This window comes from Centruroides vittatus, unplaced genomic scaffold, assembly GCF_030686945.1.
Source record: "Centruroides vittatus isolate TY-2023 unplaced genomic scaffold, ASM3068694v2 contig_1046, whole genome shotgun sequence".
NCBI lineage: Eukaryota > Metazoa > Arthropoda > Arachnida > Scorpiones > Buthidae > Centruroides > Centruroides vittatus.
This window is the reverse complement of record NW_027120675.1, coordinates 175,794-426,872: the sequence shown is the minus strand read 5'-3', so window position 1 is coordinate 426,872 and position 251,079 is coordinate 175,794. Positions and strand designations below refer to the sequence as shown.

At 28.4% G+C, this 251,079-nt stretch overlaps 1 protein-coding gene and 1 long non-coding RNA gene across 11 annotated transcripts; one reads left to right on the top strand and one right to left on the bottom strand.

Annotated features, from left to right (window-relative positions):
* Positions 1-7,527: 7,527 nt before the first annotated feature.
* LOC136970163 (single-stranded DNA-binding protein 3-like) lies at positions 7,528-220,170 on the bottom strand. Of its 10 annotated transcripts, none has more exons than XM_067264582.1 (21): positions 219,985-220,170; positions 219,468-219,540; positions 128,186-128,247; positions 91,815-91,899; positions 81,647-81,688; positions 74,965-75,051; positions 72,691-72,789; positions 32,753-32,824; positions 32,124-32,184; positions 31,833-31,862; positions 26,652-26,767; positions 26,506-26,579; positions 26,393-26,432; positions 26,257-26,298; positions 24,956-25,019; positions 16,450-16,509; positions 15,847-15,917; positions 15,687-15,771; positions 10,270-10,379; positions 10,092-10,195; positions 7,528-10,007 (listed from the first exon to the last, which is right to left on the bottom strand). In XM_067264582.1, the coding sequence occupies exons 1-20, from the start codon at positions 220,038-220,040 to the stop codon at positions 10,118-10,120; spliced, it is 1,407 nt and encodes a 468-aa protein (XP_067120683.1). In that variant the 5' UTR covers positions 220,041-220,170; the 3' UTR covers positions 7,528-10,007; positions 10,092-10,117. The 10 variants fall into 10 exon arrangements, with proteins under 10 accessions (XP_067120683.1, XP_067120707.1, XP_067120676.1 ...); XM_067264606.1 differs by having other exon boundaries at positions 26,652-26,725; positions 219,985-220,167; XM_067264575.1 differs by lacking the exons at positions 219,468-219,540; positions 219,985-220,170 and adding exons at positions 137,205-137,248; positions 170,953-171,001.
* LOC136970221 (uncharacterized) lies at positions 32,846-68,958 on the top strand. Its single transcript, XR_010879959.1, has 6 exons — positions 32,846-34,097; positions 47,145-47,280; positions 51,483-51,592; positions 57,530-57,675; positions 61,491-61,550; positions 68,714-68,958. It is a non-coding gene; the product is annotated as an uncharacterized lncRNA (long non-coding RNA).
* Positions 220,171-251,079: the final 30,909 nt, after the last annotated feature.

The following is a 251,079-nucleotide window of genomic DNA, read 5'->3' as shown; positions in this document are numbered from 1 at the left end:
ATTGATTAGATTTTAGAATGGTATACTGTATATTGTGATATTTAGTGGTATATTGTAAGTATAACTTATTCCTCAATTACCTCAGGGCGAATTCAGTGTTTTCAGTAATATAATGCAATATATAATGAGATAACATCGTTCAATAGACAGATGACTGAAGAAAAATCGGTCAAAGAATATAGTGGTGTAAAAGATATATACAAATCTAAAAGTTTATTTTTGAAAATCCAATAAAGAAAAAAAAAATGTTATTTTTATCGTTATGACGATAACGCGAGAAGTTCTTACCCATTGTTTTATTTGAGGAATAACACCCTTTCTCTTAGCTATTTCACAATGTCGCATTTCTCCACCCTAAGGCGAAAATTTTATTAACAGAAAATACTTAATGTAAATTTAATATTTCAACTAAGATATTTACATAACATGGCTAAAATTTTAAATATTAGGCGAAGTAAATAGTTCTTAAGGAAAGAATAGAAAAATTTTAAAAAACTATATTCACACAAGATTCTCCATTTTCATTCAATGAAATCATCTTTATTCTTGATAACGTACTAGGTATAGATATTATGTCCTAATAGACATTTAAATTAATCAAAATTTTCATGTACTGAAACACGCCTCACTTTGTGTTAAGACACACAAAGTGAGGCGTACTGTATAATGCAACAGCGGTGTTGTAGTAAAGCCAAACGTTCAAACCAGATTGACCTCTGGTTTTATTGTCGTTCACACACGAATACATTTAGACATCGATGATGTTCTTAGAAGTGATGAAATTCACTATGAAGCTATAATGTCTACTTTTATTTACTAAAAGAACATTACAGTTTTTAGTTTTATTTTTAAGGACAAATTGGCTGTTAATATCAAATCCATGTTTTTGATAGTTCTTGATCGATTTAAAACTCCTCGCAAGTCAGTAGGCTGAAGTATGTCCAAAAAGTTTAGGTAACTTAGGTTTTTGTGAAAAATTTAATTTAAATATAAATTCTTAATACCTCGATTAATAATAATTATTATTTAGAAGAACTTTAAACAATAATTTATTTTAAAAAATTAAAAAAATTGAAACACTGTCCAAAAAGTTTAGGTAATTTTTATCTATTTTATTATTTATTTGTGTATGCGGTTCTACCATCCAATAGAAGCTGTTTTGTAGATTTTCTCTCCGCTTTCACCTCTGCTTTTCCCACCGCTTTAGTATGTATTTAACCTTAGTGCTTCCCCTGAGATTAGGGGCCGCTGACACATCACTTTGTATTTGACTTCTTATGATAATTATTGTGATAATATGACTTTTCAAGAATAATTCGAAAAAAAGCGCATAAAGTTTCTTTGCACACTTGTTTAGTAATGACATTTTTGCGACGTGTGCTGTTTCAGATGAATAACGAGTGTGTCCTGTTGAGCGCTGATTTTCCGAATGGATCTCAAGCTCAATCCGACCCTTATATACTAATCAGACCAGAAACACGTCAAATTCTAGAACATTATGGAATAATCCGCGAGTGAAATAGAGAAAAAGACGTAGCCGCCAGCCAGACAAACTCTGTCTACACAATGTGCCTCAACCAAAGCACTAATATCATCATTGGCAGGGGCGAATCTAGGTTTTTCGGGGCCTAGGGCTTATTGAAGTTCAGTGGGGTCCCATTTTTACCAAACCTAATTTATTAACTATTTTTTACCATACGATAAGTGCTCTTTGTTAATGAAAAAGTATTAAAAATTTATGACGTTAATTCAATTTTTGTGGGCCCAAGGCTTAAGCGCTATTAGTCCCTATGTAGATCCACCCCTGATCATAGGCTATATAATAACGAGAATGATGAGACTATACACCTTCATTCCACGTGTACAAACGCAAAACAGTCGAGTTCACTTAAGAGAGCAATTTCTCGTGTTTCACATTATCAGGATTACTGTTATCAGCACCGGATAGCAAAGCAGTCCGTTTAAAGTTCTCTAATCTTATGGTACATTACCGCCCAACCGCGTATGGCTCTCTACACTACTAATATATATATATACAGGTATACCTTGCCTTACGTCGGTAATTGGTTTCAGGAGAGGCGACGTAACTCGAATTTACTTGTGTAGTTACGACACAAGTCGAAACTACGGAGGAAAACGCCAACAATGAGCACTTAGACTGTTAAATAAGACAACACAGGAACACAGACGTTTTCATGTTTCGTTCTCTAGGATTTATGATGATTATATTAACATTTACAGTAAATGTACATATTTTAATATGATTTTATGTGCTTTTAACGCTTTTCTAGTGATATTACGACTTCAATATTTGTGGCGGACGGATGTAAAGTCGAATAAAATGACAAACTTGATTTTTATTTTTCCATATACTTTTTTGACAAACGACGTATAATCGAGAACGACGTAACTCGAAGTATACCTATATATATATATATATATATATATATACATAATGTGCGTGCTTATGTGTGTGTGAAGATTTTTTAATTAATCACGGAACGGACAGTCAAAAGATTAATTATCGAGTCATAATTACAACAGGCATCGTACGAACAGCTCTGTTCCGTAAGATGCCTGTTTATAAAACAGTGGCTTTTATGAACAGGTTTTATTGGACACATTTATGAGAATAAATTACATATTTGAAGTATCATAAAATATTTATGAAAAAACAGCGCAGATCACGGGTACAGTACGTCCTCATCTGCAGTTGACAAGGCAAGAAGTGATTATAGACCAGATTTCGGAGGTCAAATAACCTCACTTTAAAGCGATGCTATACGTCCCATCGGAACATTTAGAAATTCGAACAAGAATGTTCATATCTTTTCAGCTAGACCACCCATTATACTTCTGGGAAGAGAAAGTAATGTGACTAGTAAATATATTGTATTTACTGATAGCCCTCCTCGCCGATACGAAAAATTTAAAACATATTTGTTCGAATTTCAAAACGTTGTTTTTGAAAACATTTATGACAGCAAATATGGTTTATCGTACCATCAGCAAAACAATAAAAGGTTCTTATTAATCAAATATTTTTAATTTTTGAGTTAGTTTTGTTTTCATTTTCGTGGGATGAATAAAATATTTTTTAAAACAATTAAAAGACAAAGTAGTTCCAAAAATTAGACGATCACCATTTTTATTTTCCTTTAGTGTTTCACAACCAAATCAGACAGCCAGACCTTTCTTTGTAGGCTACTTTAGTTTTAGTTTTGTTTTGTTTTAAGTTATGGCAATGCCAGCGGCGTAACGTGGGTGTCAGCCGCCCGGGGCGGAGGAAAATTTCGCCGTCCCCTTATTTAGGTATTTTTACAAGATATTATTATTTATTGTGAAATTTTGCCGCTCCCTATAAGTGCCGCCCGGGTCGGGCCGCCCCTGCCGCCCCCACTACGCTACGCCACTGGGCAACGCAACACTTGGGTGATCTGCCTAGGGGGATGCCTTGCAGGAGGTCTTTTAAGGGAAACTGGCCCCTATTTAGACATTACAGACGTGGAGAAAATCCGAAGAACTCCACGTGGCCAGCCGTCCGAGCGAGGCGCGACCCACGACCAGTTCGGTCGTGGGTTCGGGCGAGTGTTCAGGGTATGCAGACCGCTTGGCCACTGGTTGGCACTTTTTGAGTTAGACCCTCTCTGGGTTCTTCTGGATCCGCTATTGACGTAAGAATGGAAATCAACATGCAAATTTGGTAAAATTATATGATAATGGATTTTAACGTTTTCAAGTGTGTTTTAAATTAGAGGTTTCAAGACTTGAAAAAAGTGAAGAGAATCAAACACCATTAACAATACTCTGGGTGATCCTGTTAATTCGGATAAGGGAGTACGACACAGCGATCCCGAGGCTGCTCCCTTAAGCGAACTCGACTTTATTATGAGTTACTTTTCATTTTTTTTTCACACAAAATAATGTACCAAAGTCAACTATTGATAAAGCTCGTATCATTTAATTTGTGAGCTCTGGTAGTGATATATGATAGATGGATACATTAATCTTCATCCACGTAGGACAATCGGGCTTTGGATAATTATATTGATAATATATCATCCATCTTCCATTCCCGTCTGTAATTACTGACGCAAAAAAATTATTTTTTAAATCTTGTATCGACTTTTATGAAGAATCGAGAAAAATTCATTTGTAATATTATTTTAAATTTCGTATAATCCTTCTGATATTTTATTAAAACAGCATATATCATTAATTGGAATTAATTTTCCTTTCCAAAGCTATAGTTTAGTAATGTTTCGATTAACTGCTTCAAAAGGACGTCACTCAAAATAAAGCACGAAGGATAACTTTCTACATTAATAAATATAAGCTGATAGTATTATCTGAATTACTGATAGCAAACAAACTAATAATCATCGGAGTATAAACTGTTATTTTAAGAGGGAAAATTTACATTTTTTATATTGACGTGATTTAAAAGTTTTATTTAGAAAAGTGTTCAATTGCAATCACTAAATTTAGTAATTTTTGCTCACTTTCTTTTATTACTAATTGAAGAGCTGAATTATTTCCATTTACTTTATAATTTTTGAAGATTTGATTTCAGATGAGTATCTGATACATGAAAGCGCTAGAACTCTTTATTTAATAGAAGGATAGAATACAATTTTATACTTCACAGAATTTAGAAAACAAAATACAGCAAGAAATAGAAATAGTGTCACAATAACCATTTCTAATATTTAATAAAACATCAAATCAAAATACTAGCATTAACATAAGACATGTGGCCAACCCAAGGCCCGCGTGGTGATGGAGCAAAAAGAAAAATCGGAACCACGAAAATGACCTGGTGATACGGGCTTTCAATAACGATCGGGAAAAACAATTTCTCTTCACACAAGGGAGTCATCAAAGCCTGTGTGTTTGATATTTCTGCCACAGTTGCAGTGCCAAAGAAATATAATTTGGAAAGACACTTCAAACACACACGAGAGCTTCAGCAGTATCCTGATGGATCTTCTCTTAGAACAGATAATAGCGAGGTTGAGGCCGAAGTTTTAAACGCGAAAACGTGTACGTCGGACGTTCGGCGCCGTTTTCCTGTAAGCCTAGAAGTTTGGCAATGGCGTTTGGAAAGTCAGTGGAATCACGCTCGACATTCTAAACGCCATTGTCAAACGTCTAGGCTTACAGGAAAGCGGCGCTCAACGTCCGACGTACACGTTTTCTCGTTTAAAACTTTGACCTCAACCTCGCTTATATTTCAAAGAAGGCGGAGGTTTCATCTCAGCAAAATTTTTGTCAAAAAGAAGGAAAATGAAGAGCACGATGAAAAAAAAACATATGAAATTTCTCTATTTCTTGCGCGGAAGAAAAAACTTTTCAGATGAAGTAGTGAGAGAGAGCTTATCTATTTTTTTCTGAAAACAGTGGCGATCCAAGTTTTAAGATAATGGCTGAAAACATCGCCCTTCCCCGGAATATAGCCACGAGAAGAATGGAAGACATGGCAAATGGTGTATCGAAACAAATTAAAGTTGCTGTTGCTCTTTCCAAGTACTTTTCAATTGCAATGGACGAAAGCTGTGATATCACCGATAAAGCACAATTACTCGTTTATGTTCGATATGTTAATGAATATTTTGATGTTACTCAAGATCTTCGTGGTCTCTGCCAGCTTTCAACTACGACTACTGATTCTGACATTTTTGAAGCACTGAAGGGATGCATTGAAAATGCTGAGAATAATGGACAAAGACTTGAGTGGACTGGAGAGCATTTGCACTGATGGAGCTCCTTCAACGGTTGGAAAAAGGAATGGCTGTATTTCTCTGCTTGTAAAGTATTTGAAGCAATGTTCAACCTAATTAGTTCATTCAAGGAGAAATTGTTTTCAAGCAATTTGTCTCAGAAAAATCTTGACCACTTTTCCACTCTAAAAAGCTTTTAAAATGAGTGCGATGATTTGGACTTTAATAGGCATCACTCTGCCATTACAACACTGAATCGTTTTATTCCCGTTTCGAAGACTTCGAAGCTGAAAGAAATAACCTCACTCTGTTCATCAATCCATTCTCCATTTCGGACAGCGAAATAGGGAAATATGCACCAAAAATCCAATTCGAAATTGTAGACATTAAAAATCACTCAGGACTTTTACATAATTCTCGAAATTTTGCTATATCACGATTTCCCGATTTGATAGCCTCCTAGAAATTTGTTCCTAAAATTGACTACCCAGAAATACATGATCTTGCCCTGCATTGTGTGCAGGTTCGGTTCCTCCTACGTTTTTGAGCAGACGTTTTCAGCAATGAACTTTATTAAAAATAAGTACCGCTCTGTATTGCTCGTGTGTAAGTTCGCCGACCTTTACGGGGGAGTCGTTAATCCCGCGACAGGACTAACTGAAAAGCAAGTTCAGAAACCGCATTGGTTTTTCAATTAGAATTTCAAAATCCGCTCAAAGAATCCGATTTTAAGTTTTTTTGTTCTCCTTTCAATAAAAAATGTTTTTAATATTTTGTCACTTTCAAACTAACGCTAGTGGCTTATTTAATACAGTATTTGTTTTTACATCCATCTGACATATTTTAATGTTTTTATTACTGTATCCTTGTTCACTTTTAATGTTATTTAGTGTATCTTTAACTACTAATTTAATCTGGATGTAGAGGTGGTAGGACAGTAGCCCGCCAAAAAATTCGTGCCCATTTATACACGCGCCTGTAAAAAAGGTTGGCCATCCTTGTCGTAAGATCTGAAGACCATACATAAACCATATAAAAAGTCAATTTTTATTAAATCACGATTAAAAAGTTTGTCTAATCTTTCTAAGATTCAATTATTTATGTATTGCACGATTCTCTCTCTGGTTTTGCGAGATAAAGTTTGGACTTTTAAAATAATTTTGTTACTTTAATTTTTAAAAATTAATTTGTAGAGAATAATTTATTTGAAGAAAAGACTTGCAGTTGTAATTTTTACACTAAAAAATTTTTAGAAACATTTTTATATTTTGTATATATTTTATTTAAATCTAATTATTCACTTTCAGTCATCAGAAGTTCTTTGAAAATTTCCAGAATCTTTAATAATTTAAAATTGAGATTAAAATAGTAACAGAGAAAAGTATCATAAAAATTTAAGTAAATTTAGTGTCTAATAAAATGCATAGAAAACTAAAATCATTTGCCAAGCATTCAGAAACTGATAAAAGTTAATGTATCATTTTATATTGGCACTTAAATACAATATTTTGATGATTGCGTTAATTTATAATGTGCACTAAATACACACCATAGTTATAAAAATTTAAATAAAAAAAATAAAAGCTTGCATACAATCTTGTTCTAAATTAAATTAAGCAATCAATTTTAAACTGTTCATACAAGGTAAAAAATTTGTTGTGTAAATGGATTTTTTAATGTAATTTTCATCATTTTTCATAATTCTAAATGCTTGGCAAAGTTTCTTTCATTTATGATCATATACAGGTAATTTGATATTTTAATACATGCTTGTTAATGTCTGTATAAATAAATAAAATGCAAACACTTATGAAGTGATTGAAATGACTGTGGGTATTTTAATCAATTCAACAATCTGCTACGTGAATCTGTTTTACAGTCATTTTTTTCAAATTCTGTTCAGAATAATATTACAAGACACAGAGATTGTTCTTACAACAACTGCCAGTTGGTATATTTCTTTTGCATCAGGAACAAGAACTGCTAGTAGATAAAACAATGATTGTTATTTCTCTTCTTCCTGGGCTATTTATCCCATGCAAAGAAATTTTAATACAAATACATCTCTTTTTTTTTGATCGTATCAATTTGTGCTGGAACAGAAAATAAATTGAAGAACCATAAGTGACAAGGGAATAATTGCATATCCTGACAAAGAATAGGATACATGTATTACATGATTTCCACAACATTTCTTGTTTCACAAGAGATGAAATTATTCAATTTATAATATATGATGGTATTGCTGGCTATTTTCACAATGAATAGAAAAAGTATCTTCCTGTTTGTATGGAAAATAAATCTATTGTCTGAATAGAACTAAACTTCCAAGTCAATCCATTAACAGTTATGTAGACAGAATACAAAAACCATAGTATGGAATTTTATCCTAACAATTTGTTGACACATTTTCTGAAAAGTAGGATTTAGGAGTGGGTGGCAATTTTTATTAATTATTTACTAAGCATGTAACATGAAGTTTTCAAGAAAACTCACAATTACACCTACAGAATCACTGTGATTTTTCATTTTTTTTTCTACAGTGGCTATAGATGCATTTGCTGACAATGGATTGTTATTACACACAAACTTGAGCTTAGCTTGGCAAAGCAGAAAGGACCAAGATTTCGTGTGAGCATTTATATATTTTCACAAAACTGCATAATGTCTCCACCCAATTTGGTCTGCAGTTGTGGTACCTGATAACAACTATGGTACAGGGAACACCAAGTAGTAGATGCCCATCAAACACACACATCCAAAAAGTTTATAATGTCCTTGGATCCAAGAGGGAAAAATTATTTGGTTCACGGCTAGTGCAGTTTGACTGCTGTTGCTAAGTATCAAGGCAGCACCACACAATTATTCTGGACAGCTAAACTGTCCACCACATGGTTCTCACTCCTGAATGGTTTTTTTTTTCATTAAGCAGGTGAGATTGTTTTCTCTTGGTAATTTTTTTATTCCAATTATATAGTAAACTGTTTGTAAAAAACTGAGGTCAATAATAGTTCTGGCAACAATTAACCCAAAAGTGGGTATGCTTGATGAAACAAACCCAACAATAAAATTACATAGAGATCCATCCCTGAAAAATTGGTAGATGCATTTATTTGTACATAAAAGATTTTTTCCTCCACAAGTATTTTTAATAATCAGTCATTGTCAACACAAGAAAATAAAGTGGCAACACTATCTTGTAAGAATTGATGCTGTTGTGTTGTTATCTTAGGATCTACGAGCATTAATCTTGGCAGAATTTGCAATGAACACTTTTACAAAGGGAATAGAACCTGACCATGAAACACCAATACATACAATAGGTCACAAGTGTACTATTTAAGAGACTGTAGATAAATAAAACAGCCTGGTCGAAATAGTAATCTTAAAATGGTTCTCTTTTTTTTATAAATAATAAACAATGTTGAACAAAAATCTATTGGCCGATGAAAGTCACCCTACTGCATCAATTGTATACCTCATCTGCTTGGAGTCAAGTGACACCCATGTCTTCATACAATCAACAGTTTTGTAGTGACAAGACAAATGATGGCGGTGAGTGATATGGAGAGGAAAACTGACATGCAGATGAAACTTTGAAAAACTTGCATACTTTGCTCCCTTAATCCTCCCAATCATAGTCACTGTACATGATACTACATGTTACATAGCCTCGCTGTACACTACTGTTTGTGTTTTTGTTACGACATACAGAAGTTTATAGCAAGGGGAATGATGCCATTAAGAACCTCTTTCTTATCATTAGAGGTCTGGAACCACACACACACATACAAACACAAATGCATACTTCATGCACACAAACAAATGAACGTACATGCACACATTTCATGAATTTGTGTCACTGGGCTTCCGATTATCAACATCGACTTTTACATAAATTGGCCAGAAAAGTGCTGAGGATATTAAAACCATGATCATAAAAACAAAGAAAAAATAATAATAAAAGTCTTATTCCCACCCTAAATCACAAAATTTTTGTATCTGTACATTACAAAAACAAAATTTAGATACTGACCAATTATTAAGAAGCCAGTGAAATAAAGACAAGAGTCTATATCATAAAACATGAAATGAGTATTATGATGGTGGTCAGTTACTTTTCACTTGTTTGCAAATTGTTAAATCTAATATTTTTTACAGTAATGTGGCAAAATGTATTTATTATTGCATGGAGTACTTAGGATGTTGTGTGTTCTTCTCAAACCTCTATCCATCTTGTATACACACATTTTAATCTTCATATATTGCCATTTTCTCAATCTGATCCTAAAAATATTAATATAATTAATGCAATTGTTGCTTTCAGGTTTAAAATTAAAAGAATTAATAGTTATTTTAAAGTTTTTATACCTGGCACCTTTGTTTCTTATTTAGCTTCACAAGGGTGCTGACTGATGGCTAGTACAAGCCTGCAAATGGCACTGCATGTCAATTCCTCCACCACCTCCAGACATCTACATTAATTATTACTATTTTAATTCTTTATAAAAATACAAATATTTCATAATAAAATGTATATGCAACTTACATTTTCTTGACCATAAGTGGGAATTCCATAATCACCCATTGGAGGACCATCTTCCCGTGGTGTGCCAGGACCATTGGCAGGTGAACTTTTCATTCCATCCAGGCCATCACCTATATAAGTGCACAAAATTTAACTTTATCAATATAATAATATATAATTGTAAGTGCCTTTTCTCATATTTATTAGAAGTGTTGAATATATATTAAAAAGTAATCATCAAAGGCGTGAAAATAATCTTGTCTGTCTAACAAAACTGTTTATTATTATACCATAGAAAAGTATGTAATCGATATAAATTGTTATAGTATGTCTATTATTTTGGTGATGTGAATCCTGGCATATAGGAGATGGCATATATACTAGCTCCTAGTACTATACAGGAGTAACAGGAGCTAGTTCAAGATGTAACTGTAGAACAAGCTAGTATTAATCTAAAGTTAAAATTATATAAAGAAACTTCATATGACTAAGCTCTCAAGAATCATGGTATCAAGTTTTCTTAAATTATATAGTATAAGATATATCATCATCTGTTGCACAAAATTATTTGCAATGGTTTATTAAACAAGAACCTTAGAAAAATCTTCTCCAGTTATAAGAAAATTATGCTTACAGTAATACCTCAGTTATCGTCAGTTTCGGTTTTCGTCGATTTTTTTGCAAAAAATTTGTCTCAGTTTTCATCAGTGTGCACAAGTGACCTTGCTGCTAATTTTGCAAAAACAACGGGCAACCCACGCGTTTTTCCAGCACAGTATGGCGTTATTTCTCGTTGTGTGAACATTACCCCATGACGGCCCACCATTGGCCAACGGGTTCTGTTCCCTGAACACTGGGAGTTGGAGTTCAGTCATGGGTTCACGCTTCACCAGGCCGGGCTGGCCAAGTGAAGTTTTCCAGATTTTCCCCATGTCTGTAATGCCTGAATAGGGGCCAGTTACCCTTAAACAGATTTCCTAGAAGGCATTATTCCCCTCGATATGACCATTGTAAATGCATACAACTACTATTACATGACAATTACGTCACACTTTACCACAGGGCGATATAGTCTAGAAGCTCATGTCCAACTACCTTCTACAAGACAAGATATTACCCTGCGTGTCTAGCCAAACAATTCCATTGCTTTCATCTTAATGCTAATTAGTCTTTTATGTTAATTTCTTATTGCTTTTAGTATTTAATGCTATATTAATTCTCTATAAAATGTGTTTTTGGTATGTATTTTGGAGTGTCTAGAACGAATTAATTGGATTGGATTTTTGTCGATAATCCGCCCGAAAACAATCCAATGAAAACCGAGACAATTATTTCCATATGAATCAATGTAAACATTGATTCATATGGAAATAACTGCCTCGGTTTTCGTCGGTTTCAGATTTCGCTGATTGTTTTCAAACGGATTATCAACAAAAACAGAGGTATCACTGTATATTGTTTAGAAATGACTTTTTTAAATATTTAAAACAAGCACATTTGAACTTTGTACCATCATCAATGAAATAAATTATTTTAAAATTCATTTCAAATAAGATAACTTAAAAGAAATTTAACATTTAAGAAGGTAATGTCAAATGCAAAAAACATTTTATTAATTGAATAATCATATAATTTATTAAATGAATACATTTAACTTTTACTTTAAATTGTATAATTTTAGATTAACCTTTTAACAACTTCCACTATCTAGGTGTCCACAAACATCTGTTTTGCTTGATTGCAGATTGTAGAAACATCTTTTTAATTTTCAAGTTTTTTTTCCCTTTTTTAACATCCCAAGTAAATCTAGCTAGGCCTCCAACAAGGTTTTTTTTTACCTTGCTAGTTAGCAAGGTTAAAAAATTCAAAACAATAGAAATTTAATTTTTGTATAATTTTAGCTTAACTTCATTTTTGCAAAATGTAGTGAATATGAAGGTTCACTTTAACTTACTGAGAAAGTAGAAAAGAAAAGAAAAAAAAAATTTAATCCTATGGATTTGTAGAATGAATTTATAAATTATTTAATTAATACTTAGACCAAGTTCATAAAAAACAATAATACTTCATCATATTGTCAAACTGGCCAAACAAATTAATTACAGATGATAATCCTTAAAAGTAGTGATCTGTCGCAAATATAAAATTAATTTTCAGGTAAGTACCTGCAAGTTCAATTTATAAAAATTATACAATTATTTGTACAACACTGTATATAGCAATGTATAATGCTATTCAAATTCATTATAGAAATGGTATTTGTTCCAATTAGTATTTTATTTGTAAAAATAAATAAATATAACAGAACTTTGACACATGTTCTGAAGTGTTTTTTGATGATCTATTCAACAGACAACTTCATTTTCAGATGTCACCATACCTATTTTTTAAAAACTACCCTTTCTAAAACAATTTTCAATGATCTATTTCTTGATCCAAACGAAATTATTGTACATCTTTTGGACAGTGTCCAGTAGGAAAATTCTTTTATCAACAAAAGCCATATTAATTTGTCTTTGACTATAATCCAGTTCTAAAATTCTTGCACACATTTTACTTCCGCAGTATGCTTTTAAGTTAGATTGATTCAGCTATGCAACCAAGGAATCAAGTAATGTAGGTGACCAATTTCTCATTTTTCTACATTTTGTTTTATTTGACACAAATATCCTGTATTCCTTTTATATTTATATCGCTATTGGTTTATTTTGAATGACTTTTAAGTGTTCCAACAAACTGTGTGTCTTCATGAAATCATTTGCAACAATTGCATCTCTATAATCTTACTACTTATAACTTCAAACTGTTTATAAAAATTACTAATGATGACAGTATTTAAAGTTATTGTTCATACTATATCATCAAGGACATATTACAATTTTTATTGTTTTAGTTTATCTTAGCTTTACTTTTATATTCTCTGGAGTATAAGTAATAAAGTAGTCACAGTAAGTACTATTTATTAGTTAGGTTGAGGCCAAAGTTTTCAACACAAAAACGTGTACATCGAATGTTCAGCACCGCTTTCCTATAAGCCTAGAAGTTTGGCAATGGCATTTGGAAAGTCAGTGAAATCATGCTTGGCACTCCAAAGGCCATTGCCAAACTTCTAGGCTTACAGGAAAGCAGTGCCAAATGTCTGACGTACACGTTTTCGTGTTGAAAACTTTGGCCTCAACCTTGCTATTGTGATCAAGTCAAAATGATATTATTAGTCTAAAATGTCATTATTAGAATCATACTTTGATATTCATCTAAATCTAATATCTGAGATATTTTCGTGTCATTTTCAAGGCAGATGGTGGTGATATATACTTTGTAGTGTGAATTCAATACAAGCAAAAATGAATGAATATTTTACATAACTAATACTGGAAAATCTGAAAATATTTAGATTAATTTTGTTCATTGAATTTTGTACAATTATCAAACAAAACAAAAAGAAGTTATATGACAAGCAAAACATTCATTACAATGCAATTAATTTTTAATGTGTTGTTTTATTTAAAATAATTTTTATTAAGACATTGCTTCATTGAACAAACTATTGTAATTACATAACGTTCAATAAAAAATAGCCATAAAATGATGTTTTATTATTGTAACTATTATTTTCTAAAAAGCTTTCCAGAAAAATATTTTAGTATCACCTTATAATAAGTTTTCTGCAAATACAGCATTACATAATGGCACATTGTTAAGGCATGAATGTATTGTACAATTGTCTACCAAAACAAACTTTCAACCTATATCCCATTTAACTAACTAGTTATTAAAAATCAATCACCCATAACATTTGCATTTAAACAGTAATCACCATTAAATCCTAAAGCATCTAGTGACTGGAAAAATTAAAGTCCTAGAAGTCTTTGTTTCTGGTCTTGTATATTAACACAGCAAAGAACTGTAACATGTTCCTTCAGTGATTTTAAATCCTTTAGCATGTTCATGTTACTCATACTGTACATATATTTTTCTGCAATGGCTGATCCTGAAGTGCTGTTTTGCCTGCATTGTAGATATTCCTCAGTGAATATTCAGCAATAATTTTTGGCTATTCTGTCTTTATCCACAATTCAGCTGTTGCAGAATCAGAACTTTTCTTCTCATGAGTGCATCTGTAAACAATGTTCTCTCATTTTTCCACAGGATGAACCACCCATAGGTTGCAATAAAATATTCCCATATTTTTAGCTATTTCTTTTGTTTTATGATGCACCTGTTAATGGGCTATAAATGCAATTTTCATAATCATAGCTTCTAAAGGTTTAGTTTAGCAAACTCAACTTTGCTGTCTTTTCCAATTCAATTTCTCTTGTAAACCATGTTTTCATTTTTTTATGCTGACATTTGTATAGAGTGAAATTTTATTGACAACAATTTATCAAAAGTTCATAGATTTCTCTAAAATTCAAAATCCAGAACTAATATATTTAATATAATTAAATTTTGAAATTTATAATACTAAGTAGATACTGTTTGATTTGTGAGACATTATTATTATTATTGAATCAAAATTTCCAACATCAATATTTCTTGACCTGATATGTACAGTTTAATACTCCCATGTAATTTTAATCTTTTTCAGATAAAGTATTTCTGGGTGTGTTATAAGAAAATTATCTGATTAAATATGGAAATGATAATTGAAAATAAAATTTACATTCATGTAAGCAGAGTTTAAAATCTGTTATTCATTAGCACTCCTCCCCATTAACTCCACATCTGCAATGATCGAGAATTTGGAGAACTGAGGGGTCACGAATGGGAAGGAAGAGCTTGGACAGAGGAGAGAGGAAAGAAAGGTCACAACTTTTTAGACTGGACATGTGTGTAACGGATGTTGAAGTCACCTGTGCTTGTGATCGCCTTACTTTTTAGTTTAATTGTTGTAATATTACAAATTTTAATAATACAATTCATACAATTTATAACACTGGAATCCAGAGAGAAATTTATTCTGTCAAAAGATCAAAAAAATTCTTAATAGATCAATGGATTATACCTTTTAAACTAGAAATGAGAAAATCAATCAAACTGTAATACTTATATAAATTAATTTGCTTAAACAAGTGGTTCTCTCTTTTGGCTGCTCTTGTTTATTTGTTTTACTTAGTGAATTATTAATTATTGTTTTTATTTCATTTGGTTTTAAGGTTGGGATTTGTAAAGGGATTTTCTTGATTTTGAAAATGATATGGACTATTTCATTGAAAAATCCCTTACTATGCCCAGTAACTTTAATTTACTCCCTGCTGAAATGTCATTGCTTAGAAGGAAAAAAAATGAACTTAAATTAATGATGATTCTTCTATTGATAGTATGTTTTTATTATTCAAAGTAATAATATTGTATTATTCGTCTAAATTATTAGTTGACTTTTTAGTAAAATATCTTAATATAAATCAAAATTTCTAAATAACTTCCATTTAAATTACCTGAAGACATTCCATTCATCACTGGAGGACCCATTTCTGGTCCCATAGGTCCCATTGGTCCATCAGGGCCTGGACCCATTGGAAACTATATGATTAGAAACAAATAGTTTTAATTTAAATTATAATACAACTGACTAAAAAGAAAAAATAAAATACTAACCCCAGATAAACTTCCACCTGGGACAGGTTTCATCATTGTATACATTCCGTCTGCTCCAGAACCTCCAGAATCTAATAAAATAAAAATCCTTAATTAATATCTTGAAATTCTTTTTATGCTTATGTAGATAAAAGTTTGAATTTAAATAATATTAAAATTTCAATAAAATTATTATTATGTAAAAGTATTAAAAATGTTAGTAAGATATCAAATTCATATTTTGCACTGAAAGAAATAAAAATTATTTTAAGTATGCTTTTTAATAAATTAATAAAGGATTTAGGCATAAAAGCAATTGTTTCTAAAATTAGATAATTAGTATGAAATTAATTCAAGTGAATGGGTTTATAACACTAAAATATAAACAAAAATTGAAGTTATATGCTGGTCAACAAGCACAAAGCACATCAATTCCGTGGTCCAGCCTCAAATTGAATGACCTAGCACAGAGCAAAACTGTTAGTATAAAATGACCAAGATGCACATGCTAAAGAGAGCTTTGGTTAGTAGCTGTGAAAAATCAATGCTAAAAATTTAAAAACAGAAAAAATAAAATAGCAATAACAAAAAAGTTGGAGAGACTCCAGAAGCATGTATCTTCACCTCTTCTTGGAGTGGGAGCATTCATTCTGTGACTTGCAGGAGAATAAGGACCAGTTGAACCTAGAATACAGGAATGCTGGAATCAATATGTTATCAAAAGATAATTATTATGATTCACACGTCTTTCAAGATGCATCCACCTTTGGATTGTTGTCATGCAACTCCAATAAACTAAATTAATAGAAATTTCCTAAAAGATATTAATTAACATCAATATTAACAACAATTTACATACGAAAATACAATATGTAAACTTTTAATATAAAAATTTTATAAAAACCACAATCATCTTTTTACTAACTAATATTGAAAACTGTATTTGCATAGAATGAAAATGTAAAATTTCATTATATCTGAACGTTTCAATTTTTATTGCAGCATATTTATTTATATAAATATATGAGAGATTGAAATTCTTAATAAATTTTTATTTATAATGTTGTTTAGTAGATCAAACTGATTTTAACCATTAAAGTTTCTAAAATTAATTAAACTGATAAACATTAATATATAAATGTCAATAATTGACCAATTTGGAGTAATTTTTGCCAATAAAAGAGAGACTGATCTCAACAAACAGAATTAGGTGAATTAATGCAAGAAAGCAAGTTTTACTCTTGCACTGCACAAAAATTTTTTAGAAAAAAAACATTTAAATTTGCTGATAGTAATATTTGCAATGCACACAACTAAACTTTTTTGTGTTTCATTAATAAAATGGAAATAAATAACCAAGATTTTATTGTAAAAAATTAATTTTTTTACATTGATTCAAAAAGTTACTAATTGGTGATACAAGTACAAAAAATGCCATCTCTACTGAGAACAAGCTTGAATGTGTTTTGATCAGAATCATTAGAATATATAAAATTCAAGAACAAGTTTATAAACATGATTAACCAAATAATTTAGTTAAACAGAATTTCCTATCTGAAATGTCTAAAGTAATTAGACATTGAATCAGTAAATTCAAGTAAATTCTATACAATCTGCATAATGCAACTACCAAAATTTTCTGTGTATAACTTACAAAAATTGTTGTAATGTAGAACCTGCACTTGCTTTCAATTTGACATTAAAATGGAGACCTCATAAGTTATTTCAAGAAAATTTGGTAAAATTTTCTCCCTGAAATTATAGTACAGTATGAAATTTCATTAATAATCCTGGGCTTCTATATACAATCATAGTACAGTACATTAAACAGAAAGCATCTGTTACAATTATGATCATAATAAATGTATTTTTTATTTTGATGTTTACAGACAAAAGATTCACAATTGTATATATCTTCACATTCAGAATTATGATTTACAGCAAAAAAACTTCAAATTCAAAACTTTTCTATGGAATAATCTGAATCTTATTGAATTTTTAGAAGAGAAATTGAAACTTGAACAAAATGGAATTGAAATAAATAAATAAAAATTTCTACACAATCAATATGAAATATATAAATACAAAAAATTTTTGTAAAGAATAAGTACAGTACTTTCTTATAGCTATTTAATATACATAGATTGCATTATACATATAAAGCAATGTAAACCTGAATATTAATCTGAAATATTTGAATTTTATATTTTTGTGATTTGCTTTTTTCATTTTCACATATTGAATAAATAATGTACAATATTTTGAAATTAATAACTAAATCTTTCAATATGTTTGCATAACCATTTTATAAAAGTAAATAGGGTTTTTTCCTATAATACTTGACAACATTAGATTTTGTATTACCAAATATAGTTATATTCCAAATAAGTTGGAACTAATTTTCATGTTCAATTCATCTCTACTATACAAAATTAATTATTAATACTGACTTATCGAGGAGAGTAAAAGAACACAAAATACTTCATTATAATAATGCGGTATTCAATATTGCTTTTCTATACATGGTCACATGTGCAACTGCTAACTGAACAATTACTTAACATTTTCTTGCATTGTGGCATCTATAGTCATTTTATTTGAATCATTCATACACATACATACAGATTTATATATGTGTATTATATATATATATAATGTGGCATCTATAGAGTAAAGTTTATTAATCCAATATCTATGTGTTTATTAATCCAGCATCTATCAGAACGGAGCCAGATCTGGACATCGTTATATATTTTGTACTAGGTGCATGCATGCTGCTGTAAGCTTCCAATTTGTTATTTAAGTACTTTGATGATGATATAGTACATGACTGAACTATATTAAGACTGAAAAACCTGCAAAAATGCTTATGAACACATTATTGCAGAAAGTCAACATTTACACTGATCATGAACATGTACTGTACTGTACTATATATATATATATATATATATATAATTCACAAAAATCACACAAAGCTCTGGGTATAAGGAAACCATTTTCTCACATTGGCCTTTGGGAAAGAAAATACATCAATCATGCATGTTACTGAAGTGCATGCACTAGCTCTAACAAGGTAATGTTTGTTTACAATATAGACTATGGGATCTTTAACACACTAATGTTCAAACAAATTTAGATTTTCAGATTACCAGTGTGCCATATAAATGTTTCACAAACTTCTCTCTCTCTCCAATTTATTTTTTTTACATTTTAAATACTCATTGCCAGGGATCAGCAATGTGGCACCCATGGCATGCATATTTCAGATGCACCCTCTAGAACAGGCGTGTCAAAGATACGACCCGCGACATAATAATAATAATAATAATAATAATAAACAAAATTGTTAAACTCAATAATTATTATTGTTTTTATTTTTATCTATATATATAAAACTACATGTCCTGACTGACTGTGACTGACTGGTTCATTATCGCCCAGAGCAAACCGCTGAACCTAGAGGTGAAATTTGGTACGTGGTTAAGGTACATCATGAAAATGCACATTAAGAAGGGATTTTTGGAAATTCCCCTGCAGAGGAGAGGGGGAGAAGATTAAGGCTTAACCTGAAGAACAGCTTCTACTGTACTATTTTAGAAGCGATTCTTTGTTTTTAACCACGTTTAGTCTTCATTGAGTACTTTGAAATGTTATCAATTTAATACACCTGACATTGTTATAAATATTTTTATATATTTTGATTTTTTTAACTAAATGTTTAAACTGTTTTAAATTTGAATTTGTTATTGCATATTGGTTCGATTATAGAACAATTGTGAACGTTCCAGAAAATTGATCAGGATAAAAACGTTCGTTTGAAACAGTAAAATGATTCTCAGCAATAAGGGGTATGTGTTATATAACAATTACTATGGTTGTTGAAGATTACCATTGATAGTAATAACTTAATTTCCAAACATACAAATCATCCAAATTGTTTGCCCAAGCAACATCAGGCTCATTTGCTAGTATATTCATATTACTTTAAATAAAATAAATAACTCTATTTTTATGTAAACAAAAAATTAAATCATGTTTTCTCTTTTTTCTTTTGAATTTCAAATTAAAGTCTGTCTTCGCAAGATCATTTATTACATAATTTGCACTATTTTGCATATAAAATGCGTGTTTTCGAAATATTAGTAAATTACAGTTTATCCTTGTACTTTGAGCTTTGCAATCCTTATTTTTGGATCACTTTACAGACCTGCTTCAGGCCTGTAAACTGGTCAAAAATGTTTGTTCTGTGATTAAACTTATTGCTGGAAAACTATAAATGGTGTTGTTTTTTAATTTATTGTCAAATCTCAAGTTATTAAAAGAGTTTTTTTGAGTCTGCTATTTTTGGTCTACTTTTTAGAAAATTTTTGGCTACAAATGCTAAAAACATCTAGTTTGCTGTCATACTCCAGACAAAAAACTGGCACTTAAATAGTTTGAGTTTGACACCCCTGCTCTAGAACCATAGTCATGCAAGTGTGAGAATGTAATCGAGGTTACTTATCTAAGTTCGGGAAGAACTTGAGTAACACTTAATCGACACCTATTGGTGAAACAATTTCTCCAATTTGTCATACCCAATTTAGGAGATGGTTACCTTACAGTTCCAAAGTAGTAGGAGGGACTTTGTCGAGTGGGGAGAAATTATGGCGGAAAATGGATGATCGCAAAATTAACGTTCTCCTTAACGTCAGGATTCCTGGACACCAGTTATTCGGTTTTGTTATACGTGGAATAACACACGTAGTAATTCATCTTGCAAAAATACGAGAGTGTCAAGCAAGCAGTAAAATGAGGAGTCATGCATTTAAATAATAAACAAATTTAATATACAATAAATGCAAATCACAAACATTATAATAAAAACATGAAATGCAACAAAAGATAATTTGAACTACTATATCTAAGCCTAACCTCTTAATCTATCTTATTACTAACTTAATCTATACCTAGTTTGCGTTTGGAGAGAGAGTTTATAGATATCTAACAATCAATACCTCAGCAGCTTCTTATAGCAAGTCGAATTCGAAGAACTTGTAATCTTCTCATATTCACATTTAACAATATTAATAATGTCTATACATGCGGGAACAGCACCCAATAACTATTTCTTGAATGGCTTTCCTCCTATGGACTGCGCCTTAGAGTTTATATGGCCGTTTCAGGTTCTAATTATTCCTCTGATGAACTGCCTAATTACAGTATGGCCTCTCCTATCCTCAGGACTGCACATTTTGGCACTAAAACGGCTCCCTTTTATAGGGCCTAGCGGCCTAGCGGCCTGCAGCCGGCCAGGCTTGTTCTATGATTCATCTCAACTCTGTCGATGGAAAGGAAGTCTATTTCCATTGATTTTTGATAATACTTTAGATTTTGCATTTTATTATTTTAATGATTTTCTATAATGTCTTAATTTGACTTGACATTATTTTTATTACATATCATTCTACATTGACTGTTGATTATAGTCATATAATTCTTTAAGGCTAAAATGGGGATTTTTATCCAAACAGACGAAACCAAAAGTTCTTGACATATTTGACGTCATCGACAAGGAAGTTATTTCAACAAAAACTTCTTTTGAATCATTATCAAAAATTATAAAATATTATTTTATTAATATAAATAATTTTGCAAATTAATGCCCTATATCTTCTCTAATCTCACACAAGCACAAATACATTACAAGTGTATATGTATATGATATATATAATTTGATTTTGTGTTATTTTATGTATGTACTGTTAATTTTCATGTTTTGGTTATTACATGCATGTATAATCATTAATCTTTGTTTGAAACAAACTAATTATTTTGTATAAATATACATGTTTATTTATTACAACATTGTGATTTTTTTTTTCAAACATTAAACTATGTACCCTCAATGGTTTTTAAAATTTATATTGCTCCTTAGTAACAAAAAGGTTGCTGACCCCTGCTCTATGCAATTTGTCATGTTAAATGATTTTTCCACGATACTTGCTCATATGCTTTTCTTTTAAATCAAGAATTTGCATATATACTATTATAGCATGTGTTTTGATTAACATAGTATTTATTTACGATTAATAGGTGACTAAGAAAATTTCATTGATTATTTTTCGGAAAACTTTGCCTTAAAATATTAATATTAAATTATTCCTTTTTAATAATTGAGTATTAACGATTAATTTTAAGATAAGGCTCTCAAAATTAATTCTAATTATTAATCATTGATAAGATGACTTTAACTTGGCAGCTGAAATGCCTACTTTTGTCATTTAATTGACTTAATCTGAATCATTTTTGGACTATTTTGATCACAAATATTAATCACATATTTTCTCAAATTATTTTGATAGTTCATTTGATATATTGAAACCCGATTTGAGAAAAAAAACTAAATTTTACATATTAGTTAGATTCTTTCTTTTGCATAATGTAAGAGTTCTAACAATATTGAAAAACAAAGTATCATTTGTTTTTCAACTAATTATTTGAATAAACAGCAGTAGTAGATAAAATATAAATTTTTCATTCAATAATAATAATAAAACTAACAAAAATGTTCTTGTCAGATTTCCTTTGCCTGAAGAAAATTGTTTTAATACATAGAATTTTTAATGAAAAAATTTATTAGTATGGAGACAGTCATTTGAAAAATTTCAAATTCAAATTCAACAATAATATAAAATGAAGTACACTCTTAAATTAATAATATACTTCATTTAAATATACTTTTATAACCAAAATAAACTTTTTTATAAAATTTTAATTATATAGATTTAAGACAAACATTATTTGCAAATAAATTAGTAATTTCTGATTTGAAAGTTACCAACATGTAGTTATTAAGTATGCCAGAAATTATGCTAATAAAAATAATTACACTAATTATTTTCATGCAGTACACAATAATTTCTTTAGTATTAATATAAAAAACTTTTATATTTATGGGTGGGATGATATTGTTCTGATAATGATTAATTTTATATACAATGTAAGTTATATTCCAACAAATGATTTTGAAAGAATTGTTAACTTTAGAATCTTTCCCAAAGTAAAAATGAAACTGACATTCATTATTCATAAAATTATACAGTTATATATATAATCTAAAATTTGTCAAACATAATTTAAGTTTAGTTTAGTTTTGCAAGAGACTTGATATTATAAAAACAACAAAGCACATCTAATGGATGTAATGTTTGATTTTTCTAAATTTTGTCTGTATATATATATATATGTTTAAACGATATGAAGAATACACTGAGTTCAGCGTAATAAACACACTTGCTTGTCGCAAGTACTTTCAACGAACCTTATTGTCGTCGTTGTCAGGCAAGTACATAAATTTGCCAAAAAAACTTTAAATAGAACTAATCCAATATAGAATAGAATGCATAAAGTTTTGCCAAAGCCGTTAAGAACACAAAACAAAAGTTCAAAAACGTTTGAAAACCGATCGAGCATCTAGCTCCGTGACTAGCGAAGTTGTGCATGTGCAGAACCAAGCTCACGCTGCACGTATATTAGACAACGCTAAAACGTGCTCAATCGCTTGTACAGCATGACCCATACATTGGGCAGATCGAGAGTAGGAGTGTTGCATGTGTCCAAAGTGGCGGTAAAAATTGTTTTCATTCTCTCCTTACCACCACTTTGGATTCATGCAACACTCCTACTCTTGATCTGTCCAATGTATGGGTCACACTGTACAAGCGATTGAGCACGTTTTAGGCGTTGTCTAATATACGTGCAGCGTGAGCTTGGGTCTGCACATGCACAACTTCGCTAGTCACGGAGCTAGATGCTCGATCGGTTTTCAAACGTTTTTGAACTTTTGTTTTGTGTTCTTAATGGCTTTGGCAAAACTTTATGCATTCTATTCTATATTGGATTAGTTCTATTTAAAGTTTTTTCGGCAAATTTATGTACTTGCCTGACGATGATGACAATAAGGTTCGTCAAAAGTACTTGCGACAAGCAAATGTGTTTATAATACTGAACTCAGTGTATTCTTCGTATCGTTTATACAGTATTTGGCATGAAAATTATCATAGTGATATATATATGTTACTGCCCAAACCTGATTTCAGGCCAAACTAGTTGGAATTGATTAGAAGTGACACAACACCTGTATAAAACTATAAATAAAAATAAGCTAATCAGTACTTATCAGTTTGTATTTTTTTATTAAGCCATGCACTTTTAAAGATAATTGAATTTTTGAAAATATTTTCGAAAGTTAAACAAAATAATAAAAATAACTTTTAGAGTCCAACTAAAATTAAAAATGAACTTATTTGTGCTTCTTAGTGTAACATATAAAATATTTAATCTTTACAGGGTGTACTGTGGTGGCATTTTGAATTAACAAACTCATTTTTTTTTTTTTTTACACTGGCACCTATTTATAGTACATAAATCAATTCAGCCTAGGTCAAACTAGTTAAGCTTAAAATATTTAAGCCAAACTAGATTGTCCTGGGCTAAACTAGTATATCCTGACATGTATAGGACAAACTAGTTGGTTAATGTTACCCTAGGTATCGAAGATAACGGCTTGTCTCCGATTCCAGCAATCAGAAGACAGGGAACAAACAGTGGGGACACATGTTCTAACCTAACCTAACCTATTCTAGTAAATTACCATAATTGTTAGCAACCAAATTATTAGAATAGGTTAGGTTAGAACGTGCGTCCCCACTGTTTCCTGTCTTCTGATTGCTGGAATCGGAGATGAGCCGCCACCTTCGATACCTAGGGTAACATTAACCCTGTTTTTTATAATTAAGTAGACTATGTTTGAATAAATATTGTTCATCTAATTGATTGCCTTTTAATTTTATTTTAACCATTAATATACTTGAATAATAATTCTAAATCAGTTCGGCCTAGGACAAACTGGTTTGGCCAGTAACATATACATATAATAGATTGTTCTTAACTTCCAAACGAATAAATAATTGCATTTATTAAATAAATTAAATAAGTAGTAAAAATAATACAATGTAATATATGTAACTGTTTAGTAAGTAATAAAACTTTTATTAATATTAAATACAAATATTTTAAGAATTAGTTTTATGTAAACTGTAAAATTAAGCATCTTAAGTTTTAAATGAACATTAAAAATTCTTACCTTGTGGGCTAGGCATTATAGGAGTACCTGGACCAGGTGGTCCTGTGCCCGATACAGGAGGACCCTAATCAAATAAAAACATATATCAATGATGTTTTATCACAAACATTTTTTTAAAATTCTAGATTTAAAATTATTATTTTTACTTTAATGAAACAAAAAATAAATAAGTAAATTTTTAAATCAAGTAAATATTGCAGTTTCTGGCTCCAAAGTATTACTAAAAGTATTTTGTAAATGTTATGATAATCTGATAATAAATAAAGTATTATAGGAAATGTTTAAGAAGAAAAATCAAACTACTGCAATATATTTAAAGAAATAATAATTAAACTTAAAAGTTAATAATTTATTAATGCTATTTCTGATGAAAAATAATAAATGATATAGAATCATTTAAATAAAATTTTTATGGAAGGATAAAAACATATTTTTTCAATTTTAAATTTCAAAATTAACATTTAATTGTTATTATTACTTTATAAATGTTTTAACCATCTATTAACTTAATCAACATTAAGGAATTTCATTCATCTTTAAAAATTTTTAATTTAAAATGTTTTAAAATATTAAATTTTTTACTTTTTATTAAATGTTCGTTTTCTGTAACAAAACACAATAAGACTACAAATAAAACTATATAAAATAAATACAGCACTTCTCAAAGTTATGAAGGCATTCACAAGTACTTCTGACAATTACACTAATGTGTTAATGTATTGAAGATACTTGTGAACAAGCATTTTTGAAGTAAGCAATGTGTGGTAAGTTCTGGTTATTTCAAATTTTTACCACTTATCAGTATGCATTAATAATATGAAAATACAAAATGTTATGTATCCAGAATAATTTTATTGTAAAAAAAGAATTTCTAGAACACTATCATTAATAAATTTAAAACTAAATGCTGTATTTTGAAGAAATGGAAGTTTTGTTTCAGAGCAATTACTTTCTCTGCATCCATTCTATTTACCATATATATAGGAAAATTGTTCAAATAGAAATAATAAAATATTTTAGTCAAATTCTTGATTTTATACAAAATTTAAAAAATATTTTAACAGTTTTCTATTTAATAAAAAAACTTAAAGAACATAATATAACAATGAATATATGTCAAATATGATCAAGTTTTGGAATGATCTCTCAAAATATGGGTATTAAATTATATTGATATTACTATAGTAATATAATCCAAATCCCAACAAGTGCTTTATATTAATACTACCAATAAAGCTTAGTCTAATTTAATTTGTATATAACAGTTATTTATGCATATAAAAACAATACTTGAAACATACCCCATAGTGACTTCCTGGAGATGCTGAAGAATAACTGATTTGCTAAAAAATAGAAAGATTATACAATAATAAGCATTTTGAAAATATTTATTAAAGTGAACAAATTTCATCTAAAACATTAATTTTTTTAACATACTGTTGTGTTAGGCTGCCATGGTCGACCACCAGGACCTGGCCTGTAAAAATATATTATTGTAAATATACTTGAAAAGAATAAAATATTAATATAAAATTAGAAGCTATACATACATGGACATAGGAGGCATGGTTGGGCCTCCAGGTCCTAGTGTGCTATTGTGAGGAGGCCTCATTCCACCATAGTTCTGCATAAAACATGAACAAATATGAAACAATCGCATAAAAAAAATTATATATAATAAAAAGGTTTATCTTACAGCAGGATTCATAGGACCAAGTGGTTGGCCTCTGGGAGGATTCATTCTGGGATTCATAGCCATTCCTGGAGGTCCTATTGCAAATTTCAATCCACTTGAGTTAAATATTTTTGACACTAAATAAATTAATAATTAAAAAAATTCACCACAATTTTTAATGCGTATCAAGTAAACAGTCTACTGTATTGAAGAGACACTACTATTCCAAAATATTCAATAATAAAGAAACAAATTTTTGTGAAACAATACAAAAGCTAAGAATAAAAAAACTGATTAGTTTAAAAATATTTTGATGTAATAAAAATTTATGTAAAATCTTAGTCATCTTTGAGAATACAATTTTAAATTTCATCTAATTAGAAATGAAGTTTTACAATACTGAGAGAATATCCAGTTTTCAAATTTTAATAAACTTAAACAATTGCTGAAGTAACTAATTTTAAAAAGGTAAAAAAAATATATAAATATTACAATTTTCAAATATATTTTTCATAAATATTTAAAATTTTATTTGAAAATTATAAAAAATAATATATTTAAGAAATAACTGATTTCTATATAGTTAGATTATTTGTGTTTGTTCATTTTATGAATATTAAAATGAATATTAAATAGTAGTATGACTTAAGAATACAGCTTTATATCATACAAATGCTTAACAGAGAAAAATAGTTTACTGTTTTGAACCAGAAGAAAAAAATTTAAAACTACCAGTAATAAGGGTTATAAATCTGTAATTTTCAATAATGACCTTCAAACAACAAATTGTTTTAGTAGCTGTAAGCTAAAATATATACAGTATGTATTTGTTTAGAATGCAATATTCGTTTTTTAGAAAATAAAGAGGAAAATCTGATGATAACTTCTAACATAATTAAAAAAAACAAAAACTATGGTTTAAGACAATTATCAAATACAAGTAATAATAATACGGAATTTTATTGGAATTTAGTGTAATTATATATTCAAGTACTGAATAAAAAATCATTACTCCAAAATCTTGCTTTAATTTTTATTTTTATTTTTGAAAAATATATAAAATGCATTATACGAAATTATTTAAAGCATAAATCATATGAAATATTGCTTTGCTTATTTGAAAAGGTTTTTTAAAAATAAAATTTAACTTTATCTCTCTACAATTTCATTCTTTTCTTACATGCATATTTTATTAAATATTGCAATAAAATAATATTTTTAATTTTTGTAGTTTCTTAAATAAAACTTCAACATTATTAAATATTTTTCTTCTTGATCATTTATTTTTAAAACAATTTCAATAAAATGTTTCCAATTATTCATAAACTTAAAGGATAACTCACTTAATGCATCATTAACAAAAAATTATTACTACAAGAGAAAATTTTCCAGGTACAGAAAAGAAAAGAAAAAAAAAAAATTCTATTTCAAAGTAAATCCACAACCATAAAACATTTACCTTCATTTTAATGACATCTGAAACAAAGAGAACTCAACAGCAACTGTCAAATCTGAAGCTATTTATTACTAACTTAATTAAACTTTAGCTATTAAATGATGAATGGTGAATCCTTCAACAAAAATAATTTTTAATTGAAAATTATAATTTAGGTCTTGGGATTATTTTTGAATAATGCACTTTTAAATTTAATAATAAAAAAAAAGCTAAAATATTGTGCTATATTGTTTAGAATATATATTACTTGTCTTCATCCATTTTTTATAACTAACCTGAAAATATCATTTTTAAATCAAACTTTGGGGTACTATTTTTTTATTAAAATGTTTTTTAAAATATACAAATAGATAAGAAATAATCAAAATGTCTTTTCAATAAATTAATAAACTTTTGATCATCACTTTTTGAAGAATCATATAAAAAATTATATGCACTACAAATTAAACAACAGACAGTTTTAGATTTTATTCATTTTAAGATCAAGACACATTATTCAAACAATGACTGACTAATTTAGGAAGTATTTAAAAAATTGCCTCACAGATTCATTTTTTTTTTTATTAAACAAAGGATATCAGCATGAGACACAGTGTTAGTATTTGGATAAGTAAACAAAGAACATGAAGGATGGAAGAAAGATCTGCAATGCATTATGGATAATGTCTATCATACTGGTATTTAAATTGATCTACAACATGCAAATATCTTAAACGTGACTTATCTCCATTTTTGCCCAAAGTCTAGGGATAAGGGAATTAAATTCTGAAATACATTTGCTGATGGATTATGCAAAAACTGTTTTATGTAATAATTTGAAAGAAAGAGAAAACGGTAAAAATCTTACTTAACAGTGAAGATCTTATTAACATACAACAATATATATATATACATACACATAACATAGGTTTAGTATCTCATATTCATTTCATATCTTCAATCTTAAAAAAAAAAAAACATTATAAAATATTATTCATTCACAACTTCAAGCAGTGAGATAGGAGAATATGAGATATTTTACAAAGCAAAAACTTTATTACAAGATGAAATACTGTGTTCCACACTGTGACAGGTAATATGTCCACGATAACTTTCTATATTTTAAGAGGTGGAAAAAAGAAAGAAAGAAAAAAGTGGATCTATTTCCCAACTGGACCACTTGCAACAAATGTGAATGGGAAGAAAATATGGTAGTTGGATGCATTGTATATATCTACAAAGAGAAGCAAATCTATTATAAAATTCTCGTATTCCAAAACAAATAGAAGACTGCTAGCGTTCCGTTTCATTACATTAAGTGAAAGGCATTTTCAAAGTCGTAGTCTATCCATGCAAAACTTCAAACATTAGTTTGGCGACGACTGCAAATTTATACAATTCACCTAACAAACGAATGTCTTTCCAAAACCAACACGACAAAATATTGACAACTAGTGCCGATTTTCGATCGATGCTCAATCCCCAAGGAGACCAGGCTTTCGTCAATTAGCTCAGCTTTATTGAAAGGCAAAAAGGTTGCAAAAATAGTAAGTCCTGTCAGTAAGCTCGCAATCTTTCTAATATAAACTGGAATATTTCATTTAATTTACATTTTAGAGCTTATTCGTTTAATATCCGAAACATTTCATTATATAATTAAAAAATTTTTGTACACGTTTAAGTTTTATTATTTTAATGTCGCGGGAAAAATAAACGCAAGACAATTAAGCGATTTAAAAATAAGAATAAAAAAGCGCCATATATAGTCACCCGCTTCTTTCTTTAGCCTAGTCATATTTCACTGGAGTGTCATCACAGGGGAGAAACAAAACACGAAAACCGTATGACTCTCCTCTGAACTCATCCCACGTAGTCGAATGGTAAAAATAAAAAAGGAAAAAAGATACAGATGAAGGAAACCGGACGAATACGGAATGACCACATTCCCTTAAAAAGAAGCTGTCCTAGTTTCTATTCGGAAGACTAAAACTTGTGAAATATTTATCATAGGGAGTAGAGAGAGCATTGGCGTGTGCGTGTAAAGCAAACCGACTAACAGAGTGCTGGGAACAATAAAATTTCTTTACACCGTCCGTTGTTGAAATTGAGGACGAGTAGCGAAGCTGAATCGAACGACAGGCAATAAAACACAGCCGTCAAGCAGATCTTAAAAATATAACAATATACCGCTATATATCAATGCGACACTCTTTTCGCAGACGGTTGCTACGACGATAAATAACAACAGGTATAGTTCAAGTCTTATACAACACCTTTGAGAAACGTTGGAAAGAAAATGCGTATCTTCTGTATCTACTCGTTATACACAGTATAGGTTACAGATCGATAATACATACACCGATCACCTTATCCCATTAGAATACAAGTCACATTAGATTAATCAGATACCTCTATGCCATTCATCCAAAGAAAAGAGACAATTCGTGCGAAAGATAGAATCCCGAAGCACCAATATTTTAATGATGTCATAAATCAAACTGATTGTACGTTACGTATCATTAGGCTAAACTTTACTTTATTGCCCACGTGGGTGTTAAAAGCTCATCTCCCAAGTTATATTTGTCTAATAAGGCACGACTTCTGACGTCATAGCTACGCGTGTTGTAGATCAGCAAAATTATATAAGTTGTGCAAGTATAGAAAAAATAATAAGTCTAACGTAATTAGGCTAACTCGTATTCACCCACGACGCTATTCTTCGTTCCCTACCATTTTTCGATTAGTTCGAAGCTTTTCGCCCATAGCAACTCGATTATGCCATCTTTTTTTTATTTTATCCAACAGATGCTACTAATTAGTGACGAGTGACAGCTGTCAGCTCTAGTCATAACACGAGCAAGATGAAGACAGAACCACCGAACCGGGTATATAATTAACGACATTCTGCGCAACTGGCATCGAAGAGAAGAAACAGGTGGCGGATGTTCTGTCCCGAAAACAAATTTCGTTAATGCATAGTCCAATTTCGACCGATTCACATTTACATTTAGCAGAAACGAGTCTCTTACAACAGCCAATAAAACGCAAATAAAATGGTATATATCATTCCTATTAAACGTGAAACAGAACCGGAGTCGATACACAATTCACGTATATCATCCGTGACATGTTAATTTTTATTACTGATTACGTTGACCAATTTGGGATTAGTAGGCCCAGAAAATTCTTTCTGGTCCATTTCAGATTTTACAGTTGCAATTAAACTATAACACTATGAATGATGTAAAATTTATCACTATTCAAACTTAATATTTATGAATGTTAGCTTACATACTAACTTTTGATATCTAAAGATATAAATTACAAGTAAAAATGATAGTTATTATTATTATGAAATTAACTTATAATTTAATACACTAGAGAGAATAAGTCCACACTAGAATGGATGTTTAATAAAATCTTAATAGAGGATTAAAAAAAAATATATTAAAATTTATTTGAATTGGAATAATGCCAAATGAAACAAGAAAACAGTTTAGAAAATAACTAAATTATTATTGCATATAAAAGAATTACTTTATTTAATATTCTTAACATGGTTTGAAATGTAAATTTTTCCATTGTTATTAATTAATTTATAAATACACATACATATAATATTAGTAATAATGAAAAATTTACATCTCAAAATCACGTTTAGAATATGAAGGAACTAAAATTATCATGTATACAAAAGAATTGCCGATTTTTCAGCTGCTGAGTAAAAAAATATTTTTTTTCCATAAACTTTAACAGCAGGAACTCACCTTGCCATCCGACAAATTCTCCTCCGTCACCTGTAAGAGAAAACGTCTCTTATATTTTGAAGCTTATTTTATCAACAAATAAAATTTTAAAAAATGAAACAGCTAATGAATTATTTCTTTAAAATTGAAATGACCATAAAATGAATTTTTAACACTTTCCGGAACAAAATGTACTCACTATATAAGTGAAAACATATAAAACTACCAGTTTCCGTAACATCCTACTTAATGTATTAACCTATCCTATGAAAAGGCAAAAAAGAGAATAAAATTTTATCTTAAAGACCTCACCTTGCCTCGTCGGATCCAAGCTGTTGGGCATCATGGGTTGTCCAGGTACACTGCCCGGGGGCTGTCAATAAACAAGAATAATCAGTTTACCACATAGTGGGAGAAATGCCGACTTAAGAGACTGGGGGTCAATTACCAGCCTAGTCTTTCAAACGTGACAGAAGATGGGAAAGGCGAATTTTCTACAAATAGCCGAATATAAAAGAGACGAAACACAGAACAGCTAATGAAATCATGCTATTCACATTTCACGCCTGACGTGGCAAGTTAATCAAAGTGAACACTTTGGCCCGCAGCGGGAGAAAGGAATGAAAAGAGCGAGTGCCAAGATAATTACGGTCAGCGGGCAACAGTCGACCACATACCTCAGGTGTCACGGGCATAACTAACATATTTTCTTGCTGGCTAATATCTTTTCTGGATCACGGAATTCTCTCATAACATTGCTTTCGCTTCTGCAAATTACCGAACATCAAAAGGGCGAGACGCAGTTTCGCATCATTTCGAGTGAAATAGTAAATACGATCGAGTCGCACATAAAACGACGAAAAAATGTGAATAGCGGTGACAAGGAAACTCTCAAAAAGTTGGCATCAAATAATCAAAATATTACATACATTCGTACTTACATTGAAATCTACTTGTTGAGGCATTCGGACTCCAGGCCTTGGTCCTCCGGGATACCTCGGCGACATGAATGGCTGTGAAAAAAAAGAGGAAAGAAAATTAAAATAGTAATACTCGACAACGGGCGGTTCTCTGTTGCGCTAGCAGTGGCGAATTTATCGACGCAGCTGGAAGTTAATTCGTGCATTGAACACATCTTGATGAGGTCCAGTCGAGTGCTGATAGCCCCACCAGTCCATCTCGCTAACTGACAGAGTGCAGGCGCTAGCAATTAGAGTGAATTTACGCACGACGTGGCTGGAAAATTGGAAGAGCTGACCTGCATCTCTACCGGGAAATCGAAGCATCTGCAGATATCGGAACGAGTTTGGGTCAGTCTTTGACTAGAATAACACTCTAATAACGTAAAGGTATAGAACTCGATCAAGGTTGATGAGAAAGCAGAAACTCAGACCAGATAACGCTACTCGACACGCATCATTAAGCTTCCATCTGATGCCAGATCTTTGCGACGCTTGCCCGCTTACTTACTACTAAATAGTTTTTCGTCATGGTCTCTCCTCTCACTACAGATTGCATCGCGCTTCTCTTTTATTTTTCATTGTCAGCTGTAACGATAAGTATCGAATATTTGTAGATGCGGGTAAGAGGTTATTGGATACCCCCAATTTTTCCAAATACGGACTTAGAGTGGCACACGCCATTAAGTCGGGCGAGGTGCCGTAATGTCTATTTATTACCCACCCACTTGACGATCCCAGTACCGGGTTGTGTGGAAAGATGAGCTATTTCACCTGCCACTTGATCACATAATAAACAGCCTCACAAACAGTGTCAGGCGGCACCATCAGTCAACAGATACTTATCTGCCACCACATGGCCCGCCTACAGGTTCTGCAGCACGGGTAAGTCCTCAGCTACGACAAAGCTTTTGTCGGTAGAGAGAATACTTGAAAGCTTTCTTTGTGGACTGCAGCTGTGCCTTACCACTAGATATGCGGATGAGAAGCGGACATTCTATCTACGACGTAACTTTATCCGACAGAGAGGAAATGAACAGACCGACTTCATTTCCTGTTCATTCATCGCACAATTTACAAGTGATCGCCACAGACCGATGACCCTCGGATGGAACCAACTTGTAGTTTTGCACGATGGTCGTCTCCGGTGACAACTCCTTTTAGAATACTTCTAAACTCTAATATCAACAATAATTAAAGGAGAGAACAATCGCACGTGAGCACATCACGTGGGATGTTACCCGACATGCACAGCGCCGACACCACAACACAAGACGTCAGTTAGGAAGAGAAGGGGAGTACCGCCGGCGGATGTTGTGCCTATCAGGTAGGAAAACTTCCTATTACGGAACCAGAAAACTTTTTCTATGTTTTACTAATTAAGAATAGAATATATTTTCGGAGAGCTTGGGGTCATTCTTAAATATTACACGAAAATGATTCATTATTGTTAGCGGAAAATCAACAGCGTTGATAAGAACGTCATTTATTAATCACGGAATACTCCGTTAACGACGATCACTCTTGACGGTAATTTATAATTGTCCGTATCTCCGTAATTATGAATATCCAATCTAAGTTAACCAGTAAAAATGTGGAAATTTATATTATAAACTAACTTAACCGGGCATTATTTTGATAGCCTAATACATAGAAAAACTTTTCGAAAAGACAGCTGTAGAATAAGCAACTTTATTCGTTCGACTAAGTTAGCGTAACTAATTAATTTTAATTACTGTTAAAATAATTATATTGGGAATGCGTTTTTCTTGTGAAAATAATTTGTATGGGAAGAATAATTATTTGCTGCTACTTCGTTCGTGTGATAAATTTCCCACCCGTCCTTATACATGTGCAAGAACTCTCTACCGAGCGAACTTCCTTGTTCTTCGCGGCCAGCATCACTCTCTCTTCCTTTTTTTGAACTCCCGCCCCACATGACACTTTTCTTCGCCCTCTAGCGCTATCTACACGCACCTCTTCATTTTTAGCTCCCTCTGGTATCCTAAAATCAAAACTTTTGTTTAGATCTCCCATCCAGCTTTCTTGTTTTGCGCCATTAAAATTCGGGTACGGAGTCGGCCTTTTATGAAACGTCATAAATTCGCGTATTCATAACGTCCACCAACGAGATAAAGCAGGTGGTGAGCCGTAGATAAAACGCGACGCTGAAGAACATTAAAAATTAACTATCGCTGTTGACTGGAGTAGCCAATTGCCAGCGTAGACAGTATTTACATCATTAATGAATAAAGTTTTGACTGAACAAACAATTTCGTGGTCTTAAACGGAAAGGACAGATTAATCACCCTCTCTTCTCTCGCAACCTACGATGAGATTGCGGTTACGGTTTATGGGCTTCTCATTTCTATCCCTTATTTCGAAATATCGAGGAATATCGTCTTGTCTCGTTTATGGCGGGTCGTTACGATTTACTTTTATAATCGGAGGAGAGGACCTCGTTCCGCAGTTAGAGGAATCGAGTTTCAAATATAAAAATCCTAACTGCTGCATTACTTTTTCCTTTCTTTACTATGTACTCGTGCTGCCATCTGGTATTATAAAATTCCAGTGCAATTCTTAGTTTTCTATTCTTAACCATAAAATGCCCAAGCCGCACAACTTTATTTTATCCTTAATACTTTCGAGAGCCATTTGGATAATTTTCGGTCCGAAATGGTTAGGTAATATTCAGAACTCGGCTATTAAATAACCAACAATATCAATTTTTATAATAGATCATATCGAGAAAATGCTCGATGTAATCTACTATCTACAAACCAATATTAAGCTTATTGCAACATTTGTTTCGTCTACAACACTTTTACACCGAAATTTATCAGTTTATAAATAAGTTAAAAAAAATTTTCCTGCCATTCGGTAAAGGCTGTATGGCTATTACAATTTAATAGCAGCTTTATCTGGGAAATGCAACCACGCCCACTACACGGCACGTTAATGTGGGTTGTTAAAATGATTATTACTATTAAAATATGACTACAAATAGAGCTAAAATATTCAAAACGATTCAATTAGGAAAATTCGACAAGTGGAAAAAGTTTCCACTCCTTTTCCTGAAATAAGAAACTGAATTTTTCGATTTAAGTAAGACAGACATTATGCACATTTAAAAATTAAGAACACTTCAATATTTTTTAATCTGTAGGCAATTGAAAGATTTAATTGATGAAATGAAAGAAGTCAGCCGAACAGATTAAATTCGACAGATCGAAGATTAAATAAATCAAATAAAAATCAGATTAACACATGACCAAATAGGAAAAAAAAAAATTAGAAATTCCAACTCCTTTCGCTTTTACTACAATTTTAAGAAAAAGTTGCCATTCGTAGAAATGCCCTCCGTCATATCAAATTAATTTCCACTCAGGAAATCTAATCTAACTTAACATTCAGAGCGGTTAGCTGAATAAATTAAATTAAGCGCGGACATTATCCCGACAGATAAAACTAACATTTTAATATTTTAACATAACAATGTTGCTTATATTTTAATATTTTAATTTGATGGGGCCATAAATTTTTAAAATGTATTAACATGGAATTCATAACAACCATACTTGTTACACGCGCGTAGCTGCTTTTCTTTAAAAAAATCGATTAAAATTAATGTTTTATTTAAATTAAAAACGCAGAAAATATTACTCGCCTACGGGGAAAAGTAAACTAGTTGGGATAATCGATATGGCTTATCAAATTCTCACTATCTCTTCCATCGCATCGTTTGTTCCTATTCTGAACTAAGACTGCACGTGGCATATCTCGTTCACATCACGACTGCTGACACGAATACCGGTTGTGATTAGTGACGTGCAAGATACATATATATCCCTAAAATTTCGCATAATCTTCCGATGCCAGTCTAAAGGGCGTTCTGCGATATCTTTTTTTTCTTTTTTCGAGAGGCCTTTTCTACAACCTCGCGGCGAAATGTTCACAGTTTCTAGTTAATCGCTTAACGTTCGGGGGATATTCAGTTTGCATATTAGGAAGCGGTAGAAAGGACAATAGACATTATCGTTGATGATAAATGCGCGTTGCAAAATTCATATCGGTGCTCCTCTGCATAATTATCCTCGTATTCTGCATATTAACGAGTTTGTCTCGCTTTAATGAAAATATCCCATTTATTTCCCACTGATCTACTTTTACTCGGATGAAATAATTACCATAATTATTAAAGCCTATATAAAGTCGAAATTAATAAATGAAAATTAAAACAAAAAAAAAAATTCACATTATCATCGAATAAAAACTGCTAATTATGTGCTGCGTAATATTCAAATATTAAAATTTTAAATTTCAAATTAATTTATTGAAAAGTATAATACAATGGACTTTTGTTATTGCTATGACCCTTATTAAATGAAATTACTGCGATCGTAGTTTAAAATAATTTCTAATTAAATTCTGGATTATTTAACATTTATTTGCTATCTAATGTATAATTTTATATTACAACTGGCTTATAGCTTTATTAAATAGATTAAGAACTAAAAATTTTCCGGACATTAAGAATATTTCCGTAAGCTAAACTTAAATTACAAAGAAGCTTAATAATTTTCCAAATAAAGCTCTTATATGCGTTACTTACCAAAATTTTGCTCGAAATATCTATTCACACATGTTACATCTAAATATCATACATTTATTAACGTAACAGTTCTAAAAAACTAATCTTATATAACTTATGACGGCTATCACTTCTTACAATTCATACAAATTTCCTATTAATCGAAAATATATTGAATTTCAAAAGTCACAATCTTTATTTAAAATAGAATAAAAATACGCTTTAGTTATTTAGACATTAAAATTATCAATTTGAAGGATCGATATTTATCAACTCAGTAGCAAAATTTTAGCAGCAGCTCCAGAGCCAAAATTAGATCTTTTGAAAGCTTCATTTTAGTGATTAAACAGCAGCTGCTTAAATTTACAACTGATGACTTTTATTTCGACTGAATTATGTTTGTTCAGAAAAGAGATTTTTTGAATTTCTATTTCAAACAATCTTTTTGATTTCAGAAAGGAGGTTAGATCTATGATCGAATAATTTCGGAAAAACTTCATAATCTTTCATAGAAATTTTTTGCAGTTCCTTTATTGTAGAAAATTCGTACGTTAGTTTTAAAACCGCGATTTTGCTGAAATAATTCGTATATTCACGATAAATGCTACAACTTTATACTGAAAACGTTATTAATAGTAGTGCGAGCCTGTAGATTTAAAAAATTTTGACTGCTATTACAAGATGATTTCATTATGGACCGTCTTGAAAATTAATTCTGTACAAATACTAATTAAATTAAATATTTAAGACCTATTTCATTTCAAATATTTATAAATTTGTGAAACAAAAAAAAATGACTGAAATATATACAATAATTTAGATTACCCGTCCAAATCTTGTATCTGCGAATGTGAGAGATCTAAAGACGAAAGAATTTTTCATCTCTTTAAAAATAAATTTCTTTTTTTTTAAGTCCAAACTTTTAAACGGACACATACTTTCCATTTAAAAACAATTTCTTCTTTAGAAAGATGAAAATCTATTTTAATAATAATACATTTTATCTTCAATACTTTCGAAGATAAAAGATCTGGAAAGTGATCCGAATCATCTTGTACTGTACATTTATTGGTTACAGTCAATGACGTTTTATAAAACCAGTTATTAAATTGAAAGTGATAACTGTTTTGTAGTAACCTAATCGTCCCAATTTTAACAATGTACAGAAAAAAAAGTTTTAAAAAGTAATACTAATAACTATAAAATAGTTAAAATGAATTGAATAATCAGAAATCACATTTTCGTAAATACCATAACTGAAAATTGGTATATTATATTCGAAATATTGCAAGATAATCTGTTATTTTCTATTTTGGAAAACATGAAAACGTTAAGTGCTATTTGAAAGCGATAGCCTTTCAATTTAATACAGAACGGTTAGGATGTTAAGTAAGAAAGTTTATCATTATAATTGGATAAAAACTATGATTATGTTTTTGCAATAAGTAGATGACAATCAGTTACTTTGTAAGAGTTGCATTTACAATCATAACGCACGAACTCTGTTTGATGCTTACTATGCAGATCTCAACGTCTGCTTAGAAAATTATATCCTAAGAATATCATACGCTACTAACCGTGTCTACTTGCTTCAGTAACGCATACATACACATACAAGTACTACCAAACACATCGTAACTACTCAAGCAGTTAGCTAATGCAGTGTTAATAGTACGTTATGGTAAGTGGAAAGTTTACCATAATCACTACCAAAACATACTATATTAATATTAGCATTACCATACATTTTTAAACTATAATGACCGCAAACTTCTCGAGAACAACTACGAAATAAACGTTTTTACTATCTTATGAAGCAACGTTTCCAGCAGAAACAGTATGCATGGTAACTATTAAGAGAAATAATTTATGACGTTTTCGGATCTACTTTCATTTAAATTGTTCCTGCGCTAAATAGACGATGAGAAATATTCACGAAATTATAAAAAAATAATTTAAACTTTGAAGTGACCGATACTATTTTTAATGTATAATTAGAGGAAATAGACGATGTCGATTTAAACAGATAAAAACAGTGACAAATTTCCTCCATTTGCAATGCGAAGTTAGGAGTAAATACTATTGAATCTACAAAAAAATGTTTGTAAAAATTGACTAAACAAATTTATAGTTCATAACATCTATTTTATAACACATTTTAAATTATATTTTTCAAATGGTTAATCATAAATTACCCAAGCAAATTATATCTTGTAATACTACAGTGGCCTATACAAAATTTATAATTGTTTCATAAAATTGATCAGTTTATACATACATAAAAGATATCGCATCTAGAAAATTTTCATAATAAATTAATCCTGTTGGCTTTCTAATATAAAAATTATAAAGCATTTTAAAGAAGTTCCATATTTGAGTAGCACATATAATACACTCGTAATTATTCTAGAATCAGTAATTCGTAATCAAGTCTACTAGTGATTTTAAAATCTCGATTATGAATTTAAGATATAATTTTTAATATTTATTTCGGATGCAAATATTGTTGTATATAATATCATGAATATATAACGTATGTTTGGGAAGATTGCTAATGTAAATAGATGCCTTCGGTAGCAAGTAATCAAAACAAAAATCGAATCTACGATTGTGCATCCTGTTATTCCATAAATGCATTCATTTTTAACTATAATCCATCAAGCATCGCAGATAAAACATAATTAGACAGCTATTATTTGAGAATATTTAGTTTCTTTCGGGTTAAAGTCGGATATCTGAATAATTATATGATTTCAAAGACTCTCTTGAAGCTAATTTATAACAAAATTTTAAATACTTTCCAGTATGTCAATCGGTTAAATCGAAGTGAATTCACGTAATCGTAGGCAAGGAAGAGCCTCAAAAAAAAAAAAGACTCTGCTAATGCAAATTATATCTTGTACTTTGGCAGAGTCGACTTGTGTTCCTGTGATTGAAGACAGTGTTTGAACGATTGAATAAGGGTAAAATTAAAAGAAAATAAGTAGTTCTTCAGGTTATACGTAAGATTTACTGATTTAAAGATTTTAAAGAAAACCTTTCTTTGATAGCAACAAGTTTTATATGTATTTAGCTTACAATTTGTATTATTTTTAGATTAATTTTAGATATATAATACAATAGCTTTACGACATTAATCCGTTCCAGCAACCTTATCAAATCATGAATATATATATTCATTTATCTACTATACTAAATAAAACTAAAATATTAAAAAATGCTGACAAAGTCACCTTTTACTTATACTTTTCCCAAAATGCCAGTGATAAATGCAAGTTACCGAAAATGTGTGCATTCACCTTATCTACCCGAAACACTTGCGTTTGCATCGATGATTGGCTTATTTGCAATCCATGCTTATCCACGTGGTCCGGTTGATGACAATGTAAGTCCAATCATAAAGTGAATATTTATTTTAGAGTGAACCTTGTTTCATCACGGAGAATCATCATAAAAAATGATTCGATAGTAAACTGAACCAACCGTGAAGTGAAAGGTCTACTATACGTTACTTTAACAAAATTGAAAATTCAATTTAGTTTTTGGGTATAAAAACTGTAAATTTGAACTGTTTTCTTATGTGATTTTGGACAATAGGAGTTTCCCTCTCTAATAGATGTAATAAATAATTATATTTGAAATGTGTTTTTGCTGAAATAGCAATCTCATCCTGATGTTAACTGTTTTGATAACGAGATAATCATCTTTAAATATATTTTCAAGATAAAATCAACATTTTTTAATTCTAGAAACAAGTGAATTACCGATTTCTGTTGTTTCTCTCAATATACTAGTATCTTTAGGATATTCAAGCTTTTATTAATTTACAATTCTATTAATATCTAACATCATTAGAGACTTATTTTAGTTTTTAAACGTTTCGTGTTTCGATTAATTTGATGGCTACGCGATATTCTACTGAATGATTATATTTCATTAACAAATATTCTAATGAAACTATTATAGAAATGCTCAACGTTTTTATTAATTTTTAAAATCATTGTAAATAAAAATTAACTTTATCATATTTACATAATTTACATGCTTGCTTATCACAGATTGATTTGGCTAAAAGGATTTACATATTTCTAAATTTTTAAACAATTAATGATGAAAATAAAGTTATAATGAATTATATAACCTACACAGAAATCTTCATTACAAAGAACATTATTAATTTGCTTATTTTCCAATTTTATTAATTAATTTTTGAATTAAACGTTAATATTTTAAAATGTTCAGAATATCAAAATTCATATTTAAACACCGAAACTATGTACAAAATAAACTATAATTAATTTTTCTTTTGCCATATAGCTCATTGAGAATATACTTATATATTTTTAATCAATTAATACCTAAATGTAATCAAATAACTGCTTTAAAATGATCCAAGATATATCAATGTGATAATTTGTTTTGAGGAACGACAGTGAATGGCGCAAACTTTTTCCGTTCAAAATTTTGACACAACTGTCTCGATGATTTTCTTAGTGGTACCTCGATATATTCGTTCATCGCTTCTTCGATAAATATTGAGGTTTTAACTACGCTATAATGAAATAATCCCAGCAAATAATATTTATTTATACTTATCATTGGAGAATGAATATTTATATTCTTGCAATGAAGACTAAATTTCATCAGAGACGGTTTTATGAATATGATTTTGCATATTTTTCCTAACTTTCCTCGTGTAAGTTGTTTATATCCACTCATTCGCTAATTGTTTCTGTGCAGGGTTTGTGCTTTCGTGTTACTCCAATGTTACTTTCAAACTTTCATCTCAATACTAAATGATACTAGGTGATTATGACCGTCAGATTAATTTTCATTGTTATTCTTTATAGCTGTCGTCACAAAATGTTTTGTACATTCTTATTCGTTTCGTCAGAGTAAACTTGGATCATCATTTTTGCATGATAATCATTTCACAAAATTATTATTATTACTTTAGCAATAATTTACTTATCAAATGAATTAGTTATCATGAAGTTGTAGTCCATTTCCAAAGCTGATGTTCAAAGATTTTTAAATGCACGGCGGTTAAAACAACAGGAAGATTAAAACAATACAAAATCAAGGATTCTCTCAGAAAAATTTCCTGAGCCCATATTTTTTTTTCCATGATCAAATTAAGTTGCTTAGTTTATTCCTGAAAGTAAAAAATTTGCTCCAATGTTAGATTCCTTTTTCCTATTTTAACTTGAGCTACATTGTATTATATATATGAATGCTTCTCAAATTGTGTATTTCACTGGCAATCAACAGCAGCAATAACATATCCCACAGTAAAATGTTTATGAAAATTATATTAAAAATGTATATACTTAAAAATATAAATTAATGTCCAAATATCGGAAAGTATTCTTCACAATACATAGTCGATAAATATACATAGCTATACATGCAAATTTTATATTTATATATAAATAGACTGTGCGTATGCTACTTCCTCTGCTATACGTGAATGAATTCAAAATTTTTGTAAACTCGACTATATACATATCACAAATGCATATCAACATCAATCCATATAATTTTTTACGTGTATATTTTTACACATAAAAAATGCTTTTAAAAATGCACGAATTAAACTCTAAATTTTAATTAATATCTAATATATTATGATATTTCATTTGTAATTATACAATTTATATATGCCATAACTTCAATGTAATTATTTATGTATTACACATTTCATTCACACATAATCAATAGAAATTTATGTAGATATTTAAACGCAAATACACGTATTTGTAAATCTATATTGGTTATTATATATACATAAATTGTAATTTTTTTGATAAAATTTAGATTCAAACTTTTTATAGTCAGTAATATATATTTCTCGGCAATGTCTCGTATTGTTGATAGTACTGTATGCTGACCTAAAGAGTAAACACACTCTCTCTCAAGAGAAATAAATGTATACTGGAATACCGTTGCTAAGTTCTTAAAGTTTTTTTAGCTGGAAAAACTGATGTGACCTAACAGCCAGCTGCATGAAAAATAAATATATGAAAACACATAACATATTTTATTTTACATTTCATTTTTATTAGAAAAAAAAGTTATAAACGGTTTACTATTAACGAGGAAAAATTGTTAATTTTTTGACATTTTAAACATTGAAAAAAAAAGTTTTAAATAAATTTAATTCAAAGAAAAATTTGTTTATAGATAAGACTATTCCTTTAACCATTACTTCTTTCTGCCATGTGTGAAAGAAGACTGAGAATTCGAATAAATACTGTTAGCATAACGTTGAATTAAAATGTAAAGAATATCGAAATTCACTCTTTCAGTATTGAAATGAGAAGATTAAAATGTAGTTCTTTAAATATACGCAAATATTTGCATTTGTCGGTATAGATATTTCTATACGAATCTGTAATTTCGAAAGAGAAAAATCTGATACGTTGTTAGAAATAATATTTCTAAATAATTTAATCATATATTTTCTGTAAATTTTTATTTAAGAAATTCTTAAAAATATAATTTACTATTAAAAAGTCAGATTTACAAAATGATAAAGCAGGATAAACGATTTGATTAATTACCATTTGTAACCTTAAGTAAATATTTTTCAAATTGAAAAGTCATTCATTATCATCTATTTAATTCAAAATCAAAAGTAGTTTTATTATAAAAAATTCGTCTTTACGGAATTATGTGCGTGAATTATGTCGTAAAAAACATAATTCATCACATTTGCTCGATATCTATCAGACCATACTGTGAAATATAAGCTTGGGGAATTGCCTGACAGGCTAATAAGCATATTCGGTTTGCCGTTAATCGCCTTTCGCTTGCATTAGTAATGCTAACATACAATTGCATATTAGTATTATCACACAGACTTCGTTTGGCGATAACCATGACAATTTCCTTGAAAATGCTATGAAAACGATTAGCGACTAATTGCAAAATTAAAATGCTCATTAATCTGTGAGGTAACTTTTCTAACTTACAAGCATCATATGAATTTATTTGTTAAGTATCAATGCAGTAATGATACATCTAATGTTTCGTTCCTACTTCATTACAACGTGATTTTTAATTAAATTATTTCAGTTTCTGCACAAACCATTAAAGGAATAACATACTAACTGGAAAAAAATCAGCTTGGATATTTTTCCATTATATTCTAAAAGACTAACTAAAACTAATGCAAGAAAGCATGTAATTCTAATTATTTTGTATATACACATACTGTATAAACATGTTTGTGTTAAAATACGCCTTTGGAATTATAGTAGAATCTGTTGAACAAATATTTGTAAAGGATATTATGGAAAGAATTTTAATATATAAAATTACTTATTACGGTGCATTATGTAAGTTTTTATCGGCATTAACAATTAAAATAAGACATTTAAATTATTTTTTGGAATTTTACGTCATTTTGTAAGTTTTTCTCAAATTCTCAAATATCTAATTATTAATTTGAAATTAGTAATCCTTTTAAGATAAAATAATAAAAACAACACGTGATATCAGACTTGTATCTACAGTTCTAATGTATTTATTTGACAAAAGTAAATACACTAGAACTTCATATATTAAAAATTTGAAGCTAGGTATTTCATTATAATTATTAATATACAAAATACTGCTTTGAATTTTTTTAAATAAATAATTAACGCTAATTTAAAAGCATTCAATGGCAAGACAGGCATCACTAATGATCTTTCCTCCACGCCCACAAGCAAGTATCGATAATATAAAAGCAGTATTATGGTTATAAAAACGATAATAGAAGATATAATAAATAATGACAACTATATACAAGACACATCAGTATAGTGAAATAATGTTTGATATGCTATAATATTAAAAGCATTAGTTTTATTACGAAAGTAAGGTGTTTTTTTTTTAAACATGAATTAGATATCAACTGAATCTATTTGATAGTTAACTTGTGCACTACGAAAGTTGATGCATGGTTGGAGTTTTGTCGTTCAACTACTTCTAATTAACTTTGTATCAAGGTGCAGTATTATAATATGATGATGATATCCAATATGTTTTGAAATCCTTTTATCGATAGTATGAATTTAGGCTACTAATAATTGTTAATATCCGACTGCTATCAACTTTGCCAACCGTTAATGCTTTTATATATCCAAATCTTATGTCGAAAGCATGGAAGTATTAATGATTGGTAAAGTTGTGATGACGATAGACGTCATTTATCAATAATTCTATATGATTAATAGTTTAACGGATCATTTGACTTTACTTTTATTGTTTCTCAACTTACACTAATCATAAAAACTTTTATTCATATCGACTTATGGATAAGTGATGTGAATTGCTTTACCAGTCGTTAATATTTTTATGTGTTCGACTTTAACTTGTGATTTCACTTTTAAGCGATAGTTTTTTTCAACATTGAATACTTTGTTTTTAAATTTATTTTTATGCTATTTAAAAATTTCAATTTTTGAAAAAACAAACACAAATGATAAGCCCTTATTATTATCTACCTCACATTAGTAGATATTTTATTTTATTTAATTATACCAAAGACTAAAAGCAATCTTTGTAATAATTTTCACAAACAAACAAATTAAAATATATAGAAATTAATTCTCTAATGGAAATGAATTTCTATGTAAATTATAAACCAATTTGTTTAATAAAGCCACTTAATATTAAAATCATATTTTAAAAGGAAAGTAAGTGCTATACGTTTCTCTTGGAAAAAAAATCATTGAAAAATTCTTTTGTCAATCTATAATAAAAAAAAAAAAGTAAGTTTAATCGAATTCAGTTTCCATTTCTAATTTTATTACAATAACAGTATTATGGTTACTGAAAATTTTTACCTGCTTCTTGCTTCATTTGTACATACAATTTGTTGAAATATTTCATCAAAATTTTAAAAACAAGATAGAGATAAAAACTATAGTTATTTTAAAATTGTTCTTGCAGATAATTTTAATGGTCACAAAAGATCATTCTTGCGGTTAATTTTGAATATCTTTTTGGCATCGTAAATTAACATATTTGAATTTTAAATAAAATTGCAAATCAACAATAAAAAAATTTACATAGAAATTTAATTTCATTAGTTAAAAAACTGATTTTTTTAAAAGTTTTTTTCCTGAATAATCCACATAAAACAAATATTCCAAGCAAGTTCTGCACGTTTCGATAATCTTAAGTTTTTCATTTATTCATATCATAATATGAAAAAGTGAAAAAAAACTTTTTCCACTTCACTTTTTATTTACTTAGGTTATATCACTTTGAAGACATTTTATTTTTAACCTAAGTAAGCAAACAACTTATATGATGATGATATTCTAAATAATACATTAGATATTTTTTATCATCTAATAAATAATACTTGGTTTCAAGAATAGAGTATTCAGATTTATCTCAATAAAAAATTCAGTGAAATAGAAATAACCATTGTTTAATGCTTCACTGGGAATAATTTAGTTCAGTACATAATATATATAGTTGTATAAAAAAAAAAAAAAATTGAAAGAAAAATATATTAAAAAGAGAGGTTTGCAATAATTTATTATTCTTTAAAGAGTAATAAATTATTGCAAACATCTCTTTTTAGTCTTATATCTATTATCAATTTATTGTATCCTTTTCAAATGTGACATGTTCAAAGTAGTATAGTATTCACTTATTTCTTACATAATACAAAATATTTAAATAAGTTAAATTTCTATTCATAAATAAAGTGTAAGAATTTCTTATATCTTAATATTCTTATAAATTTGTTTATTTAAAATTTATATATAACAAATTTTACAGGACAGTGGATGGTGTTTACCATTTATGGTTGCAATAATTTTTCATCTAAAATAATAAATAAACTTAAAATATTTTAAGTTTTCCAAGAACGAAATAGCTAAGTATGATTAAATGCTTTTCCATCAAAAGTAAAGAGGTAAGCAAAATTTATTTAATTTTTCATGAGTCTTATAATGATAATGATATTTTATTTTAAAAATTGATATTTTATACTGTTATATTTTTAACCTGTATGAAATACAATATGAAACAGGAATGACACATTTATAAAAATTTACATGATAAACAACTTAGTCACTAAAGAATAAAAATATTGTTTAACATTTTTAAATCCTTTTATATTCTTCTGAAGTAATATCTAATAATATAAAAATGGGGCGGACATTTATTTTTCCTTTTGTGACACAACCTCAAATAAAAGATAATGTTGCAGCATGTTTTTACATAATCCTGTGTGTTTTCAGGACTTTTGAGACATTTCTTTTTTGTATTTTTCTTCAAATATTGTATTGTAAACTTCAGGACTCATTATCTACGTGTTTTGAAGAAGTCTATTATAGACGCTAAGAAATTGCCACACTGAAAAAAAAAACATCGTCAATTGGCTTGAAATCTGGCACTAAATTGCCAGACCTGGCAGCATTTGTCTGTTCCATTATCCATATAGTATAAAAACTAAAAATGCTCATGCCCATAAAAATGCAACATCTGTATTCAGTTCTACCTAAATAACGGTGAATAGCTCTATCGAGCTATCATGATATTCAAGCTCTATCCCAACTCTTGAAAAAGGGATTAACTGTGGAAATCCCTTTTTATAGGCAGCAAAAGTTTTAATTAATTAACCACGTTAATCAAGAGATACCTGTATTAGTAACGAAGCTACCAATTGACAGATGTTCCGCAGATTTATGTAAAGTCATTTTAAATAATTGATTTTAAATAAATATTTCATTCAAATTTTTCGTATATAAATCTTAATAACATTTAAAAATTTATCAAAAGATGTAATTGTATGTTGTCATATGAATCAATGGCGGTGTTCCAAAATTGCAAATTGAATTCCAATAGATAAAATCATTACCTTAAACAAGTGAAAATAAATGTTTACATTTAATATTCATTTATACTGGAATTTGTGTGTGTTTGAAATGTTTTTCTAATGAAAATCATTGAAATTTGAATTGAATTGAAATTTTAAAATTGGATAAAATAATTTATAATTTTAAAAGAAGAAAACTATAAATTCCTCTTTTCTTTGTTATGTATCAGTGTTTATAGAAACAATATATATAAATTATTTGTTATTTAGTTTAAAGTTAAATAATATTGAAAAAATAGATTATTATAATAATTTGAATATAAAGTTTGAAATAATAAAATACAAATATAACTAAAATTGACAAGAATCTAATAATTTTGAGTAAGGTATGAAAACATAATATCTGTCATGATATCAACCTGTTAAACTAATCTATACAGTGTTAGTTTTTCAAATCCTTTGTACAAACAGTTTTTATATTTTGAGGGTGTTAGTAACTTCTTTAAACTTTATATAAAGACACATTTATTATTTATCCAACTTCATATCAGTCCACTTCATTTCTCCACATTTTTTGAAATACAGATGCATTTTTGACACAGGTTTTATTCAATCTTCAACCCTCCAGTGTACAAAGGCATACTTAGTTATTGTTTATTATCCAATAACATAACTTAGCAAAACAACAGATAATTCTGCTCTCCTCCTCCTGTATCCATACTCTACCACATTTCTTATTGTCTCTGTATCCCTGCTCCAGCCTCTGACTCCCACCTTCCTCCTATGCCAGTCTCCTATCACAAATCCTTGGAGCAAGATGCAGATACTCAGTGCATGCATTGGTTATGGTGCAAAACTGAAATTAGCAGTTGTGCATCGGTGAGACAATGATTCCCTTTTGCCTCTCTAACCTCCAGTGGGTATTTCAATCCTTATGGCCAAACTCCCCTGGATCAGTGCTTCATTCCCAGAGGGCAAACATATCTTGCTTCAGCATTAACTCAATTTTGATGTCAGGCAAGTGTCCAGCAATATAGAAAATGGTGATAGTCATCCCAGTCCAAAAGCCCTGATTGTTAACATTTTCCAGGCTGATCTCCCTATCACTTATTACAGAGGTTCTCAAGCACTTCATGTTGCAGTGAATACAAGTTTACTTTTTAACCATATGCCCTCTCCATTCCATACATTTTGAATTTATTCCCTACAGGGGGATATCCAATCAAGTATTAGACCAGTCAACAATAGACCTACTTTATGGCCTTAGATATGGAAGGAGCCTACCACTCAACATGCTAGCAGGACCTGTTGTGGAATTTTGTTCCCTGAGTCTTAGGGAGCTGTGTCCTATGCTAGCTTACAAACTTCTTAACAGATGGCGACTTTTGGGTAAGGTGGCACATCAGTACTTCCAAGTCTTGGCATCCCACAATGCAGCATCCTTGCAATATTATTATTCACGTGCTATATGGCAGACTTATAGACTGTTGCCCCCTACAAAACCTGCATATTATAGGCGGATGACCTATATCTCCTTATCTCTAGTTCACAAACCTACAGTGACTGCCCATGCTCAAAGAGCCCTCAATTGACTAGAATTCTGTGCCTCCCAATGGAGCATGATATTTTTGGCACAAAAACGCACTTGCATAGACTTCTCTCCTCAACCATCACCTCTTCCACTGACATTAACAACTATGGTCATTTCACAGGTTACAATCTTTTGCAACTTGTCTATATTTCAATGTGGTCTTTTGTGGTCCCTGTACCATCCTCACTTAGGCAGGCTTCTTAAAATGCTTCATGTCTCTCTACTAGCTCAGGGATGGGAATATACTGTACCTAACATATACTGTCCTTTGCCCTATAGCAGAATTCAGGCTCCATTTTTAGAGGGGGACTCCTCTAGAACTGTGCATCACATTGCATCATTCTATCTTGAAAACTGCACTGGGAGTCCTCAAACAGTTTCCAACATCTCATTATACATTGAGATAAGTTTTACCTCTCCGCAAATGGCTCCAGCACTGCACTGCAGCTTTTATCTTCCGTCACTTGTACCAGGAACTTTTAGCCTATTGGTGCCTCTGCTCTGGTAGCTCTCGCATTCTACTGCTGGCACATTACCAACATACTCTAGCTATGAACATGCTAGTTTATCACATGTGCTCTAGCCTTTCTTTGACAACAGGTTCTTAATCCAGCAAGCATACATGAAAACACTTCTTACTGCTATGTCTACTCTACTTGGAGGACTGGATCTGCATGGACATGATACCATTCATGAGTTACACTCCTTGGGACAAACATCCCAACACATCAGAGTAAGTAACCCAGATAGCTTATATTAGGTCAGACATGGCTAAATCTCCAATCTGTACAGTGTTTTGGATGTGGTCATCCTGGCCATCTCCTATTCTGAGGTAATGGAAGTTGACTCCTGCTGCAGATCTGTATAGTGAAGGTTCTGAAAATATAAAGAGCTCTCCAGCTAAAGTAGGCCAGCCTATATTGACAATTACTGACAGCCACTGCATCCTAATAGCACTTGCTTGTGTCTTGTCCTCTTCCTCTCTTTTGATTAATTTTGTTGTCCTTATTACTTTCTTTCCAGCCCCAATCATCCTATGTTGCACTCCTGATCACTCAGGCATTCCAAGCAATGAGGAGGCCAATAATGCAGTCCAGTCAGGGGTGATATCAGGCTCAATTTGGTAAACAAATCTCTCACAGGATCTTCTGAGGTCCATCTACCAACATTCCAGGCATTATCTGACAGAGGCATAGATGTCTGCACAAAGGGAAAAAGGCTGGGGACCATTCCTGCCCCTTCTATTACTGGCTGCTTGAACACTGAACATCACTGGAAATTATTCTGTGCCATCTCTGAACAGAGACAGTTCTACTTAATGGCTTTTTTTACTCTAGGAAACTATCATCCTCTCTAGCATGGAGACAAGACAACACTTCATTATTAGCTCATTTACCCACATTATCAACAGGAACATTCTGCTCTGGATGCTTTCCTTCATCTCAGCTTGATATTATCATCCCTCTGTCATCACTATACTGGCCCTCTGCTCACTAGTCTCTCTGTTGCCATATAAAGGTGAGAGAGACCTATATTCACCACATGGGTCATTTAATAGTCAACAGTGGCAGTTGGATTGGAGGAAGAAATCATATGAAAAACCTCCATATGAATTGAAGATATAAAATTTTGATTGCTACTAATTTTGAATCATGGTAATATACTTATTTTAAATAATTTGTTTATTTTATTACTACTATTTCAGAGAGAAAAATGCAATAACTACTGTGTTACAGTTAATGAAGACTTCCTTGTAAAATACATATTTGAAATAACGAAGACATCTTTATTTAACAAAAAAAAGAAGGATAACATGTAAGTTTAGCATCATATGTTTCAAATTTAGAAAATTATAATAATATATTTATAATTAATATAATGTAATGGAAGGAAATTTGTTTAAAAATATGGAGCGAAAAATGTTATCATTAAAATAACCTTTTGCTTTAATATTGAAGTAATTACAAATTTAAGAAATTAACTTCAATCATATACATTATTTTAAAGATTTAGAATAAATGCATGCTGTTCTGCATAATTAGTTTTCTAAATATGACTAATGTACTTGTTTTCTCACTTGAGTTTGATATAATACTTAAAGACTAAGATATTTTATAGCAAAAGTTTAGAATTGAATTTGTAAATATTTCTCAGCATATTATCTGAAATTCACTCACTATTTCTTTGGAATCATCATAAATCAACAAATAAAAAGTGTTAATGATATTTTTATTAATAAGTTTATAAAAGCAAGTTTAAATTTAAATATTATCCAAAACTATACAACTAAATTTCTTTATATATTATATGAAAATATTTTAGATAGATTTCTATTTAACAAATATTTTTGAAATGCAAGTTAAAGAATAAATTATTTTTTTTACAATTAAAAACTAGTTTTTTAATTTCATATAGAATGCAATTAATAATTTTTATTTGTACAGAAATTTTTTATACATATGAAGTACAGAAGAAAAAGAGAATTTCTGTTATAACTTGTTAAATATCATACTAGAAATTAAATTTTAAAAATAGTAATTTTAGTATTTATAGATTAAGAAACAAAGTACAAAAAGAAATTTTGTTTTAAGGTAGAAAAATGTTACATTTGAATTATTGGATTAATGCATAGGTTTTTAATATTTTTAATTCTAAACATGAAATTTGCCTAATCTGTTCAAAACAAAATTAGCCAATGGAAAAGTTGTTTTACTGGCTTTGCTATATAAATTCCAATTGTAGCCTAAGAGATAAAAACAATTTAGCCTCTAAATACATAGATAGAAATAATTTTCAGAGCTTAAAGAGTTAAGCATGCAGTAGCCCTACATCCAATTCTTGTACCTTTATCTTGAAATGCAAATATCAATACAATCACTGACTGCTCACAGTCTGAATCACATTTGCCAATTCTTGTGTTGAATGTTATGGATCATGGATTAAAACATTTAAACAATCTTCATCAAAATCCTAAACATTGAGAATTACTCATGTAAAAGTGGTCCTTTTTGAAACAATAAAGCCATTTCCTTGCTGTCCTTTTTCTGATGTCATTTTCCCCATACAAGGCACAAATGTTTTAAGTTTCTCCACTGCCTTTATTCCTCTGTTACACTCAAATAGAAGAATGTGTCAAAAGTGTTCATTTTTTCCACTTCACACTCCTTTAACCCACAAATAATGCTATTTTCTTCAGATCTGCAAAATGCAAATAATATTCACAAGCACAACATTGTCACTTGAACTCCCACCACCAAATGTTCCCATGCAAAAAACAAATGTAATGAACTTATGCATCAGCCCAATATCTCATAATTAGTATCAGGAGAAAATATTTCAGAGTTTGTTTTAGAAACACACATTTCTAAAAACGAAAAAAAATCTAATGGATAAATTAAGTCATTACAATAAAGACTGTGCACACAAGAGGTTAAATATTGCAAAATACCAATTTAAATATAGGGTAGATGTACCAGTTCTGGCCAGAAAACAAATTTAACTTAAAAATATAATCACCACATATTCAAATCTGTCCAATGAAACAAACTTTTATTGTTAACTGTGTCACACAGTTAACAATAAAAGTTTGTTTCATTCGTGATTATATTTTAAAGTTAAATTTGTTTTCTGGCCAAAACTGGTACATCTACCCTATTTCAAATGTCATTTTAACATAAATAAAAATGCATATGAAAATATCTCTCGTAAAATTAAGATATGTTTAAAATATTTTAAATTTATTATTTAAAAAAAAACAATTTATAAACTTTAATGAAGTCCTTTCAAATTATATATTGATAATACTATGTTTTTGATAACTTATATAATTTGCATCATAATAATTGAATTAAATAATTCTCTCTTAAATTTACAAAACAGTAATCTAACAGATATAGAAATTAAATGTATAAGCTTATTATTAGAGATGGACATTTCCAATTAATATTGACATTTTGAATTAACTCTGCTATTATATTGGAATAGCAAATTACAATTTTCAATTAAATTGAGATAATGAATTAGGATAAATTAATACTGTTACAATAATTGTAAATATAAATGAGATGATATGCAATCATTTGTAATTATTTTGCTATATATTAGTCTATTTTGTTTGTAATAAAATGTAATCATGTTTCTTAATTGAAGATACATTAAAAATATGCATTTAGAAATATAGCAGTAGTTGGAAACAGACAATTCATTTTCACAGTCATGACAGATTATCGATATTTTAGATAAATTCATTCATTCAAAATTGAATAAACTATTCATGTTATTACTTATTATTATTAATATAAAATTATTAATAATTATAAATGATTTTATCAATTTTATTCAATATAATACTTGATTCACATTTACTGACTAAATTATATACAATTTCAATGTTACTTTAATAGTTTATCTTTTAAACAGAAAGGGAAATATAGCAAGGAACAGATTTTGGAAAAATATAATTTAAAGTTATCATTTATAATAATTTTTACCTTTTTCAATTACAAATGACATTTCATTGAGAACTTTGACATGTTAATACATACCAAATTCAAAAAATAATATAAGCACTGTTTTCAGAAACAAAAACGAAAAAGAAAATTATTTAACTCAACATTTTCAATATGCTCTGGCACACATCATCAGAGTTTACTATTCAGTTAATCTATTTCTACTATATAATAAACATTTCCATCAATATGAGAACTTAAAACATCTGTTAAGTTACTGACCATCAATAAAAAGAATATTCATCTCCTCAGTAATATAAAATAAATGCTTGAAAGCTCTTAGATTAGCTGAAAATACTTGCTTTTGCTACAAGATCGTGTTCGGGTTGTTTAACAGTTTAGCTTGATGAAAAGAAATGTCTTCCATGTTTTGAAATGTCACCATATAAAATTTTATTGCATTTGGACTGTTAAATATCTCTGACTTGCATTGAATTTAGGGAAGGTAATTACTATTGTCCAGTATATATGTATGTAGCATAGATCAATAGTTTTCAGCCACTATGTCATAAAACTTTAAAAGAAATTAAGTGCTAATTGTTTTTATTATATTAATTATTATTTGTATATTTTTTTATATAAAACAAATTTAGATCTTTAGTATCACTCTTTGCTTACACTGTATATATAAGAATATTGTTGATGCAACAATAGCTCTTGGTATGCCATCAAAAGCTGAAAGTGTACTACTACAGACTCAAAAAAATTGAGAATTACTGATGTAGATAAACATCATATCTGTCTTATTGTCTTATTTCAGATATATATTAATTCTGAACAAATGAAGTAGAGTCAAAAATAAATTGAAATTTTGGTATAAGTTTCTTAAAAACACTCAGTCTCATAACATTACCTCCAAAAATAAGCTCTTTCTGCAATTAAGCATTTCTAACAGTATCCATACCATTTGTCAAAGCAGTCCTGGAAGCTGTTGTATTAAATTATTTTCATTACAAACATCATACATCATTATAAATAACAGTTATAAGTTTTGTAAATTATGATATTGAATGACATTTAGTTTATTATAAGAAACTGTTGCATAGAAACATCCTAAACATCCTGTCTTAGTATTTGACAGAGATGTAACATACTGATCTGATACTGATATATCAGTGTATTGGAATATTCCAGATATATTGGAATTTATTCAGTTTACCCCAATGTCTGATCTTTTTTTCTTTTTTCAGTAGTCTAGAGATGGTAACCAATACATCTGCATATCAGAAGTTGACAACATAACAAGTTACAACAATAAAAGTTTGCTAATTTTCTTGTAGTTAGTTAATTAACTATTGGTATGACAGAATTAGCCAAAATAATAAATTAGAAAATCACTCTTTCATATGATCTGATCATTTTTTATTATGAGTAAATGATATAGTACTTAAATCAGATGTTATAAGGAAGATTATAAGTTTTCATTAAAAATGTTGAATTTGTAACATTTTTTGTCTTACAAAAATAATTTATATATTCCATAGTGTTTTCATCTTAAAACACTGTACTAAGACGAGTTAAATGCTTTATAACAAATAACTAAATGTTATTCTGTATATCATTTCATGTATTTATAAAACCAGTTGGAAAGCAGCTGTAATTGATTAGAAAGAAACTCGATCTTAAAACTATAGTACAATTAATATAACTTTGTAACAAAAAACTTAGTTTAACATCTTATTAATTAGCTATAGTTAATAATTAAATCTGATCAAAGAATAAGATTCCAGTTTAGTAAGTTATATTAATTACACTCCAATTATAGATTCATAAAAGACTAATCGATTGAAAAATATTCAGTTAGCTTCCAATATGCTTATTTATATACATTAAAAGCATTTCATCATACTATCGTAATGATGATCAATTATTAATTTTTTAAAAATACATAATTTTAAAATTAAATAACGTTATATATATATTATTTGTTTATATACTGTATATAAACATTATCATGTTGTATATTTGGTAGTATATTATATAATTAGTGATGATAATCAAAGCAAGCTATTTTGTGTGATATATTTACAGACTGTTGTCACTGTGGTTTCTGCCTCTGCTGCTGACTGAAATTTTCAATCCCTCAACTTTCTCTTTTATGTTAGGGGTAAAGAAAAAAGTCTGTGGGATCAAGATCAAGAGAATAAATAATTGGAAAAATATTTTACTCTCTCCTTGATCAGAGAAGCCAAATATGAAAATGACAGAAAATCCTTAAAGACATCACAAAAATGGCTTTGAGAATTGTTTTGACAAATGGTATGAGTGCTGTCAGAAATGTTTAACTGCAGAAAGAGCTTACTTTAAAGATTTTTAAAAACCTGTGCCAAACATTGTTTATTTTTCACTATCTCCCTCATATATATATTATTTATTTATTTATTCATGTAGCATATTTGTTAAGGAAGCTACAAATATAATCCAATTCAAAAACATTTTTCTTAAAATTTCTAGAAAACTTTTGCTGCAAGAGTTTCAGACACTTAAGAATATGACTTATCTGTTAACTAGCAAAATATAAACATAAATACATTCCCTAGTTACTGCTGATCATAAGAGCACATCAGATACATCTTTTCTAATAAACTAATGATAATACTAAGAAATATCATTATTTTGTTAAGAGTTGAAATGTTAGTTTGTTACAGTGAAAATGTTTTAAATAAACTATACTTCTTAGTATCAAATGATGATACTAAGAAGAATAGTTTATATAAAACACTTTCATCTTTAACTATACTTAAGGCATCATCATCATCAATATACAATCACTGATACAAAAGTGGACAATGTATGACTATGGCTAGTATCAAGCCCACAATGATCACTTAGAAAGGAACCTAAGCAGAATATAGGGGCAGATAGAAACATTAAAGAAAAATATAGCATCCATTGCAAAGCAAATTCACATTGTCTCATCCTAGTGCTATTTTAATCTACTGGCTTACATACTTGTAAGCATGTTGAAAAAAAATAATTCTAGAAAAATATACATTATTATTTTCTAATAAAGCCTAGACACTAACAAAAACTAATATCCAGAATTTGCATTTTATACTTAGTACTTTAATTTTGCTTTAAAGAAGAAGCTTATTTTAATATTTCTTTTATAATATTTTATATATAATTAGATTTAATTAACTTTTATTCTGAAAATAAAGAATTAATTTGTTTGTGTATTTAAAAACAAAAAATAAAATCACTATTAACATATTAATAAAATGTTCGAAAATGTCTTTTCTAGGATATAAACTATCAAATGAAAATATTTATTAAATCTTTGGAGAAAAAAATTTAATCAAAAGTTTCAAGATTTAAAACTATAAACATTAAACTGAGGATAAATAATCAATAGAAATGCTAGAATACCAAATCCTACTTTCTAAAAAGGTAAATTTCATTCATATGTTCTCTTATTTTAAACGTGCAAAAAAAAAAAATCACTGATTTAAAAAATAAATTGTTACTTAGATTCTAGTGTATTATATAGTTTTCTGCTTTATATAAAGTATTTTAAATATTGTACTTAGTCTTAAGCAAAACAATCCCAAATTGAAAATATTAGATTATAATTGATCAGATAACTTCAGTTAATCATATAACATTATAATTTTAATTGAAAGATTTTAGTTTAAATAAATAATTTGGATTGGATGAGGTTAATAAACAAACTGTTTGTTTATTAACCTCATCCAATTTACAAATATTTAAAATGATCTTAAGACTAATTTTTTTTACTCTAGAACAAAAAGAAAATGAAAACAGCTAACCAGATACCTGATTTTCTATCATATTTTAGTTTTCAGTGATCTTATAAAATACTTCAAAAATAGCATTATAAATAAAACCATAATGATTAAGCATTAAAAAAAATACATATTTCAAATAACAAAACAAAATTCAATTCATTAATTCTTATTTAGCTGAGAAGACAATTTTTTGAGATGTAAGAAAAAGTTATCATATATGGCAGTTATTTAAACCTTCTTGTAATAGTGTTACTCTCAACTTGATAATTTTTTTTCTTGCAGCATCCCTACTTCTTTATCAAAGTAGAGGTATTGCAGTTTTTAGTAATATATGTAATAAGTGTTATGGTGCTGTTCAGCACTATTTCACAGCACTCCTGAAGTGCCATGATATAAGGTATTGTAAAATTTTCAGTGTTTATTTCTTAATAGAAAAGAAAGATTTAAAAAAAGAAAACAAAAATATATTTTTCTGTTTTTAACAAAACTCTTGTTTATAATAAGAATACTTTTTGAAGGAATCATTGGTTTCTGGAATGTGACAACAGTTTTACATTCAGTAAGTAGAATATTTTATATTAAATAATTCTTGAAAATTCCATAATTCTTCATCTGCAGGTACATAGGAGCTCTATCAGTGATTTAGAACTTACTAATAGAATTCCTATAAACCTGCAAGCATAGGATTATGGAATTTCCAAGAATTATTTGATATAAATATACTTGGTGATCCCAACAAGAAAAGATAATATTTTATGTTTGGAGCTGTTACATATTTTTGATATAGACAAAATTTGTTATAGACAAGTGAACTTTAAGGGTTTTAGAGGGGGAGATTTTATTAAATTTTGTGAAATAAAAAACGATAGAAAAACAATAAAATTCCATGAAATAGGTAATGTTTAGCAGTTCCATTTCTATGTAGTTCTGTATATTGAATAATTATTTACTTTAATGCTGCTTCATAATGTCATCTTGAAGGCATTTAAAAGGAATTTAATTTAAACACTTGTTAGCAAAAAAAAGCACATTTGAACTGATGTGATCATTGAACAGCTTAGCTAAACAATCTATTATTGATACTGTGATACATAGGTACCAGTATGTGCCACATTATGCACCATTTCTGGCAAAAGGCCTTTCTCAATTGTTTTCATTTCTTTCAAATGATATAAATAATTTTAATCACCTGTTTAAAAGTAATCCTGGTAAGTATTAGATGTATTAAAGTCAAACAATTTTATCAAAATTTTCTGTATTTTCTTAAACAATTTCATTTACTATTTTGAAAAATAAAATATACCATATATTACTTTATTTGGAAAATTAATTGTAAAACAAATATTAGTCTAAAAATATTCAAACCATATTCTTTAAAAACAAAATGAATTTAATTATTCATAAAAATAGAAATGGAAATAGTTGCCTTGAAAAATGTAAGAAATAATAGAAGAAACTTTGAGAATATTTTTTAAAGTTGTAGCTAATAATATACAACAGACATACTGATTTTCCATTTAATTTTTAATAATTCTTTTATTTTGACTTTAGCACAAAAGTTTTGTAGTATATACTGTATATAATTTTTACATTTAAAATATATTTATAAATATATATTTAGAACATATTAGAACATATATAACATATTAGCAATATATTACTATATTCTTTAAAATTATATTTACCATATGAAATATTTTCTTACACAAATAAAAGTAAACTCTTTATGTCATAACTATTGAATAAAGCAGTTTTTAAAAATGTATGTAAATTTTAAAACTAACTACATATTTTATATAGATACTGAAATGAAAAATGTAATCAGTTAATAATCGCTATTAACTGAAAGGAATATGCTAATACAATATACAAACAAACTTTTCATATGTTTCCAGCACTCACTTAATACTTTGAACAAATGTTTAGTGGACAGTTTAATATATGGAATAGTTTGCTCTAAATTCTCTATCCTACAAGCATATTTGAAATTACATTTAAATCCTAGATTGAAGTTCACATTTTTTTCAATCTACTGATGACAAAAATCACATAATTTAGGTTTATTCATTTCTTTTATGACATATAAGATGAAGTTTTTGTCCATAAGACTAAAAAAATTTCCTTGCATCTTATTTGTGAAGTTGCAATCTCCCATAGGTTAATGAGTAGGCCACAGGTAAATACACTAAACACTTTTTCCTAAATAATTTGTGCTAAAATGGGATGTCTTATATGCTAAAAAATATGCAAACTGTGATTGTGTAAAACATGGTAGCTGTGATTCAGTATTATGAAAACATTTTTTGTTTTAAAGAATTAGCTTTATATACTGTATATATATATAATCTAATTAAGGCCAAGTGATACATGAAATTATATCAAGCTATAATATGACTACTGTTTAATAAGAAATGGCATCTAATGCCTCTCTCTAGGCAAAATTACTTAATAATTAAATATTAAATGGTATCTATATTATAGCTCAATATAATTTAGCAGATCATTCAGCTTTAAGCAAAACTCAGTTTAATGGAAGTTCATATATGTACTGTACATATTCTAATTATTACTACAAAAAAAAAAAAAGGAAAAAAAAATGTTGATCTTTTTAATATGGAGAAAACTTGTCAAACAAATCAATTCAGAGAAAACAGGCACATTACTCTAATACAGTTTCCCAAACTAGAGTCCATAGACCCTTGAAGCTGCAAACCGATTCAGAGGGTTTATGTAACATTCAAAAGGTATCTAAAAATACACTTTTATTTTCCTAAAACTATGCTGTTAGAATCATAACAAGTTTCATTATAAAATTTTATTCATTTTCATTATTATTAATTTTACTCTTACAAAGAACTTTCAATTCATCTACTACTAATTCATCTTTAAACTTATTTGTGTATGAATTGTTTATGTACTCAGCTAATGGAAAGCACCTTGCACACAGGAATGAAGGTTTAATGCAACACATTAGATAAGTGCCGACTTTTTATTATCCTATGCATTATTTAATGCATCCTTTTAACTACTTTCTATATATATAGCAAATTGATGCTAAAATATTATAACTTGTTATGTTGTTAATGATGTAACACTAACCAAAAAATAAAATTAAAGTTGAGTTGTTTCACACACAAAACATATGGGCACAAACATTTTTGAGTTTTGAAGATGTCTAAAGATCTCAATAGCTTGAATTCATGAATTAGAACAGCAATTTTTGGAAAAATTTCCAAAATGTCATGTCAAAAAAATAGTTGCCAACATACAGATAATATATGAAGGCAGATTGTTTACAATGTTAAATAATCAAGATTGCCATTCCCAACCATAAATGGTTTAACTTATTAAAAATATTTTACTGCAAAATTTAAAGTAAAAATTCATTAATAGAATTTTATAAAATTATTTTAACTTTAAATAAAATAAATTAAAATTTTATTCTCTATATTACAGAACTACAGAAGTCTGTATCCTGGAAAAGCTGTTATGTGTTTTCATTCTCTTGATAATCAGGTAAATGGTTTTATTCCAGTGATATAATAATTGCTTCTCGCTTCTCTTTTATTATGAAAATATTGCATATTTATGATATGTATTTGTTATTGTATTTATAACAAAAATTTGATAATAAATTAGTAATTCTACAAATATTCCATAATTCAAAGATTATGATAAAGATTATTTTTGACTCAGATGAAAGATAATTTTAAACCATCAAACAACTGAATATTAAGTCATCATATTTTGGTAGCCATAGTAATGGTTGCCCAAAGATTAAAAAAGTTCAATAATTTTATCGCCTGTATATATTATAATTGTACATACATCAAAATTATAACAACATTCTACTGTATTTTTTTTTTTACTATAAAAACATTTATTCTTAATCTTAAAAAACCACAATAGGGTCACCACAATCCATAGGCTTACATCTTTTTTTGCCTTCCATTACTGATGACTTGTTTATGTCCCTTTTAGCATCTTTCTAAACCTACCTCAATCTGCATAATGCTGCATCAAAATTAAGTTATGATTATTCATAACTTAATTTGGATGCAGCAATTCCTTAAAAAAAAAAAAAAAAAAAAAAAAAAGGTTAGGTGGGTCATCATGACTCACCAACACTTTTTTGTTAATGTAAATATTTTAATCTCAGACACAAAATTTAAAGTTTAAGAAAATTCAGCTAATTTTGAACAAAAAGGATCTAATCGTTGTAAAAGTCTAGATCACTTGAGAAAGGGGGAAAAAAATGAAAAAACATGTCATTGTAGAAACACAACTTATCAGAAATGTACAATCCGCAAGAAGTTCATGTGTGGTAAGCACGGAAGCATATTTGCTTGGATTGTCTTGAAAGTGACAAAACTAATGATTCTAGGAATCAGAGGCTATGCAAATATTAATAGCAAGGTTGAGGCCGAAGTTTTAAATGCAAAAATGTGTACGTCGGACGTTCAGCACCACTTTCCTGTAAGCCTAGAAGTTTGACAATGGTGTTTGGAAAGTCAGTGGAATCATGCTCGACATTCCAAATGCCATTGTCAAACTTCTAAGCTTACAGGAAAGCAGCACTGAACATCCAATGTACACGTTTTTGCATTTAAAATTTCAGCCTCAACCTCGCTATTGTATTTATGTCCAATTTTTTGCAAATAAAATAATAAACATTGTAAACTTCCTATGACTATGAAGAAAATTATAATTATTATTGGTTTGAATCAATTTTTGAAAACATACATGTTTTTGATCCATGTAATTTATCGTAAATTTTTCTTAAATTTTTTAAATAAATTTTTACATTAATAGTTAAATTGAAGTTTAAGTTATGCTTATTTTTGTTTCAAAAGACAATGTTAAGTGACATATCAACAGAATTTTTAAAAATCAAATTCAGTTATGAAGTAAATTAAATAATGATCTGTGGATCATAGTGACCTATCATCATCCCTTCAAGACACAAAGATACAACTGCTAACAAGTTAAACTAAGTTTTAAATTTTACAAAATAGGTTTAAAATAGTTTGTGAGATTCATATGCACATTTTTAAGAAAAATTTCCTAGTTAAATATTATATTAAGGATATGGCAACAAGAATATTTAACAAACTTAACTTACTATTTAATCCCAATATGAAGAATTAATGGCTAAGACAGTTAAGGCAATCTGCTGCTCTGGGGGATAGGGATTAAATATAGGCAAATCAAAAAAATTTCAGGAATTTTTCTTCACTCAGCCACCCCATTGTGGGCCTGGCCAAACCCAAGATGGACCTGAATAAAAGGTCCTCTTAGTGTCCAATATCAATATATTTGACTTGCTATATAAAAAGATTCTAATTTCCATAAAGAATTCATAATTTATGAATAAACCAACACAGTGACTTACATAAATGCTAATTTTAAATCCTATTCAATACTAAGTTATATCCAAACTGAATTCAAATGAACACTATAGTTCTGCAAGCAGATTTAATTAAGTTGTTATTTTGGAGTTAAATTTATATAAATATATTAAGTGTTTTAAAATAAACAACTGAGGTGCCTTTGACCGGTGTGCTTCTTCTCCAGTAAATCGCAAACGTTTTTGAAATAAGTGTTTTATTCCACATACAAATTATATAATTTCGAAGACAATGAGATAGTGCTATATGACTTAACTAAGGGCTGAATTTGTGCACACATTTTTTCCTTAAATGCTATGGTGTTTAAACACCATATAAACACGATTTAGGTCCAAGTAGATCAAATTAAGATCTATCTTTTTAAATTTATTATTTAAATAAAATTAACCAATTGATATAACATTTAGAATAATGTTTAATTAAATATAAGAGATAATTTATTTTGAATACAGTAGTCAAACTTTTGAATATGGAGCATGTGCAGAAAAATTCCATTATATCAGATTTAGTTTAATTATATGGGTAAAACAGCAAAAGCAAATACAGAATTGTTAAGAATGTGTACAGGCAATTGGATCCTAAACATTCAAAAACATATGGAAAATTCTTTATTCCCATATATGCTATAAATTGTTTCCTGCTAAATAAGTTTCAAGTGTGTCAACATGTTAACAAATTTACATTAGTATAACATGAAGTCTGAAAATGAACAAAACAGCAACTGACCATGGGTAAATTCTACTTGCATTGAAAATTTAGTAGAGTTTATAATATCAATTGGGAATGAAACATTATAAGATTTAGTGAAGTTGATAGTAATTTGTTCTTATTAAATTATTAACTGTTACTCATTTCTCATCATTTGTTCATCAATTTTATTAACTCATCATTTGTACAGGGATTTAAACAAAAATATACTAATTACATCAAACTTTTAGACCAGTGATCTCAAACATCTTGTAAGCAAATTGTATATATATAGAAATATATTCAACAATGATTGATTAGATGGATAGATAGCATAGAAAGTTAAAATTTAATTGAATATGTAATTTTATTTGTAACTAACTAGATTGTTCCCACATGAAACATTATTTTAATATATTTTATAATGCCACAGTTTTCAATTCATGTGTGTCACCTATTGTCATGTAAAAAGTGTAATGTATAGATGTTAGTAAGATTTGCTCACACACAAAAGTAAAGTATGTATGCATTTCAGTCTACAAATTTTAATGTATATTGCTGGTGCTTTTAACATGCATATTGCATATTTCAAGAATTTTAACATGCACACAATAGTGCATATATCTGGCATTTTTGGGTGCATATGTAAACACATATATTGAAATTTTAAACATATAGCAATCTGGCTCCTAACACTATTTCATTAAAGTCAATTTATTGAGAAGGGTTCTGTGGATTTAATTTAGTCTAATCATTTTCAACTGAACTGAAAATAAACTATATTCTTAAACATTTGAATATGTTTAAACCAAAATGGTAAAATCATAATATAATGGTAATTTTAAAAGATACCTGTTAATAAATAAGTCTTAAACATACAGATTTTTAAATTTTTGTGCTTATTTTAATTTTCATATTTTATAACAATGTACTGGTAAATTACAGAAAAAAAATAATTAATTCAAAAACAAAAATTTAATAAATAATTTTGATTTATAATTTATATATATGTCATTGTTAAGAATGCAGTCAAAAACAAACTTTATTATATATTACAAGATTTGTTAAAACAGAGGGAAAAAAGTGCTTGGATTATTTTTTTCTTTTTAAAACTAACTGATATAACTTTTAGAAATATTTAATAATGATTTAATACTAATTAAAAATTATCTTTACTATCAAATTATTGCATGTAATGAAGCTAAAAGAGAGATATTCCTGAAGTATTCATCTACAGTTATTGTGTCATTACTTTTCAATCAGTAAAAATACATAAATAATACAGAGATTTTTCCAAATGAATAAATTTTTATTTATATGTACTGTACATACAATATCAAATTAATATACTACATCAAAATAATTTATGCCAGTCTAACAAAAATTAAAACTAAATATACAGGGTGGGCCAACGAAAACGAAACAGCAGAGTGTTCGTGTTCGTCCAAGCAAATCGCTCGGACAGATCAATTTTATTCTCGAGGGGACATCTTTTGCAATAAAGTTTTTGCGATTCTGAATACAACAGACAACAAAAAATTTTAAAAACTCATCTATTTTGTATTAACTAAACAAACATTTATTTCGAAAAAAAATGTTTGTTTAGTTAATATTCAGAATCGCAAAAACTTTATTGCATAAGATGTCCCCTCGAGAATAAAATCGACCTGTCTGAGCGATTTGCTTGGACGAACACGAACACTGCCGTTTCGTTTTCGTTGGCCCACCCTGTATACTGTATAAGCTGTTCTATGAAGGTGAGTCAAAACAAATTAAACTGCTTTTTATTGAAATGTAGAATTGCTATCATCAGTGAGATTAGTCTTTTTTTGAAGCATTTCTCATGGAATTTAATGTACTTCTGTCATTCTTTCTGCTATTCCTTGAAAATTTATAAAGTTTATTTTTTGAGATCTTCTTAATTGTTTCTGATGCTCTGATATGGACAGAAAATAGATTCAAATTCAATGTTGGAAATAGGAAACAAGCACAGGTGCAAAATCTAGGCTGTATGGTGGATTTGAGATGCACAAGATGTTTTTTCTTGTCAAAAATCTGTTACCATATTAGCAACAAACAGGTGTACATTGTCATGGTGTCACCAACCATTGGTATGGCAATTGTTTGGGATATTTTCTTCAGAAAATGTGCCAAAGTGTGCAAAACTGACTGGTTTTGCTGTTCAGTGACTATTGTGGTAGACACTAAGTTGCCACACTATTCCTTGGCAATTAAAAAAGTAATGACCATTATTAATGTCCTTTGCCAGCTGACAGAGCAACTTTTGCTTCTGGGAGTGGGAGATGGTGATTTTCACATATTGTTAATCTATTTACAAATATTCTCAGAATTGATGTAGACAGTTTCATCACCATAAACTAACTGCAGAAATGAGTCAACCATATCAGCCATCAGATGTTTCAACTCTTTGCCACATTTCCATTCAATCATCAATGGTGAAATGCCCAAAAGACTTGAGGCTAAGCCTATCTTTCCTAACTTTTAAAAACTTTAATTTTGTGATAAAGTTTAACTGAGCATATTGACCAAGAACAATCTCAGACCATGGTTTTAATACTTTTTGACCAATAGAAAATGTGTGAAATGTAAGGCTGTCTTCAATGGCTTCTCATCTTACATGCAGATCTCACATGCTGGCTCACAAACTAGCACACTGACACACATTGAGATTAGCTTTGTCTGTAAATAAAAGTTTCTATGTTCATATAGCTGCAGTATGTAGAGATGACTGTAATGTTCCCAAGAAAGTGATAAAGCATTTGTGATTAATTATAGTATTGTTTTAATTTAACCTGAAGCAGACCTCGAGTGAGGCTGAAAATGTTCATTTCACGAATTTTAAACGATACCAGACATAAAGGTTTGTGGGATGTTAAGCATTGTTTTATTTAATATATTTTTAAAATTTTGGACATCACTATTTCAGTTAATATTGAATATTTAGTAATAGTTTCAGATTCATTTAAGTTTTTCTTAAGTTTAAAGTAAAACAAAAACAAAAAGACTAATTTTTTTCTCTATTTATTTTAGTCATTACTACTAATTAATTAATTTATCATTATTTGCTTAACTGGACATCATCATAAATTTTTCAAGCAGAAACACATCTACCATATTTTTGACTTTAACTAGCTTTCATGCAAATTTAATCACAAAAATTTTAAAAAGTTAAAAATAACCTCAAATGTTCAAGAAATACAGAATATTTTCATCACCAAAGAAATGTTAATTTTATGAAAAACTTTTTTTTTGTTAACATTCTAAAATTTTCCCTGATAAACCAAAAAGTTTGCAAGTACTTGGGATTTTGTGAATATTTATAATTTATTACCTTCTTCCAACAAAGTAGTGACATAACTAATAGGTCTAACTTTTTAATACAATTTTGCAAAAAAGATTTATACTGAACCTAGTGATTTAAATCCAAATTTAATATTAGAAAGTGTGTGCTTCAAAATACAGTATTTGGAATAGCGAGTGTTTGTTTTCTGTACTGTTTAACAAACAAATTCCATTTCTGTTCCCATTCATGGAGGAATCATTAATTAAATACACCATTTTTTACCACAGAAAAGATAAATTTGGCGCATTACTTAATGTGACTCTAAAAGTATTGTATACAACACAACAAATATTTTTCAATAAAAATAAGGTTTTAAATTAAAACATATATAGTCATATGGCATACATAGCTACAAGTTTATAACTTAACTTTTTTTTAACCTTTTATCTCACAAGAATGTTTTAACCAATGATCTACATTATTTAGTATTTTAGCATATCCATTCTGTAACAATTGGCTTTTCCATTGACAAACAATGCTTCTATTCTTACATCAAAAGCCTGAAAATGAATCAAGAATAAACACATTTTGTGCACAAATGACCGTGCAAAATTTTAAGGACACTCCTAAGGGAAATATCCTGTGCTAGTTCAACACAGATAAAACTCGGCAGTGTTTTTGAATGATGATACCAATTCCAGAAAGTTTTTCAGGTCAACACTCTCATAGCAGTCTAGAGATTTGTCTGTTGTAAGATTGATTCCTGACCTTCAGAGAATGCCTTGAAGCATCTAAATGCTGTGGATAATAGAAGAGATACAGAAGCTTATGAAATGTTGAAATATGCATATAGTGAAACTGCTTTTCACAAGAAGCATCAAAATTTCAGTGCAATGTACTGCATGTCATAATCAACCTTCAGTTTATTTTATGTTTGCAGCAGATAACATTTTATTTGTACTCTAACAGCCAAAGTATCCTGTTTCTGTACAATTTTCTGGACAGCGTTGGTATCCATTCTTTACAATAATAACAAATTACAAATCCGTATGATACTTTTGACACAAAAAAAAAAAAACAAAAACAGTTGAAATTTGTTTTAGACTTATTCTCATATATGATCTATTTAAATAAAATTAAAAATTTACAATAAGATTTTAGAATAAAATTAGACAGTTTTATATTTATATATCTTATATAAATTTTCTAATGAAAATTTTCATGGATGACCAAAATGTATAACAACAATAAATCTGAATCTAGTATTTCTCAAATTACAGGCACTCCCAGTTTAGAAGCACATTTAATTAGATAGTAAAAAGAGAATTTTTAATTTCTCAGAAATTGTACAAACTATTTCTGCTGCAAAATACAAAATAAAGACAAATGTAAAATGGAAAAAGTGATGAATTTCAAGGAGCTACAAGAAACTGCTCACACCACCACATTGGCAAATAAAAAAAAAATATATGTTGATATTTTGTAAATAAAATTTAATTTAAATAAAAGTTTCCATGAAATAGAAGCATCTTTTCTTAGACCCATAAAAAAAAAAAAGAAGTGCATGCTTCTAAACAGTTCACAAGAGAAGACTAAATTCTGTAACAAAATAGACTTCTTCCAGAATTTCCTAAATTATTAAATTAATTCTGATTACTTTTCTTAGCAGGATGGTAATGTACTTTTAAACTAAATTAATTATTTAACTAGCTTAAAATACAACTCAAAAAATAAATCCAGCAATTTAAATGTCTGATAGGTATAAACAAAATCATATTATTAGTCACTTTCTAAAAAATATTTAAATATAACAATAACAGTTAATGGTTAGGCAATTTTTCATTTTAAGTTGAAACTATATACAGTTTGCATATTTAATGCATAATACTTCTCTTGGTTTAAAAAGAATGAAAATGTTATTTTTTACATTAAAAGATCTGAAAAGAATTATTTTTGTAGAATAAATAATAATAATAAAATAAAGATTTTAAGTCATTCTCTATAAGGAACTAGAATCACAAAATAACATTTTCCAACTTTTCTATAGGAAAAAAAGCATCATCCTTTATGCTATATTATCAAATATTAAAATTTCTTATTCTTTAAGTGAATGTTTTTACGACATTTTTTAATTGCATTGCTTCTAGTTTAATTTATTTTTTTACATGAATGATATCACATGCATTTATTAGTAAAGAAAGAAAAAGTACTAAAAACTATTTTATTTTATTTTTTATTTATTTCAAAATATAAAACATACAAATTAAAACATTTAAACTACTTTTATAAATTTCATATATAAAATTTATAATAATGTATTTATATTTTCTTTTTAAAGATATAATGTATTTAATGTATTTAAATTTGCAGTTGTTTATAAACTAAACATTATACAATATTTCATTTTCAAGTTTAAAAATATATACACATATCTATGATGTCAGAATATATACATTATTTAACAGATTTGATATCAAGTAAAAAAAAAAAAAAACACACAGAAAATTTTCCATTTAGGCACTGAATGGCTTAATGTTCTTTATTGCTTATTTTTGTGGCCAATATAAAATCATTTAATTTTATTTTTATATATATAAGAACTTTTTAAACAAGCAGCTATCATCATTATATTTCAAGAAAAACATAAAAATGCATATTTGTTATAACTCAAAAAAATAAAAATAAACTTTAGAAGTAATTTATAAATACAGTAAAACTTTGTTAAGTTGAAGTTTAAGGAGGAAAATAATCCCTATTTTGAGTTAACAAGTTCAATACCCAATTTTCTCAAATTTTTCCATGGCCATAAAATTCCCACCATCAAAGCTTTTCTCAAAAATTCTACAGATTAGTTACAGAATATTTGTATACAGTTTATGGCACTTTTGAATCCATTGTCAAAGTGCCTCATGTCCCAGTCAGAACACCAGCAACATACTATATCAGTGAAAGCACATCAATGCACTGTTATAATGGTATGTTGTTGTTTTCAGCATGGAGATGTATCTTAATTCACACAAAGAGAAAATGAAGATCACAGACCTATCAAAGAGCAAAGGGTACATGGGAAAATAGGCTTCAAGTTAAAAATGTCAAAAATTTCAACTTAACGAGACTGTACTATGTAGAAAATCCTACATACTGTACCCAGGACCTGTAAAATCTTCGTTACTGAAATTCAACTTAATGAGGTTTTACTGTACATTCAGTATCTCAATACTCATCTGACATTAATTGTAAAGAAACTAATTATATAAATTATGTTGAAATTTTTTCCATTATTACATTTCTTTTAATAATATATAATCTACATCCTATATATTTTTAAAATAATGTTGTTATAATTAATTATATGATATTAAATTTATATAATTTAAGGTAAGCCTCATACCAGTAAATGGTACATTTTTATGGTATATTTATAACATATGGAAGTAATTTTTATTAGCTCATTTTTGACTGCGTGACTTATCAATACCCAACTCGTACCACCTTATATAAGCAGCCTTGTTTAATAGAATCTAACTAACGTTTTCGATCGTGTTTAACGACCTTCTTCAGGTTAGAACATCGAAAAAAATCGAACATAAGAACGTTTAGCAGTAACGACCGCTCGTTTGGAACGTTTTAAGAAGAACATTTAAATAGGATAGCATGCGCCATCTCTACGTCGATGAGTATTAAATAATACAATACAAGAGAATAATGTAAAGATAGATAACAAACAGTGAACAATAATAATAATAATATATGCCTCGTGGGGATATTGAAAATAAAATACTAACAGAAGAATATGGTGCGTGCTGAACATCTCATATACCGAGGGAAGGGTAGGGGCTGTGCGAAGACTGATCGGCGGGTTCAGCGTAAGCTTCTGCAAATCCGCCTTTCTGGCGTTTACGTGTCGCCTGAGCGCCAGGCCGTAGATATGAGGAGTTTACGTTGATGGACTATAGAGCGGCACTGAGCGGCATATATAGACGCATAGGAAATGCTACAAACAAAAGAATAATATACAAAAGGAGTCCCACTATATACCAACTGTTAAGAGCTGATAAAGACCCCCCGGACACTAATTCCCTCCCGGGAGTTTACAAAATCCCGATTACGGACGCACGGAGGCAGAATAAATTATTTTACATTGGTGCCACCAGAAGATCACTCAAGGAAAGGCTAGCGGAACATCAGAGAAACATAAGAAACGAACAGCCTTGCACAGCGCTGGCGACTTATGTCCTAGCAGATCCCCAGGAAGTCCAAGCCGAATGGGCCCAAGCAAGACTAATACAAACAGTTCGTAACATAAAGCACCTACGTTATACAGAGGCATGGCACATCTACAAAGCTAGCCAGAAAGGGCAATCCATAAACTTCCGAGAGGCTAGTAAAAATATCTACGGCCTGGCGCTCAGGCGACACGTAAACGCCAGAAAGGCGGATTTGCAGAAGCTTACGCTGAACCCGCCGGTCAGTCTCCGCACAGCCCCTACCCTTCCCTCGGTATATGAGATGTTCAGCACGCACCATATTCTTCTGTTAGTATTTTATTTTCAATATCCCCACGAGGCATATATTATTATTATTATTGTTCACTGTTTGTTATCTATCTTTACATTATTCTCTTGTATTGTATTATTTAATACTCATCGACGTAGAGATGGCGCACGCTATCCTATTTAAATGTTCTTCTTAAAACGTTCCAAACGAGCGGTCGTTACTGCTAAATGTTCTTATGTTCGATTTTTTTCGATGTTCTAACCTGAAGAAGGTCGTTAAACACGATCGAAAACGTTAGTTAGATTCTATTAAACAAGGCTGCTTATATAAGGTGGTACGAGTTGGGTATTGGTAATTTTTATTAATATCATAAGATGAATACTATGTAAGTGTCTAACGAAAACTTGTTTTAAAATAAATTATAAATCTAACATTCTTTTACGAAAAATCATTTTAAAATAATTTCATTCATTTATGTCATTTGTCATTGGTTATAACAAAAAAACGAAATTTCTAATAATGAACGCTCTTAAATTTTAACTCGCACGTCCCTAACTAGATGGCAGCACTAGACGGTACAAGGGTGTAAAGTAAATCGATAGTATCCAGTCCAGACTTTCTGCATTTTATGTAAAGAAGGATCGTTACTTCCGTCACCGAATCGTAACTGCAGCCATATATATGCACATATATATATATATTACGCGGAACGAAAGCCGATATCACCTTAAAAGGTGACAATTGTTATATCTCGACTCACCTGACTCTGCATCATCTGATTATGCGGGGGTGGAGGTTGTGGATGGGGGGACGGCTGTGAAACTGGTTGTTGAGGTGGGGAGGGCCTCATATGAGAATTCTGAAAGCAAAAATAAATATAAATTAGGCCGACAAAAGGGTTTTTTCCTCTCTCTCTCTCTCTCTTTTTCTCGGACGCTAAACTAACGCATATTCTATATTCGCTTTTTAAACTAATAAAAGTTTTATAAATAAATAAATATATCTTTTTTTTCCATGTGAAACAACGTTGCTCATCTATGGTAATTTTAATCATTCAGTTCAAGAGCATTTTGAAGGAGAAAGTGAGCGCATCCTGTAATTTCGTAAACCGAGCAAACGCTTAGGCACTTTTATACAGAAAATATTCACACTTGACACAATTACGGTAAAATATCGCAAGGATTCTACAGCAAAATCACCGAAAAGGGGGGGGGGAGATCTATTCAATATACGAAATAAGGCGAACGGTACAACAACCAATCCCGAATGTCAACAAAATCACATGATCGGTTAAAATCCGTCAGCCTCCTCCCGTACGGTGGCTCCATCTGTGTGTAAATATTTTCCTGCCTTTTTTTATATCGGTGGAGCCAGGGCTATTAAACTAACCTTTAGAGACATGATAGAAATTTAAACGAAACGAGACAAGCGTAAGTAGGGGGAAAATTCTATTACACCGCATCATCAGCTGCAAAATCACGCGAAACAGACATTTCGTCACTCGCGGATTTGACGATTGTTTTGACTGCTCACGCAAGTGGACTCGCCAAAGCAATCACGGCTGCTAATGGGTTTCTAATCGGAATAGAAATAGCGTTTACGTTTGTAGTTACGCGATCCATTCCTCCGATGGGCCGTGGACGAACCGGGGGAAATGTTCTACTTCGTTTCGTTCGCCCGTCGGTTAACACCCCGCTTCATAAATCTCCCGAAAATGTTTTGGGCCGTATTTCGCCTTAATTCTCAACGACGGTCGCAACCAATTTCTTTCTTTTTTTATTTTATTTGTTTATTTTATTTAATTATTTGTATTTTCCTCTCGACAGATGGCGGTAACGGTGAGATTATTACCATTTCTAAACCGTTTACCACCCTCCGAACTGGACTTTACTTAAGTGATAAAATTTACCGTATTATAAATCCTACTTTTTTAATATAATACTTCCTCACGCCATCAGTAAATTGCACCACTTTTTACCCGTGTTAAAAACAATGACTTGTAAAAATGATAGCATTCGTTTAAGCACCTCCCCCTTATTCTTACAGAGAATTCTATGGGATAAACCGCGATTTTATACCACAAATATATGATTTCGGTGTAGAGAGTTGAGACCCTAACGCCGTCCAGATTACCCAAATACACAGACACATAACTCCGTAGAAAACAGTCGTTGCGAAATGTCAACGAAAGTGTGTCTATTTCGTAACGGTCGACAAATTTATAATCTTTTGCATAATCTCGGTAAACTAAAACGTCTTGCCTCTGTTTTCTGCTCAAATATTTACACAGATACACACTAAACAAAGACGACATTCCGTCCTTTATTCCCGGCACGAATGGCGATTATAAAAGAGGAAAGCAAAATCACTCCCAAACCCTTATTAATAGATTACATCATAATTACGTTTAAAGTACCAGATATTGAAGACCTTCGAGACTCGATCGTTATCTTCGATAATTATGATCTTCCCGGCCTTTAAAGGATAGAAGGAAAAATCGATCGAAGGCAAAGAATCGCCAAATCCATTAATTTCCGACTAGTTTTCCGGGGATGGCGCAATTTACGAAAGGGGGAAGATGGTCGACGATGGCTCAGGGTTCGAATCCCGGCTACTCGACTTCTCTGGTTCGGTAACGATCCCTTGGACGAAACGGTGACGAGGTTAATTTTTCTAACCAAAAACCCCACCTGCGTAAGAAGGGGGAAATGCCTATGCCGGAATTACGTCGAAGTAATTTTTATTGACCAAGTCGAATAAAAAGATGCGATCCGGTAATCCCATTTGTCCAAACTCGTTTAATATCAAATCCAATTTTGTCCCCCTTCCTCGGTCGTCTAGACGTTACTGCAGCTCTCTCTAATAAGGAATTCTTTCGAAATCAAAAACTTCATCGATTGATTACTTCGAGGTAAAGATAAAAAAAAGAAAAAGGTGAATTCGCGTTGGATAACATTTGGGTCCTAAGGCTAATGATGACTTAAAATAAATTGCCTAATAATCGATGAATTTGCGTTTGTTTATTCATACTTACAGGAAAAAAGCCGGCAGGTGGCATGGGACCTCCAGGCATGCCTTCACTGGGTGGCATCTGTCCCAGAGGACTCGGTGCTGTGGGATTCTACAAAAATAAAAAAGCGTCAATTGAACTTCTGCCGAAATATGTCCTTATAAAAATTTAAGAAACAATAAAAATTTATAAAGGTAATCAAAAATATGCGTCTCTCGTCGTTTCGTATTGCAGTTTATTGGTATATTCTCCAGCGTTCTCCAAGATATTGGTGTAAACTTTCCAAGACGAAAGGATAACGGGATTGGAAACGACGGAAGTGGCAAATTTACGCGACAAATTATAAAATCTGGTGATTTTTTTAAACGGGAGTCGGGTACTAGTAGCGAACGAGGCAAACAGATCAATGGCGCGTAGAACACCGATGACCGCGAATAGGTGGGCACGAAAATCGATCCCGCGACCTCAAAAAGGCCGGTCGGGGGGTCGTCCGCTTAATTCGAACGGGGCGTCTCTGGGCCGCAGCTACCGATCAACAAACCCTAGGGTTAAATAGCTACGAGGAGTGGATTTCGTGACAGAGCACCTGCAGAGTCGGGATAAGCAAGGTCAAGTGGATTTTAAGCTTCCATCTCCCTTCGGGCAACTCCCAACAGACAAACTGGGGCGCGTGGATGAGAGCTACGTATTCCCATTCTCGCGCTCGCTCTCTCTCTTTCTTTCTTTTTAATTTGTCAAAGACAAAAAAAAACCGAAAATTTCCTAATAATCCGTCTTTCTCGGAGCACTGGGTGCGGAGAACTGGAGGAGGTACTAAAAGAGAATTTTCGAAGGGTATTGTGCAGAAGGAGTTTCTGGCATCCTGCCAATGAAAGAGCACCATGGGATATTACGGGGTTCCCCCGACACAAAACAAACAGCAGAACAGGGAGAGGAAAGAGAACTGGAAAACATATTGATGTATGTGCGCGCGCTCTTGGAAGGGGTTGTAATGAGAGGAGAGCTTTTAAGGAAGGTGGATCGACGCAAGAAACCACTCGCCTTCTGTCCAACTAACTAATTACATTCTCCAAACTCATCTAATGTTGCTTTCCAATTCTAAATCTTTGTTTTCTTATGTAAGTGTAGAGATAACTAACGCTATCTCTTTCTGTCTCTTTTCTTCTTTTAACTAACAACAGTCTTTCCTCATTTCCTACGTCTAACTTTTAAACCAAATATTATATATATATATATATATATAATTTGACGGAATAATAAAATATTAACAAGGGGTATTAAAACGAGTGCTAATACACAAAAGCATTTTCGGATATCAAGAGCTAATCGATAATTAAACTAACCCGTTTTATTATTGATTAATTTTAGAAATAAAGTGTAAAAAACGACAAAAATGCGTCTGTGTTGTGCCATTTATTTTGCTCTATTATATGATAAGCAATCCGGATTTCTGCGATTATTATCCCTAACCTTGTAGTGGATCTTCGGGCCGAGAACCCTGGAGCTGTTTATACAGACAAGGTAATACCAAAGAGGAGAGTGGGTGCGTAAGAAGCGAAGTATCGCAGCCACCGCGTTTCTCTCTGTACGTCGCGTCTCCCCCAGTAAAATTTTTAAAGTTGGGCTAATCTCCGCAGCGCATGCTCTATCTACGGGTTGTTCACCTCGAAAATCTTAGCAAACGAATGGGAGAAGAGTAGAAGCAACCGTAAGGTCGCCCGACAAGAAACTCGTTGTAATGAGAAGAATCCGGGTTATAGTCCGATAGTTCGTTCCATAAGACTTTACCGAAGGATGATGCCTTTTTCGGTCAGATAATGTGGGTAGACCCTGGCTTCGGTTACGAAACCAGAAAGAAAATTAATCGAAACACTTTGCATTGTGTGTGGGAACACGATAAAAACAATTGCAAATTAAACACGCGTTGCCAAACGTCGTAGATACAGCGAGTACACGATTCTTACGCAATTCTTCTCGCTGCGTGTAACGCAATTCGAACAGAAAAGGGCACTAACAGCTGAGGGGCGAGCTTTTGGAATCCAAAAGACGTTTGTTTGTGACACGGACTCGAGACATCATCAATCACGACTCCGCAGTCTCCGAACGAGAACATTATGCAGATGATGAGGGTGCCAGGGAGTTTTCGCCAGAGAAAAAAAGGAAAAGACAATAGAAAAGAAATATGGCGTATGAATAATACGGCGAATCGGGCCAGATAACGTTTCCTTTTCTTTTTCTCCTTTCCGACTCCTCGGGGAACCGAAAGGGTACGCTAATAATCCGCATTATTTTAAGTCGGGTTATTCGGGTAACGAAAGGATAAACTGTCCAATCAGGAGACGCCTGTTCAGACAAAGAAAGTGCGCGACAGAAACCATGGCCTACAACCCCGACGTAGATCAACGGACGAGAGAGGCGGACGATATACGAGTTCAGCGTTCTTAATAAAGGTATAAGAGTCGGCAGCAGGTGGACGAAATATCCCTCGGGACAAATACTTGCACGGTTGGTTTCCTCAAGGTCAGACCGGACAGTAGACCGTACGCGCAGCCAGACGAAGCAGAAAGACTTCATAAATTAGCTTTTATATCCTTCTCTCATTTTAACCCCGAGCCACCACGATTTATCGAACACGATCCAATGATCTATCTTTAAACGGGGCTCTTCTTCGTCCGAGACTCGAAAAATTCAAAACCAGATCGGACTTCCTAAGGGCCGAGAAACCCACCGCTGGCGTTTAAAGGTTAAACGAAGGCCATCGTCCAGACTTGTTTACGCGAAAACTCCACGCAAAATTCCACTCGGAGAAAGAAAGAGGGCGGGACGTTCTTAATTTTAGTTCGCTCCGGGAATTTTTACAGGAGAGAGAATCCGTCGGAATTTTACGACTCGGCTTAACACAAGTCGGAGAAAATGTAAATGACATTCGGACCGAACTACTGCAAAAAAGTAAAAAAGGATGACAATAACTGCGCTCGAACAGCACGTGGCAAGTCGGGAGGAGCCAAAAGGGGAGAGAGAGAACGGCGTAACATCTGACGTGAGTTTCGGCGATCGATACTCCGTCTACAATTCTAATTAATGTTATTTCTAGCGAGCCCCTGGAACAACACCAGCGCCGGGTGAAAAACTACACCAACAGACTGCACCGGTTGTCATGACGACGGAATTTTATAATTCTCGACGATACCGAGGAATTGACCTAGGAGAAAACAAGGAAGCTAGCGCTGAAGGATTTTTAATTCGCAACGGCGCATATCTCCATTTTGCAACTTGTCCTTTTTTGGGAACCGCATTTTCCATTAAAGAAGAGCTCCGGCCTAGGAGGGTTACAGATGTTTAAGCCGCGCCGTCACCATCAATTAAGACGAGATTAGGCGAGAAACTCCATCCGGGGCTCCCTCTTCCCGGAAGGACAAGAATTCTCTCGACTCGTCTGCTGGTTCGCTTGGCCGTCGGACAGAGTCGCGCACAGAGCGACGTTTCATTTTTCTGGTAGAAAGAAGACTACAAGCAAACGCTCTATCGACCCTCGGTGGGATAGAGAGTCCTATTGACTAACTATCGATCTCGGCATTGCGGTTCTTGTCTACATAGGTGTATAACTGCGTGTCGAGACCGGTCGCGGACTAAATAATTCTGCTTATCCCCATTAGGACCGGGAGGCGCGAGTCCAAGGTCGACCGGTAATTAAGACGACGAGAAAGGGGGAATCTGGGAATACGAACGTGGAGAGGTCTTTTAAAGCGGCAGGGGAGAAAGGAGACGAGAAGAACGCGGACTTGAGCAAACACGTTTTGTTGACAGAGAGTTGTAGTAAAGCGCCCGGAACGTGTTGGCTAAAGACCTATCACTTGTAACATCGCTAATTAAACGTGTCGGATCGGTCGACGAGAACAAGGGACCCGACCACTTTAGAGGTCAAGCGGACCGTTCGACGCGACGATTACCGCCGAATCCGACTTTTAATTTATAAAAAGCGGGATCGGACGCGCCGCGGGCGCACGGTTGGCCAAAAGCAGCCATCCACGGCCGGCTGGCTAGCAGCTTTTCAATCATCCGCATCTCTTCTCTTCCCAATTTCTCCGCCGGTCGCCATGGCAACCGTAGGAGATAATCAAATCAGGAGGCCGGAGGCTCGGGCCGGCGGCGCGGCTAACGACTCTGCCAGAAGATGGAAGAGCGAGGAGGGAAAAACTATAAGTGGTCTGGCGTAGGAAGACGACGCGGCCAGAAAAGCAAAACTCTCGGCCGTTTAAAATCCCAGCGTTAAGAGGCGCGCCCGATATAAAGAGAAAATAAAGCGCGGAGGCCGAAGTGTCAACAAAAAAGCTCTTCTACAAGTGTCCCATTACGGAGGAGGTCGTTCGATCGCTAGGCCATTGTTGACCGATACACTTGTGGCCGCATAGTCTCTCGGGCGGTCGACTTCCTACCCGACACGTCACTCGGGCTACCGCGCTAATCTGTTTAGCGGCGTGCGCCTCTACGATAACCGCATCTATTCCGCCCGTCCAATAGGATAAGGCTAACGGCTATTACCCCGCTCGGCCCAGAAAAAAATTCCTGTTTTCCTTTCCGAAATTATTACGTGCCGTCCACGGTTTCCAGTTTCGATCGTTACCTGGCCGATAGACTAACCGGCGCGCCCCTTCCCCGTGTCGATCGTTATGACCGTATAAAGAATATTTCTAAATTGTTGATCGCCGCGTCCTCGATCGAAGGTGTGGGCGCGAAACTTTCTCCCGCTAAAAATAGCTCCTTTTTTCTTCTTTCCAAATGCGACGCGAACTTCGTCCGACAAACTAATCGATGGTCGTCCATGAATATTTATGGCATCCCGTTCCGTAGGTGAGAAGCCAAACTACTACGTCTCGGCTACAAAAGCCCTTTCCGTACACCACCGAAAAGTTTCGTTCCTTTTGGCCGGAAGGAGGAGGGGAAAAACTGGCTAATTCGTCTCTACTCGTTAATTTATCCTTTTCTGCCGATTAAACTTTCCTTCGTCGCTACTCGACCGAGCTGCCACGCAACTGCGAAGCGTATTATTTAGCATTTTTCCTTATCGCGCCGGTGCTTAATCTTCTACGAGTGACAACCCCGAGGGTCGAAGTGAAACGTCAATGGGAATATCCGAACTCAAAACTTCATCCGAGAGAGAGCTGGTAAGATAAAGCACCTTACCCTAATGATTTATTACGGAATTTCTAAAAGGGATCGTTTGTAAGACTAGCCTGTCTTTATCTGCACATATCGAAGTGTTGTCGAGCCCGATTAAGTTCGCAACGCACGCTAGCCGCAGCAACGTTTTAATTATCAATGCAGAATATGAAATTTCTTTCGGAAAGATGGCGACGACCACAAAAACAATGAATTCTTGCCAAACCAATCTCGGGAATGAAACACTCGTTGGAATGGAAGCTACGTTTAGTAAAAATCAAAACTAAAAATATTTTACCGAGATGGATAGAGCGACCTTCCACTTGATATTGTCTGTTTTCGAGCATCGATCATTTTCCATCCTTACTTGTGGCCTTCCGTAACAAAATTTCGAATTTTCAAATTAGCATAGAATAATTCGGCAAAGAGAAAATCTCATTGGAAAGGCGATTTACGAGATCGTCAACTAAGAAGAGATAGAAATTACGTCTCTAGACGAATGTATGAAATTAACGCCGGTTTTTACTATGCCCTTGATATTATTTATCAGATTTTAACTACGAAAAAGAAATCTATACCATTTCAATTTTCAAATCTGAACTTCCGAAATTGAGAAAAAAACTTAAAGGATTTCGATACAATGCATTAGTGATCTCCAGTTTTCGTCTCAATTTCACTTCTGCCGATATTTAGTAAATTTTAATTCATTTTTTAAACAACATCATTAAAAACACCACAGGCGGATAATCAGAATAACTTAAAAATGAGCTGAAATTTATCCTTCGGCATTTAATAAGAGAATTGGGGGCACGATTGCGCTCCATGTGTTTTTAACACAACAGGTTGAATTATTAAATTTAATCGGCCGGAGCTTGCACGGATAAAAACGGAAAAGGGCACGGAGACGAGAGTCCCCGACTGCAAAGCTGCATCGGTAATAATTAATCAACTTCGTATCGATACTAATACGAATGACACCTCTCTCACCTCCAGCAAATAAGAATAGAAGCCATTTAACCGAGTCCATCTGCTGTCGCTTAGCAACCGGAGTGATTTTTTTCCCTCCTCCTCTAATTCTTTCCATCCGGACAACAGGTCAATGATCAGGACCCGGACTCTTCAATTCACATGCGCAATGCATTCGAGTCGGAAAGTTACGCTCGAATATACAATTTTCTCTCTAGTTTCTATCGTTTCTTCCGCCTCCTTGACAACTTATAAACTATTACAAACGAGATACTTCGACTACGGTTAAGGAAAACTTTTAACCTTTCAAACGGCTCCTTATAATATGGAAGGGGACAGCAAGTAGAATCTCATTAATCCGTTAGATGGATCGATTGTCTCTCGGAAGAGAGAAACAAAAAAACTGTTTCCGCACGTTGCGGAATTCCTCCCGGTCGTCGTCACGTGACCGATGCCGCGTGCTCAATTGGTCTCATCAATCATTCCCAGAAGTTGGTTCGTAGTCGTAGCCGAGCGACACGGCGCCACGCGATTGCGATCGCGTAACTAACCGAACGAACAACAGTAAATAACTACTTACGTGGGCAATACCATTTACAGAATACCCGGAATTGACGAACCCCTGTAGTAAGAAAATTAAAAATATCATATAACTTTATTAATATTATACAAAAAGTGTTTATTGTAAATAAAGAAGAAAGAGGAGGAAAGAGATGTCACGGGTAGCAATGGCTTTAAAAGCTCAAGCGGGCGATATAATCCATTTTATAGTGATTTCGAGACGTCCGATCGATCCGATCCATATCAATGATTTATCGCGATGCACATCTCGCCGGCATTTTTCCTTTCCAAAACTCCCTTATATTTATACCAGAAACTCTCGGCAAAAATTTATATCGCATTCGTACGACTACCAAGGCGTTAAGTTCTTCACTTCGGCATTTTGTTCTGTTTGTGCTGTAATTATACCGCCAGATAAATGCTTGCTTGTGGCTTAAGGAGAAGAAATGTGGCTGCGCTTCTAGCCCGTCCGCGGAAAAAGAAGCTCGGAATTCTTATTCGAGAATATTTTCAGTCCCGCGTATAAAGAATTTATAATGCTAGATTCGGAGAGCTACACGTGAGGATCGAATTATAAATAGATTTTTTCTCGTAAACATTCGTGCTTTTCCGACGTAATTCGGCATTCTTCACTTTATAAGATAAACTTATTAATTTAGAAACTAGGCTAACCTTTATTTTCTTACGCCCGCTAATTTAAATATCGTGCACCGGAACAACATGAAAAGTACCAAAAAAAACAGTTAGAGGTATTAATAATTATTTCTGAACAAATTAAAAAATAAAAGGTTCAAGCAAAGCGGAAATGGGGTACACGTTTCTTTCCAATTAATGTCAATTATATGATTAGCAACGAAGTATGCTGTTGTTTCGTTTCTTGCAAAAATTCTAATCGATTTTCGATCAATCTTCTATAAAGCTAAAACAGCCGTCAATATCATCTGCATCGAAAAGAAAACAACCTCACCGCGTTAACTCGGCCTATTTAGTCAAGAAATTTTTGCCATCCATCCGGAGGATCTACCTTTCTTTGACAATTCCAACTTTTCAACACCATTTGCCGTAGTAATGGTAAATCCAAACATCGACTAAACAGTAAAAAAAAAAAAAATGGTAAAAGAAAGTGAAAATCATCGAATTCTTGTACAAATTCAGATTTAAAAAATTACTCTCGGAAACCGTAGATCTATATAAGAATAAATAATTAATGAAAAACAATACTCAAGACAATTTATAGTCTTGTTTTGTTTCGAAGTTTTTCATATTCGAATAAGAGATTGTGGTTCGATGTTATTGTCTTAATGTATCCCATTCAAATTACCAAATAAGATAAGATTTTTAAAAAAAGACAACTCTATAGCATTTTCAATGATTAAACGCATAAGGTAGAATGAATTTTTTTGCGAATAGCTAAGTAATTTGACCAGCTACCTCCATAAAAAAAATATTCCGTTATGCAGCGTTGAAAACAGCAAGCATGCATATATATATATAAAGACAAGACTGTGACCATTACATAAATTAATATTTTTCATTTGATAAAGTTGTTTTTAAATAAATATCTTTTCTGTTATCAAATACTAAAAAATATAAATTCAGAATTTAAAAATACAACATGGTTTAATATACTTCATGATTTCGGATGCTAATATTTAATAAAATAATTTTTTCAACATACAAATCTAGTTCGAAAGTGTATAGTTTTGTACTATTATTGATTATATAGGTCTACATATAATAAACGTTCTTACATAGCGTTTAGTCCTAAATATAAAAAGTTTCTTTATAGAATGGATTATTAATCTTTCGCTAATTTATTTTTGCACATTTCCGTCGTGAGTTAATTAATTCTTTATAAGAAATACATATTTGTTTAATTTAATGATCGTTAACGTGCAAATTTCATAATTAGATAGCACAATACATAACTAATTTATATACAACGATTTTCGAAAAACAAGCTGAAATTATTTGCAACAGGTGGGTATATCAATAGAAATTTAAAGAAGGAAAAAGATTTCGAGAGATGATAATGAATACCTTCAGAGAAGATGAATGCTATGAAGACACTTCATCACCTACCATTTCTTTTATTTTTGTCTTTAACAGATTTCGTATTCTCTATAGAATACAGTATTTTCCTTTTTCGCACGAAGATAAAACGTGTTATTTCGTCGTTTTTATATCTTATCATTTATTTACTAATGTTATTTAATTAGCGAATGATAACTTAATCGATAAAAGATATAAATGATCCACGTTTATGTAAAAAATTAATCCTAATTTACATGAATCTAAATTACGTTTATGGATTGAGAGATTTCAAATTTTCGCATAACGGTATGTGAAATCTACTGTTTTTAATGATATTTAAATATTGTATGTGAGAATCTGTTCAAAATACACTTTTAGTGCGTAAAATTTAAGTACTTTTCGAAAAAAATTACGACATTTAAGCATGTATATATAATAAACAATAAATGAAAATTAAATGCCAAAGTTTTTAAATCTTAGACTGGACATTATTGATCTATTTAATCACATTCAAAAATGTCAAGTAGATCGATAAAAATTAGACTTGGGATCTTTCTCGCTTTATGTAACAAGATAAAAGATCGATAAGCCTCAGAACCGAAAATTTCTGTACACATAAATCGAAGCATATTTTTCTCATTAGAATTACGAATGATTTCAATTTATGAAAAAATACATAAACTGAAACAATAAAAAAGTTTCGAAATAAGTTTCAACCCATTTGATACAACATATATCAGTTGTTCTTTATGAAATAGTTTATAAATTAATGTATGTTTTAAAATATATCGTATATAATATTTACATTTAAGCTTATTTCTGTGCGAATGAGTTTAGTTTGAAATTTAATTTTCGTAAATATCTGAAAGACGATATAAATCATATAATTGGTTTTAAAAACATTCGTGAAGATGATTATTTTTCAATGAAGTTAAGAATACGAGGAAACGGACTCGCTGTTTAAAACTTTTAAGTTTTAATTAGGAGTTGATGTAAAATTATAACATCGAGAGATCATATGCCATTGATTTTAAGACAATATAAATATATAGAATAGACTGTAGTTCGTAGATTGGCAGAAGTGCATTGCGCTTAATTGTGTGCAATCGTAGAACTGCGGTTGCTTGAGTGTGATACTAATCTCTCCCAGGACGATCGGAAAGGCGACGGGGTATGACGTCCACAACCCAATGGTTCCCTTGTGTTCCTCTAATCGTTCGCTCTTTCCCCCTTTCTAAACCGTACATCGATCGACTTGGCTGGTGGCAGAAAACAGGCGGGAAAAGTTAGGACCCAGCAGGTAATGCGTTACCATGGCATCGACTCTATAAATAGCACAATCAAATCGATCAGGACACCACAGCGGGTAAACAAAAATGTCTCGCGTGAAGAAGACGCCGTCACGTGGTCGCATTAACCAACCACGTGAGTCGTACTCATCCGAAATTTTTTGCTCGAAACTGGATAAAAATCAAAAGGCTCTCTCTTCGGTCCAGTAATGGAAAATTTTTCTATCATTAAAGTCGTCGGGAAACACGTCATCGTCACGAACGCATCTATCTTGTGACGTCACTGATGAATCAGGGGAAAGAGTGTGACGTCAATCATTACTCACAGTCCTACTGTCATTTAGTAAATCCCAATGAAAAATCCAATAAATAAAACACTGGGTGCCTTATGGTTACCATAAACTTCTACGTAACAAGCACTAAGTTTAGTGATTATCCTAAGACAACCCTTTAACAATTTTCTTTTTTTAGAAAATACGTAGTTCTCATAACGGCATTTGGTAATTTCATTTAGAAAATAAGAAATATTGAAAGGGCACGAGAAGATAATCAGGAAAATCGCGTCATATATTAGTAGAATTCTACATAGGCAGAAAAAGTTAAAAAGAAAAAAATTCTGGATTGATGAGGTAAACAGTGAGCGCCAGAGGACCTCGGGCGAGCATTCCTGTAGTGGTATGTTCCAGAGGAAATCGATGGCGTTCCGATTCAGTTAGACGCATGCGCATTAACTTCGAGGAAAAGAAAACAGTATGAAAAAAGTGAGAAGCGACGTTAGAGAACATGTAACCCAAGGTTCTTTGCACGTTGAGCCCTGCAGATAATCAGGTAAATGGAAAGACCGCCGACAAAGATGTTCACAACACTAGGACCTTCGAAGCTGGACAGCTTAAAATTGTCACAGATAATTTACTTGAATTCAATTCGAAAAATAACTACAATACAAGCAAATGACCAGTACATATCCTTGATAATTTTCTTAATATAGGATCCGAGATACGGCATGGACGATAGAAGCAATGCCCTCCGATACAAAGCAGGATGGATCAATGTTAACGCGATCGTCATTCAATGTCTGAGGGAATAAAAATTTCTCCCCTCCCGACTTATATTTTTTTCTTTCGGTCGTAGAATGGATATCAGAGTTGGACATTGTGTAGGCCAAGGTGACTCTTCTGAGTGGACTAAGTGATTTAGAAAACCAGATTTCGCAAAGTACAAGTTCAGCTATGGCATTCTTAATATTTGATAGTCATTATAAAACAAGAAAAAACAAGTCACGTGCTCTTCATTCTGAATGAAAAAATAATTATATTATAATCGTTGCCAATTAGGTAATTTATTTTGAAATTATTAAAATTTATACATTTATGATATCCCAATTTTTCATTCATATGTCAAACAAGACAAAGATTCTTAAAAAAAACACAGAACGTTTAATTTAAAAACTAAAATAATCATCTGACCAAATGAATGAATTTCTTTTGAATTAAGAAACTGCAACATTTTTAATACGTTCCGTTCTAGCGAACTCTTCACTTAAATTAGGAACGACTAAATTTCGAGATAGAATAAGAAGTAAAACTACAGTATTTTTTACAAAACAGCATATTCTGCATAAATAATACCACCTTTTTTTTATCAAAGTAATTTATTCAGAATAATTTAATTTCCGAAAATTCTTTAGTCGTAGCTTTACACTGCAAGAAACCGAACCGTTATAAACCTAATTTTGTAAAGCAGAAGAGTTGAGTTGTTCTTTTGACTTCCAAATTTTTATCAGTCATTATTTTCAGAATATTCCCTCGAAAGTTATTTGTGAAAAAACTACAAAGACAATAGTAATTAGAATCATGAAAACTTCTGTTGCATTTTCATAATTAACGTTCTCTCCTTTCAATCTACGAATTTAAAAAATCATTCGTAATTGCCACGTAAGAAAGGAAATTGTTTACAGATAAATTTATTTTAATATAATCGAATAGGTTAACAAGATTTTCGGAGATTATTCCGATTTAAAATAAATTAATTCTTTTTTAAAACACAGATATTTATTTATTTATATTATTTGTTACAATGTGGAACATATGTACGCGTAGCAGGAGCGTAACGCATGCTTTCTTTTTTTTATCTTTAGAAGGAATTGAAAAAACAAAAGAAAAGCAAAAAAAATTAATTCACCAATTTTATCAGTAATTTCAAAAATATATCTTCATTCAAGAATATGCTTCACGCCTAAAGATCATCGTAAAGCAACTTATCATGACAGGTCAACGATCTTTCCACTTCTAGATTCTACTAATTTCTTTTTATATCGTTGGAATAACTTTTTCCAAATAAAATGTCATTCTTTTAAAAGAAAAATAATTTTCTTAAAATCCCAAAAATGAAAGTCACGAGTTTAAACTATTCTCTCTATAGGAGGTTAAGCATTTTCTCTCGAGGAGGTCGGATCTCCCGCGGCCAAACTCAACTATAAAATAGTTCAAATTCGCTCTAAAAATGGACACCGCTGGATTTGAGCCACGACGTTGATTCGATCCTAATTAACATTTAAGATTTATCTGAAACTATTTCGAATAATACGGTCAAATAGTTTATACAATAAAAGGTAAACTTGTCTTGTTTATCGATAGCCGATTTGCTTGTAATTAGTCATGTATTCTTGAACACTTCTCATCCTAGATCTCACTATTGATAAATATGATCACGGAGAAAGAAGTTTCCTCCGGGGGTTTCCATCTTGACGGAGATTTCCCAAATCGAATAAAGAAGAGCCCAACGCAACGGCACTTCTTGTATTCTAACTCGTCTGCGTTAATAAACAAAAAGCCAGCTTTTTAACATTATACAAAAAGTAGAATATTATAAACATTATTCATCTTCAAACTAGTGGAGAGGTGTACAATGTTACTTAAGTCCATATAAACTTTTATAGACTTTTACTACAAATTGAATATATTTTCTCGACAAAGAAATATCCCTGATTATTTACATAACTTTTATAAATTTTTAAATTAGTTTTAAAAACAATTCGAGACATACCGTTTAAAACATGAAAAGAAATCAAACAGTTAATATTGTTTATGAAGCTATCTTCATACTATGAAAGGGAAGCCTACAGAACTGCACTTAAACAGTTTCAAATTATAAACAATTTTAAATTTATGTATTTAAAAACCATGATGACCTTTTTAAATAGCTCTATTTTTACTAACTTCTTATATAAATAGCATCAAATACATATATAGGCTATATCAATAGTTTGTGTAGAATGAATTATTATTGAAAATAACATATGCAAACGATAAGAACTGTTTATTTTTAACTCGAGTAATTCTGTGACAAATTAATCAGGAACCTTAGAAAGTATTGCGTGAAGTTTAACGAAAAGATAAAATTACGTTAACGCTGATTATTAGTATTTATATCACAAAAATTTTTAATTTTTCAGTAAATCGTCATCGGATAAGAAGTTAAGTAATCTTCATTACAATTTTATAATGAGGGTTAGTTGAAAATTCACACTACTGAATACATTAATGGAAACCTTTTCTTTAATTCTGGGTTTTCTCCTAAAGTCAAAAATTAATCGTATTTTGATGACTAAAAATGTATTTAATTTTAATAAAAATACTTCACAACAAAATGTTTAATATGTATATTTTTAATTTATCGTGTCACGTTTTCTTTAACGCATAATCTGTCCGATTCCATTTAATTTTTAACTTTTATGAACAAGTAAAAAGAAAACCACGAGGTACACAGAATATAAAAACTCAAATTAAAAGAATTCATTTCAATAATAATTGATGGGCATGCAATAATAAACGCACTAAAAGGAATATTTTAACTATCTTTAATGCTAAAAATAAGTTTTAATAGATGGAGAGTAGCGTAACTAGATTAGGATATTCTGAGTGACATACAGATTAGAATATTCTCGAGGAAATTTCTACGAATAAAATATAAAAAAATGCAGTTTTGTTGTGAATTGGTCCAATGGTAAAAAATCGGTGGCATTTGGTTGCAAAGGACAACGCAACGCACCTGTCGCCTCGGGAGTGTGACAGCTGTCGGAGTGAAAGTAAAAATCGCCGCTCTAAAATTGAAATATGAAAACTTTTACTAGAAACCAAAGATAAATAGCTGCAATGCCGACGACCGATCCGAACTCTCCAAATGCTTTGTACCGAAACTTAATTATAAAGTTTAAACTATTCACATAGAATATGGATCTAATGCACTATAATTCAACAGGTTGAGTGAGCGTAACATATAAATCAGTCAATCGAGAATCAGGCAAAATCGAACAATTTCAAGTGAAAATTTTTCCCTTTATGAAACTGAAGTGGAAAATAAGTTGCAAAACAAATCAGAAGCTCATAATTTTGTTTTTCTTTTTACAGAATTAATGCTATTAGATGCAGTATAACAACAACATAATGTCCTCAAAACAAAATCATAAGTAAATACTAACTATTTAATGAAAAAAATAATACATATTTTAGCGACAATTCACAATCTTAATTAAAGTAAATACAGATTAATCCTCATTTTTTTTAAATATTAGATGAAGACGTATAAAGCGAAATGTTCAAAAAACGCTTATTCTTTACACTTTTTCGTGATAAATTATTAAACTTATGTAAAAAACCAGGAAGCAAAAAACTAAGGACGAGCACGACACAGTCTCTCCAATAAACGACACGATACTTACGACCAAGCCATTAAGACAAAACCACTCTCTACCTGCAAAACATCGTCACGACTCTAAGTGGCCTCCTAACAGGAGAGCCATAAACAGTTGAAAGCTGTCTTAACATTAGGAAATTAAACGCCAGACATCCAGATAAAAGGGCAACGTTTCGGTTGTTAAAGCGTTGATTCGTAACAAAGACGATTCCACTATATCAACGCTTATTGTAAACAGGATAATAAATCGTCCAATTTTTATCTTCCATTATGTTATATCGATTCGATTACTAAACTTTAGTAATTTCATATTATACCCAAAATTATCAGAAACTATTCATATGAAATTACTACTCAATTTTGAAACCCAATGAATATGTGACGAATACGTACATATCGACGTACGGCCTGTCTAAATTATCGGATATTTGCGAATAATAAGATTCTGCTCCAAGTCCATTTTTATAAAATTAAGCGAAAGACGATTTGCTCTATTACTACGATTCCGAACGTCACAAAATTTATTATTAATCAACTACTACTCTGCGAACGCTCCGAGCTATAGAGTTTACGATAATTAGAGCCGTTGTTATATAAATTAACGGAGTGACTATTTACATCGTTTAAAGTCCGCATTGTTACCGCCGTTATCGTTGCCAGCAAGGTGTTCAATCCCGTAATAGTCTTAATAACTTTAAATGTCGCCTCATTGATTAATTTGCTGACCATTGAAGTTTCGGTAAATAGATTTACGATTACGTGGAAATTAATTAGACGAAAAAATATTATATGTATCGAACTGCGTGCGAAATGGTAAATACCCAATAAATGAACAAATTTCACTTTGCCTACTCTAAATTTGAATCTCGCTTTTGAATTCCGCTGCACGTCTTTCGCGCAGAGAGAATAAATTGATTTATTTACTTTAAAAAATACTTTTTTTGTGTGACCATCGGAGCCGAATAGTCGTTCGAAACGCGCTTAAAAGTTTCAAAAATAGCCATCAGTTGCACTTAACCAGAAAGAAGGACGATCAATCACACGCTCAATTAAACTGCAATCGTACCGCAAGACAATCATGATGGCAAACCGGAGGTCCGTAGCTCAAACGAGGCGAGTTCCATCACTTGGTAAGCGTTACTGCGGTCATCGTCGCTAAGAAGTCCGAAATGTAATCGAACAATTAGGGTGGAAAGGTCATCACTCCCTCTATCTATTTTTGACGCTCTGGGTGTGTACAAACACGACACACTTCGCTAATAAACTACCAATCGGGAATTAAGAGAGGAGGGTCGCTCCGAGTAATTGGATGACCATTAAGTGGCAATGTTCCGCCTCCATTTCATCTCGGGACTTCAACCGACAGCTAATTATTTACATCCAACAGATGACGGATCATATTCTAATGAATGATCGCGCGGGTTAATTCTTTCTCGTTTTATGCAACTAATAATTCCATAATGCCTATGTAATACACTTTCCACGCTTTAATCCGAATTATTAATGTTCGTGGAAACGTCATTTTTGACGCGAATGAAAGCCAATTTTCAAAATTTTTTAAAATTTATTTAGATAAATAAGGAATTTGCTGTTAAAAAGTCATGTTTAAACTCACAAATTCCTACGAATACATTCGGAATAACACGTTTCTCTGTATTACGGATAATTAAGATTAGATTATTCAAAAATTATAAACCAATATTTCCACAGTTTTGTAGGATTTTAAAAGTAGTCTTTTCTAAAGTAATAATTCTTTTCAAATTTATAATAAACAAAAATTCAATTGATTAATTCGTCATTACGGAATTCTTTTAATTAATTAAATCAATTATTCAAGAATATACATACTTTTATGCTATATTAGTATTAGTGTAACCAATTCGAAATAACGAACAATCTCTCTCCATTCTCTTACCTCTTTACATAAAAAATTACTACTACTATTAAACTTTTTATGAAGTAATAACGTCGTTTCGTTTATTTTTATATTAAATTTCTAATGGCAAATATATATGCAATTATTAATTTAGTAAATTCATTTCTTAATGGTTTTCTTTTCATCAATTATGAAATATGTATATATGTTACAATTATAAAATAAATAATATCGTTCAATATGTGAATGATTTGTTATCTTATAATGCAATTAAATACTAAACAAATTCTTACATAGTCGTGAAACGCTTTGGCTTCGCTCGAATGTTCACACGTATCTCTTCTCTCAGGTGCTGCACAGTATAAGTCCCAAAACACACTGCAATAGAAATAAACTTGTCATCAACAAATACATTCAGAATTAAGAAAATAAATTTAATAAATGAAATATTAATCTTAATAAAATCAATAATGTTTCTCGAGAATTTTAAACATGAAAAATACTCCTGCATTTTTCTACCCTCATTCTCCCACGGAAAAGAACATCACCCCAGTCGTCTGTTCATAAATAAAAAAAAGAAAAAGCTATCCAAGAGGAAGAGAACATACCAGAATGAATCAGAATCAACGGAAGTTATAAATCTGTAATATGATGCTGTTTTCTCGCAGGAAACTTTTCTGATTTATCTGCATGTATAATTAAATCCAATAAAGACAAAATGGTCCAAAAATTAATTATTCGAATTTTAATTATTGATAATTACAATATAAAAAATTCCTTCGAGGAATGAATTAGAATATAATTCAGTATAAATGATTTTAATATTCGAAAGAAAGATAGAGATAAATCATGTATCAACCAATTAAAACATATCAATCAGATATAGCAAGTAGATTTTTCATTCTGTGATTTTAATTAGATCTATGACAGAAACGACACACCAAATATTGCACCCACAACATACTTTCCACCTTTTCTAAACAATAACAACCTACACAATAATGCCTGAAACAGTCATAAAAAAACAATCGATTTTTCAATCGATAAATGTTTCCCCCTTTTTCCCGTTGTCTTTCTGGGTAAAAATCCCTTATATCATCAACTCACGGCAATTACCAGATACCATTTTACCGGAGGTTGGGGTGGGCCTTGGAGTAGTTCCAGAAATATTGGCCTTCGACTCGGTCCGAGATAAAACTCAAGCCAGATCTAAGCGACTAGTTTCAATTCCAGAAACGATTATAACCAAAATACTTGTAAATTAAATCAAAATAATTTCCAAATAAATCTCTTAATACTTTATACTCAAATACTATTTCGATTAACATTTTCTTCTTTTTTCTATTTTAATTCCGGTGTAGTTTCTAATGAAATGTGATTCGAAACATCAAAAGAGAAATTTCATGATAAATTTTAACAAGAATTTTTGCATTTAAAACCCAAATATAAAGATCTTCGATACCATTGGAAAAGAACAAAAGACAAGTGAAAAGCTGTGACAGGTTGATAATGCTGTCTTAATGAAGTGTCAACAGAAGTCATCAAAACACGAGGAACAAATGCATGGAAGAACGCTAACTAAGAAAAGACAGAAAGAAAAAAAAAAATGCTAATAAAAAGTAAGATCTGCAATTCAAATTTCCTCCACTTGGGATAAACTTAAGGGGAGAATTTTATTAACGAACGCGCAGTTAATTTCAGACTCGAATTATGCTAATAACCGGTATAAAGACTAAGGAGATTCGACCTTGAGTGTGCATCTAACCAACCATTTTAACCTTTGACGATTTACAGAAAAAAAAGTATAACAAAATGTCGAATGATTATTTAAGAAGTAGGAAATTCATACTCAAACAACTAGCGTGTGCTTCAAATTCTGTTTAAATGGGTTTAATTACGCAATACGATCTTGCACAGTATGCAAATAAAGAAATACATCAATGAAGGATCATTAGTTCAAAATTTATAAGAGTAGAACAATAGCCGAGATATGAAAAGAATTAAGATCAAGTTTTGAAAACTGACCTCATCAAAAATTCATGAATATTTATGAATTAAATTCCAAAACAAAACAAAATTATCTGATTTCTTTCCAACCGAAGCCATTCGTCCCGAGGCGTAATAAATCACGACAATTTTCCACCGATATAGCAAATGTTATGGCGACGAAAATTTTAATTTGCAGGAAATTTTTTTCCTTCTTTATTGTTTGTTTATCCAAACGAACATCCGGTTAATCAATGGGGTGGTATATTTAGAAATAATCAAATTGCCCAATAAAGAGGGAAAATGTTTTTACTTCCATCTAGAGCACAGGACAATTAAAACAGAAAAAGGAAACGGGGTGGTAAAAAGTAAATATTCCTGTTCCTAACTAGAGAGGAGGGAGAAGGAAGGCTCGCCTGCATATTAATAGGAATCCAAATGAAAGATCGGAGATGGAATTTCTTTTGTCGTTAGACTAACGAGCAAGTATTGAAATTACAGGATGCGGAAAGAAACAGGATTTAATGTGTATAACTCTGGGTAAATTATTAAAAACTCAAAACCACCGACGTCGTACGAAGGTATCAACAGAGAACAGCTGTAAACAAGGGAGAAATGTCGTTGACAATGGCTAAGGGGAACTGGCAGCTGGCAGGAAAAGTCATGAATGAAAGAAAAGTGCGCTACAGTACGGAGTTTTTAATGAGAATTTTCTTAATAAGAATAAACTATTGAGAACACACCGGGAATGAACGAAACTATTTAGAATGACTTTTTGATGAACCTTTCCGCTCTCTTAGATTGAGGCATAATTAAATTAAAAAGCATAAAGGGCAGTCATACTAATCTGCGATTTAACCACGTTTCAATAGAAATCTATAATCACGGCATATTATAAAGTACGCAAAACTTTTAATCTGTACAACTTTCACTTAGAGTTGGGAATATGCTTTTGTAATAGCGTAACTTTTATACCTGGCTTGCAAACTGTACTATGGTAATTGTACATTCTTCTTTCTACTCTCGACCATTAATTACTTATCTTACTAAAGCAAGCTAAGTTTATTTCAAAATACAGTAAGCAACTCTTGTACACAGGATATAAATGGAAAGAACTTTAAACGTTAAAAATGTTATGCGACACTAGGGTTAAGAACGCCAATCACATCTATAAACCATCCTTAATGTGTTTTACTATCGAGAAAACAAAGTTTAATCAAAATTATTATTTATAGATTTCATAATTGGTATTAACGCAAAAAGGTTTACGTAATACTTTAGTTTCACAACTTCATGTTTCTCAAGAAAAATTATTCCTTTGGGATTTTTAAACATTTTCCCGATTTTAAAGTAGTTTATTTCGATGTTTAATATTAATTTACCTCGACTTAATAAAGCAGAACTTCAGCAAGAAAATTATATTGTCAGTTAATTTTTAAATAATTTTTTAATTCGTCACATTTTTAAGACAATATACAAATGTTTATGGAGGTCTATCATGATAACAATAAGTTATTAATTTAATATTAATTTCCATCCTATTTACAAGTTCAACAGTTTCGATCCATACGTAATACAAATTCGAATCAAAACTTCATTTCCTATTAATAAATGAACACTTCCAACTTCAAAAACCGAAATGTACGTATGTTATATACAATCATTAATTAATCGATACTGCAAAACTTTAGATTACTACAAATAAACAAGATCGAGTTAATAAAAATGTTCAAATTCTCTGTTAACTGATTATTATGATCGGCAAAGTCAAAAATCACTTAGAAAACTTAAGATTTATATATATAAAATTCTCTATTTAATATTTATCATTTCGCATTTTTGAACAGAAATAAAATTTATAGTTACTAATAAACAAACAGTGTCCTATACTATTCATTAATAAAACCATAAAATATTTTAACAGGAAAGCGCTTCTGCCTTATAATTTTGTTTCGTGATAAGAACTCATTTTCTAATTCTTTTTTTTTAAATTAATTATATAAATTATAGGCTGTACACCCGTGTAATTAACCGAATTTCTTCGGAATGATAAATTCTTCATTCCGAAAGAGTTCATTGATTATACCGACTGCAATTGTTTATTCGTCGAAATTTTGCGCGTTTCATAAAAAGTATTTTGAAAATAAATTTCTACGTTAAAATGCTTTTGTGAATTCAACCAAAATTGAGGATTACTTAAAAAACACCATAATTTTAATTTATATTCTGAGAAATTATAATTCTTCCCTAAGACAATACTTACTCAATACGTCCAAAATATTTTGACTTGTATAAAAATTTTTAGTTTTTAATGTACTCTTAGTTTTAATTCAGAAAAGACAAAATCTATTGAGGAGAGAGTTAATTAATAGAATTAAATATAGAATAAGAAAAACCAAAATACGACGAATCTAAATGCTTAACAGTTCTGAGAGTTTCAAATATAGCACAAACTCTTTAAAAACATATCAATACAAATAGGCTATATATCATTCACTCAATTAAACGAATAAAAACACCATTACTTGGAAAGAATTCTTGGTAAATATGATTATGTCTTGTCTAAATATAGTTCAGTCTAAATGAGTAACCAGATTTTTATAACGAATTGTTAATCTGGAGTTAAATTTAGTATCTTAGCAAAGCGTGTCTAACGTCATTTTATAGCACATTCATCTTAGAAATTTATCATCATACATAGACTTTGAATCTAGACTTCACAGGCATGTTTTTTTATCATCGTGATATTTTTTTTAAAATTAACACTAATAAATCGGAGTATCACTCCTACTCATTGTAAGCTATGATTGAAATTATCTTATGCTTTACATTCTGAAATTAAAATTCAGTATACTGTATCGTAATGATTATGATTTCACTTAAAGAATTTCAGAAACCGGAAGAGGATTTATATTCATAAACTTAGCATCATCATTGTTGCTTAATCTGCTGAAGAACTTCCATAACAGACGAGCATGCCACTTGTAAGACGACCTACATTTCTTATCCTCTATGCAGCAAGCTATCAGAAGCATCATTATTCATCCTATCTGCACCAAGTTACCATTTCTTTTATACGTTTAACGCCATTTTTTATGGATGCATTTATGATATTTCCTATATTCATCATACAGAAATTCAATAAGTCTCTACGGCTCTATATTTTTAGTAAGTTACATGAAACCTTTCTTCGAAAAACAAAAATAAACTTAATGATTAAAATGTAAACTGCATATAAAAAAACACAAAAGTTTAGCAATGCTTTTACAAATTTTATAAATAATTCGTATAATTTTACATCAAACATTAACCGCCTATCACAAATAATACACTGTTAATTTTTACTTTCAAATTTAGAAAATGTTTATCGTTAGTCAATTTCCGAAAATTTTCGACTAACTGTGCATATAATTACGCGATTAAATTACAATTATGTAGAGTGATAATATAAAATTATCTTAACGATCATGCAATTCCTAGTTTTTTTTTTCTTCTTAATTTCTTATTGCAACGTTATTTAAGATCAATCTATAAAATAAACGATACAAATTTTCTAGAATAAAGATACCGTAATAGTATTACACAATTCTTAAAGTACGAGTTTTTAAAATAAAATTTCATTGAAATTATCTTACTTGTCAATAAGTTTCAATCTAACTTTTAAATAATTAGCAACAGAACAGAAGTAAAAGCATAGCTATTTCATACAATGTAAAGGAAAATACTCACATCTAACTCGCTTAATCTGTGCATTAACATTAGATTTATTAAAAAGATTTTAAAATTTACTTATAGTCTCTCATTCTCCTATAAAATGATTCACATCTCAAAAATATAAAACGTGACTGAAACAACCACCAGCCACAGTTAAAATTTCAATACTATCAATAAGGGAAATAACGGAATAGATATAAATTAAACAATAACAGTTTGTTTTAATTAAGAGCTTTACATTATGGGTTTCTGCACAAACTAATAATTTTGAAACTGCAGATTATATGCTAATATGTCAATACGAACATAACAACAACCATTATCGTGGTAACGGACTTCCCACAAAGCAAATTAACTTCATTGCATTTAATTTCACTTTGGAAATACAATACAAACAGGAGTAATATAATCAAAGTAAAAAGGGTATATCTTATGGAAGGCGTGTTTTAAATTTTTGAGTTCGAATTATGACCGAAGAGGCGCCACTCGTCAGTTGGTTAGAAAAGGTTAGAAAATGGGAATCAGACACGCTAAGGTCATATAATGCCTATACATCACATTTTAATCAAATATAGGACTATAACTTCTGTAATATTCTAAGTAGTGTGTTTTTTATATCAAACAGTTTTTTAAAATTAAAAACAATATTTCAATTGTTTATTTATTTCAACACATTGAATTACTTAATTTTGTTTAATGGAGAGATTTTTACCATTAAGATTACTATTTCCTATTCATTACAAGAATATTTATACAAATCATTTTCTTTTTTAATATTATCACTTTAAATAAAAGGAAAAAATAAGATGGCACATTACTTTCTTGATTTTTTTTTTTTTGGTCAAAGTTAAATTATAGGCAAGATTCAATATATTTTATAAAATAATTAATTTGAAAGTAATTAAAAATAATACACTGTGTAAATAAATTATATCCTTTAAAAGAAGTGTAGAAATATAAAATAAATTATTCCAATTTACCTATGATAACCGAGAATTTAATGTACCGCGCTACAACATTCATTCGATCAGACAAACGGAACAGCTGCAGACATCCTCCACCTGAAAACTTAGGAGTTTGGCAGAACAGCTGGCATGAGTCGCATTTTTTTTTCCTTCCAACCTTTTAAACTATCCTATACTCGTTCGTTATATAATAAAATATTGGAATCAATCTGTTAATTCCAATACTACAAATATATAATATATTTAGAAACTGATATCTTTTGAATTTTTACATATCATAAATGTAGTAAATTCTTAAAGATAGTGACGGGATTTTTTCAAGATATTATAAAGAAAGAAAAACAATTTAGAAATATTGTGCAAAATATTTTAACCTTGTAAAAAACCTTCCCATATAATTAACTATCAGATTTAAGTACAGTAGAACCTCACTTAACGATCAGCTCGCAAAACGACTATTTCGCATAACGAGAAAAACAAATTGTACAAATTTGCCTCTTTTAACGAGCAATATTTCGCATAACGAGTGATGAGGAGAGGGGGAAGTCCCGAATTGTGCGCACGCGGCATGCTCCATCAGTCTGTGTTTAGCACTCCTTCCGCTAGCATCTTAGTGTCGCTTGTGATCACATATTTTTCCAAACTTGTGTTCACACATATTACTTATAATCAACAACCATAGCCCGTTATATAATAAACACGCCAAACGATATGCCAAATTCTTGGGTCATTAAATTTAATGACTGATTCCAAACTAAATTTTAGAAATGTCTGAATTAAAAATTAACTATTTATAATTATTAAATTTAATACGAGATGGAAACACAACACAACTGCCTACCTCTAGTCAAATTAATTAATTTCTAATATTTAATTATAGCCTTTACATAACCCAATAATTTGGCATATTGTTTGGAGTGTCTATGAAACACATTGCTATGATTTTTTTTTTTTTTTTTTTCGTTTCTACAAATCGAATTCTCATTCCAGGATGGTTCATTCCGCGCTAGAAGAAAAGATTATGATGATTCACGCTCCTTAACAGTGTATATTGTACAATTTTTTTTGAATAAACGTTATACATAAAACATTTGAGCATTTTTTCGGCGTGGAACGCATTATCGTATTTTACATTAATTTCTATGGGAAAAATTGTTTCGCTTAACGAGTGTTTCGCATTACGAGTAAGACTCTGGAACGAATTAGGCTCGTTAAGCGAGGTTCCACTGTATTTTATTAGAATTAAACGTTCAAAAAGGCATTTTAAGTAATCATGTTTTTAAATAATTAAAACAATTTTAAGATTAAAAAAATAATATTGATTAATCTAAGTCTACGCGTGTAGTTTCGATCGCGAAAATAAAATTCAAACTTAAGACTGCGGTCTGAAATTATTATATCGAATCTCAAAAATGTAATTTGAAAAGTTTTTTCTAAGAACTCTATATCCGACAACGAATAGAATACGTCTAATCTGATTAAAAACGATTAAAAAAATCATCCAATAAATTCAAAACAAGGATGTTTACCGTTTTGATCAGATGAAGTCTATATCATGACAAACTTCACTGAACTTCTTGAAGAAAAGACGTTACCTACTTCTTTTCATTTATAAGCAATTAATATATTAATAAATTAAAAAGTAATGCCAATTTCCAATGTGATGTAGGCTAGACTACATTAATCTCATATGGTGTGAAAGTTTACAATTTCCTTTACATTTGAATTACTTCATCCAAAAATTATTTCGTTTCGAAAATTTCTTCGTTAAACTTTTTTCCTTTCCAAATTATAAAAACTACATTAGTTTTTTTTATTCCTATTAAAATTGATTACTTATAAATTTCGACAAAACATGAATTTTTTATTTATTACTGAAATTATTTGAAGGTTTATTTGCTCGTTTAACACTCTAATTTCTTCCAAATTTTAAAATTATCACCTAAAATAAATTAATAATTTAAGAAAAAAATTATATATATTTTCATCGTACAAAAGTTTCAGGTGCAAGTTCAAACGATTTCATAAACTTGTTTAGTTTATGATAGAGGCGTTATGGCATACTTCTTATGTTAATTCACCTCTCTGATATACATGTTTACACGTGTTCCTTTAAAGTTTTATCTATCACGACAATATTTTAATTCAAGGACTTTCGGTATTTGCATACGTCACTTGTGTACTTTATTTTCGTAAATCATCGAAGAAGCGTGATTAAAATCATAAATTTGTAATTAAAATTATATTCAAACTTCTACAAAAAAAAAATTCAATCAATCATTACCAAAATATTCACTAAAAACAAGTTCTTCCTACCGTCGCATCGACATTGCAACTCGAAAGAAAAATTTTAAAAATGATCCAAACAAATTCGATTATGATTTCTTTTGTAGTAAATTTCATTCTTGTATTTACATTAAATACCATGTTCAAAATCGAAGTTATGATCGTCACGAAAAACGTTAAAAATTTCATTATTATTACTGCTAAAATACTAGTAGGCCTACTGTTACTAATAAATTACTTTTACTATTTTTATTAATTGATTTAAAAAGGCTAGAAAATTGATAATTTTCATTGCAGTTATGATACAGATATCATTCTGACATAAATGTGGTATTATCAACCCAAAACAAATTATAAAACTGCAGTTATTTTAATACAGTTTCAGTTCGTCAAGATGAATTCTCCAAGTGAAAAATTTCGAAAAGAAGTTCATTATATAGGAAGTTAGAAGATAATAGAAAAGAATTATAGACAAAGTTAATATCTTTATTGTCTAAATGCTTCTAGAAGAATGAAGTTTTATTAAAATTTTTAAAACAACACAATGAAGACTTAAATTGAGCAGCTAACCAAGAATTCAAAAGAATAAGCAGAAGAACTGGGCTATACCGAGCAAGATATTTTTTGCATTTCCCACGCCTGTGACCTTAACATAATCCAAAGCACCGGAAACAAAAACCGGTTGGACCAAGTGAAAAAGAGTTTGATTGTTACAGTTAACCATAAAGACTTTCTGTAAACGGGGAAGGTTATCGACCAGGATCTTTTAAAAATTAAGCGGAAAAAAACCCCTCTTTTTCGATCTAACTATTATTCTCCAATTTTCGTAAACGAATAGAATTGGGAAAACAGGAAAAATGTTTTCTTTAACAAAGGTGAATTCAAAGAGTACAATAAAACCAAGTCGTCATTTTATAATCTGTAGTTATTCTACTGTGTAGTTGACGTTTGTTTCTTACGATCGGATCATGACCAATAACAGCAATAAACTCTTTATCACGATAAAATCACGTCGTCATCATTTAAATACGGCAAGATTCGTACACTTTTCGACATGATACATTAATCTCTAAATTCATACCTCTGTCCAAAACATTCTAAGTATATTTATACGTAAACCGCAAGGAAGTTACTTCATTCAATGAAATTATTATATTTTATTCCAATATATTTGAAGATCGAGAAATTAACCCTTCCGTAAAATACCATTGTCACATTTGGAATGAAAATAAACAGTGTAACGAAATATTAATTTTATAAATAGAAATAAGTCAAAATATGGATAATTTCACGAATAATAACTGTTTTAAAATCTCTCTTCTTAGAAATGAAATTCTAAGTGAGCACATTTAAAATACGATAATTTGAAAATGAAAAAAGTTTTATAGAAAACTTCATGCATTGAGTGTGGATTCATATCTTCTCCATACACAAGAAAATCTTATAATTTCAGTTTCTATTTACAAGTTAACAAACGAAACGAAGAGCGTACAACTTAAATCTCAGACGGGAATATCGTTTTTCACTCTAAAAACGGGAGTCCCAACTCGTTAATTCACAAACTATTGGAATCGATAAGCCACCAGACTTCTTTATCTCATCCCTAACCAGTTTCTCTGACTTTCCAGTAGAATTCTGCAAAGATTTATCTCAAGGTCACACAAAAATATTGTAAAATCGCTTATAAAATAATAAATAAGTCTTCTATAATTAATTATAAGTTATTTAATTAATTCATCGAATAGACAAATGATAAATTCGGATAATAAAATTAATTTTGAGTGAATTACTTTTTACATTTGTTTTATTAATTTAATATATATTTCATTGTCATCGTACAATTTACATTTTCAATAAATTTTCTTTATATTTTATTATAAAATGTTAAAATTTTTGTGATAAAAACTAACAATTACATGCAAGTACTAATTAATGAAAAATTTCCTTTAATCCGTCAACTAAATGTTTTTCAATAAATTAATTATATAATCATAATAAATGAAAGCTTCATTCTTCAAAGACAAAAGAATCGTTTAATTATGTATTTAAACAAATACTATATCAAAATATTAAAATTTATCGCACTGCATATATTCTGAATAATTTTGCTATCAATTTACAAACTAAAAATACTTAATTTTTAATTTAATTATTTATATAATCAGAATTTTCACTTTCTAAAATCAAAGCTATCATTTGGTTAGAAATGATTCCATTAACTGCAGCATTTCAAATTAAAAAAATTCGAAATTATTTACTATTACTATTATAAACAGATAATTACAATATAGTGTACATTATCATAATATATTCGTTACATAAGTTTATAATTTCGTCAAATTTAAGAAAAGTAGAGTTCCTTTCGACTAATAATGGGTACTATCAGATTTACAATACAAAATATTTTAATTCCTGACAATAAAAGAATCTAATTAAGAAATAATTCGGATGCCAACAAAACATTAAGTGCACGTAAAGGCAAACATAAATTATATACTACTTTGACATTTCTACAGTTATGTAAATTTGCACCCACATCGCAAATGCACATAAATACATAACGAGGAAAGATGTGACAATTTTTTTAATTACGGCTACAAAAGTTTATACGAAACTTCTAATTTACATACAGAAATTAGGATTACAATACAAATATAAGGAATCAATAAATTCATTATAAAGATATGAGGTAAGTTTTACTGGTATGTACTTTATTCAAACAAACGTTATAAAATGATGTTTATATGCATTAAGACAAATTATAAAGAATTTTTTAAACTTTATTTGCAATTAATTTTTGTTTCTTTGTAAGTCTAGCCTATCATTGTTCACATCAGAACTAGTCTTTCTGTTTACACTCTTACGGTTTTAAAAATATTTCTAAAAGAATAAATAATTTTTAAGTTATATATTTTTAAGCAAGATTTAAAAATTTAGAAGTATCGCATTCAAATTACTTACTGAAATAATTTCCTGCCCTTCGTTTGAGCTAACAATAAGAAATTCTTGTGTGAAACGAAAATGTCGTACACGACAAAATACTGTACTAAAAATGTGAGAATTTAATCTTTGTTTCAAGTTAATAGTATTTTGAAAATACGACACTTCTGTTATAACTGTTTCGGGATCCTTTTTATAAAGAATAAGATCAAAATGAAAAATTTTAAACAAATAATTCTGCAAATATTTTAACGTCTAATCTTGTTCTAAACATGTTTAGAAATTGAAATATCTTAATAAACAATGTTTCACGTTTACTTTTTTAATAATTTTCCTTATATACCGAACGATACTTATTCTAGAATAAATTAAAATCTACTAGTTTAATCAAACAAAAACAACGTAATAAACATGTTTGTACATAAATATATGGCAATATATTTTATAAATAATTTTTTTATTATAATAAATAAATTTATATTTTATAATTACAAACAATATTAGAACTATATAAAATTCATTTTTGATGCATTTTATATCTGTAATTTTATATTTCAAGATTATTATTGCATGAGTATTCAGTATGATTAGTTTTAAAGTATCTAAATCAATAATTAGAAATAATTAGCTACAAAGATGGTTAATGCATTCAGCATGTTGCTAAAAGACATGGGATTGCATTCCTTTGGGATCAAGCACATTCCTTCGGTTTCATCTGTTATTTTGATCCTAACGATAATCTTTCGATATCTTATTTTAAATTTGATTTTTTTAAACTAATACATCATCGAAACAGTTTTTCAATATTTACATCAGTTCACTTGCTAAAATCAAACAACAGTCTATAATAAACCTCATCACACTTTTCCTGGATAACATTACTGTAAGATTACGAATTTTATACATTTTTAATCAATGCTTTAAAATTTTAAGCAGGAACAAACGCTAGCAACTAACATTTTTGTAATTTGAAGCAAATGTGATGTAGCTGTTCTGTTTGAATATAACGTATTTGTTGGAAGCGGATAACTAGAATTTACAAAATAATATCGATTGAAAATTTTGAATGCTTTCGCATGGACTTAAGTTAAATTACTTAAAAGGAAATTTCCGTAAAACTAATTTCTTATCTGTTGACGAATCAATTTCTTATTTTGTTTAATTTCATAAAAATTTGATTTTTGAATGCATACGAATCTTTTACTCCCCCCCTGATTTAGTAACAGCTATTTTATTTGATATTTTTGTCCAAGAATTTTTAAAGTGAAAATATCACGTACTGCATACATTCAAATTTAACTCGGAAAAATTCAGAATAATTCGGAAAATCGTATCCGGATAAAACGGAGCGAACTCGAATGCGATCAACTTTTATCATAAAATAAAATTATATCCATTTGTATTAATATGAATTTCGGTCACGGATATAAATATATCGATTAAGTTTTTATTTAAAACTAATTATATTTAAAATATTCTTAGTGTTTAAATCATTTAAAATTATTGATATAAAACTAACAAATCTGCTTTGTTAGGAACGTTATCATAAACGAAAACATTTTAAACAGTTTATTGAATAAAGTTACTTTTAAAATATCCTACTATAAATTTTAATTAGACAATTCAATTTAAATAAATTATATTACGTGGCATGCCGAAATAAGTTTTACCGATTAATAATTTAAATTTTTTACGTCACGTTTCCTTCCCCGAAATGCTTAAGAAAAAAATAATATCTGCTCTATTTGCAAGGTTTCCACTATTGAGAAAGATTGATATCCGTGGTCTGTGCTATTCACTGCAGCCACAGCGGAGCTTAAAATAGTTGAATTGTTTCGACCGTATTCTGAGATTTGTTCTTTCAAATTACATATGATATACACCAGTCTAGCACTTTATAACGCAGCATTCGAATGTTCTACATAAGAATATATAATAAAATTGCTTATTAAATTCTAATAGATAAAAAATTATTAACCATTTGTGTATAATTGTATAATTAATTTGGATTATACATAAGTTGTACATTATATTAAAATTATTTAAATAAGTTATAAGCATTCTTTGTAACAGATTTATACGTTTGCCTTAACAAATTCGTTAATAATATAATCCGAATTAGTTATAAAAAAATTTTTTTTTAATTTAAATTTTTTCGTAAAAATTTGGATTAATTTTAAATTAATTTTTCATACACTTCGAAGTATTATTATTATTATTATTATTATCATCATCATTATTAAAAAATAGAAAGGTTGTAAAAGCTAATGAAGTTATTCATGGTTTGCGAGTAAATTTACATCTGAATATATGAGAAGTTAATTTATTACACATTTTTGTTTACTTCTTGATTAATTATTAATTTTATTGATCTCCAATGTTATAGTTTATTCTTAAGTAAAAAAACCAGCGTGTGTTCTATCAAATAAACCGATATAATTTTATGTATAACCATGTAAAAACATTCAAAATATTTTAATTTGTGTAATAATAAAAAACCATCTCTACAATTTGTTAAAATGAATATCAAAAAATGACTGGAGCAGTAGCCAATCGATAGTCTACCTTCTGACACACCATACAGTACCCGGCTAATTTTCAAGCGTTTTTTGAAAAAATATTTTGAATCATTCCAATAAACTGTGTCGTCGTCGTCCTATTCTAGTTCTAATGGAAATTTTTATATTTCATCTCTTGAAAAGTATCATTATTTTTGAATTCAAAAACTATCGGAAAATAGTGTTTAGTTAAATGACCAGAATAATGAGAAAACATTAAATTCTGTAAATTTGACCTCTACGTTCAAGTGACAATAATAATGGTGTTATTAAAATTAACATTTTTTATTCGGTAAATTACTATAATCCTTTGTCAATATTCTGTATTATCATCCTTGCATGACATGGCACTCTTTCTATTCACAAATTGAACGTTTTTGTTAATGAAATAAGATATTTATTTTAAATAGTTTTCATACAATTGCATGAATTTGAAAGCACTTTATATAGTATAATTATATATATTCAAGAGCGCGAGTTTGATAATATATAATTCTTCAAATTTCTTTCAATCAAGACTTTTAAAATACTAATTGTGAATTGCGATAAAAATATTACTAACAGAAAGATGATTAAAATCAACAAAAAGCTTACATAACTCAAATAAATCTAGAGATATTAGAAAATAAAGTAAATTAAAAAGCGACGTACAGTACGTGTTTATTCGCTACGATAATTATGCTCACATTCATTCCAACCAAAAACGGTTTTTGAAATTTCTCTCCCCCTTTTATGTCGCACAAAATAAATTTGTTTCTTTTCTTCCGAGTGGTGTCACAATTTACGTTATAGGTCGCACAATAAAGATTCTTTTTCTGTTATAGAAAATTTATTCGGAGAAATTGTTCAATAGACAGGAGTTCGAATCCAACGATGAATCGTGAAGCATTAAAGTGTTAAAATCCGACAATTAACTCTTAATTTTTCGTTAGTTGTTCGAGACATTCTTATTTTTCCAATCTATTCTGATTGACTCCATTATAGAAGTCAACAGCTCTTAAGAAGATCCGGAATTGCCCTATGTAAAGAGCTAAACTGAAACCAACGATTAACTGGGTAGAAGTTGAAGACATCGTAGAAAATCCAATCTCCACTTTAACATTTTCGTTCTTTCAAAATTGGATAAGGTTATGATATGAGGTAAAACCCATAAAAACATTAAAGATTCTTAAACACAATTTAGAAAGATATACAATATTATATATATATATTCTTTACTTGTTCGTGGTTAATTTTTGTTTTAATTTCCAATATAATATTGAAAATTAAAACAAACGTCATCTGGGAGACTATATATATAAATTTAAGGAATACAAAATATTAATGTTAGAACGCAAAATTTAAGGTTTATTTTACATACTTTTTAATGTATAAAAACACAATATTAGTTATAAAACTATTATACTAAAATAACTTATCTCAATAGAATTGAATCTATAAATTAACACTGTTTTCAATATCTAAAACTTAGAAATAATTTTCAAATTAAAATTCACATATCTAAAATGATTTAATGAACTGACTAGATTATCATTCCATCAACAGCAATATTACCAGAAGCTATATTATTTTAAAAATAACTTCATCACAGATAAAGAAAATCGTATTTTTAACTATGACAAAACAGCCATTAATTTTAAAACAGTTTTGCCTTTGGTGAAACTTTTGAATATTTTACGAAACAGCAATAAACTAAATACAGATTGTAATTAAATGCCTGCAGAAAATCATAATTGTTTCTGAATATCCGTAATCACTATTGAACAATCAAAAGTAAACTATCGACCTCTTCTCCTCTTAAACCTTCTCATAATACGTTAATAATTAAAATCAACAGAAACTTTACATCACCCAAATAAAATTAAAGATATTAGAAAATAAAATTTTTAAAACAAAAACAAATGAATTATTTACATGGTAAAATTATTTATAAACTTTTCGCTAAACTTTAACATGATCTGAACTTGAGATTAATAAATTATATTATTACACTAAATAAACAGAAAAATATACAAATACAATAGAGTAACGTTTAATGCGATTTTAAATAGAAATTATATAAAATTATATGTAATAAAAAACAGCTGAAAAAAGTAAAAAATGTTAATAACAATAATATCGAAGCTACAAATAGTACGTGTAGTGAATATAAATTATTTGTATTGAAAATTAGCTAGAGGGTAAGAAAAATGCTAACTATAGTTATGCTGAGAGCAGCTGCATACGACCTTGAGGAAGGTAATTGTCTCGGCTGTTGATCCAGTTTTTAAGAGTTGTATAACTGTCGTTTTTTAAACAATTATTTTATTGCGAAACTGTTTTACTCGTGTGTCAAAGAAATAATTTAATAAACAGTCAAATATATCTCTCCATATAAATTAAAATAGCTGAGCACTTTTAATTGTTTTTTAAAAAATTCTCAAAAACTTAATGAAATAACCAAAAAATTTATATTATTAAAATAATTTTTCCTCAAATAACTTCAGTACTGTACTAAAGAAAACAAGAAAAAAAAAAATACAATATAAAGGAAGATGAGAACTTTTTCTGTTTACTGTACAAATTTTGAAATGAATTATACCAGGAATTTTTATAAATAAAAACAAAACATACCAAACTTCTTTTCATAACAAATTAAGAATTTTAATCTTTCATTTGTTACACAGAATTTTAAATTCTAACATATTAGTTAATTTACTTGTATTCTCACTCAAGACAAAATCCTACCTCTCTCTAACAAAATATAAAATTTCCAATAACACATTTTAAATTTAAAAAGCACATTATTAAAATGATCAAAAATGACTAACCTTAATTTAGTTATTATTTTGCCAACCATGTGTTGTCAGCTTTCATTAATATCTTTGTTCATAAATATTCATGCTTTGTCAAACAAGCCACTAGTTGACTTTGTTGTTACTTATAACCCATTCAATGAAAATTTGATAAATTTTTATTTTTCCTTACATTTACAAATTTCAGGTTTATGTTAATTTTGGATTAGACTAACTTTTTACACATTTACAACATTTTCTACTTACTAGCTCTTAAACTGGTATGCTAAAAATTACTTGACAGTTAAATTAATACATTGAAAATTTTGCAATTGTTAACATAATTACTTATATCAAACTTGTAAGCTTGGAAATTTTAAAATCTCAATTTTATAACATAAAATGTTTCTCTATGCAATTACTTTAAACATTTTTCAAAACTTATAAATTATTCAATAGGTAAATATTTTATATAAAACATTAAAATTTTATCCTTCACTTCATAATTTCATTATAAACAAAAAAAAACTCAGAAGAGTAAGAGAGAAAAAGTTTTGATTTTAATTCAACATAGAACTTAATTTGGAAATACTTGTATAATATGTTTATAAAATACAAAAATTAAAAAAAAAATCACAATGTCATATTTTAACTTAATTATTTAATTTGGCAGATAATATTTCAATTATATTTTATATCTAAAAGGTTTTACAATTAAACTATTGAAGTAGTTAGTTCAAATTTAAATATATGCTCACTTGGTTGTTATAAAGTTTAGAATAATTAGTAATCTTTTTATATATAAATAAATTGATTACCTTCATTTCAATTTTAACTATTAAAATTGTAACATTTGACTTTTTTACTAATCATGACATTTAACAAAATCTGTAAAAATTATAATAATAAAATGATTATTCTGTTCTATTATAATATATTTGATAAAAGTTTAAAACTGGAGTAGGTGTTTCAATTTTAGAAGTTTTACTTAAAAATCTGTTAGATACTTTAAGGTTATTTCAGAGAAAACTTATATTTCCAATGAAATTGAAATCAAAATAAAATAAAACACTGCCAAAATCATTTACTTACAAAACCATTAAATATTTTATTGTCACTGTCATAAAAAATGGTATTATTAGAAATCTGTTCAAAATACACAGTTTATACAATAATGTACTTTTATGATAAAACTTAAATATAATTTAAAAAGATATTAGTTATTAAAAGTTTTTATTAGTAATAAAGTATATATCAAGAAATTTTTTTATTTAAAATCCATTAACTTATTTAATAGTTAATTAAATTTTTTATAGTATTAAGAAATAAGTTTGATCTTTATTTTATCTAGAATAAAATTATTCTAATTCATTTTGTTTTGATTTTTTTAATATTATTTACAATAAACTAGTACTTAAATTTTTACCAACTTCAGTATAATTATTTATACTACTCACTATTTAAACTTAATTATATCTCTCTAATTTATGTAATATAAGAAATTTATTTGAACAAATAAATGCTTTGTTTTTCTTTTTTTTTTTTACTTAAGTCAACATTTCCTATTTGCTGTACAAGATAGTTCATAAACTAAGCAAAAATAAAACAACAAGAACAATGTAAAATGCAATCTTTCCATTGGTCATCATTGAAAGGGGCATCACTAATGTTTATTGTATTTTAATATAAGCTATAAAGAAAAACTAATTGATGCAAAAGCAATTCCATTTTAATTTTGTTTGTTATTTATGCAATAATTAAATAAATATTTATTTATTTATTTATTATTTTTTTTAGAATATAAAATTCACACTTCTTAAACACAGTTACATACATTAACAACACAGAGTGGCATGATAAAACATTTGTTTTTAGTAGCTGTGCTTTGAGATTGATCTAGTATATTTGCATCAGTATGAACTCAATATCATATTACACCATCACCATAATTATAATGTTAATCTCTACCTGTAAAATAGATACCTATGTTTAAAAAGTTACTATGTGACATTACTATCATTAAAATATTTAAATATGTTTAATTACAACAACTAATAACAATATCCATATATTTTTAATGTAACTATTGACAAAACAATTTACTTTTATTCTGCAATTAAGTTTTTAAATATAGCTCAAACATCAGTTAGTAATTTAAGAAATAAAAGCAGCAAATACATTAACAAAACTTTCAAAGAACAAAATAATTTAATAAACTGAACCTCATAAGCAAACCATCACTTTGTAAATTAAAGGAAAAGTAAGAAGTTTAATATAGTCAGAATGATACAAATGTGTCACAAAAATTTCTCCATCCTATTATTATTAGTATTGTTATTGATACAAAAAAATAACAGAAGTAAAAACAGATTAATTATGTATCCATTGTTATATTTTCTACATTTAACTATTATTTCTATATTAAAAAAATGAATTACAACTACTAATTTATCTTAAAGTTAAACCAATATTATATAAATTCTATGATCTTGATATATTTTAAATATTTTATAATTATTACAAATATAAATCATATAATATTAATATTCATAACTACTTTTGCTCCTTTTATTTGTTGATGAATTATAGTTCAAAACAGTAAATAATTTTGAAGTTAACAACAGCTTTAATTTATGATTTACCTTTACCTTTCTATTTTTACATGTACTGCACTTAGTAAAATAAAAAGTATCATATTAATATATTAAATATAGAAAGCCCAATAACAAATGAGCATGTAAACTAAGTCTTTAAAAGTCATTTTATTAATTAATTTATTTATTATTGAAAAAAATATATTTTATCATTTATCTTTATGAAAATTTAAAAGCATTCATCCTTTCTTCCAGATTAGAAAAAGAAAAAAAAAATTACTGAATTAGAGCTTAAATTTTATAAAACAAGAAAATCTCATTCAAACTAAAACAAGAAATGAGAAGACAATCCTCCATTACAAATTTGCAATAAAGCTAAATCCTTTCTATCTAAAAACTATGAAAACTTTTTCTGCAAATTATTAATAGTTAAAATATTAATTTGTCAACTATTACTTTGAAAAACAATTTTTTATTTTATTGTTTCAAATAAATTAAATCATAAAATGAAAGAAAAATTGAATTCAAAGAAAAATTTATTAGTTCTAAACTTTCCTGATAAAAGCTCTTATAGTTAAAAATTCTTTCTGCTGTTTAATATTTTTCAAAATATTTTAAATTAGCTTTGTAATTATTAATTGTAACACCAGATGGTGACACTTAATTAGAATAATTAAAATTAGCTTGTTTAAATCATTACTTATGATAAAAATATATTTGTATAAATATTGATACAAATTGTCAATTAATCAATTAACAAAAATTCAAATTTCATTATATATTAATGATTATTTTTATCTACTTCACATTAATTTACAATTAATATTTGTAATTTAAGATTTAAAGTAAGTATTATAATTTATAAACAAAAACTTCAAGATGTTAAAGAGGCCTTGAAATTGACCAAAGTGATTTATTTGAAGATATATTTAAATGAAATGCTAAACAAACTAAAATATTTCTAACTTAGAACTTAAAAAATAAAAATTCTGTTTAATATTTGTGAATTCACTTTGTTTCAGTTAAAAACTCTGAAGAAATACAACAAAAGCATTCAAAATTTCAAATCTATATATTTTCATTAATATTTTACAATAATACATTAAAACAGTAAAAACAAAAAAAAACTTTTTTTTTTACTGTTTTTGTGTTCTATTGAGTATAATTATTTCTATTCATAAATAATTGCAAATATTAATGGAGTGACCAGACATCCCAGACTGCTGGGGACTGTCCTGGTTAGGTCTGTTTTTAATATTTGAAGAAGCAATCTTTGAATGGAGCAATTTTATTAACATATCACCACCAATTTATAAATCAATAAATAATAAATTTAAAAAAATAACTGAACTTCAGTTTTAGACCCTACTTTCAATGATTCTGAAATGTGTCCCTGGTTAGATTGCAAATATGATACACTTAATATTAAGGTGTGGGCCACTATATTAGGAAGGAAGATGGGATAAAGTAAACAAACAAGGTGAACTGGCTACAATGGTAATGATTTATGCAAAAGACTAAGGAGATATTACCTAGCAGGGAAAAGAGTCATTGTCCTCCTATTTAAATGTGTTGGTAACAGTGTGGTTATAAATTTGACTTTTCAACAATGCTGACATGGTAAGATGGTCCTTTATCAAAATTATCAGCATTCCTTACACTTGCAAAATACAATACTATTAAAAATATCATATGTTTGATAATCTTAACAGTTCTATGCTTATAAAGTTAAAAACTTCTTCAATAACAATTTTATCTAATTTTTACAAAACAGTTTTAACATATATATTAAAACATTAAGCAAATCATTGTCAACAGGATTATCATTCCCAACAAATTATACAATCTGAACAAATTAGCAGAAATTTTAAAAAGTTTGCTATTTCTAAATTAGAATTTTTTTATTTGGATGATCTAATTATTCAATTAGTGGAAACAAGACTATTAACATGGGAAAAAAAATTAAATTCTTTTCATGAATATTTATAATTGATTGATTTCAAAAAAATTTTTGAACAATTTTTTAGTTATCAAACAGAAAAATAAGATCGACTAAACAATAGCCACATTTTAGATAGAATTAATGACTAATCACTCAGACTGCTAATTTTTCTTGAGTTAGAGCATCTTTGTTGCCAGAAACAAAAAGTCAATAGTGATTTACAAAAAGATCTTTCTGATATAAATAATAATAAAAACTAATAACTTCTCAAAACAAATTTACACTATTTCATGTTATCAAATTAAAATAATTTTTTATGGCTAAGAGCATTAGTACTCAGAACAATAATAAAACATCATTTAAGAATTTTTATAACAAGTATTGACAAATTATGTATATAAGTATCATCAAACCTTAGGAAATACAAAAATATTTTGTTTTGAAGCCAAAATTAAAGACAAAGAAAAAAAATGTATGACAACACAATAATTATTGAAAATCACAATTTTCCCACGTGCAATTTATTGTAAAAAATATAAAGTATTTTTTACTGATATATACAGTCAAACATAAATTTATGGATATGAAGTTTAGTGAAAACTCTTAAGTATTTAATACAACAGAAAATATGTTTTCTATGATATATATCATTTAAAAAATGCCATGATTATCTTCAGTGTTATCTTTCATAAGGTTAAAAATAATCCTTTAATTTCAGCAATTCTTTGGCTATTCCTAATTTCCCTTCTTATCTTATATTCTTTTACAAAAACAAAAAAAACATGTATGGATTACTTTAAAAAAAAGAAAAAGTGTCAGGTATTTAAAATGTATGACAGATTTTTAATGGAAAACAGTTTTAAGCAGTCCAGAGTATGTCCATAAATTCAGGTTCTGCTTGTTAGATCAGCCACACCACAATATCAAATGAATTTTGCTTGTTGAGTAATTTGAAAGTGACCGAATAAACAAGGCCTCAGTTGTTTATAGTCAAACCATCAAGTCATATCTGTGGATTGTATATTTGATACAGAAATTGGATTAGGTATATCATGATTAAAACAATAAGTGTAATCAGTAACACAGGCAAGAGAAACTTTCTTCCAAAAAGAGGGGTCAATCCCAAAGTAACCCTTAAACTATTGCAACAAACTGAATATACAATCAAAGACAAGCTGGATCAATGATCCATGAAATGAGGTCCCAATGTGAGAAGATACCCATAAAAGGAATTTCAAGAAGAAAACCTTTGGATAGAAAATACAGAGTAACACAAACCGTGTTGTGTTTTATTGAGGTGATTTTCCAGTCTTGTCCATTCCAACCTTTATAATCTTTCTCCATCTCATATATTTCCTTGCCCTCATTCTGTTAATCCAAACCATCTACAATTTGACTACCAAGATATTTATCAGCAAACTTGTCTTCACTAAATCTCTCTCTTTGGGAAAAATATGCAATTGGTGTAGTTGTATAATGGTTATACTAGATCAAACACATGATGCAAGAAAAAATGTATATATCTCTTCTTTTGAAACAAAATTTTTATATTAAACTTTATAGAAAAATCCTGTCTTTTCTTCTATTTAGCAATCTTGCTCTTATCCATAAGATTAACCACTCCCACATATGTAATCCAACATGTCAAATCTAAAATAAAAATTAAAAACTGACTGGTGTCAGTCATTCTGATATTATATAATACGTATCCAATTACAATATATTGAGGAACTTCATATGTTGTATGTGAAAGAAAAAACAATTTTAATTAAACTGATGGCCATTAAAATCGCAACACCAAGAAGAACAAGAACTATCAAAGCCATATGTATTAAACAGATTATTTATGGAACAAGGTGAAATGATTTCAATTTCAGCTTGGTTTGACTGCAGAACATGCAGAAATCAGTATCTTGTAAAGATTCCATGTGTGTTAATAATTGCTGTTATACAGCCTGGCATAGAGGAATAGATATTACATGTTGTTTTGACACTGCCAAAGTTCATCTGTTTTGGTGCAGATCATCCGTGGCATGACAGTTTGCATATTGAACACGTGTGGTTCATGATCAATATGCAAAGATCTAGTGACTGCACAAACCAAGGATAAAGTGGAACATGATGGCAAACAAGGAATTATAGACAATGCATGTTACATGCAGTTGCACATTGCCCTGTTGGTAAGTGGTCCCAAGCAAGTCCTGAAGATAAAGGATAACAACAGGTTCCAGCACCTCAGAGATTTAACTGGTCATTCAATATACCAGGAATGCATACTAGGTGTGAGCATAATTGGAATACAACAGGAATTGCATACCATAACACTTGGAGCTGGACCAGTATAGCAATGCCTAATGCAGGCCTCACTCAGTATTTCACCATGGTGCTACCATATATAAATGCACCCATCATAGAGCTGCAGACAGAAGTGGGATTCATCTGAAATACAGTGTCATGCCATGTGTCCATGCTCAGAGGCTGTAATGTTTTATGCACCATTACAGCCTCAGACACTTATGGTATAGAGTCAAAAGGTAGCAGAGTGCCTTCAAAAATTCCTCAATGCTGCAGATAGCATCAAACTATCCATGCATTGACAAGAAGTTGTAAAACACACCCTAATTCTTGAGCTAGGGTTAGTGATGTGGCTGTACAATCTGCAATAGCTGAGTGGATAAGATGTCTGTTCTCTCATTCAGTGGTGTGGCAAATCTTTTGGGATCCAATGTGAAGGATCGTTATTGGTATAAGGATCCCAAAAGATATGCCACCAATAGGATGGGAGAGAAGTTGCATCATCAATTGACCCTTCACATTGGTGCTGCATCTTCATTCCCATCATCCTATTCCTCCCTTCTTGACCCACTGATTCCATATTTACATCACTGACTGCATTCCTTACAATATGAACACCACTTTTGCAGAAGGATAATCCACAGCTCCAATATGCCATAATTCTCCCACTAACAAAATCAGAAACCTGCTGGTATGGCTACCATATTCTTTGATGAGACATACTTAAGCATCTGTGTGCAAGACAGAAAACAATTCCAATACTTAAACCAACTCTATTCCCCTCTCTTATACTGCTTACAAGGGCCATTGCTGACACACATGATTCGTATTTGTGCTGCATTCCATAATCTATGCATCCTGCAAATTGAGATGATTAAACATATAAATACTACCTGACTGCCTGTCTCCACTTCCACATCTCTATGCACATGTGCATAGATACTATGTGATTTTAAAAATGTTTACAAAAATTTTATGTTAAAAATTTGTATTCTATTCAATTAACATTGTTCCAATTCTGTACTTCAAAAGTTTTGTTCTGAAAAAGTGTTCCATTTGTGTTGCCTGATGATGATATTTATATCAATATCAAAGGCACTAGCAAAGGAATTAAAAAAGCCCTTAAACACCTCTTTTCTCTAAGTGAGATGATTCTTGGTATTGCAATTTTAATGGTTAGCAGTATATTTTGCATATAAATAAAAACACCAACTGAAACCCAATGCTTAGCAAATAGACACCTACAACTGCCGTAAATAATCAGTCTATATTAATGAGATGGCGCGTAAAGCCTCCCTCTAGCGCCAAATTCATATCTTGCATATATTAGAATAATACATTAAAATAACAATTAAAACAAATGCTAAATAAAATAAATTTTTTATACAATGAAAAATTTATTATTATTAGTTTTTCATTATTTAAAATCTCATTATACATTCATAACTAAAGTTATGCATCCTGATAGAATTATCCAACTGTTGCAAAACTCAGCACACTTTGACCTCAAAGTCTCAAACAAAAATGTAAATAATACAGTTGTGATATCCAATTATATTCCAGCCAATGCCATCAGAGTGCCTTAAAATCACTACCCCAGTATCCAGATTTCAGAGGCTCACTATGTTCAAAACTTTTCGATGAACCTGTTATTTGCAGGTCTTTAAATGCTGAGCATGCCTGTACAACACAGTCAAAGACATTATGCACAGCTAATGAAATTTGAAAAAGTTGCATCATTGGGCTGAGGAATGCAAGATATCCATTTTGCCAAACAGTACAGATGGGACAATGGATAGGTGTGGGCACATATACACAACAGACATGCTCTGGACACCCCACACAGACTACCATGATTCTCTCTCCTGGTAGTCCTGTCTCATCATGGTTGTTAATCATGAGACATGCATAAACAGCTGTAACATAATCTTTGTCCATCATCCAAAAACAAGTGGAAGCCTCAATACAGAACCCCCCTCTTCCATTATCATTAACAGGAAATTAGAAGAGGAAACTTTATGTGTTACAGTAAAAACGCGTTTTAACTAGTTGAAACTAGTTTTTACTGGATGTCATTGTTAAAACCCATTTTGTCTAGTTAAAACTAGAATTTACTGCTGTACATGTTTTAATTTTAGATAAAAGTAGTTTTAACTTTTAACATTAGTTAAAACTAATTTTAGCTACATAAATATGTTTGGGGGAAATAAATAAAGTAATGATTGGGATTAAAACATTTGTATTATTTAATATGATATTTATTGAAAATATTGGTCACATATCTGTGTTATTAACATTAACCCTTTGTCCCTGAAAGCACTGATCGATCGGTACCCTGGCTTTTTAAGCAAAACTTCGAGGGTACTGATTCATCGTTACTTTGGTAAATATCGATTTTTGTAAAATTTATTAACAACAGATATAATCTCGTTCGATATGAAGTGAATAAAGTATAATAATTCATTATATTAGTTGATAGCAGTATAAAATTTTGATTTCAAACAAATGTCTGATATAATGTGTGATAATTTCACAACGAATAAACATACATGCATAAGTGTTATATCGAATTGTACAAAACAATATTCTACCTCTTTCTGGCTCAGTGCCAGCAAACAACTATGTAACCAGACAATGTTAATTTTCACAAAATGTTACAAATTATCAAGTTTATGTGTCAGTTCTGATATATATTATTTTTTTTCTTATAAATTTTTCTAATAAAATGCATTGAAAAATACCGTATTTAAAACTAAAGATATTAATAAATGTAAGTGATTTTTTTCATATAGATATAATAATAATTTGATTTTTGGTGAACTTTTAAAATAATATCACCAGACTGACCTATATTGCCTTAGGAGGGATCGCAAAAATAAACGTAAACAAGATGTTGGGGAAAAGGGTTAAAACGATACGAAATTCATCATACACTATAGGAACGTAGCTGAATGACCTTGGTCGAAACAGTTTTTACTAAGCCATTTTGTTAAAACCCGTTTTGTCTAGTTAAAACTAGTTTTAACTCAAATTCATTTTTGACTAGCAGTAAATTCTAGTTTTAACAATGACATCCAGTAAAAACTAGTTTCAACTAGTTAAAACGCATTTTCACTAAAAACGGGTTTTTACTGTAACATATGCATAATAACTGCTACACATCCTGCCATTAGCACTTCGACATTGGCTTTGTTTGCAATGGTGCCATGGCATCTTTGAGCAGATATAATCAATAACAATAGTACATAATTATTTCATGCAAGTAGAAAATTAGCACACATTTATACATTTGCTTTAGATAAAATATCAGTATTTTCTTAATGTATTAATTTTATCATATAATAAACAATGAAACATTCCGAACTGAACATAAATGAAAGTATTAACTTTACTGTGTAAAGCAATAGCAAAGATTAAACTAGAGCAATTTAATTATTATGCCTTTGTGTCCTTTACTGTAATTTAAAATTTATCTTGTATACTAGTACTTTTTTATCAATTAACAGGACTTATTTCCTGTTAATAAGTCCTGTTAATGGATAAAAAAGTACTAGTATACAAGATAAATTTTAACTTAGCAATTTAAGCTTACTAAAATGTTTCTAACATTTAATGACCACATTTAACTGAATTACTTTTATAAATAGATACATATACACATTCAGTTCTCAAATATGTGAAGATTGCATTTTTAGCAAATCATTCATATTATGCAAAACTTTAATCATCAGTTAAAATACAAAATTTTTCCATTTAATGGCCCAGTTGCATTCTGCAAAAATAAATTTGATACAAAAATCCTATTGACACAATAATGGTGCATTCCATCATTCACAAACAGTTTCACTATACAGAAACTAAACCCTGTCTAAAACTGAATCTGAATAAAACACAAACTTGCCTAAACAGAAAAAAAATTTTGGAATTGAGCAATTGTCTATATTAAATTTTTGCTATAATATATACTACTAAAATGGAAGAGGTTTTTAGATACACAGAACATAAATAAAACAAAAAATTTAAGATTTCATTTGTAGACAAATAAGTAAAATTGCTTCCAGTTACAACAGTCACCACATTGCATGACAAACTGTATTCCACACCTTTCAGAGAAATGAAGATCATGTGATGACTGAACATACAAATACAAAATCTTTGCTTCAGATAATTCCATTGAAAACTAAAATTAACAGAGTCAAGACCTTTCAAGAATTGAATGAGTTTCCATTTTTATACAAGCAACAAATGTAATTCAATGAAAACAGAGAATAAGATAACACTGTGCTGTCAATTGCTTCCTATGGAGTAGTTATATACTAACTTGTATGGGATATTTGTGAACTTGATTAACATTGTTAGTAATTTAATTACAGAAACTGATACCAATGATTAGTTAGAATATTAAAATCCTCAAGATGTCATACTCCAGAATAACTTGATTGCTTTATTATTATATTGCAATTAGAATTTCAGATGGCAGAGCAAACTAATACAGTAGTTCTTGGCACTTGAATTGACTTATTTGCCATCACAAGGATTGCATCCGAAAAGTATTCAAATGCCTAGCACAAATTCTCAAGAATAATGTAAAATTAAATAGTTCTCAATTCTTCAATTCTTTCTTCATATCTTTAGTTGCACTTTGGATTAATTTGGATTGAACATAAAAAATCAAATTTATTAATAGGATGTAAAATTAATTTTTTTATAGAAAGAAACATAACAGTGTGACATTTATCTGGTATAGTTTATATATATATATATATATATATATCATGGATTCATGCTGTACCAAATTTTTTTATTATTATTTTGAACAGGTTTTAGTGTGAGTGTGTGTGTGTACCCCACACACACACACAAAAATCTGTTCAAAACAGAAAAAAGATTTGGTACAGTATGGTTCTAGTTTACTCAGATTTTACTGAATAAAATATAATAAGATTTTAGTTTATCCAAAATGTTTCTCTGAAACAGGAAGACTCTTGAAAGGTTCTCAACAATAGAGAAGACAAAGAGAGCAATATGTAAACTGGAAAGGAAGAAAGAACGAAAGTTGAAAATGAAGAGCTGATATGAGCAGATGAAAAAAAGAATTATTAGACTTGACTTAACATAGTTTTAGTTCAACATATGTATATTTAAAAGTTCTAGTTTGTAAATAGAGATCTTAATGTGAATTACAAATAAGTTGATCAAGGAAAGTTGTATATCAACTTGTCAGTTATCATGTGGTTCTTCAAAGCACAAGAATAGCTAAAGAATTTAACTATTCAAGATATTTATTGCAACAAATTTTCAATCAATCAATATTTCCCTAATAATATGACATATATAGATGTTATCACGAATGGCCAAAGTAGTATAACTATACCTCGTGCATAATTTAGAACCATCAATTTCAAAATGTGCATAGGAAAATGTAATGACCAGGAAAATCATTTGGAAATGATGTAAGTCACTTGCCAATAAGAGGATAAGTGTGATTGACAAACATTGTTCTGGATATCTATGCATTGAAAGAGGATGTGATTATTCATATAGATGTCATTGTTTGCAAATGCAGAATCATCACAGTGCATGAAATAGCTAATAAATTAAATATTTCCATGGAGTGTGCCCATCACATTACGTATAATGTGTTGTTATTCAGAAAAGTGTGTGCAAACTGATTGGTAAAGTGACTAGACATCTCAGATTAATCAGAACAGTCCTGGTTTTTGGCTCTTTATGCCAGCTTGGACAAATGTCCTGGTTTTGAATAAAATATCCTGGATTATCCTGTTTTCATTTATAAGTAAATATTATTCATTGATATAGACAGAAAACATTATTAAGCAATGAAATCATTCAAAAAACAACCTCAAACCCTATATTTCCTACCTTCAATGTTTAGAGCATCCTGGATTGAAATTCAGAAAATCTGGTCACTTTACTGATTGGCAAAGTGGTCATCTAATGATTGAATAGGTCTTTCATTGACACATTTTCATTGTTACCAGCATGAAGACAAAATGTTCTTCGCATCATGACAGATGATGACCACCTTTGTTGATTTTGTGACATCAAACAATAGATTGTATCAGTAACCTGAAATCATTCTTCGTCTCCACCATCCACGAAGTTAGAAACAAAACTGATACAAGCAAAAAGTTATGGTGAAAGTGTTTTGGGACTATTATCGTGTTTTGCTGATTGACTTTCTACAACATTAAGCATCTGTGTATGCAGTCCAATATTTACAGACACTGGAGAAGTCACTATTGCCATTTGCAAAAAAAATAATTACACTATTTCAAAGTGTAATCATTTTCCATGACAGTGCTAGACCCCTTGTGGCACAACACATCAAGGATTGACAAAGAAATATAGTTGGAAAATACTGAAACATCCTCCTTACAGCCCTGATTTTCTGCCTGGCAACTTCTATTTCTTTAGGCTTCTGAAGTCGTATCTTGACCTCAGCGGCATAGATAGCATGGGTGGCACCCGGTGCGAATATTGTGGTGTCACCTTTTTAACTCTTTTATAAAACACTATTGAATTGTATTACCTTCGCACTTGAGCAACTCTAATGCTATATCGAATATGCAATGTCGCAACGTATAAGTTTAGATTTACAAAATACCAAATTTTACAAAATAAATCATAACCATACATCAGTACTGCCACGTATAAAAATTTGCAAAACTGTAGTGATTGCATAACTGCCTTTTGTTTACATTTTAATCTGGAGTAATTATTTCTTTCGTAGCTTATGTGCATTTATAAATTATCACAATAAATAAATTAAATTATTTAATGTAGATAACTTGGTTAAAATGGCTTGAAGCCTAAGTGATTTATCGTTGAAAAACATTGTGATGGGTTTGTTTAAGTTTTTATTTTTTTCACGGTCAGGTGTCACCCCTAAACGGGTGACACCTAGTGCGGACTGCCCCCCCCGTAGCTACGCCACTGCTTGACCTTCAAACTGAAGATAGAAGAAGAGAAGCATTGTTTTGTGACTATGGCTAACCAGCATTATAGCCAAATTTTTTAAAATGGTATCTCTGCACTTCCAAAATGTTGGGACAATTGCTTGGACAGTGAAAGTGACTTTGTGGAGCATTAGTGTTGTTCCTACCTATACATTGATATTTGTATCTTCCCAAAATATGCAATGTGTATATCTAATATAATGGCCATTACCTTACTTTACAAACAAACCAAATATATGCATACTGAAAGGAAGAATTAAATAAATAAACTATAATAATACCAAAGCTGTATTAAACTTATTAATTTAAGTTAGCTGATTGTATTACATTGTCAGAGTAATTTATTTTGAAATTCACTTGTTAAATATCAAGCCATATTAGATCAAAAATGAATTTTGTTATTCAAAATCTATTATATTTTAATTTGATTAGATAACTTCTTATAAATAAAAACATTGAAAATAGTTTCTTAGTATTATAATAAATATTTGAATAAAGTGTTTTTGTTTTAAATTTTAAATAAAGTATACAAAATATTAGTTTTATTGAAACAAAAATTTTATTAATATATTAAATTATAAATCATTTGTTATATATATTATGATTGTTGTCTTTACAGAAAAATGCCAATATCAGATTATAATCAACATACAATCAAGTCTGCTTAAGAAAATTGCTGCATCATACTTTCTTATCTGGACTGATCGTGTATCCAAAGTAAGATCACCTTTGCAGTTGTTTATGATATTCAAATCTCTCCTACCTTTTCATGACTAATTAGCTCTATATAATTTATAACATACTTGGAAACATCAAAATTCATTATAACTATTGTAACTTACATATTTGTTTCCATTCTTATATCAATTTTATCATTTTATCAAATAATCAATAAATACAACATAGTCATATTATTTTCAGTTGTTCCCAGAAATATAGTAGGAGGCCTAGCTGAAAAGCTGTGAACATCCTTGTTCCAAATTTCTAAATGTTCTCTAATGGAACATACAGTATAAAAACAGAAGCACAGTACTGCAAGAATAAAGTTATTTTCTATCAAATTTTATTATGATAATTTACAAATATGAAACAACTATGTGCATTATTGTAACTATTGCAACTATGTGTACTATTGCATTAACAGTTGTTATTCATGCAATAAACAACCTAACAAATTTTCTTACAGAAGTCCAATTGTGGACTTCTTTAAGTAAATTTGTTTAGGTTGTTTATTGCATATATGGTATTTTGCTGTGACATTTGGTGAACAAACTTTGGGTGCATTTTCATGGATAATGCCTGTTTCTGCAGCTCTTTCAACATTTGGAGGATTGAAAATGGTGGTATATTTGCATCATCAAAGTTTTCTAACTTTTAGGTTCATTCAGGCTGTTTATTGCATATTAGGTATTTGTTGTATATTCTTTTTGGATACAATTACTTGCAGCTTTCTTTTCATTCATCTTGATCTCATAAAATGCAATATAGTTGGCAAAATTTTTCTTCTAAATATTTTCTCACCATGCTTAATGAAATGGTGCATCTTTATGAAAAACAGGTTTTGTTGATTAATGAATAATTTTCATTCTTTCATCAGTCTGTTCAACCTCGCCATCATCCTCCACTCCTTTTTAACCAAATCACACATTTTAACAAATACCATAATGTAGAGAATCTTGTCACCATGTGTACTGAGTGGTGTGGTGATATACCACAATATTAAAGGTAGACCTGATAAATTTTCTTTAAAACAGTGCTCCCTTATGCAGATTGTTGCTTTAAAAAAGCTACTGACATGGCACTTATTTAAATGAACTGATATACTATCTGGCACCCTGTTAACAAGAGCCCCACTAATATAAAACATAGGGGAGAAATCAGGACCATGAAAGAATGCTCTATCATGTAAACTGCTCCCTTATCCAATGCTCTGTTAAGTGGACTCAATTATATTTTATTATTCTTAATTATAAATTTCATACATAATAATTTGAATAAATCACAAATTATAAAAACTAATATACTGATAATACCTATTCTCAAACAATTGGTATAATCATGTTAGAAATTTTTTTGTTGAAATACCAATACAGCCTCTTCAACCTTAAAATTCCCGGTACATAAGACGACAGTTAACACATAAACTAACGTTTTCGATCCTCCACCGAGGTCTTCGTCAGGTTCGTTGATCATGGAATGCGAAAAGAATCGAACGCTTTCGAAATTCAAAAAGATCGAATATCCCCGCGTGCAGTAATGACGAATGATACAACGTAAATTTAATAGACAGGAGTAAAACATGATTACGGCGCGTGGGATATGCCTCTGAGAGGCATCCACAGTGGTAATCATGTTTTACTCCTGTCTATTAAATTTACGTTGTATCATTCGTCATTACCGCACGCGGGGATATTCGATCTTTTTGAATTTCGAAAGCGTTCGATTCTTTTCGCATTCCATGATCAACGAACCTGACGAAGACCTCGGTGGAGGATCGAAAACGTTAGTTTATGTGTTAACTGTCGTCTTATGTACCGGGAATTTTAAGGTTGAAGAGGCTGTATTGGAATTTATATGTACCGGTAATCACGGGTGAAGATTGTCTTTTGTTGAAATACTTAATATTTATCCAGAAAACTTAGTTTGATTTCTATATTTAGAATTACACTTTACTATAATCATCAAGTTCCACAATATACAATAATTCCATAGCAATACTATCAATAATATTTAAACAATCATTTATATAAAAGATTTGACAAATTCATATAGTCCTGGAACTAAAACAGAAATCATATATATGTTAAGATGAAAAAACTATTATTATTGAAAATAATCTCTTTAAGAAACTACACATTTCTGGAAGTTTTGATGAATGCAATTCTGGAAGTTTTGATGAATTCAGTTTTTGCATTCATCAAAACTTCCAGAAAAAATCTCTCTCACTATTACAAATTTCTTTGTCGCGTTGCATTTGATGCTGAAAAGAAAGGTTTAAGGATATTAATTTGAATTTAGCAAAATGAGAGATTGTCTGTTTATGATAAATGAAAAGAAGAAAAAATATAATATCATTTTAGTTTTAAGAACATTGCAGGATATTGACATTTTGTTGATGTGGTTTGAAATTTTTCATTTTTGTTTCTATTTATGGATGAGGTAAGTATCAAATTAGTATATTTAGTTTTGGATTGCAGAATTAAACAAAACAAGAGTTTCTTAAGTCATTAATATAAAATAAGGCTAAAATTGTCATGCAATTCTTTTATTGAAAGATCTTATTTATTAAATTCTCTTAGCCAAACAAATAAAAATCCAAAACTTGTACATAGTATTCCTTATTCACTGTCTACCCTGGTTAAATAAATTACTTATGAATTATTTCTCTATATCATAGAATGTTATCATCTATTTAATTTTTGAATTTTAAAATGAATTTTCATATATTTCAGATCTGTTGAATGTTATTCCATGCACACTCTCTTTATTTTAGAACATATTGAAAATACCAGTTTTGGCCATCTGTATGATCAAACTAAGCAAAGAAGGATTGCCACCAACTAAGCTCTTGACAAATGTTAAATCCTAATCTTATGTTTTCTTACATTACCTATCAAAATTTAAAATATATTCTTTTTTATATTATGATGTTTTTCTACCATTTGAATAATCATTTGGCAATCAACATGCAATTAATTGTAAAGTTCTTTGATCAATTCTGAAATTTTGAAGTATGGAAATCAACAATATTTCAATCATCATCATTGCCATTTCAACTTCATGAAACATTTAAAGCATTTTCCATGTAATAGTCACTCCATTTGTTTATAAAACATTAATTACTATTAAAACACTAAACAGTTCAAGAAGTCAGTGGTCTGAGGAACAGAGAACAACTTATTTAAATCTGAACACCTGGAAACAACAAAGATAATCTTTTATTTTTAGAATGTTTGAAGCACCTATATATGATGGAATTCATTGTTCTTTGAACGCATTTGATAAGACATGTATGATCTCAAGGAAAGAAAGGCTTAATCTAATAAAAAACTTGTTTCCTTGAAATATTTAATATTTTCAGATTTAACTTGAAGCACAAAAAACAAAACATTATTAACATAATTTTATCAATTCAAAGTTTCAAATCATATTTTTGGTCAAGAGTCAAACAATTGTCTAAATTACAAAATTGAAATATGTAGATCAGAAGATAAATTATAACTGTTTCAGAAAGTCTAAGGATCTTTGAAAAATCTATAGGAGGACAAATCATATCAGTCATGGTGCAAGGTAAGTCACCAAGCTGACAAAAAGTTACACAAATATATAATCTAATATATTAACAGTTATGATATAGTAATTGTACTTTTACCTAAACTGCAGCAAAATTTAATGTGTACTCTTTGCTCCATTGTTATGATTTCATTAGTTTGCAAAACATAAAATTTCTAAATATACAACAATAAATTTTGTGTGAATTGTAAAAGAGAGCAATCAAACTGCTATCAGAAACATACTGAATCTTTAGAAGTAAAACGTTTGTGTACAGAAACATAGCCAAATGATCACATTAAATAATCAGGCATATAACTTTGCTAATTTAATGATTAATACTAAGCAATTTGCTACTAGAACTAGGTTTTGGTGTATGCCTTAGTTTATTTCATTTTATATCAAATCATGTTCCTATATGTTTTTCAAAATTGTAATAAATTCAGTCTTTGAATTTATTTAACAAAGTAGTATTGCTAACATAAAAATTTAATTTATAAATTCTTTAATGTTTATGAAAACAATTCATAAAAAAAGCAATAATATATGATATTTGTTTAAGTTAATATATTGTGGTAATAAGCAAATTTCTCCCTAAAAAGGAATTATTCTTCTTAGTTTTAAATATTGTGATAATGAAATATGAGTAAACTATGGATGTTTATCTAAAATTCTATTAAAAACATTATTTTCATCCAAATAAATTCACAGTTTAAGCAAATTTCAAACATTAATATTTATTTATTCATATAATCATAGTGATTACTTATTCAAAATCTTAATTAAATACTAATAAAATTAAATTGTAATAAAGTTAATATCAATTTCAATTTTAAAAAATTTATGAAATTTGAAAAAAAATTTTGATTAATTCAAATAATTTGTTAAGTAAAAACATTTGTTATATTGCTTATCATTCATACACTTTTTAGAATTTTATCTACAATATGATAAGTATTTTAATATTTTCAAATGGGAAATGATTATTATCCAATAATCAGTATTACCGTATAACACTATTTTGGCTATATAAATAAAGTAATTGCTAAATGCTAATTAAAATGATTTCTAATAATTTTGTATTATAGTATTAAATGAATTAATAATTAAAAAATTATTACATAAGAAAATTCATATTTATGACAAGAGATAAAAGTTAATATAAAAGTAAAATTAAGAATTGACTTAAAATTTATGATTTTTCATATTTATATAATCATTCAAAATAAAAATATTGCATAAACTAATTATATGTATCAACTACATTTCATTGTTCATACTATCATTAAAAGGTGGAAAAAATTACAATAATTAAAATTTAACAAAAAGTTGAAATTGTATAATAAATAAAAACATACCACCACCAAGAATGTAAAAATCCTGGAGGTTCTCCTAATGTGATATTTTTCTCCCATCTTATCTAAAGATTCAAAATTATTATTATTATTAGAGAGAGATAATATTAAAATTAAAAGTTTAATGAACTAAAATTTTCTAAATTATAATAAAAAGCTTTAATCAATCATTTTAAAAATAAAAAGAAAAAACAATAAAAGAAATATAAGTGTTTAGTAATTTATTTCAAAAATATATATATAAAAATTGTTAGAAATTTACTATGTAGGTAACAGTTAATCTAAAATCCATCAGGAAACACTAAACAATAGAGTTTTTGAAGTCCAAATTAACAAAGCAGAATCAGTGACTATCATTACTGCAGCATACAGCATGCCAGCTGTGACATCAAGCTGTAGCTTAATTAAATCACACCATCCAGATGCGCAGGACAGCCTTAGTTGCTAGACAAATGTAACAATTGAAAATCTAATTTGCAAGAACACAAAATTTTTCGTTATCTACAGTAAGGAATGTTAATGGATTCTGCTTTGTATTCGTCAAAATTAGGCACATTATGAAGAAAATTAACAATGTATTTAATAACATACTCTTGCATTTAATAAATTTAAATTTCAAGATTTTAATGTCATTCCTAACATTATGGTTAACTGAAACTGTAGGCTTACTATTGCAATCAAATAATTTCTAAATTTTAGAAAACTAAACAGGTCGACTTTCCTAAAAGACTGTTATATCAAATAGTTTTTACAAATAATATTGAAAATATTAAAATTAAATAAAAGTTTGTTCACTTTAAAAATTTTCACTCAATGGGTAGAAAAAATTTAACAAGTATCAAAAAACATTTATGAATTCAAAACTTTAAATATGTGGAATTAATGAAAAACATGTGACATTAATGAAAAATATATCTTTAAATAGTGTGTTCAATTCATTTATTTTTTTCCTCAATTTACATTAAAAATATAAATTTATCAATGCAGCCAATTCCAAATCAACCTGAATTACATAAAGTTAAAATTTCAATTTTATATATTACTTTAAAAACAAAAAAGAAAAATTAATTTACATCTTATAAATCACTTTGATTTTTATTATTTAATATAGCAATATTTTTAAATAAATAAAATCATTTATTTCAAGAAATTAATCTTAATTTTAAAAATATTTTAATATAAATATAAACATAAATTGTTAAAAATTTTACAATATGAAAAATATTTATAAAATTATTAAAATATATCTCAGAATTTCATATTAAAAAAATGAATCAATTTAGAGCTAAAATTATGATTTAACATTTTTATATATAAAAAAAAATATCAAAATTATTCTGAAGTAAAAAATCATTAGTACTTAATAATCTTATTCCATTTTAATAAGTGTACAGTACATACATACATATACATATATATATATATGTATGTATGTACATACTCTTATACTTTGAATATATAAAGAAAAAAAAAAACCTGATTATACTTCAAATTCTAAAAGATACAAATTCAAGAAAGTCAAATTCTAAGGATTCAACATGTACTTTTAAATTACATATTACCAATACATTAAAAAATAATAACAATATTCAAATTGTTTTCAATAAAAAGAAATTAATTTGATTGAGTTTAAAATATAAATTTACTTTTCTCTAATGTGTTCAGATTTATTAAAGCCTATCTTCAGAGAAAACAACAACAACAGTATTTAACTTAACTTTTCATTAAGTAAAACTGACAGAAAAACAGAATGTTTAATTTATATTTGACATTCTATTTGATGAAACAAACATTATAAATTAAACTTTATTGTATGAATTTTTCCTCAATATGACCTTACAGAATCTGGAAACATTAGATAAGAATGAAACATTTGCATCTTAAATTCACCAAAACACAATTTCATTTAGTTTAAATTATAAGAATTAAAATAAAAATTTTGTTGTTTGAAACAGTAAAACTAATACATTTTATTAGAAGTAATTCAATTACAATTAATATTTATATAATTTTTAAGATAGTAATAAGAGATATCTCTGCAATAGCAAATTTATTATAATAATCTTAAAAGGTATTCATATAGGTTCTTTGACAATACAAAAATAAAAATCTGGAGATATTAATATCTAGAATTTTAATTCATTATAAATATAATTATAGTTTGTTAACTATGAACACAATATAGTGCTTTCGACGATCTCTTGGCTTTTCTTCTCCCTGTTATTTAGTCGAAGTTTTAAAGTTAGAAGTTTTAAAGTTAAAAAGTTTTTAAAACCAACATTCTTAACATTTTAAAGTGCCATTGCCTGAAACATTGGTTGTAAAGTGTCATCATCTTAATATTTAGTTGACTGAAGAGGAGCATATTAGGCCCGAAACGAGCTACACACACACATAATGCTTGTCTCAACTAAATAACAGGGAGAAGAAAAGCCAAGTGATCGTCGAAAGCACTATATTGCATTCGTAGTCAACAAGAATCAAGCACGACACGGTTTCAAGTCATTAATAATTATAGTTTATTTATATGATGATAATTTATAAAGAAGAGAATATACAAATAATATATTAGACACAAAAATATTTAATTTTGAAATTTTGATTATAAAATATAAGAAATTAGTACTTTTTAGAATATAAAATTTTTACTGAAACTACTGATGTTTCAGTTTTTCAGTGTAGTCTGATTGGACTTCATGCAAAAATCTTAAATATGATACTTTGCTGTTAATACTGTTTCATACTTAAGTAAAAATAATGTTCAAGATTCTATATAACAAATTTTCTTTAATAAAAAAAATTTACAATTCATATAGTAGGAATAAAAAAAACATATTTTAAGAAATTTAATTATATATCAATATTTGCAATTTTACATCTCACAAGAAATGTCATTAATGGATTTAGAATTTATAAGATGTAGAAAATCATAAACAGCATTCTGTTAATTAGTTATATAAACAATAAATTCACAACCTGATTTTTAAGTACAGTGGAGCCCCGATATAACACGCATGTCAGGCGGAAAACAATACCCATGTTATAAGGTAAACCGGGTTATACCGAGTGACGCGCTGTAACGCAGTTCAACTCTTTACTTTAGCAATAATTCAAGCTTTTCTTTTACTCACTGTGCATACAATAATTAAACACTATTCAAAATACATGCAGGAACTCAATACATACACAATTACTCAATACGCAGTAACAATAAAATGCGCTACTCACTAATACCGCACGGACCTGTATAAACGTGTTTGAGCTTATCGCATCGCAAACATCGCCGCGCTATAACCGAGTGCACAGTATAGTGAGCAGCGCTATAACGAGGGTCCACTGTATCACAAGATGTCAGTTTAACCATCTACCTTTAGTCATATCACTTTTTATCTAATTATTAAATTAGCCTTATTTAGTCCCCATTAACCTGATAATAAGGCAGATCATTTGGCATTGTTAAATAACTGTTTGGATCTTACTATGCAAATTATTAATATACTATTTTAAATTTGTCTATAATAATTTTATATTTTCTTTGCAACCTTAGCATCATAACTGTGCTATCATTTGCATTTTAAGTTATATAGAAATACTTTGAAATTATTCTTAAGTTGTACCAATGTATTATACGTGATGATTTTTATATATGTTATTTTTCTTTTTTTTCAGGAACAGATGTTCACAATTTTTGGATAATTTGTGATATTCCCACTGACAAAGAAATGTGTGAAGATTTATTTACAATCAAAACAACATACAGCACTAAACAGAACAGAAAATGTTTATAGTAAAGCAGTATTATACCAGTAGAAATTCAGTTGTTGCTACTCAAAGGAAATATAGTCAATATTTCAATGTGTATGATGGACCCAGTAAGATGATAGTGTTGAGATTGGTTGACAAGTTTGAGAGTATTTTGGATATAAGAGAGAGACAAAATGGATGATTATTAGTAAGAATGCTGGAAAATGAAGAGGAAACAGCAAATTTTTTTGAAGTCTAACGAAAAATTTGTATAAATTCTCACAGTAGATATCACAGCATACAGCATACATCATACAGTATTGTATGGAAAATTTACTAAGTGATCTTTCATCTTTTCCTCACAAAATGAAGCCTAACCAACCACTAAGTTACACAGAATTTTGTTGTTAGGTCGTGATATGTCATGGAAAATTGAGGGGACATCAAATGCGTTACAATCTACAAAAATTGATGAACACTCACCAAGAGTAATTCATTCTTTGGCATTGGTGTTTACAAAGTTAATGGTTTTCTCAATGGTACCATGCTTAAAAAACCCTGTATTATCATCATTTCTTCCAAAGAAAATATCAGACCTCAAAATCTGTCTCATGCAAAAGTTTATTATCATAAAATATTTAGATCTGCAATATTTTCAAGAAAAATGAATATCTACTACTACACTATGTGTAGAAAATATTTGCACATCCAACATCTTGCACAAAACAATCTTGCACATCCAACATCTTGCACAAAAGTGATCCCAAAACAAAACAGTTTTTCAATATTTTACTGATGACACTGAACAATATTATGACACAAATTCAAAAATTGTAACATAACATTTCGACAAAAGAACAATAAATCACATTTTCAGAAAAAAGTATTTGCGCACTACACAAGTTTCTCTACATTCTGATTTTTTCAATAACAAACCATAATAAACAATAATGCAGTGATAGGCAAATGATTTAACTATATCATTGTATCTGACACACAAATCAGATTCAATGAAATTTTAAAAAAATACTTTTTAAAAGAACTGAAATGCTGGTTTCATTACAATTGATAGATGGTTATCTTACAACTGACAAATCTTTCTAAGAAAAAAAAATCTTGGATCTGTTACAAATTCATATCATGATTTTCTTTTTCTATTTTAAATGATATAGACTTATATATTGTGTGTTAAATAATCAAATTTGAGCAATCTTACACAAATATATAAATAAACGATAGGCTAAAGTATATATAAACAAAAAGCAAAAGGTCACTAGAATTTTTGGACTATAATTCTGCTATTTTTAAGTTGTTACAATTTAAAGCTAGTGATTATAAATAAATTATGATATGACAATATTGCTAATTATTAAATATAATAAATTAATTTAAAACATTAGTAAAAGAAATAACAAAAGAATTTCAACCACACAATTCCTGCACATCAGACAATATCATAATTATACTATTCACATCATTTTTCTAATGAAAACCTGTAAAGCTGATAGCAAGTTAAATTACATATAAGTTTGAAAGCAAAGACCTGAATGGTGATCTGGATAGTGCAATTAGTAATATATTTCCAATATGCATAATTGTACAGTTTGAATTTTTTTCCAAATCTTTCTTTTCTTCCAAAAATTTAATTAATTTAGAAACTATTTCTAACCAGTATAGTTAATAAAAGATAAAAACATCATTATCTATATAGTTCTAAATTTTTATAACAAACATTTTGAAATTGCAGCCCATAAATTACAGTAATCATTTAATATCACAAATTTTTACAATCAATCATACTTAAATAGTGTACAGTAAAACCTGTCCAAAATGGAACCTTAATAAAACAAAAACTTGCCTAAATGAGAAATTCTTAGAAACATAGCAATTTTCTGTGTTAAAAAAACCTGTTTCAAACAGAAAAGTGCCAAACCAGAAAAAATATTTAGTACTGTTTATACAGTTCAGTTTACAGTTTCACTGTACAAAAATTTTAAGCAATCTTTAAAATATCCTATTGATTTAAAAAAAAAAAAAAACATATGCTCTTAATAGTAAGTGATTTTCAACCAAAAGAACACTTATAAATATAGGCAATAAATAACTATAATGGCTATATACTACAAAAGAATTTTTGGAATATTCAAATAATGCAATTGGCAATATGATTTTATTTTATATATAAGTTGAAAATTCAACCAATACTTTGGATCACTGGTTTTACAAACTTTCTATATTTTAATTACTACAAAGAATTATTAAATTTGGAATAATCAAAACAACAAATGGCAAAACGCCTACCTGAAGTTCAACTTCTTGAATACCTGATCATAAAGTAACTTAATTATCATAGCTTGAATCTAATCTAAAAACATTCTGACTGATACATTCATTCACTATTTTAGATAGCTAATTCATACCAAACAATCTGCCAAATTATCAGGCAATTATATGGCTAAGTTAATGATTAGAAACTAATTGATTTGTCTAGAGGTAGGTGTTTAGTTTGAATTAACTATAAATTGGGTTTAGAGGAAATGATATATACATATATATATATATATAATATATATATATATATAATTTTAGATGGCTCTGTGTATAATAAATTCTATACTGTATAACACAAAATGGGTATTGCTGTTAACATTTCTAAAAAAAACTAACTGAAACACAATAGAATTTATCATGTTTTGTTTAACATCGTTGAGGAAAGATAAAAGTACATTTCTAATCATTTACAATTATTATTGTTGAATTTCTTTTATAAACAGTAAAACTGATTCTATGAGATGGAAAATAAATGCTGGATGTTGCAAGCATAATCTAGTTTGGCTATATTATTCTAATAATTAATTCTAATTATTTGTTTATCATTTATCCTATGGTAAAATTGATCACATCATATGTTGTTTATCTGAGCATTGCAGTTTCCAAGAACCTATCAACAATATTAAGTAAGGATTTGCTGTATTTTGTAAAAATATAACTGTAAATTGGCAATGATTGTGCTATGTCACTAATATGTCACTTGCAATACTCAATGAAACAATATTAATGAGCTGTTTTAAGAGCCATTTTAATTATTAATGCTGTTTTCAGCTCTTGGACACTTCTGTATATCTAGTGATTTCTGTTCAATAATTTTTCTGAATTTTCCTTTAAAAATACAGTATTTAAAAATGAAACCTGTACTATTTCATATACATATGATTCATTGAACTTAATTTCATTAAATTGTAACATTTTTGAAATCATTCATTGTTTAAAATTACACAAACACTTAATTAGATTAACCATCAAGCCTCAATATATTTGTGTTTGTCAATAATAAAACCAAAATGTCAATTCAGAAAATTTATCATTACGTAAACAGAAAAAATTTATATATTGGAATCTACAATAAACAACAAAACTTATTTACATAAACTTTATGAAAATGTGCTATGTTTATTAGTCATAGATACCAGTAAAATATTTAATATTACATATGTATGTTTTTAATATATATCAACAGATATTTCTGCTAATACTTTTGTTTTGAAACAAGTTTCAAAACAGTTAAAAATAAACAGATGACATCTAATTGTTGAAAATTAATAAAATAACAGTTCTAATTCAAATATATATTATATTGTAAGTTTGTGGGTGCTGTACATTACCTGCAAAAGAATTTCTTTTCATTATCAACAAGTCAAAACTGGGTATAATTAATAAACAAAATGACAAACCAATTTCCAAAACAAATTTATCAGAAAGAAAATGTTTTCAACTGTGTTAAATGGGTATCTTTCAGACTAACTGACCTTCACAGCTGTTAAAACCACGTAATTGTTGTCCACGTGTTACGAGGGATGATGTAAGAAAGAGGGAGAGAGAGTTGCAAGATTAAAAATCATGGAATGACTTCCACATGGGAAAAGAAATCTACATTTCAAAAGTTTATAGCAGAAATTTTTCTCGGAGCTTTGTAATCTCAAATTGCTCTAAATATCTAAAATGTTCTTTACAGAAAGTGTTATGTAGAAGACATGCATGGCTAAAATGCACATCTCACATAGATCTAACTTTAATTACTAAAATAATTTTAGTAATATGCATATGTAATAAGTGTTAAACAGTTTATGCAGAAAGCTTAAAAGACAACAGTTCATGCAAATATACATAAAATCTTTTAGAAATCATATATTACAAAAAAATTTTGTTATTAGTTTTTGACTAGTATTTTGGACTGTATTTAATCTTTTATTCTTTCTTCAAAAAATTTATATATTCATATTAAATATTAGATTCTTAATTATTAAAATTTAACATCAATTTTATCATACATCAATAATAAAAATGTGATTATAAGAATAATAATATATTGTTATAAAAAAATCAAATTATATTTTATTGAAAATTGTTACTTGTATGCATTATCTGATATCTTATTAAAAAAATATAAAATTTTCAAAGTTTGATTAAGATTCACTTTAAAAATGATTTCTATATTACATTTTGACATAAAATGTATAAACTATAGAAAATTTTCTACATTCATATCTTTAATTGCAATAATTAATCAATCTTCAAAGTTTAGACAGACATTTTCTAAATTTCTACAAGTACTGGATATTTATTTTATAAATGTGAAATAAGAAGGTTCATTATTTTAAAACTGTTTCTTACAATTTATAATTGTGTACAATTTGCCAAAACAAAAATTATCTTCAAGAAGTAACTTTTCAACTTCAAAACAAATATAAAATCTATTATTATATCAAGCATTTTCTTCAAACAAATATTCAAAATATTCAAATTCACTCAGACTAAATGATGAAAATATACACAGTTACCAATCTAACAAACTTGATTTTCTCCTATGGAATGTATTCTGTATATATATTACAATACATTAAAAAAAAACTTACTAAAATGACAATTTATCCAATTATTTCTACTTGGTTAATTTATAACTTATTATTTTATAAATATCATAGTAGTAGTCATGTTTCATAATAAATGTAATTATTATTTAAAAGTAGCTTCTTTTGTAATGAAATCAAGATATTAGATTTTTGAAAATAGAAACTATTTTCCAAATAATTTTAAAAAAGAACTATGAACCAAACAGATTTTACAAACAACAATAACCAAACAAAAATTTTTAAATAATAAAAATAAAATTTGTTTGTCAGTTTGAAGCTATATCATTAGTTAAAGCTATTTATTCAAGGAATTTAATCATCAGAAGCCACAAAGATTTGCAATAAAAATGTGTGCAATTATAACATACCCAAATTAGATGACTGGTGGTTCCTTTCTTTAAGGATTGGTCTTCTGTAATAAAAATAAACAACAACAAGTCAACTGTCGCGTTTTTCAGTAATAGCCATTTAAATTGTTTGTATAATGTATGTTTGATTGCTACACAATTTTACATTATTTCATATATATAAACTTATATATATATACATATGTTTACATACATACATATATATAATGCTTTGTATAAACTGTTGTTCAAAAGAAATTTCTCTCTATAGTCCTTTTATGTAGCATTCAATTAATTAATTAGTTTTTTATGTAAATTTAAAGAGAATTAAATTCATTTTTATAGATAATAGAAATATAAAAGAAAACATAAAAAGACTATTTCCCAAATTTATTTTGGTAAAAAGTAATAGCATTTTTTTAAACTAATGAGAAGAAAAAATAATTGCTTTCCAACTTATTTTAAAAAGAATGGTGGAAATACAAACATTTTCATTATATTAAAAACTATAACACTTAAAGCAAGTGGTCTTCAAACTTTTAACTCTGCAGAAAATTCATATGCATGAAAGTTTTTTTTTTCAAAACTCACTGCAGTAAAGAACATATAAACATTTCAAATGTTGTATGTATTTTCTAAGTAATGAAATTTCTAATAATTATATAAGGTAGTGTTTCAAAATTTTTATTTTTCAGTATTTTAATAAAAATAATGAAAATAAAATTCTTATAAAATATTTTAGAACTCTTAGAGTCTCATATAACAGTTTACATATCACTGACTTTAAGGAAAGACTTGAAAAAAATTTTCAAAGATAAACAAGTTTTTGAGAAATTTGCATTAGATAAACTTTCATATTTTTTATTATTTGAAAATTTATTATGTATTTTATTCCAGTGTAAGATTGTAAATACAATTTCAGGCAATTTTAATTTTTACTTTTTACTGAAAATAAAAAAATTTGTTTTCTATAAATTAACTATGAAGATGGGTTATTTCATCTTCTCATTAGTATTAATATATTAATAGAACAATATACTGGTGCACTGTGCAATTTTCATCTCTTAACAGATATCAAACATTTGATCTAGTAGTATGCAATAAATTTCAAACAAGTAGCTAAATATTTCATTTTGTTGTAATGAAGTTGTAGTATTTGTAAGCAATAGATAAAATTCAATAATAGAATGTTTATCTATTAGAAAGTCATCTACTACATGAAGATATATTACATGATACATATGTTTGTAATAAAACCATAATAAGTATGTATGTAATAAAACAATTACACACACATGAACATGTGCGTGCACACAAATTAAAATCAGTCTAAATCATGATGATAGCTTAATTGTATTACATATCAGTTTTACAATAATAAACTAAATATAAAGGATGTTATTGATATAATGCATAAAATTTTTACAACTATATATGCAGTAAAAGTTAAATATATATCAGATACATCATGAATATAAACTGCCAGGGTACTAACTGGTACCCCAAGTATGAATCACCACAGTGTATGAAGGCACAACTGTCTATGAAATTTTAAGGACAAACAACAACTTTGCAGAGCAATATCTGTAAAATGACTTAAATGTGTCAAAAATGATCTATATATTCATAATAAGAGGGATTTTTGTCATTTTGCCACCTTTTCTTTACATTAAATGTAAATGACTAATTTCTGTATACAAATAAAGTTTTAAATAGCTACACATGCCAAATATTAATAGAAAAGGATAATGCATACAGACAGTTGTATGTGTTATGTAAAAATAATTTATTTTGAGAGTACTTTCAACAGTATATAACTGACCTCTACTTTCTTCCTAAAGAGGACAGTTATATACTGTCAAAAGTATTCACAAAATAAATTATTTTTATGTAATGCCAACAGACAGTTGTATACATTATCTTTTTTGTCTGTATATGAATTTTCACTTAATCTTTTATTTCCAATCAATTTAACATAACTTATTTATATAAATACTGTAGAATAATACTGGATAAGATTGGTTTTCCGTCGGATGAATAAATTTATTTTTTACAAATAGAAGACAAAGTCGCTCCAAAATTTAGACGATCACCATTTTTCTCTGATGTTCTAGAACGGAATTAGACAGCTGGACCTTCCTTTATAGGCTACGCAACTGCCTATTCTTTAAAAGTTCCTTTAAAAACACAGAAAACCAATAAAATTAAAAAATTGCGTAGCCTAAAAAGGAAGGTCCAGCTGTCTAATTCCGTTCTAGAACATCAGAGAAAAATGGTGATCGTCTAAATTTTGGAGCGACTTTGTCTTCTATTTGTAAAAACTGGATAATGATGTTGAATTTCTTCATATAAATATTATTAACCATAAATATGAAGAAATTTATTATTTTTATTGCATTGTTTCTTGTGCAAATGATTTTATGATTATTAACAATACTATAAAAATTGTGTTAAGATGTATGAAATATATTTTTCACCTTTGAGATTAATAAATACTTTGAGATTTATATGCAAAAATTAACCATTTTACATTTCTTATATACTTTGTTTACATATAAAATAAAAATGCTCTTAGTTATAGCATTTTTTTCCTTTTTATACTGAATATTTGCTATGAGTACATCATCAAAATGTGAAGAAAAAGTTTTTTTTTAAATATAAAATCTACCTTGTAGTGCCACAATTTGCCACTTTAGGCATTTTCCTACTTTACCTATGCATAAAAATGTCTTTGCTCATAATCAGTGCAAAAAAACTGTGCAAAAAATAATTTTCTCAGTTTGTTGGCCAAGGTACGTAGTCTAAAATCCAACTTATGTCAACAAAGTACAAGGGTTTTGCCCTGCTTAAAAAAAGTACCAGAGAAGCACCCTAGTATACCCTGGCATGACTATAACACTGATACATTTTTAATTTAAAAAAAAAAAAAAAAAAATACACAGGATGCAAGAAGTCAGTTACAAAAAAAGCTCTGAGCCTCAAATGTTTCAATCACATTTTTTTAGTTTTATGATTGAAATAATTCAATAATCAGCATCAAAGAGAAATTTTACTGAATATTACTTGACTGGTTAATACCAGTATTACTGAAACTATTAATAATTTTATTTTAATACTGGATTTGTTTACTTTAAAAAAAACCTATCATTATGAAATATTACTGATGAACATAATCAATTGAACACCTAGAAAAATATCATCTGTACCAAAACAAAAATTATGAGAAAATAAAAACTTTTTATATTGAATTTCAAAACTGATTTCTGTTCCTATTCTTTTGTAAATTTATTAAATGCAATTTTTTATAGAAAATTTTTATGATTAATTTCTAACTTTTCAAGTAAAGTAAGTATATGATGATTTTAAATAATGTCATATAGTCATTCAATAAAACATTTCATGTTTATTAAAGCAAAATATCATACAAGAAAATATAAATTATTAGAAATTCTTAGAATAACCTGAACTAAATAAAAAATTAACTATCAATATCTAAAAATTAACAATAATATCAAATATATCACAAAATAAGGATATACAGTCCTGGAAAAACTTTGAGACCACCGGGATTTTCTAACATCCTATTAAAATTAACTAATCTCCTGTAAATTTGTTGTTGTTTAGGAATTAAAATAACCATAAACTAAACATTAAGTAAAAATTTAAGTAGAAGTAGAAATTCAAATACAACAAATTATTGCTTGCAATTTACCAGAAAATGTTTGAGACCAGGATCAAAAATTCATATTTTACAACTTTCTAAAATACAATAGACATTGTAATGTAATTTGCATACATCCATGTGTGTTTTCAACTTTCAGTAAAAATCTGATAAAACATTAACAGATAAAGAAAAAGGCATGATACATGCATTCAGAGACTGTGGGAAATCTAAATATGTCAATTGCAGGGCGAGAAAGATTAAAGACTGTAGTTCACAATTACTTAAAGGATCCTGACAATTATGACAAAGCTAAACATTGTGGTAGGCCAAATCTCTATCAGAGATGACAGGACAATATTGAGAACAGCTACATTCTCTGGTATGTCAACTAGTCAGATTACAGCTTCACTACAACTATCTGTAACCCCAAAAACAACAATATATGTTCTTCAAAAGTCTGCAAATCATACATACATTAAAATGCAGGCAGAGCAAATAGACAACCTCCCATATGAAAAATTTTCGTATAAAGAATTTGTATGCTTTCTTACCATTTCTTAACTATATAGTTCTCTTTAGTTTATTCAATAAGAACTTAAAATCTATTATTAAAAAATATATAATCATGCTCAACATATTTACATTAGCCATATTTACTCTATTTTTAACATTTTTTAATATCACAATTTTCATAATTTTACTCTAAAATGATATCATAATAATTTTGAAAGTAAATAAAAATATTAAATTGGCTTTTACATCAGCTCATTAATTATTAACTTTTTTCCAACTTTTGTTAGCCCACCAGTAGCAAAATGGACAAAATCACTGAACACTGATGGTTGGCCACAGGTTCACACTTCTCCAACAGGAAAGTTTCTTGGGACTCTTCATGTGTAACACCTAGAGGCCAAGTTCCTATTGTGTGTTTTACTGGGAGAAACAAGTGTTGCATTGTTTAATTCCATCAATCCTATCCAATTCTTGGATACTTCATCATATCTAGTGACTTCAGATAAAAATTATTAAACAGGATTTTGCTGTTAAAATACAATATTTAAATAAAGTCTTTACTACCATTTCATAAACATATTGATTCTGTTAGGATATTGATTCACTTTACGGATACTAAACAATTCTGTTTATTACTGTATTGTATAATACTTGAATACAGTCTACTGCACACAACTTGCATTCACTGAATGTGTACCAGTATGACAATACTTTGTCATTCAGTGTTAATACATTACTCTGTATGAAAATCTAAATTACTGTATATAGCAAAGGGTTTACAGTATATGTAACTTTTTTATTTATTTTTTGTTTACTTTTGTAATCTATATTAAACTTTCAGCATAATTCAGTATAGTACTTTCCATAAAATTCAGTGTAAATAATCAACAGTACCTTTCACACTAAAACAACTTCTTACACAATTACTGGAATGTATACTTTACTATGTACTCACTTTTTGAACCTTTGTATCCGGTACTTTTTACTGTCCACAAAACAAACGTTTTCGGCCTCACTCGAGGTCTGCTTCAGGTTAAAAGAACAAAAGAACAAAAGAAAACTGGCTTCCCAATTATTTGAATTATTCTTCGAGAAACGTTTAGCTTTAAAATATATTCGAACATAATTTTCGAATATATGCGTGTGCTACGTAGCGTTGTCGTCTTCTTGTTCTTCGCATAAGTAACACCAGGCGTATGAAAGTGCGTTGCCGTCTTTAGAGTTTATACATTTCCCTGCACGGCCGGCCCTGTATATTTCAAGGGCTTCAACTTGTTTTGTGGACAGTAAAAAGTACCGGAACAGTAAAAAGTACCGCTAAAGGTTCAAAAAGTGAGTACATATTAAAGAAACCGGTACTCAGACTGGAAGATTGGGTAATGTATACTTTACACTCAAGAACCTCAAGAGTCCAGTAATAACACTTTAACGAAAAACTAACATTTTTCTCCTCGGGTTTTTAAAACCAGTAAGATTTGAACTTGGAATGCAAAGAACAATATTTACAAATTATTTTTAAAAAACCTATGGAACAACATGTTCAAAAATTATTTTAAAATCTGTGGAACAATCTAAGCGCGTGTATAAAGCTTTTATTTATCCCGGCAAACTCTGCAGACTCTTTCTCTTATAAGATCGCAGCCTTCTGTGCGCTAATGAGAAGGAATAACACAGACACACCACACCAGATGGGAGGAAACCATGGCAGAGTTGAAGCGCAGTGAGAACATTAGCAGTAAGGCACGGGTATAATAGGAGCATGATACACAACTTATCGCGCGCATACTCCAAACAAATAGCTGCAAGTAACATATCCAACACACAGGTAGCACCCAACAGAACCCAAGACCACAATAATAACCAATCACACACGGTGGTGGAATACAACCAACATCTAAGCTCCATCTACAAAGAAATTGCTGCCCATACGAGCACAAAGATTGCCTACAGGAGATCCAACATGATGTATGTGCATACACAGTTGAACCTCAACTTTGTGAATTTAATTTTTGCAGATTTGATTATTTGAGAATTTGTATCTATAATTAATTGGGAAGTTTTTGGAGTTTTGCAGCCTACTGCAGAAAATCACAGACAAAGCAAATAAACTGAAAACCTAAAGAAAACTAAAAGTTTCATGTTATAAATGCATAAAATTAGTTATATGTATTATGAATATAGTTTATCATTTAGTATCATAAATATGTACACAAATTTATTTTAAAAAGTTAAACTTGCAAAATGTTTCAGTGTGCTAAAGAACTACTGACTACACACACGCTGTCTAGAGACACTAGCTCTTTATCTTGGTACTAATTAGCCTCACCCAATATTTTCTCTCTCAATAAGTGCTGTATCTTACATTTTTTCAACTTTAGTGCTGTTTTATAAACTTTAATAATTGCATAACTATTTTTATAAGCTCTGACAGAAGTTAAGCAGTAAAATTATTAAAATAATTTTATCTGCTATCTACATATTGTAAATGCATTGCATTACAGACTGTATATTTACTGTATTGCCCCTTTCTGCAATTGTAAAATTTATAGATAACACTGCTGCAGTAAACTGAATTCTTTTTTACTTTTTTTGTCTGTGTTAAATATGGTCAACAGTATTGAATTCTGGTTTGAAAATCTAGATCAGGCCTGGCCAACCCAAATTGTTTCGCAGGCCACTTTGATCACGTGTAACATTAAGGTGGGCCACAATTTACGCAAACATGCTTTTAAAAAAGTAAAACAAATACAAAATGAATAAGATTTTATTGTTATACCAAGAGTTCGTACTCGCACTTGTGCATTATAACAATGACACATGCAAATTTTCATTTATTTAATTGTTTTGGTATACCCATAACGAGAAACAAAAGTTGTAATAGATATATAATATCGCTTAGCGGGCCACACAATTTAGCGTGACGGGCCGCGGGTTGGCCAGGCCTGATCTAGATGTATTTATGGCTTATTCTCTTTTGCAAGGGTCCTGCATCCCTAACCACCGTATTATATGTATATAGATATATAAAATTATTATGAGTATATATTCATTAAGAAATTATTCTCAGGTATTTCATATTCACAATAAAAATGTTTATCATCTGTATTCTTGTAAGGTATTAGAAAATTAAAAAATCATTCATAGCCTAACATTAAATTACACTTATAAAACATTCACACATACATATATGAATATAAAATTCAATAAATAAAAAACATGATAAATCGTTTGCTGACAATATACTATTTGAATGCTTATACTACAGAGAATAATTAATATTATCATTATTTAATAAATATTGAAAAATTTTTTAAGTGAAATATAATATTTTATAATTAAATTATCTTATAAGTTATTAACAAAAACATTTAAATCACTTTTATCACTAAAAAAAAAAACTCTCCAAAATGTCACATGTTTTTGCTAGCAATAAAACTAATTATTTAATATAAACTCCAGTCAAATCTTTAGTTATAAGAATTGTGTTTTTACAGAAATATACAAGATATGATATGAGGTAGTGGCAATATTTTTAGTGTGTTCTAGAGGTCTTTGTGATCAAAAATGTCCTATAAATAGAGCATTTAAATGGGTTAAAAGTTCTAACTAGCTACTCCTTAAGATGCTACTTTATAGCACAGCTAAGTTCTGCAAAAAAAATCTCAATCTTGTTGCCCTTCAGCTTTTGTACTGTACCAAAAAAGACAAGAAATTCAAGAGAACCTTACATTTATGTAAAAAAAAATTGCAGACCAAATATTAAATGTCGTTTCATTTCCTAAGATTTTACGACAACCACTGCTCTAAAAGCTCTTGATTATGCATGCATTCAAGGTTACCATGATAACCATGGTAACCTTAAATGCATGCATAATCAAGAGCTTTTAGTTATCTTCCAAAAAAGAAAATTACATTGTTTCAGTTAGAATTTTTCAGTTTATTTTACAATTTTACTTGCTTTCTAGCATTGTTGAAACAATAAAACCCACAAAGTTTCTGGGTTTTCCAAAGCTGTGACAGATTAATTTTTTTTTTTTTTTTTAATGTTTATACTTCTTTTTGTAAGAAGCATTCATTTATTGAATTTTTAGTATAGCACAAAATCTGAAGGGCAATGAGATCAAGGCTTTTTCATAGTGCTTAGCAGTGCTACAGAATAACAAAATTCAGACTAGCTATCTCTAGAAATAGCTAGTCTGAACCTCATCCCTTAACACAAACAATGAATTTAAAAGACTATGTTTATAGGGCATTTTTGGATTCCTCTAGAATACAGTATAAAAATATTGCGATTATTTCACATTATACATGTGAGATAGTGACCTTGTATAAATTATACACAACATTCAAAATATTCATTATAAAGAATATATTAAAATTATAAGTAATTATTAATCAACAGACTTCAAAAAAATTTTCAAATTCAAGCAAGCAATTTTGAAAATTAAACAACAGAAAAATAAATAAATACATTCAAGCAGAATATATATTGTTAACCAATCAAACTATTAATAAACTTAAAAACCATTATAGGCATATCATCGAACTTCCAGCAACTGATCTGGCCAGCCTTTAATCTAGACAAAATTACAATAGAAAACTTTAAATTCCCATGGCCAGCAGACTAGTTTACTGAGTGGCCACAGATGGCATTGTGTTTAGGACACACTAATTTAATTATTTATACTATATTTGTTGGTGGTGATATTGCAATTTTGTAATATTGTTAGTTCATTTTGCTTAAGTTCAACCCTAACTGTGGCTTCTAAGAGAGAAGTGTCAGTTGTGGGGTCAAACATAAACACAAGTCCATATTGATCCAAGTTTCTAGCAATCCAAGGTATATTTTGGGCTCATTGGAGGTGATAATGGGTTAGAGGTATGTTGATGAATTATTATTATATGTGACTACAGTTGGTCTGACAAAATGATTAATCTGGCAAGGCTTTGGGACCAGAAATTCAGTGGTGTATCTGTATTCATAAAATATGCTTTTCATTTTCAAATGTGAAATTATTAATAATATAAAAGAATAAAAAATTTTATTAAAAATATTTTGTTTAATTATGTATTTTATATGCTATAGTGAATTACAAAATTAAACTTAGTAAATATATAAAACTTTTTAAAATTGAAACTTGTATTTGACAGAAAGCTTAATAAAATACTATATTTGAAACATTTAACAAATAAACTTTTCAATTAAAGTAAGTTGACTTTCATTTCTAGTTTTGTAAAATTTGTGTATATCTACAAGATCTAATATTTCTGCATGAGTAATTTGTTTGACAAAAGTTCACTTTTCAGTTTAATTTTTCTACCATTTCAAGCATAAAATTAACAAATAAAATAATGGTTAATTTTGAATGAGTAACTTTTCATTAATTAAAATTTTTTATATAAATCAATATATTTTTAAATTCATTTCAAATATCAAAACTACACATTCATGATTAATAAATTTGGAGATAATTAAAATACTAACAGATGTCTGGCAGTCTAACAAAAATCAAGTTTTTAAAAATAACTTGATTAATAACAAAATATTTGTTTCCATATAAGTCGAACAAAATAGTAGAATATTTGAAAATAATGTGCTATCCTTTATCAATTTAGCTTTAATTTATATTTCATAAAATTTTTTAAATATTTTGAATAAAAAAACTTTTGCATTAAATAAGAAATCAAATAGTTTTTTTATTATAAATTTTTAATATTTATCCATAATTATCTAGTGGCTCAATAGAAGTATACAAGATATTCAACTAACTCAAAAACTTTTATTTTTTAAATTTCAAAATTTTTAAAACTGGGTCTGATCATTACTACTTAATATAGAATAAATAAAATTTTATTTATAATTTTAGACACACAGTATTTATAAAATATTTATTTATTCCATTATGTTCCATTTTTATTTAATTCTCTCTACTATATTGACAATAGACTTTTCATTATAGTTATAAAAAACAAAATATTTTTATTGAAATTTTCTTTTATATTAATTTCTAATCCAAAAATGACCATGGTCATCTATTTTATCTTATTTTGATTATCCAAAGTAGCATTGGTGTACATTACTTTAGATAATTGGGATTCTACTATACAGCATTTATTTTGCTCACTTATTGTGAATGAAGTATTTAAAGGTAATAATTCATCTTCATCTAATGTCAATAGTCTTTCAACATTTCAAAATAACAAAAACGAAAGTCTAAACAGAAATATTCTAGAATAAGAATCGATATGTGATGAATTATTTAAAACAAAATCAATACAATATAAGGAATTCAGAAAAATTGAGATACTATTATTTAAAAAATAAATAATCAATAGTAAAATTCCTGAACTTGGGTAAACTGATTCTCAATAAAAAAAACCAGTAGGCTATTATTACAGGAAATACAGTAATACTATTAAGAAAATCTGAAAGGGATACAATTATAAATTAAAAATTATGGAAACAAACAACTCCCTTCAATATCAAAATAAGTGATATACTAAAGCTAATAAATAATAATGAAAATAAATTAGTGATGATATATTTTAATACACTAACCATATTATTTACTCAAGAATTTAAGTTAATTTGTTTTAAAAGATATTCATAATTTACTTTTAATTTCATTTATTTAAACAATTATTCAATATCTTAATTTGAAAATTTTTATTACAAAACTAAAAAATTATTAGAAAGTTATACACACAACTCTCAATAGTATAAATAATATTTCAGCACGAACTACTTAAGGTTAGTAAAATTCTTTTTAAACATTATAGTGCACTTTTGCTAATAAAATGATAATTAATTTCCAGAATTATCAACTGTAATATTACAGAAAATTCCTGAACCCTTCAGTTTCAAGCAATAATGCAATGATTTAGGATTGCTATAGGCATGTGGCAGAAGTTTTAGCAACAATAATCATCGTAGGTTGGCAGAGAAATGCATCTGGACAATGTATTTTGAAGACATGGACAAATGCGGCTCTTGCTGAAAGTGTTATTTTCTGTTTTTTATTATTATTTTTACAATTTTATATTTATAATTTTGTGAAAATATGTTTATTAAAAAAATTCAATATTTGTTTTATATTATATAATAAAATCACATGCCTTACCATACTATCCGCCACAACAGTACAGAACTGCGGCTCCCATGCATTTTGCAAAACCGACATTTCGGCTCTCACTGAACTCTTGCTTGCCCACCCCTGGTATATTGTATTTAGAATCAGAAACTACATAAAGAGAACTCAGGGCCATGCAATAGATTTTCTCAGTATGATGCAAGTCTTTGAAATGTTGCTTATGCTGCCCCCTTACAGTGCCGCCTCTCTCTATCATAGCATGGCACAGCCAAGAGAACTACTATTTATAGAACTCTAGTATACACTCTTTCAAATTATAGTATAATAAAAGTTCATTATAAATTTGTTAAATAAAAGTTAATTATTATTTTATTCACATTTGTGTTTTAACTATCCTTATTCAAATAATGTTAAAATTATCCCATTTAGCTCTGTTTCATAAGTTCTAAGAATATATCCTAAGCATTAAGCAAGATCTTACTGTATTATACATTGTCATTATAGTGTAGAGTTCACTATACATATAATCTGAAAATTCTATAATAAAATAAAAATTCTGTAATGGTACTGATAATTTTAATAGATAAAATATTACCATATTTTCATACTTATAACCCACAATGGTATATCACCTACAATAAAATAGCACATAGCCAACAAAAAAACAGAATAAAAATAATATGCATCATTTTAAATTGCAATTGTGAATTTGCACAATCAATGTATAACCTGCCCTATTGCATACTCCACATCTCTCAAATTTTTTTTAACATTACACATCTTGCCACCTTTACAAAATCACTGACCCGGACGACAGGTCAGGTTTGTTCGAACAGAAGTTCTCAACGCATGCTCAATGTCATTTTACAATGCGAAGAATAATGTGCATGCTGGTTCTAACTCAGTTACAGTTAGGGACTAAGGACTTGTGTAGGAGTGACATACAAGCAAAAAAAGAAAAAGTCAACAGGCAGGTCGTGCGTCACACATCAGCATAAACAGAGTATTGTGGCAGAATGACAGATGAATTTCAGTGAGTGTGAGGTCTTTCGTTGTTCAAATGATGTAAATTTATAACAATATTTGCAAGAGCTTTGTTTCGTCGTAATTTCACAATTTCTACAAAATTCCCGGACAAAATTAATAGTTCATCCAGACAGTGAGTCAATTCCCGGACTGTCCGGGTGAAAACTGGATAGGTGGTAACACTAATATTACATAACCCACAGGTTACACTCATAAATATGCACTGTATTTTTAAAGGGCATAATTCCTTATGAAGATAACTATTGAATATTTTATAGCAAAGTAAAAATTTTAAATTAGAAAACACTATCATTCATTATAATTTTAATTTAATTATAATTTAATTTTAGATTTAGTACCACCATTTACAAAAATCTAATCTCATATATATATATGTACAGTACATTATACATACATATATATATGTGTGGTGTGTGTGTGTGTGTGTGTGTGTGTATATATATATATATATATATACAGATTTGTTAATTTATAAGTTAAAATATGTATAGTTTTTACTCATTACTCTACATACATACATATGATGTTAAAGAGTTCCATATTGCTCAATGTATCCATACCAAAATTTGGCATGAATATTCTTTGACACCCTAGAAAAACTATATTGGAGCTCCTCTGTCCCAACCACTACTAAAGCTCATTCCTCTTAACTTAAACCTAAGCAACATCAGGCACACACAGTTATTCTTAAACTTCTATAAAATAAAAAAAAAATACTGGACAAATTACTTAAAGCCCACCTCTTCAAAATCCTGAGCAAAACTAGGCACAAGTAGCAAATTATATATAAAGAATACTATCAAGAAAATTGAACATTTTCCAAAAATGAATTATTTTTTCATTTAAGAAGTAAAATAAATTATTAATACAAATCAGTTCTAAACTTAAATACATTAATTTTTCAATAATAAAATAAATATTTAATTTCAAATGTATATTTTTTTTGTATTAAAAATGATTATTATTTTGTTACTTAAAATATAAAACTTCTTTTATTAAAGGTTTCAGTATTAACTTATTAAATGATATCCTCAAAGTAAAGGATCTGATCCTTTCATGCTTTCATCAGCCTTAGTAAAAATATCAATTCATCATTTTTAAATATCATGTCTTAAATGATTTTTGGACTGTTTCAAATGACCATGTGACAAAGTATGCTATCACTTGATATCAACTGATGAAATGATTACAAGTGGTATCATATGTCATTTTAAAACTCCAAAAATCATTTCAGATATGATATTGCTTGATATCATTTCTGGTAATAGGTTTCCAATTAATTTCAAATTATACCAAATGCATTGCTATACAGTTTTATAGAAGTCAGAAATGGGGCCATCCATTAATTAAATGCACAATTTAACAGAGGAAGGCATTGTCATAAAAAGTACATCACTGTACACAAAGAGGAAGAGGGTTGAAGCATTGTTTACATGGACCTTTTTGTTTATAATATTAATGGTATACAAATTTGTTAAGCCTATTTTAACACACATGAGAAAATATTTACAGAACTTGGTAAATATTTCTTCAATATCAGGAGGGGTCCATAAACTATAGCACAGAGAATTAAAGGGAATAGTTTGTCAAAAGTACATCATTGTACAAAATAGGAGAGAATTATCAAAGGTGACTCAAAATCTGTACATTACTATAATTAATGGATGGCCTCAATCATTAACAATAAAAGTTTCTCAAGATATTTTCAAAAATTTCTAAACATGATGTCAAATGTCATCAGATGATATGTTGTGATTGACATCACTTGATAACATTAGTAGATGTCAAATGTTAAAAAAAAACCAAAAACATACAAAATATCTCAACTGATGAGAACAAGTGATAATGCTTGATGTCAAGCACAACATGGTGTCAAGAGTTGTTAAGTCATATCATTTTCTAATAATTGACATCAAGTCATATAATGTTCCTGACAACTGAAATCAAAACATCATTTACCAAATATAACGCCATGATGTCAAGCATTGTCATGTCATATCACGTCATGTCATGACAACTGATATCATCTCATATCATTTAATATCATGTATCATTAACACACAATTTAAAATGATGATTTTACTAGGTTGATAGCAATTTTGCTACCAAGTAGCTGCTCTTGCAACCAATTTAAACAGCAATTAAATTAATGAAGAAGGACGCAAAGCTAAAATTGATTCAAAAAGAATAGTTAAAAATTCTTTTACTTTATTTAAAAAGTTTTATAAATAGGAAAAAAAAAATTCTATATTATGTAAATGTATTGTGAAAATAGTTACCATTGGTTCTAACATAATAAATACAGTATCAAAAAATTAATAACAGTAGTTCCCATAAGCAGTCATACAAAATGTCTTATTTTCTCCGAACAATAATTTATTATAAAAACATAAACTAACTGAATAATTAAACATTTTAATACAAAGAAGTAACTCAAGTTACAATAAAGTGATATAAAGCAATATGAATATCTTGTAAATTTAAACATGCATGAAACCTGAGACAGAGGAATGCCATAGCCTATTTGGAACCCTACCCATGATTGAGAACATTAACATTTCATGATATTTCCAACCAGATTTATTTAGAAGAAATGGATAATAAAAATAAACTATATTTCATGTAAAGACCAACAACTTTCCTGTATTTATGCAAACTTTCATTTATTGATGCAAGTTATAGATGAAGATTGTCACATTTTGAAATATATTTAACAACATGCCAGCTATGTATTAAGTATATCATCAACTCTGGTAAAAATACTCTGCCTGTAGGCAGGTATGCTGTATTTATACAGCATATCTGCCCACAGGCTAGTGTGCTATCTCTGTCTCTGTGGAATCTCATTGTACAACAAAAGTATAAATGTATTCATACAAGCCTTTGCAGATGATAATGTGATAGCCTGCCAAGATATAGATCTACAAACAGTGCAAGATAAACTAAGTGTAGCCCTAGAGACTGTGCAGACTTGGGCACTGGAAAACAAAACTTTTATTTAGCACAAACAAAACTGAAGATATGTTGTTTATCACCAAGTATAAATATTATTTTCCTTCTCTCAAACTCAATGATGTGGATATTAATTGGGTCAGCTCTCACAAATACCTGGGTATTTTTCTTGAAACAAAATTAACTTTCAAAGATCATCTAAAAGTACATTTTGGCTCTGGCCAAACAATTTGGTAACTAGCTTATGAGATGTGCAAGATGTATCTGGAGCTTAACCTCTATAGCTGTCTCAATATTGTTAAGAGGTCTATCCAATCTTTAGTGTTATATGCAGCTTCTTGTTAGGGGGCATGTTTCCAACAAGTCCTCTTACACTCACTGTGCAATGTCTATTTCTACTAAAAAAAGTTTGTTGTTACAGAACTGTATCTACTGATGCTTTGGCTGTCCATTGTACATTTTATTTCATTTTATTATTTTTTTGTTTTGTTTTCTTACTTCTTATCTTGTATTTGTCCTTGTTGGTGTAATGTAATACACCAACTACTGAGTAGTGCACTTAATAAAATACAAAAGAAAAAATATAATGCATTTTATGTAATATTATATAGTATAGTACAGTTTTTTTACCACATACTATATACTTGTATACATATAGTATGGAATAAAAAAAAATTGCAACAAATGCAGTCTCTGTTCACATGTTTATTTCTCAATTAAATCACAAAACTCATTCACAGCCACAAACTACAAACTTGACACTTAGTTATAAAAATTAGACTTAATTGTTGTTCCATTCTGTGTACACCTCAAGTGACTCCACCACCTTAGCATTGATCAAGTCCCAAACTTCTTGCACTTTTGTGATGAAGTTTTCTTTTTCAGGATCTTGGCATTCCAGCTAGTTCTTGAGGATAGCACACAGATTTTCAATTGAGTTAATATCAGGACTTAAGACCAACCAGTCTAGGACATTTGTGCTGTGGTGCACAAAACCACTGTTGTGTTGACTGAACAACATATGGGTGCATGCTGTCTTGCTGAAAAGTTATCCTTCTGGATAGAGCAAGCTCATCATCTCCAAAAGACATTCATGCAAGATGTTTTGATATTATTCAGCATTAATGTATCCTCGGGTGATTTTGAGTGACGTGATCCCTTGAGCACTGATGCCACCCCACATCATGACAGCAGATCCGTGCACTGGTGTCAGTTTTTATGGCCATATGAATCTCCATGACATCAATTTGTTCAAAACAACTCAAATTAACTCATCAGTAAACACTACTTTGCTCCAGTCTGAATTCGATTTGAACACTTGAACACATGATAACCTATTTGGTCATCATGTATTCAGCTGTTAATATGGGTATGTTGAGAGGCCACCATTTGTTGATGCTGACACTTTTCAAGTGATGCTGGATGTATGTGACACTTTCAGGCCTTCCCATTGCTCTGTGGCAATCTGATGCAATGACCACATCAGATGACACAGCACCAGTTGTGTCACACTCCATTTGTAATTCGCTGACAGACTCTGTTTCCTTCCTGATCCTGCCAACAGTCTAGTCTATGTCTGTTCTTACATCACTTCAACATTCTGTATGCTGTAGCACAATGAACACCAGTTAATCTGCCAGTTCATTTGTATCCATTATCATGTTGTTGATAAGAACGTGGAGTCTTTCTTTGATTCTCTTCCTTGGCAATAGTGTTTGATGACTGAAACATACAAGTCTAGACCTGTCACAATGACGAACTATGCTCAAATGAACATATAACACACCCTCCGGTGGTGTAATGAAATTAAGATTCAAAATTAACACAGCCGTGTGTAACTTTGGACACAAAAAGATAATCCTTGTGTCAATTTTTTTGCTACATACCTTAGTGTATACACACACACACCACTTTCATACATACTATTATATTATATTATTACAATACATATATGTAATAATATATAACAATAATAATAATAGTAAATATTTTGATAAATACATAGTTTAATAATAGTAAATATGTTAAATTTATGGAAGCTGCATCAGAATCTCAACAATACCATCCTATAAATTAATATTCCAATATAACAACACAGTTTGTGGTCAGAATATTGTGTCCATTTATTTTATTCAATTTATCCATATTATTATAAACTCATTTTTTTTAAATATATAATTCACACTATTCAATGATGATGATAATACAACGTCTAATTAAATAATTTTACTTTAACTCTCTGCATTTTTCATTTTTATACAAATGAAAAAATATTTAAAGAAGCTGTTTTTAAAATTTATATTTTGATTTATACTTATATTTTACTATGATTAGAATTTATAGATGTTATTAAATAGTTTAGATAAAAGCCATCATACCATATTAATAAATGTGAAAAACCATTAAAAAATTAATATAGTTGATTTTATGATTTTTTTTATTAAATTTAGATAGTCAGTTTCTTAAACAACAATTACAAAACTTAGAAAGATAATTATTAAAAGTCATCAATAGATAGCAACTAACTCTTCGTAATACAAACTTTAAGTAATTCGTAATACAAATTTATTAATTAGAAAATATTTAATTGACTAATGTTTCAGAGTTCTAAAAAAATTTTATTATAAAAATGAAAGTCAACATAGAAGTTGGAATCATTTATTTAGTATTGTAAAAATAGTATAAAGTTTACAATATGAATGTATCTTCTTGAATTAGTATTTGTTTTTTGAAATTATATTAAACAAATTATACTTGAACAAAAATAATAAAAATTGTTATGAAGAGAATCAATTTTATATTTTAGAAAAAATGTTAGTGAAATTTATCTTTTAAACATTATTAAAACGTTCTTACTTAATGTTTTAAATATAAAGATATTTGTCATTTATGATAGTTTTCACTTTTTGTGTGTTTTTCTCAACAGTTCAAATAGCTATTGTTAGAAGATGTACCATACTTGACAGAATGTAGAATTTCTTAATTTCAATAAATTGTTGTATGTATTAATGCAAGTATGATATATTCTAAAACTGCTACATTATATCTGAAAGAAGCTTCCAAAATAATAAACATATCTTATATAACATAGCAATAGATATACAGGTTCCCTCATATAACACAGTAGTTAAGTTCTGAAAAAGTGCCATGTTATGCAAATCCATGCTATACAAAACAAAGAACTAGTGCAAAATATAAAATTAGATTACTAAGAGAAATATGTTTATTAAAGCAATCAATTTATTTCTAATCAATAATTAACCAATAATCACAATTAAAAGTGCTGTATGATGCATTAATATTAACTTTATAAGGCATGATCAAAAAGTTTCCATTTGAAGGCTGTATAGTCCAGATTTGGTATGCCAGTCATGCAAAAGCGCCATGACCATTTAGGCAAGCATCCCACTGCTTCACCAAGTTGAATATACCCCGTTGGTAAAACTCCTGTTTCTGCTGCTTGAAGAAGTCCAAAACTGCCTGCTGCACTTCTACATCAATAATTGAGTGCAGAAATAACTTATCTCTGTTCTTAAAAGCTATTTGTATGTTTACTTAGCCTTAAAAGCTATTTGTATGTTGCCTTTTCTATATGCACACCTAACAGTATTTGATTGCAACTTCTATTTATAATCAATCAGTTTATGGCATCTGATGTCACCTTCCAACCTCCAGGAACACTCTCCATCTCTCTCTATCCATACACCATTCCTCTTTAATACCATTTTCACTACATGCTGACTTTACTCCATCGTACCAAGTTCGCTAATCCATTCAAATTTGAAAATTCAAATGGATTAGCCAAACGAATTTCGTATTGCAAGAGTAATTTCAGGTAATTGCAACCTCTGCAGTCAATTAAGTTTAATTCAAATTATAAGAATGACTAAATTTAATGGCTATCTTCAGTAACTCTCCAAAATTGGGATCAGATAAACATACACAACCAATTTTTAAATAGATAAAGAAATTATTTACTAATGTTTTCATTTATTAATTACATAGTTGCTGGTATTGGTTTGGTTGTGTGTGTTTAATGGCTATAAAAGAGAATGAACTGTTACCATATTTTCACAGAATGACCAGCATGCCATATAAAAATGGAAGAGACTAGCATGCTGGTAACTCTGCAGTTTCCGGCATGCCAGTTAAAGTGCAACTAAAATATAAAACTGATCAGACATAACAAAACTAGTTATTAATTAACAACATTAAAAAAAACATTCTTCTGAGCACAATACATACATACATACATACATGAAAGACATCGGCTATACATAAAGTGTTTAGCCGGCAGAAAAGAATATAAGGGAAAGGGGAGGGAAAGAAGAAGGGAGAGGAGATAGACAGTAGAGAAAGGTAGGATCCCTCTGAACAGCATACATGGCTACAGTACCCTCTATGTTTGATGTCAGCATACAGTTTTTATGCTGCAAGGCCATAGTCTCCCAAAGGGTCTAAAAAAAACCTGAGAGTAGCAAACACCAATAATTGAGTGCTGCCACAAATAGCTAAGTGTAGAAGTTAGTGCCAAGTGGATGTTAGTAGCAAGACTTATATCTACTGAATATTAATAAAACTGAATGCAATCGTGAATCTTAATACTACTTAACAGCTAGACAGACAGTGCAAAAAGGAAACAAACACAATGACAAACTAGATGAAACAAACGGACCGACAGAGACAACAGGCAAGACCTCAATTTTTTTTTTTTTTTAAAGCATTAACTTACTTTTACTTACTCACTAACTAAACTAACCTACCATAATGTAGGATGAACCTAACCAGACAACTAAAGCTAACAAACCCTAACCTATCATATCCTAACCAGAAACTCCCGAATGGAATAGGATGAATAGCCCAAGATGTCGTAAGGTCACCAATTCTGATTTTTTAAAAATTCTATATTTTTAATTGGATTATTTCTGTGTTTTAAAGAACTTTTTTCGTGGGTGGCCGTGTAGCGTACAAAGAAAGGTCGGGTTGTTTGAAGATTTTATTCTGGAACATTTTAAGAAATAAATGTGATCAGCCAAGTTTTTTGGAAACGACTACGTTTTTTTATTTAATAAAAAAAACTTATTTCAGTTTTTATATACTATATTCCAAACAGATCTTTATTCATAATATCAAAGTTTGTTGAATTCTTTAAGAAAATGGACAAACATGAAGACATTATAAAAAGAAACACAATTAAACATCCATAACAGACACTCCCAAATAGCAGATACCTCTACTTAACAGACATTTTTACAATTCCCAGACCCTTCAAATAGGGCATCAATAGGGCGCCCAACCACACGTGGCTCAATGAACCTGAAATCTTATCACATCACATGACTGGGAACAATTTGATCACCCTCCGTATAGCCCTGATTTAGCGACTAGTGATCACCACTTGTTCCTCCACTTAAAATGGTATCTAGGCAGTCAGCGCCAAGGCGATTATGTCAAAATGCCATGCTGCAGTGGTTGGCAAATTAGCAGCAGGTTTCTATGAGGATAGAATTCAGAAGCTGGTTGTACAATATGAAAAGTGCCTTCATATTGGAGGAAATTATGTTGAAAAGTAGATTAAGGTACAGGCTTTCATGTAAGAATAAAATTATTTAAAAAATTGCAGTTGTGTTTTTTTAATGTCAAAATGGTACTTTAAAAACATGCCTCATACTATATTATCAATATAAAAAAGCTAGCTTTTCATGTTTCTTAACCAACAATGAAAATAATACACAGTGCGGCAATTAAATTCCGGGACTGAAGCTATATCTCAGCAACCAGTAGCGACATCTGTTTAAATTTTATGTCATATGAAGTTTGGACATATATGAACATAACCTAAAACTTTTATTTAAATCGGTTGACATTTATCATTGTTTTTGATATTTTGTTTATCAGTTTATTTTGTTACATGTCAGAAAACAATAATGGAACAACGTGCTGTTATTAAATTTCACGTTAAACTTGGCACAAGTGCCACATAAACGTTCAAAATGATGCAAAAAGTGTATGGAAGTGAGTGTTTATCACGGTCAACGACTTTTGAGTGGCACAAGCGATTTTTGGAAGGCAGACAATCACTGGAGGACGACAAACGTGTGGGAAGGCCAATAACAATTCGAACAGCAGATTCGATTCAAAAAGTGCAAGAATTTGTATCCAACGATCGCAATGCGACACTGAGAATGATGGAACAGGCATTAAACATTAACAAAGAGACAATACGACAAATTCTTAAAGAAGATTTGGGCAAAACAAAAGTCTGTGCTAAATTTGTTCCGCACACACTAACCCAAGAGCAAAAATTGATGAGACTAGAACATTCCAGAGAGATTGTACGAGCAGCAAATAACAGCTCAACCTTCCTCAAATCAATTGTTACTGGTGACGAGACCTGGTGTTTTCAATATGACCCACAAACAAAACGTCAAAGTGCCGAATGGAAGTCAAAATCATCACCTCAAGCCAAGAAAACACGAAAAGTTCCATCAAAAATCAAGACGATGTTCATTGTTTTCTTCGATAGCAAAGGCATCATCCACCGTGAGTTCGTCCCACAGGGTCAAACAGTTACTGTTGCTTTCTACTTGGGAGTTTTACAACGATTAATGGGAAGAATTCGTCGAATTCGACCAGAATATTGCAATTCTGATGACTGGTGTTTGTTACACGATAATGCACTGAGTCACACATCATTGATTGTTCGTCAATTTTTGGCACGAAATCAAGTCTGTGTCACAAAATCATTCGCCGTATTCCCCCGATTTAGTACCATGTGACTTCTCTTTATTTTCAAAAATGAAAATGAAGTTGAAAGGACGCATTTTTAATGATATTGAAACCATCCAAAGAGAGTCTACGCGCATATTAGAGGCAATACCGAAAATTGAGCTTGAGCAGGCATTTGAATCACTATTGAATCGCTGTAAAAAGTGTATTGAAGTATTTTGAATAATTTAATAAAAGGATTTGAATAAAATTGTTTTGTTTCATTTTTATAGATCCAGTCCCGGAATATAATTGCCACACTGTGTAAATGAAAATAAAAGAAAAAACTCCAGAAATGATGATCATTCATCTTCTGAAAACCTAAGAATTAATCATGCAGAAAGAACAACTTCATTAACTTAAGTTTTTGAATATCTAAAATAAAACAATGACAATTTCTTAGCACATTCATATCAACTTCCTGCTAGTGAAATGCACATGTATGTATAATTAGATTCACATTATCAATCTATATTTTTAAATAATAAAAATGATTAATAAAACTACAAAAATTTTTATAATCATTGCAGATATCATGTAGATTTTAGTAGTAGTTTTTTCTTATGATAACTAGTAGTTACTTGACTATCTAAGCTTACATGTAACTTAAACCTTAACTTAAACCTAAACATTAAAACTTAACATTAATGCAAGGTGCAAACCTTGAGACTTGTGCCAAAGTAAACATATATAACTATAAAAAATTTTACAAAGCCAAGTTTATAATCAGTTCAGAGATTTAGAGTTTAACTTTAATGATGATGAATCAGTTACTGTAAAACCAGAACAAAGTACTGAAAATAATATAAATTAAAATTAAATCATAATTTTAATGTCATTTATATATTTATTTTGTCAGAAGGACTTTGCTGAATTGTTTCTGGAATATTCTAGAAAGAAGAGGTAAATGATAGTAAATTATTATTATTCTCTACACTCAAAGCTAGAACTACTTAAAATCAGTAACACAAAAAAAAAAAACCATTGAAGCTATTGTACCTGAAGAAGGCCATTCAAAATGGCCAAAAACATTTGTACAGTACTTAGTGATTAAATTGCTAGAAACAAAGTGTGAAAGGTTTTTTCTTTGTTACTAATTATTATTATACTCTATTATTTTATTTATAAAGACTATTATACTTAATAATATTATACAGTAAAATAATCATATTTGCCATACAAATTCTTTTTGCATGCCAGTTTTTGACACATGTACAGTACCATAAGTTAACTATCTCTGATCTAACTGGTACTTTTGGTAAATAGATATTTTCAATCACCTTTTATCATTTCAACTATATTCAAGTGTAATTGAAAAATAAATAGAACAACAATATTTTGCGAGCCAAAGTAATGTGAAACTTGTAATCAATTCTTAGTAAACTATTTCTATCATAATGACAATCTCTATCTTTTGCTTCCTGGTAAATTGCCACTGGTGAAATTTCAGCAGTGGCAATTTACCAGGAAGCAAAACAAGCAACTGCTTGGGACCCTGGGCTGAGAGGGACCACCCCAGGAACCATTCCCACTTTGATTGTTTTTGTTTCAATTTTTTCATTGAGTTATGACAATGGTTCCCAACCTTTTTTTGACCAGGAACCACTTTGATTTCATTGTTGTTAGCAAGGACCACAAGGTTTAAGAAAAATACTGTGTCAATCTAAAAATAAACTTTATGTATGTTAAAAGTTTTGATTAATCATTAAACTCAAGAGTAACATGCTTTAACAGTACTATTATAATAGAAAACAACACTTTTAGTAAAAATTAAATCCAGTTTGTATCAATGTGGGAATAATAATTTAAAATGAATAAAAGTTTTAAATCTTTCGCGGACCATATTTTAGCTCTTACGGACCACTGGTTGGGAACTGCTGAGTTATGAAGACAAAATTTTTGATGGAAAGTGTCATTTGAAATTTTCAGTGTTACCAATAAACTGTTCAGGTGAAAGATCTTTTGACACATTGAAGTGTGTAAAAATTATTTGCATACAACACTAAAGCAAGAGAAACTATCAGATTCAAGCCTTGTGTGTACTGAGAATGATAAATTGCAGAAATTGTCTTTTAATGATGTGATTGAGCAGTTTGTGGATGAGAGTCAAAGTTGTAATAAACATGATAAACTGTGTAATAAACTTTATATTAATGATAAGTAAGTTTAATTCTTTCAATTTCTGCCTTTCTTCTGACTTCCTTTTTTTTTCCTTGTGTATTTTTAAGTTGCAAGGACCCTGAAAAATTTAGTGCTTGGGACCATGTCAAAGATAAATCCAACACTGAATTTCATCATTCTAATTTCCTGGAATAAAATAATTATAATGCTTACATGAGATAATTATTACAATTTGATTGCAACACAGATTAATTTGAAATATTCTTTGTCAAAATTAAAAACTCCTTAAACTTCAACTTTAAAAATTTGTCATAAATCCACTGAAAATAAAATCATTCATTTTGAATTTTGCTCCAACTTCACATTTAATTTTGTTGATAATGTATGCCAAAATACAAGCAGGTATATCCATGTAATCAAAAAATATTAGGAATGGTTCAGTAAAATGCAAGATTTAAATTTATTCATCAAAATTTATTTTGTCCCCCTTCAAAATCATCCCCTCCCATTGCAATGCACTTATGCCAATGTTTTTCAAATCCTCAAAACATGCTTTAAAGTCATCAGATAGATTTGATTGACTCAAAACAGTGACCACAAAGAAGAAATTTTAGTTAAGGAGCAGGAAAAAGTCACTTGGTGCCATATCAGGTGAATACAGAGCTTGCCATATTTGTTGAACTTTTGGTCAAAAATTCACAAACAGAAAGAGCATTGTGAACAGATGCATTGTTGTGATGCAAAATCCACGAGTTTTCTTGCCACAAATTAGATCATTTTCTACAAATCGCTTCATGCAAATGATGCAAAACACTCAAATAATATTCATTGTTGAGAGTTTGGCTAGTCAAAGGTTTTGTGATGCACAACACCAGGACAATCAAAGAAAACAGTCAACCTGACCTTGATTTTCTTCTGACTTTGACATGGTCTTTTCAGTCTTGCTTCACCTTTTAAGTGCCATTCACTTGATTGTTGAGTTGTTTCAATGTCAAAAGCATAGATCCATGTTTCATCACCTGTAATGATGCATTTTAAGAATAATTTGCCTTGAGAAAGCATTTCCTCAGCCACTTGAATATGTTTTGGGAGAAAAAAATTCAACCTTTTCAAGATAACTTGAGAAGTGAGGTTCCATAAGCCCAAATGATCTTTTAAAATTGATTGACAAGATCCAAATGATACTGGAACATGTTTAATGATATCCCTAATTGTTAAATGACAATCACTAAACACCAAATCACTGACTTGAGTGATGTGTTTTTCATCAGTTGAAATAGATGATCTACCAGAGTGGAATCCATCTTCGACAACACATTCTCTGCCTTCCTTAAACACATTGTATCACTCAAAAATTCTTATTTTTGATGGACTATCACCACCAAAAGCTTTTTGCAACATTTCCAATATTTTTTGTGGGAGTAATTCCATTGCAAAAACAAAATTTAATGCATGTTCTTTGCTCAATTACACTCGATATTTTGAAAAATCACCAGCACAAAAATTCTTTACACACACAACACATTTATTTTCAAATTAAAACAGATGATGACATACAGATTGTTGCTAGATGTTGATGAAAGTTGCACCAAATGACATAAAAAACAATGATAGTGCCCTCTTCCACACAAGTAGTTTATATGAACCATTCCTGATACTTTTTGTTCACAGTAGTAGCCTATACAAAACTGAAAATTCTAATTTGTCTTTTAAAAATGAATTTCATGTTTTTCTTTCTTTCTTTTAAACTATTAATGGTGTGTAACTGATACATGACAAAAATTTATTAAAAAAATGCAACTTTATGCAGGAAGATAGTATTACATAGTGATTTTTAACAGATATTTGAAACCACCATTACAATGAAATATTAATAATTTACCATATTTTCTTGAGATAACAGATGAATCAGCCATTAGAGTTTATTGGAAATCAGGTGCAGATTATGTAATGTCTTATCTGCCAATTTTCAATATGAAATTCATTCTGAAGAACTTAAACAACTTTTTCACTGTCTAAAATCACAGTGTGTGTCTATAAAACATGAAAAATCTCTAGCATGTTGAAACCTTTTTAATTGTATTTAAATTAACACTTTTTCTTAACATTAACAAAGTACATAAAAATAAAGATATTTAATATCACAATTTAACCAACATTACTCAACAGGTAAAAAACTAAAAAAGCAATCAGAATAATAATAGGTAAAAAAAACTGTCATGCAATGAATTTGAACTGCAAATGTTTCTGGAATCATTCTTATAATCAAAGACCTATCTTTTCTGAAAAGTACAGTTTTTTGCACTACAAATGCAGTTTCTCATGCTTAACTTTGTACTTATTTTGTCTTACAGTTAAAATAAATTTTCTTGTAAAAAATTTTATGTAATTGTAAATTCATAAATTATAATTACAATTCAATCTATCATACATTAATCATAATTCACAGACCACAGTCTCTACAGATTTGTATTGAAAATGTCAGTTAAAAGCTGTTCAACTTTTTCTGGCATCCCTTATCTTTAAAACGATAAGCACTTAGTTGTATCAAAAAAAATGCTCTCAGCATAAACAGTATTTGCAGGGATACCTATAGAAAATACTTGGCTACCAAATTGAAAAAAATAAAAAAATTTCTCAGCAGTTGCTGGCATTTCCAAAAATTTTACAACTGAGGTGGATTCAAATTTCTCATGGACACATTTCAAATAGTGAGAAATTTCAGCTCAGTGAAAATACAGAATATTACTTGTAAAAGAAACTGCTGAAATTGGAAAAACTTCTTTTAGCAGGGACACTTGGAAGTGGGTCAAACATACAGGAAAACTTCACACCTCACTCAGTAAAATTTGGACCTTGACTTGAATAACCAGCATTGTTGAATACATCAAAATAATACTAAATAGAATATTTAATAAATAAATTAAAATATTTAACAATCTTTACCAATGACTGCAAAAATATTTCCTGTCAGAATTTGTTTCTTTGTGAAGAATAGGAAAATTTTTCTTTAGCTATGGAATCAATCCAGTACAAACTTTTAAGTTTTTTCATATACTTAGTAAATTCTCACTACAAATTTCAAACAACTGCAACCTAGACACATCCTTAGCAACAAATTTCGTATCTTCTAAAAATAAACCTGTTGTCAAGCATTTCTTTTAAATTTTCAACATAACTGTTATAAAAGTGATTTCACATTCCATTTCTCGGAAACACTTGTAAATTTCAAAGTGACTGGTATGGTAACTAATTGTCACAAACCTTATATTCCACCACACTTATTACTACAAGTTCTAGAAGATGCTTTTTCTTTTCCAACTGATTGTTGCTGAGAAGCTGGAAGCAACTCATTTTCTGCTAGGGCAATATTTGACGATTGCTTTCATACACACTGTGAACCTGTCAACCATGTTAAATTAAGCTTACCAAACATCCCTATTGAATTGCACATCATGTGAATGTAGTTTGGAAATAATATTTTCAATGTTTCAAATATGTTTTTCATATACATGCATGCATGCATGCACACACACACACACACACACACACACACAATTGTCCAAGACAAATCCTCATACTTGAAACTGACATGCAGATTTTTCACTATTAATTGTGAAACAGTTGTGGCATTTATAACTTCAAACATTCACTCACTATTATGTAAAATTATAAATGGTCACTGTTGCCCTTTGGCAGTAAACAAGTAAAATATGTAAAAATCTATCTTTTATATTACAACTTTCATCTATAACAACTCCATTAAATCTTCTTTAGTCCATCTTTTTGCAGTTTTAAAACTGGCAGATAATACTGTTTCATTGTTCAACAATGGCAGACATCAGTTAAAAATTTTTTTGTTGAAAATTCTAGTAATTTAAAGGAGTCATTTCTCCATAAAAATATTAATTGATGTAAAAGCATCAATTAGTTTCAAGTGAACTGCCTTTCGTAAATTTAAAACTTCTGTGCCATGGTTGAATGTAAATTTTAAAATTTATATTTTTGAATAAAACTGATCATTTTCTCTTTTCTTCATGTTTTCAACTTCAAATTTTTTCTAATATATCTTTCCTAATGTGATTAACAACAATGTTGCAAAAAGTGCAGAACAGGTGTCCAATATCAGCATGAAAAGTTTCCTTCCGAAATTCTTTTACACTGTTCTCAGCAATAATATTTTCCTCTTCAGCAATACAGGTATTAACTAAAATTACCACTACAGTCTATCCACTACTTAAACTTTGAACTGTTTTATTAGCTGTCTCACTTGTGCAAAATTACTAAAATTTTCAGGTAATTCCATCAAACAGTATTCATTCAATTAGTGAAAATCACATAGCAACTTTTCTTTCAGTCAATACAGTACAGAATGAACTTGAGTGCATACAGCCAAAACATTGACAATTCAGTAAACTGTTAAATAGAGTGGAAAATAATGTTTCCCTTCTTCTCTAGTAAAAAATTTTCATTCCAGTAATTTAATGAAATTATAAATTCTTATAGTGTCAATCAGATTCTGATCAAACTTGATTGATTGCTTTACAGCACTATTACATCACAGATGTCTAATGTAATGCTAATGTACAGAATGTAGATTAGATTTTTTTGAATTGATGACCTGATAACCTAACCTACTATAGCAACTGTCAACAATTTTGGAATATTTAATGGCAATGTTTAAGGTACACAATACATCCTAAAAATCAAATTACAAATATTTAAATTGCATTTGCATCTATTTAAAAAAAAAAAAAAAAATGCAGTTAATAATGATCTTCATCAGTTATTACATTTAAATCACATTCTAAATTTATTAAACATATATACACAAAGTCACTAAGCAAAATCAAGCAATTCTCATTTGGAAAAATTCTTCAAATTTGATAATCTTGAAACATTAACCAAATTTTCAAGAAACCCATACTTCAATTTTTACCCCACTCCAAATTTAAAGGATACGGTTAAAAATTTTTTAAATGTATATAAATTTTAAATAATAAAGAATAAACCCCAATTAAAATAAAAAAATAGAATTGTCATTTCTCTTGATGAAATTTTTTTGTAACACTATGTGAAACACCTTGTATACATAGTATATGTTATGACTAAAGTCCATGAATCCAGTAAACCTAAGATTAATTGATAAATGCTAACTAAATAACACCACTAAAACTTTTATCTAAGGCTTGAGTAAAGCAAGAACAAAACTTAAAATTGAGGATTTATCTAGATAATGTAGAGTATACATACTGTTGTTTGGATAAAGTTGAATATAGATTTTGCCTTTTTATGGGCATTTTGTTTTTAGCCATTACAATGATAATGGAAACAAGACAATACAAGACAAACAAGACATGCTGTCAGATTTTAAGCCAATTAGCAATACAGAAACAAATTTTTTATATCTCTATAACACACTTTTCTTAAAAAAACTTGTAAACATCAGGACTACATTAACCTGCCTAAACAAAAAAAAAATTTTCAAATTGAAGTGATTTTCTAAGTTAAATTTCACTACAATAAATACCTGTCCAATGTGGAAACAAAAGAGGTTTTTGGGTGCAAAGAATATATCTTAACCTGGATAAAATAGAAAATTAAGATTTCATTTGTAGATAAATAAGTAAATCATCTCCAAGTATAATAGTCATAGCAGAGTGAAAAAAAAAACTATATTGCAAGAATAATTTTGAGCCTTGTCAGAGAAATGAACAGCATATGACAAGGCAACAGACACAAGATCCTTATTAATATTAATTTTTGTTTAAATTAACCAGGGGCATAATCAAATACTTTTAAAAATCAAGAACTTTCAAGAACCTGAGTTGCCAAGAATTAAGTTCAAGAACAAGCAACAAATTCTGTAGTGAAAATAATGAGAATACGGTAACACATGCTGTCAATCTGCCTTGTACAGAGTAGTTAGTAACTAACTAGTACAAGTATTTGGAAACAGGTTGATTAACATGTTGATAATTACAAAGTTAACAATTAATTAGAGTAATAAAATTTAGTAACAAGCCAGATCACAGAATAACTTGATCTCTATTATTGTAATTCAATTCTTTCATTAGACTATTCCCATCTTGAGATTATTTCGTATTTATTTGGATTAAGTCTAGTAATAAAATTTTCTTATCAGGCTATGCAAAAGCGATTTTACTATTAAAAAATGAACTTAACTGACATTATGTAGTGTAGTTTAAAGATAAAAAAAAGCTTAAAAATACTACAGCCTATTCAAAATGGAAACCTGCCAAAATAGAAAGAATATTCAGTACTGTATGATTAAGATTTACACAAGTTTTACTATATTAATAAATACAATTAAAGACAAACACAAAAAATAGGTGCTGTAAGTCTTTGAATACACACTAGATTATGTAAAACATGCTACAATACTACTTTTTATTTGTGACTAAGTACCACAAAAATGCAAAAATATTATGACAAGCTTCAGCAGAGAATCTTTTATCTTTTTTCAATTGTATTTATTAGTATGATCAACCTCTAGTATACACCATTTAAAATCTATATACTGTACATATTGGTATTCTGAAAATCAAAATACTTTCTACAGTAACTAATTTACAACCTTTTTCAGATAAAACAACAACAACAGAATTATAGTTTGACTGAGTAATATCTTGTTATTTGACCTGACTAATTACTTTTCTTATCAAAATTGGATAATGTCAGCACAGCTTTAATGCTTGTGACTTGGATAAAGCATGTTTTATACAGATAAAGTTCAAAGTTGATAGTTGTTACTAGCTTTAACCAATTTACGAGCTTATGCTGTATAACATACATAAATATACAGGATGGAAAAGAAAGTCACTTAACACCCCCTGCTACAAAAAATAGAATGTACCCAAATTTAATTTGCTTGTGTCAGGAACACATTACACCAAGGGGGAAACAAATTGATGTGTGTTACATGCACAGTTGCCACTTGCCACCTTTATGGCAACCATGTTGAATGCAACTCCAAAACTGCAAATGGGAAGGGAGTCATCTGACCCTAAATGACAAGTCACATGACTCCCTTCCCATTTGCAGTTTTGGAGTTGCATTCAACATGGTTGCCATAAAGGTGGCAAGTGGCAGCTGTGCATGTAACACACATCAATTTGTTTCCCCCTTAATGTAATGTGTTCCCAATACCAGCAAATTAACTTTGGGTACATTCTATATTTTGTAGCAGGAGTGTTAAGTGACTTTCTTTTCCACATTGTATAATCATTTTGGTAACTTTCTAAAAATTTTATACAAAATAATTGAATTAGATGATAAAAGATAGTTCAAACAAAAAGAAGAAGAATGCTACCATATTTAATTTTCTCTCAATCATTTTAATGTACTCAATTTATTACAGTAATTTAAATATTCTAGAATAACATTCACAATTTGTATCAGAATTTCAAATAATAGTGCCATCAAGATTTGACCATATTGTTTTCTTAAAAATCTTTGTAAAGGAATACAAAATGAATAATTATAATAATTATTTGTTAGTAATCAAGCCAAAAATTATATTGATAAATTACTGTTTGTACGTTAACACATTAATTATCAAATTTTATTTTGCTTCAAACTAAGTTCTTTTGATAAATTTTATTGTTTATCATCATCAATGTTGTTTTTAGAAATTAAACTAATCTCAAATTTAAAATTATAAAACAAAGATATAACACACTTAATTAGATTAATTAATTAAAATAACATATATGGTGCTTTCATTAAAATGCAGAAAATGCATATGGTTTAATGATCAAATTTTACTGTAATTCAATGTGTAATATCTGAAAACAATTTTATCAATACAAAGTGAATAACTAATAAAAATGTTAAACTGTAATAATAGATAAAAGAAATAATGCCTTTTTTTAAAAAGATTCAACAATTAGTATTTAAAAATTTACTCAGTTTACTCTATTATCCAAATATAAATTAAAATAAAAATCCAAATATAAATAAGAAAAACTCAAACTTATTTTGAATTATTCATTCACATATGCAATCAGTGAATATAAAATATATAAAAAAAAAACATCCATCCAATATTATTGAAAAAACTGAATAGCTAGTTTTAAATAAAATGTACAGTGCATTATATATATATTCAAAGCATAAACTTGACTTTCATTTACAATTTACATATCCATTTCCAAAAGAAACTGTCCAGATGAAAAGTCTCTTTAAAATAAAATAAACTGAATCTAGTATTGTTAATTAATGCATTAGCAAATAAGGATATTGGCATGCACACACTTAAATTATTAGTTAAGAATCAAAACCATAAACTTTTACTCACCGAGTTTGGTTTATTTTATTAAATAATGATATTTATATTCTAGTTTCATAGTTTTTTACATACTGTATTTAGTCACATTAATAAACAATTTAAAAATAATTCAATGAGAAAAATTTCCATTTGGCTATTTCAGCAATTTTTTTAACTAATTGTTAATATATTAATATATAGCAGAATATTAAATATTTCTATGTACCATATTTCAAGTAAAGAAAATGACAATTTACAATAAGTTTGAAGAGATAATCAAATTAGTTGTCTTTCTTCAAACTATTCAAAATTTATATTTTTAAATATTTTTAAAATATATTTTAAAAAGTAATTACAAATCTTTAGGTCAAAATTAATTTAATTATTAATAGATATTGCTAATAATATATATGAGAGCAGTTTTCATTAAAGCAAAGTTAAATTTATTTTAACACAATAATTTATTGTTATTTAGCAATTTGAAAATAAAATATCTGAATTTACTAAACCTAAATTTTGGCTTTTTTAAGTAATTTAAATCACATAGGAACTTTAATTGATATCTGCTTTATTGCTGTATTTGGAGGATATGCATTTTGGGTTCTGATGACTCCTTTTTAGTCCTGTTTTTTTTTTATTACAGATGATATTCAATTGCAGTGTATTTAGCATAGATAGATATTAAAATTGGGCAATTAAACTGGATATATAATAAAAACCTTTATAAAATAAACAGTATAAAATAAAATTAAATGAAATTTATTTTTCTAGTTTAATTTTATTTTATACTGTTTATTTTATAAAGGTTTTTATTATATATCCAGTTTAATTGCCCAATTTTAATATCTATCTATGCTAAATACACTGCAATTGAATATCATCTGTAATAAAAAAAAACAGGACTAAAAAGGAGTCATCAGAACCCAAAATGCATATCCTCCAAATACAGCAATAAAGCAGATATCAATTAAAGTTCCTATGTGATTTAAATTACTTAAAAAAAGCCAAAATTTAGGCTTAGTAAGTTCACAAAAATAGTAATGAAAACGATCAATTAAAATATGGTTATTTCAAAAATTAGGAATAAGCATACTATATTGTAAATCATTAAATTAAATTAAAATATTTATTTGTTTCTAAATTGACTTTTACTCCTAAAGATTTTTAAAAAACATTCAACATAACATTTATTTTTTGTCTAATGACTTTAAAAATTCACATATTTGAAATTTAATACAGGAACCTTAAAAAGGGTATGAATATTAAAAGTTTCAGAAAACTAAAGATTAAACTCGTTAAAGTTGAAGAACAAGTCAAACTCACCAAATTCTGCAAATTTTTTTGCATACACTTTCATTATAGTGGAAATTAAAGTTCGGTTAAAGAAACAGTATGTAAATCCATTATCTCCCCTGTTAATCATAAAAGAAAAAACTTTATAAGCCTACTGCTCTCTGGATATTTCACAACAATTTAATTTATTGGGATAGATTAAATCAAATCAATTTATATTGAATACACCATAGATAAAAAATATTTAGATCATTATTAAATTTTTATGAATATAAAGAAAGAACCATTATGCCCTAAGTTATATCCAATATTTGGGTTTTTAATAGTCAAAAATTAATAAGTTATTGCTTAAATATCTCAGCTTAAGGAAAAAAAAATATTCAAAACAAGAAAAAATTCTAAAATTGATACCTGTAAGAGAACCAAAAAGAAAGCTCATCCCATTTGATTACTAAAACAAAACTGTAATAAGATAAAATGAAATGCATCATTGTCTAAAATAGTCTGTATTTAATTAATGAATTCATGTCAACCATAACTAAACACATGAAGACAAATTTGATAAGTTTCAAATATACTCCTTGATTAACTTGAATCATCTGAAATTTCTTACTTTATATTATGTCCTAATTTATTGTTAATTTGATAAAGGATAAAAATTAAGTTACATTCTTTTTTTGAAAACAAAACTTTCTAGTATATTACATATAAATTTGAGATATTTAGGATGTATATCACCATTAATTTTGAAAAACAAACTGATTGGATTTAGCAAGTTTATTGTATGATTTGAGGGAAAAAACCTTATCCATTTATAAAATTTAATACTAATATATAATAAATAAAATGTTAAAAAACAAGATTATATAATTTTTAAAATAATTAAGACACTTTGTTTATCAAAATTTATAGCAAAATTACGAAGATTTCATCTGTCGAATAATAAAATGAAGTCCTCAATACAATAGGTTAATGTTTTTGTTTCTAAATTTAAACTAACCAAAAATATTCCAAATAACAGAAGTTTTATTAAAGAATTTGTTTAAAGTATCTATTGCATTAATTTCTTGAAATCAACAAGGCAAAAATTTTACTACTACTATTACTCTCATATTGAAAAGCAAATATAATAATTTATTTAAAATTTTATTAGAACACTAGCATAATTTTTTATTCATTTTTTAAATATTTAATCCATGATCTTGAAGATATTTTCACTTTAATCAGAATAAAAATTTATTCAATTCGTAAAAAACTATTACTATATTTTTAGAGGTTTCTTCATAAATTTCTTAGGAAGAGAATAAAGTATCCATTTATACAAACAGAAGTATATTGTTAAAAATATCAAAATTAAGATTTATTTTAATATAAGCTGAACTTTATACTAGTGTATTACTTATTTTACAATGTCTGTTAATTATGGAAATAAACATCACCTTTAACAGTAAAAGTTCTATTTCTTAAACTACAATGATTATGCTGTTTCATCAGTTAATTACTATGGATACAGCTATCATCATTGAATGGTATTCACTTAAAATTCTACATGGCTACTTACAAAAATTCAAACTGGATGATCTGCACATACAGAAGCAAGAACTTTAGCTCTACAAACCTTACATCATAAAAAGTTCTGAGGCTTCATAAAATTTATAATGATGCTATCAGATCTAAAACATTCAAGCAAATAAAGGATAAAACTGACTTAACTTCGAATAAAATTGGCTTCAATATTACTTGATTATATTTAAAAAAAAAAAAAAAAAAAAGTAATATTTTCAGTAGAAATTTCATTTTTAGACAAGTAATTTTGATTTATAGATTAAATAAGAACACATTTTAAAAATCAATTTTAAACAATTTGTTTAGAAAAATCAAAAAACTTATTTGATTTTCAGGTCATCAACAAGCCTTCAACAAGTCCAAACAAATAGCTTCTTGAGGGTGGTTTAATGTTGTGAAATTAAATATGAAGACAACTATATTCTAAAACACAGTTCATTCCATATTTAATTATGAAGATAATTTATAATTTTGAAAAAATTATCTACAGATAATACAATATATAAAGTAAAGTACTTTAAATTGATTAATATACTGTGTAATATATTTGTCTCAAGCTTTGTCATTGAGTCAGTATTTCTTTAGATTTAAAGAAATGCAGTAGAATAATGCCTATCTTAAATAACTGGAACAAGATAATTTCAGATAACTCATCTTTCTGGATAACTAATCACACTTGGTAGAGAAAGAATAAAAAAAATTATATATATATATATATATATATATATACCTTAAACAAAGTAAAACACTAATTTTAATTCTAGTATAATAGTAAAAAATGTTAAGGCATAAAAGTTTAATATATACAGATGATAACAACAGCAACAAAGTATAATTTACCAGTATTTAAAAAAGTACTAGTCTTTAACTGCCATCTACAACATACTGACAAAACTTTGAATTCAAAACATAAAAAATAGTAAAATTAATATCAAATAAAGTACAGTAATTTATTACAGGTTTTTTGAAATAAGTCACTTATTTTGCTGTTTTACATGTTTTCTCTGTAACTCTGCTAAATTCCTTGCTTTTGCTTGATTGCCAAGAGTTAAAAATCTGCTTAGGATGCATTTCTAACTATATTAATGAAGTTTTTTAAGCATTTTATTTACTCTGTAATAAATAGATGTAACACTAGTGTTGATAATGAAATAGCTCAATAGAAAGCCTACAGCATTGACAATCATTATTACATTTATGTAATAATTTTTATTTTTATTTATTTTATTTTTTTTGTTTGTTTTGTTTGGTGTCACAACTTCGTGAATTTATAGACATTTGGCAAATAATTCATCAATTTAATCCATAATCTTTACAGAGACGCGTTTCAGGCTTTCACCCCTCTTCCTCTTCCTCTAGAAGAGGGGCGAAAGCGAGAAATTATTTTATAAACAGATTATTTACATATACATAATCAAGTAGCAAATATAATACACAAGCTTGCAAAGAAACACAAATTATTAGACATCCATGAACCATACTACAAATACATTCCACAGGCAGTATTAAAAAACAACACACACAAAATGTACTATGACAGAGCCATAATCACAGATAAAACAATTTACCAAAATGAACCAGACATCACACTATTGACAAGCACAATACAATCATATACATTATAGACATAATCATCCCAAACATTCACAATGTACAAAACACTTGCACTGAAAAAAATCAGCAAGTACACAGAACTCGCCCAGGAAATAAGGCATCTGTGGATAGGCTTACCAGATGTCCTGTTTTGACCGGGATTGTCCCGGTTTGACGTTGTCCCAGCATCCCAGACAGTTTGTCATTTTGTCCCGGTTATTTGGTGAAATTTTAAGAGCCGAATATACAAAAAGTAAAAATAGTGCAGCCTTGAGTAAAATGACAATTTGGCAATTACCCCTCTGTTACACTCACTGTTGCCAATCTAAATATTTTGTATCTACATAAGTACTTTTAATGTTGTCTAGATGTTTTCCCCCAAAATTTTTAGCATATGGCCTAACGAATTTAGATGTTTTATTTTTTCATTCAGATATTTTTTCATAGAATTTATAATAGCACATAAAAATATCTGGATCTCATAGGCTATTTCATTTTTTTAGATATTTTGTTTCAATTAGTGTTGGCAACACTGAAACTTATACTGGCCACGTCATTGCAACGCATGTCATATCTTAGTCGAGTTAAAATTGCTGGTCAGCATTTGCAATTATTTCGTACTGTACATGAAATTCATTTAATCTCTAAAATGCCAAAAAAAAACCATGTTTTTACTGATGATTGAAAAAGGTCTGTGATTATATTGACGAAGTGAAATATGAACTGTGCTTTTCAGAATTTTCAGTAACTCATAGTGGGCATTCATTCAAACATTAAAAATCACTTGAAATATGCAAAACATAAGGCAAGCAATAGGAACATCTTCAAATGTATTGTCATATTTTAAATGTACCAATTTAAGTGATGAGGAATTTTTTAAACAGTTTACACTAGTGATAAATATTAATAACTTTAGTTCAGTTATAAAAATTGCTTTTAACTCGTTTTTGTTAACAATTACTTTATTTAGTTTTTTCAATCATAGGTACTTATCCCAGTAGGCTTAATTTTCTGTTGCGAGTATTTTTTCAAGATTGTCCCGGTTTGAGAAAAAAATATTATGGTAAGCCTATCTGTGGAGGATGGATAAGATGCTTATTGTACCTGTTGTTCTCTCCTCATACACTACTCAAAAGCCTGGGAACATTACAATTGAATAGAAACACATACATCACACTACAGAAGGCTACTATATTGAATATATGTCATATTGTTAGGAAATTCCTGAATACAGACATACAAACTGACACACTTATTTAATTTTTGTCTTGTTTTGATTTACTATGCCCTGAATCTGTATCGGCATAGTAGTGTCAACAGAGTATAGCTCATTAAACCCAACATAATAATAATAATAATTTGTCAAATTTGATATCTCATTATTTCATTCCTTATTTCTCAATAGTTCTTCAGTGCTTTAGTTTCTGTAACATAGTTGTTCTTCACCATTACTGTGCACTACTCTACTAGTTCTTCGCTACTACTACATTATGCACTAGTTTTTTTTTCTTACAATGCAGAACTAGTGCAAAATGTAACAATTGTGGATAAATGCAGAATTGAGAAAGTTGAAAAGCTGACAACAGAACAAAAAATAGACACAGTAAAATTATACATTTGAAGAATGTAAATTATACTATCAAAGTGCATCAAATTCAAGTTGCATTTTGCAAAATTCATGTAACAATTTGCAATATTACTTCCATATGAAGATTAAGAAACAAAAGCAGATTCAAGTTTAATTTTTTTAAACCTGTAATATATGTTTGAAATTGTTTTATGACACTTGTTTCATTTTCATTTACATTGTGTACATCTTGTATTGCAAATACATATAGTTATATAATATTAAAAGAAAATAGAACTTTTCAGAAGAAAAGTTAAGCATAACAGTCTTTTCTTATCTGTCAAACTCTCAGTCTCATCAATGTTAAATGTATATAATGTTTGGTTATGTTTCTATCTATTAATCAAAGCTTTACTGTGCCTAAATTCAATTGTTATTACATGTATGTACATAATTGTCAATGAATATAACTTTGTTTTATAATTATAAATTTTTTAATTCATAAAACAAAAATCAAAAAACATTTTTCAATCATTCTATCTGATTATTTTCAGATCTATATATTCTACAAATTAAACAATAAATTTAAAAAAAAAATTCTAAAACTTTTGCCATTTTTTGAAACCGTGTTGTATTTTTTATATTTGTTCTATAAGCATGATATAGTGCAATATCAATCCCTTGGCACAATTCACTTCTTTATTTCAATTCTAAATCTATTATATAAACACAATAAACAGTACATAAATATCATTTAAAATGCTTTTTTGAATTCATTTGATTTATACAATGATAATCTAAAGATCATAACTTATATTCAGTGAAATGAGACATTGTACTTGATAAATACTAATTTTAGTATTGATGAGATAAGGCAACACTACATATGGGTAATCTGTGGTGGGAGTGCTCCAAGGAGAAAGTTTGTGGGAAACTGGTCCCTATTTAAGTGTTAGAATTATGAAGAATACATGAAAAACTCTATTGCTTTTATTTTTATTTCTAAAACTAATTGCTTTTATGAACACAGTATGGAGCAAATATGAGTTTTTAGTTTCTGCTTCTGTGCTTCCAAAGGCATTATCAAGCATATTAAGTATAATATTAACAATATTAGTGATTTTGTCAATGGATAACCACAAATATTTTTCCTTTTTGTGTTTGTTATGATTTGTATTGATGATTCCCTCATACAATTCACCAACAGAGTTTTTGAATAGTCTTTTCTTGAGTGAAATGAAAAAGAACCAGTCTTTAAACATATCACTGTTGACCTTGTGAAATTGAATGTCAGCAGCACTCAACACTTTACATAAATTGTAACAAAGCTGACTTATCCTGATGATTAAATTTACTTAAGTGTTTGAGCAGATTATGTCCAGTGGAAGACAGAAACAGGTAACAACAGCTTTATGCAATCCTGTGTTTATATATTAAAATATGTGTCCTTCTTTCACATGTAACAGCTTAGTTACATGGCCAGCAGAGAACAGCACCATCAGTCTAAAAAAATGTCTTTTCCAAACTCTTCAACATATACTCTACCATTAGAAGTAAGACAATTTTCCTCTAGACAAATTTTGACTTCTAAAAACTGTAGTCAGTTAGATAAAAAAAAATACATAACAAAATCAAGTCAATATGAACATGCCACACTCAATTCAGGTTTGAAGAAAGTAACTTCTAAAAACATTTTTAAAAAAGATAAAGAGCATGTGCACTAAACAATGTAGTAGTAAGTTCTCAAAAGCAAGAAAATATGCTTTAACAGACAGAATATTAAAAATATGCTTTTACAAAGTACAATCTTTGTTGATTGTACAAAACCTTTAACATCCAATAATGAAATTTAATGTAAAACTTGACAAATCTTTTTGATCTTAAACAAGATCAGCATCAGGTCAACACTATATTCCAATTTGGAATATAATGTTACTTAGTAATTTAAGCTATTTCAAATAAAACTTTCAGTTGGCATTTACTTAATGAAAAGATAACCAAATTACATTCAAAGTAAGACCTGAAAATAACATATGAAAGAAGCTTAACTGCTTCAATAAGAATTACTGCAAATTTCACCTACAGGACCAATGGTTAGTTCTATGAAGAATTCATAGTCACAGCTTTTCTAGTATTAACATTTACTGTTATAGCCAATATTACAGATAATCAATGAAAATTAAATATAAAAGATTACTTTGGGAATTCTGAAGAATTCTCGGGAAATACGATTTCCCATTTTCAATTCCTGAAAGTTTCAAAATGTTGGAAATTTTGATGTTGGGAAGTTGGGAATCCTAATTGTTAATATGGGCCTATTCATTTACTTTTATATAAATTTTTGGCTTGTTTCTTAATCTTAAAAGAAATTCTAATTTTATACTTTCATCATAAAATTTTAATTTTTAACAATTTGAATAATATTTAGTTTTCATTGTAAGCAATAGCAAATATATTGCTTCAATATTTAAATGATTTTTGATTCCAATTTTGTATTAGACGATTTTGTAAATTATCTACTACTGTTTTAGTATCACATTATATATCCTATAACTAACAAAAAAGTTCTCTTATTTACTTTTAATTATTATAAATTTTGTATTTCAAGTTTTTCTTTTATTTTTAAAAATTTGTCTTCATATTACTTTGAAATATTCTGAAATTCAAATTTTATATAAAATTTTCCTCCAAACAAAATTCTGTAAACTTGAAAATAAGCAGAACAGCAGCTGTTGTCTTAATATAAAATCAATAAATATTATTATTAATACAAAATTAAGAAGTTATTTTCAATTGTTTTATCAGCAACTTCAAACAGAATATTTACTTCATTTTGAATATGGAATCACTAATGCATAAATTATACAAAAATAATTTAATAAATTTAATCCTGTTACAGTTCATTTTCTTATATTTGTAAATTTAAAAAATGTTCTTATTCAAGAAATTCAAAACAAATTTCATTTCAATTAACATTACACAATTTTGAAGAATTTCATAAAGTCTAACCAAAATACCTGTTTTATAAAACTACCTTGTATTAAAGTTCTCAAACTTTTAAAACTAGTTATTTACTAATTGCAAAAATCCAATACATGTAATGACAAAAATTGCAATTATTAAATTTTAAAAATAAATAAAGTTCAACAAAATATGATTAGTCTTAATCTGATTAGGGCAAAAAAACAAAAAAAAACTTTAAGAAAACCCCTAATCAACACTCCAACTTATAATAGAATGATTCCAAGATCTCATTCACAGCTGACACAGCTTAATTCTGCTAAAAAGATCTTTCAATTTTTACACGTGTAAAAATGATGATTAATTAATATGATGTCACTAAAGTTTCCCAAATTTATGAAACTTGACAATACTACTTTGCATTCATAAATAAATTTCATAATTGTTTTAAATAAATAATTTTTAATTATTTCTAATTTTGATATTTTTCTGTAATATAATTACAATATACTAATATGATTATATAAATTAATTATTTTGCTGGAAAGCATTGAAATTCAAACGAATGACTCCAAATAGAATAAAGATAAAAAAGGCAGGCAACCAATGAGTAACTATGAATAAAAATTCTCATCCTATCTCAATTGAACACACTTTTGTCAAGGTTTAATTTAATAATTAAAATTTAAAAAATAGGCAAGTCAAATTATTATTTTAGAAAAAGTTCAACACTAACACTAAAAATATGCACAGATGTGTCTAAATATTCCATAATGATCAGAGTTGCATAACGATCAAAGTGCACACACTATGCACTCAATTAACATAATATGCATACACACTATTAACACAGAAATATAATATGGAATTAATAATACATTAGATGACCCAAAACAGAGAACTAAAAATACTGTATAATAATATTAGCTTTTGCTTGGTTTGGGACAGGTTAAGTAAAAATAAGTCATACAATTAGTGTGAAAATTATCTCTGAAAGTATATATATACATAAGATAAATTCATATGCCCTAAATAAATCATAGATTTTCAAACACCACCTACTCAGAGCTCATGCATATATCAAATATTCTTATTTTAACATTGAATTTTTTTTATTTCTGCTATGGGATGAAAGTCTATTTTATACAATTACCAGTACATCTGACTTTATGTTTTTTGAATACTTATATTCATTGGAAAAATTTATAAGTAGCAATATCAAAAACTAAATATTTCATTTCTAGATTTTAAATTTTGGAATTTACATTTCCTCTTCACTTCATTACAGAATTTCATAGCGGTTACAGAGTGAAAACTTATCTTCAGTTGGATCTTTTGACTAACAAAAAAAGATTGCAATGCATCATTATATATACAACTTAAACTTCATACAGAGAAAAATATATTTTCTCCATTCATCTCCACATGTAAACATGTGTAATCATTTAAAGAAATATTTTACATCTAAAAAAACATTTACATTATAATAATTTTATTAAAAATTTTACAATTTTATTAGTATTTTCAAAATAGGCTAATTTCAACATTTAACATGTTCAATAATTTCCATTATATTTGTTAATACAGATAATCACAATCCTTTTAACTGCATGATTGAAAATATTGTTTAATGTTATATATAATGTTAAATTTAAACACATGCTGAATTTAAAAATTACTTTAGTTGTATATTATTCTGATTTTCCTTCTGAGTAACTTTAATAAACTGATTTAAATAATTATGAGACAAATTGATACATGTAACATTTTTTTGTTTTGATACCTAATTACTAATAATATTTTTGCATAACTTAACATTAAAACAAATTTGGTATTTTCTCATTTTAGAATTTATCTTACAACAATTAAAAACACCAAAATATCATATCCAATATCAACAATAAATTATTTTATTTTGAATATGCCAAACATATTTTATTTTGAATACTTTATTTCAGAATAAACTGTTCTGTTTTATTGAAAAATTTTCTCAATAGATGTCACCACATTCCAAAATACAAAAAAAAGGGAAAATAACATTGTTTTTAGTATTTTTTGAGAGAGAAGACATGGCTTTCTAAATTACATAAATTTAACAGTATGCATAGACATTAATATGTTTGATAGATCCTTTACAGAAAAGATCTATCAAATAAAGCAATTTAAATTTTTAAATGAATCTTCCATCTATTAAAAAACTATAAAAGTTCTAAAAACATTAAAAATATTTAATAATCAAATTAATTAAACTTTAAAGTTTTTTTTGTAGGAAAAAGATGCTGATGATGAAGTCTGGATAACTGCTATAATCTCAAATTTCTACAATGAAATACTTTTAAACAGTGCCTTAATATGTCAGAAAAGAATGATTTCATGAAAATATCAACATTATTAATATTACAGCTATTACTTATTAAATCAGAATTTACTAAAAGTTTAAATTTTGTTTAGTCTTATTCAAAAATTCATGAATCTTGAAAATGGAACAACAATCTGAATTTTCAAGATTAGTTTTTTAATTCATTAAATATTGAAGTACTGGTAATAATTTTCTTTTAGTAATTTTAGAAGAGTAAGTTTACAATTGTCACATAAAAATTTTAAGGTTCTCCTCTAAAATTACTAAAAAACTAAAATTATGTTTTATTAAATTAAATATTGATAAAAAGTTCATGTTAATAGTTATTTTGTATTATACTATTATGAAAACATTAGTCTTAGAAAATTAGGCTAGTTCCAATAACTCAATTATAAGTAAACCTATGATTTTGCACAATCCGTAACAATCCATAACAAAAACTAACCAAGACCAGTGTATATCCATAGAAAATTCCTAGAACAGAAATAATACTTTTGCAAATCATGCCTCCAGAGTGACTATTGAAGGCATTACACTAGTGTCCAGGTTAAAAGTCCCATCTTAAACATTAAAACAATGTATATTGTTTTACTTCTGCTAGCATTAATATGAAATAATTTATTATAAAAGTAGAAGGTTAGACTACTATCTTATACTATTAATTACAATGGCAAATAAATATAGCTTAAATAATTCAGCATTTAATTCATTGTAAATGTAGTTATAATTATAAAATAAGTAATGTTAATAAATTATATTTCAATACACCATGAAGTGTTGGTATTAGACACTGGACTTTTTTACATCCACTTTATTTTCTTATGCACGTTAGTCTTTAAATTAATTATTCCAAGTGACAATATGTATTTCAGGCAGGTGCCCCTCATCTGTTGGCTGATATATGTTCTCTACAGGAATTTTAAATTCATTGTTGATGTACATAAAACCAAAACACCACTGTGTATTGTAAACCAGTTAAAAATTCCTAAAACTATGTATTTTAAAATTCCTAAAACTCAATGAGTGTGCTAAACTTGCGTTAAGCAGTATATGGCTGCTGTCTGATGGTATGGGTGATATTATTGTTACTGTATCTAATGTAAAAAAATTGGAACTCTGCAAGTAATTCTTTTAAATACAAATTACATCGAGTTTTAGGAATTTTTAATTGGTTTACAATACATAGTGGTGTTTTGGTTTTATGTACATCAACAATACATTTAAAATCCCCATAGAGAATGTATATCAGCCAACAGATGAGAGGCACCTGCCTGAAATACATATTGTCACTTGGAACAATTAATTTAAAGACTAACGTGCATAAGAAAATAAAGTGGATGCGAAAAAGTCCAGTGTCTAATGTCAACACTTCATGGTGTCTCGAAATATAACTTACAGGAAGGTACAGTTTCAACACAGAGATGTTAATAAATAATAAAATAAACTAAAAAAAATTTTAATATTGATAATATCCAATAAGAAAAGAGTTGAAAAATCAATCACATAGCTCTTAAATTTAAATTTCTTTTACTGCTGTCTTCTCACTTGAAAGTTATTTAACAATAAAATTTTAAATGAATGTTCATTTTACATTGAACAGATTTGTACACTACAGAGTTTAAAAAGTGAAGCAAATAAAGTAAAATGATAATGGCTCACATTCAGTTTTGATTTACATGTTAGTAATATGGCAGAAAGTAATGCTGTTGTGTGTAAACAGAAGGAAACATTGCACAGTCAAGCTAGGACATTCCTTTTTAACTTTATATAACAGTGTGATCAAAAAGTTTCGACTCTGAGGGATTGTGCTAAGTTATACAAAATTACCACTGACATTATGACAACTGCCTATTGACAAATGAGATTGAAGATGCCCCTTTGGTGGCAATCTCTTGGCTGCTGCAAAAAGTCCAATACAGTCTTCTTTACATCATCTAACTGGAACTGCCATCCTTTTAGGAACTTTTTTAACATGAAAATTGCATGGAGAAAGATTAAGACTATAAGGCGGGTAGTTAAGGGTCTCCCATTTAAAGGCTTGTAACTTCTGACTCACAATAGGTGACATATGTCCGTGCATTATCATGCAGAGAATGACACCTTACAGAGTTTGCCAGGTCATTTTGCTTTAATTGCATATTGTAATCTCTCCAGTGTTTCACAATACCATTATCCAGTGATGGTGACATGCAGTTCTTTAAAATTCAGAATCAGTGGGCCTTGGTGATCAAAGAGTAGAGTCACTAACACTTTCCCAGCAAGATGCCAGGCACTTGAACTTCTTGGGACAAGGTGAGGATTGATGACACTACTGCATGGTTGATACTTTGGATTCAGGTTCTCAATGGTGACACCAGATTTCATCACCTGTAACAATGCACTGAAGGAATGTATTGTCTTCAATATTGAAACACACAGGTGCTTAAGGCAGACTGTCATACAGTTAGCCTTCTGATCAATATTCAGGACTTGAGGTATCCAGTAGCTGCACACCTTGCTGTACCCTTTTATACTCTGATCACTATCACAACTGGTGTTAAGTTAAAATGAAAGTTGACAAATGGATATGCAGCAGTCCACTCTAATCAAATAGCCTGCTTGTTGTCAGCCATGTTGGATGTGAATAGTCTTCTTGACAGACTCATGTCTTACATCATTTTTGCAACCACTGCAGAACTTTAAGCACCAATTCACAATGATGATTTTTGACACAAATGAATCACAATACACTTTTACCATTCTGTGATATATGTTCACTGGTTTTTCCCCTTCTGCAGCCAAAAACACAATCACCATATGCTGATCCTGTTTGGATGCATTTGGTAACAGTGTTGCCAATAGTGTTTGTGTTTGCTGTATTCTGTACACAATTCTGAAGTCAGCAAATACCTGATTAATTGCACATCTAAATTCCTTTATTTATTTTCACTCATTGTTCATTAGCATATATGCTGCAACAGCACCTCTGAACAAACTTTTTCCTTTGCCATATATAATTTTAATTGTCAAAATTTACTTTATAGCAATAAATAAAAGCAATATTCCTTAAAATTCGGAATCAGTAGGTCCTGGTGATCAAAGAATAGAGTCAGTAACACTCTCCCAGCAATATGCCTGGCACTTGAACTTCTTGGGACAAGGAGAAAATTGATGACACCACTGCATGGTTGATTCTTTGGATTCAGGATCTCAATGGTACACAACACAAACAATTAATACACAATAAACAGTCAATTTCTAAATAACTCTGAAATGATATTATTATGTACAGAAGAAGGAATTAATTAGAAATTTATCAACTTTCAAAATACAAGGTCAAGGAGCTGCTGCTACTACTACTAATAATAATAATAATTTGCTAAGTCACAAACAAAATTATATATCAAATCAGATTATAAGCTTTTAAACACAAAGTGACTATTATCAATACACTGACATAGCCAAATACTGTAGCAAATATAATAATTGAAAAGTTTGCACACAAAAACTTCTACACATCCAAGAACCATACTACAAATATACACTTTATATGGTCATAGAAAATAACAAATACAAAATATACTATGAATGAGCCATAGCTGCAGATAAAAAAATATCTCTCATCAGATCAGACATCACATTCATTGACAAAATCACATACATTATAGATGTAGCTGTTATAAACATTCAACATATAGAACACATACACACAAAAAAAAAAAAAATATTAGTGAATACTCAGAACTTTCCATAAAATAAAGCATCTGTGGAAAATGTGCAATCAGTCCTTTCTTGCAAAGGCACTAAACTATATACGTTAAACAAAAGTCTTAAACAAGTTAAGGCTTTGTAACAGCACGTAAATCACACAACAGAAGGCTGTCATACTAATCACATGTCACAGGAAATTCTTAAAACACCAACATGAAGAGCACACACAGACAAATTCTTTTCTGTATTTATACCTTGACTTTAATCCAGAATAACATGAGGCATGGGTTTATGTGCCTTGTAGGTAACACTCCAACACACATTTTATTACATTATTACAAATTTTATATTTTATAACAACATTATTATTAATAATTAAAGCAGGAATTGAGAAAAAATGAATAGATGAAATCTAAAGATATACATAAATGTCAGATACATATAAAAAAATGTCATTAGACATTTCTAATTGAATGTTTAATAATTAATAATTAAGTTAAATAAATTTCTGAACTTAGGAAAATATTTGCTTTTATATCATAACATGATGTTTGACATCTGTGATAATTATAGTCACTTGTATACTTATAAATAAACAACTAACTCGTTATACATAAAGACATCAACCAATGCCGAATTATCGGGTTAGAAAACGGCTATAGCAATATGGCGCCTAATGCCTAACTCTAGTTCCAAATTATCTTAAATTATTAATATTGCTATAGCCGTTTTCTAGCCCAATAATTCGGCATTGGTTGGTGTCTTTACTTGTATACTTTTGTTAACTATCCATATCTACTTGGGCAAGTAGACAGAATGCAAGTGAATTTTGTCTCTAAGTTATGAACATGCACAAACTAGATAGGAACCTGTTGCATGGAAAAAATTTGTCTTGCATTTTCAAGGAAATAACATTTCCACCTACCTGCTTCAAATTCACAAGAACATTCATCTGTCAAAACCTCCTGGCATACTACACATTAACAAATTGCTTTTTTTTTTCAGGGGAGCAGGTTTGTGCCCATTTCTTTTACCATGGCAAATGTGACTTTACTTGTTCTATTGCAAAACTATAAATAACTACATAATTTACAGCATCATCATCTAATAATAGGCAACTATCTCACAATAATAGGTTCACTACTACTAACTCTTCATGGACATACTGAAAAAAATTCCACTTGATCCACCTCAGCAATGCCACCACGTGGACACATAAAAATGCAATTCCACCAATTCCATCCATACACTAAAGTGTGCATTTATCTCAAAATTGGTGCATATTTATTGATAATATGAAAGGTTGTTAAATATGTTTAATCAATGATTCAATGATATTTATAGGTGTTTTATTAGACAAGGTTATGATAGTAGATTCTTTGTTTTATTAATGATATAAAATTAGTTATTTAAGACATTAAAAAATTATATATTATAAAAGTTTATAGTATTTTTTTTAAAAATGAGATATAGTTTGTCAGAATAAATATATTATTATAAAATAAAGTTTAAAAATCATTATTTTATAATAATGTATTTAATACATTAAAAGGCTATTCAATTCTTATTAATTAAGAATAAATAACTATTTACAGAAGATTCCTATTATTCTAATAGAATATTTTTACTCCTTACAAATTTTGATAAATTCCCCCAAAAAGTGTGAAAAATTTTAGTGACCTACTTGAATCTACTTATCAGAAGAAAGTGTTATCATTCCATCTAACCTATTTCAAGAAAGATAGTTCTTTTATAATTTTGCATGACAAAAAAAGATGCCATCAAATTTAATGTTATAATACAAAAATAATTAAAACATTTAAAAATTTATTTGTCCAGAAGTTTTAGATGTTCTAAAGTTGTTACTTAAACACTTGAAATATTTATTACTAATATCTATATTCATAAAATTCTACTTCAATACTAAAAATAAAGTTCAATCATTATAACTAAAATATAGCACCGTCTACGGAGACTTGAAATTCAAATTATTTAGGAATAATTTACATAATAATCAAACAACATAAAAATAAAACCAATCATTCAATTTTATTATAACAAATATATATAAAGCAAGTTCAAAAGAAAAATTCTAAAAGAATATAACTAATTATACTAACCAAAAGACACTTACAGGAAAAAAAAAAAAAAATGTACAGAAGAACTCAGACATTAACAATCATGATGAAAATAGAATTATCACAAAAAACACAATCAAAATAATCAATGATTAAATGAGCAACAAATAGTGAAAATATAAAATGCAATAAAAATACTATTTATTTGGTTACACACATACAATGCAAGGATGAAGGGGTAAAAGCATAAGTCCATTTAGCGCCATGGAAGACCATCAGTGCTAAAGCCATCTCCAATCAGTGCCTTGATTAACCAGAATGGTTATAAACAAATTAATCAATCAATGGCTTTGGAAGTGATGATCAGATAGGGTTCAAGTAGCATAACTACAGTAGAGCGTCGATAAGTGGAACGTCGGTAAGTGGAATGGCCGGAAAGTGGAACGATTTTCAGTCGGACTGTGTCGTGCTGAATCGAATGTTTTTGATACTAAATTTACTTCTAAAGTATAATTTTCATGTTTTTTATATTCTTTAATATATTTATTTTGTTTGTACAAAATGCAGAAATAATTTTTAACGATACGATAGCCTCGATGATTATTATAAAAATTTTCATTAGGCTTAAAATCGACGAAAATTCAACACGAAGCGACACGCAAAGGAGAAAAATTCAACAGGAAGCGATACGCAACGGAGAAAAATTTGAACATCGGACAGGTTAATGTATTTTTTCGTACAAAGTCGGAAACTGGAACAAATCATTAACTGGAAGGACCCCAGTCCCCAATTGGTTCCACTTATCGACGCTCTACTGTAGTAAGTGAACTCTTGCTTGCTGTGCAGTTGTATTAAGTCCTGCTCTAGGCCAATCCTTCTTGCAGAATGTTCTAAATCTAAATTAAAAATTAAATTTATTTCTAATTAATAAACTTATTGAGATGACAACTTATCCACCTACCTCTAAACCAAATTGCATTGTTTCTAATCATTAAAGTAGCCATAATTCAGCTCAATAAAAATTGAGCAAGTCTTTTGGAAATTCTAATGTATCAAGTTAATTATTATTTATATATCCAATAGATTTGATCATAGTAAACAAAATCATGATCATAAAACAGACCCAAAGTTTGTTCAAAATATATTTGTATTTTTAATCATATAAGAAACCAAACCCAAATCATATTGCTAATGAAACAATCATGTTGGATGTATTATCCGAGTATACTTTGGCTAATTAATCAAACTGCAGCCAACATAATTATTTGACTTGTATTATTATTTGCATACATTTAATATACAGTATACATTGCTGTTATAATTTTGTAATTTTTTTTTATTACATCTATTAGTAAATTTATTGCATATATCTTTCCAATTTTTAATTCATCAAATATTTGTTAATGAATCATATGTGATATAAATATTTTATATTATAAGTACTAGCTAAAGAATAAAACCATGAATAATAAATCTTTACATCCCTATAAATATTATTGGATCCTTACAATGCATTATTAAAAAAGTCAAACAAGATTTATTCCATTAGTATTTTAAAATAAGAAATTTAAATTATTTTGAGTAATTTTGAAGTACAAGAATTTTAATATATTTTACATATATGAACTTCCATATTAAAGAGTATATTACCAACAATGGAAGCATCTCAGGTGGAAATGTTTGATTTCTTTCAATTTTTTTAAACTAAAATCACTTCAAAATTAACTTTTTTCATTTTTTAATAGACGTAAATAGCTTTTATACAAAGATGTTCCATTTGTAAGTTAGATGTTTGTAGACTGCATAACTAAACTTTGAATTACATATAACAGTGTCTGCTCATAATAAAACAATTAAAGCAAAGACATAAATAAGAATATTTTGTCACAAACAACACTATTCACAGTTATAAAAATCAGTTAATTTTATAGTTTCTATTCTGATTTCATAGATTTGATTATATCTATTGAAGTCTTAGAATAGATGTCCCTTATTTACTGGAACTATCCCAATTTTGCCTGTTTTTAATATTTGATAGCTGTATTCAAAGATTGATTCTCCTATTTTATTAACATGTTAATATATCATCATCAATTTACAGATCAATAAATATACAAATTTAAAAAATAACTGAAGTTCAGTTATAGACCCCATTTTCCTGACTCTGAAATGTGTCCCTGATTAGATTGTAAATAACAAGGGCTGCTTAATAGATACATCATATAACAGATAATGAAAAAACTGCAGTTATTTGACAATAAGTAACATGGAAATGCCAAAACTTACTTATAAAATTTTTTATAACAATTTAAATTTGTATTCAAATTACACAATTCATATAAATTTCAAAAAATAGAATAAAATAGTGAAACCACAAAAACTTAGTAGTGTGTCTTATTAATTTAATCTTATTATTAATCAATTAATCTTAAAATATTTTAAAATAATTTCAAACGCCTATGAAAATGAAATACTTTTCCATATCTTTTTTAATTACCATATTTTTTTGTGTATATAACCCACAATGTAGTGGCGTAGCGTAGTGGGGGCAGCAGGGGTGGCCCGCCCCAGGCAGCACTTTTAGGGGGCAGCAAAATTTCACAATAAATAATAATAATATCTTGTAAAAATTTTTGTAATAAATATGATTATTATATTGCAAAACATGTATACATGACTTTTTTATTTGTAACCTGTACAATACACAATAATTCTTGCCGAAAAGTTCTTTAGAATTACTGTATATTTTAGTCTTTTAAATTGAGATACCTAAATAAGGGGACGTGCAAAATTTTCCTCCGCCCTGGGCGGCTGACTCCCACGCTACGCCACTGCCACAATGGCATATATTCCATGGAAACTAGAACAAAAACACTTAAATATATGATAAGGTAGGCTATTTCTGTGGGAGCAGCTATTGCACCATGGATATGATTATAATTTAAAATCATATATCCCACTCAATCACGTAACCCACAACCCTTTCAAATTATCTTTTAAACACAGATAATCCACAGGTTATCTATGTTTAAAAGACAACAGACATACAAAAATACAATACTTATTTTAGTTGAAATATGGCAAATTATTCATTAAAAAGCCTTCCATTTGGTTGTCTTTTCTATTTTAGATATTGTAATAAAACCAAGTTATTTACATATAAAAATATTAGTAACTAATGTTAAAATATATTCAAGAGTATAAACCAAGAATCAAATAGTTATATTTATAGAAAGCAGCATATTAAAGCAGTAAATTCCATTTTTTATTGATTTGTGTGTATGCATATATATGCATATTGCTAATTAAATATGCATACTTACAATAATAAATGATTTTTGTGCATTTTAAATAAAATACATCATATCAAAGTTTTAATTACTTGCAGCCTTAAATGTAAATCAATATATCCTTTATTTATACCATATAATAAACTTTTTAATTAAAAAAGAATAAAACTTTTTTCCAGAAATATTAGAAAACAAATTGATTTTTATATATATTGATGTGTATAATCTTATTTTTATGTTTAATAACATACATAGAATTCACAATAATGTAGATACATTTACTTTGTAAAAAAAAATGATATTGTTGAGTGAATGTCTTCTAAAATAATCTGATGGCAAAGTAACACAAACTGTGTCAATTAATTTAACTAAAAGAAACAAATCATTATAGGAGTTATGATTACTTAAATTTTAAATACTTGCATCTGTACTGACAGTACAGATGCAAAACTAAATATTTCAAATAAATCTAACACGCGATAAAAACTCTACTTATTTTATTGAAATCAACGAACATATAGAGGTAGATTATCACATAGGTATATAAGTATAGGTATAGTTCAGGGCCCATATGCTTAAGAGGTCCTAAATCAACAAAAAGGACAAACAGCTCATACAGAAGTATTATTTATATGAAAACTGAAAATGATGCAGTGAGCAATGTATTACAGCTGTACTGCACACATACTTTATCACTTGCTGGGAGTTGAATGTAATTTAAAAAATGCAACATGTGCAGATCAGGTACAGCTAGAGTTGCCAGCTGCCTTTATTTTAACTAAACTGTCCTTGTCCTTTATTGAATCAAGAAAGGATGCAATTTACCCATTATTTTTATTTTTTGATGTATGTTTTATAATGGCAGTGGCAGACCTTTCCACATGCATATTCCTATCCTTATATATCAGTGGCGTGCAGTGACATTTGATGATAGGGAAGCTGTGCCTGCCCTAGATAGAATCATTGGAAGCGTTATACGATATTTTGGTGTGTAGCACCCACAAGGCAAACTGCCCGAGGTTGGTGCTCTGTAAAATGTATGCACGAATGCCTGTAATCTGGCTGCTTTACACCATTCAAATATTTTCTCCACGGAAGCTATCCCATATTCGACAATTATGGCGAATAGCTTCCATTGGAAATATGCATATACAAATTTATATTCGAATATACAATAGCAATCTTTTCATTTTTTTTTCACATGTAATAAGATAAATATTTTATTATAACTGTATTATGTATTTTAATTCAAAGTATGTTAAAATATGAAAATCACACAATATGCATTTATATTTTAAAAAATACAAGAGAAGCAGTGCTTCCACAGCTTCCATGAACAACACACCACTGTTATATATCAATCCATATCCTTCCACACAAAGCTATGGTTTACCATTAAATATCCTAAATTCTGAATTAAACAAAAATTTGAAAATATTTATATCAATATGAAAATAATAATTTTTAAATAAAAAATCTAAGTAGTATAAACAGAATTTTTTACTCTTTTTGTGGGAACTACGATCTTTTTTTTAGCTCTTCATGGGTTCATCCAGGTTCAAATGGAGAGGCTGACATATGTTGAACACACCACCCCCAAAAAATTCCAGGGATTTTTTAACTCTCCAGATTGAATTTGGGGTCCTCCAGAGTGTTAGGTTGACACATCAGTCATTTGGCCATTAAAAATGTTCTCATGCCAGGAATTGAACTGAGCCTTCTGGGTAAAAGCCAGATAATCTAATCACTAGACCACACGGAAAGAGAATATTTAGTTATGAACTAAAAACTTATTCACTTTTACCTTTTTGGGGAAGAGCAAAGTGAAGTGAAAGTTGGAGTGATTAATGCTATCATTTTGTGTATCCTTTAATTCAATCATAGCAATCTGGCAACCCTAGGCATAGCTTAGAACATGCTGTCAATGCTGATAATGGCATAAATAGTAACTAAAGGCAGTAATTGCACTGACAAGCTTACACATCCTGTCACTACATTTCCAATATCAATAGAAGAGCAAATGAATCTTGTTTGATATTGATACTTAACAAGTTCTTAGGTAGATAAAGTAGTAATAAAATATATCTACCTGTAATCATTTTTTGAACGGGAACTTTGAATATACAAGGAAAAGATGGGGCCATCAGAAAATTAGGAAATTTCCAGAGTGCGGGTAGAACTGGTTCCTTCAAATCCTTAGGTGCTGGCACTGATCCACATATTTTCTATGCTGCTTGAACAATTCTCATTTGCTCATGATATGTACTTCACTTTAAAGAGTACTATTACTAAACAAAATATATGCCAACACTCAAAAGTATTGTATTTATTCAATTAAATTCCAATATCAAAAAATCGTAGGTAGGCCCTAAAGTTTATTTGCACTTGTGTCCCTCAAATGCATAACTACCAGAGAACACACAAAATCTTGAATTCTGAATTAAGAACATACTAAAATTTAAATACTTTAGCATTCAAAACTTTGTAAGTTTAGAATGTCAAGATTTTTATTTAAACATGATATATAAATGCATGTTTTTATCATTAGGCCAACATACAAGTTGAATCATTAAGGCTGAAAAATTTTCCAAAATTATAAGTCAACTTATATGGTGGGTATAAAACATAACAAATGCAACAAGTGAAGAGTGGTAACAAATGAAACAGTACTTCTAACAATCATTGTCCAACATTATATAATTTCAACAGGCTGCTATACATATTTCCAATTAAAATTTGCATTTGATCATTTTCTGTTCAAAATTATTAAAGTCTAATTTTATAATGCACATCATTTATTAATCAATTATTTATAATAAATAATTAAAGCATGCTAATAAAAAAATCATTAAAAAGTTATAATGTAATTTCTTTACATTATATATTATATAGCTGCATGACTAATAATTGTAACTTTGTAGTATAAATTTCATTAAATTGTATTTTAAACATATTTTATTATCGAATTGTCAATACAACTTTTATTTATTTATTGCTAACAAACTCTTTATAGTACAAACTTTTCTTAGACTTCTAAATACAATAACTATATTTTTTTAATTTTCTATAATTTTCCAAAATTTAGCCCAATTATTTACGGCAGTTGTTGGTGTATTTTCTATAAATTCAAGCTATTAAATTTGTTAAAATATTAAAACTTATATTCTAGTATTAATAATTGTTTACCATACTAACAATTTTATATCCACCTTGTTTTCTTTTTTGAAATGCTATTCATTTTGTTGTTTTGTTCAAATATATTCTAAATGAATACATATTTATTTATTTTTGTTATTTATAATAAAAGCTAATTATCAAAATAAATTAACAATTCAATTTATAACTCAATTTTTTACATTCAAAATTGAAAATTTCACTTTAGCTTTAAAACAAGAATTATTGCAAAGATGTCAGTCACTTTAGAGTAAAATAATTTCTAGGAAAATATACTGTAAATTCAAAAATAGAATTATAAATGTTAAATTTATAGTGTCATGTATAATAATCAATTAAATTTTAAATAATAACTTTTTCATATTTCTAATGCTTTTTTAGCTCTGTTCAAATATGTGTAATTACTGTCAAAAAAATCTGAACACAATTCTCTGAATGGCAAGACAACTAAAAAGAAATATATAGCATATTTCTAAATATTAAGAATTCAGTGAAATTAAAATATCAGACAAAAGTGCTTCAGTAAAATACAGTGATACCTCGGTTTTCGTCAATAATCTGTCCGAAAACAATTGACGAAATCCAAAACTGACAAAAACTGAGGCAATGATTTCCATACGAATGTAAATCCAATTAATTCGTTCTAGACTCTCCAAAATACATACCAAAAACACATTTAGAGAATTAATATAGCATTAAATACTAAAAGCAATAAGAAATTAATATAAAAGACTAATCTAAAGGAAAGCAATGAAATTGTTTGGCTAGATGTCTGTGGTAATGTCTTGTCTTGTAAAAGCTAGTTGGATATGAGCTTCTAGCCTATATCGCTCCTTAGTAAAGTGTAACATAATTGTCATGTAATAATAGTTGTATGCACTTATGATGGTCGTATCGCAGGGAATAATGCCTTCCTGAAGGTCCGTTTAAGGGTAACTGTCCTCTCAGGCATTACAGACATGGAGAAAACCCAGAAAACATCACATGGCCAACCTGTCCTGGTAAAGTCCCACAACTGAACTCCCAGTATTCAGGGAACGGAACCATTGGCGAATGGTAGGCTGTCATGGGGTAATGCTCACACAACGAGAAATAATGCCATACTGAGCCAGAAAATGCATGGGTCGCCCTTTGTTTTCGCAAGGTCACTTGGACATGTCAACGAAATCCAAGGCAATCAATAAAAACCGAGACAAATTTTTCACAAAAAAAATCAATGACCGAGGTCAACGAAAACCGAGGTATTACTGTATATATGAATATGTTAATACAGTATGTGTAAAAATGTGCTGAATATAATATAGTATTAGTTTACTATGATATATGCTTTAATGAAATAAAACTTAAAATTTTGTGGTGACAGTGATTTACCAAGGTTAATGGAACACAAGAAAATATTATACCAGGCAAAGTATTTAAAAATAAACAATGTTAATGAAATGAATCTGACATCACCAATACAAAACATACCTTCATCCTATGGTCCAGGAAAAATTTTCTATTAACAATTAAGTTTTAGATATCAGCTGGATGCCTTCTTTAAGAAACAATGAATTTTTTATTTTGATAGTGCATGGGGAAGAAATATCAGATGACTATATTAAAGCAACCTATCTCAGCAAGTTTGCAAAACTAATTTATGTTACAAAATTTACTTGCAAAGCAGATATATAACACTTCAAAGATTTCTTTATATTTAAGATGTGCATCTAGAAAAATTTGTTGCACTAGAGCAGTAGTTACCAACTTTTTCCAGTCCATAAACCTCTCTCAAGAAAACAGGAAATCTCATACCTACTTACTCTGTTAAACAATTCACATTTACTTTATGGCAAACTGAAAAGATTATTATTAAATCGTCATTGTGAATAAAACTTTTGAATTGTTCCATCACCAATTTTTAATAATTAATTGTAATTTAAAATACTATGACATTTACTTAACAACATAGGCACAAAGTTAACAAATATAAAAGCATTAAATTAAAATAGCTGAACCCAGGATTAAAGAAATGTATAAAATATTATTGTAAAGCTTATAAAAAAAAATGAAGTTAATAGATTTTAAAGACTCAGATGTGAAAAATTTTGAATTACCTAGATGTAAATTGAAAAATATTAATTTAAAATTACATTTGGCAGTCATTACAGATTTATTTCCATTTACCCCTTGAAAATGCTTTGCATACTCCCAAGGGTATGTGCACCACAGGCTGGGAAACACTGTACTAGAGAAATCAGTACCTAACGGATTTAAAAACTCAAAAAGAAAGAAATTGTGCTAGATTGTACAAATGCTTCAGGGTTGTAAACTAAATTACTCATTATAAATAACAAATATTCGAGAGTTTTCAAAACAGTAAGTATCTTTTCAGTAATTTACAAAACATGAATTAATGAACTAATTTTTTTTGTCTGGTTCAAAATCAATTTGTATCAGACTAAAAGCATATTGTCCATCTGCATGATATCCCATGATAAGATATTAATTCTTGAGAATTGTGTTGTATGTCTTTGTGCACAATTTCTTATCAAAGATATTACATTTGTCATTTAGCTCTGTGTCTTTAATCCAACCAATAAAAATAAAGAAATTCTAAGGTCACTTAAGTCAATCTATAACAATAAATTCATACATAATGTTCACAGCATGCAACAAAAGCATTGAATAATAGCATTTCTAAAAGATTTTGCTTTCTTAATCCCTTAAACTGTATCTAATGTTAGACTAAAATGCAGGAAATTTAACAAATTTTTCACAGGATAAAACAGCACATTTTAAAAATTCAAGAGGTGCAAGCTGCAGAGAAGGTTAAGAATCATTTGGTAAAAAACAAAAATGCTTGGTAATTTTTTTTAATTTTGATAAAAAGTTTGTCATATCCTGAAACACACTAAATGAAAGTGTTTCTATATTGAAGATTAGGCTCCAGCTACTTGCAGATAAAGTAAATTTATTATATACAAATAAGAAAAAATAAGAATGAGAGCAATCATGATGGCAAGAATGACACTAATAAAGAAAATATTATATATGTATATTTATGTATACTAACATTATAAATTTTTAGTGCTTTATTTATATATGTCCTACAATCTGATTACTGTATAAAAGCTTCATTTCATTAAATCAAGACTGAAATAACAATAATAAGCCTTTCAAAAGTAATTCATAAAATGAAATAGTTTTACTACAGATTATTATGATGTCTTTTATAGTATTCAAAAAACTTACTTATAAAAAGAAAGGCAAAATCATTTAATACTTAGTTTATAAAATATATTTCAGTAACAGGCTTCCAAGCAACTTCTACAACTGTATTTACAGCATCTGTGCTTGAACTCCACCCTCCAACTTCTGGTACTATCTACTCCATCAACTGCATCTTTAACTTATAGACAAGTAAGTAAATTGCATCCATTATAATGGTCATCACATGGCATGACAAATAATTCCAAGAACAATTGCAAACTTTTCAGAGAAACAAAAGTCATGTGACAGGAAAACAAATGAACGTGAGGTCTGTTAATATAGTATTAACCTTTGTTGAAATTAATCAGTGGCAAATTGAATACTTTTAAGAATGAAAAACTTTCAAGAATGTAATGAGTTTGCAAAAATCAAGTTCTTGATAGCAAGCAATGAATGTATTATGAGAAAACAATGAGAATAAGGTAACAGTGCTGCCAATTTGCCTTATATGAAGTAGTTAGTAGCTAACTAGTACCAAGTATTCTAAGCAAGTTGATTCTCTGTAATTGCCAACAATTTTAAAGAAGTTAATGATTAATTAAAGTATTAAAATTCATCAAGAAGTAATCTCTATATTAATGTAATACAATTCGAATTTCTAATGGCAAGGTACTGTACTTGGCACTTGTTACACAAATTGACTTGTTTGCTGTATAAGGATTGCATCCAAGAACTTTTAGTATTTGAACACTTAACACGCAGTGAAATAAGTGGACTAGTGTTTTTATTGCCACTTTCAATAAAAATACTTTCAAGTGGCAATTTTGGCATTATGTAGCATGCCAAAATTGTAGCATACATAAAGGAGAAACAGTATGTAACATCAAAAAAATTATTTGTCAAAAACAGATATCCCACAAACAGTTTCAAGAAACATGCAGAAAAACACTATTGAAAATGAAAGATCCTAAAATAGTTTTAAGATCTGAAAAATATTAAAAAGATAAATAAAAAATCCTATATATAAAGATCAACAAATAAAATTATTATTGATGTATAACCATTTTATTCCATAATACATTTGTGTCTGCATCTGAAGTCCATGTAAACAATGAAGTGGCATTGACTATAATCCCTTTAGAAACATTTTAATATTTTATTTTCTTGGACATTGACCTAATTGTGGAACCAATATAATATAAATCTACTTGCTTATTAATAAGTTCAATTATGTAAATGTCAATTTTATCTATTTCAATCTTATCTGTGCACAAGATCTACTTAATAATTAAGAGAAATTCCACTGTTATTATATCTATTGGCAAGTACTTAACTAGAAGTTTCAAGATGTTGGCTACATTTTTGCCAGTAATTATACATTGTCTTTATTAATTTTGTCTGCTTTGCTGCTATTAATTAATATATTTCCTGTTAATATAATTATTAATTATTCCCATAACACTTGTGCATCTGGGAAGCCATGTGAATCAGTTATTTTTAATGGTCTACTTGGTGGTTTTTAGTGGTAACTAATTACAGTGATCATCATTCCAAATTATACAAAGGTCATCTGCGAACAATCAATTTGCTATTCTATTTCTTAATTATCTGTCCTTATACCTATGACTAACTATTTTCACTACATCATCTGCTAATGGAGAACCCATTGACATGACAACCTTTGTCAATTTCCAAGAGAATTTAACATGAAAAAAGATTATTATTTTCAATCTTTCTAAAAGGATTGGATGCCAATGCCACTTCCTTGTTTACATGGGCTTTAGATTCAGATGCAAATGTATTATGGAATAAATCTCTGTTAGTTAAGGAATAAAATGGTTATACACCAATAAGAATTTTAGAGCAATTTTATATCTATTACCGACATATGTTTTGGACAGCTTTGTAACATTATTAATATACAAGATGCATATGAAATTGGCAAAGCTTAGATATGGTTAATGAATTCCATCAATTTTTTTTTCTTTCTACAAAAAGTTAATGGTAAAAATTTATCTAATTATTCACAAGTTCTACTGCATTTGTTTCAAATTCAAAACTAACTGTTCAGAATATTAATTTTGAATTTTTTTCTAATTTATATATTTTATGTTACACTACTCTAAACTATTAATTCTAAAAGTTCAAGTTTTGGATGGTCAAATTTTGACCAGAAATAGCAATAAAAAGATGGTTCCTGAAATTAGCAGAATTTTTTTTCAAGTAAATTATTTGTTTGATTTTTATTTTATTGTTAATGTTGGATAAAATATTGCTTTAAATTTAATATTTGAACAAATATACACAGATTATCTGCAAAGAAATATCTGAATTAACATATAACAAAATATAAAGAAATTCAGAAATTATACTGAAGTCAAATTTTAAATTAAAAACTATATAACAAAAAAAAAATAAAAATTCAAAAAAATTAAGAATTTAACTAATTTTTAATAATTTTGACTGTTAAGACAATGTAATCATTTTAAGGCTACATTAAAATTTTAATTAAAAAACTTATAAATATTACAGATCAAAAACTAGGAAAAAATTTAAGCTGCTTTCAAAATTAAAAACTAATTTTTAAATATTGATTATATACCATATTTGCTCAATTCAAAGATAAACTTTTTATCCATTTTCACTTGTGTAAAATAGAAGTACATTTTAAAATTCATGGCATTTACAGTCCAAAACAACAATCAGCGATAACTAAAATCATATGATGCATTTTGCACCAGTAATACACATAGTTTATCATCCGACTCGATGATTACATTACGTTCAAATGAACTTTATTAGTAACAAGAATTCAATTTAAACTCCTTTCCATCATTTAAAATGCATGTTTCAAAATAACATTATAATTCAGCAGAATTATGATTTCCATACTTTTCTCAATGTTATACATGCAGAAAAGTATGGAAATAGAGTCGCTAAATATCATCTCTTCCATGGCATTTGTATTATTGTTATAACTTGTTACTTAATAAATCTTAATAAATTTTATTATTTAAAATGTTTTCTCCCATTAAAAAAAATCTTAAAATTCAATTTCAAATTTATGCATTTTCAAATCAATGAAATATATTTCATTTTATAATGTAATGTACAGTACCAGACCAAATATTCTGAAAACTTGGGAACAGATGTGGTTTGGATTTTGGGACACAGGCTAAATACATATCTAAATATATAAAATAAACAAGGGAAAACAACAAATAAAACTATTTTTAACACACCACATGCTAGCAATCATACTGGAACTGGTGTTGTATGATGCATATGCTATGGAAACCAAAACTAGGCAGCTAAGCAGTGAACTATAGCTGAAGTACAACTTATCAAACTGAAAACTAGCCAGTTTCAAAAACTAGTCAATTTTCTGGTAATTCCAAATTTCTGTATGTCAAATATTTGGTCCAGTACTGTATTGTATAAACAAAACTGAAATATACAGAGTTGACATGGAAATATATTCCAGAAAATATATCCCTGTCTATAATACTTATAATTAACTACATAGAGTTTTCAAATTCTAATCTAGTTAACCTTAAAATAAGAAGTAAAACTCATAAAATTCTTATCAGATATCTAATTTGTTTTACATAGCAGTTATTTCAACAGAGAGCTTTAAAATCCAACAATAATTTATAGAAAATACTGTATATACATATATTCCTTTATATTTATAATATATATATATATATGAATTCACAGGAAGAATGAACATACTATGCTTTATTATAATTTAATTAAATCATGTAGTATTAATCAGAAATTATTATAATAAATATTAAAATGTTAATAACAACAAATATTAAATTTTCTATTTCTTTCATACAACAAGAAAATCCAGGGGGAACAGTAAATTCAAACTTCAAATCTTTTCACACAAATTTTAATATTAGTAAACAATACTTATAATTAACATTAGCTTTAAATATGAAAAATTTATGGCATTAGACATATATATATATATATATATATATATTTTGCTCTTCTAGGAACAGATGTTTTAAAAGATAATTAAGTATATAATTTTCATAAAAATGAATAAATAAATAACTTTAATTTTAAATCCATATCTTTACAATATAAAGCTCAAATTCAACATTCTAATTTTTCAAAAATTTATTTTTACATATTCTAAATAACATTTTAAAATTTTTATCATCAACCTAATCTATGGTTTAGTAAATTCAGTCTATTGAGAAAGTAATTTCAAAAACTTATCGTTCAACTGAAAATATATTTTAATCTCTACTAGTATATTTAATATTGATGTCAAATATCATAAGTAAATATGATTAACATTATGATGATGCATAAATCTATATTATGTTTTTGAAATCATATGTCGGTACGACAATATTCATGCCAAACACCGTATAAACGTTGCAGATTTGTTCTTTTTTAAAGTTTTTCAGCAAATTTATGCACTCGCCTGAAGACGATGACAGTAAGGTTTGTCAAAAGTACTTGCGACAAGCAAATGTGGATATAACGCTGAACTCAGTGAACTTTTCGCAACGTTTTGAAATCATGTTAAAAAAATAATAATAATTTAGATTTTCATTATTTTATATATATATATATATATATATATACATACAATAGCCATATTATTTTGTGTGTAGCAACAAAATTTTCAAAGTGCATAAAACACAAAAAATACAGGAAATCCATGTTAGTTCAAAATTCAAGGGATGAAATAATCTTGACTTTGAATTATCGAGTTTCAAATAATCAAAGGTTTACATATTTCTGTACAATATGCTATATGTCATGTAACTGATGTAATTTATTAAGCAAACAGAATATGGCTACAGATACAGAATGCCATCCCATTAATTAATAATTAACAATAATAATAATAATAAACTGCAGGTAAACAACACTTGTCCAGTGAGAACCTCACAGGCTGCCAGATAGGTTTTATAAAAAGTGAAGCAGAATTCCTTAAAATATAGTCTAAATTATTTTTAAGTTGCCCAAATGTAGTAACCTAGAACCCTACAAATATCTCAATTTGCTAGTTGTAGTCCAATCTTGCAATCCCAAAACCCAGCCATATTTTATGAGATAAGAGAAAAAAAGAGTAGTCCATAGGTAGGGCGATATCCATAAATGTGTTACTGTAAAAGCAAAGCCATATTGACCAGATTAAAGTCTATTGTTCTCTTACAGTATGATCTAACTTTGATCTAAATGAATGAGTTAACATACACATCAGAGTTCAGACAGGATTTTCACTTCAAATTTTGAAGTAGCCATTTTTGAACTAACCAAATTCTTTAACATGTAAATCCTGCATCACCAGCCAGAACAATAATACAGTTACAAGCTAACAGGATTTTGAACTATCCAAGTTCAAATTATTGAAGATTTACTGTACTACAAAACTTAATTTTCAATATAATTATTTAAAACATAAAAACAAAAGTTTGAAATTAAGAATCATTTGTATCTTATGGTCAACTTACTCAAAATATCTAAACCAGTTTCACAAATTAAAATTATTGGTACACTAATTCTTATCATAACAGTGTTAATAATAGTAACTGAAATGAGATGTAAATAATGAACACAATAAAAAATTATTTCTTCAGTTAATTTTTTATAATAAAGTCAATTTAAGTTTATATTCTCCATTCTTATTCAATTCTAATAAACACTACTATTCTCTATATTTGCTTCCCATATTTCAAGTAGGAATAAAATAGTTAAAAATAACAAACAATAACATTCATTTAAATGTAAAAGTTTCTATTTCATACTAGAAATCACTAATAAATAACAATATTTATATAAAAATAAATTTGTAAATAAATGCCTCTACTTTCAGTAAAAATTACTGTAGGAAAGTAGAAGTATTCATTTATGAATTTATTGACATTTTTTTTTTTATAAATAATTAAACCAAAACTGGAAACTATGTGGTTGCTTTTTAAAAGAATTTATATTTCTTTTATAATATAAAAATAAAAAAATATTAAAACACAGCAATCTCTATCATCAAAAATGCAAAATTAAAAATCTTTAAAATAAAATTTTAATAATTAAAACTTATGCAAAACCTAACTTTCATAAATAAATATTTCTGTTAAATGCAGAATTAATGTGCTTGCCCTGTAAAGCCATGTTTCCTGCATAGCACACATACACTGCAAAGAGAAACCTGCTAGCTTTACAATATAAGATTGATATTAAAAAAGGAAAAAGTTTTATTGGATTTAAAAATTCAAAATGATAATATTTCAAATTAGAAAACTGCTTTTAATTATGGAAACTACTTTATAAAAAATTTAATTTGCATAAATTTTTCAGGCCCGATTATACAAAAGTCATAAATCAGTCACAAATATTGTTGCAATTTTTGAATGAACAAATATTTTCATCAATTAAAGAATTCATTTTTATCATCATCACAGTGTCATTACTTTATATTGGGTATGTATAAATTGTAATAGAACATCACATTTAACATTATACATTAACATTATACATTACATTTAATAATGTTAAATGTATAATCTGTTAAAACGTATTTTTAAATGTCTTCTGTTCATAAAAATACAAACAAAGTAAATTTGCATGTAATAATCTAAATTTATAAATTTTTTGGAAGATTTATCCTTTAATTTTCAAATAGAATGTCTTGAGATTTTTAACAGTTAAAATTAAATATAAAGAATTCATTCTTTGATATAATGAAAGAATGAAATCTCAATAAGATACATTTATACTGTACTCCTTTAAACTCCCCTACTGGAAAGTACTTTTTTTCCATTCAGGAAATATTTTGGTACACAACTTCATAAAAACCAATTGGAAATGATTAAACATTATAAAGATAAAATAATATAAATTAAAATTAATTTTTTGTTAACGATCTTCATACTTAATGTTTTTCTTAACATCTCATTTAGATCATATTTCATCTGCTATGTTTAATGTATGCTAGCATAATAAAATATTTTACAATATAAAGTTTAACATTTTATATGTATTTTTTTATTTACACACTACTACTTGTCTGTAAGCGTGACCTTAGTTTTGAATAAGTTTTTCAAAAATAAGGTCACACATTAATTAAAAATTTGGCGGCACTGACAGTTACTTTGGTAAGTACTGCAGGACAACCAGTGATGTCATAACAGTGTTATTGGAGTTGGTGCAGTTGGTTATTTAGGTAACATTTTCTAAATGCCTTGGTAACTACTGGTAGTTACCAGTAACATCGGTTACAATTTTCAAACATGCCCTATGAAAATAGAACCAATTGAACTACTTGTCTAACGTCACTTATGTATGGGTATTCGCAGTGGTGGCACACTTCAAAAATCTCGCAGCACAGTGGTTGAGAATCACTGGCATAGAATCTGGCAATTTTGAGTAGCTACTCTTTAAGGGACTGACAACATCGATTAGCTAGCATTGCTTTGTTAGTTATTTTTTGTTAGGCAAAACTGCACATTATTCTCAACACTACCTTAATTTATAACCTATTAGAATATCTAACTTTTTTTTTAGATGTTTTTCAGTTCTCTGTCTAAAAATGGAAAATATTACATATCAAATTAACAACAAGAAGGATTTGAAAAATTACAGCAGATATTACTTGAGAAGTACAAGTTTGATTATTGAATCTGAAAATTAAAAGTATGTTGACAAAAATTATATAGTGAAATAATATGCAGAAAATTCTGATATTGAATAAGAAATGATGATAAAGTTATCATGCTAACATATATATTTTAGTATATTAATGCATCTATTAGACTGAGGATATTGACTGTATATGCTATCAATTAAGAGGTTCATAAACTAAGAATATTGACTATATTTGTAAATCAATTATTGCAAATTTCTTTCAATTTATTTTTGTATATTTTTTTTTATTAAACTTTTAAAAATTAATATTTCTTCTCATGATTTGAAAAAATTTTTAAATTTGATTAAGTTGAAAACATTTATTGTATTTCTAAACTTTTGACAATCAATAAACAATTTAAAGCTATTTTTTTATCATCTTATCTAACACGTACACCAGGACATCAAAATGAAGTGGTGCTTAATATTTAAAAATTAATTTATCAATACAATGATAACCATAAAACAAGAAATACAAAATTCATAAAAGTAAATACAATAGGTTTAGAGATAAATACTTAAATTTCAGAAGAATTTTATTTTATTAAACTTTTGATTTCAATAGAATGCAATAATTTAATTATTGTTTTTAGATATTTAAATGAACTGAAATTTCACAATTAAATAAATTTTAAATCACTAAGTTTTGTGTTAGAGATGGCATGCCTTATTCACCATATGACCAATGTATTCTGACAGACTTTATACATAATTATTATATCTGAACTTATTTATTATTAACATTAATATAATAATAATTGTCCAATGAAATATAATTTACTGGTATTCTTAATTCCAAAATATTTCAACTATATAAAATCTTTAAAAAAATCAATATTTTATATCAGACATTTATAGAAAGAATGGATTCTTATCTGAAAATACTTTGATACAACAAAGAATAATCTAATAATTAACTTATAAGATTCCTTATTATTTAAATTGAATTTAATTATTTATAATTTATTGTGTTTTTAACAGCAAACAATTAACTAAAGTATAGGAGACATCTATGCCTACAATGCACTTTTAATTTTACAAGTACCATTTTTATTAAGTGCCAGTTTAAGAAACTTCCAATAATTGTATTGTATCTTCTGTAAGTTCAGATTCATGAAAAATCTCATTATATAGAAACAATATTTCTTAAACATTAACAGCAACAGATAGAGGTAGAATTGGCATTAAGCCAGAACAGCTACAAAGAAGTTAACTTTTTACACGTAACTGTCAGCAAAAGAGTAAAATATGCTGACAACAATGATATTTAGAAATGAAACTTAACTTGTCTTATATAAGTACATTACAAATCAAAAGATCTTTCAAAAAAAACATGACATTGATCTGAACAACAAATTTGCATGGAATAAGGACAATGACAGAGAAATGAGAGGAACAAGAAATTAAATTTTCAATATCCATCAGTAATATTTAGATATATGGAAAATAAATATTTTTCTTAAATTATATGTAGAAAATAATAGATCACTCTGACAAAATTACAAAGAAGTAAAATGAGAATAGTCCTAGGAGTGAGAATGACTTCAAGAAATGGTAAAATGTTTTCTAAGGAAATGACATTAATGATTTGGATATTACAAAAAGAGATATGAATAGTTAGAGTGAATACTGTAGTATCAGAAACAATAAACAAGTTGGTAACTTTTTTGTCATTTTATAGATGCCAATGAATGATGAACTACAATACATACTAACTTCTACTAAACAGTTAATAAAGATTAGCCTAGAAAAAAAAATTCTGAAAGAAATACCATAGTCCTCTTCAAATATGCCATGAATAAGAAGGAAAAAGAATTTATATATATAATTTGAATATATTCAATTTGCTAAATTTCTTTATGATACTTATATATTTTTTTGTATTTTTTTCACAAGTATCATAGAGAAATTTAGCAAATTGAATATATTCACTAGAATGAGAATAAAAAACTTCTGAACAAAAACTAGATCATTAGATATTTCTTTAATACTAGAAACAACAAGAACCTGAAAAAAATAATACAAACAACAGTATAAAAGTTTTCTATAATAAAGAATTAAGAATTTCAGAAAGTAGCAAAATATGATAAGAACTTTTACAATAAAATGTGTATTTTATTAATTATCACAGAAATCAAATTAAAAACTAATATTTGACTTCAAAATTTTATCAAAACTATTTCCAAAGATTTATGAGAAATTTTCTCAGCTTTATCAGTTTTAGAATATCAACTTTGAATGATAAATATTTTTGGAAAACTTATGAAAAAAATCCAAGACTAAAATAAAAATTAATTTTGAATTTCAAAGTTATATACATTCTTTTTAACCCAGCACTCCTCACAGTTGATTTGTAATGCCGTTAGTCAAGGATAAGCGTCCTACGTTTACATATTCTTAAAATTTCTCAAGACAAATCATTAAGATCAGGAAGTTTTGTTATGAATAATACACATTTTAATGTTTACCTTACTTTACTTCAGTTAGAATACATTAAAGGTAATTTCAATATAGAAACAAAAATTGATATCTGATCAAATCAATAAAAATAAAAATAAGATATTTGAAATTATTGTTAAACTTAATTGTAGTTTCTATTCAAGTTCTAAATCTATCTGGTCTGGATGTTTAAAATTGCATTTTTGCAGATTGTTATTATGTGACATCTGCAGATTGATAAAATAACCTACATGCTACACTCTTGGATGTTGTTTTTCTATTCTTTTTTGAGCAATATGTACACTTTTCTCTTGATACTAATGTTGCCTGTGGGGAATCTGGTTTCTTTCTCAACACTTCCAGCATTTTCATACAAAGATCCTCACTCTTATTGTCTTCTCTGTATGAATGTACCACTCATGTATGTACCACCTATCTCTGTATGTACCACTTCAAATGAAAAAAAAAAAAAGAGACATACAGGAACTCATGAGTGAGTGCTATGCTAACTTGTCCAACACGATTGAAACAAGGACAGCCCTTTTGTCATGACTATTATCTCCGATTCCACTATATTGTTGAAGGGGATACTCAGGTAGAAAGGTAGACGAGAGTTTGGTCACAGAATTTCCAAGAAGCCAGAGTTATAAGCATTTTAAAATAAAAGATGAGCACAGCGCTCACCCTCAAGTAAAGGCAGGTTAATATTTACTTTTAGTAATGCTGAACTAAATAATTATCCTGCTAGCCACAAATTTTGTATTACCTGATTATTATCTGATTCACAATGAAATTTTTAAACTAAGTGACATCTTTTACAAATTAATATCTGATTAACATATTTAAGGATCAAAAGTTAATCAGAAGCAAAAAAATTTACTTGTCATTATCTAGTTCAACAGTATTCTTAAGGTAAAAACTGATTCTTAAACTATGTTCTCAGTTAAATAACTGAGCTAAATCCATCTAAGCTTGATAAACATGTAATATTCAATGCATATTTATCGAAAAAAAAAAAAAAGGTCTAAAATCCAGTCAGAAAAAAACATTTTTGCTCTGGATAATGAAATGATCTAAACACATCTTAATCCATATTTCCTCAATTAAGCCCTACAGGGGGTATATTTTTAAACTTACGTAAACATGGTTTTATTTGAAGATATGGGTGATTTTTCCAAGGCTGGAGTTTATTACCATGCAACAGGAGACAACCATGTAAAAATTAATAGAAGTACCTTAATTACTTGTAAATTTCCAGAACTATCAAACCATCTACTATCTATTTATGTATTACAGCTATAACTTTTGCAATTATTACATTTTCATAGTTAACTCAATTCAGCATCTTCCTAATTCAGTTTATTACATTGTTATGCATGTCTGCTTCAATGTCATTGTAAGAATTAAGATCTTGACTACCATCTTCTGGTTCAAACTAACCCTCTCTATCCAATTCAAGTTTTTCTAATTACACTTCAGTTGATAACCTCTTAACTTATGAACTCAGCTGCAACTTTCCAAATATTTTATTTAAAAAAATGTTCCCATGAATCTTTTATAAGAAATAGTGTTACCACCCGTCTGGTTTTCACCTGGACAGTCCAGGAATTGACTCACTGTCTGGGTGAACTATTAATTTTGTCTGAGAATTTCATAGAAATTGTGAAATTATCATGAAACAAAGTTCTTGCAAATATTGTTATAAATTTACACCATTTGAACAACGAAAGACCTCACACTCACTGAAACTCATCTGCCATTCCGCCATGTTACTCTGTTTATGCTGACATGTGATGCGCAACCTGCCTCTTGACCTTTTTTTTCCCTTGTACGTTACTCCTACGCAAGTCTCTAGTCCCTAACTGTAACTGATTTAGAACCAGCATGCACATTATTCTTTGCATTGTAAAATGACATTGAGCATGCGTCAGGAGCACTTCTGTTCGAACAAACCTGACCTGCCGTCCAGGTCAGCGATTTTGTAACAGGTGGCAACACTAATAAGAAATGCCGTCTGATTTTAAACCATTTGATGGAGATAAAATTTTTTTATTAAATTCCTTACTGTCACTCTAAATTAATTTACCCTATATCAGGGCAGCAGCGCCGCTAGCTGTTTGAGCACCCGTGTGCAATACCAATTACACTGCCCCTGTTTAACTATGACTACCTATGCTGAGCTTGCCAGCAATACCAATTTGCTGCCCCCTGGACATGCCGCCCGCATGCAGTGCACGCCTTGCACACCCGCTTACGGCGGGCCTGTACCAGGGATGACAACCTTTTTGAGTGCACGTGCCAAACAGTAATCATACTTACCTTTAAAAATGTATGTGTGCACCGAAGTTTTAGACTTTGAATAATGATATTTAAAGAAATGAAATGAATATGCTTTATTTAGAATAAATGTAAAGAAGCTGGCTGAAAAAAGATAATATGATAAACCAGAAGAATGATTAAACAAGACAGGTACAAAAAATCATGTGATATGTTACATTCCAGATGATTTCTCCCCACGTGCCACTTTGGGAACATGTGTCATAAGTTTGCCACTTCTGGACTTTTCTTGTTTCAAAACCAGAGTGCACATTAGAAGTGGGCACAAGCTTGACTTAATACAATCTCATTTGTGTTCTTTACTTCTCACTCTGGTCAGCAATTTGTGTGTATTATGTTGTCAGAATAGACGTGATACACATTCCTTCCACTACTTCAATTTTAATTTTGGAACTCAAATAATACAATTACAATTTGGTGGTCTTTATTCATCAAGCTTGCTGTAGTTCAAATGTCCAATAGATGGGTCTCCTATGAAGTCAAGAGTTATCACCTATGCTGAAGAACTTGTATACAGATATTTAAGTGTGATATTGAAGTTTTTTGCTGGTGCATACCAACAAGAAATTTCTTAAAACATTGATTATAGATAATTTTGACTGTGATTTAGTGTTAGTTGGTAGATCCTCTGTACTTGATAATGGAGTTAGTCATAAATAAATATATTTGAAAATATCATATGGAGCACTGTAAATGCATTTTTGAAAAACATCGTTTATTATGGTTTAAATACATTAATTTCATGCAGTTGTATGTTCAATGATATTGCACAAATTACTTTCAAAAGCTAAATTTTTCTGGTTTTGACATCTCAAAAATCAAGTGTGCATTAGATTGAATGACACATTAAAATCAAGAAAACATAGTAATATTCAATGTTGCTGCAAATAATAATCAGCATTATTCATCAATCATGAATACATCAATGCAAAATTCAAACAGCATATATCATGGATTACAATATATTCTGCATATATTCTGACAGCAAGGATGTACAATTCAAATGCCTGAATTCAATTCTAGTATTATCACATTCTAGTAAATATGCACACAAAATAACAAAACCTTGAATCTGATATCTAACAATGAATTATGGGAATTTTGTTGATTTCAATTAAAATTCAGAATAAAAATGTACAATAAAAATAAAAAATACTTTTTAGCATGTCACTTAAGAAATGGGGCTGATCATAAATAGCACTACTTGAAATGTCATATTTCCACTTCCCTTATACCTTATCTCTAAATAATTTGTACCCCAATTATCAAAAGATCCCCCAATCATTCTGTAAAATTTTAATATTTGAAGCGTTCAATGCCATAACGTTGTAAATACTATTTTTTGCTAAATATGTTTTATTGAAGAATTGAATTCTAAATGAAATGTTTTCTGCTGCAAAAGAATATTGTGGCAATATTTGAACTGTAAGTGGCTGTATCTTGAAGATGAATTTATATGAAGATATAACATTTAACGTGCCAGAGTGCATGTCACGACTTTTGGCACTTAAAATGTTACAGCTTATATTTACATCATTTTGATATACCAGGAAATTTGTAACATAGTGAGTTTTTTGCCATCTTATTGTAAAATTAAAATGAATTCATTCATTAGAAGTGTTTTTATCTCTCCTGAAAAGTTTTTGGCATTTACAACATTATGGCATTGCACTCTTCATTTGTTGCTTAAAAGTTTAATTGTTAACAATTAATTATATATTTATATAAATAATCATCCACCTACCTTAAGTAAAATTACTTTATATGTAATTTTTAAATTAATCTTATTATATCCTGAAAATATCACAGATTGTTTGGCAGTAGTTATATATTTTTATTTGCAAACTATTTAATATTTACAAGCACTTAGTTTTCTCATATTTTGTGCTTAAAATATACTGAAAAATTTAATTTAATCACTTTAAATCCATATTATCTACTAATTTTAACAGTTTTGCAGTCTATGGTGTTCTCTAGTTGTGGGTGTAGCTGAAATATGTAAAACCCTAGTATAGCCATAAATATTTCGCAAAATATTCTGATTATTAAAACTTATAATTGGTGTTTGGTCTATGTAAACATCAAATTGTTTTAACAGTGATTCAGAATATAAGTTGTCATATATTTTTGATTAAATAATTATTATTATTGTTATTAAAAACAAAATTCTAAATTTTTCACTAATAGCAAGGAAAAATGCTTTGATTATAAAAAATTATTACACACAATAGTGCTCTAAATGTTCTGAGCACTGAACTTTTTAATCTACCACTGTGCCAATATCTAACAGTGAAATAACTGATTTTCGCTCACAAAATATGTTATCCATCATAAGCCCACTGAGAAAAAAGTAATTAATCATTGATAATATTGTCTTTATCAATTAAAATTCAGATCTATCTGTATATTGAATGCAAAAAAATTTACCAGCTTTCATTATGATGAGTATTTTCAGATAATTCTGGCATTATTTCATTTATATTATAGTCAACAAGTTGTAGAAAGTAAAATAAGATTAATTAATGTATATTTTTACACCATAATTTCACAAGTTACAAATACTACTGTAAATCATGCAAGATATTCCTATACATTAAGACAATAAGCAAGTTTAATAAAAAATTAAATTCACATCATTTAATCACACAATTTCACGACCAAATGGTATAAAAGAGAAATTGGTCTCTAACCTGGCATTTGCCAATATCAGATACTAGCAATATCAATATTGTTAGTATCTGATTCAGTATGATGATTCTTCCTTAAAGAAGTATGTTTTGCTCTAGAACAAATTGTGCATATATATTATATCAAAACTACAAAATTATATGTTTATAGAATATGCAAATTAACTTATTATTTAAAGTCCAAAATTTATTCTTTGATCTCCAAAAACTTTGTTGCATGGTCATTAACTTGCTTACAAAACAATTGTACATTTGTTCTCAACATTTTTAATAATTATAAAAAATATAATTTCTACAATTATTAAAAACAAGGATTTTAACAAATATAAGATGGGGTGCCTATTGCCAACTGCTTCCAGTGATCAACTGTGTAAGCCAGAATCCATACATAATTAGTCCATAGGAAGCAGGTTTAGGCAAGTCATCTTCACAGGAAGCATCATAAGATGATCCCATTCATAACGACATAATGGCAGGTTGTCTCTCTTATTATGATGGAAAAAATTATTGCCCAACACCCCTTCAGATTTAGGACCATGTAGTGAGGAATTGTCAGATCTTCAGAAGATACTGAGGGCTCTGTATTTCAGGTGATGTTTTCTACAAAATGCTTATTATTGAGCTTGCTTATTCTTCCACAGTTGTCACATTTGTAGAGCTCTCAATGAAGGAAAACCCAGTTGTTGAGTGCAATAAACAATCATGCAACTTACTGGTTAACTACTAATAAACAGCACCTGTGATTAAAGTTTTTTTTTCAAAATATAAACATAGGTCCAATAAAAACATTTTTTTTCCATGACAAATATAGAACAAATTTTATTTTCATTTATAAATTTTGCTTTTTGTGTTACTGTACATCATAATAAAAAATATCAAAGTCCAAAACAGCATTAAATGATCAACTACTGGGTGCCATTACCCTACTATGCTAATATTATTTATTTGCTATTTGACATGGATGATATTTGAGTGAAATTGAGACTGTCTAAACATCTTTAATAAAGATAAAATACTATCTTTGTGACTCAAGCACGTTCAAACTTTTCAGCCCATCAGGGGTAGAAGTTATTTAAAAAGGCTTATAATACCAAATTCTTATATTAGAGAGTTTCAAATTCATATAATACAAATTTACAGACTAAAAGGCCAAAAAGTACTTAGGTTTTATTGGAGATATTTAGACTATCTTCCTAAAGTGGAAAACAACTTCAAGTGTTTTAAGAAGTTTTAATATCCTTTATATAAACAATGTTTATATATTGTTTTGCATTTCACTTTATCTACTTTATAAAGTTTTTATATATAAAAAAAAAATTATAAAAATCTATAAATCAAATTCTAATATATCTAAATTTTATATTTAAATTTCACATAATATATTGAACAACTAATAACTACCATAAATTTATTCAAAATTTATGAAGTTTTCAAACTAAACACAGAACTGCTTTATTTGAGAACTTACACATCATCATACTGTATATTCAGAACAAAATGCTTTCAGAGCTGCACTCCATACTCAGGGTTCGTCATTCTCTAAATGGTTTTTAGAGTTCAGTTATTACTGGTTCTAGTATGAAGCAGTTCTGCTTTTGGTTTGAATATTTAGAAGTCTGAATAGAATAATTTCATAAATTTTTTCATTGAAGTAATTTTGTACAAGATTTTACTGAGTGACAAATTTGTTTTAAATTGTCAAGACACTATTATCACAATATTCCAACTTCTTTAAAATGATCAGTAAAACACTATTAAAACACAAAACAAAATTTAAAAATTTGTTAATAGAACAATCTTTCTAAAAACAGAGTTTCAAACCGTATTTTTAAAAAACAATATTTAATAATTTAAAAATCATAAAATCAAATCTGAAGACAGAAATACTATGATTTCTTACTTAGAAACACGATACTGATATATTCTCAATTCTTAAATGTTTTTACTTCAAATTTTTGAATGTACAGTACATTAAAGCATTTTCCCAAATAGTATGTGTTTAATATATGCTCAAATTCTCCACATCATTTTTAATTATTATCTCTTAGTAAAAATATGTAAAAAAGTTCTCTCTATCATCTTCACATTTTCATTGTTTTTTTTTATCTCATGAGATAGATGCAAAACATAAAACAGCTGCCTTTAAACTGTTAATCAACAGGGTTATTACAATCTGTTCAGGAAAATAGAATTTAAACGACAAATTATCTGTAATACAGCTTAAGCAATAAAATATGAAATTAATTCTATTGTAAATCTATGATTTATAATAAATTATAATAAGAAAAGTCAAAAGATTAACATATTTAAATAATGAATTAACAAGTGAGTCTCAATCTATATTAACAGAAAATTAATAATTTCCTGATCATTGTATTAGTAATATCACTTATTACTAATAATTGTAATAATTGAATTATTACAATTAGTTAATGTTACAACAAGAGGGATAATGCTGTAATTTGGAAGGTAAAATATAATATTCAAATATCTCAAGGAATAAAAACTGAAATGCTTCAAATATATTCAATAATTAATGCATTGATAGCACAAAGATTAAAAGTAATACTAAAGATCTTATATTCATTTAACATAAAATTAATATGAAAACCTTAAGTTTTTTGTTGTATTTGTTGTATTAACTAAAATTAATTTTTAGTTTATACAACAAATACATTATTTTTAATTAATTAATTTTAGTTAATACACCCAGTTTTTAAAGTTTTTTTTTATTATTCATTTAACCATAAGTAACAACATTCCATACAATACTGAAATTAAATTCAATTCAAAATAAAATTACATTTTCTTCACTTTTTAAAAATATGCATAAAAACAGATACACATGGATAAATAAAAATAAATTGTATCTACTGTCTCCACTACTACATATTTTCATCAAGATTTAACTTTTTAAAGTATTTTAGCGATTTTCCTCTTTAATATTTATTTCCTCAAAAAATAAACATTAAATGAAAAATTACTAAAGTACTTTGAAAAAGTAAAGAAAATTTAAATTTTGAAATGGATATGCTAGGAAGTGTGAAATGGTTAGAGAAAATGTAGTATGATTAGAATAAAATAAGCATTGAAAATAAGCAAAACCGAGATGATTGTTCATTCTCTAAGTAAAAAGCTTATACTTCCTTTGTTTTACATATCTTTAAATTGTAAAACTTCTCATCTCTATCATGACAATTCAAACTTATAATCAAAATTATAATTTTATTGTTTCCAAAATAAGAATGATTTGATCAACAATCACAAAATATAGGAAGATTGAACCTTGATTACACCTTGATTATTGTCGTTTCAAAAAAGCTTGCAAAAGAATATTATATAATTCTTAATTTCTTATTTTATTTTGTTGTACTTTATTTGTTGTTTTCTTATGTATTTTAATTGGGGTATTAATGTTAATTAGAGGGAGGAAATCTATTGTCAAAGACTTTTCCTAGTGTAATTGAAAATAAATAAATAAAACAAAAATATATTTTCATTAACATTTTTTAAAAAGTTTTAATATTTATACAAAAGTAACTCTAAAGATAAATTTTAAATCTAAAAATGATGTTAAATAAAACTTCCTAACCTTATTGAACAATTCAATTAAGGTTTTCTTAAATAACTATTGCAATACAAAGACGAGACTTATATAATTTAAATGAATTAAACAGAATAGAAGTTAACTAAATGTAAACCAAATACCTCTGGACTAAACTTGAGTGCACATTTGATACCATGCAAACTTGATATTTAAATTAACTGAGAATGTTCTAATGTAGGAATGAAAACATTTCTATTAAAGTTTTTGCTTTGGTTTCGAGAAATCAGCACTTTTATTGACTGTAGATAGCTCTGGATTTTTTGGATTATAATTCTACATTTTAATTTAGTTATTAGTGTAATGTACTTCTTAAAACAGGTAACACTATCATTACACAACTCAAGTTTAAAATTGTGTATGTATCATGTTTATTCATTTTCTAGAATGTTCATATAAAATCTATTATTTCTTTCTAAATTATTTCAGTAAAGTAAATTCAATGATTAAATTTTACTTATGGAAACATACAATAAAAATGCATTGTCAGAATGAAATAAAAGTGTTTTCATATGCTTATGAACTTTTCATTATCAGGATAAGAAATAACTAACAAAAAACACATCAACAAAAATTACTGGCTAGAATTCAAACAGACAAGAATTGCCAACTTGACAGTTTCAATAGAACGATTATTAATCGAATTTCAATTTTTAATTTATGATAAAAACAAATTACCAAAGAAAAATTTGATATTTTTTCAACACTAAACATAAAATTCATCGAAATTTAATAAGTGGTTTTAATGTAAATAAGCATTTCAAAATTATTTTAGTTTTTGAGTTATACAAAATACATCATAAAAAAAGTATATGTTTAAAATTCAGAAGAAACTAAAACTGGAATAATTGACATAAGTATTATATATAAACTTTGATGATAATAAAAAATGTACAGCTTTTATTTCAATTAATTATATTGTACAAATCTTACAGTACTATTAACACTTTAATTTTAAAACTTCCGAAAACTGGTTATACAATAGTAAATAACCAACAAAGCCTTCAAAATATTTCGAAGGTTTTGTTGGTGTTACTTAACACTTCAGTACTAGTAGACTAGTAGATAGCATATTATTAATTCAACAAGTAGTATCAGTTATATTCAATAACAGTTTGCCAATACAATAGTAAATAACACCAACAAGTTATCGAATCTAAATGTATCTCATCATTTTGGGCTTTCTTCATTTAATAATTTGTATTACCATAAATTTTCAAACTTTAAATATGGCCCATCAGAAATTTATCAAACTTGTTATGATAAATTCAGATATTTTTAGAAAAGTAAATTTAAGCTAATTTTAAAGAATTAATATTTATTATAAGCAATTATCGTAATAATCTAAATAGAATTTATATTATTCCTATAATACCATTTGTTCCTACTTTAATTTAAAATATTATAATCGCATTTAACTGTCACATTATTAAACATTTTTCGATATTTTATGAATTAATTATCTAGAATTAAATATATTAGTATATAAATCTAAGCAAAATGATATCATTTTTACAGATAAACGAAATAAATATCATTTAAATATTTATTTTTAAAGTTTGTAAAATTATACTAAAAACTAAATAATATTCACATTTATTTATGTAGTTTAGTAGGATTATACATATAATTAAAAAATTACTATAAATAATCATCGAAACTATAAAATGCTAAGCAGCAAATGTAGCAAAAAAGTATTGAATATTTATAAAATTGAGTTGACATAATCACAAATACAGTATTTTTTACAAATAAAAGTCTAATATTTAAGAAAATTTGATAAAAATCAGATAAAATTTCTTAAAATTTAAGATTACTGATTTAAAATTTAAAATAATGAAAAAACGTAAATCAAATCAGAATAATCCACTGATTTTCTATCAATTTTAAAAGAATATAAATAAAATATAATAATAACTAAAATGATTAAAACTTAGCATAATTACAATTTAACACTTAGTTCTCTATAGTAATAAAAAATAATATTCTTTAATTAGAAAAATTTCTGCTAATTATCCTACATATTATATATTAAACATTATTTGTCTTATGAAAAATAACTATGAAAAAACAATATAATAATAATCCAATATTTGGATTTCGTCGTTCCAGGAATAATATAAATAATTCCTTGCAAAAGCAATTAGCTGTATTGCTAAAATAATAGCAAATAATTCTTATATGAAAATATAAATCAAAATCGTAAAACTATGAAAATTTTATTCATAAAATTAAATTTTGCTTATTTATCAAATATAACTCACATAACAGAAGGAACTAAGAAATTGATTTGAAATAAGATGGAAATAATACATCTATTATCAACAGCAATGTACTTCATATAAAATAATATACAGTATATACTGTATCTACACTTTCATTGCTATGTTTATAAAACAATAATTAATATGAATTAATTTTCAATTATGTTAAATCCTTTTGAAAATAAATATAAACACAAAGATAAAAATGATTATTAATATAGATAATAAAATTTAAATTCACTAATATTTTTATATATATTTATTTTTAAAGAAAAAAACTAAGTTTAAATTTAAACACTCCTTAAAATAAAAATCAAGGAATGTTTTCAAATATAAATATTTTTAATTCTTTTAAATTTCTAAAATGTCAAAAATATTTCAATACTTATATTAATAGAATTTATTTCTAAAATTTCTAAATATTTAAAAATATATATATTAATCGAAAATATATCGATAATTGCATTTTAATATAATTTTATTAAAAATAAAATTTCTAAAATATTTAAAATTTTTAAGAAAATGCAAGGTATGTTTCTGCTAGAAAACTTTTACTTGAACTTGTTATTAAAAATAATACTCTACATAACTGCATAAAGTTATATGATACATAAAAATATCGTCAATTTGCAGAATTTTCTATTATTTATCTTATTCTGAATTTTTTTAATTATATTATAATATTAATAAAATTAAATAAGATTCAAAAATTTCATATTTTAATTACTCTTTTTATTATTTAGTCTCGAAACTTTTATCAGATTCTGATTTACAAATTATTTCTTTCTTTAGAATAGAAATTTTAATATTTAAAATTTGAAAATATTTGGATAGTTTCATCATCATCAATCTATAAAGACAGTTAGAAATAATATGATATGAAAATATCACTTTTTTTAGGATAATTCACTTATTAATAATTGAGTTATAGCAATTGCCAATATTTTATACATTCATAAATTTAAAAAAAAAACCCAATAAACCGCAAAATAATTAATCCTGATAAATTGAAATCATTTAATCTGAATAAACAAACATTTTGTTATCAATCATTCAATAAACAATTTAAAAAGAAAGTTTAATAATAATAATAATAATAATAATTTGGTCCGGCATAGTACTTAGCCACCGGTGTTAACCGAGTATATCTAACTTAACCCAACAAAATAATAATAATAAAATACCATATTAACAAATAAAATTATATGATAAAATTTTAAAAATTAATTGTAATTTGATAAACTAAATTGTAATTAAGGAATGTTCAACTGGAAAAGTGAGGGGAAGATATTTGTAAACAATTCAATTATTGCAGTTAAGACGGTTTAACTGCTATCCCAATCAATTTGTATTTGTTTAAATTTTTTTTCTTTTCATATTGTTAATATATCATATAAAATTATTAACTGTCACACAATTTAAGCATCAAACTGCCTATATTCGGGAATTATTTTTCTTTTTTTATATTAAACATTCATAAAAACTTTTAATATAAATTCACATTAAAAGGCAGGTTTAAGTTGACAAATTTTATTAACTCTTCTTTTAAGTTTTTCTTTTTAAAATAGTTTTTTAAAAGAAAAGTTCCTTATTTAGACAAAGGTTTATGGAGTAAATTACTTTCAAAGAATGAATGTCATGTGCCTAAAACAAAAACTACTTATTCTAAATAGTTGGTGGGATATTAACAGGTTATTCTGGAGAAATCAATAGCAGTAGAGAAAATTAATATTTAAAAAAAAAAAAAAGAGAAAAAATTTCAATTTTTGTAGTCTGCTCGTAAGTGGTGTTCCTGATAAAAGAAAAAGACACAGTGGTGTTAAAAGCGTGGTAAAATGGTAAACAGAGATAATTGAAGTTCACATGGGGAAATTTTGCGTAAGTACGTAAGCGTTAAATTTTGTAAAAGGTGAAAAATTTCTTATATTTAGAGAAGAGAATAAAAAAGTCTTCTCCGTTCACCAAATTTCCGACCTAACCAGACACGACAAATCGAAAAGTTGAGTCGACACGACTAGTCGATCACGGCGGCCGAACCGTGTATAGAAAAAAGGCGAGAAGCGTTATACATAAAACACATCGGTTTACCTCTGACAGGAATGTCTGTGCCGCTTTCTGTGCTCCGACATGTAACAAATATTCATACACGTATAGCGCTAACCTGTAAATATACAAGAAATAAGGGAAATTAAAATCGGTGCCATTCTTTGCCCGCCACCCGCCACCCCTACGCCACCGACTTGGAATGCCCTTAGCTACACAGCCCGGGGCTTAAACAGTCACGAGTCTGGATTGTACGCCTTAATGACAATACATTCGAGTGTTTATTTCTGATTCGGGACATTATTTGAAAGCGTAAAAGAGCGGTACCGACGGGTTTTATACGTTTAAAGTTATAGTACGAAGGGATTGTTTCCATGCCAACCCGTAACGCCATGTTGGTGTGGCACAACTGTTAGAAGAGCGCGCAGTTTCGCTCCAACACTTCCAGTCAAATAAGAGGCCTCGCTGGTGGGTTTTTGTTCGCCGGCGTTAGTCTCTGTGCCTACCGCATCGCCTTGTTTAAGTCCGTTACGCGTTATGATCGTTAGTAAACTCTACTTACTTTTCTCTTGCTTGAGCGTCGGAAGGTACGGTTGAGCTTTTCCCTTTAGCGTACATGCTGTGAAGTTAAACTGTCACGCACCTGTCAAGACATTCAGGACGACACCGACCCTGTTGCCATAGTAACATCAATTGGGATCTGTCAAATGCGGCTATGTGATTGGACTCAACCTCCCGGACGCGGCGGTGCCTCGTACTGTGACGTCACAGAAAACGAACCTTCCTCCTCTGTGACGTCGCTGCGCAGGTTAAATACAATTGGTCGGAGCGTTTTCTTACCAATGGTGGTGATATCGTAATATATCGGTAACGTACGGGATATAGTAGATTTTTAAGCTACTTTTAAGGTCGGAATAGTTATTGATGAACGAATATATAAATGGGTCAGTTGTGTTTTGGTTGTGTTTTTTTTTATCGATCGTGTTATGAAATTATGTTTAGTTATCGTGTTAGGGGTGAGTGACAGTGTAAGGAATAGCTGCTAAACTGGAGCTACCAGTAAGGCCGGGTGGGAAAGTATCACAAGGCTAGCTGCGCATAGGGCGAAAAGTTTTGTCCAGTCACTTTGTTTGGATAATAGTGTTTGTGGAATGCATCAATTTGTCAGCCTTTGTAATTACACTCGTAAAAAGCATCTTTAAATTCATAATTAATCCACTTTCGTTTTTTTACAATCTTTACGCTCAGAGATTTGTAATTCGAATTTAATCAATTCATACTTTACCTTAAAAATCTCCGCATCATAATTACAAATGTGTTTTAATGGATTCAAGGTTATAATGTCTTATCGAAGTTTAACGAAACAGGTGCATCAATCCCGAATGGATCCTCAACTCACAACTAGATCATAACACTTTACCTGTAGGCTATTTATCTTTGAAGAGGAAAAGGAAACTTCAGTTTTTAGTTTATAAGTTTTTTCAAATTCTTTTTACTTTATAACGTCCATTATATTTTGACTTTAATGTTATTTTATGCGTCTTAAAAATTATGGTCATCTTTTTAATGAATTTAATCGATAAATTTATAAATGATTTTTTTGAATAAAAAAAAGGAAAATTGTAACTCCATGACTCAAGAATATTTATAAACCCAAGAGATTGCCTAATGCTTGATTTTCAAAATTATTTTCTTGTTTATTTCTCGGTGAGTATTTTTTTTCCTCGGAGAAACAAGTTTATTTTTCTTTTAAGCGATGCTAAACTTAAATTGATTGGTGGAGTTATCACTGCAAACACTTCGCAGAAAGATAAGGTGCAACGTAAGAAGAAAAATAAAATTGATTTTCTAGACTGCCCTTAAGTTTATAGGCCTACAAAGAGAAATATAGTTCACTCCCGAAAATTTCTATAGATTATTCACTCCTAAAAATTACGTGGAAATAAAAGATAACAATTACTTCACGTGTTGCTTTTATCTTCCACTTGATTTGAACATTTAAGAAAAACATATTTATTATAAATTCCTTAAGTTTAATGCATTGAATATAAGCTAAAGTCATCTCAAATATTATATTAAAATCGTTAAATAAATCTAAATAATAATTAATCTGAAATAGTGGGCAACTTAGCCATATATTGTACTTTAGTTTGTCAATACCTGTTTAACATGTCACATCATATTTCTTCAGCAGCATTTATTATTTCAGTTTGTCGATAGCATCCTTTTTAATGACAATTGTTGTTGTTTGTTATCGAATTTCTCCCTACGCGACATAATTTATCCCGAAAAGAAAGCAAAAGCGTGCTGTTATGACGTCACGGTTACAATAAAATAGGTCAAGTCCTAAAGCTAAAGCTGAGGTTCTAAATAACAGAAATTTTCCTCGTCTGCATTATTCTTTTTAATTATACGAAAAATTATAAGCTCATTGACTCTGCAGTAAACGAATTTTAAATTTTCGGATGAATATATTTTGAAAATCTTTGTAAATTATTACAAAAATTGGCACATTTCTATATTTATGAAGTTGTTTGTTTATATTGTGTTTTCTTTCCGTGTAATTTGTCCTTAATTTGTATACAAATCAAAACGCTAGTCTGACGTAATCTCAAAACGGTAATGATAAAAGGGATCCGTGCCAGGTAAGCTGCCTACAGTCTTCGGAGAAACGTTATTTTTCAAAGATCATAACTTCCTGTCAACTTATATTAAATATAATAATTATCGTAGGTCTATATTAAATGTCGAGTTAACCAACTTATCTACTTTATGTGTAGTTCATCGTTATACGAATGATCTGTGACATAACCTTATCACGCTAACGAAATTTATAACCTAAGTCATGAAAATAATCACAAATCTCTCAATAAAATTTACAAATTTCAATAAATAAACCTTAATCTTAAGCTTTATTTTTTATTTTAGCTGTTACAAAGATTACTGAAATAGAAATTGTCACATTTTAATAATTTATCATTCCTTTAGGTTAAAAATTATTATTTATAATTTATTCATATTTAATTAATTTACTATTCTGTCTGAAAAAGTACTGTATAATCTATTTTAATATATCCGTATTATTGGTCAATTTGGGACAATTCTAATTCGAACCTTAAATTTTGCTGTAAACAATAAAGTATAGTTTAACCATTTAGTAGTTCAGCATTTTGAATTCCGAAAATTGTATTATTTCTATTTAAATATAGTTTTTGTTAACTTCTAAATCGATATATTCATCGTTGCCATAGGCCCGCTTAAAATTTGTGAAATTTTAAACAGAAAAAATGAGCAGAAAACACACTATTATTCTCCATTTAAGGTAGCAACCCGAACGTCTCTGTCCCGCAAGTTAAAGGCCTTTCAGTCCACGAATTTATTATTATATGGAATGTAGAGCGCAGAAGAATTTGTAGTCTGTCTAACTGCAAACCCGTCTTCCCAGTTGCTTCGTCAATAAACAGAACAGAAAAATATTCTAAACACTTACTTGGATTGAAAATTATAGAAAATATAAATATTCTACATAAGAATATATTTAAATTTATAAATTTTAATTATATTTAATGTAAATAACTATCTCACTGAGTTTAGAGGACCTACAGGATGTCCCAAATATCCGTCAGACGATCCGCCCCTGCCCTTAACTACGAGAAGCATCATTCGAAGTCGCAACTATGGAAATGAGTTAGGAAGGATGGAATCTAATATCTCGGCCAACTCAGACTGAATTTATAATTTCTATAGATTAAATCAATTGTTCCGTGTAGCGATACTTGACTTGTAATGTCAATAAACTATTAAAACCGTGGACTTGAGACCGACGCTATACCTTTTAACTGGTTCATTCTCGTTTCTATTAAAATAGAGGATAACATCGTAACTCATCTATTAATATTCATAGAATTGTTCAAAGTCCTTTAATTGAAACTTTGTCGGATTCGATACTGATTTAAATTGAATTTTTATAGGAGAAATTTGTGGAAATAAACCCATAATCAATTTTAATTTTATTACACTTCAAATAAACGAAAGCAAATTTTTGTAGACCATTGCTACTAGTCTAGCTTAGAATTAAATAAAGTCATTCTATACAAAACTTCAAGAAATTAACATTGATTTAAATTGCCCTAATCGTTTCGAAATGCTACGTTAAAGTATGTATAAACTTATGTTAAAATTTTTCATTCAGCATAAGTTACTAGACTACCTTATTACTTTGTCGATGTGATGAGTCGCAATTTATTTTACATTTTTTAAATAAAAATGTTTATTCAATTGCATAATATATATATTAAATGTGTAATAATTTAAAAGAAGAACGAGTATCTGTCTAATCAATACTTCATTGATTAAATATAGTTTTTAGTATGATATAATCATGGAAGCTATTTTTAGAGATAAAATCTCATCACAATACGGTCAGAAAAAAGATGAATGAACAAATAAAAATGAAGATAATTTGTTGTTTAAAACTTCTTAATTATTTTATAATAATAAATCTAGAATTCACCCAAGAAAGTTATAGACAAGAAAAGCAGGTTAGGCCTATGTTAATGCTTTGAAAGATTTTTTTAAAAAGAGCAAAAATATTATTATTATTATTATACATTTCTACATAATAAAAATTGTTGCTATTAAAAGTAAACAACATTCTATTCAGCACTAATATATATATATATATATTATATTTTATTGTAACAAAGATTTCACTTTTCTTCTAGAAAATCCTATTCTTATTTTAAAAGTGAATGAAAATATGCCTAATGACACTTTCAGATTTAGCATAATGTTTTCCATCGTAAACTAATGAAAAATATATTGATTCGTTTCTCATAAACATCATTCCTAAGCAAACGTTGCATTTTGGTCAACAGTCCTCACTAAACAAAAGTTTTTGGCTGATCCACTGTCATTCGATCTGTCGCTTTTTCTGAATTACCTAACAGAATTAAAATTATAAAGCAATTCATTATCACCGTGATGACTGACATTAAATTAAAACTTCAATTAGCGCATTGCTTATTATTTACAGTTAACTTATAATTAAAAATCCATACATAACATTTTTTATAGTTATTTTAATGAATTTAAAGGAAAATAATCAATTAAATTCCTTTTTAATTTTATTCTACTCTTGGGGTGTTCTTTTGATATTTTTGTTTTGATTTTGATTGTCAGGTGGTTAATAAATTCCGCCAGAAACTAAATTAAATCAGTCATTAATTCTATGAAATAAGAACAAAATGTCGCATAAATATATAATGATCTGTCTACCATAATTATTCACTTTTTTCTCTGTTGCTTTATTGTTTAGGATAATTAATTATTACTTTTTTTAATTTATAAACATTAACTTTTGCGATTCTTCTTGCGAAATTTATTTTAGCCAACTATTAATGTAGCACTTTATACTCGTATATTTAATTCGTTGCATGCTGTTATGAGTTAACTACATTTATCTCTTCATACTCAAAACATTTAAACTGAGATTAATTTTTCAATATTTTGTACTTTTTTTAACTGTTTAAAATATACTTTTGTTAAACTTATAGTTCAGAGAAGTATATATTATTGTGATATGATCTAAGAATAAAAAACTATGTAACTTAAATGCTAATTTATATTTTTTATAAGTTCATATAAATAGCCTATATTAACATAAGTTAACTGAATTTATAGTGCTATATTTATTACCTTACCAAATTGCACATTTTACTGTTTTTAATTATTTATGTTATTTGTGGTATTAAATTTTTCAACATTTACATATCTTATTAAACATTTTAAGATAAAATTTAAATGCAAAATCATCAAAAATAAAAATTGTTGATTGAAGATGAGCTAGTAGTTAATACACTGATAAGATAATTGACTTGGTTAAGATTAACCGAGATTATTGCTGTAAAGATTAATGGTCGATCATTATCCACTAGACAGTCATTATATAGTATTTCAGTGATCGTTTCCTGACCCTTACCTAATAACATCAATCCGGGTGCGGCAATGATGTGATACTGTAGCGCCTCAATATGCCATTAAAGGACTTCGAATCCCGTTTCCGATCCCTCCACATGTTCCATTACCTGAAAGGTTTTGTGTACCTAAAGTGGCTGTGGAGTGTGTAAAGATTGCCCACTATAATAGGCCTAATACATAAGGATTTTGTCCTCATATATTAGACCTATTACATATATAGTCTTTAAATAACTGTTACAGACTTAAATACATCTTTTTCTAAACTAACATTTATATTGACTTTAATTTCTTTAAGGGTGCTTTGAATTTCCTTTCAATGTTGAAAGATCTCTTTATTGAAGCTATACTTTAAAAATAATATAAAACTATATCATTGAGATTCACGGAATTTATCTAAGAATAAAAATGAACAGCTTCATTTTCTCGTCATCTCTAATAGTCATTAAACTATCGCTCTGATCTACAATATACTATCGCTCAGCGAAAAGAATGAGATTTTTTAAATAGGCTAGTGAATATTGTGTGAAATGTAGATTAAAGATTGTAAATTGCAAGTAGATTTACAACATTGTATGTCGTTAATTTGTACCGATCAAAAATGTTGTAAATCAGCATTTAGTGATTAGTACGAACTACTTACCTGTGACGGGATTACGTCGAAGAATCCGACTTGTTCCCGAAGCTATAATAAAATGAACAGGAGAGTATCAATTATAAACTTATCTTTGGGAATAAACGTATTTAAAAAAGTCAAAATAATTTAAATATAATAATAATAATTTAAATAATCGTAAACAACAAATAACTTCTGTAAAATAAAGAAAGTAAGAATGAAATATAACTTATAATTTTTATTGTCCGACGTCTTCGTTTTCGATACATTATTTTGCATAGAGATTTTCTTTAAAATCTAATCTGAACTGATAAAATCAGAAATATATTTCAGTAAACTTGCGTATAATCAAAGTGGTCTACGCTGTTATATACACTAATAACGGCGATTAATTTGCAAATAATTAATGCTTTGCAAATTTAATTATAGTAATACAATAAATTATAGAATAGAGTATAAATTATAAAAAATTATATGAAATTATAGGGTTAAAAAATAGAGAATACATAGAAAACGCGATATCAGCTGTTTAAAATAGTTTACGCATATATTTTCGTATTTATAACCTTCGTTAAAAGTAAAATATATGAAATTAAATATCAGAAATAATATTCAATTTTATTACCAAAAAAGTAAAAGTATATATTTTAAAGATAATAATAAAAGGATATAAACTTGTTCGTATTAGTTTCAAGAGAATCTAAAATTCTAAGTCCGTTTAGTTTTAATTTATCGTGTCAGTTCCTAGTCTGGTTTTTAAAAGTAATTTACTTTACAACAACGGCGTTGGAAGAAAATTAACTGCCTCATTTTCAAAGAAATGGTGCACTGTTTTCACGTTTGTTGGTCGCTAGAAGATTCTTAAAGCGACAGCCAAGAGCTTTCACACGAATTTAAAAACTAAAAAAAAAATAAAATTTCAGGAAAATGATCTTAAAGAAAATTAGTTAGACGGTCAAACAAGATATAAACTATATATATATTTATAAAATGTAATTAGATAAACAATAATATAAAGGTTAACTTTAGAAAAATATATTGAATGCAAAATATATATACGGCTTGCAATAATTAATAATGCTAATTTATTAAACTGTGGAAATTTGAAATAGAATGAACGAGGAATTTATCACTTTGTAAACAATGAAAAGACGGAAAATTTCTTATTAATAAATGATCTTTCATCCATTTTGGATGCGTTTTTTTTTTTTAACATGCTAAGTTCATTAACCTGACGAAAAGATGTAAAATTGATGGAAATAATGAACCGTTTTAGAAAAGTGTAAGGATTTATCTGCTTGAAAGAAATGATGTGTAATCTGATGTGAATGTGGTTTATCAAGTTGCTCTTTTCTCTTTGTTGTTCATTTTTGAAGATGATGTAATTGCTAATCTTGTAGATATTAACTAGTTAATGATTTGTTTTTAGAAATACATTTTTAGCTTTTTGTTCCATAAACATTATCATTATTATTTGTCGCTTCGTCAAAATTTTAGTTGCACCAATGTATGTTATTAGTGAATTGAAAGCATAAATTTTAGTACTTATGCCTATAATATTCTCAAAGATTTAAGAAATATTTAATTTTTTATAATTAACTGCCATTGCCTGAATGATATCGTAATCCTAAATTAATTTGTTTGAAGAGACTTCAAAGGAGGAGAAAAAATATATATAAAAAATTTATATATTTTTTTTGTATGTAACATTATAATGAAAAACTTAATGAAGCCTGATAAGTAGTGTAATTAAGCTGTAACCTATAATGATCGGATTGAAAGCTAACTAATCCGATATTAATTTTCTTGAAGAGAAAAGATATACAAATCCTTAACGAATAAAATTATATGGACTAAATTGATTAACGTAAAAATTGCTACTAAATTAATTTTAAAATTCGAATATAGATCAGCAGACATTGTTTTATTAATAGCAAAAGTATACGTTATTGTTTTAATCTTTCAATAATGTATATGAATTATTTAGCAACTTCTCCTTAAAGCGAAAGATGTTATGAATTTATCTATCTGTTATTAAACTAGTAATAGGCACAGTGACATTCTTCAAACCGTTTTCTATGAATATAGTGAAATTTTTTAAATATGTTTTTATTTTTATTACATTATTAAGCAATATTAAACATTTTAAAAAATAAATTTATTCATAGTTTATATCAGTGTTTCTCAAACTTTTGGACCGCGACCCCCCCTTCTGCACTTAAAAATTTCAAAGGACCCCCGAAGAATAAGTATGTGTGAAAAAACATCCCAGAGGGAGGGGGTTAGGCTCGTATTTAAATATTTATATTATTTTATTATTTATATGTGCAATTTATTTAAGTAAAAATTATTTTATATATTTTTTATTTCTATTATTTCTAAACATGAATCTATAGTAAATTTATAAAATATTTGAAAAAATTGATCTGGCATTAATTTTTCAGCGACCTCCCAAATATTTTTCACGACCCCCTTGGGGTCGCGACCCCCACTTTGAGAATCACTGGTTTATATAACAAAATACCGTTAATGTTAAGTTTTCGTTACATTACAATCAAAATTTATAAAGAATAAAAGAAAATGATGTCTTTTGCTCAAATAGCAGCATAACCGGGAATTAAGTTTGACTAGGTAGGGACTAACAAATAAATTTAAATTGCAATTGTCATATATATTTATTTTATTTTATTAACACAAAACGTTCTTAGAATAAAAAACACAACCAAAAAAATTGTATCGATTTTATATTTAAATTAAAGTTGAAAAAAAAAGAAAATTCAATTTTAATTTTTTATTAAAATTATCCTTTGTGTGCCAATGTATTCAAATATTACCAAAAAATGAATAAGGCTAGATTAAACCTAAAAACAAGAACAGGAACAAGCTGATAATTTAAAGCTTTCAATTAAATTGATTATATCATCTTAATATATATATAAATATTAATATAAATATAGACTTATTTTAAACAGTCTGTTAATTCGAAATGCGTTTTACGAGAAAGATCTTTCGTTTTATTCTTTACACATACAAAAATAATGGAGTTCTCAAAGTTAAGAATTTTCTATTGAATTGAAAGAGAAATTTAACTAGGCCTATTTGTTTTATTTCAATGTTTCATTAAAAGATGAACGTTTTCTTCGTTTATTAGGGAGCAGTTAGAAAAATCTTAATATGTTCATTAGTTAAAAATTTTCTTCAAACATTAATTTTATTTAAATTTTTCTATTATCGTTTAAAATTAATTGGCGTTAAATCTTTACGTAATTACACTTATTAAAATTATCAATACTTTATTTATATATTTCTGTTGCTTTTAATATTTAATTCAGCGATAGAATTAATTTTCCCATATTGATTTCTCTTCAATAGTAAAATATAATTTCAATGTTAAGATGCATTATTAAATTGCATGAAGTTTGTGAGCATAAATAAATAAATAACCCGTTGAAATACTTCTAAAGTATTATAAATTGATTATATTGTTTCAATGAATTTAATAATCATATTAAATTTACAAAAATGAAGTTTATTAAAAAATAATTAAAATTTTAAATCGAGAACTAAGTTAAATATTACTTAATAACAAACTATCAATATTTATTTTAAAATATAAGTTCAAAAAACTTACTAATTGAAAAAATTAATAATTTAATCTTTAAAGATTACGAACTATAAATTTTTATGAAGTCGAGAAAGGCAATCTTGGAAGATTTGAAAGTTTAAAACCTTTAAAAATATATCTTTACTTAAATGTTAGGAAAAGTTTATTAATTTTCTTAAAGATTAAAAATGTTTTAAATATCTGCATCCTTCGATTTTAAAACATTTTGTTATTTAATGAAAGATCTTAGAAATTTAAATAAATATGATATGAAAATTGGGATAAACATTAATTTATGAGAAAGCGTATGCATTTATAAATTAAAAAATGATTTCGTAATTAAAATTTCAAGTAAATCTATTGATAATAAATAATGGTATTTCTGTAACCTAAGTACAATTTATGAATAACGAAGATCTTATAAGGATCTTTACTTATTAATGAATTTAGAATTCACTTAATTTTTCTTCTAAATATACAGAAAATATAAATATCATTATAATTATAATGATACGGAAACAAATTTAAAATAAGGATAGTTTATTCTAATTGATTATTGTTTTCGTTTAAAGATATCGTCTAGTGTAAAATGATAGGTAAAGGTCAGAGTTCAAGAAAGACGAGTGAATCGAATATTACACTTTCAGATCGACTTTCGGATTGTGGGTAGAAATAAAAATGTGGGATTTTAACATTTTAGGATTCAACAAGTTTCATTTCCTTGTAAGCCGTTTCTTTTTTCTCAGATAAACTAGGCTACTAAGTTGATGTCTTTTAAAGTCTATTTAAATAAAACTTCAATTTTTATAATATAAATCCTTAATTATTTATTTTTATCAATTGAAAACACATTAAATTTTTACTCTAATTTGTGCTGGAAAGTTTTTAATCGAAAGATAATATATTCATCTCTGATTAATTCTAAAAAATGAAAAGTATTTAACTCGCGTTAGTTATGGTTTAAAAAAATTATTATTCTTGTTTATAGTTTAAATGTTTAGATGTGATTTTATTACTCGGACGGCTAACAAGAAAAAAAAAACCTAAATTTTTATAACAAAAAAGCACATGTCATTGCTTAACAGAACAAACAAGGTTACTTATAAACAAGCAACGATTTCTGTTTCGGAATAAAGACAAACCATCTGGAGCAAAGGGGAGAAAAGTTATTGTTTCTAAACCGTCTGGCGAAAAAGCTAATATCAAGACAAAAACGCACGTGTAAAAATAACTGTAGGTAATAGGAAATAAGGGAGAAGTTGGCAAAACTAGAAGAATTCTTGAATCGATAATGCTAACGGTGTTTCACTTGACTTCGATGGAAATACTGATGGAAGTAAGACTCAGTCTCTTTCTTTCTTGTTCACTTGAACGTTCGAACGTACACAGTAGATGCCGATTATCAAAATTAAAATAATTTGTTTATTCATATTCGCCATTATTATTTTTGTATCGATTCACGAGACAATTAATTGAATCAATTTATGCATTAAGAAAATTTTTAAAAATCCCATTAAATCTCGTATTTCAGAAACATTTATAATTTTTAGCCTTTGTATTACAAGTCATTATAATGCATATATTTATTCGATATTTTCTTATTATTTTTATTTATATCTATGTATAACCATTATTTTCACCTGAAAAACATATTATATTTCAGTTCATATTCTAAATAACATATTTTATTTCAGATTATATATGCGAGCTCATCTACATAACGTTCCACCAGAAAAATTTATATTCTCTCCTTTTCATTTTATTCATATTTTTGAATTTTATTTTATACTTCTTAAATTTTTTCTTTAGTTTTCGAATACGCATTCTAAGTTTAAAAAAAAAAAACGTGCTTACCTAATGAACAAGCCTACAGACTCATTTATTATATCATATATTAAATATTAAATATAAAATCCATGCAAATTTGAAACGTAAAGTGACAAAATATATACAAAATTAACCTTATGCAAGTAATAGGACTCTATATAAATATTTACAATTTCATTCTCCTATCTATTATTGTAGTACAAATATTCGCTTAAGTTATGGAGAATCTCAACTGGTAAATAACAAAAAGAATTAACTTTTCTGTTGAATATTTGAATATATTTTCACAACTGACACTCCTCGTATGGTTAATGAATATATTCCGATCTTCGACCAGATATTTTAATAATTGTTGAGACTTTTAATTGGATTATTTGAGTAATTGAAAAGGCAAACAACTGTTTTGTCATTATTATTTCACGCAAAAACTTTTTTTATCAGCTGATATTTTTGTTGGGATTTTTCATCTTTTACTAATATTTTACGGAAATTTGGTATTTATCTGTACCTCTCTTATTCAAGATAAGATTGAAAGAATTTGAATAATTATGGCTCAATTAATTTTATTAATAGAAAAAACTTTTAGATATTTAATTTTTTTTAAATAGAATTTTGAATAAGTCGATGTAATAAATATTAAAATTTTTCAAAAAATATTAGTAAATTATAAATTAATTATTAAATATTATAATAAATATTAATTTTACTAGATTATTCTTACTTAATTACATCAAAGTTTGTTTCATAATTCTACGTAAAGTTCAAAAGCGTTTAAAGCTATTAGGCTATTTAGACTTGTGTACAATTTAATTTGAGAGTAAATTTCAATTGAAAGAGCAAACTATACAACATTAAAATTAAAAAAGAAAAAAATATTTAAAAGAGAAAATTAAATTTCAATCTGAAAATTAATATAAATCGCACACTTTGAAATTTATTACTTATGATTATTAAAAATTAAATAAAACAAATAAGTTCATACATGCTGCACGTAGTTCAAAATTAGGTCGTTCTTAATCTTCTATACCATAAATTTGATTTGATTGGTTGAGACGAAAATTCTAAAAATATCCTAAGCTAATGGATCAATTTGTAATCAAAAAATATCATCGTATTCTATTATATATAAGTTTACGTAAACAACTAATATTGAGAAATTATAAGAATATAATAAGAAATTTTTCATAAAAATTCTTAGATGATAAACTCATTAGCATCTTTAAGATTAAACAAAATACGAAAAGAAATTCAAGTAAATAAAAATTAAATAAAAAATTAAAATAGACAAATTATATGTCATTTGTTTTGTTAGCTAAAAAAATTGATTATATTTAATTTTTTTTAATTTTATTTAATATCTGAAACAAGAGAAGCATGAAAATAGCCACTGGAAGTTTGTATTGATTTTATTATGAGTTCTAATCATCCGATGTAAACGAATTTGAAAATGCCAGTACAGACTGGTTTCACTAAATCCATACGTATCCTTCGACATAATTTCTTTTGAAATCGTGAAGACGCTTGAGTAAAAAACTATCCATTATCAAACATATGCGCTATTCTTAATTTTGATGGAAACAGAGATGATGACGGATACATAAAGCCCAAGTGGGAACCGGTTGTACACTTCATACAAAATTTCATCAAAATCTATGACAGTTCGATGTTGTTTGTCAGTTGAACAGACGGATTGACAGATGCTAATAGATGCTTTTAACATTAATATTGTAGCTCATTTAAAAAAAAAAAAAAAAAAAAAAACTTTAAAAGATGGATGTGCCCGCATTAAATGAACTAATATTTAATAAAAATATCATTGAGAATCCGAGCTTCAATAGATTAATGATAACTTTTCATATCTATATTATTCTATTTAAGTAAAGTCTTCTACTTTATTACAAAATTTAAATATAATAAAAGAATTTACACTCTAACAAGATTAAAAACCAAATTTATTTAAGTTATGTTTATGAAAAACATATAATCTTGTTAAAATAAATTTTTATTTTTAAGCGTTACGTAATTAAAATATACGCGAAAAACTAAAATAATTTTGATCCAAATTTAAATTAAGTAAAAACTTAAAGATTTTTTTAATAATAAAATTTACAAATATGATGCAACTAGTACAATTTTAAACTGTTTAATTCATTAAAGTTTTGAAATTGTTTAAAATGTTTACAGTTTTAAGCTTTTCGGCGAAGTTTTTCACTTAGTTTATCCCCGTAAGTTACTCGCGCTGTTCTCATTAACTTTTTACCATTTAGCAAAAAAAATAACTTTTGCTTTTCTAATTACTAAAATATGCAGTTTACATAATATCGTTAAAAAATGTATAAATCCGATTTAAAAGTTATAAGTAGGTGTATAATAATATTATGACATACTCCTTCAAATCATTGATCTAGAACAAATGAATTATTGTCAGGCATAAGCTTGATGTAACACTCTTTCTAAGAAGAAAAAATGTAAAGATTAATCATTTCAAATGTCCTTTCAAAATCAAAAACTCGAAAATTCGATACAAGAAGAATTTATCTTAGTTTTCTTTGTTAAATGACGGCTATAAGAAGAAATGATTTAAATCTAACTCTTAATTAACAATAACAATGTTTTTATGAAATCATTTAAAATAATCACTATTTATCAAAATGCAATATTTTTACATTTTGATGAATATAAAAACGGTACTAAACCGTTTCTTATTATTCCTTACTCGTTCAATGTTGATCGTAAACAGTTTAGTAGAATCGTAAAAGTTCTATGACACATGATTCTCTAGTCATTCTCTACATGGCTGAGCTTTGTTGATGTATTAAAAAAACTGTTTTTTAAGAATCTATTTTAATCTTAGATTATTTCTCATTTAAGCTCAGGGCTTCTGTTTTGGGTTTTTCCTGTCATTTAATATAAAGTGATCTAATTTAAGCTTCTTCAGTCTTTAGTGTTACTTCTGATTTTAATATTTGATCTGCAGTCTTATATAAAGGCTGTTGCTTCAACCAACACCCTGTACAGATTTCCCTGAGGCGCATTCTACATAGTTATTCTCCGCTACTCTATTATGGGTGTGTTAGTGCACCACCTTATCGAAATCTCTTGGAATAGAATCTATTACATTAAATTACATAGATAGTAGGATGCACATCAATAGAAAATATCAAAAATTTCACTTCAGAGTTATCCGTATGCTACCTACTATCTACCCAACTTTGATATATTTATTAATCCTATTAAAATATTATTTTAAGAAAACTTTATTAATTTTACATAACCGGTAATGTGGAAAATTTTCGTTTCGAAAGGCAAGGACCTCAAAACTCATTATTAAGGTCACTTAGTATCAGATATGAAGGGAACAATTACTTTTGATACCGAGATGCGTGCGCATGCAGGTCATGGTATCTTTGTGAATTTATTTCACTTTCATAATTGTACTTTTGCTTCTAAAGAGAACATTTCAATCTACAAACCATCTTAAACAAAAACTGATTTTCTCAAATATGATACACTACTTTTGACTGAACTGTAGAAAAATCTAATTAAGAAAGCATATTTCTTTTGCTCTCCAGTAAATTATTTATTCTTTAAATAATAAAACCCTAAATAAAAGCTCAAATTTCTAGATTTTGATATTACGGATTCCAGTTAGTTGTCCCAAATTCAACATTTCAGATTACTTTTGTTTTCTTAATGGAAATGTATCTATATACATCTGAAAGATTGATATTCTATTCAACCAATAGACGTTTAATTAAATTAAATATTTTAAAATAATTTTATAATTTCTTAGTGAACAAGTGTATTTAATAGTTAACATATTTAAATAATATAATTAAACCTACAAATAATATTAACTTTTAAAATAATTTTTCTCATCCCAGAAAATTAAAATTTAATATAAGGTAAATAAAATGTCTCTTAATACTTGTTCATTTGTAAAATATTAAATATTAAATATATTATTTACATTTTTGGTAAAGTTGTATTTATATATAAGTAAATAACAGATTTAAATTAGAATTAAAATATCTTAAAGTATTGTTATTTATTATATATGTGTAGCATATTCTAATAATTGAAGTTGTTATTTAATTTTTCTACTGCTTATGTATGACCTATTTTGATATATAAATAATTATTTTAAATTTTAGTTAAATTATGTTAAAGTTGACTTTACTAGGCTAATCGTATTCTTGTCTGTTTATCTTTCAAAACATATTCTAAGAATTTAAAGTTTATTAATACATTAATTGCAATAATTTCATTAATTATTTATTGCATTAATGATATTTTTTAGCTTAATTTTAATATTAAGGTATTATATAATTTTTACTTGATACAGAATGTTTCATAAATAATTCTGTATGGTATCTGGATATAAGACTACTTCTCTAATTTTATAATAGTTATGTTTATACAATAACTTCCATTTGTGATATGAAAGGTTATTTTATAAATAAAATATTTGTATAACATAATATTAAAATCTCCATATCTTTTAGTTTCTATGCATATTGAATTAGTTTATTATTACATTTCTGTTTTTGTAGCATTTCAGTGAAAAAATTTTATTTTGTGGACGTGTCTTATTAAAGGCTGGTCATTTAGAACTTTCATTATAGTCCTATACACTCTAATGCATTTAAAACTAAAAACAAAATTTTATCCCTATAAAATTGAATTAAAAAATTGATTTTTAGATTTTTTGAATTATTTTTTATAAGGCCTGTGCGTGTTTGGTATCAAAATTAATCAACTTACAATTTGGGAATGAGCTATAGTCTAACTCACAATTATACATTCTCATACGTTCCTTAGAAATACATAATAATAGAATTAACGTGAATCGTGACATTAGTGAAGATTCTGTAGTCTGTATTCTTATTTTCGTTAACTTCGGAGGAATGAGAGATCTTGGTATAATGCACAAAACATATTCAGTTATAAAATCAATATAGCATCTAGATATACAATGTCTATAGCTTTACTCGAGGGATTTTAGTAAAGAAGATTTCTCCAAAAATCTCAAATTTGTAAATTTAATTTAATGTAGTTTGTTATATTTAATTAAAAGAAATTTCAAATCGATTGGCCAACATATAATAAAATACAAATTTGTGCTCTCTTACTGTAATTAATTCGAAATAAGTCTATATACCTAAGCAAAGATGATACTGAACTTTACTAGTTTTAATATTGAACTTGATAATATACTTCCAATTTTCATTTCGATATTGCTTCTACATTTTTTTAATCTTTAAAGTAACCTAAATCCCTTTCTTATAATACCGCATTCAATTTTATGAGATGTCGACTTAAGACTAGAGACGATTGCGATACATTCGCACTTGCGTTTGAAAATTTTCCAGCGAAGGTCATTGACCGCAACTCTTACAAGCTGATTGGCTTTGCTGCACATCTTACAATCCATATTGACGTATACGTGTTGCTCTGCGAAGGAAACACTCGCCAAAAATTAGTTTTCTTCCAAAAAAAATAAATAATAAAAAATAAAATAAAATACTGTTTTTCTTTTCCTCCTTCGCTTTCTTTCTCTTCTCCTTTTTCACGCATTTATTAATATCCCTCATCTACTGTTTCAAACCTTTACTTTTCTGCTTCTGTTGTGAATGATAGTTTTAGTTAAAATTATGATAAAATGCCTTTTGTGGATCTATATTTTTGGTGAGGAGAGAATGGAAATGAAAGTATTTGGGAAAGAAATCCAGAAATTCGATCCACCATTAGATTTACTGTGCAACAGAAGCATTGTTGTGCGATAGTCGCAAATTTCAGGAATATATGCTGTTACTTTGTCGACTTTTTCTATAAAAATACGTAGCCTAATTCTGTATAAGCAATGTTTTCGTGTTAGAAAAAGAAAAATTAGCATTATTATAAATACTTTATAATTTGATTTTTTTCCCCTCCTCAACGAAAATAAATCTAAAATTTACTTCTAGTCAATATTTTGCAAGTTTGCAGAAGATATAAATCTTTAAAAAAAATTTAAAACATATTTGAATTTTAAAAATTTACTAATTAAAAATTCTAAAACAATGCAAATTAATATAAATTATTATAATTTAAAAACGGAAAAGCACATAATAGAAAACTGTATAAAGAAGATTTATTCTTGTTAAGAAAGTAAACTGTTTTTTTTTTTTAATATCATTTTTAAAAATATCAATAATTATTTTAATCTGAATTACAAATTTTCTAGAAGTTAATAAGAAAATTACCATATTTAGTGATGCAAGAGGATAAAATGTAGAAAGAAAGTAAAGGTTAAAAATCCAGAAACTCAATCCTCCATTAGATTTGCTTGAAAATGTGCAACAGTAAAAAGGTTAGTATTATTGTTAGCTGCAGTTGCGAGTTTACTAGAATATAACTGACGGTTATTCATTTCTGTGTTCTTATCGCTTATTTAGTGAGGTGACGTTTGCTAATTTGTAGATTTTTACGAACATCTGTCTGGATGTTTGTCTGTTTATCTTTCTTCCCAGCTACTGTCAAAAAATTTTTCCCCTTCTAATTTTTATTCCTTAATGTGATGTGATACGGGGCTACATGTAATTTATGTAATAGCCTAATCCGAAAAACAACTTCGGACGGAATATCAAGAAAAACTGCTACACAAAAATTTACACTAGTTATTTTCATTATGTAAATTTTGCATTTTAGTATAATGAAGTTTTTTATTATTATTATATATTAAATCTATACAAATTCAAGAGCATAAACATTTAAAAAAATATATAATTTCTATTAATTGTTTATTAATTTATAGTTTAATTACAATATTTAAGTAATTAAAAAATAAATGGAATGTAGTCTGAATAAACGAAAAAAACAAAAATGTTCAATTTAAATTTCTTGTGAATTTTATTTTAATAATAATAATAATTATAAAATGTAATTATAACTTAATTAAAATCAATTTATTTGTAAATCGAAAGCTAAATACGTTAATTAGAAATTAAAGAAATAGGAACGAACATTTTACATTGATATTCTTATTATAAATTACTTATTCAATGTTTTTATTATAACTATTATTAAATTGATCCCATAAAATCTCATATTGTATATTTAGAATTTTACAAATATATAACCACATTAATTTCTAAACTAGTTCTATTAATATTCTAGGTTATACATAGAAAAGAGTAAGAATTTGTACCGTTCTCTCTCAGAAAAAGCTTACTTATATAATTTATAAAAGTAGTAGGCCTTTAATTAAAAAGAAAACAGTTTATATATTCTTGGAAGCGATAGTATTATGTTTAATTTTTTTTAAGTAATAAAAATTTTTCAATTAAATTCTATATTTTTGCAGTTCTCATAGACCAATATTTTTATATCGATATAGGATCAACGATATATTAAAAAATCGAAATCTTAACGTTTACAGAACATTTGATTTTCATAAATTTTATAGGATAATCATTACATTTATTCATATTTAATATCAAAATTATGAACTTTCTAATTATTTCAATCCGTCGACGTTAACATTAGCGCTGTTAATAAATTTAAATTAACGTAAAGATAATGAAATTTTTGTTTCTTATTTTAAATAAACCTAATAAAATTTGAAATATTGTGATATATATATATATAAGGAGAAGTATACATATGTCGATTATTTAAGACATAAAAGTTGTACAGGGTATAAGCTTATTGTCTTAGGTTCATTAATAAAATATTAAAATATCTCCAGTTAAATGCATGGAAATACTGATACATTTGGCTTTTTTAATATATAGAAATGCATGTAATGCAATTAAGTTTTTATCTATAAGTTATGTTGATTTGAAATGATTAAGAAGCGAAAATTCCGAATGTTTCGATTTTAACAAAATGAACAAAGCAAAATGTTAGATTTGATTGCAAGAAGCAGTTTTTAGTCAGAGAAAATGTTAACTCAATCAAAGCAAAATAAATGAAAAGAAAACGTAGAATTTACTGAATATAGTGCATCACTTTTGTAATTTGCCACTCAGAATATCAAAACAGACATCTAACAGCTAAACTAATAAACAAATCAATATAAATTGTTTAATTATGTCGTTTTTATGTTTATATTTTAAACATGCCATTGTTAATCCAATTAATTTTATCGCCATACAAGATAATAATTGAATTTAAGCTAAACAAAAATGTTCCAAATAGAAAAATCTTTTCCGTTTGTTTCAAAATAATGTCATTTGTGTGAAAGCAGGGATGTTTTGGGGAGGGGAAAAAAGTATTAAAACAAAAATAAAGAAAAGAGTAAAACACTAAAACGAGTGAGGGACGAAATCATTTATCGTTGAGTTAAGAATGTCAGCCTTAGAAAGACAGATTCTAAACTTCCCATTTCTATAAAATTTGCTCTTATTCATTTAAATACGTTTCTTCTAAGATGAATACGTTATATTTATTAATCAAAATTAATTTCATTTTGAAAAGTATATTTTAAAAGAGTATTATTCTTATTATTTCGTTTGCTTTTTTCGTTCCGTAGGTTACATAAAATCATTGTTGAGTAATATATCGATAGCAAAGTACATCAATAGTTTAAATTTGCTTTTATAAATGTTAATAAATATTCTCGAATCAGATAATATAAGTCCCGTCTCATTTTTTGATTAATTTTTACTAAAATTTAAAACTTTCTACAGAAATAATTTTTCAAAAACTTCTCTCTGCACGGATAGTCACGAACGTTTCATTTATCCATTTATGATATTCATAATCTGAACAATGTAGACCTCATATCATGCATTGAGAACCATTTATATTTTTAAGTTCGTTTAAAAAATATTGTAATAAATGTTTTTGTTTGTTTTTTTGAACCGTCAGACATTTTTCTTTTAATTTTAAAAATATTTCTACTCCAAAATAAATTTTAAACTATCAGATTTATTATCAATAATAATAAATTTAATTTATTTAGAAATTTTAATTTCTAATAGAAAAAATTAGAGTTCTGTCTGATTAAATTTTGTTTATAAATCACATTTAATCTTTTAAATATGATAAGCTCTCACCAAAGAAAGACTTTCTTAAGTGTAATGAATACAAAAACTCAACATTATAGATTTATAAATTCTGCTTTTATCATAATTAAATTGATAATAACATTAATATATATATATATATATACTACATTATGTTCAATTGTTAAAATATTTATTATTATTTGATAAGTTGTTTACTTTCTAAAGATTGCAATCACTGGATGGAAAATCCAATTTTGAAAGTGTTTTGATGGTAGTTCATAATATTAATTTGGCCATAGGGCTGTCAAAAAATTGTCCTAAGTTTTAATGATTTATAACCATTGTAAACTATATCAATACCGAAGTATTTATCACGTGTAAAATCTATTATGTTCTCGAATTTGACAGCCGATTTGATTTTAAGACGTGATTAAAGTTAAATATTTTTTTATTTTATTATACAAAAAAAAATGTGCAATATTAAATAGAAAAAAAATATCTAAAATTTCCATCGATTTTATTATTTTGAAGTTTGTAAAACTTAAATAAAGCAATTATATTTTGGCTTCGTGTACTAGAATCGTTTGCTGAAACTAAAATTTACATGCAAATGTATGGGATTATATTATATGCAAAATATATTTAATTTTCAGAATATTAATTATTTTTTTAATTTAAAATGTTTTATAAATTTATAAAATTATAAAAGCTAATACAAAAAAAAATTTCTTTAGCAATTAGAAATATATATTGTTAAATAAATACTCTTACACAATATGATGTTATCAAGAAAGGTTTACTTTATCATAAAAATAATCTTTATTTAAGATGTTTTAAATAAATTAAATTTCAATTTTTTTAGTTTTGATTATAAAATTTATAAGAAACTAATAAGTATTTATAATTTAAAATTTAATTACTAAGTTTGAAATGTTGATGATTTAAGTTATATTTTATCTTTTATAAGAGAATACAGAAAATCGATTTTAGCTGTATCATCAATATTCGTGACAGAGAAAATTTACAGTTCATGATTACGAGTTCTGTTCTGAAACCAATAAAATCGTTGAAGAGATGTGCATCTTAAAATTTTCCATTGATATCCGCAGATGTGTTTGAGAGTTTCCACTTTAAAACTGAATAATTTTTACAATCATATATTTAATGCCAATGTTTCAATAATTTATAAACAGATCACATCAATACAAAAATATATAATCGTGCTTTTATTTATACATTTATATATCAAGTACAAAATATCTTATTTTTAAATTAAATCGACATTATAAAATAATTTATAAAAATTAAAATATCGATTTTAATTTTATGAATTGTTACAATGTAGATATATTTATTTTGATAACATTTTTGTTTATTGATTTCATACATTTTTGAATATATTTTTATAAAGTAAGTTCTGTTTTTAAAGTAAATAAGAAAAATATACATTAGTTTTTAGTAAGTTATAAAAATAAGTTTTATTACTTTTCCATAAATTTTCATAAATATTTTTATTTTTTACACTAGTTTTTAACTTAGTAAACTTTGCAGTACTTATAAAATTGCTTTTTAAAAATTAAAAAAGAAACAAATATATATATATATATTTACATGTGTTATTTTCGTTAAAATTTTAATCATAAATTACCATTTTATAAAGTTTAATGATAATTTTAATGTACTATCATAAAATATTTTAAACGTTTTTTAAATTATTTGAATTTGGAACATTTACCTTTAAATTTATAGAATTTCTATTATTTTCAAAAGTAAATGACACAAGTTATAAACGTCTGTTTTTCCTTCCATAAATGATCTTTTAAAAATAATTTATATTATACAATTTTGATTTTTTAAAATAAAATTTAACAACAACAAAAAAATGTATCTGTATGTGATTTAATCATAAATTTAAATCGATATTTATTATAAATATAATTAATTAGTTATCGATACTATCAGGAACGATCCTTGGTTTAATACAGATCAGTATTATTCTTTGAGAAAAATTTGAAGAAAAGAAAAAGAAAATCGCAACGAACATCACTCCAACCTCTTACTCATCGGGAGGTCTAACGGAAATTTAAAAAATAAATTCTAAATATATTTTTAGATAACCATAATTATAATCAAAGTGGAAAGAGAAGTAACGTCAAAAATTCTATACCAACAAAATAGAAAAGAATATATTATAACAGGAAAGGTTACGCAGCTAACTTTTCAACTTTTATATGCTTTTTACCCGTTTAAGCCACTGAAAGTAAACCTATAAAAAAATTTCATTTAAAACATTCTAAAGATATTTCAAGCTCAGAGAATGAATATATTACCGAAAATATTTCTTTGGAAGTGTAAGCTGAGTAGAAATACGTGAACACTTCCAGAGTGGATTTGTGGCCGGTAATCTTATTACGTTGCTGCTTCTACACTCTTGTCTTGGAATGTTCTTTCTTAAAATGTTTGTTGTTTGCCTTCTTCTCCTTTCTTTTCTCCTATTCGTTTCACCCTTCTCATTTTACAATACTAATTGATAGTTTTCGAGCCGAAAAGCGCAACAGTGATCGACCGCATCCGTCTGACTACCAAAACACCGGTGAAAATTCTTAAAACATAAAGCGCTGTAACTAAATTATAATTACATTAGAAATGCCCAAAGAATATTCAAATAAAAACGAAAAACAAAGTAAAAAATTGTACGGCATAAGATTTACCGTATTAATAATTATCATCTACACATTTTCTTTCTTTTTATATCGGTTTAAACATATTTACTCATTAATTTTTAACCGATTTAATCGAAATTACTTCCATACTTTTGCTTAATAAAAAAGGAACGTTAACTGCAATGCAGCATACGAATTTATTTTTACAAATTCCTAGAAAAATTACAAATAACATTTAAGAATATCACTTTCAGGCTTTGATTTCCAGCAATTTATTATCATTAGACTTTTAAAAAAAATATTTAATTAATAATTTATATAAAGAAAAAAAAAAATATATATATATATATATAACGAAATTTAACGAAAAGAAACGAAGTAATATTACGGCGAAAGATCACTGGCATTCGTTAACAACGGCCATTTTATTATATAATCTATTTAATACAACGTAATAGCGTTACAGACGATGGTATTGATTTAATAATCTTAATTGATAGTATTTGTAGGGGTTAAATGGAGAAATTTATATTTTGGGCATACTTCTAACCGATTCGCTAGATGGCGACACATGCAATATTAGTATTTTTATTTGGGGAGATAAAAAATTTAAAGGTAAGCTTTATTCGAATCCTCTTTTTAATATCCATCGAATTGAATAATAATAAAAAAATTTCCCCGACTTTCTTATTTTTCTCGTAGAATCTCCATTCTCAATAAAATTTAAAAAGAAAAAAAAAAAAAAACACGAATATAATTCGAAAGATTTAGCTTTAACCATTAAAAGATTTCAAAAACGGATCGATATTTAATGATAAAATAGTATTTAATAATTCTAAATATATTTATAATTTCGTGTTAATATGAATATTTATAGAGAAGTGATGTAATCGATATTTTTAATTTTGGGTAATGCCAAAGGCTGATTCCGCTTCCAAAATAGTTTTGTAATTATATACGACTGAACAAAATAAATTTCATGATTTAGGAAATGCTTTATTATCAAAATCGATTCGTAAGTGATTAATTAGATTTCTGTTCTCTCGTTATACGTAGCGAATTGAAGAAATATCCTTTATCTACATCGCTGCAATAACGTAATCTTAAAAATATTGATTCAGTTAAATTATAATAAGATTCAAGAATATAATCTCTTAATTAAAATAAAATATAAATTTTAAAAACATGTTAAGTTTTAAGGAATTTTATGATGTTTAAATTCTCCTCTTTGATTTAAAATCGTATTTTACATTCTAACGATTATATTGATTCGGTTAAATTGCAATAAGACTCAGGAATATAATTGTTGATTTTAAAAGAAAAATACATAAAAAAAAAACTAAAGATTTAAAGAATATTTGCTTAAATTAGTAATTTACAAAATTATATATTACGTCTCGAATTATATTTATTCATTTAAATTACAAAGCGATCTCTTAATTAAAAGAAAATACATAAGATTTGAACCCATAAAGAATGCTTTCTTAAATCCTAATGATTCAAAATCATTCATTAAATCCCTATAGATTACATCTTAAATTATATTAATTCGCTTAATAATGATTCAAGAATGGTCTCTTATTGAATAGATCTTTAATTTCAATCATTAATGAATGAATTACATGTAAATAAAACGCAAAAACGTAACTAATTTAATCGAGGAATGAATTTCTATTGAGGTTTACTCGTACCATATTTTTAATTTCGGTTAAAACTTTGATCTTTGGAGTTTTTTAAAGATAGTATAAAGGTGTAATATCATTTTTATGCTCCTTATCGAAACGACGGGGATAGTATACCACGAGATATCACCGAAGTTTCAGAGTGCCTTACATCATTTTTACGACCTATTACGTGGTTATATGGATTAAAAATAATTTCGTGTCATATAGTTACAGTAGTTATAAAGCGCATAACTAGTTTAACATTCAGTATTATAGTAGAATCGAAATTCGTTAGATTAATCGGCATTCTTTCTGGGATTCCGATTAAGAGTTATATGATTTCGAATTCGTATTATGCGTTACATTGGAGGTAACTCCAATTCTAATTTGTAACTAATCTGAATAAATGGTTTCGTAACTAATTTATAATTAATTATATATAATCTATATTGAAACTGTAATTAAATATGTTTGATAATAATCATACGAAAACAGAATTTTAGTATTTTAAAATGAAAAATGAAGAAGTGCAGAGTTATCAAATAGAGTCAATTGCAATCTCTCTAAATCCAAATAAATTGAATCAAATACGAATTATTCATTCTGGGTAAACGGAAGTAGAAAGGAATCAGAGTAAAAAGTGAGAAGAGACACCCGGGAAGGATTCAACAAGTTGATATCTTTTAACCATTGGTCACGATAGACATGTAAAAGATGGCAGAAAAACTGTCTCTAAGGAACAGTTGGTGAACTGCCTGAGATAGAAGTTAAAGCTCTGGGGAGAAGAATAGAGGGGAGAAAACTTTGTACCGCAGAAAATTGGATTCTGTCACAGTTAAATGGTCTAAACAGGACCCGGGAGACAATAAGAAGAGATGGTGAACTAAGAAAAGTCAGAGACTCGGAAAATGGCCACTTCTGATGATTTGCTGGAGATCCTTGCAACCTCATTGTAGCTGGAAGGATAGTCTGTTATTAAATTGTGAAGATGTTTACACTTAGATTAACTTTACACCAATAAAAAAGAATAGTTCCGCTCCATCTAAAGATTACAACATGTTAGATTTTTTCCTTTCGGGAAGGAAATATTATTTTTTGTGTGTTCAATTAGTATTAATCGTTGGAGTTTTTCTTAATCTTTTCATCTCTAGAACTATTGAACGAATAGATTTGCGCTCAAATTGTCGTTTAGTATTGAGAAAGCAATGCTAGTGAGAATACATCAGATTGATGTCGTTCATCTTTGCTATCTACTTCACAGTCATTTAACTCTGTTTATCCATTCCTAAAAACCTTCGATCGATTCGTTGCCTTTCAGTAAAACGAATGCGATCACTTCTGTTCGCAAAACTATCTTTTCACATCTGTAAACTGAGGGTTTCTACTATACCAAATGTCTTGTCGCTATTGTTGTTTTTATTTTTTTAATTCGATAAACGCTTCAAATTTTTAATTTCATGTTACTGGTACGGCTTTTATTACCAGTGCCGTAACGTTAACGTTTTATACACTATATATTTAAAAAAATGTAGTCTAAAAGTACTAACCTTAATACATTTTCGTAAAATTGATGATGTAGCACTTGTTGCTTTTGTTGTTGCATTTTTTACTGTTAGCGCTGTTTAGAAAATATTGCTAATATAATTTTATGATGTTTCTAAAAATAACTATTATTGTAAATAATGCAGATGTTTTATTCATGAACATTTTTGGAAAAAGAAAATTGCCGCATAAGTTTGATAAGCCAAAATTATGACGTGTTAAACATTTTTCAATTTAATAGTGTAACTGAAATAAATTATTTAATTTATGAAAATTATAATTGATTTTTATAAATAAAAAAATATTTGTTAATGTAATTTAAATATTCTAATAATATTTGCTGGAGTAGGGTTATATTAGAATTCTTGAGTATACTTCTGAAGCAAACTGAATGTAATTAATAAGTAAAGGATGTAATATATATAATATACATATTACATCCTTTACTATAAATAATGTGATATGTATCTCGTATGTACAGGTACTTTTATATATTAAGATTATAATTAAAGAAATTTTAAAGATGTTTGAGATTTGAATTATTGGATATCATATTATTTATTATTAATATAAATGTGAATTTTTATGATATATGATGGAGACGTAATAGAAATAAATCTTTAGTCTGTTCCTAAATTCAGAAAAGAAAAAGATAGCAGTCGGTAATTAAAGTCGAGCTTAAGTACAACTCATACAGCTATTTTTATTCACGTTAATAAACAACGGATTAAAAATAGAAAGAAAACTGTTGCTATTTCGGTATTTTTTCAATATAACCAGAGAGAAAAAAGAGATCTTAATGAGAAAATGGTGAACGAAGCTTGATTAATGGCGGAAATCGAAGGAGAAATATTTTGGTTCACAAGAAGCGAAACGGTGACAGATGGTGTTATAAGGATAGCAATGCGCATCTTTCTAATGTGATAATTTTAAAAAAATGACGTCATGATCCGCTATCGGATTACCAAACGGGGGAAAACATCTAAAGTTCCCCGATAGACAATATTCCTTCCTCCCATTTTGTAAAGTGGTTGTAGAAAAGGGGGACAAATAATGTTCTTTTCTATATGTCATGACATGGTCGGGAGAAGAGGACTCAACTTTACTTCTAGTACCATTGATCGTGTTGTTAAGTGCTGGAGTCACAAAGTCTCAGTCACAAAGGTCACGTCATACAAATCTCTCCGACATTATTCCACATAAGGGGAAGGAATGATTGCAGACAAATAGTTCGAGCTCCAAATGCAACTTAATCGCGCTCTATATGGACTTTTGTTCTTCGTATCGTACTTATACTTTGGTTAAATAAAATGAGATTGGATTCTAGAATATAATTACTTCATTTGCTCCACTTCTTATTATTATAATTAACAAAAACTTCCCAAGTTTCTAACACCCGAAAAGCTACTTGTTACCATTACGATAAAGCACCGACTTGGTAATATTATCGATTTTATTTTCCTGCTCATCTCAAATATTAATTTCTCTGGTTTTATAACAGAATCAATAATATGATAATTCTTCGCAAGAACTTCTTGTTTTTCTCTCGAGTTCTCAAAAGAGTTATGGAGTCAATAAGCCGATTAAAGTGTTTCTAATGAACCAGAAACCAAACTATTTATTTTGTCGGTGACGTTGATAGTCATAAATTTTTAAATTAAACGTCTCGATGATTTACTTCCAGTAATTTGTTGTGTAAGTAGAACGAAATATATGTTTCAAACTGTAGATTCTTCGCTTTTTTTATTTTTATTTTTAACAATTTATACAATTAGCCAGTCTTTTCGGTGTTTTTATTTAACGAAACACCTACCAGAGGTGTTGGAGATTTTTTTAATATTTATTTTATGCATTTAAAGTCGGAATTTTAAAAGTATTCTCAATATAACATCCGATTTTTTAAAGTTTCTTATCGAACAACATCCTGGGATAGGAGTGCAGTAATGTGGTGGTTTTTTCTTTCGTTTTTTGTTTATTCCTTCTCGCAGGATGAAGGGGAAAAAGGAGGGAAAACAGAAATCTTGTCACTCTATCAATCCATGATTCAAGGTAGTTGCTATAGTTACTATTACTATAGAAACAGTTGCTATGACAACAACGGTTGCTAAGTTACCGATGGTTAATTCACATCTCTTTCGGTAGAGTGCGTTCGAGTCATAGCCCTCACTTCTTGATTACAAAAATAAAAATTCGTCTCTCGCTGTTTATTTTTTTAAATGTAATAAATCAAAATGGCGAGACGATAAATCGAAGTAACGAGTAAAATAATACATAAGAAACGTTATTAAATTTAAAAATCCTTGAGCATTATTTATTAATTAAAATGAAAAATTCAATTCTTGTTATAAATATTATATATTATTTCAGGATTTCGTTTGACATTCGACACGAGTACTTTTTAATTATTTTAATTAATTCTAATCATCAATACTATAGTTTAAAGTAGTAATTAATGTTAACATTTAAGTAAAATTAAATCGTATAAAACGTTATTTGGATAAAATTCTTTAAATCATTTTTTTAGGATTTTCCTCTTTAATTTTATCAGGACTCGCTCTAGATCAAACACCGCCTTAGGCAAGAAAATTGTGATAAAGGTGTACCCCAAATGCGACATTCCAGATACTTACCTAAATCCAAATTTGATCATCATTAATTAATTAAATATTTGAATATTTAGTTAAATATATCTTCAATTATTTCGAATTAAAATTACGATTAAGACTTAATTTTTTTAAATAAAAAAATAGACTATATTTAAACGATATAAAAGCAATTTTTAATTTTAAAACTGTATTTATAAATACTATAAATACCTTTAATACTCCCAAATAAAAATTTTAATCAATTTTTCTTTTTTGCTATTTTTATCTATTTTAAAACATTTTATCAACTATATTTATCCCCTTTTCATCTCACGCCCACAATCTACTATTATTTCAATATCATTTTTCTCCATTTAAATCTATAACTCTGTAGAAAAATATAATAAAAAAAAAAGAAAAAAAATCAAAGTTCGGTATACATTTTCTCATTCACATTTTGTAGAAAAATGAATAAGAGCCTGTCCTCTCCTAATCAATATTCTAGAAAAATAACTGCTTACCGCTAATCAATTTGTAGACATAGCACAACATATGCCATATAATCAAACAGATGCTTCTTCCTGCATCCATAACAGGTGGAAGTGGAGAAGAGCAGCTTTATGTAAACAACATCTTAAGATTAAATTTTGAAGAAGCGAAATTCGCCTTTCGTTAATTAAAACTTTAAAGTTTTATAATGATCAACATTATTCGATTTTTTTTTCCTTCCTTTTCCTATCTGTATCTATATTATTCAATCCGAGATGGAATTATCTAGATGGTTCATCTTGTGCAGCTTAATATAATTAGATATAAATTTTATTAGAAAACTTTTCCAATCGACAAAACAAAATTTGGCTTCGATTTTTATCATTTTCTAGATTAAGTATTAAAAATATAATGATTCTATATTAAAAAAAAGGGAGGAAAATAAAAATTGTAAATTTTTAATTGATAAAAATCAAGGACTTAAAATTCGGTTTCCAATTTAAACTTCTTAAATCAAAAATTGCAATTAAATGTTTCATCCGATTAAAATTGTAATGATGTCCAAAATTGAAAGAGGAAACTTTTTATTATGTTTGTACAGTACATTTGTATCGTTTTATTTTAATTTGATTTAATAATCGATATATAATATAATATTTTATAAACGTTATAATTACAGATAGAATCCATAATAATTTGAACGTATTTACACGTTAATACTCTTCGATCTAATTCAAGATCTAAGATTTAAACGATAAAGATGAACAGAAAGAAAAATCAAGGAATTAATTGAAAATTTATTTTCAATTTTTAAACAATTTAATTAATAAATAACACAACACACACACGTATATATATATATAGAGAGAGATAGATAGGCCATTAACTAATGATTTATTTAAAACAATTAAAAATAAATCATTAGAATGGAAATATATATATAGGCCTACTCTGTAAATTATTAAGAATACAGTTTTAGTAAATTACTTTTCATAATTTTATTGTTATAAAATACAAGTAATGTTCTTTGTTACTCTACAAACATACAATCATTCATTTGTTTCTATACTAGAACATATATTAAATACTACACAAAATATTAAAAATATTATTATAGGTCTATATATTAATTAATACACAAATATACTTATTAATTTAAGAAAAAAAAACAACTGAATTATCAGTTAATGGAGTTAGATACGTGTTATTTATTTTATTTGATTTATTATTAAAAGTTTGGTAACCAATTTAAACTTCGTAGTTATAATGTATCGAAGTAAAATTACATTCATTTTTGTCAAAGATAAAAGTTCACTGACCATTTTTTAGAAAATTGCAAAGGAATATACAGATATTAATACTTTCTGTATGTCAAAAGAAACCGGATTTTTGCTTCTTTCCAGCTAGAATGATTACTGTCATGTAAATTCAGCGACAATGATGTCATCGACACAAACGTTAGTAGGTCTGCTGTGTACTTGTTGTACAGTCGTGGATGACCTCGCTGCAGGTAGCAGAAATGTTGTGTAAATAAGGAATGTTTGACCAAAGAAGAAGAAAAAGAAAAAAAAAAAAAAAAAAAGAGAGGAAAGATTGATGATCGGTATCTTCCCTCTCCCGTTTTTGAAATTTGTTTGAATCACTTCGGTAAAAGAGCAAAATAAAGCGATTTTTAGATAAAAATGTACTTATAATTTA

What these genes read in the sequence shown, in the direction of transcription:
- LOC136970163 (XM_067264582.1), bottom strand. Translation starts at nt 220,040, where the DNA reads ATGTACGCTAAAGGGAAAAGCTCAACCGTACCTTCCGACGCTCAAGCA. An exon ending in GACGCTCAAGCAAGAGAAAA is followed by an intron (nt 219,541 to 219,984) that starts GTAAGTAGAGTT and finishes GTATATTTACAG; the next exon opens with GTTAGCGCTATACGTGTATG. An exon ending in CATGGCAGCCTAACACAACA is followed by an intron (nt 26,299 to 26,392) that starts GTATGTTAAAAA and finishes TCTATTTTTTAG; the next exon opens with CAAATCAGTTATTCTTCAGC.